Source organism: Macaca mulatta, chromosome 1 (genome assembly GCF_049350105.2).
Source record: "Macaca mulatta isolate MMU2019108-1 chromosome 1, T2T-MMU8v2.0, whole genome shotgun sequence".
Lineage (NCBI taxonomy): Eukaryota > Metazoa > Chordata > Mammalia > Primates > Cercopithecidae > Macaca > Macaca mulatta.
This window is the reverse complement of record NC_133406.1, coordinates 172,307,579-172,595,936: the sequence shown is the minus strand read 5'-3', so window position 1 is coordinate 172,595,936 and position 288,358 is coordinate 172,307,579. Positions and strand designations below refer to the sequence as shown.

Below are 288,358 nucleotides of genomic sequence, written 5' to 3'. Positions count from 1 at the left end.
CCCCACTCTCTTCTGGGTTGTAGAGTTTCTGCCGAGAGATCTGCTGTTAGTCTGATGGGCTTCCCTTTGTGAGTAACCTGACCTATCTCTCTGGCTGCCCTTAACATTTTTTGCTTCATTTCTACCATGACGAATCTGAATTAAGTGTCTTAGGGTTGCTCTTCTCAAAGAGTATCTTTGTGGTGTTTTCTATATTTCCTGAATTTGAATGTTGGCATGCCTTGCTAGATTGGGGAAGTTCTCCTGGATAATATCCTGAAGAGTGTTTTCCATCTTGGTTCCATTCTCCCCATCACTTTCAGGTATACCAATCAAACATAGATTTGGTGTTTCCACATAGTCTGATTTTTTGGAGCCTTTGTTCATTTCTTTTACTCTTTTTTTCTCTAAACTTCTCTTCTTGCTTTATTTCATTAATCTGATCTTCAATCAATGATACCCTTTCTTCCACTTGGTCAAATTGGCTATTGAAGCTTATGCATGTGTCACGTAGTTCTTGTGCCATGGTTTTCAGCTCCATCAGGTCATTTAAGGTCTTCTCTGCACTGTTTAATCTAGTTAGCCATTTACCTAATCTTTTTCCAATGTTTTTAGCTTCTTTGCGATGGGTTCGAACATCCTCCTTTAGCTTGGAGAAGTTTGTTATTGCCGACCTTCTGAAGTCTACTTCTGTCAGCTCATCAAAGTCATTCTCCATCCAGCTTTGTTCCATTGCTGGTGAAGAGCTGTGATCCTTTGGAGGAGAAGAGGCAGTCTGGTTTTTAGAATTTTTCAGCTTTTCTGCTCTGGTTTCTCCCCACCTTTGTGGTTTTATCTGCCTTTGGTCTTTGATGTTGGTGACCTACAGATGGGGTTTTGGTGTGGATGTCCTTTTTGTTGATGTTGATGCTATTCCTTTCTGTTTGTTAGTTTTCCTTCTAACAGTCAAGTCCCTCAACTGCAGGTCTGTTGGAGTTTGCTGGAGGTCCACTCCAGACCCTGTTTGCCTGGGTATCACCAGCGGAAGCTGCAGAACAGCAAATGTTACAGAACAGCAAATATTGCTGCCTGATCCTTCCTCTGGACGCTTTGTCCCAGAGGGGTACCTGCTTGTATGAGATGTCCGTCAGCCCCCTATTGGGAGGTGTCTCCCAGTTAGGCTACAAGGGGGTCAGGGACCCACTTGAGGAGTCAGTCTGAACATTCTCTGAGCTCAAACACCATGCTGGGAGAACCACTGCTCGCTTCAGTGCTGTCAGACAGGTATGTTTAAGTCTGCAGAAGTTTCTGCTGCCTTTTGTTCAGTTATGCCCTGCCCCCAGAGATAGAGTCTACAGAGGCAGCAGGCCTTGCCGAGCTGCAGTGGGCTCTGCCAAGTATGGGCTTCCCCAAGTATGAGCTTCCCCAGCTGCTTTGTTTACCTCTTCAAGTCTCAGCAATGGTGGATGCCCCTTCCCCTGCCAGGCTGCTGCCTCGCAGATCAATCTTAGACTGCTGCACTAGTTTTAAGCAAGGCTCTGTGGGCATGGGACTCACTGATTCAGGTGCCGGATATAATCTCCTGGTGTGCTGTTTGCTAAGATCATTGGAAAAGTGCAGTATTTGGGCGGAAGTGTCCCGTTTTTCTAGGTACCATCTGTCATGGCTTCCCTTGGCTAGGAAAGGGAAATCCCCTGACCCCTTGCACTTCCCAGGTGAGGTGACACCCGGCCCTGCTTCGACTCACCCTCCATGGGCTGCACCCACTGTCCAACCAGTCCCAATGAGATGAACCAGGTACCTCAGTTGGAAATGCAGAAATCATCCATCTTCTGAGTCAATCACACTGGGAGCTGCAGACCGGAGCTGTTCCTATTTGGCCATCTTGGAACGGAATCCATTTGTTGTTGTTTTTGTTTGTTTCTTTAGTTTTTGAATTGATTTTTTTTTTTTTTTGAAGTGTTATGTTGCTCTTATTACCCAAGATGGAGTGCAGTGGCACAATCTCAGCTCACCGTAACCTCTGCCTCCCAGGTTCAAACAATTCCTGCCTCAGCTTTCCAAGTAACTGGAATTACAGGTGTGCACCACCGTGCCAGGTTAATTTTTGTATTTTTAGTGGAGATGGGGTTTCATCATGTTGGCCAGGCTGGTCTCAATCTCCTGACCTCAGGTGATCCACCTGCCTCAGCCTCCCAAAGTGCTGGGATTACAGCTGTAAGCCACCATGCCCAGACATTTTTTGGATTAATTATCTGGAGTCTGTTTCTTTCATAGTATAGTCTCTGCTGGCTGCTCAGCTGCTTTCTAAAAAATTGTTTAAAAAATTTTTCATCTGGCTTTCATGGGTTCACCCCTGAGTTGGCATAGCTTAGTGGCCAGCCAATAATTCATCAGAAGTTTCACTTAAACACCTTTAGTAGGGTCAAAAAGGCCTCTACCCTTTGAATCTCATCTTATAAGTTATGATGAGTGTATAAATCAGTGTTCAACCACAAAAACAGAACCAGTAAGATATATCTATCTATCTCAATAAATATATTAAGAGATTTAATGCAAGCAATTGGCTTAAGTGATTGTAGGGGCAGGCTAGACAAGCCAAAATCTGAAGGACAGGCCATCATAAGAGAAGCCTGGAAATCTAGGGCATGAGCTAAAGCTTCTGAACATAGGAAGAGTTTTTTTCCTCATCAGGGAAGCCTCAGTTCTGTTCTTACAGCCTTTCAACTAATTGAATCAGGCCCACTCAGAAGAGCTGGCATAATCTCCCTAATTCAAAGTCAACTGATTATGGACTAATCATATGTACAAAATACCTTCCACAGCAACACCTAGATTCATATTTAATTGAATAACTGGGGAGTGTAGGTTAGTCAAATAGGTAAAATAGAATCACAGGGAGCCATTGAATGGTTTAAGCAAGGTAGAAATATGATCATGTTTGCTTTAGATAAATACACCCTCTGGTGGCTAGGTAGAGGAAGAAGGAGCTGGAGATTCTTAAAATAGACAAATTAAAGAGATATTAATTGCCCAAATTAGCACTATAGCACTGAGTTTGAAGAGGAGGGTTGAATTACCATAAATATTTTGAAAGTAAATATTTGTAAATGTATTTATATATAATTGTAGGTTCAGTTACAGAGACAGTGTAGGGTTGGTATATAGAGTAAGAGTAATACTCTATCTCACATTTTACATTATATCCTGTCTACCGATCATCTACTAACCTCTTGGAGTTTCCATTTTCTTTTCTGTACCTTTTTCCCATCAATAAATACATTTTTTTTCCAAGTTCTGACAGTAAGCCCCATGCTGAAAGCCCTGGTTATCTGAATTGCCTTCCATTTATCCTTGTATTTCCTGCACAAAACAAAGTCCACAGGAAGTGAGTTAGAATACTCTGGAGGAGGAGCATATCCCATTTCCTTAGGAGTATATTGCAAAAACCTGTCTACAGAAAAGTGACACTTATGGACTGACTAAATGCATGCCCAAGCTTAGAGAAGCTGTAAGCTGTGTAAGCAATGCAAGAGGCCCAAGTGGCCTAGAATTCATTAATTTGCATTTATCAGTAGGAGCTCTGCTCCTGGATGAATGCAGGAGTTGAAGCTGACTCTGCTTCCCCTCCCGTACTTCTAGAGCCTTTTGTGGGCTCCTGTGTTAGCAGTGCCAAAGTCCCAGAGAAACCAATCACAAGATCTGAATTTGAGTCCTTCTGTTTCTTCTTTATGTGGTCCTGGGAGGTGGCAACTCTAAACTTTGGGACAAAGGACAATCTCCAACTACCACCGACCTTGGACTGCTAAGTTTCAAGGGCAAGATACATAGAAAATGAACCCAAACAAATGGTTTCTTTTTATTATCAGCATGATTTGAACCTAATTTCTCTATGGACTCTTATTCCCAATGAGCAGAACTGGAAAAATGTTAAGGACTCTCTTTGCACTTTTAGCTTAAGGTCTACACTAGGAAATGAGTCAGCAGACAAACGTAGCCTCCCTTCCCCTTTCCCCTATATTGTGGTACCCTTGCGGTGTCTACTTGACCTTCCCAGGACATGGATACCCCTTCCCTAGCCTCAGGTGGGGAGGGGAGATATTTCCAAAGCCAAATGTGGAAGACAAAAAAGGAAAAGCTGAAGATCTAACATTCAGATTCCAGGGTTTATTTTGTTGTTGTTGTTGTTGTTGTTTTAAATCATTTTCCTTATCACACTGAAAGCTCCGCCCCATCCCTGAGCCTCTATCCTTCTTGGTCTTGATCCAGATCTGTACTTTAGTGCTCCATAGAGATGGAGTCAGAGCAATGGAGGGAGTAGTCTTGGCCTCTCTCTAGAGGCTGCCTTTCCCCCAAGCCCTCTCTAACTGTAACTAAATCTGTTTGCTTGTATTAGTGGAGAAATTGAGTTTCATAAATCATTATGCAGTTCATGTGGGTGCTAACATTTAGGTAAGCTCCCTGACAGCTGAGCTGTAACAAATCATTGCTTATTGCTATGCCGCTCCTTAGAGTCCTGAGAGAAAGAGTCTATAGGCTGCTGTGTGTCCTGGGGGCAGCCAGAGCCACAGCTTTCGCCTTTTCAGTGGCTTTGTGCAGGTCGCTGTCAATGTTTTTTAGAGGGACCCCTCTGTTCATCACCAAACCCAGCCCAACCCCCTTCTGTGAAGTCTTCACCGCCCCCATTGCTGCTCCCCCAGCAAAAGTATAATGAATCACCTCCCTCCTCTGCGATTGCTGTAATAGCACTCTTTTATTATTGTGCTTCTAGCATGATTGCTTTCATTATTTACTGAGCTACTGTCTCCTTAACACTAAACAGGTTATTTAAGCCTTCAAAGAGATTCTCACTGCCCTCACAAAAGTCCACAGTCTTTAGCATGACTCATCTGCCAGCCTCATCTTGTACCATGCCTCCCTCACTCTCTGTTAACTAACTTCAGGCAGTGGGGAGTCAGGGAATGTTTCAAAGCACAAACCCAATCATGTTCGTGCTTCTTCCAGATGAATCTGGTGGTAATGGAGGATGCAATAGTTGGGAGGAAGACCAGAGTCTAAGTTACTGTAAAGTGGTTCTTATGTTAAAGATGATGAGGTTGGATCCAGCATGGGGGCAGTCAGAATAGAGAATACATCTACTTTGATTCTAGTAGGTTTAGTATTTTTTATGTAAAAGAATGCCACTTAGATCTCTTAATCAGCAAAACAGAAAAGGAATTGCTGTGTATGGATGAAATGAAATAGGGCATGAATAGCACCTGGCCTGAAGCCTGGCGTGTGGTAGGTGCTCAGGAACTGCTGCTTGTCTCCTCCCTTCCACCTGCAGCAGGCACAGCTCTGGACTCTCATCCTTCTTCTGGAGGAGAGAAGAAGGGAGAAAAGCAATGTGGCAGCAAACCAAGGCAGCGACCTCATCAGTTACAGGTGAAAAAGATGGACCTAAATTGTTCAAGCAAATGAATGAATGGCCTTCCTACTCTTGCAGACCGGTGGTATAATATATCTATTCATCCAAGATTCAGATTTTAACCAGGAACAGCAGGAGGACAAGTTTCTACAGCAAAGACAGTTGTTAGAATTCACAGAGCAGAGAAGCTCTTTAAGAGACAAGATTCCTGATAGTCTTTTCACAAGGAAGAAGAATATTGATTACAAGAGAAGGTTCTATGTGTGTTAGGCCCTATGCCCTCCTGCCTCAGAAGAGGAGAGGATGCCCTGTGAGCATCAGTTCCATTTGGTGATGTCTTTCATTTATCCCTGTTTCCTTTGTTCACGGCTGCTTCAAGCCAGGACAAGGCAAAATAAAGAAATTTTGACCCTCAGCAACTTCTTTATGCTCTCAGAATCTGCTTTTTCAATCTGTGGTTTAGAAATAATCATATTTGCCCCTGTGGTTTAGAAATAATCATATTTGCCCCAAAAAGTTTTTGTTAGAATTGAGGCAGAGGAAAAGAAGCTATGCGACATTATGTATCCACCTTAAATCCATGCGTTGGCTTCTGAGGTTCCTCCAAAAACACTAAACAGGTTGCTTAAGCCTTAAAAGGGCTTCTCACTGCCTTTACAAAAGTCAACAGTCTACCGCATGAGTCATCTGCAGCCTCGTCTTGTACCATGCCTCCCTGGCTCTCTGTGCTTTGGCTGTATTGGCCTTTGTCGTTTGCGAGAGATGCCATGCTCTTGCCAGCCTAGGCCTTTGTGCATACTGTACCCCTGCCTGGCACACTCTTGCCTCTCCTCTCCACCTGACTATCTCTCATCCCTCTTTTAGGATTGATATGGCTTGGCTTTGTGTCCCCACCCAAATCTCATCTCAAATTGTAATCCCCAGGTGTTGAGAGAGAGACCTAGTGGGAGGTGGTTGGATCATGGGGGCAAATTCCCCCATGCTGTTATTGTGATACTGAGTGGGTGAGTTCTCATGAGATCTGTTGGTTTTATAAGCGGCTCTTCCCCCTTCACTCTCTCTTTTGACTGCTGCGTGTAAGATATGCCTGCTTCCCCTTCTGCCGTGATTGTAAGTTTCCTGAGGCCTCCCCAGTCATGCAGAACCATGAGTCAGTTAAACCTCCTTTCTTTATAAATTACCCAGTCTCTGGCAGTTCTCTGTAGCAGTGTGAAAATGGGCTAATAATACAAAGATCCAGGTTAAATTCACTTCAGTCATTCAAATCACAAATATTTGTTGAGTGCCTACTATGTGCCAGGCGCTTTTCCAGACAATGGGGAAAGTAGCAGATAGGAAGACAAAGTCCTATGAATCTCATATTCTAGCACTGGGGAGGCAGAGTGAAAACAAGCAAGCAATGAAGGAACAAGATAATGTTTTAATGGTGGTATTGAGAGGCAATACAAAGTGATCGGATGGGACAGGTCAGGCTCTCTGGGGGGTGGTGGTTGGGTGGGAGAGGGTGGTATACATTAGATTAGATCACTTCTTAGTGATATGAGCTGTGAGCTGAAAGATTAAGAAAGGATACTCCCGAGAGAGGTAGCAGCAAGTACAATGACCTGAGGCAGAGATGAGCTTTGTATAGTCAAAGGAAAAAAAGACCAAGGTTCCTAGAATACTGTGATGGAGTTAGAGAAACATAAGATAAATCAAAGAGGTGCGTGGGGCAGAACATCTAGGGCCTTCTAGGCCATGGGTCAGAGCTCAGATATTAAGTCTAAATGGAAGCCACTGGAACATTTTAATTTACACTTACATTTAAAAAATATTACCCTGGATGCTAAGCGGAGAATGCCTGGTAGAAATGACAGAGAGAAATCACAGGGTGGCAGGGAGAGGGAGTTAGGAGGGGTGGCAGAAACTTTTGGATGATCTGTACAGGATGCAATGTGGAGATATTGACGACTCGGATGATACTACCCTTGGGTGGGTAATATCAATATCTTCATTTGGTAGATGAGGGAATTGAAGAGAAGTGGGTTGCACTTTGGAATTAAATCCTATAGATCTTGTTCGTGGATTGGATGGTAAAGGTGAGGAAAGTGGATGAGACAATAGGAAGAGCAAGGAAGGAAAACACTCTGGGGAGAAATGAAGATTTCGGCATCTGCTATGTTAAATTACTTTCTAATGGAAGACTTCCCTCGATCCCCAGTCCTGGTTAGAGCTTTATATTGGTTGCTCCCAGAGCAACGTGTAGCTCTCCTTTGTAACACTTCAAACATTTTATCATTTGTCATTATTTGTTCCTTCACTAGACCTGAGGGGAGGAACCCACCTTTCTTGTTTCATGCTGTCTCTCCAGGGTTTGCATAGTATCTGGTGTATAATTACAATATAACATAACAAAACATAATATTATAATAATCTGACATCTAATATAATAATGTTAATAATAAACACTTAAAGAGTAGTTTCTCTGTAGCAGGTCATATTCTGAGTGCTTTACAGGTGATTTTCACAGCAGTTCCCTGAAATTGATACTGTTATGTTTGACAGATATGCAGACTGAGGTACAGAGAGAGTAAGTAAACTTGCCCAAGGTCACACAGCTAGCAAATGCCAATAAGTGAATATTTTACAAATGATACATTGTTTATACTTCACACCACCACAGTGAGGTATGTTTTTGTTTTCCTATTTTAGGTTTGAGCAAAGTGAGACATAAATCTGAGGTGTTGATACGGGGAAGTAGGGTTGGCAGGATTTGAACTGTCCAGAAGCTGAGTGAGACAGGCTCACTCAGTTTGTGAATGTTGACAACATTCACTATGGGGCCAAGCTGATTCAGTCTGAAATGCATCCCTGCCACTTACTAGCTAGTCATGTGAGACTTTGGCTAAATTAAATGCTTTGTACTTCAGTTTCTTCATCTGTAAATTGACACTATTAATAGTGCTTGTCTTCATGAGGACTGGATGTGATATTTGAAGGGCCCTTAGAATACATGTAGACTTTACGGAAAGGACCTATAGTTTGCTTATAGAAAAAGCCAAGGAAGGAAGGTCCACTGCTCCCCAAGTCTTCTCCATGGGTCGTTCATCCTGGATTAATATGTTAGAACTAAACAATCATTGTGGTTACGGTTGACAGTCATCTAATTCACTGCCTGCGTTCATTACATAGATAAATAAGCTGGGGTGTGCTATGAGGGTAAGTGAATGAGATGGGACAAAATCCTGGGGAGCCTCCTGAAAAAATGTGATACTTTCTGTATGTTCGAGGTTTCATAAAAATGAGTTATATAATCTCCAGAGCTAGAAAATCAGGCAGGCACTTTTTGTGATTGAAAGAAAAACCTTCCCAATCATTTCTAAGACAAGCTCTCAATTTTCTGTGATTTGGGGATCAAAGACAGCAGGGAATATTATGCTCTTCACTGATGTTCTATTTTTTTCCTTCTGCCAATCAAAAAGGAGGCCTAGGCAGTGTTGATTTTTTTTTCTTTTACTCTTTCTTCCAGACCTCTGGTGGAGGTGTTAATAAAAAGTGAATTGGTCAAATCCCAGCTTATCAGGAGGAGACAGAAAAGGGATAAAAATTCAGGGTAGTCAAGCTCCACATAACAGGGATTATCTATTTTGAAGCTGATTTGACAATAAGGTGTCCGAAAAGTCAGTCTTCCCATTTCTTTGCAGCGCCTTCTCTGAGTTGTGTGCCTTTCTGTCAGCAGTGAACTAACTCAATGACGTCAGACTTCGTTTCTACTCCCAAAGCTAAGTGGTAACTTACCCAGTCCCTGGTCCACTGAGCAAATCTGGCTTCAAAAAAACTGTCCTGATCTGACACATAATCCAAGTTAAAATATTTGAAACCCAATCTGAAACTGTGGTCTGGCATAATCCACATGATTCAGGGCTAGGTTCTCATAAACTGACTCAAAAAACATGCAATCCTTTGGTAGAACTTTTGCCCAGGGCTGGTAGACATGCAAATTATTGCAGTCTCACCAGAAAGCAATTTGGAAAAACAGATCAAGAAGCTTTAAAAGGCTCATGTCTTTTAACCCAGTAATTTCACTCTTAGATAATATCAGACTTGAGAAAATATTCAGAGACAGGACTAAGTTTTATACACAGATTCTTCCTTGAAGAACTCTTTGCAACTACAAAAATAAAGCAGAAATCAAAGAAAATATCCAATAATTAACAAATTGCTTACATCATATTTCAATCATCCCAATATGTGTTTGCTTAAGAGAAATGTTTAATAGCATTGGAAAACATTCCCATCATGAACAAAGAGAGAAAACTCAGCGTTACAAATTATAAATATTATGATTTTAATTTTGTAAATCAGTTCCATCCATCCATCCATCCATCTATCCATCCATTTATTTGTCCATTCTTTATCTCTTTATCTATCTAGGGGATACAGGCCTTGAAAAATAATTGAAAATAAATAAATATGTTAACGGTAATTATCTCAGTATATTGGCCTCTTGGATATTTTTCATCTTTGCACGTTTCCATATTTTCCAAATTTCCTGTGGTGACCATGTCCTACTTTACAATAAGGAAAAGAATTATAAAGACTATCATTTACAGATACAAGCCAGCCCTTATCTCTTCTTTGAACTGCAAAAAACCACTTAACTACATATTCTCCTTCTCCTTCAATTTGTGTGCTACACCAATTGCCATATTGATTTTTCTGAGCCATTCTTTTTATTATAACATCCTTTCCCTTAAAGAGTCTCTGGCTCCTCACTGCTTTTATAAATAATTGTTAGACTACTTAACCTGGCTTTCCAGGCCTTCAGAAATCTGACCCTGTTATATCATCTGTGGATTTTTATTAGTATTTTTCTCCTTAAATCTCCATTCAACAGATATTTATGAAGCACCAGCTCTGTGCCAGGCTGGCTTTTCTCCTCACCTCCCAAATTCTCCACAAGTGGCCTCCTCCCTGACCCAGTCTCATGTGCTCCCACCTGTAAGTCTCTGTTCCTTGGCATGCTCCTAATTTGACCCACTGCAAAAGATGCAATGTGTGCGCACCATCCTCTCAGAGACTTCTGTTTATCCACCCAACTGGGGCACATGCTCTAGGGACTTAGGCACGTGCCTTAATCCCTCATTGCCTTCATCTTCCCTTTTGTATAATGGAAACTATAGTTGCAATATGTAATCTATCCATTTGTTATGAAGATCCAAAGAGCTGATATGTGTAAAATGCTTAGGACAGTGTCTGGCACAATGTAAGAGCTCAAGAAACATTTCTTATCTGTCTTGTAGCTTCCTTCAAGGTAGGATCCTAGTCTCATTCCACTTTACAACTCCCATGGAACCTAAACACCTTGCTCTGTCTCTAGTTGGATACTGAAGAAATTCTTGTTGAGTAATGTATGAATGAATGGCAGCTGCTATAGACTGAAGGTTTATGTCTCTCCCCACTATTCATATATTAACACTGAATCCCTAATGTGATGGTATTTGGAGTGGAGCCTTTGGGAGGTGATTGGATCCTGAGGGTATAATCCCTCATAATAGGATCGGTGTTCTGTAGGAAACACTCCAGAGAGCTCCCTAACCCCTTCTACTGTGTGAGGACACAGCAAGATGGCCAACTATGAACCAGGAAGCAGGCCCTCACCAGATGCTGAATCTGTCAGTCTTGATCATGGACTTCCCAGCCTCCAGAGCTATGAGAAGTAAATTTCTGTTGTTTATAAGCCACCCTGCCTATGGTATTGTTATAGAAGCCTGGATGAGCTAAGACAATATATATATGAGCTTTTACTGACCATGTATATCCCTTCTCCTTTTGGACAGCCTGTCCCTGACTATAAACTGTACCCATATCATTCATCACTTGTGCGGTCAATGTTTGTGCTATTTATTGTGATTATGGCCAAACCCTCTGCTGTAGCTGTACAACTTAGCATCAGATTTCTTCTGTTCCTGAAGCATTGTGGTGGTAGATGCTTAATAATCTTGCTCACAGATTTCTATACTGTTCCCATTTTTCCATAGCAAGTTGCAGAATAGCTACCTTATATTTTCTAACCTTAATTTTCTTGACCACAAGCCTGAAGGAAATTGCATTAAGTCTTTCTCTTTAAGCCCATGCATTGCATTATCCCAGATGAATGTCACTAATTCATTTGAAACGTAGAGAAAAATAGACAAATGATGGTAAAAAAAAAAAAAATAAAAGTAACTTATTTATTTAGGTACCACTATATGCCAGGTTCTGCAATAATCCCTTTCATACATTTATCCTGTTAAAAATGTTAAACACATTTAGAAGCTGTGTGACCACAGTCAAATCAAGTTGTCCCTCTAAGCCTTGACTTGAGCTTTCCCATGCTATACTATTGCTTGCCCAAATACCGCTCCTGTTTTCTGCCCCATCTGTCAACAATCTTCTAGAAAATTCTACTTATATATAAAAAGTAGAGTTAATTATTTCCTATTTCAAACCTATTCTTCCTTCTATGTCCCTGCCATCCATTCAGCTGCCCAAGTCAGAAACTTACGAGTCACCCACCCGCCTTTCCTACCCCCACACGACTGCCCTGACTGCAATTCAGGCCACTTTCATGTCTCATCTGCTTTAGGGCAACAACCTCCCAATTGGTCCCCCTTTCATAACCACTTCTTGGCTGATCTAATCTACTTTTCTCATTATAGCCATGATCTTTGCAAAATAAAAAACTGGCCCTGTCACTCTCTGGCTTTTAAGCCCTCAACAGCTCTTCATGAACTCCATAAGATACCATCCAGCCCCTGCTTCTCTCTCAAGTTTTGTCTTTTCAACCCATCAGTTTTTCGGTTATATACTTTGAATTTTATGTGCTACAGGAGAGGTTCTCAAAGTGTGGTTCTAGGACCAATGGGGTTTCCGGGCCCTGTAAAGGAGTCTTAGGTCGAAACTATTTTCATAGTAATACTAACACATCATTTGCTTTATTCACTTTCATTTTCTCATGAGTTTATGGTGGCATTTTCCAAAAGCTACATGATGTGTGCTATTGTAACAGATGGAATGCAAAAGTAGATATGAGAATCCAGCTGTCTTTGATTAAGCCAGACATTACAGAGATTTGCAAAGATGTAAATCTATACCAGCTTCTCACTAATTTTTTTGTTTTGAAAAATATACTTGTTTTTTATAAAAGATATTTTTGTTAGCACATAATGCATAATGGGTTTATTATTATTTTAAATTAATAAATACAGATTTTAAAATGTTTACAGTTTCAATATTTAATATGGTAAATACCAATAAATATATCCCACATGAACAAAATCTTTTGAGGGTGCTTAATAATTTTTATTATTATAAAGGGGTCCCAAGACTAGAAAGTTTCAGAACCACTGCTCTAGCAGTGGAACCATTCAGAGTACCCCAAAATATGTTCTCACTCTTTCTCTCCCAGTCCCAGCCCACTTGGTGCTTCTCCATTACCATAATCATGTCTCTCTGCTTCTTCTTCGTCTGCTTAATTCTCCTGCATAAGAGTCGCCACTTAGTGAAAGCCTTCTTTTGAACTTTACAAGAGTATCTACGAGTATCTTGCTGAAGGCCTCTTGTATGCTAAGCAGATAATTGTTTTACCTGCATTTTCTCCTTCAATTTTTTTTTCTTTTTTTTTTTTTTTTTTTTTTTGAGACAGGGTCTCACTCTGCCTCCCGGACTGGAGTGCAGTGGCATGATCTCGGCTCACCACAACCTCTGCCTCCCGGGCTCAAGCGATTCTCCTGCCTCAGCCTCCTGAGTAGCTGGGATTACAGGCACGTGCTACCACACCTGGCTAATTTTTGTATTTTTAGTAGAGACAGAGTTTCACCAGGTTGGCCAGGCTGGTCTCGTACTCCTGACCTCAAATGATCCACCCACCTTGGCCTCCCAAAGTGTTGGGATTACAGGTGTAAGCCACCACACCCGGCTCGTTTTCTTCTTCTTTTCTTTTCTTTTTCTTTTCTTTTCTTTTCTTTTCTTTTTTTTTTTTTTTTTTTTTTTCCGAGATGGAGTCTTGCTCTGTCCCCTAGGCTGGAGTGCAGTGGTGAGATTTTGGCTCACTGCAACCTCCATCTCCCAGGTTCAAGCAATTCTCCTGCCTCAGCCTCTCAAGTAGCTGGGATTACAGGTCTTGAACTCCTGACCTCAGGTGTTCCACCTACCTCGGCCTCCCCAAGTGCTGGGATTACAGGCGTGAGTCACCACACCTGGCCTCCTCCTTTAAGTTTGGCTGAGGCAAGGCCAGGGAGGGTCAGGGAGGAGGAAAGAAAACATCAGTTCTAGTCTAGAGCTAAGAAAATTTAGGCTCAGAGAGGTTTAGAAACTGCTCAGGTCACACAGCTAGTGAGTGGCACAGTTGATTTGAATTCACCCTCTTCCCACACAGTGGTTCTTATAGTTCAATGTGCTAGTGGTGTGCTGGTGAATAATAAACAACTGGCTCTCCAATGGGACAAAGCCCTTATTAGTAGTGTCTGGCAATTTCCATTGTATAAATGCTCCTGCAGTGGCCAGTTTCAGGCTGCCAACATGACATCACTGAACAGAGTGATCAAAAGGGGTATGCAGTTGTCCGTGTCATAGAGCATTTTCACCACACACATACAAATGATGCAAAACTCAAGAGCACAGGTAATAGTTGAGTGTGGTAAAATCATTAGGAATTACAGCGATGAATTCTGAGTATTTTGAATTTGAGCATATTTGTTTTAAATATAATTTCTGTAATTATAAGTTGATCTAATCTGCTTGTTTATAATTGTTAATAATTGCTGTGTTTAGCAACCAACTTGCATCATTCCCAATTATGTAACAGTTGACTCGGACCTCAGAATTAACTTTCAACCTTTGGACATCACAGATGTTCGAGTCCTCTTTCAAACCTACTGAAGCCACCTCTCCAGGCTGGGGCCCAGGCAGCTGTGTTTTTACCAAGCCCTCCAATATCATCTCATCATGCACACAGAGAGCCATTTGTACATTCTTCCCTCATTCACCTAGTCAGCACACATTGACTAAAGGCCTACCTTATGTCAGATACCGTTTCAAGGTGCCTACCTAGTGGTCCACATTCCTACCAGATGGTATCCTCCTTTAGAGCAGGGATGGAGCCTATCTCCCAGAGCTTGGTGCAGAGTCCAATGCATCATACAAACTTAATAAATGTTTGTGCTGGAACAAAATAATAACAAGAAGCCAGGTCTTACCTGACTCAGCTCTGGACAGCCCAAATCTCTGGGATTACAAAGCATAAGCATCAAACGTGGGCTTTGGCATGAGATAGGTTTGGGTTTGAATCTGATTCTTGGACAAGTAAGTTAATCTACTACTTTTCCATTTCCTCTGCTGTAAAAATACTAATATCCACTTTAGAGGGTGGTTATAAGAATTACACACAATCATGTTTTTGTCGCATGCTTAGCAATATCTGAAGAGCATCGTTGGCCGCTCTTGGTTCCTTCATGCTGTGTTATTTTTCTTCATTATGCTTATCATTGTTTTGACGTTATAGTATGTATGAATGCATGTATGATATTTAGGTGTTTGATAATTGTGTCTCCTCCCCATACTACCCACCCACTAGAATGGTGTTCTATCAAGGGAAAGACCCAGTTTGTTACATTCATTTCTGTATCCTCAGCACCTAGAAAAGTCCCCAATACCCAGTAGACTTCCAGTAAATATTTGACAGATAGATGAATGGATGGGCAGAGAGCCTAGTATTTGTTGGTTAGTAGTAAAAACATTATGTTTTTTAAAAATACCTCCCTCTGAGGCTATAGTGAGCCGAGATCGTGCCACTGCACTTCAGCCTGGGCAACAAAGTGAGACCCCATCTCAAAAAATAAACAAATAAAATTAAATAATTAAATAAAAATAAATAAATAAATAAATTTTTTAAAATACCTCCCTCTGGATTAGGGACGCTGTTGTGTGTCTCACTTGTACTCCAGGATCTAGAATCCGCTTCCTTCTTGTACATGTGGCACATGCCATGGCCTCCTCCAGCTCCTGGCCTGTCCTCATTCTTATAGTTCTAAGTCTTATAGCGACATCATCTTTTGTCCTATTGTGTTCTGGTATTGTAAGAAGGTTACTTGTGAACTTTTCTTCCTGATTCTGCCAGGAAATTGTTTGGTCTCTTATTGGTATCTGATGCCCGTGGAAGCTTTTCTGCTTCAGACCTGATGAAGTCAACCACAAAGTAACAAGTTTCCCTGCAACATGAGAGCCATTGCATTTCTAAGCATGTGTTCTTATTTTTGATATGCACAGAAAAGTCAGTTGATTATTCTAACTTAAAAGTAAAATTCTACCTTCCTATTGGCTTATCTTTCCTCTCCTTTGGGGCAGGTTGGGAACTTGGGAAGCAGAATATGGGTCTGTGCTCTTGGCTTATGGTGGTTCAGAGATCAGGGCTTTTGGAATTGGGCAAATCTAGGCTTGAATCCAAATTTCTCTCCTTCCTAGCTCTGTGCCCTAGGAAGATAGTTAACCTTTCTGAGTCTCAATTTCCTCTATAAAATGTGGCTTCCTTCATTAACATGTACTTATTCAGCCCCTAGTGAGTTCACACATTGTTCTAGACATTAGGGATACACCAGTGAGCAAGCATCACACATGACCTCATGCTCCTGAGTTGTCTTCTCTGTCTGGTTGGTAAACTATTAGACAAACAATGCTGCAAAGGGGAAGGTCAGGTTTGATGGGAACTTACAATGGAGATATAACCCAGTCTGGACAATCAGAGAAGGTCTAACCGAGGCAGTGTTAACCTGAGTGGCAAAGAACAGATGTAGTTGAGTGGGCTGTAAGGAAGGAGGAATGAAGGTTGGGTCTTTATTGAGCTATAGTTTAGAACTGGAGGTGAAGGCTCTGTATTCAAAACAGGTTTGGCAAGACACTTGGGATACGACTTGGAACGTAACTCCTCTTATACCATCATTTAGACTCCCTACTTGCCTGCTATGGACCTTGAGTTTAAAATTCTATCTTTTTAAAGATGAAAAAACTGCGATCCACAGAAGTTGCCCCAGGCCACCAGCTAGTTAAGCATGGCAGAGCTGATATTAAAGTGAGCACCTTAAAGTATATCCATACCATCAGGGCAGGGGGCATTTTCACTCTGGTGGGCATTTTCAAGCAACAGTTCCAAATACGTGAAGAACTGCCTTGTCCTCAAATAGCCCAGCTTCACAGCATGGCTCATTTCACATTTAAATTGCACTGGGAACAAATATATTTCATGATGTTCAGCTTCAGGTTGCAAAGAATAACATACTAATAGAGAGTTGCAAGTCCCAGTCATTTTCTTCCAAATCACTCTCTTTTGGTCCATGACTACCTTTACAAAGAGGCCACACGAGCTTTCAAAGAGAAAGGAGGAAACAGGAGGACATGCGTTAACATGGCAGACTAGTCACCTCCCACGCCGGAATGTAGAGCTTTTAGAAATGGAATTGTTAAGATGTGCCTCTTTTACAAATATCAGATAAACATAATCTCTGAGGGTCCAGAGGTAGTGGGTGTTGGGTAGAATGATATTTTAGCCATGGCGTGAGTATCTAGGGCAAGTAAAAAGTGAAGGAGACATCTAATTCATCTAACAGGTGTTGGGCATTATAAACAATGATTTCATAGGTGATATATTTCATTTGCACAACTCACTAGGTCACACACCAAGAAAGAAAAGATATGAGATTAAACCCACGTTTTCTAACTCTGGGCTCATTTTAATGACGTCAGGTGATTTGGGTGAGAATCCTAGTTCCAGCAATCTCAGCATGACTGGTACCTGCAACTCTCTATTATACGTAATCTTGGGTTACTTATTTAACTGTTCTGAGCTTCATCTATTTCTCATCTGGTAAATGCCATATGCAGATGTACAATACATTTACAGTTTGTTTGTTTTAATTAGACCATGTGGCTCCTCACTGGGATTACTTTAATATTAAATAAAATTGAAAAAGCACTGAGGTTGGTGTCAGAAGATTTAGATTCTAGTCTTTACTCTGTCCATTCCTTCTGAGACTCATAAGGAAATTATCTAAAAAAAAAAATTAAAACATATGTAACTCAATGGGAATATAATTCAAAAGGCATTAAATGGTATTGAATAAAAAATGGGTCTCCCTTCCTCACTGAACTGCCATTTCCCTTCTCAGAGCCAATGCCTATTAACAATTTCTTGTATATCCTTCCAGGAGAATTTTCTATTATGCATATACAACCTTGCTCTCTCTTTCTCTCTCTCTCTCTCTCTCTCTCTCTAACCCTTACATGAGAGTCACCCCGGGCAGACTGAATGATGCTGTAACACATGTCTTTGTCTGCATGGTTTTGTGTACATTTGTCAGAATATCTAGCAAATGATAAGTCTTAAGAAAAGCAGCAGTCTAATTAAATTGCATTTTTCAAAGGCCAGTGTAATACCAGGGTGAGAAATGGACCTATCTCATAGCACTTGCCTATTCTATGGCGGATTTTTGTTTTCTTACCTGTTTCCTGTGGTAGAATTACAAGCTTCGTAAAGGCTTGGACTCTACACCCCAGGGCTTGTCATAAGGCTGGAATATTGACAACTCTTCATAACATGTTACTGAAAAACTGGGAAGCTTTCAATGAGAGTGGTATCTGGTATTTGAGCTGGGTCTTCAAGGATGAATAACATTTTGATAGGCAGCAAAGGAAAGAAAAAACATCGTGAGTGAATAGACCACAAAGAAAAGACGGCATGGGATATTTAGGGGACAGCTAATTTTCCAGGCTGGTTGGGGAAAGGGTATATGGAGTGATGTGCTCAGAGGGAACTATAAAGGAAGTCTTGAGGCAGGACATGGGGGACTCCAGTGTTGTTTTGAGTTTGAGAAATCTTCTCTAGCCCGTGGCCATTCACCTCGAGGACAGAACAGAGGGCATCTGTGAACCCACATACACCCACAATATGTCAAATAGTTAAATTTATTGAGTCACAGTTTGCAAAATTGTGTTCATCTCCACACTAGGTTTCTTTCCACCACTTCTTACTATCAAATGGATGGCAGCTTTGAGAGTCAGTATCAGTAGCCTGTGATACTGACTGTATATCAGTGCAATGGAAATACTTTCAGTTTTCATTCATTTTTAATGTTACCAATGCCCTGAAATCACTAAATCTGACTTTTTTTTCTAAGCTCTGGGCCTGTGAGTCCAGGTTTACAGATGTAGCTTACAGATATGAGATTCAAATTCATTTGTATGCAAACATATCTCAGTGGATTTTGTTATACTTCTGTTCATCTTGAAATTCATGAAATTCTTCAGACATCTGACAATGCATAGAATGTTAAATATATGCTATCATTTTTCTAAGACACTTGATTGTTGATCCTAATGTATTTAATCAAACTCAAATTAGAAATTGGTTCCAACAGCCAGTCTTACAGATCAGCACTGATCAGTAGGAACATAAAGTGAGTCACGAAGATGAGCCATATATATAATTTTAAATTTCCTGATGGCCATATTTAAAAAAGTGAAAAGAAACATGAAAGTAATTTTAATAATGTATTTCATTTAACCCAAAGTATTCAAAATATTATAATTTCAACAGGTAATAAATACACAGAATGATGAGATATTCTACATTTATTCTTTTCATACTAAGTCCAGACTGTATTTTATACATACAACACATTTCACTTTAGCCACATTTCAGGGGCACAATAGTCACATAAGGCTAAGAGCTATAGATTCCAGCTCCTTAGAACAGTTAGTTCCTTCAAAGAATTGAAAGAATGATTTATATCCCCCTTTCTCTTGCTCCCATCCAAGCAGTGATATTGCAAAATTTCTCTCTCATCTATGGATTTTTATGGGGATAGACCTAAGAGATTATCTTGCCCCAAACTTTTGTATTGTGGTCAATGAAGCTGAGATCCATGGAGAGAAGAGTCTTTGCCAATTCAGCCATATCTCCTCTTGTGTTGGTGCAGTCTCCACTCCATGAAGCATGTCCATAGTGATTAAAGAGATGAGATAGTCTGAACTGAGAATTGTAATAAGGAATGGCTTCTTCGATTAATAGAGTTTACAGAAGTACATAATGTAGATTTGGGAGGTGTCTTGTGACAGAAACCTCTAACTATATCCACATATATTCTTTTCTTCCATGGTAACAAAACCCTTAACTTGGCAGGGTGTATATCTTCTTTATCCTAAGAAGATAAAGGGTATATGTGCCAACCTCTCTGAAGATATGTGCCCACTTCCCTGAAACCTGAAGAGAAGGGCATGAACTAAACTTTGACAGTGAGACGTTTAGGGAAGTGATGAGTACAACTAAAGGAAATATACACAAAGGGAAGAACAATGCTCTTCCATTCTCCTCTTTCTTACTGACTGGAATGTGTGAATGATGTTACAGCTTCAGCAACCTTCTTGAACCATGAAAAGAGGACAAGCAAAGTAGGTGGAGAAAGAAGATAGGAGGAGTCTGATCCCTGACATTTTGGAGCACCACGTGAGTCCTAGACTGACTAGCTACAGACTTTTTGCCTATGAGGAAGAAATAAACTTCTATTTCACCTAAGCCACTGTCATTTTAGATTTTTCCATTACTCATAGCTTAACCTATATAGCCTTCACCCTCAAAGGTTTCCTTGATTTGCACCACATACCCCTCTGTCCTACTACCATAGGTTGGGTTCACTGCCCTTCCTCTGCTCTCATAGACTGCTGTATTACCATCAAAATAACTTACCACACTGTATTGTAATTATTTATGCATGTCTCTTATTTTATTCATTCCATGTGTACTGTGTATTTATTGACCACATGTGGCAAATTATCCACAAAATCTCTACACACTTGGAAATGAAACAAAATACTTCTAAATAATCCATGAGTTGAAAAGGAAGTGTCAAAGGATGTTAAAAACATACATAGAACATAATAAAATTGAAAATATAACATATATCAAAATATGTAAGAGGCACCTGTAACAGTGCTGAGAGAAAATTTTATGGCACCAAATGCTTACATTAAAATAAGAGTCTCAAATCAAAAATTTACATCTTTACCTTAATAAATTAGAAAAAGAATAATAGAAACTGAAAGCAAATTTAAGGAAGGAAATAATAATAAGCAGAAGTCGAAGAAATTGAAAATAAGAACATAATTAAACCAATAGGTAGTTCTTCAAAAATTTCAATAAGATATAAAACCTATAATAATACTGACAAAGATAAAAAGAAAAATACACAATCATCAATATTAGAAATAAAAAAATGGCTTGTCACTATAGACCCTATAGTGTTTAAAAGGATAGTAAAGGAATGATAGACACAGTTTATGCTCAAATTCAACAACTTAGAAGAAATATACAAATTTCTCAAAAAACACGTGCTGCCAAAAATCATCTAAGATGAAACATGCGAATGGTCCTAAACCAGTAAATACATTGAATTCGTAATTTAAAATTCCCTCAAAATAAATCTGCAGGCCTAAATGATTTCCCTAGAGAATACTACCAAATATTTAAAGAAGACTTAACACAATTTTACACAATCTACCCCAAAAAATAGAAAAAGAGGGAAACTTCCTAAGTCATTTTACATGAGGCTAGTATTATCCTGATGCCACAACCAGACAAAGAGAGTACCAAAAAAAACTCAAAAAACTCTCAGGCAGTATCTCCAGTATCTCTCATGAACTTAGATGTAAATCTGCAACAAAATATTAGAAAATGGAATCCAGTAATATATGAAGAGAATTTTACTCCATGAACAAGTAAGATTTATTCCAGCTATACGTGGTTGGTTCAACACTTAAAAATCAATAATGTCATTCGTTGCATTAACAGGCTAAGGAAGGACAACATGATTATATCAATTGAAGCAGAAAAAGCACTTTATAAAGTCTGACATCGAGCAAATTAGTAATGAAGGAAAACTACCTCAACATGATAAAGGGCATCTACAAAAACACTGCGGCTAACATCACACATAAGGTTAAAGATTGAATGCTTTCCACCTAAGATCAGGGCTAAGACAAGAATGTCTACTGTCACCATTCCTAGTCATCATAAATCTGGAATTTCTACCTACCAAAATAAAGCCAAAAAATAAGTCACAATAATTAGGAAATAAATTAAACTGCTACTATTTCTAGATAATATGACTTTCTATGTAGAAAATTCCAAGAAATATCCTAACACTAATAACTGAGTATACTAGTCCATGCTTATGCTGCTATAAAGAACTTCCCAAGACTGGGTAACATAAAGGAAAGAGGTTTAATTGACTCACAGTTTTGCATGGCTGGAAAGACCTCAGGAAACTTACAATCATGGTGGAAGGGGAAGCAAACACATCCTTTTTCATATGGTGGCAGGAGAGGGAAGTGCCTAGCAAAGGGGGAAAAGCCCCTTATAAAACCATCAGATCTCGTGACACCTCACTCACTATTACAAGAACAGCATGGGGGTAACCGCCCCCATGATTCAGTTACCTCTCACTGGGTCCCTCCCATAACATGTGGGGACTATGGGAACTACAATTCAAGATGAGATTGGGTGGAGACATAGCCAAACCACATCACTGAGTTTAGCAACCGCCACAGCATATAACATCAACACACAAGAATCAATTGTATTTCTATATACTAACAACAAAAATTTGGAAGCCAAAATTTAAAACACAGTACTACTTACGATTGCTCTAAAGAAAATGAAATAATTATAAACACAATAAAAGACACACAGAATTTGTATACTGAGTTACAAAATGCTTCTGAAAGAAATTATAGATGACCTAAATAAGTGACACGACATACTATGCTCATGGGATTGGAACACTTAACATAGTAAAGATGTCAGTTCTCTCGGAAATGAGCTATATAGATTTAATGTAATTCCCATCAAAATCTCAGCAAGATTTTTTTGTAAATGTAGATGAACTGCTCTAAAATTTATATGGACAAACACAAAACCTGGAATAGTTCAAACAGTCTTGAAAAAAGAAGAAGAAATTGTGTGTTAGCTTCCTATGACTGATATAATAAGTTAACACAATTTTGGTGACTTAAAACAAGGCACATTTGTTATCTTACAGTTCTGGAGGCCGGAAGTCCAAATTCTGTTTCACTGGACTAACGTCCAGGTGTGACAGCAATGGTTCCTTCAGGAGGCCCCAGGAAAGAATCTTTTTCCAGCTTCTAGACGCTGCTGGCCTCATTGGCTCATGGGTGCATTACTCCAATTCTGCTTTCATAGTCATACTGCCTTCTCTTCTGTAATAAAATCTTCCTTTGCCTCCCTTGTATATAAACACATATAATTTATTTAGGACCCATATAGATAATAAAGAATAATTGTCCCATCTCTCAAGATCCTTAATCCCTTCTGCAAAGTCCCTTCTCCTATATAGTTGATGCTTCAACAACGTGGGGACTAGTAGTGGCACCTTGCACGATAGAAAATCTGCATATAACATTTTTAAAATTTTTTTCAGTAGTTTTGGGGGAACGGGTGGTGTTTGGTTACATGAATAAGTTCTTTAGTGATGACTTACGAGATTTTGGTACAGCCATCATTCAAGCAGTGTACATTATACTTGTACACTTTTATCCCTCACCCCCCTCCCACACTTCCTCTGAGTCCCCAAAGTCCATTGTATCATTCTTATGCCTTTGTATCCTCATAGCTTAGCTCCCACTTGTGAGTGAGAACATACAAGGTTTGATTTTCCATTCCTGAATTACTTCACTTAGAATAATGGTCTTCAATTTCATCCAGATTGCTGTGAATGCCATTATTTCATTCCTTTTTATGGGTGAGTAGTATTTCATGGTATATATGTACCACATTTTCTTTATCCACTTTTTGACTGATGGGCATTTCGGTTGGTTCCATATTTTTGCAATTGTGAATTGTGCTGCTGCAAACATGCGTGTGCAAGTATTTTTTTCGTGTAATGATTTATTTTCCTCTGAGAAGATATCCAGTAGTGGGATTGGTGGTTCAAATGGTAGATCTACTTTTAGTTCTTTAAGGAATCTTCACACTGTTTTTCCCAGTGGTTGTACTAGTTTACATTCCCACCAGCAGCATAAAAGTGTTCCCTTTTCACCACATCCATACCAACATCTTTTTTTTTTTTTTTTTTATAGCCATTCTTGCAAGACTAAGGAGGTATTGCATTGTGGTTTTAATTTGCATTTCCCTGATTATCAGTAATGCTGAGCATTTTTTTGTATGTTTATTGGCCATTTGTATATCTTCTTTGAGAATTGTCTATTCATGTGCTTAGCCCACTTTTTGATAAGATTGTTTTTTTCTTGCTGCTTTGTTTGAGTATCTTGTAGCTTCTATCCATCCATGAGAATGAGATGTGATTCCATTTGTTTGTGTCATCTATAATTTATTTCAGCAGTGTTTTTTAGTTTTCCTTGTAGAGGCCTTTCAGGGATTCAGGGATGGTTTAACATACAAAGTGAATAAATGTGATACACCACATAACAGAACTAAAAACAAAAATCACATGATTATTTCAATAGACACAGAAAAAGCACATTTGACAAAATCCAGCATCCCTTTATGATTAAAATCCTCAGCAAAATTGGCATAGAAGGAACATACCTTAAGGTAATAAAAGTCATCTATGACAAACCCACAGCCAACATTATACTAAATGGGATAAAGTTGAAAGAATTCTCCCAGAGAACTGGAACAAGACAAGGATGCCCACTCTCACTACTTCTATTCAACATAGTATTGGAAGTCCTAGCCGAAGCAATCACACAAGAGAAAGAAATAAAGGGCATCCAAATCAGTAAAGAGGAAGTCAAACTGTTGCTGTTTGCTGATGATATGATCATGTATCTAGAAAACACAAAAGATTCATCCAAAAACCTCCTAAAACTGATAAATGAATTCAGCAAAGTTTCAGGATACAAAATTAATGTACACAAATCAGTAGCACTGCTATACACCAATAGCAACCAAACTGAGAATTAAATCAAGAACTCAACTTCTTTTATAATAGCTGCAAAAATAAACAAATAAATGAAAATACTTAGGAATATACCTGCATATAACTTTCAACTCCCCCAAAACTTAACTACTAATAGCCTACTGTTGATGGAAGTCTTACTGATAGCATGAATAGTTTATTAACATGTATTTTGTATATTTGTATATTTTTTTCTTACAATAAACTAGAAAAAAGAAAATGTCATTAAGAAAATTATTAAAAAGAGAAAATATATTTACTATTAAATGGAAGTGGATCAACACAAAGGTCTTCATCCTCATTATCTTCATGCTAAGTAGACTGAGGAGGAAGAAGAAAAGGAGGACTTGGACTTGCTGTCTCAGGGGAAGAAAAGGAGAAATTGCACTTGCTATCTCAGGGGTGGCAGAGGTGGAAAAAGAAGAGGAGGTGGAAGGGGAGGCAAGAAGCAGGAGAGGCAGGCACAGTCAGTGTAACTTTGTAGAAATACAACATAATTTCTGTCTGATGTTTTTGCTGTTTTATTTCTCTAGTAACTTTGCAGAAATAGAACATGATTTCTTTCTGACTTTTTTGCTTTTTCATTTCTCTAGAAATGCTTCTATAATACCAATCCTTCTTTCACCATTTGCTTTAGTTTTAATGCCCATTAGAAGGATCTACATCACCAAAAAAGTGTCAAAAGAGGTCTTGAATAATCAGAACTGTTTTGGAAGATTGTTTAATGTCAATTTGTTTTCTGGCATGCTTCTTCTACATCTTCTTCCTCATAATCTGGCACCAGTTCAGAAGCACTCATCTAGTCATCATCTGTTAATCCCTCTGGTGTGGTGTCTATTAGTTCTTGAATTTCCCCAAGATCCATATCTTGAAATTCTTCATCCTCTACCTTTTTAACCATATCCACAGTCTGTTTCATGATTCCCTTGACTGGGCTCTGTTGTAAATCCTGTGAAGTCATGCACAACATCTGGACACAGTTTTCTCCAACAGGAATTTATCGCTGTGGGCTTGATGATATTCATGGCTTTTTCTATAACAATGATGGCATGTTTAATGGTGTAATCTTTCCAGATTTTCATGATGTTCTCTCTACTGGGGTTTTCTTCCACAGAGTTGACAATCCTTTCCATAGTGTACCATGTATAATCAGCCTTAAAAGTCCTCATGACCCATCTGTGGAGAATGAATTAGGGATATTGTGTTTGGGAGTCAAGGAGACCATTTCACAACTTTCAATGTTGAACTCATGGGGTTCTGGTGGTCAAGGGCATTGTCCAGTATTAAAATAACTTTAAAAGGCAGTTTTTAACTGGTAAGGGACCTCTTGATTTCAGGGACAAAGCATCAGTGGAACCAAGGTAGAAAAAGGGCCTTTCTTGTCCAGGCCTTCTTGCTGTACAACAACAACAACAACAACAAAAACTAGCAACTGGTGTTTATCTTTTACTTTCAAGGTTTGGGGGTTAGCAGCTTTATAGAGAAGGGCAGCCATTATCATAAACCCAACTGCATTTGCACAAAACAGTAAGGTTAGCCCATCCCTTCCTGCCAAAAATCCTGGTGTTCACTTCTTTTCCTTACTAATAAATGTCCTCTGTAGCATTTTTTTCCTCCAGAATAGAACACCTCTGTCTACATTGAAAAGTTGTTCAGGCAAATTTCCTTTTTCTTCTCTTAATGGCATCTGGAAATTTGTCTGCTGCCTCTTGGTCAGCAAGAGTTTCTTCTCCTGTAACCTTGACATTTTTAGAGCCAAATCTCTTTCTAAAATTATCAAATTGTTCTTTACTGGCATGAAATTCTCCAACTTTAGATCCTTCATCTTGTTTTTCCTTAAAGTTGTCATATAATGACTTCACTTTTTCTCGAATCACATTAGAGTCTATAGGTATGTCTTTCTTATAGCAATCCTGCACCCACATAAAAATTGGATTTTCAATACGAGAAAGATGTTTTACAGAAAGTACAGGTTTTCACACTTGAAGCAATAGCTTCACAAATGTACTTTTCTTTGTTTACAACAGATTTATTTATGCTGGATTTATTTATCTTGAAATGGCAGATTGAGGTCTCAGTTGCAGAGCTCAAGCTATGTTACATATCGAACAATTCAACTTTTTTTTTTTTATAATGTCAAGACTTTTCTCTGCTTCTTAGGAGACCTTCCAGCATCACTAGTGACACGTCATATAGTTCCCATGGTGTTATTTATGGTATTGCACCAAACATGATAAAAAATACATGAGAACCACAAGAGATCACTTTTTACTGTGATAGGCAATTTGCTGGAAAGACACACTGCCCACATGGAGATGCTTAGCATCATCAGCATTTTAAGTGGATGGGCACAACACTTGAACTCACAACAATAGCAACAGGAGGTGGCCACAAAATTATTATAGTAATATGTACTATAGTTAATTTTATGCTGTTATGATTGAATACTGTTGTATTAGTCCATTTTCATGCTGCGATAAAAAACGGGAGACTGGGGGAAAAAAAAGAGGTTTAATTGGACTTACTGTTCTACATGGCTGGGGAGGCCTCAGAATCATGGTAGGAGGCAAAAGATACTTCTTACATGGTGGTGGCAAGAGAAAATGAGGAAGATGCAAAAGTGGAATCCCCTGGTAAAACTATCAGATCTTGTGAGACTTATTCACTACCATGAGAACAGTATGGGAGAAACCACCCCTATGATTCAAATTATCTCTCACCAGGTCCTTCCCACAACACATGGGAATTATGGGTGTACAACTCAAGATGAGATGTGGGTGGGGACACAGAGCCAAACCACATCAACTGTATCTTCATGTTTCTTTACATTTCTCTCAACTGTAAGTGGTCTGTTTGTATAGATTTTGATACATTTTAACTTTTTATAATAAATTTGTGTATATTTTATTGTAGCAAATAATCAAATAGACCAGCATTTACATGTTTTATGCATTTAGTACATGCCTGTTTCTTAATTTTTTTGATATTTCTAGGCTGTGTGGTTCATCTTCAATTTTTTTCAAGTTTTCAGAAACCCCCCCAAATTTTTTCAATATGTTTATCTAGAAAAATTCACCCATAAGGGAACTCACACAGTTCAAACTAATGTTATTTAAGGGCCAACTGTATAAGGAACATTCACAAGTTTCAGGTATTAGGACCTGGATAGTTTTAGGGCCATTATTCAGCCTCCCAAAAAAGTGGCAGAAATAACTCTACCTAATATTAAGGCTTACTATGTAAGCTAAAGTAATCAAGACAATGTCAAATTGGTGGAGAGATAGACACATAGATCAATGGTACAGAACAGAGAACTCAGAAATAGACACACACAATTATGTTCAATTAATTGTGCAAAAGCATGCACTAGGTGCACTGTAGGGAAGATAGTTTATATGCATATTAGTCTATTTTCATACTACTATAAAAAAAAGCAGCCCAAGACTGGGTAATTTATAAAGGAAAGAGGTTTACTTGACTCACAGTTCAGCATGGCTAGGGAGGCCTCAGAAAACTTACAATCATGGCAGAAGGTGAAGGGGAAGCAAGGCACCTTTTTCATAAGGCAGTAGGAAGGAGAAGTGCTGAGTGAAGGGGGAGGAGGCCTTTATAAAACCATCAGATCTCCTGAGAACTCACTCACTGTCATAGGAACAGCATGGGGGAAACCACCCCCATGATTCAATTACCTCTACCTGGGCTCTCCCTTAACACATGGTGATTATGAGGATTTACAATTCAAGATGAGATTCAGATTGCATCTTGAATTGTAATTCCCAGTGCTGGGGGAGGGACCTGGTAGGAAATGATTGGATCATGGGGGCAGATTTCCCCCTTGCTGTTCTCATAACAGTGAGTGAGTTCTCATGAGATCTGATGGTTTAAAAGTGTGTGGCACTTCCCCGTTTATTCTCTGTCTGTCTCCTGTCACCATGTGAAGATATGCCTGCTTTCCCTTTGCCTTCTGAAATGATTGTAAGTTTCCCGAGGCCATCCCAGCCATGTGTCCTGTACAGTCTGCAGAACTCTGAGTTAATTAAACCTCTTTTCTTTATAAACTACCCAGTCTCAGGTAGTTCTTTATTGCTATGTGAGAATGGACTAATATAATAGTCTTTTAAATAAATGGTTTGGGAACAATTAAACATTCATAGGCAAAAGAAAACTTAAAAAAAAAAAAAAACAAAAACTCAACCTAAACCTCACACCTTATATAAAATTAACTTAACATGGATCATCCACTTAAATATAAAGCATAAACTATAAAACTTAACAAAAAATAGGAGAAAATCTTCAAAATCTAGGTGAAAAGTTCTTAGACTTGACACCAAAAGCATAATCCTTAAAGAAAAAGTTGATAAATTGGACTTCATCAAATTTAAAACTTCTGTGAAAGACCCTGTTAAAGAGTGAAAACACAACCTACAAACTAGGAGAAGACATTTGAACATCAGATATCTGAAAAAGGAATAAAATATAGAATATTTAATGAATTCTAAAAACTCAAAAATAAAAAACAAGCAATCCAATTAGAAAATGGGCAAAACCCCTAAATAAGCATTTTATTAAAGAGGATATATACAGATGATAAATAAGCATGTGAAAAGATGTTCATCTTTATTAGCCATTAGGGAAACAAAAATTGAAAACACAACAAGACAAAACTACACAATTATCAAAATGCTAAAATTAAAAAATATAATTACAACACCAGATGCTGGTGATGATGCAAAGACATTGGATCAGTCACACATTGCTTGTGGGAACGTAAAATGATTTAGCTACTCTGGAAAACGTTTGGCAGTTTGTTATAAAACTAAGCACGCAACCACCATATGACCCAGCAACTGTTCTCTTGGGCACTTATTCCAGAGAAATGAATATTATTTTCACACAAAAACCTGCATGTGAACACTTATAGCAGTATTATTTGTAGTAGCCAAAACTGAAAACAGTCCAGAGGTTCTTCAATGGATGAATGATTAAACAAACGACAGCACATCCACATCATTCAGCAATAATGAGGAATGAACTATTGATACGCATAACTTGAGGGAATCTCAAGGGAATTATGCTGAGTAAAAAAAAACAATCCCACAAGCTTACATACTTCATGATTCCATTTATATAATATTCTTGATATGACAAAATTATAGATGTAGTAGAACTGATTAATAGTTGCCAGTGTTTAGGTTTCAAAGTGTAGGAGGAGGGAGATGAGTGTGATTACCAAAGAGTAGCGCAAGAAATCGCTCTGTATCTTAATTGTGATGGTAATTACATAACTTGCCACATATGATAAATTGCATAGAACTAAATACATGCACATACACATACAGACACTCACAAGAATATATAAAACTGGTGATAATCTGAATAAGATTGATAGGTTGTATTAATGTCAATTTCTTGGTTGTGATATTGTACTATAGTTATTCAAGATGTTACCATAAAAATTTGGAAATAACTCTGGAGATAATATTTTAATAAGAGGCATAAGCATACCTTAACTATAAAATGTTTCATCTTCAGAAAACATTCTGAAATGTAATAGAAATATAACAAATGTGGAAAGGGGAGAACGTGCTGTGAAGTTATTATCAACTTCTATACAAAAATGTTAGGGCTCTGGCCAAAATCTCAACTCAGAATTGCCAACTTTCATAAACTCTGCAAGTAGAAACTTGTCACATCCATAAATGTAAATAACACTTCTTTCTTTCACCTAACCTGATTTAAAATTATTTACTTGCATTTTTCTTATAATTTACAAAGTATTTTCACATGCAAATTCTATTCCATTTTCCTAGTCACATGATGTGGCAGACAGAGCAGAAACTTTTTATCCTCCATTATAAAGACAAGGAAATTGAGTCTGAGAGAAATGATTTGTTCTGACATGAGGCTAAAAAATTATAAAGTTAAGAGTGAAATATGAAATGTGAATCTTTTGACTCCTGATTGATGATGCTACTTGAAAGTGTCTTATAATTCTTAGAGGGTTAGTCTGGTGTAGGGGCAAAAACAACAATGGATTATTAGTCAAAAGACATTGTTTTAAGGTTCAGCATTGAGCCAGGTCCAAGTTAAAGTTCAATATAAGTTACAGGCAAGTGGTGAGAGAGGTGCTACCAAGTTCCATTAAGGAAAGCAAGGAAGGCTTTCAACAGATTTGGCATTTTTTGAGTCCTGAAGAATGCCTTGAATTTTAATATGTGACTTTATTAAGAGAAGAAAAAGTCCAGGCAGAGTGTAGTAAAGATAGGGGATGGGGGCAGTGAGGAGGAGTATGGGGAAAAGAAAGTGTAATGGATCCAGTGCCCCTCCATCACCCACCTGCACCTTGACAGCGACTGTCTTCCCCTGTAAATTGCTCCTTTCTCTTCTCTTTTTCTGGGAATCTAGTAATACGAATGTTGGCCCTTGTGAGACTGTTAATTTTCTTTGTTCTACTTTCTCTCTCTTGTTCAGATTGGGTAAATTATATTCATCTGTCCTCAAGTTCACTGATGATATCTCCTCTGTCATCTCCACTCTACTATTGAGTCCATCTAGCAAGATTTTTATTTTGGTTGTTGTACTTTTCAGTGTTATAGTTTCCATTTGATTCTTTTTTAACTTCTACTCCTTTATTAAGGTTTTCTCTTTTTTTTGTTAAAGATAATTCATAATTGCTGCTTTAAAATTCTCTTCAGATAATTCCAACACCTTGGAATTTATCTTGGTGTTGCCTGTTCGTTTCTTTTCTCATTTAAGCTGTGACTTTTCTGTATTTAGTTAGTTAGTTATGGTTCTTAGTTTGATGAGTGATTTCCTATGGTATTCTAGACATTTGGAAGACTCTAGATCCTATGTAATCTTTTTTACCAGGCATTATCTCCACTGAAATGTAGTTTGAGGGCCAAGTGAGTGTGTATTTTCAGTGGAAGTGGTGTGCTCACACTGCCTCTTTGCAGAAGGGTGGACTGAAAGTTGAACTTCCTTCTCAGTCTTATAGAACTCCTCCCAGAAAATGTGGGTGCAAACTCATACTGCCTTATTGGGGTATTAGCTCAGCTCCTTAGTGAGCCATAGTGATGAGATGAGAGAGGGAGGATAGTATTAACTAGCTCCAGCTTGCATAGCCTCATTCATTTTCACTGATGCCACTGACACAACCCTGTAAAGGCATTCAGAGCATGAACCCCCTGATCAGCTCATTTCAGATATAAGGCTAAACAATTGTAAAGTTAGGAATAAATTATGAAATGTGACTCTTCTGACTCCTGATTGATGATTCTACTTGAACATAAGAACTAAGTCTTACAATTCTTAGAGGGTTAGTCTGTTGTAGGGGCAAAAACAACACTGGATTATTAGTCAAAAGACATTGTTTTAAGGCTCAGCACTGAGCCATGTCCAAGTTAGCACCCTACCACCCACCACCACACCACCCTACCAGCAAGGAAAGGATAGAAGGAATCTGAGCTAGAGGATTAGCTCTGTTGGGGGGCAGAAAATGATTTCCCAAAATACGGCAGTTGAGTATGTTGACTGCTTTTAAGAATTGCAAGGACTCAAAAATAAACCCTAGAATCAAGGGCTCTCTAACTTGTCTCATTTCTCCCTCCCTTCAAATGCAAGGTGGGCCCCTGTCTCCTCCCTCCTCTATGACAAAATGTATATAAGCTTTTGTGCCCCATTGGGGAGTTGGAGTGATCACTCTGATATGGTTTGGCTGTGTCCCCACCTGAATCTCATCTTGAATTATAGCTTCCATAATTCCCATGTGTTGTGGGAGGGACCTGGTGGAAAATAATTGAATCATGGGGGTGGTTTCCCCTAAACTGTTCTCATAGTAGTGAATAAGTCTCACGATGTCTGATGGTTTTATAATGGGTTTCCCTTTTCACTTAGCTCTCATTCCCTCTTGCCTGCCACCATGTAAGACATGCCTTTTGCCTTCCACCATGATTGTGAGGACTCCCCAGCCATGTGGAACTGTGAGTCCATAAAACCTCTTTTTTCTTTATAAATTACCCAGTCTCAGGTATGTCTTTATCATCAGCATAAAAACAAACTAATAAACACTCTGTGATTCTCTCCCATGTATGCATTCCTGACTATTAGTCTGCCATTTGTCAACTGATTTTCAGGAAACTTTTAGAGGATAAAGTGGAAGCTTTTCCTTGGCCCTGCAAAAGTTGTCAGGGCCAAAATGGTGTCACCAAAGTTAAGAAAACTCTGGAAATAAGAGCTAGGGAAGGCCATGAAGAGAGGGTTCTCATGCTTGTATGCTTGATAATAACAACAGAAAAAATCTCTACAAAAAACACCACCTGGCACAAAGGCCATCACAATCACACAAAAAGACACTTCTGCAGGACATATGACTAGCACTGTCTGTCCAACCTCAGGCTGGTGTCATACTTGTCATTGATCTTTGTAGCCAAGGATAATTATTTCAAGAACAATTGTGTAATGCTCCTCATTTCTTTTTCCTTTAGAAATGTTTGTCTTCCTTTACTCCAAATATGCACATAGTTTACTATTGCATGTATATTCCCTTTGCAATGCTCTATTTCCAAATAAACGTAATTTCCTCTTAGAAAGCCTCTCTCTGTCATTTAGGTTGACAGCCTGTATAGTTTCCTATTCTGTCCTGCTGGTAACAGTACCAGAAGAGGAAATCAAATCATTAGCATTTACTTCTTCAGGGAAGAGTATGGTGAGGTGGAAGACAATTTTCCTCTTGGCGGAGGAAGAATAGAAGGGGTTTTGCCATTGGTGTTTATCTGGAGTAGCACAGATATTGCCAAAAAGATTTCCTCTTGTTAATTTGTCCTTTCCTGGCTAGGGGAAACATGCTTTTGTCAGCCCTTTGTGTGTTTGTGTGTGTACATGCTCACACGTGTGGGCACCTATTGGTGGTTCTAGCCTGGGGGCTTCTGCAGTGTCCTATCCAGGATACATGGACACAATAAGGATACCCAGAAAATTCACTATCATAGCATTCCTTACATCCTGAGGTTCCTAGATTGCCCACATTTTCCCACCTGTAAGTATTTCCCTTTGCTTATCTGTTATGCTATTTCCAGGGTTATTTTAGTTGCAAGACAGTACATGGGAGAAATGAGGCTTCTCTCTCTTGGGTGGGCCCAGAAATCTCTGCTAAGTATCAACAAGACTTTCTAATCCTCATATTATTACCTTTTTGCTGTGATAGACTACATGCTTTTCTTTGAAACTCATTTCTGTCTCAGCATTTACTGCTGTACATTGTGAGTTTCCTCCTATCTTTTGGTCACTTCAAAGTGCCCTTCACAGTTTCCTCTTTGTCAGTAGCTAAGTGCTTCTGTTCTCCAGGATTCTACCCTAACCACTTTCATCTTGCCTCCTCTTCTTTCCCTCCATAGCCTTACCATCAGCCATATGTTGAAAACTCACAAATCATGATCTCTAGTCTCTAATCCCAGTCCATTTTCCACTGGAAACCTTCACCTCGTTGTCTCATAAACATCTTGCAACTGTGTTATCTAGAATGTAATTTATTGTTCACATGTGCATGTGCAAATAGATTTTCACCCAAATTGACCCCTTTGTGCATTTCTAGACTTGGTCAATGACCCCATGACCCACCCAGGAATCCCACTCAGAAACATGACAGTCACCTTGTTTCTCCCTTTATTCTAAACTCCAACACATCACCAAGCTTTGGCCATTCTCCCTACTAAGTAATTCTCAAGTCCATCCTCTTGTCATTGTTCCCTCTGGCAATGGCTAGAGCATTTGTTCAAAATCTCATTCCTGGATGATTCTAATAGTTTTCTAATTGGTCTACCTGTCTTTCTCCATTCCCACAGAGGCTCTAGAGTGATCTTTTCAAAATGCAAGTATGATCAAGTTTGCCTAAATCCCTTCCTAATTCCTCATTACCTCTAAAGAATGAATTCTAAACTCTAATTTCTCTAGCTCATCTTCCACAATTTCCTCCGTCCATTTCCAGAATCAGGCTGTGATCTCTCAGACCCCACATTTTCTCTGTGCTTTTGTTCACTGTCCTGTCTGCCTGAAATGTGAAAGGTCTTCCTCTCCTTCCCTCACCTTCACCCACCCTACCTAAACCAATCCTACTAGACCTACAAGATTCCAGTCATGTAATCTCTTCAGGGAAAATATTTCCCACTCCTCATTAAAGGTGCTTATCTTCCCTGTTTCTAAAACACCCTATGCTTGTTAAATTGTTGACTTGCTTCTTTGCCTCCCATCTGGGATTTGGGAGAAACTCTGAGGAAGGTTCATTTTCCACCTTGGCATAATATGAATAGAAAACAGAAAGGTGAGTTCCTCCGCCCTTTGACTAGTCATCTTGGAAAAGAAGTGTACCACAGGCCGGGCACGGTGGCTCACACCTGTAATCCCAGCACTTTGGGAGGCCGAGGCGCGCAGATCACGAGGTCAGGAGATGGAGACCATCCTGGCTGACACGGTGAAACCCTGTCTCTACTAAAAATACAAAAAATTAGCTGGGGGTGGTGGTGGGCACCTGCAGTCCCAGCTACTTGGGAAGTTAAGGCAGGAGAATGGTGTGAACCCGGGAGGCAGAGCTTGCAGTGAGCCGAGATTGTGCCACTGCACTCCAGCCTGGGCAACAGAGCCAGACTCCGTCTCAAAAAAAGAAAACAAGTGTACTACAGTGGTCAAGAGCACTGACCTGGAGCAGAACAGTTGGGTTCAAATCCTGGCTTTGCTACTTACCAGTTTTGTGACATTTATCAGTGTCCCCCCATCTGTAACATAGGCATAACATTATCTTTTTTATTGGATAGTTGTGAGGATTAAAGTAAGAGCATGTCAATGTAGAAAGATTATATACATTTTATAGTTCAAAAACATTGGCATGTAGATTATAAATATTTGCTATCTTAAAATATTTTTATTTGGGGGCAGGACTTTGAGCTGCTCCACCCCACCCCCACCTCCTGCTGCCCACGAAAGAATCAGAACCACTGCTGGGCAGGGTGGCTCATGCGGGAATCCCAGCACTTTGGGAGGCTGAGGCAGGCAGATTGCTTGAGCCCAGGAGTTTCAGACCAGCCTGGGCAACATGGAGAAACCCCATCTCTACAAAAAATACAAAAGGTAGCCAGGCATGGTGGCTGTAATCCCAGCTACTTGGGAGGCTGAGGTGGCAGGATTGCTTGAGCCTGGGAGGTGGAGGCTGCAGTGAGCCAAGACTGTGCCACTGCACTTCAGCCTGGGCAACAAGGTGAGACCCTGTCTCTGAATGAATGAATGGATGAATGAATGAATGAATGAATGAATGAATGAATGAATCAGAACTACAAGAAAACCTGCTAATCTCTCCACATTGTCCCGAGCCCATTAATTTCCCAGCTGTTTTGTGGCCTGAAGCTTCCATCCACCACAGAAACCAAGATATGCCAGACAGGAGAAGCACATGGTGGTCATTTCAGGGGCTAGTGTTAGTGAGGTAAGTGGGATTCCACTTCAGACAAGCTGGAGGTCATTGGGGAAAATGTCAGCTCAGGCCCTGGTGGCCCCTCCGGCCTCTGCCCATGCTTTTCCGGGTGCGGAAGCTCCCCACTGCGGGTGGGAGGTCAGGCAGAGCAGGAGCCCAGCCCTGCACTTCACCACCACCGAATGTGATGCCCTGCTGGGCGGACAGGGCCGCCAGGGCATGATCATGACAGAACAACCATGAGCGGCACCCAAGGCTGGCGCCAAGAACCTTCTGGAAATCCACCCTAGCTTATGTTAAACTCCATGTACCTCTTGTGGAGTCGTGTCAGAGAATTATGAGAGTCAGTTGGTCCACCTTTATCAGGAGAAGGTGCTCCAGGACCTGGTACTCAAGATGCCAGAATCCCAGTTGAGAAATTTCCTGGGTGTGAAGAGACAGAGAGCAGGGGCTTGCCGCAACCTTAAGCCCTGTGGTTTGGCGAAAACTTGGATCCTGCCTTTCTGGAGGAGGTTGACAGACAGTTCACCCTTGTGACTATGTCTAGTGGCATATGCTCCCCCTGTGGTGTACCCTGCAGCTGTGTTTGCTCACCAGATGTCCGCCAAGGGAGTGACAGTGACTGAATTTAACATGGAGACCACCCCAGCCATGAGCAGATTCATGTTTCATTTCCAGGGACCCAGTGGTAGGATGCTTCCTGAAGCCCTTGCTGGTCATGAAAATGAAACTGTTTCTTAAGCATCCTGGGAAGAAATAAATTATAGTATAACTAGGTGGTGAGCTGCATATTGGATGATCCAAAAATATTCTGATTCCCTGGCTGGAATCCAACCTGTTGATAGGTGTTTAGGGCTCAGAAGTAGCAAGAGCAAAGGTATTTAGAAGTCAGAGAACTGTAAAGTGAATGCATGTTATTTGATTTGAACTGAAACATAAGAGACCTTTGATGTATTTAGTTGGTTATTGGGACTGAAAAATGTTGTAATTAGATTGTCTTTAAAAATGTAATCATCCTGATTATATTTTTCCTATTTGGGCAAAGATAGAAGTAGAGGGGTAAAATCCTGCTATTTAGCACAAGTTTTAATGGAAAATAAAATCATTCTCTACAGTAAGGTAACTACCTACTTATATAAAGATGTTACCCAAGGAACAAAAATTCTTTTCTTAACTATTACTTGTAACATTGAAAACATGTTCTTCCCTTTCTCAAGGTTAGTATTTGCCACTTGGATTTTAATAATCCCTTTGCTCACCTATGAGGAGCAACAATAAATGCAATACATTTTGAAGGAGAATTATCCTGGAGAATAACCAAGGTAGAGTATTTTCTTTTAGAACCAGATTTACTCCATTAGGACTTCAGCAAAGAACTGGTTTTTAGGAAAAGAATTCATAAAAAACTATATGGTAGAACCATTTGGGTATTTTCCAAGTGGTAAGAATAATTGCTATGAAAATGAATAGGGAAATTTTAAATTAATTATTTAAAAAGGAGCCACTGAATAGATTTTCTAAGCTTGAAACTATCTAGAGTACCATGAAATTGTGTTTACAATTCCTTCTCAACAATGTGCTTCTCCTCTAGAAGCACATACATTGTTCAATACATATTTGTTCAATAATACTTTGTGGGGAAAAAAATCACTAGATTAAGAGACTCCCCTGAACCACTCCCAAGTTAAAAAAAGAAAAAAAAAAAAAAAACTCTCAAAAGCAAGGATATGTATACTTTATTCCCTCACTCAAAAAATTATGTTCAAATATAAAATTAATCTCTAAAAACTCCCTTATAGGGGAGTCTCTCAAATATCATTCCCCCCCTTATCTTTCATTCTGCTCCCTATTGCCTATATCCAGTATTTCAGAATATAGGAAGAGACGGAAGGCATAGGCTTGCTTTTCACCTGCTTCCTCTTGAGACAGCAACACTGTGACCATCTTCCTCAAAGATGCCTGGAGTTCTTCTGGATGTCAGTCCAGGAAAGACACAAAACAGCTCTGCATTGCAGAGACCTCCCTAAAACACCTCCCTCCCATATTGGATAATTTCAACATGGCAGGGACACCCATGTGTGAAGTTCTTATTGGAAACCTTTAACAGATATGGTTTAAATTTTAATACAATGGGCAATGTTTTGTTTTCTAGAAAGACAAATTCTTACAGCTGATTGCATGCAGGAAAAGCTTTATTAAGTCAAGAAGCGGTTACACTTTTTTAAACTGCTATGCAGAATACTCAAACATTTTTAAAGGACATAGGAAACTACTAACATCTTTAGTGAGAGAGTTCCACTTTCACAATTTTCTCTGCTCCCAAACCCCTAATGATCAGCTATAGCATATTCATTTTTTAATATAGTATATGTCATGCAGCAATTTGTCAAAAGCTTTTGTTGTGAAAACACTTTTCTTAATTAAATACACAATTAAAAGATATGATTAAACACTTACACGATGTGAAATGTTTAAAGGTAATACACAATAATAGGGTTACCAAAGGACACCTTCCAATTTTTCTTTCTATTCATTTTGATGTTTTGTTCTTTTCAAAACATTTTCTCTTATTACATTTATTACTAAAGGCCTTACTTTAAATACATCATGCTACTTTTGTTCTCCTCTTCAAATGCCGATCTTTTAACAATTTGAATTCTCTGGCCTGGGAAAAAGAAGTTATCCACCTACAAGGTATATTTATTGACAATATGGATGTTACAGTCCAAACAGCACAAAATCAACCATGTACATGTAACACGGTGAAATGAGTCCACGTTTTCTACACACTACAGGATAGGAAGAGCTGGCTCTTAAGGCCCAGGGCTCACATGATTATGCACTTGTCAAGCAGCTTCTCAGTGGTGTTGGGCATCTGGGATTCCTTCTCGGGCTCCTGGAGGTCGGTGGGCTGCTGCTTGTAATTCAGCAGCATGTGGAACAGCTCATGCACATTCATATCTGTCTTGGCCGAGATCTCCATGAAGGCGCAATTCCACTCCATCGCACAGGTGGCACCATCATGCAGGGTCACCTCCCGGTGGATGTCATCACTTTTATTGCCTACCAGCACGATGGGGAACTTATGCAGGTTGTTACCTTTGATCTTGCGGATCAGCTCATAGAAGGCCTTCAGCTCTTCCAGGGTTTCCTTCTTGGTGACTGAGTAGACCAGGACGAAGGCGTGGCCCCGGGCTATAACGTGGCGCTGCAGAGCGCGGTTGCTGTCGCCACTCTTGCTGTCGGTGATGTGCAGGGAAAGCACACCGTGGCTGCAGCCCAGCAACTGGCAGTAGGTATTTTCAATGGTCGGCAGGTACTCATGACGGAAGTTGCCGCTCGCCCACTTGTGCAGCAGCGTGCTTTTCCCCACACCAGCGGTGCCGACTACCACGACGCGGTAATCTCTGATCCTCCTGTGGGACTTGAAGGCGCGGAGGACAAGCAGGGCAGGCAGAAGCCGCAACCGCTGCAGCAGCTGCTGTTCCTTGGGGCGAAAACTGACGTTACCCATCGTTGGGATTCGGAGGGGAGATACGTGCACAAGTTCTCCCACACTTAGCTGGCAGCAGGAGACTGACTCCCTAGGAAGAAAGTGAGACGGTGAGAGATGGTAGTGGTAACCTACAATGTTGTCAGATGACGTCAGCCTGGCCAGCTGCTCCACTAGGACTCTGGAGAGAGTCCACCCCGTGACGCAAAGGGGTGCACACGGCGAGAAGAAAATTCCCAGGCACAAAGTTCAGCCTGCTAGACTGAGGGACCGGCAGGTGATATATACTCAGCAGACCTGGTGGTTTGCTTTTTACCATCTAGAAAGTGCAACAATACTACCTTTTGTTTTCTTTCCTTTAACTGTTTTATTAAATTCTCACTACACCCCTACAAGAAACACTTACTCTCATTTCCTCTCTTGTAAAATGAAGATTTTAATTGAAGAGGACTGAACAGTCAAAGAGAAGCAGGTGGGGGAATTTTCCCCACTCTCCGGGGCTGAATGCCAACGTGACATTTAGAGTGACACCACCACCCTGGTTAAAGCTACAGAGTCATCAGTACAGGGGAAAGGAGGGGTGTTTGGCATCAGTGGTGTGGGATGTAGAGAGGGGAGGCAGCTGCAGTCAGCACAGCCCCAGAAGAGGCATGGGGAGCACCTTTGCTCTGAGCATGCTGTCACCATGTGCCACCAAGAGCTGAGGGAGGGGTCTTAGTTCATGAATCCTTAGTCACAATGACAGTGGAGTTAAAATATATATATATATATATGTACCTTTCTTTTCAGTATCTCATCTCTGCTTAGAACACATTCTAAATATTGAATGAGTTTTTCTACAGAACAGTGGTTTTTCTTTTGCCATGGCTACTACCTTTAACAGAGTAGTTTTAATTCAGCCTTATGGAAGTAGAGGAAATTTCAGGATTTGAACAGTCAATGAACTTTTTGAGTTCCGGAAAAAACACAGTAGAATAGGTTTGTAAGAAACTTTTCTCAGAGGTATATCCTCAATACCAGACAGCTGCCCAGGGGGACTGCTTCAGAAGCATCCTAGGTCAGATGGAAAAAGTTCTAGGCACCATGCAGACAGACCGCATAGCTGGCCTCTGGACACAGGTAGGAAAAGTACAAGGCAATGTCATTCCTCTGGCACTAAGTATAGAAATTTATACGTGTTTCTATGTGATGATGGTCCTGAAAATGCACTTCTCTTCAGGTACAGCTGTGATTGTGTCATGTACAATACCAGAAAGAGAAGAGACGCTTTTTGTATATAGCACACTTCCTATATAAACTAGCCTTTCTTGCTGGCTGCGTAGTTGAACACATACTGTCCCAGTACTGGGGAAAAGGACCCTTTTAGAATGTGCAAGGCCATGAGAGTAATATGTTCGTATTAGAGTTTTGGTGGTGATTTTTTTTTTTTTTTTTTTTTTTTTGAGTCAGGGTCTTGCTCTATCCCTCAGGCTGGAGTGCAGTCATGCGATCATGGCTCACGGCAGCCTCAACCTCCTGGGATCAATCAATCCTCTCACCTCAGTCTCCCGAGTAGCTGGGACTACAGGCATGTGACACCATGCCCAGCTAATTTTCTTATTTTTTGTAGGGACGGGGTTTCACTGTGTTGTCTAGGCTGGTCTTGAACTCCTGTGTTCAAGTGATCCTCCTGCATCGGCCTGCCAAAGTGTTGGGATTACAGGTGTGAGACAACATGCCCACCCCATATTAGAGTTTTCGTTTGGAAAAAAAAATGTTGTTGCTGGTTGTTATATCTTCAGACTTACTTGCTTCTAATTCTAGTCTGGCTTCTTTAAGATAGTGTGATTCTAAGAGTATTCTAAACTTAAGTGGCAAAATTTAAGTAAATGATTTTATATTCTTGATTAAAGGGGACCAGGGATGTTAATACAATAAATATTTGAAACTGATACAAAATAAATACATACATATGTCTAAATCATTCATTTTTGCAGCTTTCAGGTAAAATCTAGCACTTTGTTCCAGTCTATAAGATGTGGTTAGTTGATATCATCTAATATTAAGTAATGATATCAGCTATCCAAATCCTGGGCACAATTCCTTTAGCAATGATGACCTTTAATAAGATTTAGCTTAAAAAACTAGATTTCTGCTACAGTGATGCAATCTTTCACATCTTATTTATTGGCAAAAATCAACAATCCAGCTTTCCTTAGGTCCTCACGCACTAGAGTTCTCTAGTCACAGAAATCCTAGCCCTGTCTGCACTGCCCACAACTATTATAAACTCCACGTTAGTATCAAGAGTTCCAGTAAAGACCAAGTATCTCTTGGCCACCAACATCCCACATTAGTAAATGTGCATTACTAATTATTCTGTTTTACATTACTTCCTGCTATAGGCGATGTATGTACAAATTCATTCACAGAAAATTGGTAAAGCAGCCAGGCGCGATGGCTCATGCCTGTAATTCCAGCACTTTAGGAAGTCAAGGTGGGAGGATCGCTTGAGCAAAGGAGTTCAAGACCAACCTGGCTAAAGGGAGACCCCCGTCTCTATCAGAAAGAAAATAAAAGAAAAAGAAAATTGGTAAAGGACACATGTGATAACTGAAGTTTCCAGATGTGAAGAGAACTCTCATTCTTTGGCAGTGGACCCCCCTCCCCCCAGCACTCCTTCCAGCTTCCCAGACCACCTGGCCTCAGGCTGAGACGGAGGTGAAAGCTTCCAGGAACCGGAGGGCGTCCAAACCCAGCGGCCCTGCGGAGCTCAAGGTCCCGCCGCTGCTGCTGCGGTACCAGCCTGGCTCATGGACATCACCACGCATCTGCAGGGTCAGGTTTCTCTCTGGAGGCTGTAGTAGCACCTACCCTCCTCGTTCATCTCAATCTTACTTTCACACTACACGACTCCACTATTATTTCCTGAATACTAGCTACCTAAGCAGCTGTAATAGTGGACACTATGTCAACCTTTAAGCTCGCACACTTAACCAAGCCTCGTTCTTCTATATTAAAAAGTGCTAGCTTCCCAACGGGACTATCCAAAGTGCAGTTGCAGGACCTGCCACGAGCCCGCAGGGGCTGCGAGTGGCTGCGGGTGGCTCTTGCATAATCGCGCCAAGAAAGACGTGGTACCAGCTGTAGGGACAACTCGCCCATAAACTTCCACTGGGGACAGCATCTGCTGGTTTGTCTGGCACATGTTGTTTTCAAGAACCCCTAAAAAAGCGAAAGAAAGACTTACCTTTCTCGGAGGTACGAACCACGCAGCCTAGAAGACAAATGCGCTGCTCGCAGAGACTGCCGCGACAACCAACTGGACGCCCGGAACGCTCACTCCTCTGAGGTTTGATTCCGACTTGCGCACAGGAGCGGGGTGCGGGGGCGCAGGGAGTGTCGGTAATAGGCATAAATTCCGCTTGCGCGATGCGTGGTGAGAAACCAGCCGGGAGGGGCTGGCCCAACGCAGAGCGGCCCGAGGTCAGCTTGGCATCTGCAACACTCGAGTGGCTAGTCCAGAAGTTCAGGGTGGGGTTACAGGTTGCGGAGGAACTGTAAAACTGTGGACTTTTTCTCACCTGTTGGAATAAGCTTCAGGCAAAACTTTGCCAACAAAAACCGGTCCAACTGATTTTTGACGAAGGTCCAAAAGCAGTTTAATGCAGGAAAGATAATCTTTTCCACAAATAATACTGGAAAGATAGGACATCCATAGATCCCCCTGCCAAAACAAACAAACAAACAAACAAAAAACCCTTAAATAAAAAGTGGCTAGACAACTGTAACGCGTAAAATTACAAAAGTGTTTTTAAAAACAACAAACCCTTTATTGCCTAAGGCTAGGCAAAAGGTTCTTACATTGACATTAGTGGCATGACTAGTAAAAAGAAATTTTGATGAATTAGACCCCATACATTTTGCTTTGTGAAAGACCCTGTAACGATACTGAAAAGGTTTACCTAGGAGAAAACGTTTACAAGCCACGTATCTGGCATACAATCAGTATCTAGAATATGTACATAACTCAAAAGTCAATTATTTTTAAAAATTCAATTAGAAAATAGAAGACATGAACAGACATTTCACTGAAGATATGCAGATAGCAAATAACCATATGAAAACCTTTAATGTCATTAGCCACTAGAGAAATGGGAATACGTGGCTTTCGTTATTCCTCGCCTACCACTAGGGCGGGTTGAGGGTCTGGCTCCAGTAGCCCCGGGTGCCTCTCACTCCTTGGGCGCACTGCTACTATCCTGGCAGAACCCTCGCCGAACCCTCGCAGGACGCCCCATCGGGTCCGCCAGCGGCTAGGAATACCGCTCCGCACCTCCCACCACCAGTCTCTTTTCCAAATGCGCCTGCGTCTGCCCGCCACGTCTCCGAGCCGGTCTGGCTTTTTCTCCCTTGCCTGTGAGCGCCTGGCGGCGGATGTATTGAAAGCTGCGCACCACCGCCTACCGAGCGTTCAGGGGAGTGTATGGAAGTTGTTGGCAGCAGGTTTTGACAGCAGCACCCTGTGGGCCTAGTCCTTGGCGGTGGCACCTGGTTTTGTGTGCCCCAGCCAGCTGAGGCCAGGGTGTGTGGTGTGGGGCCGCTGGTACTGCTCTTCTGCCACTATAATCCCTCCCCCTACCAGGTACCTGGTGCATAGAAGTTTAAAGACCTGTGAGGTCTAGCCTGGCGCCTGTAATCCTAGAGAATAAGGAGGTTGAGGCCAGGAGTTAGAGACCAGCCTGGGCAACATGGGGAGAACTTGTCTCTACTTTTAAAAAATTTAGCCCAGTGTGGTGGCTGCCGCTTGTCGTCCCAGCTATTTGGAAGGCTGATGTGGGAAGATCACTTGAGCCCAGGAGATCAAAGCTGCAGTGAGCCGTGATCACAGCCACTGTACTCCAGTCTGAGCAACAAAGTGAGAACTTGTCTCAAAACAAATTCCAACTTGATTCTGGTATAGCATCACATGACAGGTAGCAGCCCTAAAGGAGATCAAAGTATTTTACCCCAAAATATATTTCTGGCATATTTTGGAATGGTCCTGTGCAAAGCTATCTTTTGTGAGGGAAATTTGCATTCTGTGGAGAATCTCCTTCCCTTTCCAGGTCTTTTCCTGATGCGAGAGGGATTTAACTAAGAGTCTGACACCTTTTAAGGTCATTTACCTTTTGAGATACATATACCATCTATTCTTTCTGAAGCATATTACAGGCTTCACGTATGTAACAAAAACCCTGGCTTCCGCAACCTCCCTCCTGCCATCACTGGCCAAACCCTTCCTCCTCCGAAATGTCCTGGCTTTCCAGGTCAAACCAATGTATACCTTACATGTATTGATTGATGTCTTTGCCTGTATCTTCTGTCTTCCTAAAATATATAAAAGCAAACTATAATCCAAACACCTTGGGCACATGTTCTCAGGACCTCCTGATGCTGTGTCACAGGCCATTATATAGGACATCCATAGATGTCCTATATATAGTGTCACAGGTAGTGACACCACATATAGTGTCACAGGTCACTTATATTTGGCTCAGAATAAACCTCTAAATATTTTACAGAGTTTGGCTTTTTTCATTGGGTTTCCCCATTCATTTTGTTAGCATTAGCTCATACCCTTTTCGTCCAATCATATTTCTACATGGCTGTCTATATTTTGTTAATCCTAAGTTAAAAATAGACAATTTCCTCTATATGTTTGGGTCATCATTCTGCAGGCTCCCATGTATACATATTAAATACATTTATATGATTTTTTTCCAATTAATCTACCTTTTGCAGGTTGGTTTTTGAGTGAGCCTTCACTGAAGTTTCCCCTTGGTCCCTACATTGATAATTAACTCAAACTGTTTTACCAAAATTTGATTCATAGCTTTTATCTCATTTTTCCAGAAAAATAATTTGGATCCAACTGTTTTCTATAAACCAGCAAGCTGATATGTTTTACTATCTCACAACTGAAATTCTAAAATAAAAGCTAGAAGACCTTTATGTGTATATCTATTTGTTTAAATGTATTTACACATATGTACATGTATTATGCTGTATGTTATATCTACATAATAAAATTCAGTGTAGTAGGCCCAAAATCCCTTAAGAAATGTTAATCTGATTGGTTTAAATAGATGAGCGCTCATACAAAATATATAGTAATTAACCTAATTTTTTTAGTTCATGTGACTTAAGTAAATCTTTTTTACTTGGTTTTAAAATTGTAATTGGTTTTAAAATTGTTGATAAAAATAAAATTAAAAACGTCCTTCTAATCGTCAATATATATTTTTGCCTGTGTTTACTGGTGTGGGGGCCATGGCTCTTCGCCCCCCAAACATTTGCTGAAAAATCACTGACATAGGTCAGATTGATTAGTAAGAGAAAAGACATACAAATTTATTCAATGTGTGTACACAGGAGCTTTCAGAATAAAGACCCAACTTCTCAATGAGTTATAGAGGCTTATGCACCAGGCTTGAAATTACAGAAAGGATGGGGGACTTGGATTCTGGTAAAACATTATGGGAGGAGAAGATGAATTTATTGAGGGGCAGTGAATGATTGGTGAGAGAATGGTTGGATTGAGGAACAGATATTAACTTGCAAATGGTTTTTTTGGAATTTAAATCATCCTTGAAGGCAGTCATTGTACTTCTGTAAAGGTCTGCTTGGGTGTGGTCACATCTTGGTCTTCTTTTCTGTAACAGATGAGATAATAGGAGGTAGAGAACCAACAATTGTTCTCCTTAGTGGGTCTGGTTCTTAGGCAGATAAAGGAACTTCAGCTTCTTTGGGAAGGATGGTGGGGGTAGAGGAAAGGTCAGAGAGACCTTGAGGCTTCTTTAGTTTCGCATGTTAAATACTGTGTTTTGGTGTATCAGCTTCTGAGCACAAGCGCTGGTCAGTTTTATATTTGCCTATGCTATTAAGGTCATGAAGCTATAAACCAGGCCTAAAGCAAAGTGATATTTGTTTATGCAATTCTTTGATAAGTAAGATTAATTTAATATTATACCTGTAATGTCAACACTTTGAGAGGCCAAGGTGGGAGGATCACTTGAGCCCAGGAGTTTGAGACTATCCTGGGCAACATAGCAAGACCCTATCTCCATAAAAAAATTAAAAAATTAGCCAGGCATGTGCCTATGATCTCAGCTACTTTGAAGGCTGAGGAGGGAGGATCCCTTGAGCCCAGGTGTTCAAGGCTAGAGTGAGCTATGATCATACCACTGCACTCTAGCCTGCGCAACAGAGTGAGCCTTTGCCTCTAAGGAAAAAAAGAAAAGTTATATCTTCTGAGTTATCTACAGATACCCATGTATTTAACTTTATGGTTCTTATATGGGTAAACACCTCATGTTAACAGGCTATATAATTATTTAATAAAAAAAAAACTTGAAATAATGACCAGCTCCATCTAATATCTCAATTTTTGTAAGAAATCTAGATATAGTTGTTAAAAAATAAATTAACTGTAAATGAAATAAATGTTTATAAATGAACTCATGTAATTTAAAGTCTTAAAATTTATGTTAAATTAAATCATATATACAAAATAAATGTCTGATCATAGTCAAATAAGATAAAATGATTGGTTATCCCACATTTTAAAAAAAAAGAAAAATTATAGGACTAAGAGGTAGGGGTTAGGAAAATAAAAGGTCTAAAGTTGAAGAGGACTTATAAAGGATGAGCTAATAAAGGAAATTTTATGTGTTATTGACTTGGCTGGAATTAAAAATAAATTATGTGTTTTTCTAAAAATTAAACATTGTTGGGTAGGGGGCCGGGGGGATGGGCACTGATACAGAACTAGAGTCTGGTTCCTTATATTTAAAACAACAAGATTTCTTGAAATATTGATCTGATTTTAATAAAATTGTAAGGGGTTTTGATTTTTAAATCTATAATCTGTTTTTAAACAGGTATCTTCTCCTTGAGATCTATTTAATTTTCCTGGTTTCGGGTTAAAAATATTGTCTTCTTAGGCCGGGCGCGGTGACTCAAGCCTGTAATCCCACTTTGGGAGGCCGAGGCGGGTGGATCACGAGGTCAGGAGATCGAGACCATCCTGGCTAACATGGTGAAACCCCGTCTCTACTAAAAATACAAAAAACTAGCCGGGCGTGGTGGCGGGCGCCTGTAGTCCCAGCTACTCGGAGGCTGAGGCAGGAGAATGGCGTGAACCTGGGAGGCGGAGCTTGCAGTGAGCCGAGATCGCGCCACTGCACTCCAGCCTGGGTGACACAGCGCGAGACTCCGTCTCAAAAAAAAAAAAAAAAAAAAAAAAAAAATTGTCTTCTTGATTTAAAGTGGTAATTTCATTCCTTGAGGTAGTTTTTTTTTTTTAATTTCTCAAATTCATATTGCAGAAGTTCATCTTTTGCAGTTTCTTGCTGCACATGATTTGCAGGTCAATATGTCATTTCCTTCCGTTTTTTCTCCCCTGGAGAAGGCCTGAGATGATCATTCTCCTGTTTGACTTTTTCTGGTTCTAACATTGCTGTTTTGGCCTGACATTAAATATTTATCTTGAAGGCCTAGAAAAGCAGCATTTTTCTACAGTATAACTTAATTTTGTGCTCTTGGCTTTTCTTAATATATCTGAATTGTTCCATGTAACCAGAAAAGTTACTGTGGTAACAGCATGCTGTTACTAAGAACCATGTATTTCCCTGCTCAAGGTACTAGTTTTCTTGTTTATATTCCTCTAGTGTATACTCATAACCTTGGACATATTCTTCCTGTGTTTCATGACATTCAAGCACCCTTTTCATCAGGTTCAACTTCCAGGTTATCGGAATGAGCTTCCCAAAATGAGAAACAATCACACTGAAGAGGGCTTTCTTTACGTTTTTGGTAGTGAGTCTAAGAAACAAAGATTTTATGTTTTAGTAAACTGACTTTCTATGTTTCCTCTATTAGGCTTTTGATTACTTAGAAAAAAATGAGTTTTAACAGGGTCAAGGTTTCTAAATCCATGTGACTTTCTTATTGCTTTTGAAGTCTTTTGATTATGACACTGGTTAAATGAATAACTGTTATTTCACAGCAACCTGTGATTCTGTTTTGAATCTTTTGACATCTTTGACAAATGTCTCCCAGGTCAAATCCTATTTTAAGTCCTTTTGACCTAAAATTAACTTCGAGATTTTTCAGTTAGGTTCCTGGAAAACCTTAAAAGACAGATTTCTCATTTTGTAGAGATGACGAAGCTTATTTGGTAAATTGTATAAAAACATTGTCAAATAAGTGATACTAGATTGTCTTTGAGTTACATTTATGGACATGTTGATATGAATGTTTCAAAACTTATATAAATTCATAGAAATCTAATATGTTATCAGTCATAATCCTTACATAACCTTTTGTTCAAGCTATACTCATTGTCCCTTTTGTAGAGCTGGGCATTCTCTGCTATAATTCAACCCAGTCATAAAATGTTACTCAATGGCTACAACAGGACTCAAGACTCAACCAGTTTCCCACATGGTCTTTTGAATTCTTTAGTTGGTTGCCTTCAACATTAGGTTTATGGTTTAGCACCAGTATTTAGACCAGTCTGATTATATTGGCAGGTTTTTTTGTGTGTGTGTTACGATTTTTAAACTTTTTTCTTATTACCTGACCAGTCTTTGTAAAGCCAGCTCTCCCAAGAAGATAATGTTAGCCCAGCAAGATGACTGACTAGACATAGCCAGGTAGAACAGCTTCTACCAAGGGACAGAGACAGCTGGTATACTCTTAATAGATCTTCAGAGGGAAGGCTGCCCCTACTACCACTTCCCTCCAAAAGTGGATGTAGGGAAGACACAGAAACTGGGCTGAAGTGGAGGGAAACCTGGGAACACTCTATGGGGCTACTGTGCACCTGGACTTGTTCCTTGACCCCAGTGGCTCTGAGGGCATGGGTGAGTTGAACTGGCAAGGAGCAACCCGTTCTTGCCATAGGCCTATGGAACCCCACCAGGAGGAGAGTCCTCAACCACCATGGACACTCGAGTTGGCAGGAAGGGCTACTTAGAGAAGTGGAAGGGGCAGCAAACCAGCTGATGTGGAGCACAGAGGGTTTGGAGCAGGAACATATGTACCAGAGCAAGGCCAGGGACACCCATCTCCCTAGGATCAACTTACTTCCATAGGAGACTTTAGCTCCAGGGGAACTGTTGGTCCTGAACTCTGTAGGGCTATCTTACCCATCAGCTGGGGCTGGTCCAACCTAAGCATTACTTGCTCTGCTGGCTTCTCCCAAAGCCCTAGCCTAGTCACACCTGCTTGCAGGGCAACCTCAGGTGCCCTGGGGGCCCACATCATAGTTTCTGTGCTGGCTGACTGTGCCTGACTGGCAGAGAGCTCTAGCTGGGTGGCCCTCACAGCCACACACCAGCCCACACATTCCCTCCCCACATTGCAGCTTCCCCAAGGCCCACAACAAGTCCCAACATTGCTTTGCTGGTGCATATCTTTGCAGGCAGGTTTTGCTTTCCTTGCCCTGCCACCTCACCAGTGTATGTGCACCTTACCCTGCCACTGCTGTGCGAGAGTGCAGTCTCTGAATTTTCTGAATTTGAATGTTGGTCTCTCTAGCTAGGTTGGGAAAGTTCTCTGGATGATATCCTGATATGTTTTCCAAGTTGGTTCCATTTTCCCCCTCTCTTTCAGGGACACTAATGTGTTGTAGATTTGATCTCTACATAATCCCATATTTCTTGGAGGTTTTGTGCCCTCCTCTTTATTCTTTTTTTCTACTCATGTCTGACTCTCTTGTTTCAGAAAGCCAGTCTTCAAGTTCTGAGATATTTTTTCCCACTGTTTGGTCTGTTTGGTCTGTTCCCCACTGTTTCCCACTGTTTGGTCTGTTCTGTTTCAAGTTCTGAGATTTTTTTTCCCACTGTTTGGTCTGTTCTGCTATTAATACTTGTCATTGCATTATGAAATTATTGTGGTGTATATATGTATAGACACCCAAACCTGGGTATTTATATATTCACCCACTTCCAGTTATATATGAATAGACACCCGAACCCGGATATTTTTCAGCACTATCAGGTTGGTTACATTCTTTTTTATACTGCCTATTTTGTCTGTCAGCTTCTGCATTGTTTTATTATCATTCTTAGCTTCCTTGGATTGAGTTTCAACATACTCCTGTAGCTCAGTGATCTTCATTCCTATCCATATTTTGAATTCTATTTGTGTCATAACAACCATCTCATCCTGGTTCTGAACCCTTGCTTGAGAGGTGATGCAGTAATCTGGAGGAAAGATTTCATGACGAAGATGCCAAAAGCAACTGCAACAAAACCAGAATTGACAAATAGGACCAAATTAAACTAAAGAGCTTCTGCTCAGCAAAAGAAACTATCAACAGGTGAACAGACAACCTACAAAATGGGAGAACATTTTTTGCAAACTATACATCTAACAAAGGTCTAATATCCAGCTTCTGGAAAGAACTTAAATATGTAAGAGAAAAACAACCCCACTAAAAAGTGGGCAAAGGACATGAATAGACACTTTTCAAAGAAGACACACATGTGGCCAATAAGCATATGAAAAAAAGCTCATCACTGATCATTAGAGAAATGCAAATCAAAACCACAACGAGATACCATCTTACACCAGTTAGAATGGCTATTACTAAAAAGTCAAAACATAACAGATGCTGGCAAGGTTGTGGAGAAAAAGGAACATTTACACACTGTTGGTGGGAGTGTAAATTAGTTCAACCACTGTGGAAGACTAGACAGTATGGTGATTCCTCAAAGACCTAAAGGCAGAATTACCATTCGGCTCAGCAATCTCATTACTGGGTATATGACCAAAGGAATATAATCGTTCTCTCATAAAGACATATGAGACATATGTACATGTATGTTCACTGCAGCACTATTCACAATAGCACAGACATGGAATCTACCTAAATGCCAATCAGTGGTATACTGGATAAAACGTAGTACACATATACCATAGAATACTATGCAGCCATAAAACAGAATGAGATTATGTCCTTTGCAGGAACATGGATGGAGATAGAGGCCATTATCCGTCACAGACTACTGCAGGAACAGAAAACCAAATACAACATGTTCTCACTTATAAGTGGAAGCTAAATGATGAGAACACATGGACCTTTAGAGGAGAACAACACACACTGGGGCCTATTGGAGAGTAGAGGGTGGAGGATGGAGAGGATCAGGAAAAGTAACTAATGGGTATTAGGCTTAATACCTCAGTGATGAAATAATCTGTACGACAAATTCCCATGACACAAGTTTACCTATATACAAACCTGCACGTGTACCCCTGAACTTAAAATAAAAGTTAAATTTAAAAATATTTTTAGAAGATAATGTTAGCCCAACACTTCAAGGTGATTGCTGTTGTCCATGGTATTGATAAGAGGAAACTTGATACTCTTCACAGAAAGCTACCCTGAGAAAATTTTTCCTTCTGGACTCTTTGTTATTTAAATGTGGCCCAAGTCCCTGACATAGACCCTCATTCCTTCTCTCCAACATGATACAGAGACAACCAAAACAGGTTTATCCCAGCATTGAGGAACAATTAATCCAAATTCAAGATGATTGATCAGTGATGCTTTCAGAGGAAGATCTTGATCAAAAGAAGAAAATGTGAAGTTGATTATACCAATTGGGTCAATTTTGTCATACCCAACTCAATCATATTCAAGGGGCCAAGGGGGAAAATCACTCAGAACATATAACATGGCTCCAATAATGTAATATTCTGAAATCTTGGCTTATGAAACTGCCAGTTGTAGCCTAAAACCAGTTTTATCTAACAGCTACTGAAACATCTTGCTGAGATGCTAGACTAGGTTTATCCACCACCATCACTCACCAATCAGTACTTACCAGCTCCCTAAAAATGTTACTAGTGCCAATGAATTTTCTTTCAAAACAATATAAAACATTTCTCCTTCTTGTGAAACCTCCAACCTTCTTTTGTCTTCACACAAAAAAGACTGAAGATCAACCAGTCTGTATGCATGCCCCAAACTGTAATTCCTGCTTCCCTAATAAAACATTTTGAATTTAGAAATTTGTCTCTGTATTTTATTTGACTTTAACATATTCATATTATGGAATACTACTCAGGGATAAAAAAAAAAAGCGTTATTGATATATGAAACAACTTAGATGAATCACAAAAGAATTATGCTGAGTGAAAAAAGCCAATCATGAAATATACTGTATGATTCAACTTTGTAGCAATCTTGAAATGACAAAATTATAGAAATGGTATATTAGTAGTTGCCAAGGGTTAAGGATGAGGGAGGAGGCATGGGTTGAAAGTGGATATATTTGTAAAACAGCAATATGAGAAATTATTGTGTTTAGAGAACTGTTCTGTATCTTGAATGTGGTTGTAGAGATAAAACCTGCAGTTATGGTAAAATTCCATAGAATTAAACACACACACAAATGTATACAAGTAAAACTATCTGAATAAGATCAGTGGGCTGTATCGATGTTAATATTCTGGTTGTAACATTGACTGTAATTTTGCAAGCTATTACCATCAGGGAAACTGAGTAAAAGTTACCTGGGAGCTCTCTGTATTATTTCCTACACTGCATGTGAATCTTCAATTATCTCAAAATTTTTTAAAAAGGTAAATTTTAGAAAGCACTTGCAAGAAAAATAAAAACAGCTTAACTCTGATGGCTGGCCCTTGCCTACAGAATTAAAGTTCAAACTCTTTCGCTTCATACTCCCTGCTCCCTGCAAACCGACTTTAAATTCCCTTTTGAATATTACCTTCTAAAAGCCTTGTGCAAAAACTGGCTATTCTTGGGAGGTCCTTATGTCAGCTTGACCACTCAGTTTATGCATTCCTGCTGCTCTACTCCCTTCCCCACCCCCATCTTCATCTCTTCATCCACATACCCCAATCCTACTCTCCTTCAAGGCTCGTCGCCAAATGGCAGCTCCAGCTGGAAGGAATTTCTTCCTCCTCGGAGCTCCTACAGCGCTATTCCACCTTGTATTGCAGTTAGGCGCGTATTGTTTCATGTTCTCTACAAAGCTATGAGCTTTTCTTGGACAAGACTGAAATTCATTTATCTCTGATCCCCTCGTGCTAGTAAGTGCCAGCAGGTGTCACTCAGAGGCAGCCAAGATGGTGGGGGAACATATATTCCACCCACAGGGGTGGAGTTCTCTGAAGGAAAGCCAGCTTTGGATCTAGCCTGACTTCCTCTCCAGGCCTAGTTCCACCACTTCTTTACAGTTTGGTCTTTGACTCTGTCCTAAGTTTCCACAATAGCAGTGTGTGAAATAAAACACCTTCCTCAATACTTGGCACACAGTAGACACTCAGAAAGTGCAGCTGGAGTTTGGAGACCTGGTTTCCAGTTCCTGTTTGGTCACATACTCATTATATAGGCTTAAGCAAACAACTTGTTTTCCTTTTACATTCAGTTTGTCTGTCTGTAGAATGGGCACAATATATTTATGTCTGAAGTAAGATTGAGTTATTTGTGTAAAAGTACTTTAGAAATGTTAGAGCACAATATTCAAGGAGAGTACTGATTGTGGAGTATGAATGAGCTAACAGGCACTTGAGTGTTGACCACGAGCCAGGCACTGCTCTAATAATTTTACATGTATTAACTATTTAGATCTTACTATGATGGTCTGAGGTGGACACCACTGCTGTCCCTATTTTATAAATGAGGAGACTGGGCTTAGAAAGGTTAAGTAAGTGGCAGAGGCCAGGAGGTCTAGCTAGCTCCAGGTCTAGAGCATTGTACACCATGCTGCCTTTCTATTAGGTGTTGTTGAAAGGGCGTTGTTGGACCTTCATCATTATAATTTTGGAAATCTGTTTCTTTTCATTACCTACAAGGTTCTCCCTACAAACACCTTTATTTAAGCTCTGTAGAAAACTAACAGCGGTTGTATTTCACACCCTTCACAACAAGTTAAGTATCTTCTTTACAATTTTTGACTTCCTGGATCAGGGTTGCTTAAGAATCCCTTCCCTAATCCCATTCAAGTGTCTTCTACTCCCTCCAAGTCTGTTCCCAACCTGTCTGCTTTCGCCTAGCACCCAGCTGCTCCAAATATCTCCTCATTGGCAGGGATGTTATCTCCTACTTCTTAGAGAAAGGAAGCCACCAGACAAAACTCACCAGCTCCTGGGCCACGCACATTCTTGGGCATTTTCTCTTTCCTTAGTCCATGGCTAATAGCTTCATCAGAGCCATGGATTGTTTTTCAATCTGTAGTCCTAGTATCACCTGTATTGGAATCACGGGGGATGCTTGCTAAACCACCCAGCCCCAGTCTACAGAATCAGAATCTGGAGGTGGGGCCTGAAGCTGGGTGGGAGGGGTATCTGGATTTTAATAAGCCCCCTCAGGTGACTCTGATACAGAGGCAAGTTTGAGGCAGCTCCGTTAAAGCCTTGCTTAGTCAATCATCTCTTCTCTAACCTACCACTTTCTCTCACTGTCAATTAGATTCTTTCTCCTGGCCTGTAAATATACTCAGGTCTCAACTATTCTAATAAGAAAAAATGTTACATCATGGGGTTGTGGTGACGAACAATGTTAATATACATAAAGCCAACAGTACCTACTACATACAATACATATGTTGGCTATCTTTTTATCTTAAAAAATTTTTTTTAATTAACTAAAGCCCATAGTTTATTCAGATTTCTCAGTTTTTACCTAATGTCTTTTCTGTTTTGCAATCTCATCCTATGACATGTAATTTTCATGTCTCCTTAGACTCCTCGCGGCTATGACAGTTTCTCAGACTTTCCTTGTTTTTGTTTACCTTGACAGTTTTGAGGAGTTGTAGTTAGGTACTTTCTAAGATACCCTTCTATTGAACTTTGTCTGATTTTTCAAAAAATCATAATTAGACCAGGATTATGGGTCTTTAGGAGGAAGATCTCAGAGGTAAAGCACAGTTTTCATTACAGCACATCTAGGGTACATGTACATACTACTGACATGATTTATAACTGTTGATGTTGATCTTGATCCCCTGGCTGAGGTGTTTGTCACGTTTCTCCACTGTAAAGTTATGCTTTTCCTGCTTTGCATAGTCTTTGGAAGGAAGTCAGTACATGCAGGCCACTTAAGGAGGGGAGATTGCTGCTTACCTCTTTGAGGGCGAAGTATCTACGTAATTTTTAAAAATTATTTGGAATTCTTCTGTGCGGAAGATTTATCTCTTTAACCCATTTATTAATTTATTTAATCATTTATTTGTATCAGTATAGATTTAAGGATACTTATTTTGTACTTTGGGTTATAACTCAGTGCTATGTTATTTTAGATTGTAATAATTTGTTCAAATTGTTCCAGCTTTGGCCACTGGGAGTTCTTTCAGCTGGTTCTTATGCTCCTTTGACATTCTCATTAATGGACTGGAGTTTTTTTGTGTGTTTCAGTAATTACTGGCATTATAAGATGCTCCGGACTCATTTTGTATATTTCCTACCCCAGTGCTAAAATTAACTGTTTCTCAAGTAGAATGATTTTTTTTTTTAATCTATTATGCTGTTTGTACTGGGAAGTCATTGCTCTCAGACCGCCTCAACTGAGAGGGCAAAGAAATATATGCATGTACACTTCTCCTTGTCTATACAAATATCTATAAATATTTCTATCTCTATATATTTGCATCTATAGTAAGTTAAATATGAATTCTTACTGATATCTCTGACTATACCCATTACTGTATGCATCATTCTAGCCACCCTCTTGCAGATCTAAAAATTTCCATTCCAACAGTGAGACATCTGGTTCCCACCTTCTGCCATATTTACTTAGTCATCCAGTCCCAGTATATATGTATAGCTGGTTCAGAATTGTTAACTGCATTTCCCTGGGAAACATCTTTATCAACTAGAGTACAATGTTTATGTATAGTTCCTTGACTATTGTTTTACATACTCCATTTATTTCCAGAATGACTTAGGTTAGTGTTTTCCCACCCCTTCGGTGGAATTATAACACAGAGTCTCTGGTTACAGTCTGCATTCTCTCCTAGAATTTCCCAGCTTCCTAAAATTTGCATACATTAAGTTTCCCTCTTTGTGTTGTGAAATTCTGTAGGTTTTGACAAAAACATAATGTCATCTGTCCATCATTACAGTATATTCCATCACACAGAATAATTTTCACTGCCCCAAAAGTCTGTGCTTCAATGTATTTATGTTTCCACTCTGCCCCAAACTGCTAACAACTGCTGATCTTGTTACTATCTATATAGTTTTATCGTTTTCAGAATGTGATATAGTTGGAATCGTAAAGTAGGTAGCTTTTCAGAAAGGCTTTTTCACTTAGCAATATGCATTTAGGGTTTCTCCAGACCTTTTTGTAGCTTAATAGCTCATTTGTTTCAATTGCCCCACAGTATTATATTTTAAGGATGTATCACCATTTGTTTATCCATTTGCCTATCCAAGGACATCTTGATTGCTTCAGTTTTGGCAATTATGAGTGAAGCCACTATAAGCATTCATGTGTAGGTTTTTGTGTGGGTGTGTTCCAACTCAATTGGGTTAATACCTAGGATCATGATTGTTTGATTGTATGGGAAAGGTATGTTTAGCTTTTTTAGGAAACTGCCACTATCTCTAACATGACTACAATTTTGCACTCCCATAAGAAATAAATAAGAGGTACCTATTGCTCCACATCTTTCTCGTTTCTTAGTAGTTGATATGGTTTGGTTGTCCCCACCCAAATCTCATCTTGAATTGTAGTTCTCATAATCCCCCATGTCATGGGAGTGACCTGATAGGAGGTGATTGAATCATGGGGGTGGTTTTCTCCATGCTATTCCCATGGTAGTAAGTTCTCATGATATCTGATGGTTTTATAAGGGGCTTCCCACTCTGCTTGGCACTCATTCTTCTCCTTCCTGCCACCCTGTGAAGAAGGACATGTTTGCTTCCCCTCTGCCATGATTGTAAGTTTCCTGAGGCCTCCTCAGTCATGCTGAACTGTGAGTCAATTAAACCTCTTTCTTCATAAATGACCCAGTCTATAAAGTATGTCCTTATAGCAGCATGAGAATGGACTAATATAGTAAATTGGTACCAGCAGTTCAGTGCTGCTATAAGGATACCCAAAAATGTGAAAGCAACTTTGGAACTGGGTAACAGGCAGAGATTGGAACAGTTTGGAGGGACCAGAAGAAAACAGGAAAATGTGGGAAAGTATGGAACTTCCTAGAGACTTGGAGGGGTCAGAAGACAGTAACATGTGGGAAAGTTTGGAACTTTCTAGAGACTTGTTGAATGACTTTGACTAAAAGGCTAATAGTGATATGGACAATGATATCCAGGCTGAGACGCCCTTAGGTGGACATGGGGGACTTGTTGGGAACTGGAGTAAAAGTCACTCTTGCTATGCAAAGAGACTGGTGACATTTTGCCCTTGCCCCAGATATCTGTGGGACTTCGAACTTGAGAGAGATGATTTAGGGTATCTGGAAGAAGAAATTTATATTTCTAATGTGGCAAAGCATTCAAGAGGAAGCAGAGCATAACAGTTTGGAAAATTTGCAGCTTGACAATGTGATAGAAAAGAAAACCCCATTTTCTGGGGAGAAATTCAAGCTGGCTGTAGAAATTGGCGAAGTAACAAGGAGCTGAATGTTAATCACCAAAACAATGGAGAAAATGTCTCCAGGGCATGTCAGAGATATTCATGCCTCCATGACAGGCCCAGAGGACTAGGGCGAAAAATGCTTTAGTGGACCAGGCCTAGGGCCCTGCTGCTCTGTGCAGCCTTGGAACATGGTACCCTGCATCCCAGCTGCTTAAACTCCAGCCATGGCCAAAAGAGACTAAGGTTCAGCTCAGGTCATTGTTTCAGAGAGTGCAAGTCCCAAGCCTTGGCAGCTTTCACATGGTGTTGGACCTACGGTGTGCAGAAGACAAGAATTGAGGTTTGGGGACCTCCACCTAGATTTCAGAGGATGTATTGAAATGCCTGGATGTCCAGGCAGAAGTTTGCTACAGGGGCAGAGGACTCATGGAGAACCTCTGCTAGGGCAATGTGGAAGGAAAATTGGGTTGGAAGCCCCCACACAGAGTTCCCACTGGGGCACTGCCTAGGGACCTGTGAGGAAAGGGCCACTATCTTCCAAACCCCAGGATGGTAGAGCTACTGACAGTTTGCACCATGTGACTGGAAAAGCTGCAGGCACTCAACACCAGCCTGTGAAAGTGGCTGGGAGGGGGCTGTACCCTGCAAATCCCCAGGGACAGAGCTGCCCAAGGCCATGGTAGCCCACCTCTTGCATCAGTGAGACTTGGAGTCAAAAGAGATCATTTTGGAACATTAAGGTTTAATGACTGCCCTATTGGATTTCAGACTTGCACATGGCCTGTAGCTCCTTTGTTATGGACAGTTTCTCCCATTTGGAATAGGTGCCCATATTTTTACCCAATTTACCCAATGTCTGTATTGTCATTGTATCTAGGAAGTAACTCACTTGCTTTTGATTTTACAGGCTCATGGGTGGAAGGGACTTGCCTTGTCTCAGATGAGACATGGACTTTTGGGTTACTGCTGGAATGAGTTAAGAATATGGGGGACTGTTGGAAAGGCATAACTGTATTTTGAAATGTGAGAACATGAGATCTGGGAGGGTTCAGAGGCAGAATGATATGGTTTAGCTGTGTCCCCACCCAAATCTCATCTTGAATTGTAGTTCCCATAATCCCCACATGTTGTAGGAGGGACCTACTGGGAGGTAATTGAATTATGGGGGCAGTTTCCCCCATGCTATTCTCATAATGGTGAGTAAGTTCTCACAAGATCTGATGATTTTATAAGGAATTTCCCCCTTCACTCAGCTCTCATCCTTATCCTTCCTGCCACCCTGTGAAGAATGACATATTTTCTTCCCCTTCCACCATGATTGTAAGTTTCCTGAGGCCTTCCCCAGCCATGCTGAACTGTTAGTTAATTAAATCTCTTTCTTTTATAAATTACCCAGTCTCAGGTATGTCTTTATAACAGCTTGAGAACAGATTAAAACAGTATTTTTATATTTTAGCCATTTAGAATAGGTAGGTAATAGTATCTTCTTTTAATTTGGAATTCCCTAATTACAAATATATTCAGCATCTTTTCATATGCTTATTTGGCATCTGTATATCGCCTTTGGTGAGATGCCTGTTCAGATGTTTTGCCCATTTTTAATTGAGTTATTCTCTTATTGTTGAGTTTTAAGTGTTCCTTGTATATTTTTGGATACAGGTCCTTTGTCAGACATACAATTTGCACATATTTTCTCCTAGTCTGTGTAACTTGCCTTTCATTCTCTTAATAGTCTCTTTCACAGAACAGAAGTTTTTAATTTTAGAAAAAGTCCAACTCATCAATTTTTTCATTTGTGAATCATTCTTTTGGTATTGTATTGAAAAATTCACTGCCAAACTGAAAGTCATCCAGATTTTTCTATTATATTATATTATGTTATCTTCTAGGAGTTCTGTAGTTTGGCATTTAATGTTTATGTCTATGATTCATTTTGAATTCTTTTGTGAAGGGTGTGACATCTGTGTCTACATCCATTTTTTTGCATATGGATATTAAATTGTTCCAGCATCATTTGTTGAAGAAACACTTGTGCTTTCTCCATTGAATTGTCTTTGTTCCTTTGTCAAATGTCAGTTGACTATATATGTGTGGGTCTGTTTCTGGGCTTAACGTTTGTGTTTCACTGGTCTATGTATCTGTTCATTTGCCGGTACAATGTTGTCTTGATCACTATAGATTTAAGATTATTTTATATTCAAGATATACAATGTGATGATTTTATATAAGTCTACAGTGTGTAGTGATTGTCACAATCTTAAGTAACACATCCATTGCCACCCATGATATACATTAGATCTTCAGATTATAGTAAGTCTTGGAATCTAGTAATGTCAGTCCTCCCACATTGTTCTTCTTCAGTATGGTAAGTTATTCTGGTTTCTTTGCCCTTCCACATGACTTTTAAAATCACTAAATAGCGTACTCAGATTTTGATTGGGATCATGCTGTTCCTGTAAATCAAGTTGGGAAAAATTGACAACTTAACAATATTAAGTCTTCTAATCCATAAATATGGAATATATCTCTACTTATTTAGATCTTCTTTGACTTCTGTCATCAGAGTTTTGTAGTCCTCTGCATACAGAACCTGTACATATTTTGTTAGATTTTGCCCAATAATTTCAAGTACATCTAAGTATTTTGATGCTAACATAAATGGCACTGTGTTATAGATTTCAAATTCCAATGGTTTATTCTTGGTATAAAGAAAAGCAATAGGGTTTTGCATATTAACCTTGTATTCTGCAGTCTTACTATTGTCACTTATCAGTTTTAGAAAGGTTTTTGTGGATTTTTAAAATTGATTCTTTGGGTTTCTCTACATAGACATTCACATCACATATGTCATATATAAACAAAAGCAGTTTAATTTCTTCCTTCCCAGTGTGTACACTCCTTGTTTCTTTTTCTTTGTACCAAGTAGGACTTCTAGTACAATATTAATCAGGAGCAGTGAGAGGGGACATTGTGCTTTGTACCCAATTTTAGGGGGAAAACATTCAGGTTTTTTTTGTTTGTTTTTTGAGACGGAGTCTCACTCTGTCACCAGGTTGGAGTGCAGTGGTGCAATCTTGGCGCACTGCAACCTCTGCCTCCCAGGTTCAAGTGATTCTCCTGCCTCAGCCTCCTGAGTAGCTGGGACTATGGGCACCTACCACCACGCCTAGCTAATTTTTATTAGAGACAGGATTTCACTATGTTGGCCAGGATGGTCTTGACCTCTTGACCTCGTGATCCACCCACCTCAGCCTCCTAAAGTCCTGGGATTACAGGCATAAGCCACGGCACCTGGCCAACATTCAGATTCTTATCCATAAGTACATTAGGTGTGAGTTTTTGTAGATGTTCTTCATCAAGTTGAAGAAGTTGATTTTTCTTTCTAGTTTGCTGACAGTTTTTATCATTAATTACCGTGAATTATGGATTTTGTCAAATGCTTTTGCTGAATCAGTGGTGATATTGTTAGGCTTTGTGCCCCACCCTAATCTCATCATGAATTGTAATCCCCATAATCCCCACGTGTCAAGGGAGAGACCAGGTGGAGGCAATTGTATCATGGGGGATGGCTTCTCCCATCTTGTTCTTGTAATAGTGAATGAGTTCTCACGAGATCCGAAGGTTTTATAAAGGCCTCTTCCCCCTTCTCTCAATGCTTCTCCTTCTTGCTGCCTTATGAAGAAGGTGCCTTGCTTCTCCTTTCCCTTCCACCGTGATTGTAAGTTTCCTGAGGCCTCCCCAGCCATGCAGAACTGTTAGTCAATTAAACCTCCTTCCTTTATAAATGACTTCGTCATGGGCAGTTCTTTACAGAAGCGTGAAAATGGACTAAAGAATGTGTTTAGAAGAATATTTTTCTTGTTTAACCTGTTGATGTGATATATTATATTGACTAAAAAACTTTTAATCCAGCCTTACATAACTGTGATAAATACTATTTGTGACATAGAATTCTTTTTATACATTGTTGCATTCAAATTGCTATTATTTTGTTGAAGATTTATAATCACAAGTGGTCTGCAGTTTTCCTTTCTTGTGATGTCTTTATCTGGTTTTGTTATTAAAGTAGTGCTTTCCTGATAAAATGAATTAGGATGTTTTCTCTGTGTTTCTATTTTCTGGAAGAGATAATAGAAGATTGGTATTACTTTCAGTGTTTAGTAGAATTCATCAGTGAAACCATCTGGAGTTGGTGGTTTCTTTTATAGAAGATTGTTCATTATTGATTTAATTTCTTTAATAGAGACACATTTATATTATTTATCCTTGTATGAGTTTTTGTAGTTTGTGTCTTTCAAGGAATTTATCTATGAAATATAAAAGTTGTGGGCATGCAGTTTTTTTCTGTAAGGCTTTGTTAACCTTTCAATGTTCATTGGAGCAGTAGTTATAACCCCCTTTCATTTCTGATACTGTCAACTTGTGTTTTCTCTTTTTTTTTCTTGGTTAGCCAGGCTAGATGCTTATCAATTATATTGACCTTTTCAAACAGCAAGTACCTGGTTTTGTTAATTTTCTCTATTGTTTTACATTTTTAAATTTTATTGATTTTTATTGGAATTTTTATTATTTATTTTATTCTGTTTGCTTCAGGCTTAAATTTCTCTTTTTTCCCAAGTTCTTAAAGTAGAACTTTAGATGATTGATTTTTATAGTTTTTCTTTTTTCCAAGATGGCAATTCAATGCTATAAATTTTCCTGTAATCAGTGCTTTCATTGTGCCCAACATATTTTGATAACTTTTATTTTTATTTTGTTTTATATATTTTTAATTTTTCTTAAGACTTATTCTTTCATCCATGTGTTATTTAGAAAAGCATTGTTACATTTCCAAATATTTGGGAATTTTCTATCATTTTGTTATTGATTTCCAGCTCAATTACATTAATGTTTCAACATATAATTTGTATGATTTCTTATCTTTTAAATTTGTCCAGGTATGTTTTGTGACCCAGAATGTGATCCTGGTAAATATTCCATGTGAGAAGAATGTGTATTCTGCTGTTGTTGGATGAGATACTTTTTATATATTAATTAACTTGTTAATTGATTAACGGTGTTCACTTCAACTGTATTCTTACTGATTTTCTACCTCCTGGAGATACCAATTACTGGGAAGTTATTTTTATTTAAGTCTTCAATCATAATAGATTTGTCTACTTCTCTTTTTGGTTCTAATAGTACTTGCCTCATGTCTTTTGGTGCTTTGCTATCAGGTGCATGCACGCTACTGATTATTATGTATCTTGAAGAATTAGCTCTTTTATCATTATGAAATGTCCCTGATAATTTCTCCCTGATGATTTTCCTTGTTCTGAAGTCTGATTTGTTTGAAATTAAGGAATCTACTCCAACTTTCTCTTGCTTAGTATTATTATGGTATACATTTCTCTATCACTTTACTTTTAACCTATTTGTGCTTTTATATTTTAAATGGTTTTTTTGGTAAACAATATATAGTTAGGTCTTTACTCTGACAGTCTCTGTCTTTTATATATTCAAACCATTCCCATTTTAATATAATTATGGATATAGTTGGTTTAATAAGTACCATGTTTGTAACCGTTTTCTATTGTACTTTTTATTTTTTATTTTTTCCCTCTTTTTCTGCCTTCTCTAGTTGTAGAACATTTTATGTCATTCCATTTTTCTTCTCTTAGTACAACAGTTATAATTTAAAAAAATTTAATAGTTGATCAAGAATTTGCAACATATATTTATAACTTTATGTTCATCTTTAAATAAGACTATGCCACTTTACATTCAATTCAAGTACTTTATAACATAGTATTTCCAATTCATTCCTCCCATCCTTTATAGTATTGGTATTATTCATTTCATTCATCCATATGCTATAATTGCTTGATACATTGTTAATATTATTACATTAAACAGTTATCTATTAGATCAATGAAGAATAAGAAAATAAAAGATTTTATTTTACGTTCATTTATTCCATCTCTAGCATTCTTTCTTTCTTCATTTCTTTTTTCTTTTTTTCATTTCTTTCTTTTATTCATTTATTTTTTTAATTTTTATTTTACATTCAGGGGTACATGTGAAGGTTTGTTATGTAGGTAAACTTGTGTCATGGGGGTTTGGTGTACAGATTATTTCCTCACCCAGGTATTAAGCCCAGTACCCAACAGTTATCCTTTCTGTTCCTCTCCCTCCTCCCACCATCCACCATCAAGTAGAGCCCAGTGTGTGTTGTTTCCTTCTTTGTTTTCATAAGTTCTTATAATTTAGCTCCCACTTATAATTGAGGACATACAATACTTGGTTTTCTGTTCCTGCATTAGTTTGCTAAGGATAATAACCTCCAGCTCCATTCATGTTCCCACAGAAGACATGATCTCGTTCTGTTTTATGGCTGCATAGTATTACATGGTGAATAGGTACCGCGTTTTCTTTATCCAACCTGTCATCGATGGGCATTTAGATTGATTCTATGTCTTCGTTATTGTGAATAGTGCTGCAGTGGACATTCACGTGCATGTGTCTTTATGGTAAAATGATTTCTATTTCTCTGGGTATATACCAGTAATGGGATTGTTGGGTTAAGTGGTAATTCTGCTTTTTGCTCTTTGAGGAATTGCCATACTGCTTTTCATAATGGTTGAACTAACTTATATTTCCACCAACAGTGTATAAGTCTTCCCTTTTCTCTGCCACCTCAGCAGCATCAATTTTTAAAAATTTTTTTAGATAATAGCCATTCTGACTGGTGTGAGATGGTATTTCATTGTGGTTTTGATTTGCATTTCTCTAATGATCAGTTATATTGAGCTTTTTTTCATATGCTTGTTGAGTGTGTATATGTCGTCTTTTGAGAAGTATCTATTCATGTTCTTTGCCAACTTTTCAAAGAGGTTATTTTTCTCCTGTGAATTTAAGTTCCTTCTATATGCTGGATATTAGACCTTTGTCGGATGCATAGTTTACAAATGTTTTCTCGCAATCTGTAGGTTGTCTCTAGTCTGGTTGGTAGTTTCTTTTGCTGTGCAGAAGCTCTTAAATTTAATTAGATCCCACCTGTCAATTTTTGCTTTTGTTGCAATTGCTTTTGGTATCTTTGTTATAAAATATTTGCCCTTTTTTATGTCCAGGATGGTAGTGCCTAGGTTGTCTTCTAGGGTTTTTATAGCTTTGTGTTTTTTTCATTTATTTTTAATATTTTAAAAGTTTATTCCTGTTCAGGGGTACATGTGTAAGTGTGTTATACAAGTAAATCACATGTTTCAAGGGTTTGGTGTATGTTTTGTTTTGTTTTTTCACCCAGGTAATAAGCTTAATACCTGATAGTCTTTCAATCCTCACCCTCCTTCCACCCTTCACCCTCAAGTAGGCCCCAGTGTCTGTAGTTCCTTCTTTGTATCCATATGTACTAAATGTTTAGCTCCCATTTATAAGCGAGAACATGTGGTATTTTGTTTTCTGTTCCTGTGTTAGTTAACTTGGGATAATGATCCCCAGCTCCATCCATGTTGCCACAAAGGACATGATGTCATTCTTTTTGTGACTGCATAGTATTCCATAGTGTATACATACCACATTTTCTTTATCCAGTCTACTGTTAATGAGCATTCAGGTTGATTCTATGTCTTTGCTACTATGAATAGTGCTACAATGAACATATGCATGCATGCATCTTTATGGTAGAATGATTTATATTCCTTTGGGTGTATACACAATAATGGGATTTCTGGATCAAATGGTAATTCCGCTTTGAGTTATATGAGAAATTGCAAAACTGCTTTCCATAGTGGCTGAACTAATTTGCATTTTCACTAGCTGTTTGTAAGCACTCCCGTTTCTCTGCAACCTTACCAACGTCTGTTGTTTTGACTTTTTAATAATAGCCATTCTGACTGGTATGAGATGATATCTCATTGTGGTTTTGATTTGCATGTCTCTAACAATTAGTGATGTTGAACATTTTATCATGTGATTTCTGGCCATGTGTACATCTCTTTTGAGAAGTGTCTGTTCATGCCCTTTGTCCATTTTTAATGAGGTTATTTTTTGCTTGTAAATTTTTGTAAGTTTGTTAGAGATTGTGGATATTAGACCCTTGTTGAATGCATAGTTTGCAAATATTTTCTCCCATTCAGTAAGTTGTCTGTTTACTCTGTTGACAGTTTCTTTTGCTGTAAAGAAGTTTTTTAGTCTAATTAGGTCTCATTTCTCAATTTTGTTTTTTCATTGCAATTGCTTTTGGCATCTTCATCATGAAATCTTTGCCAGGGCGTATGTCCAAACTGGTATTTCCTAAGGATTTTATTAGTTTTTACAGTTTTAGTTTTTACTTTTTTACAGTTTTAGGTTTTACATTGAAGTATTTAATCCATCTTGAGTTGATTTTTGTATGTGGTATAAGGAAGGGGTATAGTTTCAATCTTATGCATATAACTAGCTATTTATCCCAGGACCAATGGGGAGTCCTTTCCCCATTGCTTGTTTTTATGAGGTTTGTCAAAGTTCAGATGGTTGTAGGTGTGTGGCTTTATTTCTGGACTCTCTCTTCTGTTCCAGTGGTCTGTGTGTCTGTTTCTGTACCAGTATCATGCTGTTTTGGTTACTGTAACCCTGTAGTATATAGTTTGAAGTCAGGTAATGTAATGCCTGCAGATTTGTTCTTTTTGCTTAGTCTTTCTCTGGCTGTGTGGGCTCTTTTTTGGTTTCATATGAATTTTAGGATTGTTTTTTCTAGTTCTGTGATGAATGATGGTGGTATTTTGGTGGCAATTGCATTGAATTTGTAGAACGGCAGTATGGTCATTTTCACAATATTGATTCTACCCATCCCTGAGCATGAGATGTTTCCAATTGTTTGTGTTGTCTGTGATTTCTTTCAGCAGTGTTTTGTAGTTTTCCTTGTAGCGGTCTTTCAACTCCTTACTTAAGTATACTCCTAAGTATTTTATTGTTTTTTTAAATTTTTTGCAGCTATTGTAAAAAAAGGTTGAGTTCTTGATTTTATTCTCAGCTTGGTCATAGTTGTTGCATAGCAGGGCTACTGATTTGTGTATGTTAATTTTGTAACCTGAAATTTTGCTGAATTAATTTACCAGTTCTAAGAGCTTTTTGGATGAGTCTTTAGGGTTTTCTAGATATACGATCCATGTCATTAGCAAACAGCAATAGTTTGACTTCCTCTTTACCAATTTGGATGCCCTTTATTTCTTTCTCTTGTCTGATTGCTCGGGCTAGGACTTCCAGTACTATGTTGAATAGAAGTGGTAAGAGTGGGCATCCTCGTCTTGTTCCGGTTCTTAGAGGGAATGCTTCCAACTTTTTCCTATTCAGTATAATGTTGGCCGTGGGTTTGTCATAGATGACTTTTATTACCTTAAGGTATGTCCCTTCTATGCTGACTTTGCTGAGAGTTTTAATCATAAAGCGATGCTGGATTTTGTAAAATGCTTTTTCTGCATCTGTTAAGATAATCTTGTGGTTTTTGTTTTTAATTCTATTTATGTGGTGTATCACATTTATTGACATGTGTATGTTAAACTATCACTGGTGTGAAACCCACTCGATCATGGTGGATTATATTTTTTATATGCTGTTGTATTTGGTTAGCTAGTGTTTTGTTGATGAATTTTGGATCTATGTTCATCAGGGATATTGGTCTGTTTTCTCTCTCTCTCTTTTTTTTTTTTGGTTATGTCCTTTTCTGGTTTTGTTATTAGGGTGATACTGGCTTCATAGAATGATTTCTGGAGGATTTCCTCTTTATCTTTTGGAATAGTGTCAACAGAATTGGTACCAATTTTTCTTTGAATGTCTGATAGAATTCAGCTGTAAATCTGTCTGGCCCTGGACTATTTTTCCTTGGTTACTTTTTAATTACCATTGCAATCTTACTGCTTGTTGTTGGTCTTTTCACAGTTTCTGTTTCTTCCTGGTTTAATCTAGAAAGGTTGTATATTTCCAGGAATTTATTCATCTTCTCTAGGTTTTCTAGTTTATGCATGTAGAGGTGTTCGTAGTAGCTTTGAATGATCTTTTGTATTTCTGTGTTATTGGTTGTAATATCTCCTGTTTTATTTCTAATTGAGCTTATTTGTATCTTCTCTCTTCTTTTCCTGGTTAATCTCAAAAATGGTTTATCAATTTTATTTATTCTTTAAAAAAAAACCCAGCTTTTTCTTTCATTTATCTTTTGTATTTTTTTGTTTCAATTTCATTTAGTTATGTTCTGAACTTGTTTCTTTTCTACTGGGTTTGGGTTTGGTTTGTGACCTTAGATTGTCTATTTGTGCTCTTTCAGACTTTTTGATGTAAGCATTTAATGCTATGAACTTTCCTCTTAGCACCACCTTTGCTGTATCTCAGAGGTTTTGATAAGTTGTGTCACTATTGTTCAATTGAAAGAATTTTTAAAATTTCCATCTTGATTGTTGACTATTGTTGACCCAATGATCATTCAGGAGTAAGTTATTTAATTTCCATGTATTTGCATGGTTTGGGGGATTCCTTTTGGAGTTGATTTCCAATTTTATTCCTCTGTGGTCTGAGAGAGTACTTGATACAATTTCAGGTTTTCTTAAATTTATTGAGACTTGTTTTGTGGCCTATCATATGGGAGTGTGTTTCTTAGGCCAATAGAGTTATGTTTCCAGGGGGATTATGGCTGCCTTTTCTGTGTCACGCAGGTCGCCAGGGAAGTGGGGGAAAGCCGGCAGTTAAAGGCCTCACCCAGCTCCCATGGAGCCCAAAAGGCCAATCTCAATCCCATTGTGCCTGCCCAATGGCACCAAGTTTATTTCCAGGTAGCGGGTGAGCAGGGCTGAGAACTTGCCCCAGGCTCCCAGACTCCCAGCTGAGAAAGCAAGGAGGGTTTTTAGGTTTTGTGCCTCCCTGTCTGCAGCAGCTTCTGTGTTGTGTCTGCACTCCTGATTCACCCCCTCCCCTGAGTTCTGTCTGGGAAACTTTGTGTTCAGCTGAAATTGTTACAGCATTCAACTGGAAGTTTCTTTCTCTCTGTGGTCTTTCCCCAGTTCCTCTGGCAGCCCTCCCTAAAAATCCCTTTGAGACAAAGTCAGAAATGACTTCCCTAGGGACCAAGAGAGCCCACAGGCTCTTCCTGCTGCTGCTGCTTCTACTCCTCTATTTTGTTCAGCTCTCTAAATTTGTCTCAGCTCCAGGTAAGGTCACATCCTTCTCCTATGATCTGGACCTTCAGGTTCCCCAGTGAAGGTGTGTGTTTGGGGGAGGTTGGGCACTCGCAGTTTTTTTGCTGTCTCCCAGGGCCAGCAGGAGCAATCCACTTCCTTCAAAGGGTCTGTGGATTCTCTTAGCTTTCCTGGTATGTTCCTGTAGTGGTTCTTGGAACAAAAGTTCATATTATGAATCTCTGCATGCTGCTATGTCCACACGAGTGGGAGCTCCAATTTAGTCCTGCCTTCTATCTGCCATTTTTCTCCTCCTGCCTGGCTTCTAGTGCAGAGCATGAGTGGAATTACCTGCCCTGCCATCAGGGCATTTCCCAGGACAGTAGGAGACTGCACTTTCTGACTTAGTCCACACAAAAGCGGGACCATTCTGCCAAAAGCTCTAGCAGATGTTGCCTGCCTGGGTACCAGTGGCAGAAGTCGGTGGAGTCATACACCCTGCCATCCAGGTACTACTCAGGTCAACAGGAGGCTGCACCATCCAGCTGAGTTCAGACAGAAGTGGGACCGCTGAGTCAGAAGCATTGTCCACCTGGCTGCCAGTGTCTGAGGTGAGTGGAGTGTCCGGTTGAGTTCTGACTGAAGTGAGACCGCTGGGCCAGAAGTTGTCAGCCTGTTCTGGCAAGGTGTGGGTGGAGCAATCTTACTGTTCCCAGGCACCATATTTGTAGCCTCTACTGAGGCTATGGTGTCAGTGCTTGTCTGCTGTGGGGCCCAAGACTTGTAGAGGCCCCTTGGACTCAAGCGTTGACCCTGCAAAATATCTAGGTGGCTCTTTGCCTCAGTCTAGAAGCATGGTTGGGGGATGCAGTGGGGGAAGGGAGATTCTCCCATTCCCAGCCTTGCACAGGTCCCTGTGGAGAGCGTGAATTCCCTAGAGGGCTCCCACTCACTCACCCTTTCCCATGTTAAAGTGGTTATCCTGGTTCCATGCTGAGCCCAGACAGGCTGGCACCCAGCTTCACTCCTCTCTGCTCTCTGTATCCCTGGTTGCCTTGATAGATGTCAACATGGTTTCTCAGATGATTGGCCTGCCGGATCGGTGTTCACAAGCCCACCTGTTTCCTCTTCATGAGAGCAGCATACATGAGCTGCTTTTAGTCTGCCATATTGGCCCCCTCCACCAAGTATCCTATCTTTATTTAAATCTGAGTTCTGACCTATATTATTTTTCTTCTTGAAAAATTTCTTTTAACATTCCTGCAGGGCAAGTGTGATAATGATACATTTCCATTGTGTGTTTAAGAAACCATTTTTTCTCCTTCACGTTTAAAGAATAATTTTGCTGGATATAAAATTCTAAGGATGGCGAGTATCTTTCTTTCAACGCTTTAAAAATTGCACTCAATTTTTTTTTTTTTTTTTTGTGGTCCTGTTTCTGGCAAGATGTCTGATGTAATTCTTACCTTGTTCTTCTGTAGGTAAGAGTTTTTCCCTTTCCATCTTTAAGATTTTCTCTTTGTCTTTGGGTTTCTGTAGTTTGAATATGATACACCTGGGTTTTAATTTTTTGGTATTAATATTTATCCTCTTTGGTTTTCCATGAGCTTCCTGGATCTGTGGTTTGGTATCTGTGATTAATTTTGGAAAACTCTCATCCATTGTTATTTCAAGTATTTATTTTCCTATATTTGTTCTCTGTTCTATTTCTAGAATTCAAATTAAATATATCCTATTTCTAGAATTCCAATTAAATGTATACTTTTTTGTAATTGTCTCACAATTCTTGAACATTCTGTTCTTTTTATTATCATTATTCTTTTATTTTGTCTTTGCATTTCAGTTTGTGACATTGCTACTGATGTACCTTCAAGCTCACTAATTCTTGTCTCAGCTGTGTCCAGTCTCCTGGTAAGCCTATACAAAGCATCTTCAGTTCATTATAAGTCCTCACTTAACATCATGGATAGGTTCTTGAACACTGCAACTTTAAGTGACGTACTGTATAATGAAACCAATTTTCCCATAGGCTAATTGATATAAACAAGAGTTAAGTTCCTATAGCATAGAGTACCTTGTTCTGCTTAAAGCTGCAATGTCTGAGAACCTATTGATAGCATCAAGTAAGAACTTAACTATACGGTGTTTTTCATTTCCAGCATTTCTTGATTCTTAGAGTTTCTGCCTCTCTGCTTAAACATTATGTATCTGTTCTTGCATGCTATTTTTCTCAATAGGGTTCTTCATATTAAACTATTTTAAATTCCCTATCTGATAATTCCAAAATTTGCATCATATCTGAATCTGATTCAGATTTTTGCTTTGTTTCTTTATATTATGAGGCAGTTTTTCTTTTTACCTTTTAGTGTGGTTTATATATTTTTGTTTACAGATATGTTGAGTAATTATAATTATATTGAGTATTACATATAATATATGTAATTATATTGAGTATTATGAAGCCAAATATATTGAGTAATTATAACTCAGATATTTAAGCCTCTAGTATGGAGATTCACTGTTCATCTGGTTACAGATTGGGCTGTGTTTAATGTTTGCTATAGCTATAGGTGCCCAAGGCTTTAGTTTCCTCTAGTATCCTTGTTTTATTTTTCTACTCCATTTTCTTTGGGTTTCCCTTAGAAATCCTTCTAAAATAGTGTTGCGGTTCTTTCAGTTATAATCTACTTTTATTAATTTGTACCTCTGTTGATGTACTGATAAGGTATAGTAGAGGAAACAGTTCTATAATCTCATGTTTAAATCTGTTTTTTAGTGTGCCTGAGTCTCTAAGCTTTGGAAGTATTTCTTTGCCTTTATTTTTATTTTTTATTCATCTAGGTGAAACAGGAATGCTACAGAGGGCTAGAGTTGGCTCAGTGCTTTCCCCCCCAGGTAGATACAACTCAGTAAAGTCGTTTCTCTATCCTGGGCCACAAACATATTCTCCTACTTTTTTCAGTTTTAACTTTAGTTTTACCTTTCACAATAAAGTCTTTAACTTAACTTTGTATGTAAAATTAATATTTACGTACAATTCCAAGTCCCCTACATGATCCAATCACCTCCTACCAGGGCCCCACTTCCACCACTGGGAATTACATTTCAACATGAGATTTGGATGGGGACATAGCGCCAAACCCTATCAGATATTAACCTTGGTCATGAAGCTGAGGTAATGTTTGTCAGGTTTCTTCACTATATAATCATTCTCATCATGAGAACCTATTGAGCTAGGTTTATTTTTCTTATGTAGTGAAGCAGGTTTCTCAGTGCTATCTACCGATTAGTTAGACGTGTATTTGTAATGGAAAAAAAGTTTTGAGAGATTTCTCCCAATGTTGGGAGATGGAGTTTGGGGGTAGGGCTGGAGGAATGAAAAAAAGCTTCACAGAGACCATGCTGTGCCATCTGAAGTGAATCTTGAGGAGAGGACATTGGGGAAAGGCATTTTGGGCGGAAGAATGATACCAACAGAGCTAAGAGCCAATAAAGCGTCTATGAATGAAATAGTAGTTGAATTGGAATCTACCCTAGAAATCATCTGTGGCCTAATTACCTCATTTCCTAGGTGAGTACTATAATTTGCCCAAGGTTACACAGCTAGAAATTTGTAGAGCTGCGATTCAAACTCAAAGTGACTTCAGCACTTTGTCTCCCAAACACAGAAGGAGGTTAAGACCTTCTCAGGGTGGCCCAGCCAATCAGATGCACAGCCAGGACAAGGCCATCAGTTCCTGTCTCCCAGTCCCTCTACTTTCACAGGTATACACCCTGAAACATAATTAATGCTTAGAAATCCTACGGGAATTTTAGTGATGGAGTTAACATAGTCCTCTGGGGTTAAGGGAAATAAGGTTCTGTAGGAATCAGAAAAGAAATATTCTCAGGAGGTAGAGAGGATTTATAGAGAAGCACTAATTACAGTTTTGAATATGCTGCCAGCATAGTATTCTTAATTAAATGAGCCAGAATACTTCTTTGGAAACATTTCTAGATGATCAGGTCTGTGTAAGTGAATACTTATGCCTTAGACTCAAAGGAATGCACCAACCACCTAAAGCCAGCTCTCTCCTTGAGGGAGAGAGTGGTAGGAGGAGAGTGGGACTAGCAGAGAAGGGTCTTTCCAGGAGTGATATCATATAGCAATTAGAAGTAGATTAGATGTTCACACAATAGTACAAATGGATGTGAAAAACATAGTGTTTACTGAAAAACAGTAAGAAAAAGGGATGAGGTATATGGCACTTCATCATTTATGTAAATTAAAGAGGTATGCCCACAAAACAATATTATACATTTTTGCAGGAACACATTCATACAACATACCTACTAAGCACATTAGAGCAGTTACCCACAGGAGACAGGGAAAGGCAATGACTAAGCAGGATATACATATATCTTTATATACATTGATCGTGTTTGTGCGTCTGTGTTATGATCCTGAGCAATGACAAGGGCAGCAGCATTAAATCATTTCTTTTAGAAGTCCTTATACTTCTTGGCACTATTCAGAGTTCCTTATTTTCTTTTTTTCTAGTGTCCTTTTTCTGTCTCAGGATCCTAATCATGTTACCACATTACATTTGGTAGTCATGTCTCCTTAGCTTCTTCTTGGTCCTGACAGTTTCTCAGATTTTACCTGTTTCTAATGATCTTAACAGTTTTGAGGACTAGTAGTCAGGTATTTTGTAGAAATTGGTATTGGAATTTGTCTGGTGTTTTTCTCATGATTAAACTGACATAATACATTTTTGGAGGAAGACCACAGATGTACATAATCATTCTTATCATATCATATCAAGAGTACATATGATCAATGAGACTTATCACTTTCATGTTGTATTAGTCTGTTCTTACACTGCTATAAAGAAATACCTGAAACTGGGTAATTTATATAGAAAAGAGGTTTTAATAGGCTCACAGTTCTGTGGGCTGTACAGGCCTCTGCTTCTGGGGAGGCCTTGGGAAAGTTACAATCATGGTGGAAGGCAAAGGGGAAGTAACTACATATTCACATGGCCAGCAGGAGAGGGAGAACGAAAGAGGAGGTGCTACACACTTTTCATACAACCAGATCTCCTGAGAACTCTATTACAAGACAGCATTAGGGGGATGGTGCTAAACCATTAGAAACCACCCACATGATCCAATTACCTCCCACCAGGCCTCACCTCCAACATTGGGAATTACAGTACAACATGAGATTTGGGTGGGGACATAGAGCCAAACTATATCAGATATTAACTTTGATCACCCGGCTGAGGTAACGTTTGTCAGGTTTCTTCACTATAAAGTTATTCTTTTTCTATCTTTCCATATCATACTTACAGATTACTTACTTTGAAACTTTAAGGCTAATTAATAGAATTATAGAAGCCAATGTTAAAAATGAAGTGTTTTAAATTATTAATAACAAAAAGGTTTTTAGACAAGATGGAAAAGATGCTTCTTTTTTCCTGCACTAATAGTGGGAAAGAGATTTTCTTCTGACTCATAAAGCTTGTACAGAGAATCTGATTTGATAAATCTTAAGTTGATATTTACAAGGATGTTGATTTTGTTTTCCTGCGTAATTTGGAGATGTAAATATTTCAAACTTTCCAATTGGTTCTGCTATTTGTTAATATACAGCTGTCCTTGGATACATAAGGTAATAATTATAGCATATCACTGTAACAATGTAAGAATCAAGGGGACTGATAAGCAAGGGACTGAGAATATTGGAGGAAAGGACTGTGTTAACATGGCAACTCAAGGACAGCTTCATGAAAGGTTTAACATACAACATGTTATTTGAAGAGGTAGAGGAGGCCAGCGGTACACCACATGCACTAAGGCAGGAAAGGAAAGAACATGACATATAGGCAGTCTGCCATGTGAGAGCATAGGGTGTGTAGAACTTGTGCGACAGGCTAAAGAGTTTGCATTTCATTCTGTAATCCTGAGTGTGGAGGACAATGACATTTTTGGGCAAGGAGAGTAATATGATCAGATCTGAGCTTTAGAAAAATAGCTGGCAACAATCTAAATGAAATTTGAAGGATAAGAGCCTGGAGAGAAACATAGGGGTTATTATTAAAAACTATGAAAGAATAGATACAAAGGAGGGGATATTAAAAATAGGAGTAAAAATATGTAGAGAGATTATGGAGGCAGAATAGACAGGCCTTGGGGCCAATATCATAGCTAACAGTGGCAGAGACTGGCAGGATCCTTACCAAACCTGTATCTTCTTCTTCCAGGGCACATGGCTGGACTACATTTCCCAGCCTCTCTGGCATTAGGCACAGCTATGTGACTGACTCTCCAGCCAAAATGAACATCATGGGTGAAAGTCATGTATGCCACTTTCAGACCTGTCCTTCCCCCATAAGACTGGAGTGGAGAGAACTTTCAAGACCACTCTGAGAGTCATGCATAGAATATAATAGAACTATGGGGTAGAAGGAGCTGTAGCTCCCAAATTACTTCCTGGAGAATTACCCAGCCTGCAATAGACTTTGAGACAACTGAGAAATAAACTATTTCCCTACTGAGCCTTTATATGCTTGGACTTTTCTGTAAGCACAGCATAGTGTGGAATACCCTAACAAATTAAACATTGATACTTTGAAGTGGGTGCTCCCACAACAGAAAACTAAAGCATGTGACCTGGGCTGGTGAGGAGACAAAACATTAGAGACTGGAACGGCTGAGGAGCCCTGTTTTGCTGTGCTAAACTATTTGACAAAATGGTTGCCTGCCTAAAGTTCTAGAAAAGTGATTGTACGTCAGAAAGACAGTGTGTGTTTGCCACTGTGGCTTCTTTGAGTAAGATATTACAAGACAGACAAAGGTGTGCTTGGGCAAAAATTGTGTGTGGCAAGCAGAGGTGAAAGGAAACAGAGAACGTCTAATGTTGGACTTTGAATAGAAAAGGAAAAAACTGCTTGTAGATCCTGAATAGAAAGACATAAGATACAGGAATCCAGAAAAGTCCATTAGACTCACTTGATAAAGATGAGATGAAGGGTGTTGCCATCTCATGAGCCTACTAGCTTCAAGTTAGTAAGAGAGGCATGGGGGGTGGTTAGACAAAGAAAACATATTTGAAGGGTGCATCAGAAAAGAAGTGCTGTTAATTACACAGGAAACAGATTAGCAACAAATGAAACAAAAACCTACTTTTTGAGGAAATTTTACTACCAAAGAAACTATAAACCTGGTCTAGAAAAGTCTGTATTATGGAGAGTTGCTTTTTAAAGAAAATCTCAGGAAGAAAGTGAGTGTACTTGAGAGGGTCTACTCTAACACCCATGATGGAGATGGACACATATGAAAATGAACAGGGAAGCATTTCCCAAAGAACAAGACTAGGGGCCTCCCAGATCAGTGAGTGAGAAAGATCATCCCATACAGCAGATCACAGCCTAAGGACTTCTTCATTTAGGGTAGAGAGATTTTACAATGTCTGCCTAGTGGGACTTCTGAGTTGCCAAGGCCCAGTGACCACAGTGTGCCTCACATTCTTCCTCTGTTTTCTAATGGGCGTTCATTATGGTTATCTTATTCTTCGTCTGTAATTGTGTGCATGGTGAGTAGCCCTGGAGGTAATGGGGAATAACTTTCCTTTTTCATTAATAGGTCACCAAATTTGACAAGCAAAATCAGCACCTGATGGAGATTGCTGCCCATCACTCAGAGATCCTGGACTTGAGGCTGAATGCTATGATGGGATAGGATTTGAGGGAAGGGCACAAGTGTGTTCTTTGTGTGAGAAGCAGAGTGAAATTGCTATTTGACAACCAGTAGGGCAGTCTGTGTGAAAAAGTGACTAAGGGCTCACCGAGCCTGATTCTTCTTCTTTCTAGGCACACATGAAGGAAGGCATTTCCCAGCCTTCCTTAGAGTTATCTGAGGTCATGTGACTTAGTTATGGCCAATGGAATGTGAGTAGAATAACCCGTAAAATCCTGCACAGGAAATAAGCTTCTGTTGTTTTCAATCATAACATTCTTGGGTCTGTTTGTTACCACAGCAGAATCTAGCCTACCTAGACCAACACACTAGCACTTATAGATTACAAGTGTTTTGCTAAGTGCTCTATGTGTATTAGCTCATTTAACCAACAAAACCAACCCAATGAGACAGGTGCAAGTATAATAAAATCTCCATTTTACACAGAGGACACTGAAACAGAGAGGATCCCCAAATCACACAAATAATAAGAGATAGATAGTTGTACTTGGGAAGGTCCACTCTCTAACACCCACTTTGGAGATGGACAAATATGAAAATGAACAGTGAACTTCCCAAAGATCAAGACTAGGGGCCTCCCAGAATAGTGAGGTAGAAAGATCATCCCATAGAGCAGAATCATGGACTAACTAAGGAAGTTATCTTATTTATCTAAGAGCACAAGAGATAGAAACTCTTCACCACAATGCTCTATCACTTCTTGAGGCTAAAGATAATTTCTATGTTACTTGGAAGCTAGAACAACAGCAGAGATAATAATATAATCCTAGAATATTGGGAAGGTCCCTGGCAATCTTGTTGAAGAAAGCACATGCAGTATTGGAGGCATGAACTAGTGGCAAGGGACTGGGGTGTTCACAGGTGGACATCCACAAGCTGCATGCATTGGTGGCTCCAGAATTTGATTTAAGTGGCTAAAAGGCTGTCATTGAGTTGGTGTGAGGCTTGAAATGCATATGCAAGTACTTTCCATTAGATACAGAAGATGCCAATATTCTTTACTTGAGAATGGGACAAGGAAAGCAACAGAGTTTGAGGGCCTAAATCCCACTTATGCCAGGCCTGAGTACTTCCTATATGGTTGCAGTCAAGTCCAGCCTCATCTCTCCCAGCTTCTCTTCACACACTGGAAGACTCACCCAATCTAAACCCTGCCCCCCTACCCTTTCTCACTTCTGTGAGCAGCTAGGTAGCCGAGTGGTGAGCGTGTCCCAAAGATTCATCCAGAGCCGAGTTTGAATTCTGGCTCTGCAATTTATTGTCACTAGTATAACCTCGGGCACATCTATAATAATACCTACCTATGAGGATGATCATGAGGTTTCAATGAAATCATGTATATGATGTGTTTAACATAGTGCCTGGCCCATAATATGCACTTAAACTAAAGAAAAAAACTTTTGATGTATGAAATTCCAGTATTTTCAGCTTCAAACATTTCCTAGATAGCTGCTTATACCCATAAGTGGGAGACGGAGTCTCTGCAGACCATGCATTCTGATTTAGGGTATTGAAAAGAGAGTCAATACATAGCAATTGGAGTGCACAGGAAAGAGAACTCATCGGGGCCTGGGATGGTCAGCAAAGCCTTCTGGAGGAAACTTCACTTGGATGCAGTTTGAAAGTGGAGTAGATTCACCCAGGAAGAAGTGAGTGGGCGAGGCATGGACAAATGCTTAAAAGCAGGAAGCACATGGTATTTCATGGTGGTGATTTTTATTTTGCTAATATAGGCTCCACCCAGGGTATCAATGAGAGCTACGTTAAAAAGGTAGTTTAGGGAAAGATTATAGGGGTCTTGAAATTTCTCCCTCCCTTCTTTCCTTCCTTTCTTTTTTTTTTTTATTACACTTTAAGTTCTAGGGTACTTGTGCACAACGTGCAGCTTTGTTACATATGTATACATATGCCATGTTGGTGTGCTGCACCCATTAACTCGTCATTTACATTAGGTATATCTCCTAATGCTATCCCTCCTCCCCACTCCCCACAATAGGACCCGGTGTGTCACGATCCCCTTCATGTGTCCAAGTGATGTCATTGTTCAATTCCCACCTATGAGTGAGAACATGCAGTATTTGGTTTTCTGTTCTTGCAATAGTTTGCTGAGAATGATGGTTTCCAGCTGCATCCATGTCCCGATAAAGGACACGAACTCATCCTTTTTTATGGCTGCATAGTATTCCATGGTGTATATGTGTCACATTTTCTTAATCTAGTCTGTCACTGATGGACATTTGGGGTTTTTTTTTTTATTATACCTTAAGTTCTAGGGTACATGTGCACAATGTGCAGGTTTTCTACATATATATACATGTGCCATGTTGGTTTGCTGCACCCATTAACTCGTCATTTACATTAGGTATTTCTCATAATGCTATCGCCCCCATCCCCCCACTCCACGACAGGCCCTGGGATGTAATGTTCCCCACCGTGTGTACTAGTGTTCTCAATGTTCAATTCCCACCTATTAGTGAGAACATGCAGTGTTTGGTTTTCTGTCCTTGCGATAGTTTGCTCAGAATGATGGTTTCCAGCTTTATCCATGTCCCTACAAAGGACATGAACTCATCCTTTTTTATGGTTGCATAGTATTCCACGGTGTATATGTGTCACATTTTCTTAATCCAGTCTATCACTGATGGACATTTGGGTTGGTTCCAAGTCTTTGCCATTGTGAATAGTGCCACAATAAACATGCATGTGCATGTGTCTTTATAGTAGCATGATTTATAATCCTTTGGGTATATACCCAGTAATGGGATGGCTGGGTCAAATGGTATTTCTAGCTCTAGATCCTTGAGGAATCGCCACACTGTCTTCCACAATGGTTGAACTATTTTACACTCCCATCAACAGTGTAAAAGCATTCCTATTTCTCCACATCCTCTCCAGAATCTGACTTTTCAATGATCGTCATTCTAACTGGTGTGAGATGGTATCTCATTGTGGTTTTGATTTGCATTTCTCTGATGACCAGTGATGATGAGCATCTTTCCATGTGTCTGTTGGCTGCATAAATATCTTTTTTTGAGAAGTGTCTGTTCATATCTGTTGCCCACTTTTTGATGTGGTCATTTGATTTTTTTCTTGTAAATATGTTTAAGTTCTTTGTAGAGTCTGTATATTAGTCCTTTGTCAAATGGGTAGATTACAAAAATTTTCTCCCATTGTAGGTTGCCTTTTCACTCTGATGGTAGTTTCTTTTGCTGTGCAGAAGCTCTTTAGTTTAATTAGATCCCATTTGTCAATTTTGGCTTTTGTTGCCATTGCTTTTGGTGTTTTAGTCATGAAGTCCTTGCCCATGCCTATGTCCTGAATGGTATTGCCTAGGTTTTCTTCTAGGGTTTTTATGGTTTTAGGTCTAACATTTAAGTCTTTAATCCATCTTGAATTAATTTTTGTATAAGGTGTAAGGAAGGGATCCAGTTTCAGCTTTCTACATATGACTAGCCAGTTTCCCCAGCACCATTTATTAAATAGGGAATCCTTTCCCCATGTCTTGTTTTTTGTCAGGTTTGTCAAAGATCAGATGGTTGTAGATGTGTGGTGCTATTTCTGAGGCCTCTGTTCTGATCCATTGGTCTATATCTCTGTTTTGGTACCAGTACCATGCTGTTTTGGTTACTGTAGCCTTGTAGTATAGTTTGAAGTCAGGTAGCATGATGCCTCTAGCTTTGTTCTTTTTGCTTAGGATTGTCTTGGCAATGCAGGCTCTTTTTTGGTTCCGTATGAACTTTAATGTAGTTTTTTTCCAACTTTGTGAAGAAAGTCATTGGTAGCTTGATGAGGATGGCATTGAATCTATAAATTACCTTGGGCAGTATGGCCATTTTCATGATATTGATCCTTCCTATTCATGATCATGGAATGTTCTTCCATTTGTTTGTGTCCTCTTTTATTTCATTGAGCAGTGGTTTGTAGTTCTCCTTGAAGAGGTCCTTAGTATCCCTTGTAAGTTGGATTCCTAAGTATTTTATTCTCTTTGTAGCAATTGTGAATGGGAGTTCACTCATAATTTGGCTCTCTGTCTGTTATTGGTGTATAGGAATGCTTCTGATTTTTGCACATTAATTTTTTATCCTGAGACTTTGCTGAAGTTGCTTATCAGCTTAAGGAGATTTTGGGCTGAGACCATGGAGTTTTCTAAATATACAATCATGTCATCTGCAAACAGGGACAATTTGACTTCCTCTTTTCCTAACTGAATACCCTTTATTTCTTTCTCTTGCCTGATTTCCCTGGCCAGAACTTCCAACACTATGTTGAATAAGAGCGGTGAGAGAAGGCATCCCTGTCTTGTGCCAGTTTTCAAAGGGAAGGCTTCCAGTATTTGCCCATTCGGTATGATATTGGCTGTGGTTTTGTCATAAATACCTGTTATTATTTTGAGATATGTTCCATCAATACCTAGTTTATTGAGAGTTTTTAACATGAAGGTCTGTTGAATTTTGTCAAAGGCCTTTTCTGCATCTATTGAGATAATCATGTGGTTTTTGTCTTTGGTCTTGTTTATGTGATGGATTATGTTTATTGATTTACGTATGTTGAACCAGTCTTGCATCCTAGGGATGAAGCCGACTTGATCTTCGTGGATAAGCTTTTTGATGTGCTGCTGGATTCGGTTTGCCAGTATTTTATTGAGGATTTTCGCATCGATGTTCATCAGGGATATTGTTCTAAAATTCTCTTTTTTTGTTGTGTCTCTGCCAGACTTTGGTATCAGGATGATGCAGGCCTCATAAAATGAGTTAGGGAGGATTCCCTCTTTTTCTATTGATTGGAATAATTTCAGAAGAAATGGTACCAGCTCCTGTTTGTACCTGTGTTAGAATTCAGCTGTGAATCCATCTGGACTTCTTTTGGTTGGTAGGCTATTAGTTATTGCCTCAATTTCAGAGTCTGCTATTGGTCTATTCAGGGATTCAACTTCTTCTTGGTTTAGTCTTGGGAGGGTGTATGTGTCCAGGAATTTATGAATTTCTTCTAGATTTTCTAGTTTATTTGCATAGAAGTGGTTATAGTATTCTCTGTTGGTAGTTTGTATTTCTGTGGGATCAGTGGCGATATCCCCTTTATCATTTTTTTATTGCATCTGTTTGATTCTTCTCTTTTCTTCTTTATTAGTCTGTTTAGTGGTCCATCAATTTTGTTGATCTTTTTAAAAAACCAGCTCCTGGATTCACTGATTTTTTTGAAGGGTTTTTTTGTGTCTCTAACTCCTTCAGTTTTGCTCTAATCTTAGTTATTTATTGCTTCTGCTAGCTTTTGAATTTGTTTGCTCTTGCTTCTCTAGTTCTTTTAATTGTGATGTTAAGGTGTCGATTTTAGATCTATCTTGCTTTCTCTTGTGGGCATTTAGTGCTATAAATTTCCCTCTACACACTGCTTTAAATGTGTCCCAGAGACTCTGGTACGTTGTGTGTTCATTCTCATTAGTTTCAAAGAACATCTTTATCTCTGCCTTCATTTCATTATTTACCCAGTAGTCATTCAGGAGCAGATTGTTCATTTCCATGTAGTTGTGCAGTTTTGAGTGAGTTTCTTAATCCTGTGTTCTAATTTGATTGCACTGTGGTCTGAGAGACAGTTTGTTGTGATTTCTGTTCTTTTACATTTGCTGAGGAGTGCTTTACTTCCAACTATGTGGTCAGTTTTGGAATAAGTGTGATGTGGTGCTGAGAAGAATGTATATTCTGTTGATTTGTGGTGGAGAGTTCTGTAGATTTCTATTAGGTCTGCTTGGCGCAGAGCTGAGTTCAAGTCCTGGATATCCTTGTTAACCTTCTGTCTCATTGATCTAATATTGACAGTGGGGTGTTAAAGTCTCCCATTATTATTGTGTGGGAGTCCAAATCTCTTTGTCAGTCTCTAAGGACTTGCTTTATGAATCTGGGTGCTCCTGTATTGAGTGCATATATATTTAGGATCGTTAGCTCTTCTTGTTGAATTGATCACTTTACCATTATGTAATGGCCTTCTTTGTCTGTTGTGATCTTTGTTTAAAGTTTGTTTTATCAGAAACTAGGATTGCAAGCCTTGCTTTTTTTTTTTTTTTTTTTTTTTTTTGCTTTCCATTTGCTTGGTAGATCTTCATCCACCCCATTATTTTGAGCCCCTTTGTGTCTTTGCATGTGAGATGGGTCTCCTGAATACAGCACACTGATGGGTCTTGACTCTCTATCCAATTTGCCAGTCTGTGTCTTTTAATTGGGGCATTTAGCCCATTTACATTTAAGGTTAATATTGTTATGTGTGAATTTGATCCTGTCATTATGATGTTAGCTGGTTATTTTGCCCATTAGTTGATGCAGTTTCTTCCTAGCATCAGTGGTCTTTACAATTTGGCATGTTTTTGCAGTGGCTGGTACCAGTTGTTCCCTTCCATGTTTTGTGCTTCCTTCAGGAGCTCTTGTAAGGCAGGCCTGGTGGTGACAAAATCTCTCAGTGTTTGCTTGTCTGTAAAGGATTTTATTTCTCCTTCCCTTATGAAGCTTAGTTTGGCTGGATATGAAATTCTGGGTTGAAAATTCTTTAAGAATGTTGAATATTGGCCCCCACTCTCTTCTGGCTTATAGAGTTTCTGCTGAGAGATCTGCTGTTAGTCTGATGGGCTTCCGTTTGTGGGTACCCCGACCTTTCTCTTTGGCTGCCCTTAACATTTTTTCCTTCATTTCAACCTTGGTGAATCTGATAATTGTGTGTCTTGGAGTTGCTCTTCTCGAGGAGTATCTTTGTGGTGTTCTCTGTATTTCCTAAATGTGAATGTTGGCCTGCCTTGCTAGATTGGGGAAGTTTTCCTGGATAATATCCTGAAGAGTGTTTTCCAACTTGGTTCCATTCTCCCCGTCACTTTCAGGTATGACAATCAAACATAGATTTGGTCTTTTCACATAGTCCCATATTCCTGGGAAGTTTGTTTGTTTCTTTTTACTCTTTTTTCTCTTAACTTCTCTTCTTGCTTCATTTCATTAATTTGATCTTCAATCACTGATACCCTTTCTTCCACTTGATCGAATTGGCTACTGAAGCTTGTGCTTGCATCATGTAGTTCTTGTGCCATGGTTTTCAGCTCCATCAGGTCTTTTTTTTTTTTTTTTTTTTGAGACAGAGTCTTGCTCTGTCGCCCAGGCTGGAGTGCAGTGGCATGATCTTGGCTCACTGCAAGCTCCGCCTCCTGGGTTCATGCCATTCTCCTGCCTCAGCCTCCCGAGTAGCTGGGACTACAGGCGCCCGCCACCAGGCCCAGCTAATTTTTTGTATTTTTTAGTAGAGATGGGGTTTCACCGTGTTAGCCAGGATGGTCTCGATCTCCTGACCTCGTGATCCACCTGCCTCAGCCTCCCAAAGTGCTGGGATTACAGGCATGAGTTACCGCGCCTGGCCCCATCAGGTCTTTTAATGTCTTCACTACTCTGTTTATTCTAGTTAGCCATTTGTCTAATGTTTTTTCAAGGTTTTTAGCTTCCTTGTGATGGATTTGAACATCCTCCTTTAGCTCGAATAAGTTTGTTATTACTGACCTTCTGAAGCCTACTTCTGCCAACTCATCAAAGTCATTCTCCATCCAGCTTTGTTCCATTGCTGGTGAGTAACTGCAATCCTTTGGAAGAGAACAAGTGCTCTGGTTTTTAGAATTTTCAGCTTTTCTGCTCTGGATTATCCCAATCTTTTTGATTTTATCTACCTTTGGTGTTTGATGTTGGTGATCTACAGATGGGGTTTTGGTGTGGATGTCCTTTTAACTGATGTCGATGCTATTCCTTTCTGTTTGTTAGTTTTCCTTCTAACAGTCAGGTCCCTCAGCTGCAGGTCTGATGGAGTTTGCTGGAGGTCCACTCCAGACCCTATTTGCCTGAATATCACCAGCAGAGTCTGCAGAACAGCAAGTATTGCAGAACAGCAAATATTGCTGCCTGATCCTTCCTCTGGAAGCTTCATCTCAGAGGGGCACCTGGCTATATGAGGTGCCAGTTGGCCCCTACTGGGAGGTGCCTCCCGGTTAGGCTACACAGGGGTCAGGAACCCACTTGGGGAGGCAGTCTGTCCATTCTCAGAGATCAAACACCATGCTGGGAGAACCTCTGCTCTCTTCAGAGCTGTCAGACAGGGACATTTAAGTCTGCAGAAGTTTCTGCTGCCTTTTGTTCAGCTATGCCCTGCCCCCAGAGATGGAGTCTACAGAGGCAGGTAGGCCTCGTTGAGCTGCGGTGGGCTCCACCAAGTTCGAGCTTCCTGGCTGCTTTGTTTACCTACTCAAGCTTCAGCAATGACGGATGCCCCTCCCCAAGCCAGGCTGCCACCTTGCAGTTTGATTTCATACCTCTGTGCTAGCAGTGAGGAAGGCTCAGTGGGCATGGGACCCACTAAGCCAATTGAAGGATATAATCTTCTTGTGTTCTGTTTGCTAAGACCATTGGAAAAGCGCAGTATTTGGGTGGCAGTGACCTGATTTTTCCCAGTACAGTCTGTCACAGCTTTCCTTGGCTAGGACAGGGGAATCCCCCAACCCCTTGTACTTCCTGGGTGAGGTGATGCCCCGCCCTGCTTTGGCTCACCTTCCATGAGCTGCACCCACTGTCCAACCAGTCCCAATAAGATGAACCAGATACCCTGGTTGGAAGTGCAGAAATCACCCATCTTCTGTGTCGATCACTCTGGGAGCTGCAGACCCTCTTTCCTTTCTTTTATAACAACAGCAGCAACGGCAATGACAACCCCCTCTACCACCACCCCCCGCCCCAAGAAAAATGGCCCAGTTATTAAACTGTGCTCTCAGATTAAAAATTAAAACCCAAATCTCAGCACCCACATGTAGTTGAGGGGGCCTGTGGCCACACAGAATGGTTTTAGCAACTGTGTTCCTTTTACAATAAGGTGTCCAAGGACTGCATTCACCGAGGATAAATCACAGCAATTTGCAGCTCTGTATTGTTAGAGACATTCCAATTCTGCTATTAGCCAGCCAGAGCTCAAAGGGTTCTGCCTTCATCTGGTCCAGGATTAAGACAAAAGTATCGCTGGTACTGGAAGTGGGTGTAGGTCCTGGCTTTGTGAACTGTAGGTGAGAGCAGAGTGTGATTGAATGCCAGTGAAGCCTAAAGTCTGTAAGTCCAGTTAGGGGTCCTCTAAGGAGTTTTGTCTTCATTGATCTACCTTCTTCAAACTTTTCAGTGTATATTCTGCATGTAGATTTTCTTCAATGAGTAAAACCTTATTCACTTACTACTAGTTATAAACCATAGATGATTTCTTCCTATTGTTTCATCAATGTTCCTTATAAATTGTCACATAAACTGTTACATTAGTTTAATAGTGTAAAAAAAAATTCTGTGAGCCTAGTCTGATTAAGGCATTGCTGCATTTTTTTAAAATATTGAAATATAGTACACATAGTGTATACATCATCAGCGCATAGCTCCATATAATACATCACCATCATGCATAGGACATTTTCATCATCCAAAAAGCCAAGCTCAGGTTCCTTCCCCAAAACTACTCCCTATTTATTTACTATACAGACTTCTAAAGCTACAGTTTACTTTCGCTTGCCTTTTTTTTTTTTTTGAGATGGAGTCTCTGTCTGTCGCCCAGGGTGGAATGCAGTGGTGCGATATCAGCTCACTGCAACCTCTGCCTCCCAGGTTCAAGCAATTCTCCTGCCTCAGCCTCCCAAGTAGCTGTGACTACAGGCACGTGCCACCACATCTGGCTAATTTTTGTATTTTTAGTAGAGAAGAGATTTTACCATGTTGGCCAGGCTGGTGTTGAACTCCTGATCTCAAGTGATTGCCCACCTGTCTCCCAACGTGTTGGGATTATAGGCGTGAGCCACTGCTCCTGGCCAGTTTTGCTTGTTTTTGACCTTACGTAAGTGGAATCATTTATATATCATCACAGTATATATTTTTTCATGTTGAATTTCTGTGCTCAAAATAATGTTTGTAAATTTGTTCACATTGTATAGTTTTATTCATCATGATTGCTGTATGGTATTTCACTAAACGAGTACACCACAATTTCTACTATGAATGGACATTTGAGTTGCTTCCATTTGGGGACCATTACAAATAAGGCTGTTATCAACACTCTTGTAAATATCTTTTTGTCCGCATGTGCTTGCACTTCTGTTGGTATAGGCCTAGGAATGGAATTGCTGGGTCACAGGGTAGGTGTTTATTTCAATTTGTATTTTCTTGATTACTAATGAGGTTGAGCACCTTTCATAGGTATATTAGCTATTTGGTATCCTCTTTTTTATACAGGAGGCATCTTGAATTGTCTGTGTTTTTATCAGTTTGTACAAGTTTTTCATGTGTTTTGGACACAAGTTGCTCACATTTACATGTGTTGCAAATATCTTCTACTCTTTGGCTTACTTTTCCCCTTCTTTTAATAATGTCACTTAATGAACAAAAGCTCTTAATTTAATGTAATATAGTCCAATTTATCAATATTTTCCTCTATTTTTAGTGATCTTTATGTCATTTAATAAATTTTTTCTATAGCCTCACATTATGAAGATATTTTCTTATTTTATCTTATAGAAGCTTTATTATTTTACCCTTTACATTTAGAGCTACCACGCACTGAGAATTGATTTCTATGTGTGGTGTGACATAATCATCAAGTTTCTCTTTTTCTCCCCAAACAGTTACTCAATAGACTGAGCACTATTTACTGAATGATACTTTCTCTATTGCTCTACAGTGCTAGCTTGCAAGATTGAATGTCCAAGTATGTGTGGATCTGTTTGAAAACTCTCTTCTGTAGTCTATTTTTCTACCCTTACATCAATATCACACTGTCTTAATTACTGTAGTTTAATTACCTATAAGTGTTGGTATCTGATGGAGTAAGTCCTTAGGCTTTAGGCTATTTACAGTCCTTTGTATTTCCATATATATTTTAGAAGCTGCTCAGAACTTTTTATTAAAAAACACTGCTGTGATTTTAATGGAGATTGCATATAATGGAGTTTATGATTCATAGAGTTTTCTTCATTCTTCCAAGATGGGGTATTTCTCTATTTATGTAGGTCTTCAGTAATTTCTCTCAACATATGTTATTTTCTGTGCAGAGGTTTTGTACATATTTTGTTAGATTTATTCAAAAGTATTTGGTAGTTTTGTTGCTACTATGAAATATCCGCTTTAAATTTTTATTTTCTAATTTTTAATGCTGGTATTGATTTCATATCTTGACCTTGCATCTGGCAACCTTGCAAAGCTCACTTATTATTTATGATACTTTAATTGTAATTATTATGGATTTTCTTTGCATATACAAATAACATTTGCAAACAATCATAGTTTTATCTCTTTCTATTCCTTATACCCTTGGTTTAATTTCTGTTATTGTTGTAATTACTGGGATTTCCATTAGAATACTGTGAAGAAGTGGTGGTTCTGGGCATACTTGTCTTGTTCCTAGTCTCAGAGAGAAAGCATTCAACATTTCACCATTTATTATGATGCTGGCTTTTTACATGGCCCTGATGAAATTAAAGAAATTATCTTCCTTTCTTAGTTCTTAGTCTTTTTTCATGAATAGATGTTGAATTTAATTAAATATTTTTTAACCTATTGAGATGTCAGCAGTTTTTATCTTTCATGGTGTTAATACAGTGAATTACCCTGCCTAACTTTTCCAATGGTAAACTAGTCTTGCATTTCTAGAAATTATCCAACTTCATTTAGATCAACTGCACCTTTTATATATTGTTGTATTGAGTTTGCTAATATTTCTTTTAGAATATTTGCATCTATGTTTGTAAGTAATATTGACTGTAATTTCTTTGGTATCAAGTTGATGGTGCCAAAATTATAGAACTTTATTAAAAAATTGGAAAATTTCCCCTTTTTCCCTATTCTCTAGAATACTCTGTGTAATTGTTCTATTTCTTTCTCATATGTTTGGTAAAATTTACCAGTGAAGCCCAACTTTTCTTTGTGGGAACAGAATTGAATATAAAATTTTAAAAATATTCATAGATTATTCATATATTCTATTTCTTCTTGTATCAATGTTAGTAAGTTGTGCTTTTTAAGAAATTTGTCCATAACATGTAAAAATTCAAGTTTATTGGCATAAAATTGTTCATGTTATCCTCATATTAACTTTGTAGCATCTGTGATGAAATTTTGTAGTCTGTGATGATATCCCCCTTTTTATTTATTTATGTATTTATTGAGATGGGGTCTCACTCTGTTGCCCAGGCTGGAGTGTAGTGGTGCAACCAGAGCTCACAGCAGCCTCGACTTCTCAGGCTCCAGCAATCCTCCCACCTCAGCCTCCTGAGTAGTTGGGACTACAAGTGTGCACCACCATACCAGGATATTTATTTTATTTTGTGTAGAAATGAGATCTCATTATGTTGCTCAGCCTGGTCTCAAACTCCTGAGTTCAAGTGATCCTTCTGTTTTGGCCTCCCAAAGTGTTGGGATTACTGGTGTGAACCACTGTGCCTGACCCTTTTTATTTTTGATAATGGGTAATTTGCTCTTGCTGTCTTGCTCGCTTGCTCTGGCTCTTGCTTTTGGTTTATTTTCTTTTTCTTGATCAGTCTTGCCAGTTTATCAATCTTATTGTACTTTTTAATGAACAAACTTTTGGCCTACTGATTCTCTTTATTGTGTTATGTTTCATTAATTTTTTTCTGTTTTAATTTTTTACCTCCCTCTCCTGTCTTTTTTATTTAATTTGCCTTTCCTCTTCTAAAATCTTGGGTGGTACACTTAAACCGTTGATTTCAACCTTCTTTTATTACATGCATTTCAGGCTGTAAATTTTATTCTAAGTGTGGTTTAGCTATATCCCACAAGTTTTGATATTATCAATGTTTACATTCAATTAGTTTCAACTATTTTAAAATACTAATTGTGAGGGGTTTTTGAAATTTGCAAGTAGTTTTAAAACTTCCAAGCATATGGGTATTTTACAGTTACTTTTGTAAAAATTAATTTTTAGCTTATATCTACTATGGTCCAAATTTTTTGGAGATTTTCTTTCTGATCTTGGCCCCGCAATTCTGCACTGCCTTAGTACTTCTCAAATGGCTGTATTAAGCTGGGAATCATACAGTTGAAGAAGGCCATTACATGTGCTGGGAACATGCACCTTTGAAGGCTTAGCTAGTGGTTCTCAACCTATCAGATGCAACACTGCCATTTTAAATACATATATTTGCAATATTCCTTTTTCTATCCTGAAAAATATTATAGATAATCTAAAGATTTAGAAAACAATACAGTATCCTGTTACATGGAGGATAAATAAATAAAAAGTAATTTGTAACAAGATATATTTTTCAACCTGGAAAGGTTCAGGCACGACTACACTAGAGACAGGATAAAGTTGGCCGATGTTTTCTTCTACTTACAATGAGTTAATATGGATGTAAGAGAATTAAGACAATACTCAAAGCATATTTATTGTTGACACTTTTTCCTTGTATTTAACATTTTGAGATAAAGGCTAAATGAGCATATTTGTGTGCGTATACAAGTACAATCAATGTGACTGTGACAACTGCAAATGAAAAGCTGATAAACGTGTGTTGCCTTGTTGACTCAAATACCAGAAGCTGCGTTGTCATTGATGAAGGAATATTTCGAAGTGCTGAACAATTCTTGATAAAGTTCCGAAACAAACAAAGCACAATCTTCCCTCGATTTACATGGGAGTTGCATTCCTGGAAAATTCAGTATATTTTAAAACCATGCAAAATATCCTTTAAAAAAATATGTAACATGGAGTTTAGGACCAAGGCTCAGGTAACTATAAAAATTTTTACTTACATAAATTTCTAGTGGAGTGTTTGAAATTTGTTTAGGACTGTCTCCTTCATTGTGGGACATTTGCAGATTTCTCCCTTGCCCAGTAAATCTCAATAGCACCTCCTCCCCCAATTATTGTGAAAATCAATTCCTCCACATTCAACCAATTTTCCAACACCTCCCGAGCAGCACTGCCATCCTTGTTGAGAACGTGCATCTCGTTCATCTTAAGATAGAACTGCTGCCCTCATCCCCGCTTTCTCTCCCAAATTCCGTGAAAGCCCAGCACAGGCACTGGGGGATACAGCAAGCCACTTAGGAGGATTCCCAACTTGTATCGTTGAATCATCTTTAAATTTGTTTTTATTATTTTTTAAAATGTCTTATCATCTTCCAAAAAGGATGTTTGGGTGAACTGCAAAGAGATATACTCATAGACAGGAAAAAGACCTGGTAGGGTGAAGAATGAAAGAAAAACAGACAGGCAGAATAAAGCTGAAAGCTGAGCCTAGTATCTAAAACACACACTCACAGGGCTTGTATACGCAATAAAGTTGAGAAGTAACTGGGTTGTCAACTTAAAGAGGAATACTTGATCAGACACACAATTCTATGTTGACAAGATTAAAAACAAACTCTAGTCATCCTTCAGTACCTGTAGGAGATTGGCTGTAGGATGTTTGTGGATACCAAACTCCGCAGATACTCAAGTCCCTTATGTAAAATGGCACAGTATTTGCATGTAACCTATGCACCTCCTCCCATATACTTTAAATAATCTCTAGATTACCTGTAATACCTAATATAATATAAATGCTATGGAAATAGTTGTTATACTTTATTTTTTCATTTATGTCACTTTTATTGTTGTTTTTAATTTTTTAGAATATTTTCAATCCATGGTTGGGTGCGGAACCTGTGGATACAGAAGACTGACTATAATATCAAGGTAAGGACATGGACTCTGGACCCAGACTGCGTACATTCAACTTGGCTTCACTTTTACAAACTGTGGGACCTTGAGCAAGTCACCACATGCTTCTGTGCTGTTACCTATAACAGGATAATATCACAATACCTACAATACCACATAGGTCTATTGTGAGGATAAGTTGGTGTACATAAAGTTCTTAGGAGAGTATACAGTAGTTACCTGTAAACACTATATAAACATTGCCAAATAAGCAGGAAAAGTTCTCAGAGAAAACAGTTTTTCCCAGCAGTTTCTCTAGTAGATGCAGAATTGAATTACCTAGACTGAAAACTCAGAGGAAACTTGACATTCATCAATTCTAACCTGTTTGTGTTACAGTGCAGGAAACTGCAGCCAGAGACTGAAAGTCTAGGGGCCAAGCTCACATATTAGTTGAGGATCCACAAGTTAGTTGAGGATCCCGGTCCCCTGGCTCCTTTCTGCTGCTCTTTCCAATATGTCAGCCTGGGGCTGGCCTGGGGAGGGGTGCAGAGAAGCAGCCTATTGTCTTTCCTTCCCAGAGTGTCCAGAGGTTCCAAAATTCCACCTTCTCCCAACTGTTATATAACACCCCAAACTCTCATTTCTTCCTAAGGACAGAGAGCAAAGAATAAATCAGGTGTGAATGACCCCTAAACTCAAACCCTCAAGGAATATGCAAACACATAATAGAGTTCCCTTAAATATAATAAATCTTCAACTTTGAGGAGGAGGGGGAATGGGTAGGTGGGAGGCAAATGTTTTAAATTTAGAATTTAAAATTGAATTTTCTAAACTGGCAAAAGTCTCATCACTTTCCAGTCGTGAGACTGCACACAAAGTTACTTGAGAGTCTCCAAGCCTCATTTTTCTTCTGTAATGTCAAAACAGAGATCATAAGGCTGACGGAATGGACTCTTTGTGGCAATAAGATACCATATTATAAACAGGACTTAAGGCTGTGCCAGGTAAGAATGAAGTCACACGCCCTTACTCTTAAGGAATAAACTATGTTCTAACTGCTATGAGGTGTTTTCTTTCACTCTAGCAGTTAAACAAGCACTGGTAAGTCTCCACCCCACAGTGAACATGGGACACATGCAACATGCATGTTTGCTTACTATGTATGCAAGCATTCCTCACTTCCTAAATATTTATTGCCCCCTGTAACCTGTTAAATATGTATACTTGGCCAAACAGTTCGGCATAAATTCCTGCTTTACCCCTCTCTCCCTTGAAGTGCCTGCTTTTGGTCTCTGCTGGAGGCTATGCTTCCCAGCCTACCAGAATGGCCACCCTGCAGGCTGTAACCCTTTGTAAGAAATAAAGCTCTCCTCTCCAAGTTTCTGAACCTTGTGATTCTTCAGTTAACAGTAACATGGGAATGATGATCATCAATGCCTCACGGGTTGTTGTGAAGAAGAAATGAAATAATACAAAGCACCTAGCACCATGCCTGGCAGAGAGTCAGGGGCCAATAAATATTCATCATATTTGCTATTATTATTATTGCAGGCATCAGCAACCTATCAGAAGAGAAATATTTTTCCTTTGCTCTTTGAAGAGATGAGGCCACCCCAGAAAGGCTTTCTTGGTGGCTTCTTACTCCAGGAACTCAGTTACCTTGTAGAGGGGAATGGGAATGTCTGGAGAGAAAGAACCTGAAGCTCAGTTCCCCTAGGAGCACATGAAGCATCACAAAGACAGAAGGGTTGCAGGGCTGAATCCAATTCAACCACTCACTCTAGTGTGTTCCTGAGAGCGTTGTCTTCCCTCTATGACCCTTAAACAAATATGTATATGTTCACTGTCCAAATATAATACAAGACAGGGTTTGGTATGATTAAGATGCTGCCTATTAAATGAGGAACTCTGAGATACTGCACAAGAAATCTAGAAACTTCATGAATCGGGGGTGAATCTCCCCATGGTGAAAGTTCAGAAAGACTGGCTGCAACGGGCTTTGCAAAATACGTGCTTATAAACACATTTTCTCTTCCTTTAACAAGGAAAATGATAAAACTTCATAGTTACAGCAAGAAATACTGGGAAACAAAAAAATATGCCCTTAAAAATTCAATAACTTAATATATTCATTGTACTTAGCTGTTATGGGAAATCCAATATCTTACTGTTGATCTTAATTTTCCAAGGGACTTTGAACTCTATGTGTGTAGGTGTTAGTAAATGCCTTCGTTATGGCTGCTGGGTTCTGCAGACTCTCTGCACACAGAGGTGTAGGTGGTTAGACTTGTGTTTTCTGGGAAGCAAGGGCAAGTAAGGAGTATCTACTATGGGCCAGCTACATGTCTTTGGTATTCCATTCAACACACTCCTCCCTGTGTTAGAGGAAACATTATTCTTCCCAGTGTATAACAGGACTCTGTCCTCTAGGGAATTGGGAAATTATTTCCTTCCCCTCCCTCTTTTACTTCCCCCCAAGGGAAAGAATGACTTCTCTTCTTAGGGAGGTTGGAGAAGGGTCCTAAACAGTGGGCTCTCTTGTTTCAGCTGACTGTGCACAGGTTGAGACACCTTTTTCATTGCTTCTGCTTTCCTATGGGAAGAACAGTTGAATCCCAGCCCAGGATCTGGAGGTTGATGTCTCTCTTCTTGGTCTCCAGAATTCATCGATTTGAGGCATGCATCTGACCTCCATCTTTCTGCACCACACACTCAGTTCTCCTCGCGTGCAGGTCCAGACCCAGCTGGGGTTGTATCATTTTGAAGGTCATCTGGTTGCAGGTCCACTTTCAGGGCTCCTACTCAACAACCATTAAAGGTGCTGTATTCATCTGTATTTGCTGAAATACGACTATTTCTCAATTTGTTCCGAATCAGAGAAGCTCTACTTGAAGAGCTTGGAATGGGCTTTGAAATGTAACCCAAGCATCTTATGCAGGTAAAAAGCCAAAACTCGTATGCCCATCTTGCCAGCTGACCTTCCCAGACCCCACCCATGTCTGGTCACATAATAATGTGCATTCCCCAACGTGGCTTGATTGCCTGGTCTGGCAGCTGGAGGAGTGGGCCCTGCACCTGACCTCATCGTGTCTTGGCTTTGTCCAAGTAGTCCCCTTGCCTTCGATTGTTCTGTGCTAAATGTTTTCACTTATTTAGAAACATCTGCATCTTTCTTCCCCGGCAGTGCTCTGAACCCTTTTTTTTTTTTTTTTGCTGGGGACAGTCACCAGTGTCTGGAGATATGTTCCTGTTCTGGATCTGACCCCAGAGGACCGGAACCTGCACGGAGGTCTGCTGCCTCCCTGCCTAGCACTCTTTTCCCACCAGGGTGCATACCTCTGTGAATTACATGGCTGGACTTCTCTTAACATCAGACTCCATTAACTAGAACAATAGTTTCATCTCATCCTGTGATTCAAAGATGGTTGCTAGGGAAACCAGTGGGGATCTGTTTAATCTGTAAATCCTGTAATTGCCCTAAATTAGCAACAATTCATACGCTTGCTTCAAAAGGATTTGGACTGAGCTGACTGGGAAGCAGGTGAGTGAGGAAGAACAATCACAGGTTGGCTCCCCTTGTGATCTGTTCACATTCCTCATAAGGTGTTTTTTCCCGATGCTTTGCCAAAAAGCTAAAGGGATTAAAGAGGGAGCACTGCAGCATCCTTCTAATGGACCAGGAACGCTAGAAAGACAAAATAATAGCCTTTCTCTTCTTATGGATTCAAGTGGTCAGAGCTGAGTGATTGGAGGCTGTACTGGTGGTGATGGAGAGAGATAAGAGGATAAATAATCCATTTTACTTTAAAATGGACTCAGAATCCTGTAATTGTAGTTTGTAGGGGGCTACTAACTCCAAATGAGGAGAAGCGAGGTATTTGGGAACTCTTATCAGAAGAGACCGGGGTGGTCTAAGCATAGGAGCACAGAGTCAGGTTTGGAGGCACGCCCAGATCATCCCTGCCAAGCCTTTCCTTAATCCACAGCAGTATTCAGTGGGTCACCCACACGCTGCTTGGGCACTGCCAAAAACGAAGAACTTGCTCCTTCCCAGAGCAGCTCATTTTGTTTTTAAACAGCCCTGATTGTTAGAAAATCTGCCTTAAATTGAACTGAAAAATAGGGTGCTGGGGACAGGGGGGCACTTTTCCTCCTTGACTTGGCTGACTGGCTGAGCTCGCAGAGGTTTCTTCATAAGACATACCCTACCTCTGTCACAGGGCCCACACCCAGCAAGCCACACTGGCTCAAGGGCCCAGAACTATCCAGACAGCTGAAGAGTCCCACCTTGAGGCACAGTAGAGAAGCCGTAGGAAAAAAAACAACATTCCTTGATGTAATGTTTGATTAAGAAAAAAGTGCACAGTGTCTGTCTCTCGGGGCCCTGCAGTGTTTGTGATTAAAAAAAAAAAAAAAGCAAAATCTAAGTGCAGACCCTGTTGCCCAGGAGAAATGTCACATGAAACTCTTTATACAAAATGGTTCTGAGAATCATCACTACCATTATCGGTGGAGATGACTCAGTATTTTAGACTTAGCTAGTTATGCAAAGTCCAGAGAGGTCATTGTGCTCTCTTTTGGAAACATAATAGTTCCATTAACGCAGCTGAATATCACATTTGCTCTGAGCAGCTGCAAACCCACTGATGACTCATGTTGAGCTCTACAATCAGTGAAAACTTGGAGGGTATTTCACCTTTGTAGGTGCAATATCATATGATCCCTAAGCCCAGCTCTATTGGGACTATGGGTGTCCAGGATCCCTCCTAGCTCCTTGCCTGCTTTTGCTGTCAAGTTTGTAAGTTCACCTTCTGTATTTTAAAATTCAGGATTGTAGGCCGGTGCAATGGCTTGCACCTATAATCCCAGCACTTTGGGATGCTGAGGTAGGAGGATCTCTTGAGCCCAGGAGTTTGATCAAGACCAGCCAGGGAAACATAGGGAGACCTCATCTCTACTAAAAATAATAATAAAAAAAAAATAGCCAGGTGTGGTGGTACATGCCTGTAGCCCCAGCTACTCAGGAGGCTGAGGTGGGAGGATGGCTTGAACCTGGGAGGCCGACAATGCAGGTAGCCATGATCATGCCTCTGCACTACAACCTGGGCAAAAAAGCAAGACCCCTGTTTCAATAAAATAAAATTTAGGATTGCGGGGATTGCAACCTCCTGTCTCTAGTTCTTTGTTATCTGTCCTGCTCTGTGAAGTCTTAGGCGGTCACTGCCTGTGCATCGTTGATAGATCTACATGATCCCATTCTCTTCAGCTCTAATTTATCCGGACCAGCATGTTTAATGAGGTTAGATGTCTGTTTAATAGACCCTTTATTAATGTCTATTCTCTCTTTTCTAATTTATTGCCAGAAAAGTTGGAGGAAAGTCGGGAGCCGGGGAGTTTTGCTTTCTCTGATCTGTTGAAGCGGCATAATTAGTTTATCTAATAGTATACTGCCCTTGTGAGAGGTGACAATGCGAGATTTTGGGAAAAGGCCTCTAACCTGAGTGCTTATACTTTGCACAGCCCTTTTGCATTGTTTAGTACTACTGGTTTTTATGCTACTTAATTGTTTTAAAACAGATATTTATAAAAATAGACACAATTTGCTAAATTCCATTCAGTTCAGTCACTCTTAATGGAAAGTCTAGTTTTATATGCCACAAAGCCACAACCAAGGTGTACCTCATTGTAGAAAAAGAATCCAGAAAGAAGGAAATGGTTTTGAGTAGCAACTTTGAAAATTCCAAACTATGAAGCAAAGGCGGAAATCACTGTTAGAAGGTCCTTGGCTTTCCAGGAAGTCCAAAGCCCAAATGAAAAAGGCATCTTGATTTTCTCTCTGAACTCTGCTCAAGGTTTACTAAGAAACTACCTACCACGTAAAACTGGGAAATACACAAAAGATGTATTTCTTGGAAGGCGAGGGGTGTTAGTGATTTCAGCCTCACATTAAGAGAGCCAGAACATGCATGACCTGCTAGAAATAAGAGGCGGAAAGACAGGACTGGGTTCTGGGGCTGCATCCAGGGAAAACATGTCCGTACTGTACACCTAACACCAGATGAGTGGACAGAGACATGTCAGGAGAAAAGAAAAAGGAATGACCTGGGCTCCAAAAAGGAAAGGGCACGGGATTGGTGGGAGGGTATGAGGGATCAGAAAGGAGAAAGGATGGTGATACATAATCACTTTTCTATTTTCTTTCAGGATAATGACTTAAAACTTAACATTGGTCACTGCAATCAAAGTCTTAATATGAAAAACCAAGTAAGTACATGGCTCTGAAATTCCAGAATTCCTTGGTGTGGAGTTAGGACTAGGAAGAATCGCAGCCAAAAACAAGTAACAGTAACTCCCATAGCAATGCTCTGTATTTAAGACGTAGATACATCCATAATATATACACTCTGGAGTGGTTTATTAACAAGGCACTTAGAGCCATTCATAAAGAAATAAATGATAGTGCAAGGCAGCTGAACGCAATGGCCAGGAGGGGAGTTAGCAGTGAGTGCTCCTGGGGAGATGCCGAGGCTGGCTGGGCAGAGGGTACAGCGAGGGAGGCCTGAGGGAGGCCTAAGGGAGCCCTCAGGGAGCCCTCGTAGGCCTGGGTGATAGTGTCCTCAGAATTCCTCAGTGTGTGTGACCTCTGCAGCTTGACTGTTCCTAAGGAAGTTTGGAGGATAAAGACAGCATCTCTGGGCAAGAGATACGACACCAGACCAGTGTTCTTCAGGTCTGGGACCCCCACAGAGCAACAGCTGGGAAAGTGTACTGTTATTGGAGGCAAAGCAATCAAAATTCCATTCCAGAAACGTGTCCCTTGCGAATCTAGGTACCTGCTGCTCACTGTTCAATGGTGGCAGACATTTCAGTGCAGGCAGCTGCGTGCTTCTCATGCATAGACAGGCTGCCTCCCACTTCCCCACCCAAGGGACACCCGGAAACATGTGTGCATGTGTTTGTCACAATGTCTCTGTGTGTGTGTGTGTGTGTGTGTGTGTGTGTGTGTGTAGAGGCTACTGATATAAAGTATCCAGGACCAGAGATGCTTAATGTCCTGCAACACGAGGTCAGCTCCTCAGAGCAAATACGGACCCCATTATAAAACAATGTGCTTTGGATCCTATCAAGGGAAATTCCCTTTAAAGAACTAAATAGACTTTAAATTGGTTTCAGTAAGGTATACATTTAAATGTGTATATTCCAATGTTTTCTGCTTTTAAATTTAAAAGCTCTTAAAGTTAGAAAATACAGATTAGCATAAAGAAAATGATCAAAATAATCCTCATTCATACTATTTAAGTTATTATTAATATGTTGGTATTGATTGTCAGTGTCTTTCCATTTATTTATGAAAATAAGACAAAATTATATATATTTTAGTCAGCTGTTTTAAATTACTACATTGTAAATAATCTTCATTGTCTTAAATATATCCTTTTGTATATAATTTTTAGTTGCTGCCTAATACTGTATTTTATGGCTGTACGATTGTTGAACTATCCTCCATTGTTGAATAGCTAGATTTTTTTTTCTATTAACACAATGTGGCAATTTATCTTTTCCTCAGAATGGTTTTTTATTGTCAGAGAGCAAAAGGATGTTTAACAGCTGGAGGGTAAGAGGATAGATGAGTGATAAGAAATTAGGGTCTGCAATGAGAAGACATTGCTTCAAGTCCCAACTCTGCCACTTACTAACCATGTGACCTTAATTTAAGCCAGTCAGCTCCATCTCTGTGCCTCAGTATCCTCATCTGCAATATGAGAATAACAATATTTACCTGGCAGGATAGCACAGGAGATTAACTGAGGAAATACACGTGAAAGTACCTTTTAACTATACCTCACTCTGAGAGAGAAAGGGGAAAAAAACATTATCTTCCATTTACTGTGAATCTCTCATATGCCAGGCACTTTCCTACGTTTTACATGCTTTATTGCATTTGATCCTCATGGCAAACCTGTAAGGCAGGGGCTATTTTTTTTTATTACCCACATGTTACACAGAAGGGAAATGAGACACATGGATAATCTACCCCATCATGGGCACGACGGTGGAAGCAGCAGCATAGGGATTCAGACCCGGGTCTGCAGGACACATCTCAGGCTCTGAGGTGGATACAGTGCAGAAGAGAAGCACACTCCCCAGTGTGGCAGAAGGCCAGCTCCAGAGCCTTCCAAACCCAGCTCTCCAGGAGATAAGATGAATCACCAGCTAGGGACAATTCTGAGGCCAAAAAGCTCATGATAGCCTGCTCACAGTCTTGAGTCAGTGGGTCTTTTATTAGTCTTTAAAATGGGAACCACAATCCTTGTATGTGTACGGTATTCGTGCATTCCAGAGCTCTTTCCCATCCATTCTCTCACTGTTCCTGACTATAGCTCTGTGCTGTGGTGGGGCAGGAATCTCATGTCGTAGTGGCTTGTGGGAGCATCATCCTATATGTTAGAACAGGGAAAACTGGAACTCTGGATGCCTGGTCTCAATTCATTTGAAATTTGAATAATCCCAGCTTATTGGAAAAGGAATCCTGTCTTTTCTCCTTGGTATCTGTGTAGCTTTGGGTAGCTCATTTCATTTCTCAGATTTTCAGTTTCTTCATCTCTTAAAAGAGATCCAAAACAGGAATAACGTTTATGTCAAGGATGGTCCTAAAATCCAAATGTAGTCATGGAGGATATTAAAAATGCCTCCCACTGTGTCCCTCCCACCTCTAAGGCAGTGTACCCACTCCAGCCACCCAGCCCCTAGTGGGCATCTATACCAGATGACCCCTTCCCACTCCACTGTGGGTGACTGGACTGAGGTGGGCAATGAACTCAAAGAGTCGTTCACTGGCCTTAAAGGAATTCATCAAATGCTGAACTGAATCACCTGGATTCTTCTTTTGAGACTTTTCCCCTGATAACTGAATTTTTAATTCTACTTAGTTTTAATTAATTTTAATTTAATAGCCACATGGAGCTAGTGGCGACCATAATGTACAGCTCAAGGCTGTAAGTTTATTCTCTGCAGAAAGTAAAACAGAAGTCAAAGAACATTAAAAAATTGAGAGATTTTCTTATCCTGGGGAAAATTGACACACTAAAGATACCATGGACTCAGAAAAAGGCCAAATATATATATATATATATTAGGGAAAGAAATGGTAATGACTGGAGGGGCCCATGTTAGTAGAATTCAATATGAAAGTATTAAAGAGCACTTCTGGTACTATGAGGAATGAAATATTATGAAATGTTTAGTGCTATAAAATAAAGACAACATGACAAAGCATACTTTTAATTTTATTCCTGGGCTTGCAAGAAGTTATATACTACTTTTGCACTACCACCTTCACTCCCAAAAAAGACCTGAATGCAATTAAGTGCTAAGTATAGGTGAAAGGCAGGATTGCCCTGCTGGCAAATGCTGACGTTAAAACTGCAATCAAAAGCCAGCTAACAAGATGGAGAGATTAAGCCTGGGATCCCAGCAGTGAGCTAAAGTTTTTATAGGTGGGTAACCCTCTGGCTGTCAACAAAAACAAATCTCCTCTCGAGAGAAAAGCTTCCTCAACTTGGGTCCTTAGATTTCCATGGATTAAGCAATAATATATGAGCACTCAATAATATATGATCAATGAAATATAATCAAACACACAAGAAAGCAAACCACTATAAGCAAGAGGTAGAAGAGATGAGGTATGCCAGACTTCTACCTCTAAGAACTTTAAATATTAGAATGATAATATTTGAAATGTATAATTATTATAAAATTCATTCAAAAAATATGAAGTCATAGAAATAAGCATGCAATGCTAGGCTATAAAATGAAATGGTAGATTTGAAAAAGACTTAAACATAACTTATAGAAATGAAAAAGGTTATTATTGAAAAGCAGAAGAAGGAATTAGTAAAGTAGAAAATAGAGTTGAAGAAATTAAACAGAATGTAGCACAAGAAAAAAAAAGAAAGAAGGATCAATAATCATATAAGTTCCAAATAAAGATAATATATTGAACACATACAGCTAATTTTACTCCCTTCCCCAAACTTATTAAAACAACAGCAAAGGGATTTTAAACAATCATATAAACCCACAAGGATGGGCAAAATATGAGATGAGACACCAGCAACAAACTTCTGGAAAATGGAATATAAATGAAGAATTGATAACAGAGTTATCAGAACTAAGAAAACCAAATCCTAAATTGACGGTGGGGAAATCATTGAATCAACTGAATTTGCATTGAAACACAACACAAAAAGTAAAAAAAGGAATATAATACAGTAAGGAGCATAAATTAGTACAATAGAAATTAAAGATAAAATAGAGAAGAACTACCAAATCAAAAGTTCTTTAAAAAGACTGTTAAAAATAGATTAGTAAGATTGAGAAAAGTGAAGGTATAAATATGTGTGAACAAAGGAACATATCTACAGATAGGCAAAATTAAATTTTAAAAAGATTTTTTAAAAATTTAATTTAAAATGAAGTTTAAAAAATACTTTAAGTGCCAAAAGAGATAGTAAGAATCATCTACACTACTTTATGTCTATACATTGGAAACAATTTAAAATGCCCAGAAAAATATAACTTGTGAAACCAATTGGAGAATAAATAGAAAACCTAAATAGCCGTATAATCATTAAATAAAATAGTAGTCTAAAATTTTTCTGCAAAGAAAATAAAAGTCTCAATAATTTCAGTGACATTATTATTGCATTAAATAAAAAATCAAATGTCCAAGAAGAGCCAAGACATTCTGAGGACAAGCAGGATGAAGGTATGTGCTTTTCTATATTGCAAGCCTTATTAGAAAGCTAAAGTAATTAAAACAGTATGGTTTTGAGGTAAGGATAATCAAATTAGTCAATGGAACAGACTAAGAAATCCCCAAAAATCTGTCTGTCTCTCTCTCTCTCTCTGTCTCTCTCTCTCTCTCTGTCTCTCTCTCTCTCTACATACATATATATATATATGTGTGTGTGTATATATGTATGTGTATATATATGTTTGTGTATGTATATGTATGTGTATATTTATTTGCTTGATAAAGGATATTATGTTATAGATCATGAGTGGCTTATTCAATAAATGGTGCTCAGAGCATTAGTTATCCATATAGAAAAAAATTAAAGAAGCTCCTTATTCTCTTATATACAAAAATTAATTTTTGATAGAACAAAATCTTAAATATGGAAGGCAAAGGCTTAAAACTTTTTGAAGAAATTTAGAATATTTTTATAATCTTGGAATTTATTTAAAGAATTTTTTTAAGACACAAAAAGTACCCATTAAAAAAGAAAACATTGGTAAATCAACTACACAAATATCATCAAAAAGTAACATAAATGAAAATATAAGGAATTCATGTCTAGATTAATCTTGATCATGGTCTTAAGACTTCCAGCCTCCTGAACTATAGGGAGTAAATGTCTGTTGTTTAAGCCACTTGGTCTATAGTATTTTTGTTATAGTAGCCTGAGCTAGGACAGCTTTATATAAGCCTTTGGGGACCATAGATGAACCTATATCATTTGGTTCTAGTATGTTCTGTGGTTTCAATGCAGAAACCTAGAGAATAACCAAGGCTGGGAGAAAGAAGGACCACACTGGTGGGGAAGCTGGTGACAAGTGGTAAGGAGTGGGCAACCTGGGTGCTAATTCTTGTTTTTTTCTTCCCTAGCCTTGTGGCCCTGGACAAATCACTGGGCCTGTTGTCTTTTCTGTAAAGAGAGGGGCTGCTCAGTTCTCATTTGGATTCAACCTTTCCAATGGAGCATTTAAACATGGAGGAGGGATTTTTTTGGTTGTCACAAGGACTGGGGGACCCTGCTGGCTAAATATCCTCCAGTGTGTGAGACAATTGCACCCTAAATGCCAGTGTGCCCCTATTGAGAAGCATCATCTCTAGCAGTCCTTTGAACGAGCCCTCTACATCTCTCTACATATACATGATGTTTGCTGGTGGGTTGGGAAACATTTGGATACTGTATGAAGCATGCAGGTCTCCACCCAAACCCACAGGTCAGATGACTGCTGTCCAAACATTAGGATCTTTAGGGCTGCAGATGAGATGCTCTGTCTTGTGCATGTCCTGCTTGGGGGGCTGACCCTACCTTGCCGAAGATTTAGTTGAATTCAGTTGAAGTGTACTATTTCAAACCATTTGCCCCCTTGTTCTGACAGCCAGCAGGAGCAGAAAACTGGCTTGCTCTTGTACTAACTGCGTTCTCAGAACCGTGCCTGCAGTGCTTTATCGTTCTGTTCAAAGCTAAGCAGTGCCCTCCTTGGGACACTCTGGGAATGTACAGTATTCATTGCTCTAAGAAAATGCCTTGGCCACAAGGAGAAAACATTCTCTGGCTGTGGCTTGAGCCAACTGGGTCAGCACCAGCCTGTGCAGATGTCTCTGCGGACAGAGAAGTCCCTCTGGGAGAAGGCAGCCCATGCTAGGGTGTGTAGATTGATGAGAGGAGTGAGAACTGTATTTCTGTCCTTACTTGCTGCTCTCCTGGCCAGGTGCTCTTGTGCAGTGCGCTAGCTGTACAAGCTGGACCCTCCCATTCTCTACCAATTCAGCAGTCTACTCTTGGCTTCATTCAGGAGGCTGTCTCCCCGTGCTTGCCTAAACCCAAAAGCAAAATGTGTGGGTCCCACCTACTTCTCAGGCTCTAGTTCTAAAGAATGGGCCTAGGTGTTCAGCCTCCATGGCCTGACATTCAGTGCTGTGTATACTCCGGTTCCAAATTGCTTTTCTACTCACTGCGCCCCAGACTCTGCTAAACAGGCTACTTTAGTCATTGCCTCCCAAATAATGCTTGTGAAGTTGCATCTCCACACCCTCATACTCTTCCCTTCCCCTCACCTTTTATCTAACTATTTCAAGACTTGGCTCATTTTCAGTCCTCTGGGAAGCCCTCTCAATTGCCCCCACTCAGGAGTTACTGAAAAGTGTCCTTGTACCTCCCATGGGTCACTGACTGCACAGTTCATGTATTGGGAACCTTGATTCTTAAGAAGATTTTAAGTTCCTTGAAGGTGGAAACCTAATGAGAAGACTTCTTCAGGCTCCTCTACTTAAGAATCATTCCAAGCAATTACCATGGAAACAAATATCTTCTCTTCCTGTCCTCTTGGATCAAAGCAAACAGACAAACAAACAGTTAAAGAGCAAGGAATTTGGCTCCCTGCCTAGGTTGGCAGTGAGAGCATCAGAACAAGGTTGAGGCCGCATCCATGCACCTCATTTAGTTAGGTGCCCATGAACTTGGCTTGGAATACTTTGGCCCCATCTTAAAGAAAGTGCTTTATTCTGGGGACACTGGTCAGCCTGAGGCCCATGCTCCTTAGTCCCACCACAGGAAGCCTTCTCTCTCCATCTGTCACTCTGAGACCATATTGACTGAAGCTCTGGGTTTACTCATATCTTGAGTCACCCAACCTTACCTGGCCGTAAAAACATCCATATCCTTATAGGTGGAGGCCTTGTAGATAGGTTGTTGAGTCAGATTTAGGAGTTTGAGAAAGAGATGCTTTGGATGGTTTTAAAAGCCTTTGGTGAGTTTGCAGAAGTCCTGGACTCAAATCCACCACTACTCACAACAGTGAATGTTTCAGAAAATGCCTGGAAAAGGGCATCTCTCTGCTGAATGACCCTAGTAATGTACTCATTCCCCAGGTAATTACTGAGCCACTCTGTGTTCCAGGCACAGTTCTAGTTTCTGGAAATATACCTGGGAACAAAACAGACAGAAATTCCGCCCTTATGAGCCTCCACTCCAGCTTCTGGCCAAGTCTGTTTTTCATATGGTCCAAGCACTTTGGCAGGTGTTAGGGCTGTAAAAGGGATGGCACGGGAGCCCCTTGGGTAGCAGTCTTGGCAGACACGTCTCTTAGAAATACTGCCCCAAGCCTCACTGTTCAAGTCTGGTGTGTGGAGCAGCCGCATCGGCACCTCCAGGGAGCATTTTAGAAATGCATCATCTCAGGCCCTTCCCAAGACCTTCCGAGTAAGAAACTGCACTTTATAATACGATCCCAGGGGAACTGTGTGCAGGGAAAGGCTTGAAAAGCCTTGCTATGAGACACCAAATCCCACCAGCTATCCTGCAGTGAAACGGAGCAGAATGATAAAATGCATTTGAGAACGAGCACATCCCGTGCCTCCGATTCAGAAAGGTGGCATGTTAAAGCCTGAGACCTCCTCAGAAAGAAATGTGCTTAAAAACCCAATGCTCCCCAAATGTATTTGATGGCTCAACAACAAACCCCAACTGCAATCGCTCAACAGAACCAGCATCCTGTGAAACACACCTTGAGAAACCTGTAGTGGACCCTCTGGCATCCACAGATTCAACTTTCTTGTCTTTAATGACTGCAGATGGAGCGAGCCCATGGGGTGATAACTGGCAGTTTTGCTGTGGAACAAATCTGAATCATGCCTACTGCCAGGCTGGGGCTCTGGGCCAAGGTCTCAGCTTGGGATAGGGTGAGGATCGGAGGGCTGGAAAGATAGAGGGGACTCGGAGACTGCCAACTACTGGTTAACTTGTGGCATAAGGATATATACAGAAAACACTGGATTCTATATCTCAAATGTGTCATTTGGAGAAATTTAGGAGCCAAAATAAAAATTCTTTGTCATTTGGGGGATTCAAGAAAGTCATGGGCTATATACCACAGGTGTCAACAATCTATGATGATGATGATGATAGCAAAGACAATGATAGATCACTTTTTAAAACTTACTATATGCCAAGGATGTCCTAATTCATATGTTCCCAACAGCAATGCTAAGTGGTATAATCCTCATTTCTGAGGGTGCAGAAATTGTGGCACAGAGCTGGCTCCTCGTTTTGATCCCTTTCATGCTGAATGTGACTTCTGAGACCTAGGTGACAGGCAACGACTGGTGCAGACTAAACTGACCAGATGATGGAGTGGCCACTGGTCCCCTTTATGCCCCTAGCCAGCCCCCCAAGGCTGAGGGACTTGCTCAGAGCCCCATCCCAGAAGTGGGCAAAATTCAAATTTGTGCCTTAGCAAAACTTCCGGTTATCACACCATGGGCTTATTCCTTCTGGAACAGGGTAAAGCAAGAACACAGAACCCCCTTTGGGGGTGCCACGTAGGTTGAAGCAGCCCTAATTGGGCAGGTACAGGCTGGAGTGACCTCAGTGGTGGGTCTGGGAGGGGGATACTTGGTTTGCTCTGGGGCAGTCATAGAAGGCTCAGTGCAGTGCTGGGCTGCAGGTAGGACTAAGCTTGGATTGTAAGGCCTGGGATCTTCTCACAATGCTGGTCTACAGCCACTGTGTGGCCTGTGACAGGCCTCTTTCCCTGGGTCTCCGTCTTTGAAAATAGTGATACACCCCCCACCCCACCACACCCAGACATGGGCTGCACCTTGGGTTTCAACGCAGTGACCGCTTTTCAGGAGGTCCCTCTGGGGCTCCTTGGGGTTATGGCTGGCTGCTCCAGGATGGCAAATCCAGATCACGTGAGAGATGGCTTCACCCTCCCTCTCTCAGGGACACAAAGAAGATCTGTTGCTTCCAAATTGCACCAACACACATGCCTAGAACCCCAGTAATGAAGCTGGAACCTCTACTGTGTGGTCAAACCCAAGAATAAATTGCCCCTGCTTCTTGGGATGACACTAGGAATTCACCATTATTCACTAGGCAGTCCCTGGGGCCTAGAGCCAATTCACTCAGTTTAAGATTCCCTCCCTTTGAGACAAAGTATAGGGTGGTGATAATGAAGTCAGTCGGGCACAGCCTTGAGTGCCGGCTGTGTGACACAGGGCAAGTCACTCAACCTCTCTGAGCTCCAGCATGCTCATTGGTAATTGGTATAAATGAAAGTACCTATATCCTGTGACTACTGTGAGGTGCTGGCACATTACCAGTGCTTTGTAAAGAGCAGCTATTACTCTTGTTGCTTGGACATTTGTTATGAGGGGGGAATACTGTTTTAAATTTGTTTTTTAAAAACAAATTTCTGAAGGCAGTTTCAAATGAAACTTTAAAATGTTTTTCTCTCCTTATAAAGTTAACATTTTTGTATGAGGTTAGGCATGTTTTTTTTTTTTTTTAAAAATGAACAAATAGCAATCAAGGGCTTCTAAACAATTCCAAGGACTCCGTTGCTGCTCTCTTCCACTAGTCTTCCACCCTCTCCCTCCTGGCAGCAGTCGCTGGCAGTTTTTTGTATGGCTCACCTTGGAGGTCAGCAAGCTCTGCACCTCCTGGTTGGGAGCTGCCAGTTCTCCCCTGCAGCTGTCCCGAAGTCCTCCTGCTGTAGGTTGTCCCTTTGTCCCAGAGCACTCACCCTGACAGGGAAGTCCCTCATTTCTTCATTAACTTCCAGGTTGCTCCCTGCCCATTAATGCTGAGCTGGAGAAGCAGGATTCACAGGACCTTACAACCGGGACCAGGAGCAGCAGCTTGGAGATTCAGGCCTTCTTTGGCTTCCTTGACCCTCCTGTCCCAGGGCCAGCATCAGGGAGGGAGGAAGAGGACAGGGATGGATGACTCCTCTGACAACCACACGGGGTAAGGCCAGGCTCACGGTCACACAGTGGCTGAGCCAGAAGACCAGTGTTTTTGCTTTTCTGTCTAATAATGGCTGCATCTATACAAAATTTTGGGCAGGAAGGGCAATGCATCTATCAGAACGCACTGGTGACAGGCACAGCAGGAGCTAAATTGGCTGAGTTGAACCAGGCTGTTACTTCCTAGCTGTGTGACCTTAGGGAAATCACCCAACCTCTGTGCCAACAACTGCACCTACCGCATAGGATTCACTTAAGGATTAAAGAAGCTGATCAATATCAAGTGATTAAAATCCTACCTGGCACGTCTGTAACAAGGATTCTACATGCTAGATATTATTGTTGCTGTTAAGCCTCATGAAGGCAGGAGTCTTTGTCTATGTTGGTTACTGATCTGTGTTAGAACAGTGCCTGGTACTTAATAGGTGCTCTATAAACAGTTGTTGGGTGGGTGAATCTATTTCTTTCAAGATGAAACTCTTTTGCAATGCAGCTATTTATCTTGGCCAGCAGAGGGCAGCAAATAGCTGTGACTGATTAATTGTGGGCAAGGGTGGTTTTAATTTTCAAGGCTAACGGAACTGTCCGTCCTGAGTCAGTTAGGGAAATAAAAGGTTGCCATGTACCTGTACGACTGGTCCTGACCCCTCCCACTTACCTTTGTGTAGGTTAGAATGATTGTCAGGCATTCAACTCACAAAAAATCTTGGTTCCATTTCTTCTCAATTTATTTTCAATTTCCTTCCTTCCTCCCTCCCTCCCTTCACTATCCCTGCTTTTCCTCCTTTCTCCGTTTTCTCTAATCATATTTCCCACTGCCCCTACATTCATTCCTCTTTATCAAGCTAGTATATTGTACACACTCCCAAACTTTATCTGTACAACTGCAGCTTGTACTGCAAACCATGACATCTAGAGTAGATCCTTACACAGTATTCTTCCCAACCAATGAATGCTGCTAAACCTAGTGTAATTTTTTTAAAAAAACATGTAATTTGATAACTCTAGACCCAGAGAGGTACTATAGCTTGGCCAAGAACACACAACAATTAGGGGTAACATTGGAGTCCCAGCCAAGGCCTTCTGCTGTCCATTATACAGCCTCATCACACACGTTCTCTTTTGCCAACAGGAGGCTCATGCGGTCCCTGTTTGTCATCCAGTCAATACAGCCATCAGCTTCTGGCCCCAGACACCTTTCCTCTGCACTGTGGCACAGAGGAGCAGGCTGCTTTGGAGGGCAGCTCCCTGGGAGCTCCAGGGACCTTGGCCAGGCGGCCACTGCCACTGACTTCTTCCTCGGCTCACTGAGCCCCTGCCTGCAGCTCTCGTGTTTCCTCTGTGCTGCAGTGAAAGCTCATCTTCCCCCGATGGCACATTTCTTTGTCACAGACAGGACCCTCACTGGCAGTCGGAGATGAGTTCTTAGGGAGCTTCTGGGTCTTGCTGGAGCCTTCTGGCACCACGTGTGGATGGGGATGGCTCCGACACCCAAGCCTCACCACTGCTCCGGGGGTCACCCGGTGACATGATCTCCCAGCTTGTTAGATCCTTTCCTTCCCCATTATGATCCAAAAAATCATGCTAGGATAACCGTCTGGAAAAAATGTTTAATTGATCTTCCAGCTGGGAGACAAATTCTATATGAATTGATGAGTTTTAAAAATAAAACTAAAAAGGGGAATTTTTAAAACTAGAAAAAATATGGGTGACCTATTGTCTTAGGGGATATTTCTTTAAGCATGAAAGCAAAACTAGAAACTATAAAAAAAATGTACAGGTTGACTACATAGAAATTAAAAAGCTCTATATCCTGATAAACATCCAAATCAAAATAAAAGCTAGTGACCAATGGAGAAAAGTTGAGCCACCCATGTAACAGGCAAAGGCTAAATATACTAAATCAGACTCAAGAAAATGGTAAAGAATCTGAACTGACAACCTAAAAATATCAAGTCATAGGAACATGAAACATGCTCACTGTTACTGGTAGTGAAGTAAATGCGAAATTCAACTTCTGCATCTTGAAGTTGCAAATTTCAAACCTACATAGTGTCAGTGAGGATGCAGGGCCACAGGCTCTCTCATTCTGCTGTTGGCACACTTCTGGAGGGCTCTGTATGCTTACAGGTGTCCATGATAAATGCTTTTCTGTGTAGCCTTCATTGCTATCACCGTACTACCTATTACCTCCTCCCTCCCGCCTTCCTTTACCACATCAATATACTTTACGATGATAGGGACATTGTTTACTGATCTGCCCAAATGCTTAGAATAGCACCTGGCCTGGCTGGGCACGGTGGCTCATGCCTGTAATCCCAGCACTTTGGGAGGCCGAGGTGGGCAAATCACAAGGTCAGGAGTTCGAGACCAGCCTGGCCAACATGGTGAAACCCCATCTCTACTAAAAACAAAAAATTAGCTGGGCATGGTGGCAGACGCCTGTAATCCCAGGCAGACGCCTCCTAACTACTCAGGAGGCTGAAGCAGGAGAATCACTTGAACCCAGGAGGTGGAGGTTGTGGTTAGCCTAGATCGCAGCACTGCACTCCAGCCTGGGTGACAGAGCGAAACTCCGTCTCAGGAAAAAAAAAAAAAAAAAAAAAAAGTAGCACCTGGCCCCAAATTAGATGTTCAACATATTGAATGAATAATTCATCTTTAACCCAGTAGCTCTTAGGGATTGATACTAGGCAATAATCAGTGATGTACAAAAACTTTCTATCCAAGGATGCTCATTTCAACATATATTGTGATAGTCAAACTTTGCAAACCACTGAAATGTCCAGTAAAAATTATGAACCATCCTTATTAGAGACTATAATAGTAAAGTCATTAAAATCATGTTATAGCAGACAACATAACATAGAAAGATTTCCTAGATATATTGTGAAAAGGGCAGGTTATATAACTGTCCAGAAATTTATTTTCTATGTCTAATATAATCCTAATTTATATAAATCTGCATATACATGAAAAACTTGTGTAAGAACATGCTGACATTTTAACAGTATTTCTCTGGATAGAGTAATTGTAAAAAGTTTACATGTTTTTCCTTACTCTTTTATGTATTTTTGCAGAGTTTCTGCAATAGGACCATTCTGTTTTTGAGACTAGATTAAAAACAATGTAGCAGAGGCCATGGGTGCCTCACCCATATTCCTCAAGCTGGCCCTAGTTCCAAGTAGCTAAGAGCCTGGGGGTGGCCCTCTACCTACAAAGGGTGGGAGTGAGTGGCTCTCTCTCACACAGCTTCCTCTGCCCCAGGGGACAACTCTGCAGCGTGTTCCTCACAGCTTGGCAGAGCCCCTGGCAGTGCCCCTTGGTGGCTGTTCTTTGCATTCCCTTCTTCTCAGCCTCACTTCTCCATGCCACCTCAGTGCTTCCTGGATCCCCTTTCAAGCCAGCTACTTGCACACAAATCCTTGTCCCAGAGTTTGCTTTTAGGAGAAGCCCCGGCTAAAAGGCACAAATGCTGTTTTAAAAATCCCGCCCGCTCCGTGTAAAGAAAGTTAGCCAAGCACAGTGCTATAGAAAGAACTCCTGTCTGGGCTGTTTCTGTGTGTCGTTCACTTTCAATCTCTCAGCATCCCTGGGTTGAAGAGAGATCTTGCTTAACTGGGAGGGAAGGCCAAAGGGTTTCTGGATACAGGAGCCACCTTGGGGAGCTTAGAGCCTCAGAAGAGGCAAGGATGTAAGTTATAAGAAGGGGCTGTCCAAATAAGATTAATAAACCACCCCTGCGATGCCAGCACATGGCTCACAGCAGATCTGCCTCAGGCGTCTACCATTGCTATAGGATGCCATGAACACCTAACTCTCCCTTATGAGGCTTAGAATCAGGGCTGCTGAGGACTTCAGAAATCATCTCATTCAGGTGAGGTAGAGGAGGTGGGTAGCTTCCGTGAGGGTCCCAGAGCAAGAGTTAGAGACAGAGCCAGGACCAGAACTTACTGAAAAGCTATGATCCAAGGTCTGACTTGGGTTCTGAGGATTTGCTCAGTGATAGATGACATTCTCGATTTGGCCTGAAGAGGGCAGACGCTTACCATTCATGGAGGTGAAGAGCTTGTTTTTAAGGCCGGACTAACATCTCCCAATAAGGTCATTTGGTTCTAGTGAGAGTTACAGCTCACAACATTCTTGACTCTTCTGCTGCAAATATGCTACTGGAAAGACACTGAAGTTCAGAGACTGAAGTTCCTTTAGTTCCAACTCTGGCACTGTAATAGGTGACCTTGCACAGGTCACTTCACCTCTCTGAGTCTCACTTTACTCATGAAGTAAGATCTCTACTCTGACTGAGGTGGTGGTATTGGGGGGAAATATGTAACTTACAAAGTTACATATTACAACACACATCACTGCTGTTAAATTCTGTGTGTGTGTGTGTGTCTGTGTGCGCACGTGCACACTCGTGGAGAGAGCTTGACAAAGGAGAGAGGCCTAGGCCAAAGGAGGTTTTTCTGGCCTCAGGTGAATATATTTGTAAATTCTCTAGCAATTGGAACCAATCCGCTTTGTACTTGGAAAAGACTTAACTGCTTTTCCTTATATTTCAAACTGTAGTTTTTTAAAAGCTAAAGATGTCCCTTAACTGGGGTATGAGGAAAAAATACGTAACAGGGATATATGTAAATTTCTACCATTAAGTCAAAAATATTGCTGAATACAGAGAAGGTATTGGTAATATCAATTTTTAAAACTAAATATTTTAGTGGTTACTTGGTCATGAGAAGCAAAAAAGTAAGAAGTGAGTATTTTTTAAAATCCTGTACCATTTTCCTAGAACATCAAGCCCTAGTACAGGAAGGGACATTTTCACACTAATCTGTGCCAGCTGGAGCAGTCCTGCCATCTGAACATCATATTTTGGAACATTGGGAAGCTAGGATGCAGTTAACAGGTAAGTAGTAATGGGAGAACTTTCTAGAAACCATGTCTGGAGGAGGGGTTCAGGAGCTGAGATGCTGAGCCTGGGGAAGGGAAGACTTGAGTGGGGCAGGCCCTACAAAAAGGAGTTCCATCAATCCAAATAAGTACAAGTCACAAAGGAAAGGTCTGGTCTCAATAGCAAAGGGCATTCTTCCCTGAGAGATCAGTGTGTTGTCACAGGAGACAGCAAGCTCTGAACACTTCAAGACATGCTTAGAAGGCCCCTCGATGTCAGTGGAAAAGGGGTTGCTAATGTCATCTCAGAAACCAAGTTATTCTCATACAACAAAATCAATCACGTATCAAAATGTGATGGAGAGCAAGCCTGCAGCAGTCAGATGGTTCCTGGAGCACTACAGGATAAAAACAGCCTTGAAATACAGAAGACAAAGTACAGGATCATGAATGTCTGGATGCACCAGCAAGTTGAGCCTGACCAACTACGCTGACATCCTGATGAGTCAGCTTGAATCAAGAAGATGGGTCCCAAATAATTCAGGGTCACGCCTCAGAGAGAGATGGGGATTAGTCAAGTATGTTCACTCCCTCACTCACCAACTCTCCCTGATTGAATTCCCACACTATGCTAGGCGCTTTTTAGGGAGCTGTGTATATTTTCTTTGGAGGCACAGGGTTAGGACATTATCTCCTCCAAGGATACCAATTTATCTGTGCATTTATTCCTTGTCTACCAAAAACCTTCTATTTCCTCTTTTAGCCTCCATGGTTACCTGAAAATAGGAAGGGAGGAAGTCTACAATGCTGGAGCCACAAGATATGTGCATTCTTTACTGTAAAAGATCACACAGAAATTCTAGTTTATAGATTCCCCAATGTTACCATTCAGCCTTTGGAAGCTGATTCAATTTGAAAGAGTAGATAAAATATAGTTTCTAGAACTGCCAAGGTGAGGATGAGACCCAAGACCACGGTGTGGCCACTACCATGTGAACACTGGGAGGTCCTCCAACCTCCCCTGACATTTCTCTTGAACTTCTCAAAGTTACCTGCTGGGACCCCAGGGGTGTGAGTTCCAAGGGCCCCATCAGCTCTGAGATTATAGGCTGAACTCAGGCATCAGAATTGTTAGACAGCTTTATCTCAGTTCTGAGAAATGGTTAAAACCACCCTCGGCAGTCACATGTGGAACCACTTATTTCATTACTATGGACATTTTCTTGTAGGAATAATATATAGTGAAAATCCATTGGGATAACCAACATAAAACTGATTTTGTTTTCTATTTGATATAGCAATTGAATCTTATTTATCTGTTGTATGTATTGGTAAACTTTCTTATTTTTTAAAAACAGACCTGGAAAATTTTACGCTTTTTTCCTATAATATATTTTAAAGCTGCTTGAAAAATGTTTATTATGACAATGTATAAAACTAGTTTACATGGCCAATAATACATTTTGTCTCTAGGTTGATGGTCCTTAATAAAAGCAATTTCTCACCTCTGGAGTTCCACTTCTCTTTCCACTGATTGAAATGGGTTGCATCCAACCTGCATTCTTGAAACTGAGACTTCTTTAGTGAAACTCCAACATCCACCACACATTGATGGAGAACGCAGAACAGCCAGGGGACATACTGCAACCCCCTTCCTTTGGACCTCAAGTTTCTCCTCCACTGTCCGTTATTTCTCTCCTGTCTCGGGATGAAAGTGTCCTTTCACTCCTTCAATGCTAACTCATCAACTTGTACTCTTGGTCCCAAAACTCTGATTTTGCTTGTGGCTTACATTAGCTCCTCATTGTCTTTCCTTCATGGCTGGATCTCACCCTTCAGGTTTACAAACTTAGTTCACTTCTCTGCAGACTAAAAAACACAAGCCTCCACTTTATTCTGGCTCCTCTCAGAGCAACCATTCTACCTCCTTCCTTCCCATCACAATTGCCCATTGACTCTGCTCTACTTCTCTACCTTCTGGCCCTTGCCACTTAAGAAGGTCACACAAATCCAAACCACCAAATCCAAGAGACTTGGATCCTTAAATGCTGCTGAACCTCTCAGGACATCTAACGTTGTTTCTTCTTTCTTCCTTGTGAATCTGGTTCTTTCTTTGAAACCCCACATTTCTCTGATTTATCCACCTTATCTGCTTCCCCTTTCCTATCAAATATAGCCATGTCTGGCTCACTACTCTTGGTGGGCATCTGCTTGATGTCTTGCTGCTCTGCCCAGTTGTCCTTCTCCTTCTCAATGATGGTGGCTGCCCAATCTGCTGGACCCCTCAGTTCTAATTGTTAGCTCATCGTTTCCTCAAAGAGATGGCTTTTAAAACCCAGCCCAGACAAACCCAAACTCGTCATCTTGGCCACTGTGCTAGATCTTTCCTGATTGATTGTTTGCCCAGTTCAAAATGGATTCTCCATTCTTTGGAGATGGACACCAATCTATAGGGTGGGCCCCAAGCAGCCATTTGACCTGATTTCCTGGTCACAGGTGACTGGCACAGGGACAGCCACCTGCCTAAGGCTCCTAGTTTTTAAGTGAGAGAGACAAGAACTGGATAAAAACTCAGCAGTGAATGGTACTGCTCTGTGAGAGAAAGGTGCATGGATTCCTGGTGCTACGGGCCCTTTGAGCTGCCCCACTTCCCATCTTCCTGGTTAATTTAACTCTTCCACGGATCTTTCATATATGCTAGGAAAGTTCTAGTAGAGTCTGTCTTTTAGCTAAGCTTGCTAGAGTGGGCTCCTACTTAGAGAACTTTAAGCAGTGGATCCACTGACACTCGTCATCCGAGAATCTCTCTTTCTGTCTGAAACCCCACCATTCCCTTCCCCAGCGACGGCCTGAAATTTGACTCTGATCTTACTTTCTGTGCAACCCACATCCAGAACATTGAAACCTTGTGCATTTTATCTCCAAAATAATCCTCTCCTCCAGGTCCTCTGCTACTGTCCTGGTTCCAGTCTCTGTGATCTCTTTTCTGGGCTTGTCCAGCCTCTGCAGGCTCCAGTGATCATTCTGATCATATCACTTCTCTGCCTAATATCTGAGGCTAAGTCTTGTAACTTACTGCAGCATTAAAAACCCTTCTCCATCTGGCTCACAGGTGCACAGGGCTCATCATCTGCTACTTCCATTCCTATGTGCCAGCCAGGCCTGATCCCCGACCTTATCCAAACCTTGTCCATGCTTTGCATCTTCTGTGATTTTTGTACTGCTGATCCCTTTGCCCTTTGGCTCTGGTGAAATCTTTCTTCTTTAAGGCCTCTCTCAGGTCCTTTTCCTAACCCAGGGGATACAGAAACGTTCCCTCCATCTTCTGGGACAAGAGTTCCCTGCTAGACTGGGAGGCACAGCTCCCTTTGATTCCTGGCACTGCAGTGGTTGATTGGTAAATGGATATCGAGTGTACAGGATCGTACACCACCCAGTGTCTACCAGATTAGGAAAAGGTCTAGAGAGAAGAGCCAAAGTCAAAGTATTTTCTGCTGTCACTGCTTACCATGCTGTAAGCCAAAGTCAGGAAAAGGAAGGCTAGGGATGCTGAGTGGTGAATTACATGACTGTACCCCAGACCTCCAGACCTCAGCATCTGAAAAACAAGTTACTCATAAAACTGGTTTTAGACTCCAGGAAAAATACATTTATGTGGCTTGTTGTTCATAAAACACTTCCATATACATGAACTGATTGAAATGTTCACTGTGACCCCAGTAAGCAGTTAAAGGTTATGAATATAAGTGAGGAAATAGCCAGGTCAGATTTAAATCACAGACCTTTGACAGGAAACAGTGTTCCTTCTCTCCGCTACCTCCAGTGCAAGTGTTAAAATACAATGAGAAGGCTATTGGGGAAAGTCTGAATAGGGCAGGAGACAGCTCTGCTTCTAAAGCATGTGATGTTTTCCCCACCTTTGTTGTCACACATATGAGCATCCATTGCCAGTCTAGGGGGGCTAACCACACAGGACAGAAAATGTCACCCTTTCTCCAGGAATAGATATTATCCCAAAACACTTTCATTTGATGATCAAGTCTATTGGTTTTTCAGAAACCTATTTTCCCAATCAACAACGCACCCCTAGGTTCAACCTGGAAAATAATCTGCATGCATGTGTATGAGTTTGAGCAGGAGGGGGTATGCATGTACACATATGCATAGACATACAGGTTTATTTAAATGATTGGATCTACACTTTTGGAGGCTATTTGAAGTATCTTATCAAAATAAGACGCGTTTTAAGCAAGAGGTTAAAAAAGCTTTTCAGACCCAAAGGTCATTTAATACAATAAATCCTACTTGGGTAGTTTAGCAAACATTTTTTAAAACCCACATCCAACAGATTGGTTAGTATTAGATATACAGATTTGGTTTCAAAGCTGAAATACCCCGGTGGAATAGATCTTCTCATGAAATTCAGTTATTTTATATTATGCCACAAAACAGGGACACATACCTATTGACAACTTAAATATTAACGCAGTAGGCTACCTGGTGATATAAATAGGAAAAAAACAGTGGTCATGGATTAGGAGTGAGAAGACTATGACAGCAGCCTACCTTGGACTGGGACTGCAAAGAATGTTAAAATCTATCCTAGAATTTAAAACAGGAAAAATGTCAAATATTCCACTCCCCATTCGGCCCAAACCATCCCCCAAGGAATACACCCCCCCGCCCTACCACATGAGGTTTACTAACCACCTGCTACAGATGTTACTATGTCACTAATTAACAATGATCACAGAAAATGTGTCATACCAGAGTTTTTGTTATCATACACAATGCATTAGTGGCTGCAGGAATCTTCCTCCAAAAGCTACCGTCAGAAGGCAAACTGACAAATGTCCATGCCGCTGGTCCAAGAAACCACAGCTAAGAGCCACGAGGCAATCGTTTGTATATTGAGCTCTCTCTGGCATGCTCCCCGCTCTAGTTAGAGGGGCTGGGGTATGGAGAGACCGTCCCAGCCGGGCGCTGCAGCCTCCTACTCCTGGGCCTCCTTGCGGGTCAACTTGTAGATCTCAGTGGGTCCGTCCACATGGGTGATAGTGGTGGTGAGCTGGAGTTCTTCCCCACTGTGGACACCCAGATCGCCTGAAACAGGGTTTTCTGTGTTAGATGTGTTCAAGGAGGAAGGAGAAGCAAGCTGGGTTTCATCTCATGGACAACTGCCCTGACGCTAGCCCTCTTTGACATTCTGAGCACACAGAGAAACCCAGGGCACACAACATTCAGAACAAGGGCCAATTCCAAACCTGTTCACTTGGGCTTTGCAGAACTTTTAAAAATATCACTTTTGGCTCCCAGATGACAGTTATGAAGATACATGAGTCAGCTCACGGCTGATATTATTCATAGTAATCATTAATATTTAATGAGCATTTACTTTGTGCCTGACACTATTCTAATCACTTTGTAAGTGATCTTCTTTAATCCTCGCAGAAACCCTCTGAAGTAGGCAGTATGAACGTGCCAGCCTTACAGATGAGGAAGCTGGGAGGTAGGCAAGGTAATTGTCCTGGGTTGAGGAGTAGGCTCACAAAAGAGCTGGCAAAGGAATGTCTGATGCCAAGACTGATGTGATGGGCTAAACCAACATAACACACCTCCCGACGGATGGGTCCGTCAGGCACCAACACATTTGCTGTGAATAATTTACTACAAAACAGGAGCCAGATGCAGTGGCTCAGGCTTGCAATCTCAGCTACTTGAGAAGCAGGGGTAGGAGGACTGCTTGAGGCCAGGAGTTTAAGATCATCCTCGGCAATAGAGCGAGACCCTGCCTCTAAAAAAATTTTTGTTTCAATTATCTGGGTGCAGTAACTCACACTTGTAACCTCAGCTACTCAGGAGGCTGAGGCAGGAGGATCACTCGAGCACAGGAATTCTAGGCTGCAGTGAGCTACGATTGCACCACTCACTCCAACCTGGGTGACAGAGTGAGACTTTGACTCTAAAATAATAAAAAATAAACTACAAAGCACCTACATCACGTGAAGGCAAATAAGATCTGCTTATATCTATCCATAGATTGGGCAAGGAGCCATATCTAACACATCTAGCAACAATGCGAGGCTTTATTCTCCGGGAAAAAAAACAGTGCCAGAAACGTGCTGTGAATTTTCTTCTGCCCTCAGGATTGCCCCAAGTGTTCTGAACTCATTATCAGTGGACAGTGTACTGCTAAAATGGAATAATTTGGACTTTTCTAAATTAGTAGGAGAAAAAAATTTCTCAGTGAAACCTCGAAAACTCTGCTACCTGCCATAAGACAAGTGAACGTAAAAACCACAAAGGGAAAATGGAAATCACAACCACGCTCAGTTTGACTGTGTGTGGGGGTGCATACACGCACAGATGTTTGTGGAGAGGGGTGCTGGGGAACAGAAAGTTAAACTTGTGTCCGTGATTTTTATATTGTGCACAGATTATATGTATCATGTTTTCTGGAACTGAAGTTTTTCTAATTTAAAGCACAGAATTAAGTAACTAAATGCTGTTTTCCATTGAAATGCCACACCATAACTTAGAAGAAACCTTGGCCCTACACTTAGGACTAATAATCTTATCGCTAATTTAAGAACTGCTGGGCATCAATGAATCTGGTGGCCTTAGAAGCCCAGAGGTCACTCCCACCCACTGGCCCAGCGGGCTGCTTGGCTGGGTCCCTTCACGTGTGCCACGTAGTACTAGTTTCTCATTGTAGACCCATTCCTCTGTGGCTGCACAGCAAAATCAGTCCTATTTTTTTTTTTTCTTTAGACGGAGCCTCGCTCTCTCCCCCAGGCTGGAGTGCAGTGGCGCGATCTCGGCCCACTGCCAGCTCCGTCTCCTGGGTTCACGCCATTCTCCTGCCTCAGCCTCCCGAGTAGCTGGGACTACAGGCGCCTGCCACCGCGCCCGGCTAATTTTTTGTATTTTTAGTAGAGACAGGGTTTCACCGAGGTCTCGATCTCCTGACCTTGTGATCCACCCGCCTCGGCCTCCCAAAGTCCTATTATTAAATGCCACCCTGTAAGCTCTCTACCCAGGAGATTCCCTGGCCTCAGAAGCAGGCTCATTGGCTGCTGCAGAGGACTGCTAAAGGCATTTGGGGCTGTTTTGGCAAGGGTCTAATCCACAGGACTATGGTAGAGAAGGTATTAAACGGGCATCAGTCCAGCCTCCGGCACATCCACATTCATCTGCCAGAGCACAGATGCCAAGTAAGGCTGGTGAGAGGCTTTAGCTGGGCTACTTTGGGCCAAGCTGAACCACTGCTTGTACAATGAGCAACTACTCCCAGGCCGATAACTTGTATTCTCACTGCTGCAACATCTAGTCCACACTTCAGTCAAGCACAAGCAGTCTAAGCCTCACATTTCTCAGTCAAAGCTATGTCTGGATTTGCATATCTGGGCTAGCCATCAGAACTTCAAAGCCAGTTTCATGATCTGCATGTCTGTGTGAGTCATCAAAATTTCAAAGAGAGTCCTGACGACCCCAGTGGACCCATTAGCACTCATAGCCGTTTACCTAAGGAATCCCTTTCCCTGAGGACTTCTTAGAAATAGACACTAGAGAGTAATTCTACTCAAGTTTGAACCAAAGATGTTAATTCTTTAAACTTAAAATATGACTCCAATTAGCAGATCCTAGAATATGCATATGATCCTACAGATCGCTTGAAAAAACAGCCAGAATTGCTTTGGCTTCTTTATTTAAATGGATATCTATGTTTTAATGCTTATCACATGCCTGACACAGTTCTAAATACTGTACAAATATTAATGCACTTAATTCTCATAGCAGTCCTCAGACAGAGGCACTATTACCATCACTCCCATTCTGTTGATGAACAAACTGAGGCACAGAGAGGCTAAGTAACTTGCCCAAGGCCCAAGCTGCTAAATTGTGATGTGGGAGTCAAATAAATAGGTGCCAGGATGCAGGCTCTCAACTTTTGGGTTCTGCTGCCTCTTCTTAAATATTCAAGTTTCCACCAGCCAGTGAGAATGCCAGTGAGGTATGAAGTCCACATGCAGAGCGTTACGGTTAAAAATATCCACATACAGCCGGGTGCAGTGGCTCACACCTGTAATCCCAGCACTTTGGGAGCCTGAGGGGGGTAGATCACTTGAAGTCAGGAGTTCAAACCAGCCTGGTCAACATGGCAAAACCCTGTCTCTACTAAAATTACAAAAATTAACCGGGTGTGGTGGCGCGTGCCTGTAGCCCCAGCTACTCAGTAGGCTGAGGCAGAAGAATGGTTTGAACCCGGAAGGCAGAGGTTGAATTGAGTCAACATCGTGCCTGCACTCCAGCCTGGGTGATAGAGTGTCTCAAAAACAAAACAAAAAAACACATATAAAATAATTTGAATAAATTGTTTAGCATATTTACTTTGCTTTTGTATCTGACAAATTTATAGCATATAAATCAGTGCACTGACAGGAGAGCTGTTATTTTTGAGTATTGGCCATATGCACTGTTAGGGGTTTAGCATGCCCTGTGTTTCCTTGTATGATGTGAAGCTACTGTGGCATAATTAATTTCCTTACTGTGCTGGATGAGGACCCAGATCAATGGGACTACATGCACCAAAATCTATGTTTCACATGTGATTTTATTGTACCTTGAAGGCCAACTGTTCCTCCTTGGGGAATGGGTGTGTGAACGTGGCAGTAACATAGAATGAGTGGAGATCCCTCCACTTGCCTCCTAATTCCATCACCTCCTACTTCTGCCAAGGTCTTGCTCCATCTGTTAGTTTCCCCCTCTCTTGGCTCCTGCTGCTCAGTGCACAAACATGCTCAAAAGTCTCTTCCCATCTAAGACAAGAAACAACCCTTCTGAAAATGTGATATGTGTCTTATTGGGGTGAAAAAGAGTAAGAAAGAAAAAAGAAAAGAATGCTTCAAATTTCTCTCCCTGGTTATGATGTCAATTCATCACAGCTCATTAACAATTGGATGATGGTTTATTTCTTCCTAACCTTGTGAAATGAAACCAATGTCTGGCACAGATTTCATCCCAAAGGACTACAGCAATGCATCCATATGTGGCGTCACATCCACAGGTGTGTAGCTGCTGCTTGGTTGTAACTGCCTGGAATGCCTAATGAGGACGAAGAAAGCCACATGCACTGGAGACTGCTTCTTAGGACTGGCAGCATTTTAATGACAATTGCTTGTGTATCTGTGGCCCCTTCAATAAAAATGACAACTGCTATGCTCATTCTGAGGTTGTACTGCAGATTCCGGGAGAGATGAGAGGTACCACTAGAGGTCTTCTAATGTTAATAAGGACTACCTACCTCCATTCTCACCACTACCAATGCAAATTAACACCCCACTGCCCAAGTGTGAAAGCCAGGGATCTCCCACACCGTGAGTTCATATTTGTTCTCAAGGTCATACACAATGTGTGCTGGAGCCAAGATTCCAAACCATCTGTGTCTACCTCCAAAGCTTATGTTCTTTCCAGAACATTCATGACCTATCCTTTTTTGTGGAATTTTCCCTAGGCCCACACGAACCTCTCTCTTATTCACCTTCAAAGCTAAGTTCAAATGATAACGTTTTGTAATGAAGTCTCTGGTTCACAGCAGAATGAGAAAAACAGGAAAGTGTAGTATTTGTAAAGCCAAATTGTTTTCATGCAAAGGACTGTTTAAGAATATGTCTGCCTTACATTTTTGGTGTTGATTGTCATGTTAAAGAACAAAACAGTGTGGCTGGCGCAGTGGCTCACTTCCGTAATCCCAGCCCTTTGGGAGGCAGAGGCAGGAGGATCACTTGAGCCCTGGAGCTGAAGACCAGCCTGAGCAACACAGTAAGATCTTAATCAAAAGAAAAAATGATAAAATGGTGAACGGTAGGTTTCTTCTTCTTCTTTTTTTTTTTTTTTTTTTTTTTGAGATAGAGTCTTGCTTTGTCACCCAGGCTAGAGTGCTGGAGTGGAGTGACACGAGCCAGCTCACTGCAAGCTCCGCCTCCCGGGTTCAAGAGATTCTCCTGCCTCAGCCTCCTGAGCAACTGGGACTACAGGTGCATGCCACCATGCCCAGCTAATTGTGTGTGTGTGTGTGTGTGTGTGTGTGTGTTTTAGTAGAGATGGGGTTTCACCGCATTATCCAGGATGGTCTCGATCTCCTGACCTTGTGATCCACCTGCCTCGGCCTCTCAAAATGCTGGGATTACAGGCATGAGCCACTGCACCTGGCCTGTTTTTTTGTTGTTTTTTTTTTTTTTTTAAGAAAGTAAATACCCAGAACAGTATGTGGTATGTAGTAAGTGCTCAAAACACCCACCAAACATTCCCCCGGTGCAGGCAAGGGCAGCTCCTCTGCGCTCTGCATGGCTGGGTCTAGCCTAGCATGTCGGCACTGGTGTTCTTCCCCACTGGCATTTAGGAAAACACCCTCAGTTAGCAAACAAGTGTGCCTTGGGATAGCTCAGCTTTGAGGATCCCTTCTGGGAGATGGGGCAGAGTGGCTTTGGTGGGCAGGGTTAGGAACCCTGGGTCCAGCAGTCTCTCAGTGCCTGTCAACCCCAGAGGTCATTTATTCCAGGCTTGGAGCGAGCCATTGTCCCTGGACCTCCAAAGCACCTCCAGACACTTAGCGCCAGGCAGTAACTGCAAGTGGGAGAAGAACACAATACAACTTTTTCGTTTGGGGGTAAAATCTTGGTGTTACAGGCTGAACTATATCTCCCCCAAACTCTCAAATTCATGTATTGAAGTTCTAACTGCTAGAACCTCAGAATGTGACTGTGTTTCAAGATAGGGCCTTCTTAAAGAAGTAAGTAACAGGGAGGTCAATTGGGGATGGGCCCCACTCCAACAGACTGGTGTCCTTTGAAAGAAAAGGGGATTAGAATACAGATATAGACAAAGGGAAGACCAGGTGAAGACACAGGGAGAAAGTATCTATCTACAAACCAGAGAGAGAGGTCTCGGAAGAAACCAGCGTTGGTGATACCTTGATCTCAGACTAACTTCCAGAACTGAAAAAATAAGCTTCTGTTGTTTAGGACACCCCATCTGTAGTATTCGTATAGCAACTCTAGCAAACATTTAGGAAGCTGAAGGTTCTTCCCAAGAAGGTAACTGAGATGTCCCTATCATGGTGGGGTGACAGGAATTCTAAGACTCAGAAAAAATGATTTTAATTGACTGGGCCAGGAAAGGTCAGGTCACTGGCAGAGCAATAGCCCTGGGAGAGGCAGGGGACAGAAGACACCTGACTACAAACAGCTGAGCAAGGGGTGCCAGGCTGGTGACGGTCCATCACTTGGTTCCCACCTTCACTGGGGAATGGAGAAAGGCTTTTAAGACCTGTTTTAGGGTCTGGGTCCAGCCCAAGTGACAGACCAATCCCATCAGTGCTCAGACATCAAGAAGCCCAGTTGGCCATGGGCAGATCATCTAACGTACAATCAGGGGGATGGCTTCAATAAAAGGGGGCGACCACTGTCAGGGCCTCAGGACTTAATCCAGCCCTTTACTGAGGCAACAAAAGCCAAAGCCATCTTTCCTGTGAAACAAGGGGCAGGAGACCTCAGAAGCCTCCAGAAGTAAAACTGACATCACACAGTAGCTAGCTGCCAAGACACGGAACCAGCATTGCTGCTTTTGCTCCCAGCAGAGTGGGCACATTAGACAGCAAATGCTCAGCGTGAACAGAAATAGGAGGGAATGGTGGCAGTGAGGGCGTCTTGGTGTTCCCTCTGCCACAGTCATCTAGTTGGGATTTCTATGTCTCACTTCTTTTTTTAAAACATTCGGACAAGAATTTTATAATCAAAAGAACACAAAAATCAAAGCTATTATCAAGAGTTGTCTGACTTCATAAGCAGCTCCAGCTTCTTATTCCCACCTGAATTGTGGTTGAGTGGGTTTGGACAGTTTTTCATGTGTGCAGAGCTTTGCTGCTGGAGCCCTGGGAGGTGGTATTTCTGCTCCGAGCAGAGGGTTCACTTTAGCCTGCTGCAATTCGTATCTGCCTGGGAAGACATCCAGAATGATTCACAAATTGGTTATGGCAACAGGTAAAAAGAACAACTGTCATGAAAAGGCAGCAGCAGCAACAGCAACAGCAGCACCAGGGCAGAAAATACAAGTGTTCCTTGAAGGAAAAGTAACTAAAATATCTTTGCTAAATTTAAAAATCTATATGTGCATGTGTGTGTGGTGTACACTCAGACACACATATATCCATTAAATGATTACACATCTAATTCTACATACATACAAATAAAATGATTAATGTGAATGACTTTGCATATTCACTGCCACTATGGTCCACCAACCAATAGGAAGGAACCCAGGGGAAGTCCATGAAAGCCTGTGGCTATAAAGAATGTGGCACCACACTCCCACAGCACCTATCTGCTGGTGCAAACACTCCAGCGTGGAGTTGTCCTGCCACCTTTCAAGAGGAAGATGAGGAAATCTTGTACCCCAGACCAGGCTAAAGCCTCCTTGAGAGCAAGGACTAGGTTTCTGTCACTCGTTTGAGCTTCACTTCACTCCATCTTATTCAAGATGGCAAAGGCTAAGTACTAAGGAATTAAGGTATGACGTGTGAGCTAAGTACTGAGGGGCTCAGTGGTTCATTTGTAAAGGGTCACTTTCTGATCCACACTATGAAAGAGAAACAGAAATACACGAGAAAATGCTCTTTGGAAAGTGATCTTGTCTTGAACCTGTGGCCTACTTTGTTCTTCTCTGTCCATTCTATGACCAAAAGAGAGAAGAAAATGTCTATCGTGAAATGCTCAATGATTCCATTTCCTTCCTACCCACTTCTACTTCCTCCTGACATTTGGCATGGCCCTCCAACTCACATACCAAACAACCTCCATCAAAGATTCTCTCCAACTCACATACCAAACAACCTCCATCAAAGATTCTTTCCCTTTTCTTATTGCCTTTGGTATCAGAAACTGCTTGTCTGTGCTCCGTCCAGGATCCATCTAACGAAGGCTGAAGCCCCACACACCTGGGATTCACTCTCTGTACCAGGAGATCTGAATTCCTAGCTCTGAAGCTTCAAAGCAAAGGAGAGAAAGAAATAGCGTGGGAAAGGCCAAAGCCAACTTAAAAATAAAAGCTTCCCATGAAAATGGAAAAAGAGCGTGGGAATGCTGGAGGTGGAGAAGGAATTCCATCCAGAGACTCAAAGAATGTAAAGACACATGTATCCTTCCTTGCAAGAGTTCATCTTTGAGGTTTCCACATAATATTCCAAGCCAGGTCTTTCCAAGGAACTTTGAAATCTTGGCAAACGCTCTGAAATTCCTAAGATACATTGTGTGATCTGGTGGCAGATGAAGAGATGAAAAGTGAAACAAAATAGAGAAGAAAAGTGAGCAGAGTGCCCAACATGGAAGAGACCCCTTCCAAATGCACAAGGTCACAGCGCCATGCAGGAAAGGGAAAGGCTCCCAAGCTGCCAGGGGCTCACAGGGGTGCTGGGAAGTCACAGATGATCATGTTACCAAAGGAGAACTGCTAAATCTTACGACTTCTGTGTTTAGGATGAGCATATGGTCCCCAGAGAGTTTGCCCACTAAACTGCTTGAAGAAGGTTTTTTAAGAGAGGTTCTACTTGGCATTTCAGGCAGGACATTTCTTTATGATGAGTCTTTTTTGCCTATTGAACAACATTTAATAGCACCCCCTAGAATCTGGACACTAAATGTCAAAGGCATATCCCAGTTATAGTGACCAACCAAAACAACTATGAACATTTAAAAACACCCCCTTAGCAATGGATTCAGGGGATATGACCTCTTGTTGAGAATTATTGGCAAGTCTTCCATGAAATTACAGATCAAGCTGTCTTCAGTGAAAAACTCTGATGAGGGAGAGTCAAGTGCTTTTCTCAACTACAACATTTCAAGCCTAGGAGAGCAGCTACTGTGTAGGGTGGACACATTCTCACCAATGTTTGGAAATCCCTCACCTATGACAAATATCACCCCCAGGCTGCCAATTAGTGGCAAGAGGTGTTCTTCTGCCCCTTCCCTGCTAATAGGAATAAGGACAACCATGGATTTTCTTTTCTTTTCTTTTTTTTTTTTTTTTTGTTGAGACAGGGCCTCCTCTATCACCTAGGCGGCTAGAGTACAGTGGTGCAATCATGGCTTACTGCAGCCTTAAACCCCTTGAGCTCAAGGGATCCTTCTGCCTCAGCCTCCTGAATATCTGGAACTACAGGTGCACACCACCATGCCTGACTTTTTTGTTTTTTGTTTTGTTTTGTTTTTGTAGAGACGGGGTTTCACTATGTTGCCTAGGCTGGTCTCAAACTTCTGGGCTCAAGAAATCCTCCAGCCTTGGCCTCCCAAAGTGCTAGGACTACAGGTGTGAGCCACTGCACACAGCCTAACCATAGAAATTCATAGTTCAAAAGGACTTTAGGAGATCACTTACATTTGGGAGCAGTGGTACACAGAGGGTTAAGTGGTTTGCCAGCAGTCACACAATAAAAACAAGCAAAAGCATTTACGTACATAAAGTGCTGCAGCACACAGTCAATACTTGATCATTATTTCCCACTGGTATTATCATTCCATCATCCAGAAGGCCAGCCATTGCTTTAAGTGGTATTTCTCTGGAAGGCAGAAACTCTACCTACTCACATCAAGGACAAGGCCACATGGTTTCCTCCAATGTCCCACAGGATGACCATGGAATGAAATCAAGATTCTTGTCCACAAGCCCGGCAGTGTAAAAACACCGAGTGGTGTTTTTACTAGAAATGGAAAGGAAGAAGGCTGCCTAGCTCACAAGCCTTCTAGCAAAACAGTCAGTCAAATCAAAGTTGGGCAGGGGGTAGGTAAGTAAATGCTCTGTATTCTCACCTCAGACCAGAGATGGGTTTGAAACTGATTGTGACAATATGTCTACTCCAAAGAGGTCAAGGGGTGAGGGAAACTCATGTCCAGCATGCTCTCACATGGATATGGAAAATATAGGATGAAGACAGACGGTGGCTGAGACCACTCAACGTCCCTTGACCCCCAGCACAGATGCCTTCTCCTCCTGCTCCTCTTCATCTCATCTCTCAAGTTACTACCCCCATCCCTTCTCCCCACAAGATCACTGAAGGCTAATCTAGAACTCTTACTTCTAAAGCATTAATTCACTCAACATTTTAAAAGTATCCTTAAGAACTAGTCCTTGCCCTGAAGGAGTCGATGGTCCAGCAGGAGCATAAAGGCACAGACGACTCATCTGCCACCTCTACACAGTGAATGTCATGTGGAAAGTAAACTCACGATCCCCTAGGCATATTCCTTAGGACAACAGTTTCAAGAGATACACTGCCTGAAGAAAGGGTGCCAGGGCCAAATGATCTAATAATTCTGGAAAATGCTGTTACTGCCCTCCGCTTTATAAAGACTGACAGTATAAATTAATGTACTAAAGGCATTAACATATATTGCAGTGTAAAGTCTTATTAGTGCTGATCAACTCAATCATTCTCAAGCATGTTTGACTACCTAAATTTATCAACATATCATGGAGACAACATTCCGTTGAATGTCATTTGCTGGATTCTAATTGGGGTGATTGGGAATAGGTGTTAAAGAAGATGCTGCATTTTGACTGGGCCCAAAAGAAGAGTAGAGTTTCATTAGTCCCAGATGGAGGTAGAATGTGCAGTCCACTCATGCAACGCACACTCACTGAGTACTTCCTAAAAGTGAGGCCAACCCTTGGCTCTGGGGGGCTGCTACCCTGGTTTCCACTGCAAGGCAGAGTGAAAGGCACTAGAGCACTAATTTGAGAAAGGGCTTCCTATGTTTGGGGAATAGCAAGTACATGGGTAGAGTAAAGCAGGTGTAAAAAGAGAAGGAATGAGGAATAAGGCTGAAGCCAAACAGAAAAAGCATCTACTAGATCAGTTGTTTATCAGGCCACCTGTTACCTGTTAACAGCACTGGCCTAGACAGTGTTAATCATTTCTGTCTGCTGTGGCTAGTGAAGAAACCTTGAGCAAGAGCTTCCCTTCTCTAGGCCTCAGTTTCTTTATCTATAAAATGACTGGATTCTGTAAGGCTACTTGCAGCATCCACGTCTCAGTGCTCCGTGATTATAAGATATAAAAAGGCAGCACACACCAGCACTAAAGGACAGGAAGATTCTGGGGACAGGAGAATAGCTATTGGTTTAGACATACATCAAAAAATCACTTTGAAGAAAAATGGGCAGAAGAAAAATGAAGCCTGTTCCATCTTCAGCTCTCAGGGTCCAGACTCCCTCCACCTGGTATCTTAGGATTCTGCTTCTCAAATGGGAGGAATAAACATGGCATAGTTTCCAACAGTCAATTGTGCTCAAAAATGTAAAGAAAGCAAATTTGACTCTTGTACTAAAATCAAGACATATTTTAGACTAGCATGCAATATTCTCAATGTATTTTAGAGATTTAAAAATGAGGACTTAAAGATCTGGCTTGTGTGGGCTTTTTGTCTTATGACCCTGAGTCCCCTGGGTGCTCATTCACTGTCTCCCAGTGCGAGGAGTATACTTGGAGGGAAAGCTTCACTGGAAATCTCAGAGCTTTAGCCACTTAAATCTCGTAAAGACAGAAGCCTATTTATCCTGACTTAAGCTGTTCTAAAAAGACAGAAACTCACCATTGGACTGGTCTTCTCCATAGTTTTTATGGGACGGTGCATACAAGAACATCAGAGCAAAGACATACAGGTTCCACATCCCATAGATGCCCGTGAAAAAGGCACTGTTCACTTGGACTGTGACGCCGCCCCATTTCCAATGGCCTTCCGTTACCTACGGAGAAAGGATGGTGACATTCAATTGAAACAGAGAAGAAACAGAAGAAACATAACACCAATAAAGGAACCAGCCAACATGAAAACCAAGTCTCTTCTACATATGGGAAACATGGAGGGCCATGTAAGACTCCATATTTTAATCTGAATCATTTCAGTAAAAATTAAGGTCAACTGAAGGTTCTCTAGCTATGTGTCAGGCATGGTGGTCCTTATCTTGGCTACACATTAGTATCACCTAGGGAGTGTCTCTTCCTAAAAACAGCAATTCATTGCTATCCCTAAGTTAAACAAACTGTGTTTGAGCCCATCACTTATTCACAGTTTTTGTTTGTTTGTTTGTTTGTTTGTTTGTTTTTTTGAGACGGAGTCTCGCTCTGCCGCCCAGGCTGGAGTACAGTGGCCGGATCTCAGCTCACTGCAAGCTCCGCCTCCCGGGTTTACGCCATTCTCCTGCCTCAGCCTCCCGAGTAGCTGGGACTACAGGCGCCCGCCACCTCGCCCGGCTAGTTTTTTGTATTTTTTACTAGAGACGGGGTTTCACCGGGTTAGCCAGGATGGTCTTCATCTCCTGACCTCGTGATCCGCCCGTCTCGGCCTCCCAAAGTGCTGGGATTACAGGCTTGAGCCACCGCGCCCGGCCTCTATTCACAGTTTTAATTCCTCCTCTGCTGTCTGTCTTCCCAGCTTAGATGTCAATTCCCTGCAGGCAGAGACCAGTTCTCTTTGCTGCCATGTCTTTAGGACCTGATGCACCATAGATTATTTCAAATCCAGTGTCTACCATTCACTCTGCTTAATGGTAAGACAAGATGAAGACTCCAAACTTCAGAACTTCAGTGTCCGTAAGTGTAAAATAAAAGCTTACAGGTTATTGAAGAGAATTAAGAAAAATATTTCTAGAAACTGCCTGGCATACAGTAAACACCCAGTAAATATTAGTTATTCCTATAACATCACTCGAAGTAAGCCACTCATGAAGATAATTATGAAGATTTCATATGCTTTGAAATTCTGCAAGAGATGTTTTGAAGCTGTTTTTGTCTGTGTTAATGATTTGGTAATTGTCTTAAGGGCTGCCTAAAGATATATGGATTATACTAAGAACTGTCAACAGAGCTGCTGAGCTGGGTGACTAATTTGTTCCCAGCTCTGACACAAATGAAATGATTTCGACCACTTCTGCTTACTACAGGATACTTAAAATGGAAATAGAAGAAAGTATTGGATAAATGTTCCTTTGACAGCCGAATGAGGCTGCATTGTATAAACCTTCTCTAGGAATCACTTTTAAATTGTAAGATGGCAGGCTGGATTGAAATGTTAAGAACTTTCACAAGCAGGTGGATTTCATTGCCTGTTTATGATACAGTGGGTCTGTGTTCATTATCTTCTGTATAATCCATAACCCATTTGGGGCCCTAGGCCAAATTAAGGTCTAAGTATAGGTATTTTCTTCTGAAAGACCAGGAGTGTCAGTTAACCACATTAACCAATTATAGACTCGGCAGTTTCAGTTTGGCCTTGGTGACACATAATTCTTCACTTTTTGTGACTCATAAACAAACCACCATTATGAACTCTTATTTTGGAAAATAATGCATTTTATATAAAATGCCCAGAGTATTTTTTGGCAAAGAAGGATTTCATAACCATTACTAATTTTAGGACAATGTACCAGCATTCAAGCTACTTAGGACTTCTTAGAAATGTCTCCAAATGTCGCTCTCCTTACTTTTAAGTGCAGAATATGCTAACTTTATAAAAACTATGTTACTTAGAGCATCTTATGATTTTTACTGCATATAATGGAAATGAAAAGAAAGCATTAAGATAGTTTCCAGAAATATATGTACCTGCTGTCATAACACAGAGAACTCTTCTGTATGTGATGAAGGAGGGAGGCTAGGCTGCCATCCTTCCTAGCTACAAGAGAGAATATGGCAATATGGCAGCTCTTCTACTCTGTTAAGGCAGTGGACTCTTCAGCTCAGGGAAGGGCCAGTAAGAGACCCTACTACTTCCTGTGACAGAAGTTGGAAATACTCAGTATTGACAATTTTAATGACATTGATTCTTGCTAGGATTGACATGACTGACCCATCTAAGGAAACACCAACCTGTGTGCCTGGTACACAGTGGTGCTCAGTAGACGTATGTTGAATGAAGAGAGGTAAAGTACAGGCATGTGTAGGGACTCCAGGACAAATACATGGAGGTAGAAAGTGGAGATGGAAACAACCACTCTTAATAAGTATTTGACTGAAAAGTAAAGAGAAAATATTGCAGTCCACAGCAAGTCATAATAATTGAATTTAAAAGTGAGAGGAGATGCCAATATGTGAAAAGTGTTATTCATTTAAAATATTGCTTTCTGTTATATTTATTTAAAATAAGTGGTTAATACAAATATTAGCAAAGCTAAGATTCTTTTGTATTCATAACAAGGATAAGCATATTTATTCCATGCTAATGATGTGCCACATACAATACTAAACCTTTTACATGAAACACATTATTTGGTCTTCTTAATGATGCTGTGAGGTAGGTAGGTAGGTAATATTTCCATTCAACACATGGGTAAACTGTGGCACAGAAAGATGTAGTATCTTGCCCAAGATTGCTCAGCCAGAGAGTCATGGCTCTGACTCCAAAAGAAGGTATTCTTAACCATTATACAACACAAAGGTAGGAATGTTATCTTAAACAGGGGTTGATCTCTGAAGGTAGCACCTGCTCTGAAGGTAGCACATGAGGCAACGACTGTGTAAGGTCAAATTTCCTTCTGAAATTCACTTCATTGCCCATCATGTACCTTACTAATACAACATACACACACAGGTTTGTATATTCAGATCTGTATAGCATGCACTGTATATCCTGGACATAGTAACGTATGGTATAAATAAATTGGATATATAAACAAAATAAAAACTTACAGTAGAACCACTGGAATGAGATGCCCATAGTATGCCTTTGCACACACTAAGCCTGACAGGAAACATCAGACTCCTGCTCCCATCTCATACTTGCTCTGGGACACATTGTTTAGAGTGGAATTGCAGAACTACACATCCTACTGAATGTGCAATCTGTAAATGTGGTGTTTCCTGCCGTGGGCAAAGAGCTGAACTGCAGAAATAAACGGTATAGATAGTGTAACTCTACCCTTTGATGGCTAGCTTGTTTTTCCCTCTCCTCTCCCAATTATTCATGCCTGAGACATCCTCAGCTCTGAGCACATTCCCACCAATATGTACCACAATAAGCGGCCTCAACAGAGCAGGCCTTGTAAATCCAAAATCATACTAATGCCAAGGCGGAGGTAACAGTCTCCCCCTTTTAACTTTGAGAGAAAAATCAGGTAGCCCCAGCCCCCCTCCGCCAAAACTCCCCCACCAAAAAAAATTCCCAAATCTCACCCTCTGCGTAAGTCTTCTTTCTAAAAGTCCCTGTTTTTCCTGATTTTACATTTGAACAATTTACTTTTGTGTGAAACCACCCAATTATACCCCTGGAGCCAAGTGAAGGTCAAATCCCTTTACACCCAGTAGTCTTGACAACCAACATTCCACTTAACAACAAGATTTCCAAATCCCAGACCCAGGCTCTCTTACCGGAAACATTTCCTCTGTAAGTAACAGAATGAAGTGATCACACACACACAAAAGAGCTGGGGACAGGCTCTCTGGGAGTTTGCTGCATGTGGCTTGACCTGAATGTCAGGCACCTGGGGGTCCCCTTAATGAAGGTCGGTGACCTTCTCCCCTGCACTGCACTTCTGTTCCCTACTGCCGCCACCTCTAAATGGAACACCTCTTTATTTTCCAGAGGGAAGGGGCTGAAATACCAGACTGCGATGTACCATCTCTTGGTTGCTATGACTGAGGCCATTAAAATGGCAGGCATTAAAAGACTGCACCTCAGTACCCAGCTACAAAGCCTCAAGGTCACTGCATTCCACAGCTTCCCGTCGCCTTTCATTCCTGGCCTCAGAGCTTCAATATCCTGGCGAGATCCCCTCGCATTATATTTCATGAGGCTTAAATGCAAGCTCTCCCACAGCAAGCCCGAGAGTATAATGGGGGTTTTAATACATTCCTTTTACCTAAGGCTGGGATCCATTTCAAAAAGTTACCCAATAGGTTTCCTTTCAGGTGAGCTCATTGCTCTGACATTCCAAAATGACATTAAAAAATAAACCCTCTGATGACTATATTAATACAGTACCTGGGGCACTGAGAGTTATGCCGGAAAATGTCTTAGATGTCTATAAATAAATCTTTAAAAAAAAACCCAGCAGGAGGAATGTGAGGAGCTAATGGAATTCAAAAGGCCTCATTGCTACCCCCTTAGAGTTGAAATCCACTCCGGGCCGACTGTCGCAGCAGATATAAAAAGCCAGCCACAGGCTGAAGCTGTATTAGAAAATACTGAGGCAATAGAATATTAATCTTTTTCTCCAAAGAAAAGCCACAAACTATGCTCCTTGGAAGATGGCTTCCTTTGCTGTAAGAAGTACACTAATTAAACATGTACAAGGTTAAATCCTGGCAACACGCAGCTGCTTCAGGGATCAGTCCTTCTTGACTTCAGGTGGAAGGCACTCCCTACAGAGGTAAGACATACATGAGGCAGTGTGGGGAGAATGACGTCAGCTTCCCAAATTGGCACAAGGACCTGTGTGTGGCCTTAGGACCAAAAGCACCCTTCTTTCTGCCTTCCTGAAAACATATCTTGAAATTGCCTTTTATGTCTCAACCCATCTTCCTTGAGATTCTGTTTCTCCAAGGAAGTGCTCCGTGCCCCCTCAGCCTTGCAGACCTGGCTGTGTCAAGTGCCACTGTGCACTATGGAGGGACTGGAGGAACTGAAAAGCATTTTTGTCATAGGAGGGAACAGCCATGGGAGAAGTCAGGCCTCAGACACTCTTGTTTGAATATGGATGTTTGAGCCTTAGCTGGTAGAATAAAAAACTCTTTCAGAGTGGAGTGGAAAGCGAAGTTTCCAAGGTTTTATAAACAAACAACCTGATACAAACACGGCAGTGTTATAGGTCAAAGCAGATGTGGTGAACAGAACTTACAAAGACATATATGTATATCAGTTTTATTTTTTCCATGTTCATTTCAACCTCAGTAGAGCTAGCAACGCTAACACTCCCCAGTGGCACAGCCAACAACAGGGCTCTAGAGGCTCCAAACTCGGGGTCCCCTTGGGTGTCCTTGGATAGAATTTAAGGGGTCCATAAACTAGAATAGAAAAAATTGTATCTTTATTTTCACTAGTCTCTAACTGAAAGATAATGTTTACTTCAATTACAGATGCAGAAAAATCCCGATAGTGTTAGTACTACTGTGATTTTCTCGATAGGAATCATGATATTTTCACATCAATTACAGTTGTAGATATAAATCTGTAATATACCTGTAGCATGTTTTACTGTAAATATATATTACATATGATATATAGAGATGATTCCCTTTGAAATTCAAAGTATTTTATTTTACTTATGAGAAAACATTCTAAGAGGAGACTCGTAGCCTTCATCAGGTTGCTATAGGGGTCCATATACAAAAATGGTTAGGAGTCCCTGTACTAGGGAAACTTCCTAGCAGAATGGAGCAAGTCATGTCCTAAGAGACTCTCTGCACTGCTGAAATCCTCCATTTTGGCTAAATGACAAAGCACTGGCAAAAGAGTCAGATGGACTGGGTTCTGATCTCTTAACTTATTGCACGTCCTTTGACAAGAAAGACATTCAACCTTCTTGCTATTCATAAGAACACAACTATTCATGCTTACAATGTGCCAGGTGCTCTGCTAATTACATTTGGTTGCCACAATGATGGTTTAGTCAACAACAGACCACATACATGATGGTGGTCCTGTAAGATTATAACACCATATTTTTTCTGTATTTTTCTATGTTTAGATATGTTTGAAATATACAAATACTTACCATTGTGTTACAATTGCCTGCAGTGGTCAGTAGAGGAACATGCTGTGCAGGTTAGTAGCCTAGGAGCAATAGGTTACACCATATGGCCCAGGTATGTAGCAAGCACTACCATCTATTGTGTAAGTACACTCTACGATGTTCCCTTAATGAGGAACTCACATAATGATGCATTTCTCAGAATGCATCCCTCTTTGTAAATATTACTTCATGTGATCATTACAGCAGCCTTCTGTGGGTCTACTGTTATATTTATTTTGCAGATAAGAAAACTAAACCTTAGAACTGTTAAGTAATCCATCCAGCTAGAAAACAGCATTAATGAAAACTTTCTCCAAAGCTATTAGATATCATATTCTAGCAATCTAGGATAACAATTCCTGCCCTACTTACCTCGCAGGATTTCCATGATGCTCAAATGAATAATAGATATATTAGACTTCAAGAGTACTTCCCACCCTTCAAAACAAGTTATGAATATTTTTAAATCATTATCATTGTTGAGATTTTCAAGTATAGCAAAATTTTGAGTTTTGGAAATAACCAGTAAAAAGACAAGATGCTATCAAAGGGACTTCTGAATTATGTTTCATATTTAAGTGGCAATATAATTATTACAAGGAATAGCTGATGGACTGTATAAGGATCTATGTTAATGCTAGATAAAAATAGAGTCAAATTTACACTTTAGTGTTGTGCTACAGGGCTTGATAAGTTTATTCTCGTAAGTAAATAAAATATGTGCCCTTCAAGTTGGCTGTAGGCTTTTAATTTATTTAGAAACTTTTATCTCCTACAAGGTTTTATGGAAAGAGAAAATTTAGTCCATTTGGCCAGGTGATATCAAGACCCAGAAAAATATGGCTTGACCAGCTGTCCAGAATGATGACCTCTCTGCCCCTTTCCTCAGTAGCTCTATCAAATTTCTGTGCAAGGTAGAGGGACCTCTGCAGAGACATTCTCACCTTGACATCTCAGGGTCCACTTACCTGACTAACGATGAAGAAGATGACAGTCATGGCAGCGCAGGCCAAGGTGATAAGCATAAGGAACTTGAACCTAAAAATTAGCCCCTATTAGAAAAGAAAGAGTAGTTTAATACTCCATCAGCTACCAATCCTTTTCTCACTATATAAATCTATAAAAAGCTTAAAGAAATCTGTAAAACCAAATCCCTAAGTAAAATGATTTCCCATAGTAATATTTCTTCTGCAGAGGTGAGTGTGGCTGAAAATTTCTTGGGTCAAATATTTCCTATGTTCTTATCACTCATAAAGCAGTGATACGAGAGCCTGGGAAATTATATTCACAACACGTCGTGAGGCTGCTAATTTCCCTGCTAAGCTGGTTATGCTTCTCTGCAAGGGTTCAAAGTTACCAAATCCAAGTTTTCTGTGGTTGTAATAAAATTCTGCTCCAGTGAACAAAAAGAAATGTGCATATTAATCAACATGAAGTGGATTTGGTTGAATTTTCTCATGTCACTCCAGCTCTGGAGACAGGCAAGCCTTAGAAAGTGCCTGTGGTTTCCTGAGAGCAGGATTTAAGAGAACCTGTGTTTCAAGGAGGGAGGCCTATTATTCAGGGGCTCTTATGTGTAAGATCTACTGCATATAAAAACTCTGGGGTTCTGTAGTTTCTGCTTCTCTTTTCATACAGGAATCAGGCTTGTTTCTCCAAGGACAGCCACTTAGGCATGAACCCAAGGGATCCCTGATAAATCAAGGATGTGTTGCTTGCATTGGGGATTTGAGGATGTTAAGTGTTTCTCTTGAATGAGGAACATAATCTATAAACAGAGATTACTGAACGGTCTGAGCATCTGCTGGATATTTTAGGGGAATGTAGCCTGTTAAGAGTCTGGAAATCAGATCACCTGGACTAAACCCTGTTTAGTTACAGGACAGGGTTGATTTTGGGACAGAACTTTGACTAAAGCCTCATCCCAACCAAATCCCAGTTCTGCCATAGTCCAATCTCCCATCTAGTATGTACCTACATTCCATCACCAAGCTGAAGAACTGGCTGAACAAGTTTACTCCTTATTGGAAATGGAAACACATTTGTACCACAGAAAATGCCAAGATTTAGACAGGCCAGCTAGATGCTTCTCAGAGTAAGATTTGGCCTCTAAGTTTGCCCAGAGATCCTACATGAGAATCTCTCAATGTGTATTTCAAAGTTAAGGCTTTCTATCTCTGGGGTGTGTGTGTTTACACATCAAGCGGAAAGATAAGCAAGCACCAGTTCCAGAACGAGCCAAGCAATCTGCCCACCTCATAGTGTAGCCGCCGGACTTTGCTCATAGCTGGCAGGCTGGACTGCTTCCCACTGATGTTCCGAAACACCTGAAATACCATGAAGCATAGAAACAGGAAGTAGAGGCAGAGGCAGATTCCAGCCACGATGATGAAGGCCATCTGGTAGTGTCCAGTAAAGGAAACAACGGGCTAGCCAAGGCCAAGCTGAGCGGGCCCAGGCACTTCTCCCCAGGTCTGTTGGCAATACTTGTTTTGTCTCCAAATACATAGGAAATTTTCAAGGGGATAAATTATTAAAACCTGACATTCTAATGCCAGTGATAGGTTTCTTGACACAATAGTACCACAGAGGGAGGTGTTCAATATTGCTTTCTAAACCAAGTAAGAAAAGAAATGGTGTCTTGCTTGTTAGAAATGAAGAATCTGGGCCCTCCCATAGACCTAAGGAATCAGAATCTGCCTTTTAACCAGGTCCCCAGGAGATTCGTATACACAATAAATTTGAAAAGCACTAATAAAGCATATATTGGTCACTATGGATCAGATGAAAAACCACATTAAAATCACCAGAAGAGTTCAAATGTAGATCCCCAGCTTCCTCCCTAGATATATGGAATCAGATTTTCCGGGGCTAGGACATCAAGTATGACTATGTTTGGAAACCACTGGGCTCGTCCTTGGAGTTTTATAAGAATGAGATTGAGATGCTCTGGCATAATTGAAGAGGAGATACATGGGAGCTCAGTGCAGGGGCCCTGGGCATGGGCTTGAAGGTCTTAAAGTGAAACCAGGGAAGAAGGACCACTTGCAGTCTTCTGTCACCACAGAAAGTCTTGTCCAACAGAATGGGGATTGAAGGACACATGGCACAGATGGGAGTTTGGGTTGCTGCCAGTATACTTGAGACCCACTAGGGGGGCTGACCTGCCATTAGAGTCAATCTGAGAACCACCAAGGCCTGCGGTAGTGTGAGCTGCCTTGAAGGCAGGTGACCTGATTCCAACCCCTTTCCACTACAACAACTCTGCCCAAATTGCCTTTTTTTTTTTTTTTGAGACAGAGTTTTGCTTTTGTTGCCTAGGCTGGAGTACAATGGCACAATTTCGGCTCACCACAACCTCCTCCTCCTGGGTTCAAGCAATTCTCCTGCCTCAGCCTCCCAAGTAGCTGGGATTACGGGCTTGTGCCGCCACACCTGGCTAATTTTATATTTTTAATAGAGACGGAGTTTGTCCATGTTGGTCAGGCTCGTCTTGAACTCCCAAGCTCAGGTGATCCGCTGGCCTCAGCCTCCCAAAGTGCTGGGATTACAGGCATGAGCCACCACACCTGGCCCAAATTGTCTATTTTTAAAAGCATTTAATAAGTGTGAACTTGGCACATGCATATTTCATTAAATAATATAATATCTAATGCAGTTTCGCCTTCTTTCCTATAATGAACAGTATCCTGGAATGAAGGGAATATAGTTATTTTCTGCAGGACTTGAAATTTTACTCACTCCATCATTTTATAAAATTAAAAAGTTGAACTAGATTTAACATTATAAACATTCTCCTTGTGCAGCTAACATTTGGTGGTGGCATAATGGAGGAAGGGTAGAGCTTCTCTCTCATCTTTGAGGTAATGATACTACAGATTTAGTTTGCTCACAATGTTCTTGTGACACTAAGAAACCAATATAGACATCGTGGCAAGACAAAGCATAGTCCTTAGCACACGGCAAGATATGAGCCATCAAGGAAGAATACAACCCAGGCCTTTGTCTCCACTCCAGAGCAGAGTCCTTTTCTCCCAAGAGCATGTCACATACTATTCCAGAAGATAAAATATTTAAATCCAGCATCCTAAAAGGGATAAGCTAAGACTGTCACTTCTGCTTCCTGAAGAAGACTTAGCGTTTATGCCAACCAACCAGAAGCCTCGGCTACTCCTCTGGAACTAATCACCTTAGCCTTATCTCCACTTGGTCTCAGGAATGAATAGCAGCAGTGTGATCTGCCAGCACACCAAGGTCACTGTAAGAAGTCTCGCACATAGGCAATTTCAGAAACAGACTCTCCCACAGGGGCCCAGAGATGAACCTCCATGGCTCCAGGGAAAAGCTAGTCATGCTTCAGTCTGCAGTAAACAGTGTATAACAGATAATTCAGACAGGCTGCAGTAAGCCCAGAAACTCGGATCCCTCTGCTGTGAGGATGGGCTGCGACCTTCTCATTTTGCCTGCTGTCACCCAGGCTTGAAAGCAAGCAGTAATTCTTATTATCAGCCTTAATTGTGCTGTTATAATTGGCCTGAGAATCAAAGCCCTGGCTGAGTACATATGGGGAGCATCAGCAGAGCCTTAGAAAACAATCTTGGGGACTGGGTGGCTAGGGGAAGAAATAAAACCCTGAACCCATCAAGGAAGGATACGGCCAGCTCTGTTCCAACATCTGTAGTCCAGATACTGTAGAAGGGATTCGTGAGTTGTACCCCTCTACAAAGAAAATGAGATGGAAAGGCAAGACAAATTAATACAAAGGCAAACGGGAACTTTCCTTTTCACGTATTCTTAGCTTTTCAGCTGCAGGGGTGAGGGCTGTATTTAGGCTAAAAAACATTACAGAGATCCTAAAGAGAAATGAAGCTTGTAGAATACATCAGCCCAAACATTTTGCAACTGTAAAGAGCTGTGCATTTGATTTGATCCCAGACCTTGTCTGAGTATGTGACCACATCCAGTGCTTCCATACCAAAGGTTCCCGACCACCATTCTCCTTTTCCAACACTCCTCCTAAAGTGACAGGAGTGGGCGTGGTGATGCACAGTTTGGCTCAGTGTCCCACAAACACCTGCTCACCTCTCACACATGTCAAATATGAAGAGGCAGAAGGAACCAACGGCAATGGGTCCGACTTGCTTCCAATACCCTGCAATGTGGTTCCGCTCGTGCTGATCCTGAGGAAAACCAAATTGAGAAGGGAGATAGAGGGGAGAGGAAGACCAAGCAATTCTATGGGGGAGTCAGCATTCGAAGGACACCTGCTGACCACCTATTATGTATCAAGCACCATGCTAGACTCTAGGTGTATGAGAACAAAGAAGATGAAAATCTCTTCTTCAGGAACTCACCTCTGTGGGGGAGTCTGGCACATATGCAGAACATGACAAAGCCCAGCCATAAGGGCTCTGAGAGTAATAAGAACAGGATGCCATGGGAACACAAAGAATGGCCTCAGCTCCCAGGCAGAGGACACTTTGTGGTCCACAAAATAACTCATTCTGAATTAAATTTCTATGTGACTTGTAACTTGTGTTTATAAAAGTGACTGATCCCCGGAAGACAAAGTAAAGACATTAAAGCATTTAAATATGTGAAGTGTGTCTCTTATGGTTAGGAAAACAGGCATATTTCCTCCCCATCCTTATTAAAACCAGCAATGATTCTCCTTGATAAACAAAGACACCAAGAGAAAGAAAAGGAAGGAATGTAGAATGAGAAAAAAGGGAAAGCAAAGATGATCTTAGCCTCCAGGCAGGGCCCCAGGTGGGTCAGTCCACACCAGCTCCCTGTGGACAATCCTCGGCTGGCTGGCTTCCTGGTGCTGGACCAAGTTCCCTCCACTCCCAGGCCCTGATGCCGAGGCCTCATTCTTAGCGTATCTCTGCTGGAGGACCCCTCATGGGGAAAGACCCGCTAATGTAGACAGTTTAGCGGTAGGCAGAAGTCTGTCTCTCTGCTCTCACACTGCTCTCCTGGAAGAGTGGCAGGACTTCAGAGGTCTGGTTTTTATGACTGAGCCATAATGGAATTTAAAAACAGTCCACTCTGCCATGAAGCCCATGTGCCTGACACGAAGACCAAGTTCCAGCTGGCATATCATCTTAGCCACAGTGTGATGACGACACCATTCTTATTTTAAACCGTGGTACCTTCAGTCCCTCTTGAAATATGATTTGGTGTCTGTGCAAACTGAGGAGACCAGGAAGGTCTGTATTTCCGAGTAATAGGGGTTACTAGGCCACCTGGACACATTGCCAGCTGGAAAGAGCCAGGTCCACATTCTCTGGTGGTTAACCTGTATTCCTGGGGACAGGACAAGCAGGGCAGAAGCCAGCACACAAGAAACTCAAGCTCAAGGGCAAGAAATAATACTAATCATTAGAATGTGTGTGTTTATCTTAAGTTACTCACATTCTCTCTTTCAATTCACACAAAAACCCCATGCGTTAGGCCTTTACGTCTCATTTTATAGATGAGGGACCTGAGATTCAGAGTGATAATGTCATTTGCCTAAAGCCACTCAGCTGGTCAGCAGGTGGTGAAGCAGGAATGTGAACCAGAGGGGTCTGCCTCCAGAGTTCCCACTTGTAACTACTAGTTTATTCTGTCTCACCCGCTGCTGACTAGAGGCAAAGGGGGGCAGGTGTCAGCTTGGCAGCCTGCATGGAAGCAGCTGGTACAGACGTCTGTCCCTCGCAGGGGCTCTTACCATCATGTGCTCGCCACAGAAGATGATCCAGAAGGACAGAAGCATCGCATAGAAGATGCCCTGTCGGATGTCACCGAACAGCAGCATCCAGGTCCAGTCGAACCCGATGGAAAACCATTCCACTGGGATATTGATAAAGGTCATGGAAATCCCAAGGGCAAAGATGACTCTGATGGTGAGAAAATATCAGGACAGCCACTTCATTCATCTGGAGGGCAGGTTTTCAAACAATTCCCAGAAGTCAGTTTTGAGACATGAGATGTTACTTACTGGGTCTGAAGCCATATGATTAATTTCTTCTGCACAGAGATGCAAAATGTCCTATGTAGCTCACACTGCTGCAGAATGAAGGAGTGCTACACCAACCTTTCTGTGGAAGTGAACCTGATCTCCTTAATGCCCCACACTTTACTTTGGTACCACTGCAGATGAAGAGCTTCCTATAATGTTTGTGTCCCCTTGCCTTCTCATCCAGGCCTCAGTGAATATAATTGTCCTCTTTCACCTATTCAGGTTATCATTCATCTGATCATTAAGAACACTCATTATTGTGATATCCTCAGGAACGATGAATTATATAAGCATATTTGTTTCAATAATACATGACTCCAAACACATTTGAAATGTAAATTCTCTTGACTGCTTGTTTAGCTTTTATTTTACTCTTCCCCTGTCACACTAAGAACTGCCAATTCTCTATTAAAATGTAATTCTTATGTCACTGATTTATTCATACTTTTTTCCATCCCCTTGAAACACATAAGTTAATTAAGCACAGATCACATAGCAGGCATTGTGTTAGCACTATAGAATCCTAAATGAACAGGACCTGTTTTTTCACTCACGGGAGATACAGTTAGTAGAGGAGCCAGATAAAGAGACAATTGAATAGAGCAGGATCAGGAATATCATAGAGTTTTAAAGCATAGAAGGCTGCTACCAGGACTTCTGACTTTGACACAGACAGGAATGGAGCTGAGTTGTGAGTCAAGGTAAGGGAGGTGGAAAGGGTGTTTGGAGGAGAGGGCAGAGCCTGGATGGAGGCACAGAGGCCTAGAAGAACCTGGTGCATTTGGGGACCTGCATGTGGCACATCAGGAAATGACAGGACATGAGACCAGAGAAACAAAGAGGGCTGTGCTCATGAAGAAACTTGCATATCCCACTAGAGAACTGAAATGTATCTTGAAGAGACTTTTTATTGGAATCCAATAAAAAGTTTAAACAATGGAGTGACATGATTCATTCACTCAAAAAATATTTATTAAACTCCTACTATGTGTCAGTCACTATTCTGAGATGCTGAGAATATAACTGTGAACAAAATAAGCAAGGATTGTGCTCTTGTGATGCTTGCATAGAGATGCAGTGAGAGAGGGAGTATAAGAAAAAGATAATAAATAAATGAATAAGCATCATGAAAAAAAATGCTAGGCAAGAGAGTGGAGAGCAATGGGGATGTGATTTTACATAAAGTGGACAGACAAGAGATCAGCAAGTGTGAAGGCCCTGGTGTGAGGGTTTGAGCACAATAAAGGGGGCTGGTGGGTGTTGGAGAGGACAATGACAAGATCAGAGGTGGAAGGCACCCAGTCATCAAGGGGCTTATAGGTCAGGGCAAAGGAGATGAAAAGCCAGTGGAGAGCTTTGAGCAGAGGAGTGACAGGATCTGATTAACATCTGAAAGGGGGCACTCCGGCTATCCTGTGAATAGGCTGCAGGGAGGCACGTGGTGGAAGCAAGGAGAGGGGTTGCAACAAGGCTGTTCCCACTGATCCAGGTGAGAAGCGATTGTGGGTTAGTTAGACTAGGGTGGCCGCAGTGGAAATGGTGAGACTTCCCGGTGAGTTAGATGAGAAGTGTGAAAAACAGAGACATACAGGATGACTCACTGCTACATTTCCAGTTTGAACAACTGAAAAGATGGAGTTGCCATTTACTGAAATGGGGATTCTGGGAGGGAACAGGTTGGAAGTGGGACACAATCAAGTGTTGTCCTTGGTACATGTGACATTTTCAATGCAAATGAAGACATTAAGTAAAGAGCTGCAATATTTGGGTCCAGAGTTGGGAGAGGCTGAGGCTAAAGATACAGATTAAGAGTCATCAGAGAGCAGATGATTTTTCAGACCACGAAGGTAGGTGAGATCACCCCTGAGGAAAGCACAGCTAATAAAGAGAAGAGGTCCAAAGCAGGTGCCCCAGTCCCAAAGTCTAAGAGGCTGGAAAGATGGAAGGAGACAGAAATGGAGCCTACATGCTGGTCAGCAAAGAAGAATGACCAACAGAAGAGTAGAGGAGACTCTGGGAAGAAAAACTGATTATGTCAGATGCTGGGATGAGTAAAAAAAAAAAAAAAAAAAGTGAGGACTAAAAAATGATCTTTGGATTTGGACTATGAAGGTTGTTGGTGATCCTGTGAAAAGCAGTTTTAGTAAAGTGCTGGAGATGAATCCAGACTGGAAGGGACTCAAGAGAGAACAGAGGAGAAGACATATGCACAAGGTTTTTGAGAAGCATTGCTGTAATGAGGGGCAGAAAGAGGGTATGTAGCTTCAGGGAGAAGTGGGAAATGGGAGAATTTTGTCTAAGAAGGGGAGATGGCAGGGCATGTTTGTATATTAATAGAAAGAATCCAGCAGAAAGGGAGAAGTCAATGATGTGGAGAGAAAGTAGGTACACCTGCAGGAGCACTGTCTTTCTTTAAGTGAGAGGAGCTGGGCTTAGGGCAGTTTCTTCACTACAACACAGACAAGTATCTGATTGACCACGGAGTATCCCGAGGAGCAAAGAGGTTAAAGAGTCAGAAAGGTCAGCTGGGTGTGGTGGCTCACACCTGTAATCCCAGCACTTTGGGAAGCTGAAGCAGGCAAATCACTTGAGCTCAGGAGTTCGAGATCAGCCTGGGCAACATAGTGAAACCCTGTCTCTACAAAAAATACAAAAACTAGCTGGGGAGTATACACCTGTGGTTCTAGCTACTGGGAAGCTGAGATGGGATGATTACTGGAACCTGTAAAGTCAAGGCTGCAGCAAGCTGAGATCCCAGCACTGCACTCCAGCCTGGACAAGAGCGTGAGACTTTGTCTCCAAAAAATAAATAAATTAATTAAAAAGAGCCAGAAAGGTGAGAGAGGTAGAACCCTGAGGATTAACTTAATCACAACTTGCATAGGAAAGCTGCAGGAGAAAAAGGAGTCCAGGATGACTCCTGGTCAAATCACTGGCCTAAGTCACACACTGGCTGCTTGAAATGGACACAAGCAAAAGCAAGAGCTTGGCAGATCACGAGAAGCTAGTATTCCTGAAGAGCACTGCAAAACCAGCTCTTACTTTTCCAGAAGCACTGGGGGTCGGGACATCATGGTGATCCTCCTCCAGTACCACACCATAATGATGAAGATGCTGGGCGTAAGGAAGGTCTTCATGGCAAACCACACCTTGGTGAAGCCTCCATTTTGGTGGATCCCCTAGGCAGAGACCAGTGATAATTTTGAAGGTGAATATTATCTTAGCATTTCCTTCTACTGGCAAATGCGTTTGTGGGAGAGGTAAGTGGAGACCTTGTCTGCAAAATGTTCATGATCAAGAGCTTTCACATTCATAGCATGCACTGCCCTCATACACCCTTGGCCTCTCCTCAGAGATAACAGAAATACATATTAAAAGAGCCCTGTGCTATGGACCTGAGACCAGAGAAATAAAGAGGGCATCCTATTCACAGTAATGGCTTTCATGCTCTGGGGTCTGAAAGAAGAGCATGGGGCTTTGGGGCAGGGTCACTGTTTCCGAGAGGCTGAATTATCTTACCTTGGACTCATCCCACTGATTTTAAAATGCTCATGCCTAAAGGTCCACTTTAGAGGTATGGATTAATAGGGCAGGTATGGATTAATAGGGCCTACAGGGTGTATGATATCTACCCAGCTACCACCCCTACAGTGTGCCCCCCAAAAAAGCCACATTTGAGGTAGAACCAGAAATTTTAGGTAAAAAGCAGAGATATCCTATATCTCCTAACACCTCTCTTGGCCATTTAATCCTCATTCGACCCTCACACATCTTACTAATCTGGTCTACTAGGGCTACAAGAGCTTTTTCCCTATGCTAAGATAATGATTAAGTACATGATCAATTTTTTTTCTTTTTGTAAGCTTTTCATTAGAAAGTTGCAGATATCCTAGATGGTCAATATGTTGAGATTAGTAAGTGTTAAGGTAAATCTATTCTATAAAATGCTAACCAATATTGTAAAGTATATTTATACTACATTCACCAATTTATATTATATATACCATTAAATAAGAAAGCAAGGAAAAAAAGTCAGTTCAATATGATCCTACTTTTTGTAAGGGAATTACTACGTATATAAAAAGCCTGGAAGGAGATATATGAAAACCTGAACAGTGACTATTTCTCTAAATAGTAGGACATTATAGGTAATTCTTATGCTTTTCTGTTTCTTTACCCAATTATTGTGAGACTTTGTTGAGGTTGAAAAGAAAGGTCCTCCTTGCAGCAAGTTCTAACTTTTCCCCAATTAAACAAATAAGATGGAAAGAACCTAAACCACCCCTATTCCCTTTAACAATTGTGCTTGCAAGGTGAAACACATAAAAAAGAAAATTTACTTTTATCTTGGTGTTATTCATTATGCAATCATGACTATATCATGATCTTATCATTATAATGATCTTAAGTGATCTTAAGCCCATTTAAAATCTTAAGTGGGCACAATAATTGCATTGTTTTCCATTTCTGTAATCTCTCACACAAATTAATTCACTTTATTATCTCAGCCATCATGAGTATGTTGTTATTCCCATTTCTCAGATGAGACAGGTGAGGCATAGAGGTGCCATGAGTGAGATGGAGTTCCCCTCCAATACACATGCCAAGATCAATTACATTCACTTACCACCAACCGGATATCCTTTATCTCCCCAATTCCCACATTGATTTTCTTCTTCTCATTCACAGGCAGCCGGATGTTTAAAAGGTAAAACTTATGGGCCACCGACCCAATTTCCATGAAAGGAAGGACATCACATTCATAGTAACGGCCCTCATGCTCTGGGGTCTGGAAGAAGAGCAGAGGGTTTGAGGCAGGGTCACTATTTCCAATAGACTGGCTCTGAATTCTGTTACCCTGGACCCATAACAGCAATTTTAAACAGCTAATGCTTAAAGGTACACCTTAGAGGTACAGAGCAACAAGGCATACTGGAGGCATGGTGTCCACCCAGCCATCCCAACCTAAAAACAAACAAACAACAACAGCAGCCATATTCAAGGTAGAACCAGAAATTTTAGGTAGAAAGCAGAGACACCTTCCTTCTATCTCCTAACACCATTCTCGGCTGTTTCATCTTCATTAGAACCTCACATCTTACTAATCTTGTCTGCGAGGGCTACAACAGTTTTTATCGGCAGTGTGTCGTCAGGGACCTCTAAGGCTCTGTGGAACAGTCAGCTTCTTAAACGTTCAGGTGGAAGCTCCTGCTGAATCATTACACTCTTTAAGGACAGCTAATTATTCTTCTGATTTTGGCCTGAGGGAGAAGCTAGAAGCAGCTGAAAATATCTTCTTTTTATTCACTTGCCAGGAAAAAAAAAGACACGAGGAGCCCTTGGTATTTAGGGAAGGTTGAAACAGAAGAAACAAAGGTAATAATAAGATTAGTGGCCAGAGATAACCACTCAGAATTTTCTGCCTCCAGTGCTTCCTAACAGTCCAAGATGGCAGAAGGGAATAGACATTTTAATGAAATGAAGATTTAGCCCAGTGTCTAGGAAAGCCTCTTGGACTTCGTGCCAAACAATTTAAGAGATACTGCCCAGAGCACGGTGGAGAGAAATCGGACAGTAGGGACACAGCTTTTTTTTGAAAACTAAATTCTGCTCCACCTCACCAGGACTCCCAGCTATGTGTACCTGCTGAGGGGTGGGGGCCAGGGGTAAATATGAGCATGTAGAGGAATGAGCTTCAGCAGGCTGGGACTTTTCCCTGATACAGAAGATAAGAGTTTACCATCAATGTTGGGTTTCTACGTCAGCTTCAATGTTTACTTGGTACCTCCTGATCAAGTTATAGGGGAGATCTAATTTGTCGTCCCTAAGCCTGAATTCACAAGCCCTCCAAAATTTGTCATAAATCTTCAGAGCAAAGATCCACTGAAGAAATGAGAAGAAAGAAGATAACAAGGAGTCTATAGTCTAAGAGTGTGTAGGAAGGGGCTCTGACCCTGAGATCTTGGCTGGTGGGGAGGGTTCCTTACTGAACAGTCAGAGCTTAGAGTGCAGTAAACAGACCTTTGTACAGAGACAGAGACACACATGGCAAGGTGGAGGTGGGGAGGTGCTTTTAACCCCTCTTCCCCACCACGGCACACATTACCGATCAGTTGTCAACAGTTTTTATCCCTAAGGTGTGAGCGGCTCTTCTCAGACACACCAGTTGATTAGAGTTGGCATGGTTGATTTTTAAAAACTCTTCTGTAGAAAGAATGCTGCTGCTTTTTCAAACCTCAGCTGCAGGTCGGATGATTCTTCCTATACAGATTGTCTTTTTCTCCCCTCCACTCCTTTCTCTCTTACACTTTCAAATCAGGGAGGATGGGGGCTTTGCAGGTACTACTGAAAATTCACTACAGGCTCTAATTCTCCCTCAGATTAAGTTGCAGTGAGGAGGCTGATTATCCTCTGTGGTAACAGCAAGAGGACATTTTCTGATTTGTTTCCAGTTAGGGCCTTATTTTATTTATGGAAATTGAGAATTTGAGGGGGGAAGGGAATAAAACCTACTTAGTCTAATACCATCTGGTGTGTGTCTCGCCCAGGGTCCCAAAAGTAGCAGAATTGGGAGAAGGACATGGGCCCTGCCCAAAGGCAGGCGTTGTGCTGTGATAAAGACTTGAACTCCAGGCCAGGAGGCTCTGATTCTAGTCCTGACCATGTTCCTTGCTGGGTACCTTGGGTCACCCTGCCTCATTTGGCCTCAGTTTCTTCCTAAGTGAGAAAGGTAAGTAAGATGATCTCCAGGGTCACTTCTAATCCCCCATGATGGGTCTCTGGGTGTCCCACACTTCCCTGTCACTACAGAGTGAGTAACATGGCCACCCATGACACAAATTTACCTAAGTTCAAATAAAAAGAGACACATTGGCATCTGGGACACTGGTTCAACCTTCCTGTCTCGGAGACAAATTCGTTGTATCCTGGTAGATACTTTCCTTCAAGCACTGAAGTATTTAGGGCATTTAAGAAGGAAGATTCCTCTCTCTCTCCTTCCTTTCCCCCACCCCCAGTTCTCCCCCAACTCCAGCATGAGACTGGCTAATTAGGACAAATTACAGCAGGTGGCAACTTGACTTTTTTTTTTTTCAGCTTCACAATCCACCAGGGACTGAAAAGCTTTAAAGCAATTTCTCATTTAATCTTGAGAGTCAAGACTAAATTTCACTGCAATCAAAAAGCAGAGACTTGATGATTCATTTCCTTCGCACCTTTCAAGGTTTAATATCTTTCTTGCAAGGGATCAACACATCCTAAAGATAATTAAGCAACCGTCATTAAGAAGCAGTTGCAGGCAAACACCCTTCCCCCTCACACTACTCAGTGCCCTCCAAGTGTATAAATAAGAGAAATGACTTTTCCCTTTTCTAAGGATACAATTCTGCATCCAAAAGCCATCTAGCTTAGATGTTCAACCAGTGTTTCAAAGATGCAGTCAACTTGCAGAGACAGCTAGAAAGATTTTTAATTAATTTTCTCCGTTGCATGCAAAGATCTGAAAATGTTAGCTATTCCTCCCTCCTGCTTCCTCTAGTTTCTGTCTATCACTCATTTCTACCTACAAATGGCTTTCTCTGGAGGACAGCCCTGTGGAAATTGAGATATGAAATCCCCCATGATGGGTCTCTGGGTGTCCCACACTTCCCTGTCACTATGGAGTGAGTAACATGGTCACCCATGACACAAATTTACGGAAGTTCAAAGGAAAAGAGACACATTGGCATCTGGGACACTGGCTCAACCTTCCTGTCTCGGAGACAAATTCGTTGTATCCTGGTAGAGACTTTTCTTCAAGCACTAAAGTCCTGCCTCTGCCAGTATTTAGGGCATTTAAGAAGATTCCTCTCTCTCTCCTTCCTTTCCCCCACCCCCAGTTTAGCATTCAGCAGAGGGTCTAGGGCAGTGGCTCTCAAACTTCATTGAGTTTAAGGTAATAAACTGAAGGACTGTTAAAACATAGATTCCTTGCTCCTATCCCCTGAGACATTGACTTAATAGGTTTTGGGTGTGCCCTGGGAATCTGCCTTTCCTAAAACCTCTCAGGTGATGCTGCCACTGTTGGTCCTCAGAACACACTGTAGCTTTGTTCTAGGAAACCTGGGGGAGTGAGATTCCCCTAGTGCTTCAGAAAAACACTGCAACAGGTCCTTAGGTTTGCCCATGGAGGGCCTTAGTTTATACATTTTCTCCTAGTGGCCCATCTGGTTAATATCCACTTTGACTCTCAGATATGTCCCAGACAAGATGTTAAAGTATAAGGTCATCCTGCCTACGTTCATTGTATCATCTAGTCCAGGGGTGTCCAATCTTTTGGTTTCCCTGGGCCACACCGGAAGGAGGAGAATTGTCCTGAGCCACACATAAAATACACTAACTTTAGCTGATGAGCTAAAAAAAAAATCAAAAAAAGATCTTACAAAGTTTTAAGAAAGTTAGTGAATTTGCCCTGGGCCACATTCAAAGCCGTCCTGGGCTACCTGCGGTCCACAGGCAGCGGGTTGGACAAGCTTGATCTAGCCCTTAAAAAGACTCCCAAGGTAGGTACTCTTATCTCATCTCACAGAAGAAAAACTGAAGCTCAGACAGATTATGTAAGCTTACCTGAGGTCACACCGTCAGCGATAAAACCACCCAATCTTTCTCCTCTTTAGGAAAACAATGGCTAAAGCTGGGGCAAGGTACTCAGAGGCTTCAACCTCATGTTTTTACTATTTCACAGGAAATCTTAACAGTAATAGGCAAAAGCAAAGTTAGGAAAGACCCATGGTAGGAGAGAAGAGGAAAGAAAATGCTCCGCAGAACAGGTATTACCAAAGCTGTCCTCATGCGAAGAAGGGACACACCTAGGAAAAGTAAACAAATCTTTCCACATACCTGAGAAGCAGATAAAAACTCTGTTGGCTTAGACAGCAAGGGCTCATACCTTGGGAGACGTGAAGGTGCATTTGAGTTTCCGTGGTACTCTCTCATGGGCCATTTCAGTCCACTCAGCAAAGGCATCATCGCGGTAAGCCAGGGAAACGTCCATGGAAACTTCTGCATTTTCTCCTGCAAGAGAAAGGAGGCACGTTTCAGAAATGGCTTTTGGAAGATATTTTAGAAACAGCTCAAAAAGTTCTTATAGGCTTTGCCATGGAAATCAGCAAGACAAAAGAGAAATATTAATTTCTATCAAACTCCAAACCTGAAGACTTAGAAGTCATAGGAGGAAAGTCTAAGCCAAATGCTGGGTGGCCTCTCATGTCCACTCTGCCAGAGTCCAGAGCCTCCATTTAAACTCTTCCAGAGACAGGGGCCTCACTCCCTCTGAGGGAGCGCAAATAGTCAGACCTCATCCTCCCGTAACTTGTACCACAGGTCCTAGGTCTGCCTGTAGAAGCCACATGGAAGGTGAGGTCCTTCCTTCTTCCATAAAAAGTGCCTTATGTTCTTGAAAACCATACCAGATCTGCCTGCATTTTCTTTCCTCTCTGACAAACATGACCAAGTTTTTCAACCACCCCTCAGACATGTCCCTCTGGGGCTCTTCTCTGGTCACATTCTGTCTGAAAACATCCTTCTCAAACTTATTCCCGAAAGTTCTCAAATATAGGATCTGCTACTTCTCCAAGAGTCAAAATCCCTTCATATTGTGGATGAAGTTAATGTAAAAGGCAAAGTATTTTTCCAAAATTAAAGACTTATACACAGATAGGAATATAATAATACATAATTGCACAAATGAGTGTTCACACATACTTCCATAACAGTAGGACTGGACCACAAATGAGTTAAACTCACCACAGAACTCATTAAGGAGATGAGATTAATAAAACATTGCACCTATTAATTTTGTCTGTTTTATACTATGATGAGCAAGTTCAAGAGCAGAGAAGTCTTTTTTTTTTTTGTATAAAGGTTTAATTCTATTTAAAAAGAAGATTCATTAAATCAACTTCAAGTTCTTAACTCATGGGACTATTTTGCCACACTTCTTGGTAAATATCATTTTGTTAGGTTATTGGCAAAACAGTTTCAAGGTTCACTTCCCTCCCTTGAACCAGGTCCAGGTCATTTTGCTTTGGGGTAAATTAAAATCAGAACTCTACAAGTTGAGCAACTTTGTTTTTTTTTTGAATTGATTTAGCTCTAACCCACCATTACATCTTAAGGATGGCATGACTTGATAATGATGGACTTGTGTGAAGTTTTGATTTTTCAATTAAACTTTGTATCACATGAAGTAATTGTCAGCGTTCTTGAGTCTGGTTATGGAACAGGCAGATAGAATCCTATCAGTAACAAGAGTTGGAAATTGGCTAATTGACAATGCAGTTGCCTTAAACATCTCAAGTAGAGAACTTTCACGTTAGTGAGATGTGCCTGAATTTCGGAACTTAACAAATTTTAATTACTTTTTATTGAAAACTGTACTGAACACCAAATGTCCACCTTTACAATAAACAAATACAGTAATGGTAACTCACACTAAAACAAAACATACTTCTGATAGCCATTATTTTTCTGTTTGGGACAATTTTAAAGTTTTCCTTTGTCACAAAAACAGGAATGCACCTAAACAAAGCTCAAAATAGGCCATCTTTTAAAACAAAAAGGCAATGAGTCACAAAAGACTATGAATAGAACATGTAACTATTTTGATACAAATCTGATAGGATTTGTTAAAATCAGTCACATCTAATACATCTGAAGTGTTGTTGTATAAAATATCATGTGAAGAAAAGAAGACTTTATCAATGTCTAAAAAAGTGGGTTTGTTCATAGACAATCTGACAAGCTACCAGAAAAATGTTTCCTGAGACATAAGGAAATGCAACATTATTCTTCTTGAACCCTTGTAGCTCAAGACTTTCTACTCAATAAAATAGCAGAGCATCTGAAACTGAGAAAATATATTTGAGTACAAACAGCTTGTGAAACTTAATACTTTTTTTTTTTTTTTCATCATCAGAGGGTTTTACTGAACTTACAACCAACCTGCCTACTCAGTATGCAGTTCAGATGTGAGAGACGCTTCTCTGTACGGGAGCCTGTACTGTCTTCAATCCTATGCGTGCAGGTGTCTATCACAGGCAAACAGTTTTTTCCCCATTTTGTAGTAATGTGATTTTCCTATTAGCAAAAAGAGGTCACCAGCCCCTGTAGACTTAACGGACTCGTCACAGAATGGGGATTTCCTCTTAATATTTTTTATTTTGTTGTGTGAACTCTTGATGCAACATTGTAGAGCGGGGTGTTCAGGACCTGCTGTGCCCAAGGGACTGATAAAGGAAAAAGCTCTATTTATTCTTTGTGATTTGATACACAGATGAAAAACTTAACACACAATAACAGAAGTTGGTCGTTAATAAATCACATCCTAGTCTTTTAGCACTTCCATAAGCAGACAGCATCTTCAGTTTGTAGCTCTTGTAGTTTTAACACCGCAACATCAATGATGTGTATGTCCAAAATCAGTTACAAAGACCGTAAGATTCTTTCTCTCTTAGTTCATCTATTTTTCACTGTCTCTTGGTCCCAAGTGTATCTGAATGATTACCTTCTGGCATTCTCTGCTATTGCTCGTTGGGGTGCTCTCGATTGTCCCCGTGTTTTGTGGGCTGGTTGGGAGAGGGCGCTTGGGAAGGATGTGCCACTGTCAGGAGGTTGTGAGTCACTGGGATGCCTCCAGGGATGATCCCTTCCATGGCTGCAGGAAGTCCTCCTGGAGCCACGCCCACAATGCCTGGAGGATATCTGTATGTGGCACCATCGAGTTCAGGATGAATTGCTTGCTGGTCTATTACTGACCAAGGCGCTGATGTGACAAAGAATTCATTGTTCAGTTTCTTAAGCTTTCTGGGATGCGACCTGTGACGGCTCAACGGATCTCTGTGGCAGCTGCCTCCCTCATCTCCAGTGACGCCTGCTCGCTGTACCAGGCAGTGTGAGGAGTGCAGAGGGGATTCGGTGCATCTTTCAACGGACCCTGAGCAAAGCTAAAGGGCTCCGACTCATGCACGTCGAGGGCTGCCCCTCGTATCCTGCCATCCTTGAGGGTTTGTGCTAAGGCTTTCTCGTCCACCAGGTCACCACGGGCTGCATTCACAAGGAATGCTCCCTGCCTCATCTGCTTTATGGTAAAGTCATTGATGAGGTGGTGGTTATGTTCGTTGAGATTGCAATGCAAGGAGACCCAGCCACTCCGATACAGCAAATCCTGGAGGGTGTAGACCCTTTGCACGCCCAGGGACTGCTGGATCCCATCCTGCAAGTAGAGGTCATAAAATATGATGCTGAATCCAAAGGCCTTGGCTCGAACTGCAACTACCTGCCCGGTGCAACCAAAGCTGATGAGGCCCAGCGTCTCCCCACGGATGTGTGCCGCTCCTGAGGCCACCTCGTGGATCTGCTCCATGCTCTGAACCCGCGTGCCTTCCTGCAATGCCTGGTACAGCCACGTGTTCCTCCGGTACAGATTGAGGATATAGCAGATGGTAAAGTCCGCTGTCTCTTCCACGGTTGCAGACGGGTTGTTACACACAGCAATTCCGAACTCGCCGGCAGCCTTGATGTCCACGTTGTCATAGCCACTGCCTATCCGCAGGATCACTCTCAGAGCCTTGAACTTTCCCAGGTCCTCCCTGGTGAGGGTGATGGTGTGGTACATCTTGACACCTACGGCTTCATTTAGAACCTTCTCGTGGATTTCCTGCGTGGACTGCACATGCTTCAGGATGGGCATCTCCACAGTGCAGTCGCGGCCATCCAGCAGTGCCACCAGGGGGCGGGGGTGCAGGGGGTCCTTCATGATCTGGGGGCGGATACCTTCACAAATTCTGTCCAATCACTGTCTCTTGACTTTGTGCTTATCCACAAGGGACCATTCTTTATGGAACCTTGCAACTCTCAGATAAAAAAAAAAAAAAAAAAAAAAAAGCAGTTTTTTGCTTTTTGCAAAGCAGTCCTCTAAGAACTTAGGGGAACTCGCAGGAGTCTGCATGCATGACGCCACTATGAACCCAATATAAATCTGTCCACAAACTCTAGTTCACACGATGGGCTGTCTGTCTTTTTAAGAGAATAGTTTCATTAGTTCAAAGCCATTTAAGGTGATGAAACCCTCCTCCCGGAAGGTCAGCGTCCACAGCGAAAGGCGCCCTGGAGGCGGCGGCGGCTCCCACCCCTCCCATTCCACCCGGGGCTGCGGCTGTGCGGCCCCCGCTCAGCGCGGCACGGCTCCCGGTTCGGTTCCTCGCTACTCGGGTCGCCGCTGGCTCCTCTGGGCTGCTCCTGAGCCACCTTAAAATGACACACGCACACAGGGACACACGCACAAAAACTTAATCTCTCCAGTTCCCCGTTCCTCCCCCTCCCGCCCTCCCCACCCTCCTTCCGCTCCCCTCCCCCCGCCCCACTCTACTCCTCCAGAGAAGTCTTAATGAGGGAAAAAAAAAAAAAAAAAAGCACAAATCACATTTCCAAAATGACTGGAGATCCATCCACCACTAGGGTTATGAAAATGGGCACAATTTTAGGCTCTGGCTATTCAGCCTTGAAGAAGTCTCAGTATCCAAGCACGTGAGTTTGCTCATCTAAGTAATACCCACCTCCTCCAGGGCTGCAACAAGGATTGAGTCAAGTTAGTGAAAGCACTGCATGCTGCCTAGTATGCAGTAGGTGCTTAATAAAAGTTTACTAAACCTGAACACATACAAGTCACAAGGGAAACAGATAGGAATAACTGCCCTCTGAAAAGCAGGGCTTTGCTATCCACTGGTCTACAGTGGCTTAAAGCTGACATGGCAGCATGGCAGATCCCTGGTTCTCAGAAGAAATCTAGGAAAAGGAAGAGATGATCTATGGAAGAAGGAATTTGAGGCCATTCTGATATAGAGGAAACCCTCGATGAACATCAATACCCACTATTCTATTATTCCTATTTTTATCCTCAGTTAAACATGGTGAATTGGCCACTGTGTTTTCCTCCTGAAATTCCACAAAATAAAGACAAAGACAGTAAAAAGAAAAGCAAAAGATATTAAATCACAGGGGGAAAAAACTAACTGTAGACACATGAGCAGACTAGAGATTTCAATTTTTTTTTTTTTTTTAAAGACAGAGTTTTGCTCTTGTTACCCAGGCTGGAGTGCAATGGCATGATCTCGGCTCATCGCAACCTCTGCCTCCCAGGTTCAAGCAATCCTCCTGACTCAGTCTCCCCAGTAGCTGGGATAACAGGCGTGCACCACTATGCCTGTCTAATTTTGTATTTTTAGCAGAGTCAGGGTTTCTCCATGTTGGTCAGGCTGGTCTTGAACTCCTGACCTCGGGTGATCCACCTGCCTCAGCTTCCCAAAGTGTTGGGATTATAGGCGTGAGCCATTGTGCCTGGCCTCAAAATGTTTTAAAAAGATAAAAAATACATGAAATAGAGTTTCCTGGCAGCCACAGCCTACACTCCTATAGAGGGGATATTCTAGAAAAGTGAGCCAATATGTCTGCAGGAACCTGAAGCCACTCAGAATTTGAAAGCACCAGGGGTTGCACAAGGCAGAACAAAGCATGGCACTGACAATGAGGTGACTGGTCAAAGTCTGCACACAAAACGGCTGGACCTCAGTTCCCCCACATCTTCCCATCTCTGCATAATCCAAGGAGAGACTTTGGACTTGAGGACACCAGGGGAATACATAGACCCAGGGCTGGAGGTAGAGAAGAGCAAGGGTCTGTAGAAAAAATTGTGCCACTCCCAGGTTGGCAGAAACCATGCTCAGAGTTGGTATCTCCCCTTGGTCAGGGACCAAGCTGGCTACAACTTCTCCCCACTTAGTAGCCTCAGTGGTCAACAGAAAGAATCTGTCAGAGCTCCCATGGGGTCAAATCTTAGGCAATAAAGTACATCATACTTCTAACGCTGGAAGTAGGAATTGGGACTTTCAACTGTATTGAAAAGGGTGCTTGGAGAAACACAAGAGTATAAATATGAAAAGCTGTAAAAAATGTTATCAGCTCACACACAGGTTACAAATAACTCACAGGTTGTTCTCCTTGGAGCCGCAGGGTTCAGAGCAACACTGGCCTTAGACACAGGCAAGAGGGGTCTTTGAAGTTTGGGCCCACTCTGTCAACTGTTCCCTTCTTTATAGGACAAGAAACTCCCAAGTGAAGGGGATATGTATACCCAGAGTCTACAGACTCCCTCACTTCTAGACCATGCTCCGAGATGTCAGACCCCAGAACATTCTGCCTAGACAGCTCTGAACTCTTATCTTACTTCCAAGGTCTGTGTGGCCTCTTTCCAGGTCTGGCTTCCCAAGAAGAACTAGACAATCACTTGTGTACTCTTTCTTGGATGGTCGGGCGGGTGGGAGTGAAAAGGCTGCTATTTGTTGGAAGATAGGAACAGAGCTTGAACTTGGAGATTAGGGTGTCCATGTACAAGCATGCAAGGCCCCTCTCTTTATGGGATGGAGCCAGAGGTGGGGAGAAAAGGGTGTAGGGGCCCACGCTTCCTGGCCAGTCATATTTTGGCACAGAATTCCAAGTCATCCATGAATCCTCAATTCAAACCTGGCCATCCGGTTCATTATGCAGGTAACTCATCATCAGAGGATGCAACATACTTGGTTTAACAGTTTGCTGGCCTGATTTATCACTTCTAAATATTTAGACACATGATAGGCATGTCTTCATTCATACTGTTTCCCCGAGCCAGACAAATGTTTGGGGTGGGCCTGGTTCAGAGCAGGTGCCTCAGAGAGACAAGGCTAGATAGGATTGCTTCCTTGCCTGGTCCCAGCTTCAACAGTTATTCTAATCTGTTGAGGATCCTCAAAGGAAAAACCATTTTAAAATATGCAGTTTAAAATGAAAATTGCACACAGTATTTTAATGTACAATTACTCCATATTAAGCTCCCGTGGTTTCTGTGCTTTAAATTACCTCATTTAATGTTCTCAACAATTCCACGAAGTGGACATGAATATTTTCTTTTAATTAATGAGTAAAGTGATGTCCTCAGATCTTAAGGAACTTGTATAAAGTCATCGAAATTGCCTTAAAATAAAATTACTTTTTTTTTTGTATTGCTTAAAGAAAACTGGCTAACTTGTGATAAAAGAAGCCCCTCAAAGCAGTCACACAATATGAATATGTTAAGTCTTTAATAAGAGCAACAGCTGTCCTTCATCAGAGACTAACATGCACCAGCCTTCTTCAGGCCTCACATCCATCCTGGGAGGAAGACGTTATATAAATTGCCCAAGAATATATGGCTAGTATAGAGCAGAGCTTCAGTCTGGATCACATGAGGGTCCCACTGCACTCTACTACCTTTGTTGGTGAAAACAAACAAACACACTAGAATTCAAAAGAAACTAACAAGCATACTTGGTCAAAGAGCCACTCAACACAAACTAAACACCTTTCCAGCTTTTTACAGGAGAGAAACAGGGAGTGTTCCTGGGAGGCTGCAAGTATGGCTCATAAGAATGTCTGGAATTCACTAATCTAAGCTTTCTAAAGCCATCTGTTATTGGTTGTTAAAATTATAGCATGTTCTGCCATCTCCTCACGTTATCATCTCCTTACTTCCTGTGCAATATGAAGCAGAGGTGTTATTCCTGTTTATGAGGTGAAGATGCCAAAACTCAGAAATCCCTACCCTAGAAATACCAGATTCAGGACCCTACAGCTTCATAGCCTGTAGTCTCATAGCATTCTGCCATCTTTTATGATGTACATAAAAAATAGAAACCACAGGGAGAATGGCCCGTTCAAGTGACCTTTACTAGACGGTGATATCACTCCCCACCCCCAGACAGATAGCACACATGAGGTAGCACAAGTCAATCTTAGCAGACCTGGTTCCTTACCTGTTAGCATAGGACTTAATGCCTAGAATTTCATGATTATTACACTAGTTACTGCATGAAAAATGCTTAAGACAGAGCAGAAAGCATGAAGGGTAAGGTATGTTGTTGACATTTTATTAGAGAAGTGAAACTCTTGGACTTCTTAATTCAAAATAATTACCAGGTTTCAGGAACATGGAGCTTCCCACTATGAATCCCTAATCCAAACCTAGATCACAAAACCCAGAAACAAGAAAGCACTAGACAGAGGAACACAGTAAAACTGCAAAGCTGGTTACCTGAATTGTTTTCTCTTCTGCCTCCAATGGACTTGGAAATAAAGTTCAGCATTAATGACGATGTTGCATTTAATAAAACACTGGTTTCATGACTCCTGGGATACTGCGTGGGCAATACTTCCCCTCCCCCCTCCTGAGATAATGAAGGTGAAGAATCCAATTTGAACTCCCTGGGAGAATGGCAGGAAGGCTAAGCAACATTTGGCACTGGAGAACCTTCCCTATAAAACAAGGACACTGGTTATACCAGTTTCATGGGGGTACAGTTGTAAGGTATCAGCATAGGGCATTTACAGATTTGAAATCCATGGTTTTCCATACCTATACTATATGAGCAGCCTTGGTATAGAAGCCCATAGGTCCTATGGGCTAGCCAAGCTTCACATTTCTCAAATAGCTTTGGAGACATATTTTGGCTGGGTGGAGAATTCATTCAGAGGAGGAAGGGAAGCGTGGAAAGGCACTGTCATTTGTTACACTTACTATTTCCATCCTGTTATGGGGGCAGTCTCCCCTGTGCTCCAGGGTTCCTTCCATAGGAGCAGACCTAGACTGCAAAGTGTGGCTATAGACAGAAAGATCATGCCTTTCCATATTGGGAAGCATCAACTAATTGTATCCTTACAAAGTCTCTCTATACCAGTGATACTGCCCTGCCCTGCTTGAGAAAAGCAAAACCAATCAGTTTTCCTGCAGGGAAGTGGAAAGTCAGAGAGGAAAGCAAGTCCCTTCTATAAGCCAGAAATGGTGGGAGGCGCTGGAAATTGCTAGGAAAGAGGTCTAGTATCCCCAAGAAATCTAGGGCAGCTGCTTAATGTAAGAATGGTCCCTGGGGTGGGAATGTGGGGAGAAGGAGAAGCAATGAAAGGCCACTAGAACCTTAATTGAGGAAGACATCAGAATGCTTCTCACCTATGCTCTACACCTTCTACATCTGAAACAGGTATTTACCAGCCAGGATAGTACAAAGTGTATAAATTGGGCACCAAATGCATATGATTTTGAATTCTCCTTTTATGACTTCCCACCTGAACAACCTTAAATAAGTCTCAGATTTCACCTTTGCAGTATGGAAACAGTGGGAACTACTCCCTAAGGCTGCTGGCCAATACCAGTTCCCTCTCCATCTTGTCCCAGGGTGACTGGGTTATATTGTTGACCTATTAACTGGAATAAAAGGGGAAAAAGGAGAGGACAAGATATATTAGAGGAAATCAAGAATGATTTTATGGTTGTCAAAAGCTTTTAAGTTTCCTAGAGACACTTTGACTTTCCTGGGCCTTTGCCTTGGGAAAAAAAATTAAAGAGGTTTCAAAGCTCGTGTGCATTCCCACATTACATAGGGGAGCTGCCAGTCACCAGAGTTTGTTTGGGTAACCTCAGAAAGAGGCCACAGAGATGAATCTCCTCCCAGCCTCTGGCAGACATATAATCTGGGGTTATTTATGCCAGCATTCCTTCCCCAATAAAAAACTCTCTGACCTGGCTTGAATTTTTCTTGACGCTTTCAATTAAGGAAATAACAAAACCAACCCTGTCCTATACATGGTTAGGTCTGGCAAAAATGGACTCAGCTAATTATAAATTTGGCCCTAGCTGTTTTCTTAAGATGCCCTACAGGCCTGGGTGTGAGTGGTTATAAAAATGAATGAGTACAATTATTTTGCAAACCAGCCTAACAGTTTAGATCACATTGCTTCTCTTGTGTTTCATCATCAAACCAAGCATTTGAATTGCAGAGAATTATCTTCCACACGTAAGAAAACGTATTTCTAAGCATTGCAAAACCGGTTCCTTGCTGTATTCCGATGCATTATCCTCTGGTTGAAGTCACATATCTGTCTATGGAACATGATGAGGACAAGGGAGAACGGTGCTCACATTAGGTTCTCTTCAAAGTGACATGCAGTTAGAAAACATCCACTTACCATGATTGCAGCCAAGGCTACTAGTGCTTAAAGGCTATATCACTGAAAAAGTAAGTGGAGACATCCATTTTTTTTTTTAATAAATGAATCTGAAGTACCACAGAATATAGAAAAAAACCATTATCTATTGTTGTTCACCAGGTCGGAGAGTAGCTCTTTCCTCATCTAACTCAACACATTCACCCTGAGGATTTCATCTGATCCTGGGATGCACGTCACGCTCTCCCGTCCTGATTTCCCTCTTGAGATTTGAATTTGCATGGTCACTTTTTACCAGTCTCTCCTCCTCTTTCATGGGTTAGAAATCCAGACCACCAAATGTGGTCAACTCTACTAGATGTCTTTCAGATTTAGCCTCCTCTCTCTCCTCACTGATACTCTGCTTGTTCAGGCCATTATCTCCAGCCTCCATGACTAAAACACCTGCCCTGTTCCTATTTTTCACACTTCTTGCTAGAGAAATGATTTCTAAAACACTTTCAATGCCTTTATATTGTCTTCAGTATGATGTCAAAACTCCTTAAATGGCATCATTGGTTAAGATGTTATATACCGGCTGGGCGCGGTGGCTCAAGCCTGTAATCCCAGCACTTTGGGAGGCCGAGACGGGCGGATCACGAGGTCAGGAGATCGAGACCATCCTGGCTAATGCAGTGAAACCCCATCTCTACTAAAAAATACAAAAAAAAAAAAAAAAAAAAAAACTAGCCGGGCGAGGTGGCGGGCGCCTGTAGTCCCAGCTACTCGGGAGGCTGAGGCAGGAGAATGGCGTAAACCCGGGAGGCGGAGCTTGCAGTGAGCTGAGATCCGGCCACTACACTCCAGCCCGGGCGACAGCGCGAGACTCCCTCTCAAAAAAAAAAAAAAAAAAAAAAAAAAAAAGATGTTATATACCAGCCTAGGTTCTAGTTCTATGAATGTTCACTACCCCTTCTACCTAGGTTGGCCACTTCCTATACAGCCCCTCTTCCCTCCAGCCTTGGAAGATGAGTAAGAGCTCAGCTTTGGAGACAGACAGCCTGGGATCACAGCCCACCTTAGCTATTTGGTGCCTGTGCAATGTTGGGAGTCACTAAATGTCTCTATCTGTAAGATGAGGATAATGGTCATCGTAATGCCCTTCTCCTATGACTGTGAGGAGTAAATGAGATCATGTGTGCTAAGCACTCAGCACGGGCCTGGCATATAGTAAGCACTCAGTCAGTGCTGGCTATTTTATTTATTTATTTATTTATTTATTTATTTATTGAGACGGAGTTTCGCTCTTGTTGCCCAGGCTGGAGGGCAATGGCGCGATCTCCGCTCACTGCAGCCTCTGCCTCCTGGGTTCAAGTGATTCTCCTGCCTCAGCCTCCTGAGTAGCTGGGATTACAAGCATGGGCCACCATGCCTTTCTAAATTTTTTGTATTTTTAGTAGAGACGGGGTTTCTCCATGTTGGTCAGGCTGGTCTTGAACTCCCAACCTCAGGTGATCCACCCGCCTCAGCCTCCCAAAGTGTTGGGATTACAGGTGTGAACCACGTGCCTGGCCGCTGGCTGCTATTTCAAGGCTGTTACTCAAGGTTATCTACACCTGCTGTACTCTGGGTCCCCAAAATCACACCAAATTTTAAAGAGATGTCCCCTTTGAGAGGGTGAATTACAAAAGGCTTCTTTATCTGGGCCGCAGACAGTGCTTTGCATCCCCACTTGTGCCAGACTCCTACTTATCTTCTGGAATTCCCCCCAGATTTACCCTTGCCTTCTTTTACTCACCCACACTCAATATAGCACCCCTCCTCTTGCTCCCCACAGCACCCTGTTCACCCAGCAACATGACACTTACTCCCCACGGTGCTTCTCCTGACTACTTATCCCCATCTCTCTCCCTACCCATCTCCTACTTAGGCTGGGTTCTTAAAAGCCAGGGACTGCCTCAGTCTTGTTCACAGTTTTAGCACTCATGTCTTTGCACAATAGATATTCATTAAATATTTACCAAATTAATGATTGTCACCCTTCTTTCTCCAAATAACTCTTACAAACCTAAATTTCCTGTCACTCTACCAACAAACAAGTGGTTTGCTCTATTTTGGTGACATTCACACTTTCTTTCCCCATCACCTGCCTTTTTACTCCTGCTCCCCACAGACCCCTGCACAAATACCTCTGAAATCCCTGGTGCTAGATGGATCATCCAACTCTATTTTTGCTTCCACCAAATATTTCTGAGCACCTACTGGTTTCCTCACACAAGACTGGCTGTAAAGTCTAAAACCATAAAAACCCTAGAAGACAACCTAGGCAATACCATTCAGGATATAGGCATGGGCAAAGACTTCATGACTAAAACACCAAAAGCAATGGCAACAAAAGCCAAAATTGACAAATGGGATCTAATTAAACTAAACAGTTTCTGCACAGCAAAAGAAACTATCATCAGAGTAAACAGGCAACCTACAGAATGGGAGAAAATTTTTGCAGTCTATCCGTCTGACAAAGGGCTAATATCCAGACTCTACAAGGAATTTAAATTTACAAGAAAAAAACAAACAACCCTATCAAAAAGTGGGTGAAGGATATGAACAGACACTTCTCAAAAGAAGACTCTAATGCGGCCAAGAAGCATGTGAAAAAAAGCTTATCATCACTGGTCATCAGAGAAATGCAAATCAAAACCACAACGAGATACCATCTCACACCAGTTAGAATGGCAATCATTGAAAAGTCAGGAGACAACAGATGCTGGAGAGGATGTGGAGAAATAGGAATGGTTTTACACTGTTGGTGGAAGTGTAAATTAGTTCAACCATTGTGAAGATAGTGTGACAATTCCTCAAGGATCTAGAACCAGAAATACCATTTGAACCAGCAATCCCATTACTGGGCATATACCCATAGGATTATAAATCATTCTACTATAAAGACACATGCACACATATGTTTATTGTGGCACTATTCACAATAGCAAAGAATTGGAACCAACTCAAATGCCCATCAATGATAGACTGGATAAAGAAAATGTGGCACATATACACCATGGAATACTATGCAGCCACAAAAAAGGATGAGTTCATGTCCTTTGCAGGGACATGGATGAAGCTGGAAACCATCATTCTCAGCAAACTAACACAAGAACAGAAAACCAAACACTGCATGTTCTCACTCATAAATGGGAGCTGAACAATGAGAACACATGGACACAGGGAGGGGAACATCACACACTAGGGCTTGTTGAGGGGTGGAGGGCTAGGGAGGAATAGTATTAGGAGAAATGCCTAATGTAGATGACAGGTTGATGGGTACAGCAAACCACCACGGCACATGTATATCTATGCAACAAACCTGCAAGTTCTGCACATGTATCCCAGAGCTTAAAGTATAATTAAAAAAAAAAATATTCAGAGAAGTTCCAAATCCTATATATAAATAAATGCAAATCTTATATAGAAATAGGATTTGGAACTATATACATGTATATCAACATAAAAATGTACGTTTGTATATGTCTATAAAGAGTGAAACAATTAAACTTCTTCTATTAAAAAAAGAGTAGGAATAAAAAGGCATATAAGGCAAAGCCATTGCCCTCAAATTGTTTACAGTAAAGTGGGGAAGGCAGGTATATACATAAATAAATATAATTCCATGTAGTTTGTACTGCATTAGAAGTATATATGAAGTATACAGTCAGCACAAAAGATCAAGAGTTCTGAGTAGAAGGTCAAGAAATGTAGCACGGAAGACACCATCTCCTGGCTCACCCTATTGAGAAGAGGTGATGTTTACCAATGAATTACAGAATAGGAGTTCACTAGGCAGCGAGATAGGAGAAGGCATTACAGGCAGAGGAAGCCCCATGTATGAAAAGTCACAGAAGCACAAAATAGCAGGGTGCAGCCAGGGAAAGCAACTAATTCAATATGGCAGGGAATGTGAGAGGGAGTGCAAGGAAAAGGGAAGGCTAGGGAACAGGAAGCGTCTGATGACAAAGGGAAGAAGCTTGGCCTGAGTGCTGCAGCATTTTGATGAGACGATGTTAAAGCAAAGACGGAGATTCTGGCAGCTGTATGGCAGACAGACTGGGATGCGGGGGCAGGTGGACAGAGAGACGTCCTAAGGAAACTGAGGCCCGCTGCTAACACAGTTCTCAGTGTGCTTACGACGATTTAACCTTGTCGAAAATACTGCTGGAAGGATATTTTCTAAGGAATTTGTTTACCGAGGAATCTGAACCCAATGATGAACCAATCTTTTGCTAACAAAGCTAGAGAACTCAGAACCATCCAAGCCGGCAAGTGTTAAAACACTGGAAAGCAAATGTGGCAACAGCACTTTCCTATTTGACCATAATCAACATCAATGTGGAGAGAAAACAAACCTGACAGCCAAGGGAGGAAAACACACAGTGGGTTTCTTTGCTTTCTCTCCAGGACACTGTCAGTACACACAGCATTTAGAATAGCTGATTTGATCGTTGTGAAAATCTACCTGCGTGTCTCTCTCTCTCTCTCTCTCTCTCTCTCTCTCTCTGAATGCAATTAGAGAAGAGAGCTTCATTCACACTGTGTCTAAAAATAGATGATGGCAGGGTTCACAGACTGACAGCTGCATTCTCATACAGTAACCAGGAAAGGAATGGGATGGCTAATTTAACTTAACAACTTCCAAAACAAACAGTGCAGAGGGAGTCCAGGATAAAGAGAAAACACACAGGTCAGTTCTTCAAAGAGCTGGAAGAGGGATGGGGTCGCTCCATGGCAGTTTATTACTCCTCCCCAAGTCCTGACGAAACCAGCTAAGTATTTTGCCCAGATCTACCCAGAGTCCTTCAGACAAGAGCTCTGGCAGATGAACCGCTACAGAGATTCAGGCAATATCAAGCAGCAGGGCCAGGACTTTCCCTGCTGACTTCTTCGTACATCCCCTGGACACAAGTAAGCTAAGAAGAGTCACGACGTTTTTCTAGGCAAGATAAATAAATGAGTTTTTTTTCCCCTTCACCATATCTAAATTATACTCTGCCTAGCCTGGGGCATTTAAAAAAAAGTTATCCAGGAAATAAACATGCATCATTAAGGGGCAGAAACCAGGTGTCTAAAAGAAGCAAACCATTTCTTTCCCTCCCCTCAGTCCTAAAATGTTTTCCGTTTTCCTCCTCAGTCTGCCTTGCCTAGGGAGGGGATTATGGTTGGGCTTCAAAAGAAACAAGGGAATAATGCCTGTGGACGGGTAGCAGATTCTCTCTGCAGCTCTCCCACAGCTCCGTGTGTTGGCGCTCAGCGCTGCTGCCAGCCAGCTAAATGTCAGATCACGGCACCCCAACATTCCCTCACCGCATACCTCCATTGCCCTGGTGACTAAGCTGTTTCAACAGCTGTGTTATTGCTGGAGTCAGGCCAGTGTTATTCACACGGTGTATTTGTTTCATACGGCTTATGTGGGGAATTATTGCACTCGGCTTTGGGGTTCTATTTGAAGATAAGGTCCTTCCCTTGATCAATCAGCCAGGACATTCCCCAAGTTGGGCTCCAGGAGACAATGGGACAATATTCTACTGCCACCCGGGGTTCCAGATAATAGACAGATTCAAAATACTATAAAGAAGGTGGATGAAGCATATGTGTGTGAGAGAGAAGGAAGTATAATGGAAAACCATGACCTTTGGTGGAGCCGCCAAAGATCTCTGCTGCTCCTCCCTCAATAAAAGCCACCCACAACACAAGAGTGCTAAGCTGGACTCCCTTTCTGCTCTTCCTCTCCAGCCTTCACCCTCAGCTTTTCTCTTAAAATCATCGCTCTTTCCTTTCGGGTCACGCTAGCACTGTTGCATTGGTCTCTACATGCATCACTCCACACACCTGCCCCTGAATGCCGTCTCCGTCCTCAGCCCTGGGCTTGTCCTATCTCATCAAACGGTTTATGACCATTGATGTTCCTATCATGCAGGAATCAAGTTGGGCCTGTTGGCCTGGCAACCTCCTCTGCTACTCCACATCCTCTTCTGAGTGTGAGTGAGATAGGGGCTCCGTTACTAACTGCTGAGTAAATCAACCCAAACTCCCTTATATAGAGGGACAACTGGGAGAAGGAAAGGCATTACATCCATGAACCTTATGTCCCGTGAGCAGGGCTAATTTCTATTTCTAGCCCATTCTAGGCTGAATCTCCATCAAAGAGCCCTGCTGGCCTGTTCACCCTCCAAAGTTCTTCTCACCAAGAGCAATCGGGCACCATTTTCTGATGCTGAAAAGATCTCAGAAATGTGTTTTCTTATAAATGAAGTATTTTTAAAAGAAATAAAACAATGTTTCCTAAAAGCTCACATTTTTTACTGCCTACTATGCGTAGACATTTTCACCCATGCAGATGCCAGCCAGATAGAAACCATCACAGGCAATTTCAAAGTGAGGAAACTGAGGCCCATGGTCATGCTACCAATGTGAGAGGGAGGCAAAATAAGAACCCAGGTTTGCCTGACTTGGCAGCTCAAGTACTTTCCCATTATGTCTCTCAGTCATGGGTTAGGAAAGTTAGGAGACCCGCTTCTTGCTCTAAAAAGGCCACTATTTAGCCATATGATTTCAGTAAGTCACTTTACATAATGTATTATTTCATAAAATAATACAGCTGGATCATAGGCTTACTAAGATCCTTTCTAGTTCTAATATTTCATGAATGTAGAAATCTAAAACACCTCCAGCCATTTGCTGCCTTCTATAGTTAAGGCACTGAGGCCAAAACAAAGAACTATAAAACCATTCCTGTCCTCGGGGCACTTATAATGGAGTTTGAGTGACAAGGGATCACAACTTGAGTTTGACTAATGGAAGAGTTAAACAATTAAATACAAAAATACCACAGAACCAGACTACAGGGCAATGCTTGAGAAACACCACCACATATCAGCATAACTGTACAAGGAGAAAAGTAGATTTCAACAATGGTAACACCCCTAACCCCAAAAATACGTTTGTGCTGCCAGCAGAAAGAGAAGAAGAGACGGCGCTTGCAGGAAAAGCCAGCTACTAGAAGAGATCCCGTCTGTTTCACAGGAAAGCTTTGTTTCTGACAAGTTTCGTAAAGGAAAAAGTAGGCTAGAACAAGCCTTTTTATTTCCAACCCACCTTTTCTTCGTTCCCATGAATGAGGAGGGGTACAAATGAGAGCAGGCAGCCAGGGACAAAAATAATATGGCTGGTGGTGCCTGACCTCTTGGATTCCTGCCAACAGAGAAGCCTGAGAGGCAACATTTAATTGTGGAAAAACCAGCCTGGCTCTCCTCTTATCTTTTTCCTCTGTGACTTAAACCCACAATTACTGGCAACCCCTAGATTCCGAGTCACTCAGCTGGTGGTGGCAGCAATGGCTGTGTCTGTAGCTAAAAAGCAAAAGGGAGTCAGATTTTACCTGCCTCCGAAGCCGGCCCTGTGAGCACAGCCCTAACCCAGCTTGACAACGTCTCCCATTAAAAGGTTCACAGATGCCCTCCCGTTGGGAAAACCACCAAGTGAGAAGTCCAGATGGGAAAAAAAGAAATATGATTTTCAGCCGCTGTATAATTCAAAGGACAAGCTGCAAGTCTCAAATCCTGAATTCCACATTTTATTTCAGCACTAGAGACATTATTTTCAATTCCTTTTCTTAAGGATCAAACTCCAAATTTCTTAGCTGGTCATCAAGGCAACTCACCTACCAGCCCCTCTGTCTTTCAGCAGCTCATCTTTTTTCTCTACTATGGACACTTTTCTACAGCCCAACAAATGGGCTTACTGTCCTTTGCACACATGTTATTTCAGAGCATTTCATGGTAGAAAAATATGGTCTTAGTCCTCACTTTCTCACCTACAAATCACTTTGGAGAAGTCACTTAACTTCCATAATTTCATACTTGTTTAAATTTAAAACTTGTTCTCCAGTAATAGCCTCACAGAGAACAGTAAAGATTTAACCTTGAACATCTAGCATTGAGCCTGCATAGGAGATGCATAATCAACGTTTCCTTCTCTATATATCTAATGCCTTTGCTGAGTCACCTTCATCCAAAAGAACGTTCCCATTGCTAACTCTTGTCTGATCTTCCCTTACCACTCTTCTGCTCCAAGAGGTTGTCTCCCATACACCTCTGCTCCCATCTTAATATTCTTCCATTTCAAAATAATTTACATGTTGCCATGTTTACAGTCAAATATAATTAGATCATGTCTGTGGGCACATTCTCCTAAGGATGCTAAGAATTTCCCACATCTTCTATTTTAGGACTTTCTCCAATTGCTTCAGTGCTGATCAGCATGCATTTTGGTACTCATGAGGCATACCCTCGTTGGGATTCATAAACCTCTGAATTCCATGGGTGAGCTTCAGGGCTTCCATTGAAATAAGAATACTAAATGTGCAAATGGGATCTATGCATATATGTCTCCCAAGGTTAAAGTCCTTGACCTGAAGTTAATAACCACTGTTCCGAAGTAATGAAAGGCCTGTGGCTAACATCCACTGGGGGTCCTTGTTCTGAACACTCAGCCCTGACACCTATGTTTCTGGGCTTCTGTGTCCTCTTTGGAACACAATTCCTCCTTTCTATTCAAGTCCAAGAATAATAACTACTCACTCTTATTTATTTAGAGACAGAATCTCACCCAGGCAGGAGTGCAGTGGTACAACCTACTGGGCCCAAGCAGTCCTCCTACCTCAGCCTCCCAAGTAGCTGGGACTACAGGGGCACACCACCACATCCTGAAAATTTTTGTATTTTTTGTAGAGACAGGGTTTCACCATGTTGCCCAGGCTGGTCTCGAACTCCTGGGCTCAAGCCATCTGCCCACCTGGGCCTCCCAAAGTGCTGGGGGATTACAGGTGTGAGTCACTGCGCCCAGCCAACTACTCACTTATATTGAGCATTTACTATATGTATCCAGCACTTACTATGTAAAGGCTTCACATGTACTATTCTAGTTTAATCCTTACAACAACCCTATAAAGGTAGTACTACTATTATCTCTATTTTATAAGTGAGGAAAATGAAGTACAAGGAAGTTTGAAAAACTTCCTTGCCAAGGGTCGCATAATTTATAAGCAGCAGGCCAAACACTCTGGCTTGAAAGTACTTAACCCAGTGCTGGAGTTGTCTCTCCAAGCTCTTTTACTTTCCAGAAAAAAATAAGACTGCCCTTGGACTGTTTATTTGCCTTCACAGTGTAGGTGATCACAGATTCCAATATCTTTAAAACCCCACCTTTGACTCAATCAAAACATTTCCCTTTCCATGAGTTAATCATTTCCCCTTCTATGTTTATGGACTCCTTTGGGTACTTAGTGCACTGAACACAGTGGTGTAATTTTTTAATTCTCTCTCCATGAATTAGACTGTGAGATCCTAATTATTTTGAGTACACATGGAATATTTACTGTGCCTAGAATTGTGCTAAGTATAAGGACATAACAATGAACAACACACTGTCCCTGCCTTTAAAGAATTCAGTCTTAGGCCAAGTGCTGTGGCTCATGTCTGTAATCCCAGTGCTTGGGACTTTGGGAGGCCGAGGTGGGCGGATCACGAGGTCAGGAGTTTGAGACCAGCCTGACCAACATGGTGAAACCCCCGTCTCTACTAAAAACACAAAAATTAGCAGGGCGCGGTGGAACGTGCCTCTAATCCCAGCTATTCAGGAGGCTGAGACAGAAGAATTGCTTGAACCCAGGAGGCGGAGGTTGCAGCAGGGAGCCAAGATCACGCCACTGCACTCCAACCTAAGCAACAGACTGAGATGCCATTTCAAAAAAAAAAAAAAAAAAAAGAATTCAGTCTTGCAGGATAGAGAAAACTAAACAAAAGAGAGTTATGATGGTTTCTGTATTATGAAGAATAAAGATTTATCTTTGTTTCTCAAATCCTGAGCAAGATGCTAGCATGTAGTACAAGTCCCAAAAGTGCCTATTGAATGAATGAATGAAATTGGGAAAGGGTTTTCAGATGCTGAACTGCTAAACTGAAAGATCTACCATCCCATCATGAAACTCTTTGAGGTTATTTATACACTGACTCACCTAAAAACTGCTTCCTGTGTTGGTGTCTATGATACATTTTTTAATGTCAGACTAAAAATACACTTCCAGTACACCAACCCTGTCTGCCTACCTAAGGAGTAGAAATGAACACAAGGTCGCATGTAACAAAATAAAAGAAAATTCACTCATTTCAACACTAAGCTCACCCTCTAACAAGAGCATCTGTCTTGACTGAGCACTATCTTCTAGAATGGTTTTCACTGGAGGATCTCTGAAGTCGTCTATTTACAAAACCAAAGGGATACCAATGAGATTTTTTATAAAGCCAGAGAATCTTAAGTCACGGACTCTCAACTTCAGAGAGTTAGAGTAGATGGGAGCTTAGGGATCATCTAGTATAATCTCCAGTTCAAAACAGGAAACACTCCGTAGCACCATCAATAGACTCATGGTGGGTTCAAGGCATTGGAGTCCTAACATCACGTACACTAATAGCCTCTCGACTTCCCAGCTGGGAGACTGGCAAATCATGTAAACTCTCTCATCTTCAGTGTCCTCACTCTGCCAGATAGAACTGTTCAGACGATCCGATGAAATAAACGTTGTCTTAATCAGCGAACATTTGTTTGCAAGTAACAGGACTTCACCCCCACTAACTTAACCAGAAATCAGCTGGAAGAATAGAGGACTGCTTTAGGAAAATCAAGGGCAGAAAATGCTGACAAGCTGGAGGGTCTGAAACCAGGAATAGAAAGCTGTCAGGAGGAAAGTCAACTCTTGTAGTCTACTGTAATTACACCAATAGTCTTCATCTCCGTTTTCCTCTTTGTATCTGGTCTTCCCACTCTGCCAGTCAACAATCACGGCTTCTCTGTGCACGTGTAGAATGATGACTGCCCAGGTGGCTCTCATGGCTTTTCATTTTAAGTGCTAATAAAGGTAGACCTCGAATTACTGAAATGCAATTTCTTGTAAGAGAATTTGATTGCTTCCCCTTTGGCCAAGGGCCCACTGCTAGTCTGATCAGCTATGGCTTGGGGACTGATCATGTGGCCAGCTGCCCATTCAGTAGAGTTGGTGGAACATGCTGAGGGAGGGGGGAGTTAAGGCCAAGTTCAGGCTGAGGCAAATGACTGGCAACAAAGACAAGCAACAGCATCTCTAGTGCGATAGTACTTTGCAAAGAAAGCACTGCCCTGTGCCAGCTATCACTGTGGCCATCCTTATGATCCTCACCAACCATCTTCTGCTTGACCACTACCAGTAACAGGCTGCTCACTACTGGCAGAGGTAACCTTCTCATCAGCAAACAACTACAGGTATTAGAACTCTTTTCCACGTGACAGCAACTTCTTTTAAGATACTAAACTGAAATATTTGTAATCTCCCAAGCCTTACCTTTAATGAAGGCATAATCTTGCTTGTTAGGTCAAGCCTGGGCTTTTCTTTCTAGTCAAAATATGAATAATGGGCAAAGCAAGATGTTGGGAAAAAGCTGAGTGTTGGGAGGGAACTGAGGCAGGGCTTGCATAATGTCCTCAGGAATGTGTCTAGACTTGCTGGCTCCTTACTTCTAGCCCTCCTAGGCTCCTAGGCTCCTATTCCCATTATCTCAAGTAGCAGAACATGTTCCATATAAATGCTAAACCATCACAGCTGTAGATCATGTGCCTGGTCTTTTGACCTCCACATTTTCACCACCTGTTTCTTTGTTGGATTACAAATAAATAGCGTGGGCTCCCAGAGCTGGGGGCCTTCACAGCCTCCGTACACTAGCAATGGCCCTCTGGTGTCCCAATTTTCTCTCTCAAACTGTCTTTTTTCTCAATCCTTTGACTCTACTGGACTTTGTCACCCCCACGACCTGATGTTGGGTATGATCAGCCCAACACAAGAGAAATAGATTCACTATACAATTATTTTAGGAAACAACGTAGAGCAGAAAAAGCCAGAACCTCTTCTTCCTATAAAGAATTACTACCATCTTTCTACTAACACCATTACTAATAACTCACTAAAGCAAAAGGGGAGCTGGAACTGTTTCTAGTGTCAGTGTGTAGACAATAGGTAGGGTTGGGGAAAAGGGTTTTTTCCAATGTAGAGTCCCTAGCACTTTTGCAAGCAGAATTCTGCCTTGCTCTCATTTAACTTCCTTTTGCTTAGAAAAATATAATCCAGAAAATAATCTTCACTTCAGTTTTTTAAGTTAACCAAGATAAAGGTGTGAATTCCCCATAAAAGAACCTCACATTAGCTATGTTATGACCAGCTGGCATTTAAATACTGACAAGATCCAAAGTTAGAAGAGGAGGTGAAAACACAAAAATAACTTCTATACGTTGGGGGCACCATTATGGGATCTGCTGCTTCTGGCTTCTCTGCTCTTCACATTAGTCAATGATGTAACCAGGTTTTTATTTTAGTAATCAGGATATACTTGTATGGATGCAAAGAGAATCTCCTCATTTATATTCTAAACTCAGAGCAGGAAATGAGACACATGGGTGATCTGCAGCTGTGGCACTATAAACAGGACCAGCCTACCACCTAGTCTAGATTCTAGACTGCACTTCATTCCCTGAAATACTGACTGGGAGATTTTAAAAAATTGAAAATATATCATTTTAGAACAACCAGTGCAACTTCTGTGCAAGGATATTAGAGTCCGCTGTTTGGTAGAAGACTGACTCACCTGTATGGGGTGGTGCACGTGTTGTTAGGTGCCATCTACCTATCTACACCACTGAGGTACAATGAGGAGATCCTGCCCTGGCTCCAGCCACCTGTGCCACCGTGGGCAAGTACCACAGAGTTCAAGCTTTCTCCTACTGCTAAATTAAAGGATTTAGTGCTTTAACTTGGGTCAACCACCCATTTGCAAACCTGACAAGAACCACACACACTCTTACTTCAAAAATGCATATAAGTAAATACGACCGAAATTTTATATAATCAAGGGGTTCTCTTAGCCCTCACACTCCAGTCTAAACTGCTTGGTTGATGATTATTAGACCAGCAGCCCTCTAGTATTCCTTCTAGCACTCCAAGCTAAAATAAAACAGCTGATGTTTAGTAACGATTTCTGTAAATTATTCAACACCATAGAAGAGTGTTTTGTTAAGACTAGAGACTAATCTAACACAGTCTACTCCCCAATGTTAAATTGACCAGAAACCAATAGATGACTGGAAGGAAGCGTATGTAACTAGATATACCAAACTATAAATACTAACTTTAAAATCTTGGAAAGGTTTTGGAGGAGTGCTACTCTGTTTCTGAATTGGAATTTTTCATTTGCAAATGCTTAACAAAACCCACCAAGCCAGATAGAGCTCTATAGTGATGTTTATGGAGAAGCCTTATAATGACGTTGTCCACGTAATGTGCTTACCAATAATCACACCCAAATAAAACAAAGCCAAAGGTTCCCACGCTCCTGCCAATACAAACATGCTCACAATGGTTAATTCCAAAGGAAGAGCTGTCAAGATGTGCCTGAAGATTTCCTCAAAGGGAGAGATAATTCATGAGCAAACAAACATCATGTCCCTAATCTTCTCTATCCTGGGGTAAAGAAAATATAGTTTTCTCCCAAGATTTTAGTTGCTTTCTATCCCAAATCAGTAAGTAAAACTGATTCATACTGGTAAATTCCAGGTTCTAGTCTTGATTTGAAGGGGCACACAATTCAATAAGAGTAAAGGGGACTGGCCATGTAAGCCCATCTTGAATACTGACAACTTCCCTACCATTTACTTAACACTACAAACCCTACTCCATTTAAGCCTCTGAGATCTTTTTGCTGTATTTTGAGCTTTTCAACTTACCTTTTTTGGAGGGAAAGGAGGGAGGAGGAGAACAAAGGGAGAATTTGAAGTTTTTATTTCTGCTTGCATTGACTCAAATTGTGGTAAAGAAATTTAAAAGGTAACTTTAAAATTTTGAATTTTGGTGACACTAGCCAACAATAAAAACTATCTAATTAGAAATGTTAGAGAGGTTTTTTTTCTTTTTTTTTTTTTTTTGGAGACAGAGTTGCTCTGTTGCCCAGGCTGGAGTGCAGTGGTGCAATCTTGGCTTGCTGAAACCTCTACCTCCCAGATTCAAGTGATTCTCCTGCCTCAGCCTCCCAAGTAGCTGGGATTACAGGCACACACCACCACAGTGGGCTAATTTTTGTATAGATAGGGTTTCACCATATTGGTCAGGCTGCTCTTGAACTCCTGACCTCAGGTGATCCGCACACCTTGGCCTCCCAATGTGCTAGGATTAGAGGTGTGAACCACCACACTCAGCAAAAATGTTAGATAGTTTTAACACAGGCTCTAACATGGTCATAAATTAAAGAAGATATGGTCATAAATTAAAGAAGACCTCTTTTTGGTGGGAGTAGTAGTAGGGGTTGGAGAGTAGAGTTATAGATTTCTTCTTAGCAGTTGCTTCCACATATTTTATTAATAAGGACTATCTGCTGAAGCATAGAAATACAGTCATGTGACTATCATACATCCAATGGCCTGTTCCATCATAGCAGGGATAGTTTTTATGGTATATGGAATCCTCTGCCCCATTAAGCTCTCTTTATGGACCTTTCCTCAGAAGCATCAGAAAACACAGAATTAAATATCACAATTCTTGTTGAAGGCCAAAATTAGTTCCCAGAAGGTTTCTTTGACTCTCATCCTTCTACAAATTCACCCATCACCATTCTAGATAATGTGATGGATGAATTTATAGAAGGATGAAATTCACAGAATTTATTTTTTATGGTCAATAGATTGTTCCTTTATTCCAGTTGTCTTCTCTTTGTCTACCTAACATTCTATAACCAATGGACAAATGGAAAAGCACAATTACTTTGCCAAAAGTTAGTCAACTTTCTCCCAGGACACTCAGCCATCTAACTTGAAAACTGACTGGTAATATCATTCTAATTACTTTTTAAAGTAGAAACTTGTTACGCAGAAATGCTTTCAGTGTGGGGAAAGAAAAATCACTTGCCACTTATAGAAAGAATTCTACTGCTTCATGTGGCCATTTGTAATAATGAAACAAATAAGCAAGCAAGACTTAACACTGGGTTCTAGTGTACAGCACAAGGATCAAGGCGAAATATAATGCTTTCATTACGTAAGAATAGGAGAGACATTATTCTGGCTTTCCCCTACCCTTCATCATTTACCAATATTTCTTCAGTCTCAGGAATTTTTCAACCCCTGAAACTCCTAGATTTACCACTCAAGGCACAGCTACCCATCTTGAGGCTTTCTGTCAATGACTCTAGTGCTTCTATTTCAACAGCCTATAGATTTGAAAGCTGGAAAGAGAGATATGTAAATGAATCCTCTAACTTTGATCTATGCACCCAGGTTCCTCAAAAGAAGCCCTTGGAGAGTCTGGGGTATACTAAGTGTATGACTTACAGTTGTAATCATTAGAGTGACAACCCATTTCCAGTGGGTACCACTTTAGCCAATCCAAACCTTTATTTTCCTAATGCATAGAGTGACTTTTTCAAAAATGGTGGTATTTGAGAAAGTATTTTAGAATGGCATCTGTTAACAAAACTAGGTATACCACTCTAGAGTATATTTTCAAATAACAGAATTTGACCTTACAGAGAGTTCTAAGACCATAACGTAAATAATCATTTTCATCAATGATTCATAATACATCCAGACTCCAAATGTTAAGGCTGACTTTTTTCTGACACTCTTCTCTGCCTACTCATACTCCTTCTATTTCCTAACTCCTTTAGAGTAAAAATTGAAATCCCATATCCCTAACAACTAGACAGTAGCATCATGTTTACACCCTGACAAATTCATTAATTCTGTACCTCTGAAATATTTAGCAAAAAGCCAGCACTGACTCAATCATAGATTTCCACAGATAGGTATGTTCATATTTGTAATTGGTATTCACTGAAAGATCAATGACTCCTGTTCCCAAGCATCTACGAGTCTCTGGATTTTCTTAACTGGCCTCTTTTCCTCAGCTCTTACAGACTATTGTTTTAAAACTACCATTTAAAAGTTGAACTCCGAGTGAGGGGAAAAACAAACAAACAAACAAACAAACAAAAAACACCTTTTTCTGGCTCCCACTCCACTCATAATCAACATAACACAGACTACTTGTGACCCATATGTGATGGAAGGAGAGGGGCACAGAGTTGGGGGAGGTTTCTCCACATAGCAAGCAAGCAATCACTTCCACAGCAGACATCAGCTGGGTGTCCAAAAATTCAATTCAATTCAATTTTGACACCACTTACCTGGAAATAGCGTCAGGTCCCATAGGTTGAAAGCTCAGTCCCATAAGACTGCCCCCCATTTCAGATGCCCATCGCAAAAACAGGTTGTGGCCTGTTATAAATAGGCGTTCCCATGACCCTTCTCCTTGGGATTGATTGATTTGCTACAGAGGCTCACAGAACTCAGAGAAACACTTTACTCATGCACATGTTATAAAGGATATGACAAAGGATACACATGAACAACGAGATAAAAGATTCATAGGGTAAGGCATGTGGTATGGCAGGGGTCCCTGACCCTCTGGCAGCAGACAGGTACCAGTCAGTGGCCTGTTAGGAACTGAGCCACATAGTAGGAGGTAAGAGGTGGGTGAGCAAGTATTACAGCCTGAGCTCTGCCTCCTGTCAGATCAGCCAGCATTATATTGTCATAGGAGTGGGAACCCTATTGTGAAGTATGCATGCAAGGGATCTAGGTTGCATGCTCCTTATGAGAATCTAATGCCTAATGATCTGAAGTGGAACCATTTCATACCCAAAGCATCTCCCATCCCCTCATCTGTGGAAAAAGTGTCTTCCACAACACTGGTCCCTGGTGCCCAAAAGGTTGAGGATGGCTGTGGTAAGGCACAGAGCATCCCCGTCCTCTCTAGGGCGTCATGCTCTCGGAACCTCTGCAAGTTCAGCTATCTGGAAGCTCCCAGCACCCAGCCCTTTTGAGTTTTTGAGGCTTCATTACCTAGGCATGACTGATTGCTTTATTGGCCATAGGTGAGTGACTCAATCTTTAGGCCTTCTTCCCTCCTGGCTGTTGGTGGGTGGGGCTGAAATTAGTTCCCCACCCTTCTAATCATGCCTTGGTCTGTCAGGTGACCACTCTGAAGCTATCTGGGAGTTCCCAGCCTTCAGTTGACTCATTAGCATGCAAAGAGGCATTCCTATCACTCAGGAGATTCCAAGAATTTTAGAAGCTGTATATCAGGAAATTTATTACTATGAAGTACCTTATAATGCCATCGTTTTTCTCCCAAAGGCACCAGCTTAATTAAATTCAGAAATGAAAACAATGCCCAGCTTCTATAGTGTAAGTCAATGCGTTTCTAGTTTTCTGAGGGTTTAGAAACTCAAATCCTAGCTAAAACCTGTATCACTTTTAAATTGAAAGATTTAAAGGGAATAAACATTTAACCCCAAGTGACTAGAAGTCATTTAAAATATGTAGTCCTTAGATTATTTTATCTACTCAAAGGCTCTTCAAAAGTACATGAAAACACTGCCCAGACATGTATTATAACCCCAGCTTTAATTTCAGAGCCCAAACATGAAATCTCTTCTCATTGTTTGAAATCTGAAACCCATTTCAAAGACTGCCTGGAAAAGTTAAAAAAAAAAAAAAAATGGATTGGTCTTGACTTTTCCTTACATATGAAGTAATACTGTTACAGGTGAATCTCTGATAAGCAGGAAACCATCATGTGTAACAGGATGTTGTTTGCCACACTCCCGAACTCTTCTCTGAAGTCCTGTTCATTGCTGTCAGAAAGGAATCCAAAGTAATGATAAAAAAATAGAAAAAGTAGACAGTCTCATGCATTCTTAATACCAAAATCAGAGAGAAATCTAGACTTGATGTGCCTATTATACTAAAATATGAGTGTGTGTATGTATATTGCTGAATATATATAACATAATATATATAATCTGTATGACCAATGTCTTGCTCAGTGTCCATAAGCAAAGAAAGAGAGGATAAATTTAAGGAAATGAATATTCCCACAAACACAACATGTAACTTCTTATATAAAAGCAATCAGCTGGGCACGGTGGCTCACGCCTGTAATCCCAGCACTTTGGGAGGCCTAGGCAGGTGGATCACGAGGTCAGGCGATCAAGACCATCCTGGCCAACATGGTGAAACCCCGTCTCTACTAAAAATACAAAAATTAGCCAAGTGTGGTGGCAGGCGCCTGTAGACCCAGCTACTCAGGAGGCCAAGGCAGGAGAATCGCTTGAACCCGGAAGGCGGAGCTTGCAATGAGCCAAGATCGTGCCACTGCACTCCAGCCTGGGCGACAGAGCGAGACTCCACCTCAAAAAAAAAAAAAGTTAGCAGCCAAAATGTGTTGCTGCTACTCATGAAAAGTATTTTTTGGTGTGGTTTTCTTGATAGCTCTATCAAGAAAGATCAAAGGAATAATTAGTGGTCCATCTTGTTAACTTTTTAGTACACCCCTATTAAACGCTAGTTCTTAAGTTTTAAGAAAATTAAGGATTTTTTTAAGATAGAAAGCTTGAGTACAGTATTTTTGTAGATGAAGATAAAATACTTTAGAGCATGAAGATGTACATGAGAAAAAATAAGACATTCATATTTTATTTACATATAAAAATGTTTTAAAGCTTTGTCAACATGGGCGTTTTTGTTGTTTAGGATTAATATTTGCTGGGAAGTAATTCATCTGTGAAATTATTTAATATGTAGAATTATTCCTTAGTTTCTGGTTTGGGAGAAATGCTCAGGAGTTCAGCTTAAAATCATTTTATTCACACTGCTAAAGCTAAAAAATGTAAACAGGGAGTTTTCAATACATTTCAAAGGAGTTTGGAGAATTCTAAAATATTCAATCCATTTATAATCAATATAAAACATCATTAGAAACTGGCAAAAAAAAGTAGCTAAAAGTATTCGAGTTATTTCACATTACTGGGAAATTTCTTTTTCAAAGTTCAGTTATTAATAACATTCAGTCAACATATTTAACCTTTTTTCAATTTTGGTGGTATAATTTTAGAAATTTATCGTTGACTTTTAAAATTTCACCTAAACTTACCTGAGGCTCTGCATTACGTTACTCAATGATTCTGATGCCAAGTTTTGAAATCAAATTATAGGCCAGTCACCTTCAGTGATGTAAAAGGTAGAACCACAAGATAATCCAGCACTTTCCTCACAACCTAAAAACGGAACCTGTGGCAAGTACCTGCCCAACTGTTAGACTATGCTCTAAACAACTGCCTGTCATGTAACAGGCTGCTCAAAAGTAGCAACATACTACTCCTATAGTCAATTCTTAACTTCTTAACCACAATTTCATCAGTGTAAAAAATATAGGAGCAGTGGGGACCAGACATATATATTGAAATGTTAAACAACAAAACTCTTATTTTGAGGTGTGGGGGGGGGGAGGAAGCACTTCAATCAGTTGCTTTATGTTCCTTTTAGTGGCAGAAGAATGACACAATCCAGTATTTTCATCCACAGCTTCCTATACACAAAGCTGTGGATTTCATAAATGTAAACATACTGCATAATCTGCCCACTGGGAGTTTGTAACTTAGTAAGGACTCAGAGAAGACAATTCCACTGTGCAGACCACAAGGCTGATAAAGTAAACATCACAAGGCCAAGTAATGAAGGATGTGTAAGGAAAGACAGATTATATCCAGGAAGGAATGAGGACGGGAGATAATATAGAAAATACCTAGGAAGGCTCCAGGGGTATGTGACATTTGGGATGTTGTGAAGAATGAGTGTAGGTTTTTCTGGGAGGAGCCCTTCATTTGGGAGAAGGGGAATCACAAGAGAGGAAGAGGTAGGCAGGATCAATTATCAGCAAAGACGCAAAGGGAGAAACTCTCTGGATGTGTTTACAGGGCAGGAAACTATTCCTGTTGAGGATGCAGAGAACGGTTACAGGTCAGCAGCGAGGAAGGAGGCTGAAAAGAAGCCTTGAGCCAGAAGGGCTCTGAACACCGAGTCTTATTTGTTAGTCACTGAAGATGTTTTGAGCGAGGAAACGATAAATTAAAGCTAAGAGTCTCCTTATCGGAGGTTTCACCTTCAGAGGTTTCAGTTACCAGAGGTCAATCACAGTCTAAAAATATTAAATGAAAAATTCCAGAAATAAACAATTCTTAAGTTTTAAATGATGCACTGTTCTGAGTAGCATCATGAAATCTTGTGCTGTCCCCCAATAAGAATCACCTCTTGGTCCAGCATCTCCCTGCTCCTGCCTATTAGTCACTTAGCAGCCATCTAGGTTACCAGATCGACTGCTGTGTATTACAGTACTTGTGTGCAAGTCATCCTTATTTTCTCTCATTATTGCCCCAAGGCGCAAGAGTATGGATGCTGGCATTTCAGATGTGCTAAAGAGACAAGTCAAGTGCTTCCTTTAAGAAGATAAAATTCTCAGGCCGGGCGCGGTGGCTCAAGCCTGTAATCCCAGCACTTTGGGAGGCCGAGACGGGCGGATCACAAGGTCAGGAGATCGAGACCATCCTGGGTAACATGGTGAAACCCCGTCTCTACTAAAAATACAAAAAAACTAGCCGGGCGAGGTGGCGGGCGCCTGTAGTCCCAGCTACTCGGGAGGCTGAGGCAGGAGAATGGCGTAAACCCGGGAGGCGGAGCTTGCAGTGAGCTGAGATCCGGCCACTGCACTCCAGCCTGGGCGACAGAGCGAGACTCCGTCTCAAAAAAAAAAAAAAAAAAAAAAAAGAAGATAAAGTTCTCAACTTAAAAGAAAAAAAATCTTACGCTGAGGTTGCTAAGATCTACAATAAGAATGAATCTATCCTTAAAACTGTGAACAGCATATTTTTTTCTGTTTCATTATTAATTATTGTTAATCTTTTACTGCACCTAATTTATAATTTAAACGGTATCCTATGTATGTATGTATAGGAAGAAACATCATGTATGTATATAGGGTTCAGTGCTGTGATTTTAGGCATTCACTGGGGGGTCTTAGAACATATCCCCTGTGGATAAGGAAGACTTCTCTCTACCGCATGCTTCTTTTATAAAGACTAATCTCACTAACCAAGGTGTAGAAGTAAGAATTGGAAAAATGGCTGAATTTCAGCAATAAGCATAAATATAATTGGATAATTTTAATAGCTACTTTTAATTTTTAATTTTTTAAAATAGTACTTACTATGTCCAGGCTGGGTGTGGTGGCTCACACCTGTAATCCCAGCACTTTGGGAGGCCGAGGCAGGTGGATCACCTGAAGTCAGGAGTTCGAGACCAGCCTGGCCAACATGGCGAAACCCTGTCTTTATTAAAAATACAAAAATTAGCTGGGTGTGGTGGCATGCACCTGTAGTCCCAACTACTCAGGAGGCTGAGGTAGGAGAATCTCTTGAACCTGGGAGGCAGAGATTGCAGTGAGCCAAGATCGCACTACTATACTCCAGCCTGGGTGACAGAGTGAGACTCCGTCTCAAAAAAAATAAATAAAAAATAAGTACTTACTACGTCCTAAAAGTTTTACATAAACTAATTTATTCCTTAGAGTGATTTGGTTAATTAGGCATTATTATCCATATTTTACAAGGGAGGAAACTGGCTAAGAGAGGTTCTGTAACTTCCCCAATATGGCAGAGCTTTTAAAAAGTGGTACAAGGATTTAAACCCATCACTGTAGGACTCCTAAGCCCATGCTCTTAAAAAACCTTCTGTCTTACCCCCAGTCTAGATATAAATCAGGGAACATATTTCAAATGAAACCGTGAATCTGTTGAAAAGTATGCCAGCAGGTACTCAGCCTCTAAGATAGTCCTCAATGATCACCATCTCCTGGCATTCATGCCCTTCTGTCATCACCTCCCTTGAGTGTCGGCTGGACTTACTAGTTCACTTCTAACCAACAGAATACAGCAGAAGTGATGGAATGTCGCTTGCAAGATTCAGCGGTTTCCCTCTCCAGCACTGCTCGGGCTCTCTCTTGGCTCACTATCTCTGGGGGAAGCCCGCTGCCATGTTGCGAGGCAGTCCTATGGAGAGACCCACGTGGGAGGGATGGAAGCCTGCCAACAACCATGTGAGAGAGCTTGGAAGCAGATCCCCCTCCCCCAGTGGAGCCCTCATGCCTGATGAGACTGCAGACCAGGCCAACAGCTTAATTGCAACCTCAAGAGAGAGTTTGAGCCAGAGACTCCCAAACTAGATTCTTGACCCACAGAAATGAGGAGCTAAGAAATGTTTATAGTTGGCTGGGCACCATGGCTAATGCCTGTAATCCCAGCACTTTGGGAGGCCGAGGTGGGCGGATCACCTGAGGTCGGGAGTTCTTGACCATCCTGGCCAACATGGAGAAACCCCGTCTCTACTAAAAATATAAAAATTAGCCGGGCATGGTGGTGCATGCCTGTAATCCCAGCTACTCGGGAGGCTGAGGCAGGAGAATCACTTGAACCCCGGAGGCGGAGGCTGCGGTGAGCGAAGATTGTGCCACTGCACCCACAAGAAACTCTCACTCAAAAAAAAAAAAAAAAAAAAGAGAAGAAAAGAAAAAAGAAAAAAAAATGTTTATCGGTGAAAGCTGCTAAATTTTAGGGTAATTTGTTACCCAGCATTAATACAGTCAGTAGATAGTAATTATTTAATCTATTATTACAGGGTAAATCTTTTTCTTTATACTTGTAGCTAGAAGTAGGAATCTGTCTAGGAGAGATTATACCTGAAATAACCACAGCAAGCCCAAATACAGAATACCACGTCCTTTACCTTTCCACCCAAACATATAGAAATCAGGTACTCTACCTAGCTCATCCTCCCACAGCTCTTCTTACTGTCCTCATTCTCCTTTGCTTGAATGCATTCTTAGGAATAGGAATACTAAAACCCAAACCTGCAGGTTTCAAAAAAATTTTTAGACATTTAGTTTTGAATCTCATAGCAAACTCTTTCCTTCCCAAGGCTCCTCACATTACATTGTGTATTCTTATTATAGCACATGATGTTTTTTTTTTCTTATTTGTAGGTTTAAGTGTCTGTTTTCCAGGCACCCTCTTCCCTGACCCATTACAAGAACCATGTCTTGTGCAATCTTATATCCTCAGTACTGAGTGTTCAACATATGGCTGGGACTTAATAAAGTTTAAATGAACTCATGAATAAACGTGTTACACAACCAATGAGTGAGTGAGTGAACAGGTGAGTCAATAAGCAAGAGTTTAGAGACATGGGAACCACCACTTGAAAGCTTGAGGCCATTGTGCAGATTTGGACCCTCATATAAGACATTTCCTTCTATATAGAATGCTCTTCCATTTGCTCATCTTCACCTCCTCACCAGGCTTTTCTCTCTTTAACATTCACCTCAAAGAGTTGTCTGCTTGCCTCTCTACAACACTCCCCACCAACACACACCCACACACCCTTCCAGGGAAGTCTTCCTTTTCTCTGCTGTGAAGACTTTTAAGTTTCCATATCCTCCTGGGCATAACTTGTCATAGCATCCAGCATACCACACTGTAATGATTAGTTATTTGCCTGTCATTTCCACTTAGCCATAAGCTCCTTAAAAGACAGCATATTCAGCCAACAGCAGAGTGCCTAGAAGTGGTAGGCACTCAAAAACAGTTTAAAATAATGGGCAAGAGAATGAATGAATGAGAAAAAGAAAACTGTATCTAGAAAATTATCTCAGCACAATCTATTTATTTCAGGTAAGCTATCAGTCAGGTATACATAGTGCTCCAACTCCCAAACAGAGTAAAAATAATTGTGTATCAAAATTATTACAGATACATGAAAATTATATTTAGAAATAGTACCTCAGATCAGGCATGGTGGCTCACAGCTGTAAACCAAAAATTTGGGGAGGCTAAAGTGGGAAGATTGCTTGAGCTCAGGAGAGACTCCCATCTCCAAAAAAACTAATTTTTAAAATTTAAGACCAGGTGCAGTGGCTCATGCCAGCTACTCAAGAGGCTGAGGTGGGAAGATCGCTTGAGCCTGGGAGGTTAAGGCTGCAGTGAGCTGTGATGACACCATTGCACTCCAGCCTGGGCAACAGAGCAAGACCCTGTTGCAAAAAGGAAAAAAATAATTAAAAATTACAACATTAGCCTGTAGTCCTAGCTATTCAGGAGGCTGAGGTGGGAGGATAGCTTGAGCCCAGGAGTTTGAGGATGCAGTGAGCTATGATTATGCTACTGAACTCCAGCCTGAGCCAGTATTTGAGACCAGCCTGGGAAACATAGGAGACTCTGTCTCTAAAAAAAAAAAAAAAAAAAAAAAAAAAAAAAAAAAAAAAAGAAGAAAAAAGAATAGTGTTTCAGGCCAGGTGCAGTAGCTCACACCTGTAATCTCAGCACTTTGGGAGGCCGAGGTGAGTGGATCACCTGAGGTCAGGAGTTCAAGACCAGCCTGGCCAACATGGTGAAACCCAGTCTCCACTAAAAATACAGGAAAAAAAAAACCCTTAGCTGGGCATGGTGGCGGGTGCCTGTAATCCCAGCTACATGGGAGGCTGAGGCACGAGAATCACTTGAACCCGGGAGGCGGAAGTTGCAGTGAGCCGAGATGGCACCACTGCACTCCAGCCTGGGGAACAAGAGCAAAACTCTGTCTCAAAAAAAAAAGAAAAAGAAAAAGAAAAAGCAATAATGTTTCAATCCATGGACAGGCCCTAGACAGAGCTGCCTTTAACACATCTTTTCCCCTTTCCCTCACATCCTTAATCCCATCTCAGTCAAAAAGGAAAAAAAAAAAAAGTTTTCTTCCTTCTTAGCCTAAGATTCCTAATACTGTCCCCAGATGCCATAAATGTATCGGCCTCCCAGAAATCACCCCAGTGATTTTTCTCCCCATGAAAAGTTTATATATCTCATGCCCTCAGAGTTTTAAACTGCAAATGAGTAAGCTAAAAAAAAAAAAAAAAAAAAAAAAAACCTGGTTTGGTGGGGAAATGGGTGTTCATGGGTTAGCATTTCCACTTTGGTAGGGATCTTTTTCTAAGGCCATAGCTTTATTCAAAGCCAAGTGGGAAAAGACATTAAAAAAAAAAAAAAAAAAACCTTTCAGGAACCCTCAAGTCACTCCAATGGGGTAAACTCCCCTGTGACACTAGAGAGGTGATGAAGGTTGGTGGTTAGGGCAGTTTTCTGAGTCAGAAATCTCAGCTTTTCCACTCTCCAGTCTTCAGATCATGAGTAACCTCACTGGTCCCCAAGTGTTCCATCTCTAAAATGAAATAATAAGACTACCTCAAGGAACCTGGTGGGAAGATTAAATGAGTTAATACAGGTAAAGTACTCAGAAAGTGCCTGGTAAGTAGTCAATAATTCTCTGCTATTACTATTATCATTTTTACTTCTATTAGAATTGGCTCCAAAAGAACCCAAAGAGGGCAATGCTCAAAGGGAAGAAAGGGATGAGAGGAGAGTACACTTACTGATTTGGTTGTTTAGCTTGAAGGCAATGTCCAGCTGCAGGATAAACAGCATGAATTGGAACCAAGGACTCATCTCCATGGAGGGGAGGGGAATGTGGACGGAAAACACGATGTCATTGGCTTCAATTTCCCTTGGAATTGCTTCTTCAATGTCTCGGATCTTGTCACACTGATTGGGTCCCCAAGGCATTAACCATTTTGTCTTGTGATGGTTCTTACGGGCATCCACACATTTCACCGACAGGTAGGACACTGCCGTTGTGGGCCCTGGAGCTGAAAAGAGAATGTTTGTCTGTTTTTAGAAAAACCATCTACTGAAACTACTGTTTCTGGTTAATATTCTTTCCATTACTGGGTTCCCTCCAGTTTTTGTACTGCCTTCTACAACTGGGGCTCAGCAATACTTAGGGATCTTCCAAATCTGGGTGAAGGCCGTTCAGTGACCTCCAGAGGTGTCCTAACAGTATCCCTGAGAACCTTCCCATTATGTTTTCAATTGCTGTGAAAGAATACATTTGTAACCAGTGTAGTTATACTTCCGCACTTCAAAACAATGTCACGAAAAAATCAACTGTGCTACAGTTCCCACCTGACTGAGGTCTTGGAGAGCTCTGGGGCTTCAGAGAGAACAGTATCTAAAGTGGGAAGACCTTAGTCTTCAAATCTGGATTCGAAGCCTGGTTAAAAACTTACTGTCAGTGACTCTTGGGTAAGTCAGTTAAATCTATAACAGCTTCAGGACCCTCATCTGAGAAACGAAATGACAAGTTTCTAAGATTCCTCTTGGCTCTAAAATTGTACAATATTGCTTTTGCTTAAGATAAAGAACTAGGGGCCACCACTTGGCTTGGTACCTAGCAGAGAATGGGAACTCAAACACTGACTGATACTTCAAAAGTAATATAAACCATGCATTTCAAGACAGTAAAGCAACTTTGAAATGCGTAACTTTAAAAACACTGTTTTGTGATTATCTAATGGTTATATGATTATCATATTAATAATTTGGAAAATACAGAAATTTTAAGTTCAAAACAACATTTACCCAAAATCCCACTAGAGGGAAGTAACCACTGTTGAAAAAATGTCAAAATACCATCTGTCTTTTCTATGACTGTATAATTAGATAAAAAGTTTACACATGAATTAAATTGTGTAACTTTAAAATATACACAACTATTAACACATTTATAAAATAGTTAGATCATGCCTAGTTTTGTAGTCTTTTCTTTTTATTCACTTAGAAAAGCAGAGTAGTGTGTGATAACACTGGCTCCGGAGGCCACCTGTCTGATGTCAAATCCTGGCTCTCTCATTTTTAGTTGTGTCACTGCAAATCCGCACTAGGAACGTTTTGGGCAAATTACTAAGCTTATCTCTGTATCAGTTTTATCATCTCTTAGATGGCAATAATAATAGTACCAACCTTTCCAAGTCACTGTATATTTTAAACAAGTTAACATATTGAAGCATTCAGAGTAGTGCTTGAGAACACAAAAAGTATAAAATATTAGCTATTATATATTTTCTTTATAATTAAAATCTTTCAGTTAGTAGTTGCAAAATAGTCAATCACACAATACACCAAAATCAACTTCTCCTCCATCCATTTGTAAAGGCTATCTATAAATGAGAATCATCATTTGTCTAATATGTTTTGCTGGAAATTTCTCCTAAATTTTCCATCTGCTATCTAAATTTGTTTATGGCACATTCAAATAGAGAAGTTCCAGATCTTATATGGAATCCCTCTTTTTTTTCCCCCCATGCTTTTGTGCTTAGAGAAACCGACCTTCTTGATCTCAAAATTCAATAGTCATCTATATTTGACTTCTATTTACTTTTTGCAATTTCATTTTTTCTAATATTTAAATAGTTGATCCATATGAAAACTGCTATGAGATGCAGTAAGGTTCTAGTTTTATTTCTTAAATATTTAAATTATAGTTTATTGAACAGACCTTCCCTTTTGTTGATTTATCATATCACTGTTAACCTTATGTATATGAGCATATGTTTCTGAACATCTGTTCTTTTCCATGATATTAAACTGTCAATTCATTGATCAGCACAACATTGCTTTGAATTCTATAAATTGATTTTTTTTTTTTTTTTTCAGACGGAGTCTTGCTCTGTTGCCCAGGCTGGAGTGCAGTGGCCCGATCTCGCCTCACTGCAAACTCGCCTCCTGGATTCACGTCATTCTCCTGCCTCAGCCTCCCGAGTAGTGGGGATTACAGGCACCCGCCACCATGCCCGGCTAATTTTTTGTATTTTTAGTAGAGGCGGGGTTTCACTGTGTTAGCCAGGATGGTCTCGATCTCCTGACCTCGTGATCCTCCCGCCTTGGCCTCCCAATGTGCTGGGACTACAGGCGTGAGCCACTGTGCCTGGCTAAGTTGATTATTTTTATCAATATCTGCTAGATTAACTCTCTTCCCCAATCCATTTCAAATTTACATCTTTTTGCTAGGATATTGAGGATTAAATTAAATCTATAAATAAATAGATAATAATAAGTTAATGTGGACAGAATTAGCATCTTTCCCCAGCATTTAGTTTTCCCATCCAAGAACAGTACTTGCTTCTCCATTGTCTACAATCTGTTTTTAAATTTCTTTGAAACTTTCATTGTTTTCTTTATGTGGTTCCTACTGGTATATTTTAAAATATATACATCTATAAAACTTTGAAAGTTAGTAGTTAAAAGAAAATGTCATAAATTATGGTTTATGTGTGTGGTTTAAATACGTGTATTTCTGTGCATCTGATACTTGGTTTATTATGTTTGCAGAAATTCCAAGCAGAAATTTTCTTATTTAATAGAGATCAGACAGCAATGGAGAAACATGAAAAGCAAACAGAAGGTTATATAAGAGGCAAAAATGTGTATTATTAATATTCTGCCCCACTTCTAATGTTCGAATCCACATTATTTTTCTATTCTATTAAATATCTATTTTGATACATTTTTAGTAAAATGTTATGTTTGCAAGAAGTTGGGACAATGCCTATTAAAACTTACCAGAAAACTCAACACTACTAAGCTCTAGCTGAACATCCTTCATGTGGAATGCTGAACACTGCAATATAAGTTGCCACTAACCCCTGCTAGGAAAGTTTTTCTTTAAAACTCAAAACTGTATCACAAAGACTTTACATAGAATCCATCCAAAATCAGACATCTGACTTATTCTTAGAAATATGAGTCAATCAAACTTCGGTTATCCTGACTCAGCTAAATAGCCCACTGACATTAGAAAAGCCAAATGGCACATTTAACTGAACCCTTTTTAATGTGGTTGGAGAAATAAACAGTGAGACAAAAGTCATGAATTCTATTTTCGGCTAACATACTCAAACTGACTATTTGCTGCAGAAAATAGTTACTACATTTTAAAACTTCTATTCTTCCAAAATGAACCTAACCTTTTTTTCTTTATTTTTTACCTTCTTGAAAAACAAGTCTCTCACTTCTCAGACCAAAACGAAAAATAACTAGCTGAGTTCCTCAGCGAAGCTCCAAAACCACATTCCAAACTTAATAACAGAGAAGCTGAACACTTTACGGGCACAAAGGCCACATTTTTAATGAATGCAGTGAATGCCTGCCTTTTTAGGGGCCTGCATTATTTTCATTCTCTCATTAGTCTAGTGTTTCTTTCATAAAGAAAAAAAATCCCAGAAATACTAATATTTTCATAAATATCATGGCAGTGAACTTGGAGAAGCCTCAAGTGCATCTCAAGCTATACTATGAGAATCACAATTTTTTTCACTTTAATAAATCAGTCCTCCAGTCTCAAAATGTTTTCCATAACTTCAAAACCTGAAGATAATTCAACATTTCGCATTTTTCTTATAGTGTTCAAAAGAGAAAACACATGTATTGCTTGAGAAAGTAAACAGATATCCTGATATTCAAACATGGACAGTTAATGTTCCCCCAACAATATATTTCAGCTCAGTGCAATGTCCTACTCCAGCTAAAAGTGAATTCCCAAGTGTTTCTTTATGTAGATAGCATTATGAAGTAAACCAAAAGCAAAGCTTATAGCTGGTAGCTGGTCACCTACCATAGAAGGTGTTTCCATTAGCTACAGCCAAAATGTTAGCTACATGGGTCACAAATTGTGTCTAGAATCAAAGAAAGTTTAATCTGTCTTTAAATTTTTTTTAAGTGTGTGGGATTTTGTTTTAAGAGAAAAGAGCTAAATGGAGGAAGTTTAAATTATCTTCAACCTTTGAACAAGCCACAATAAACTAACAGGTATTTGTAATGAAGGCCTTACTTAGTCACTTTCGCGGTTCTAGGGATTAATAGAGTTTGTGTATTCAAGAGGGGGCTGGATAGATTCAGGTCAACAAATTGAGTCATGTTTGCTCAGGTGAAAGCTAAAAATAATCACTCCTCAGTATTCCTAGGATAGTAATGCAATATTACCCAGCTGCCTCAGCACACATTATAAATGTCCCCTCCACCCACCCATAGCATAAGGTTTAACAGAAAACAAGTGGACCAAAAAACTACTTCTACACTAGACGAATTCAATGGCAGAACGATTTGGCCAAAACTGAATATGCCTAGTCACTGTAAACTGGTTAACTCATGGTTGGTTAAGATAGCCTTGAGAATATGCACAGAGGTTATAAAACCATGAGCTATGCATCGAAAAGGCAGTCCATTATGAATTCAGTTCTTTTTATCAAACATGACCATTTTACTTTGTCTGTATTTCAATACAGTATTTTTGGCCTCCACTTTTCCACTATAGTACACAGATTGTGAAATGTGATTCTACACAACATTTAATGTCAAAGTAATATGAAATCAATAAGACTTCTAACAAATTCAAGGTTGTGAAGAAATGCACAAACACAACTTGAAGTCTCTTTGAAAATTCAGTGGTCCCTCAGTTACACATATTACTATGGCTCATAGTATATTGTCCAAATTTGTCTTGAGTACCTATCATGCACTAGACACTGCTGGTGCTGGAGTAAACCTAATAGGCACCAACCATATGGAACGTACAAATAATGAAGGAAGCAGACAATAAATAAATAATTTCAGGAAAAAATAATTTTGATGAATGTTATATGTAACCTGAATTCCCTGAGAAAGGGCAACAGTCAGATATTCGGGAGGTGGCAGAAATGAATACACTAGAATGAGAGGAAAAATCCAGTCATCGTTACAACATAACCTTGAATAAAAATGTAAGTGAACAATGACTAAACCTGTAGTACTTCTTTTGGAAGAATATTCATTGACTCCAGTCAGCTTCCTGTTATTTCACTTCAAATGGCTATCCAGTTTACAAATTACTATCTAGCCAACCGCTAGCATTTATCATGCTTAAAATTGAGTCAACGTTAAATCATTAGCCCCTATTCCTTACAGAACCTGTAATTTAAGAGTTAGACAGAGAAAGATACAAGACTTGGTTGCTTCTTAGAAAAGTTAAAATAAAACTAAAACAACATGCTGACATGACACATGGTCTCCATTTAAGCCAACATAGACTATTTATTTCTTTGCTTTATTACAAGTAATGAATATTTCTTTAGCAATCACCTAGGAGCATTACTATCATGCAGGCACCGTACTAACTAAATATAGAGACAAAGGGCCTCCCAGACCCCCAGTTGCTCACAGGCTAGTGTGGGAGGCTGAGAAGTTCACAAAGAATTACATCCTGATTGGAAATTTCTCCGACAGAGTTTTGCACAGGATGCTCCAGTTGTAAAAAGAGCTGAGGGTGTCTGTCAGCAGGGCTTAGCCTTGGAAGACAGCAGGTGATAGCCAAGGGAGAATGGGGGATGATCAAGGAGGGAACGTGCCGAGGTAGAGGTAGAACATGTGCTGGGTCATAGAACATCTAAAACAATCATATTTTCTGCAGATATCTGTGCTTGAATATTAAAAATTAAAAAGATCGTTTAACAGGTGAAAACTGCAGTACCACTCTTACCTCTGTCTGTGTCCACCCTTGCCTTTTCTAATCAGTGGTATAGTTCTAGTAGAGTGCCTTGGCCCCTGCTCCCAATAGTCCCTGGTGTACTCTATAGAGCACCATAAAGAAGGAATAACAGAGACTCACACATAACAAAGAACTTTTATTTGGCAGGAATGTTTCCTTTTATGACACCTATCTCTGCCCTGTAACTAGCCACAAAATCAGACCAGAGATCACTGGAAGAAGGGGAAGTGAGAGGGTGGTCAGGTGGGAATGAAGAAGCTCCGCCTCCTATTCCCACAAATGGCCCCAAAGAGCCTTTGAAGTCTCAATCATCAGGTAATAATAGCCTTCCTCTAAATTAGAGGAAGAGCATCTGCCTTGCAACAAAGATGATATTTAAAGAATAATCTGCCGTGGGGTACAAGGGGAAGGAATGCGGAGAATAGACCAGTTGAAAAGGTAATTCCTGTTATAAGAATTAATCATCAGAATGCCACTATTTTAAAAAGTAATGATTTTAAGTAAAAATGGTCAAAGATTTCAGGAATGTTTTAGAGAATTTTATTTTTACAACAGAATTTATGTAACAAAAATGATAGGAACAACAATACACATTGATTTAAAAGCATACAAAAAGTTGGTAGCAGATACTTTCTCCTACTGAGATGCTGATTTAACACCTGAAACCTAATCTCAATTAAAAATCTCCCAGCACCATCTCCCCACCTGTAAAAATGTGAATGTTTGATGTATTTATATTTTAGAATTTCATTTTATTGATTCTCTATCTTGTTCCATAACACATTTTGGGGTACTAGAAGTGGTTATTAGCCTTTACTTTTTTAAAATAATTGGGGCTGATTTCAAAGAACAGAGTTAATGTTGGGGCGGGGGTGGGCAGAGACTACAAATTACTTTGTCTATGTCTATATCTTCAAAAGTTATATTCTCCAGCTATTGTTTTATTTTTTCCCAGCTGTTGCTTTTGAAGCAACAGCTGGGAAATATAAGCTCCCCAGACTTTTGAAGCAATAGCTGAAGAATATAAGCTCCCAAAACTGTTACCTGATCTATGAAGTTGAATGGCTCAATATCCATTTTCCTTTGTAATGTAAAGAAAACCTCCATTGCACTATGAATGGTACTTATAAGAACTGAAAGGCATATGCCCAAATTGGTTCTAAGCTGCGCCTATCTAAATATCTCTGCTTGCCTTATGAGAATTTATATAAAATACATTGAGCACTTAAACCCTTGGGCAATTGCAGAGTGTGCTTTGGATTTTTTGATGTATCAAGGTGGGGAGGATAGAAAAGAGGGAGAAAGGGAACAGAGGTGTCAAAAAAGACTAGATGAATTCCTGTTATATAACTACATTTTTTTTCAAATGCCCCCAAAGTACTTATTTAACCTAAGAAAATCTTCAGCTAAATTTAGAAATTAGCTTTAAATATGCTCAATTGATTTTCCTTAGACATTTCACATACCTTTCTCCAGCTCAAAAGCCTTAATTCTGGTTAAAAGGAAACATGTGAAATATACTGCACAACTTAAGTGGCCAGATCATATTAACTGGTTGAGCTGTGAGGTCTTACGAGTCAATCCTGCTTACCATTCACTGAAAGTCAGTTCCTAAAAAGATTTCTTAATATCTGCCATACCACTTATCTAAGTTTTTGGACGGCTTATTAGAATGAGCTCTTCAAAAAGTTCAGCTAAAGAAAGTGCAAATATTTGCATTAAATTGACTTAGTACTTAACTGATTCAGTGTGTTAATTCTTTTACTGAAATTGCTCTGAAGTTATAATAGTCAGACACTTATGCTATCTCCACCACCTACTTTGAAGAGGAGATTCTCCTATATTTCAACCATAACCATTAAATCTTACTAGCTTACTAAATGAAATATTATTTCACAATTCAATCTCAATTACTGGAGAGCTGAAAGTATGTCTACAGAGACTAGACCAGGAGAAGTGATTTTTAGAATTATCATAGCTATGCCCTTGTGCATAAAATGGGGTACGCTAAGGGAAATGAAATTCATTCTTGCCAGCCATTTTCAGTCAGTAGTTAGTTATGCTAACATCTGTTCTAGGAAAGCTAATTTTTTAAAATACAGCAGAACATTCCTTTACCCTAAACCACTACCACCAAAACACACAAACACACATACTACATAGCAGAGTTGAATGCAAAATAATTTGTACCATACACACAAAAGTCAAGCATTTAAAAATAGTTCTCTACAACATAAACTTATGAAATGACAGACATTTTGACAGCAAATTTCCAAAAATTGTAGCAAACACTTGTATAATACATTCTGACTCAAAAATATTGAAAAAAAACATATGTTTACATTTTAGGCAGATGAGGGTTTTAAATGCTTCACCTACAACCTCAATTGTTGTGGAGCCAAAAGATGTAACAACTTTGAAGAATAGAAGAATTTCTCTATATTTGTCAGGATCTACGTGGCAAACAAGCGCCACTTGGCTTACATTACTTGCCTGGCTTGGATCCCATGGAATGGAGGAGCATTGGAACCAAGAGGAAAAAAATTCTAGTAGTGCTTTGGGACAGTAAGCCAAACTCTTCCATAGTATTTGAAATGGTGTGGTAAGCATGAAATAATTTTAGGCTTAAGATTGGTGCCAGTCTTTTTTTTTTTTTGAAAAAATAATAAAATGCACAGAAAGGGCCCTGCCAGCGGTTTAGCTCCTAAAATCTGCCAATCATTAGATGTGCTAATTGGTGTAGCAATCCAGTGGTGGCCTGGATTAGGACCCAAAAACTGACCCTTACCACCCTTGGTGTCCTGCAGCAAAGACAGCCTAAATCAAAAAGACTGATGGAAGTACATAAAATTACAAATTTCTCTATCCCTGAAAAATGCCTGCAATTTCTGTTTCTGCATCACTCCAGAAATACTCGAAACAGCAAAAATTAAATACATATGAAGGGAACACAAAAGACCTCCACAGAAAAACCAGTGGCTCATCTGTTGACGCTATTGCTCATTGCTCGGCTGGCCAGGCATCTGGGCTAAGTTTTGACTTTGGGCCAGTGCTTCAAAATCAGCAACCTTTCAGCCAAAAGACTGTGGAATGCAGCCAAGACCACCTATGGAAAGTGAATTATAGCATCTTTAATTTACTACCTTGGGCTGTGATCTCATAAACCCAGCACGGAGGGCGCACCAGTTCTTGTGAGGGAAATCTCTCAGAGCCCCCGTAGAGGCCCCCAAAGTGGCTCTGGCAAAGCTGTAGGGGTGGAGGTGACAAAAAAGGGGACACCTGGCTCTCCTTCTTAAATAAGCTCACCATGGGCACACGTTTATATTGGAATTTTAGGGTCAGAAAATACCGAAATTAACACCGTCAGTGGCTTTGTTCTAAAGTGCCTGTTACACTCCACAAGTTTCCAACATTTGTTATTTAAAATAATCAGACATTTATTATTCATAAATTACATATATTCTTTTATCAATATTATTGTTAATAATAAACATGAACCACAACTAGTATGTGAATTGCAAAGCACTTTCACATACATAATTGTTGAATCTGCCTAGTAAACAAGTTAACATAATTAGCACCATTGCATATTCAGAAGATCAGTGGTTTTTGTCTCATCAGTGAATAGCAGAGCTAGGACTGGAAGCCAGGTCTGATTTCATATCTAATGCTCCTTTCCAATACAACTATCTGTTTATTTATTAATGCTCACAATTTATTAGCAATCTCAGATTACCTGAGGTAGGTGCAGAACTGAGGGATGAATGAAGACGACTGTGGCCATAAGTAGCTTGCTGAAGCTCCATAGGCAAGGCACTGCCAGCACTGGGCTGGGCGTCACACAAAGGGAACCAGCAAGATAGCTTGTCTGGGAGACTTACAGTCAGGGACAGAGTACCTCTAAGATTTCCATAAAGAAATGATGGAGTGATAGGCTCCTAAAAATGCATTAAACTCCCTTGAATCTAATAGATACTCTCCCCATTTTACCGGGTCTTGGTTATTACTTCATATTGCAGGTAGGCAGTGTTAAGGATGTTAGCCTAGAGATCTGACTCAGGAACACAGCGATGCCATGGCAGTCTATGATAACACTTACATGCATAGTAAGAGACAGGGATTCAAGTCAGAGAAAATCTGACTCCAGAGCAACCTATGGAAGAATTACTGATAATTCAGGTAGGCAAAAAATGGCACAGTTTGACTCAGGAAAGGGTGGGTTCCTCATCCATGGAAACATTCAGGAAGTAAATGGATAGACAAGAGCAAGAGCCTGAACTGAATATTAAGTTCCTCTCAGTCACACCAAAATGATAAAGTCTCCTATCCCTGCATATCGTATGCCAGGGAATGGAGAAATTAAGGTCCAACAAAGAGCTGCACATAGTTTATTGATTTGTTTTCTGTTTTCTGACCAGTTCCAGATAAACAGATAAAAGCAATTAAAGTACAGGGCATTCTGAATGGTCAAAAATTTAGTGTTGTACATTGCAAGTTAAGGCTAAGGGAAAATAAGACCTGTTAATGTCTTTATCTGAAATTTCACAAATGCCAAGAATAATCATATTTCCTTCCCTGATTATTCAAATAAAACACAGGCCCTTATAATTTGCAAATTTCCTAGAATTGAGGGTAGAGGTACATTTTAAGGGTAAATTGCAGTTGTAACATTCACAATCTTAGGAATTATTTTTTTAAAAAAACATTGAAATCACAAAATTAAATAGTCTATGCAATTATTAAGTATTTTAAATTTCATCAGTTTTAGGTTCTAGCTCAAGGGCCATCTCTCCTTCATTCAATTTGTTAAATGTTTATAGTGCGCCAGCCGGAGGCCTCCTCCAATTTTCCTTCAGTTGACAAAAGATCCTTACTTCCTCTCGTGCCAGTATCACCTGGTCTATGACTTTATTATAGCGTTCTTTTTATTTGCAGGCATCACTTCTGAACCCTACAAAATTATAAGCTCCCAAGAGGGAAGGACCACATCTTATTCTGTCTTGTGCCACTAAGCACAGAAACTTAAACATGCAAGTCCTCCAGACCTGAATTGAACTATTTATTATATGGTTTTTGTGTCATAATAAACATATTAATGTAAGTTATGCTCAATGTAACTAACAAACTTTTATCAAATGCCTACTGCTTAGTAATGCCATAGTGGATTAATGCCATAGTGGATTCATCCTTGTCCTGCCTATATCAAAGTACATTTAGACTGGCACTCAGTGACAGTTTAGGAAGAAGCCAGAGCTGCCTTCCATGAGGCCACCCTCCCAAGGTCACACACATGTGCTCAACAGAGACTCACTTCCTACAAATACTTATGATGGTTCTTCCAGATCTGTGTCAAGCAATAATTTAAATGAAATACTGAATTCTGAAGATCAAAATGAACTTTTCCTAAACTATAACCCAATGCACAACAAGAAAAGTAATTTACACATCAAAAGAAATCAGATACTAGGCAAACAAAAAAAAATGGTAATTTTTCTAAAAAACTGCTCCCAAAGGGTTTGTGGCCAACATTAATATTGCAGAAGCATGTTTAGATAACTGCTGTTCAGCATAGTTCCTGGAAACAGGTTCTCAAAGCCAGGACTTACAGTTATTTACCTTCTTCCACACTGCCCTGAGGGTTTTAAGGCCTAAATGAATAGAAAGCAAATGGGGGACAAAATTAGATAAAATGTTCACATCTCAGCCTTTAGTGTATATAACTAATGACTGCATGTTTGAAGATTTTATGACAAAATCTGCATTCTTAAGAACACATGTAGGGAAGATTTGGCCATTTCTTTAACACCCTCTAAATACCTACCAGAGAAAAAGCAAACACTCCCTTCTAAAAGCATCAATATTCTACTTCTGAGATCAAAACTACAAAACAGTCTCAGACAGAAACCTGGGCAAAGGAACCTTCTGCTGCACATACGTACTACTTCCCAGAGATGTAAATGATTTTTTTCTCTCTGCCCCAATGAATCACATATGAAAGTTCTCAAAGAATTAGTAAAGAAAAACAGTGAAAATCTTCTCGTGTTGAAGGAACAGTGGAGTGTAGACAGTATCAGAAGTCCTGAGGTGACTCAGAGATTCAGAAGGATGACAGGCAGGGGCAGTTTTTACTAGAGGAAAGAGCAATGTAGGATGAACAATTTACTGTCCCTGTTGATTCACATAGGATGTAAGTAAACGAGAAGTCAAGGATGTCCCCAAATTTCTTGCATAGGCGGCAGATGAGTGATGTCATTCACTAAGACAGGAATCAAAGAAAAATGAATGATATGTCATATCACAGGTAGAATTTGTAGAAGCTGGAGGTGTATAGCTTGTTTAAAAGGGGGGCTTAGTATGAAGGGTTGAAGATGAAATGTCAAATATGTGAATGACTAGATGTGGAGGAGGAATTAGATTTAGCCTGGGTGATTCCAATCTTGCAAGTTCCCAGGAAGGAAATCTGAGATCCATAAAATCAAACTGGCCCACAGTTCACCACACCAGTTGAAGAAAATGAGCTGCTGGCACCTGTGTGAGTGGAGGTGCTCCACAGTTAACACTTGGTGAGTGCAAAGAATGCAGAGGACACTTGAGCACTGATTAGGGATGGAAAGGTGACTTTTAGGGTCTTTGCTATCATTATTATTCTATGAGCATTCTTCATATATAATATTTAGAGCTTTGATTCTGGGCCACTAGTTGATCTGCTATTCCTGAACTACTACAAATTTGAGCATAAGAATCTTGGCAGAATGAATTATCCCAGGATTCATGATTGCTGGGTTCTAGCAATGGATATGATATTAATTAGGCAAATTATTCGATCAATCTTGGGCCTTAGTTTTCTCAACTGTAAAAGGCAGTATTTAAACTGTTAAGCACTTTTAACTCAGCAATTGTGAGATTCTAAAAAGAATGTATATACTCTATGTTATGATGAAAGTCACTCTTTTAAGTTTTAAAAAAAAAGTTCCTTCAAATTAGGGTCAATTTATATTCCAAGAGTTCAGGCTGTCCCTATCAGGCCCCTCCTCCCCTCCTTGTCCTTATACTTTCACATCTGTTAGAAGAACAGATCTTAATGGTCCTACTCTCATTGTGTTACTGTTTGGGATCTGAATGTGTTCTGAGTGTTTTCTGTCTTTCAACAGCTGGAGAGATCAAAGAACTGTTCCTAAAAGCAAGGACAAGCTACAGCCAACTGCATATGTAAAATTTCATACTGATGTATTCAGCACAGTGAATTATACCCCCATAATTTATACTATGAGAAGGTAGGTCTAATCCAATAATAATAAAGACCTTTAGGAGAAAACAACAAAAAATTCCACTCCAGCTTCCAGCCAGTGGTCCGTACACTCACAGTCTAATACAACACAAAGACATTCCAATACAATGAAATAATTTGGATCATGTCCAGCCTCTATTTTTTAGGATGATAGAAATAAGCCCAAGTGAGCTAAGTCTATTTATTATTCAGAAGAAATGAAAGTCATAGCGTACACTTCCCTAAGCCAAGAGACCATTGACAAAATCTGCTAATGAAATCAATTCATAACTTTCTTTCAGATTTTCATTTAAACTGCTTGGTTCCTAATATATTTCAAAATTTACCCTGATTACCCTCTACAAAAAGTATGTCATAAGAGAAAACAATGATTACAGGGTAGCAAGGGACTTACTTTCACAGGAACGGTTCTTTATGTTGCTGAAGGCAATTACAAAAAGAGAGTAAGAAAAATTAAAACCAAGAGCTACAGCTCAGAAAAACTTGGGTTCAAATCCCAACTCTGTTACTCACTAGCAATTTAGTGGGGTAGCTTACCTAGCCTTGTAGAATGCCAGTTTCCCTTTTGTAAAAGTGTACTAAAGGTACTCACCCCATAAGTTTATTTTGAGGATAAAATGATTAATATAAAAACCCTATACAGTACCACGAAAATAGTGAGGCCTCAATGAATGTTAGCTGATAATAACAGTGCTGCCAACAAATGAGAAGAATTAGAATCTGGTAGGAGACGAAGACCTACTCCATGTTCTCTGTTCTGTCTTCTTGCCCTGAGAGGTGTGTTCATCAACATTTAAGGAACTACAAGGTGTGCATCTTTGATGTTAAAAACAGGGGCTCTCTTCACCTATCAGTGAACAGCCCCAATACCAGAGATGATTCTATAAAAAGTTTAACTTGAACATCTAAGATATCCCTGAGAAATATCCCAGGAATGTTGTAAGCAGCCTGTTATTTGAGGCAACACAGAATTAACCCTTGGTTTTATCCTTAGAAAAATGGGATTATAACATCTTTGTTTTCACAATTATCTTCAGAAATTATTATAAAATAATTATGGCAGAGCAAAAACTATTGACAGGGGTATTTGCTACCCTTTCCCCTCCTCTCTTCAGATAAAGAGAATGCTGGTTTTGCCTCTTCTATCACAACCCCTCACCTGCCCCATGATGAGGATTCAACTATTGCTAGATGGATTCTTTTTTTCATGATGCACAATCGAAAGACAGGGGATGGGTAGAAGACATGGGCTTGAACTTGGGGAGTGGGGGTGGGTGGTTTACCAGCGGCAGTGTTCGGGAGATTTTGGAAGAGACACGTTAGAAACATCAAAGCAGATGGGAAATAAAATGAGGATTGCTAGAAGTACTGCTAGAGATTATATATCATATCCCCTTAACCATGCCTTAACAGTTAAAGAACAGAAGTTGTTAGGTCACTTTAAATTCACCTTTGGTTGACTGCCTGTTTTTCTGACAGAATCTCTACTTGGAGACTGGACCAAAGAGGCTATGTCTTCCATAGAGGCAACATAAGAAAGTAAGAGAGGTGCAAAAACATCATGCAAATGTTAGGCAAAATTTATTGAGTTCGTACATGACATGGGGAATACTGAAAGGACTGATGTCTTAGAAAGGCATGTTAGGAGTGTGGGTCTAGAATGCATAAGGTTAGAGATATGGCTGCACTGGGCCATCATCTTATTTTAATATTTTGTCCAAATTCTGGGCTTCTCACATTCAGAGATCTATACCTACCAATTTCCTCTTATTATTCTTGGCTGCCTGGTGCCCCATCCCTCTACTCCAGGATTTCTCAAGCTTTGCACTAATGGCATTTTGGGTTGAGTAACTGTTGCAGGGGTTTGGCTTGTGCATTGGAGGATATTTAGCAACCCACTGGCTGCCAGTAGCATCTTCATCCCCACTGCTGGCAAATTCAGGGGAGGTGTGGCTGGGGGAAGCCTTCTCCAAACACTGCCAAATATTCCCTGGGGAGCAAAACTGCTTCTTGTGGAGAACCTCTGCTTTACCCCAATCATCCAGGCATACAATAAAAATTCATACTCCATCAAGCCATTCTACAACACTTCATTTTCAGAGTTTCCAACTACAGAGATTCCAAGTTCTCAATAATTCATAACCATTACAGTTTGCCTCATGCTACACTGACTGCATCAGGCTGTCATTTAGAAATTATATACCATTTGTTGGATATTTTTTATGTGCTAGGCATTGTGCTAGGGACTTAATAGGGTGATTTTCATTCTTATACAGAAGTCAGTGTGGCCGGGCACGTTGGCTCACGCCTGTAATCCCAGCACTTTGGGAGGCTGAGGCGGGAAGATCACCCGAGGTCAGGAGTTTGAGACCAGCCGGACCAACATGGAGAAAACCCGTCTCTACTAAAAATACAAAAAATTAGCTGGGTGTGGTGGTGCATGCCTGTAACCCCAGCTACTTGGGAGGCTAAGGCAGGAGAATTGCTTGAACCTGGAAGACGGAGGTTGTGGTGAGCCAAGATCGCGCCACTGGGCTCCAGCCTGGGCAAAAAGAACAAAACTCCATTTAAAAAAAAAAAGGAGGTAAGTGGTAGATATTATTATCTCCATTCAGAGATGAGTAAAATGAGGCCCTGAAACATTAAAATAACTCATCCAAGGTCACAGCCAATAAGTGGATGAACTGGGGTTTGAACCTAATCTGTCCGAGGTCCATAGTCTCTCTGTCTCAGGCCACACTGCTTCTCCTGATGAGAAAAACTAACGCGTGCATACACAAGAAATACATATACCCAACGTTACATGAGTTCAAATGGCAAGTCCAGTGTATAGACTGTCGTAGAGGTTGGTGATCTCAGCACTATGTGGACCACCAGCAGTATGGATGTCTTTGTTCTAGGGACATCGACAAGCTGATTTTTGAATTATGAATATTCTACAGAAAACAGGAAAATGGTGGTTTCCTTTAAGTAGAAACAACAAGCAGTAGCTGGTTGCCATGGTAGCAGAGGTAAACTTAATCTTGACTGGGAATGCAATCACCAGAAAGGGACAGCAAGTATGGTCAGGAGTCTCATCCAGACCGGGGGTATTTTACCTGGAGAAGAGAAAGTCAAAGGAGAGAATGATAGTCATCTTCAGTTATTTGAAAGGCTACTGTGTAACTGAAGTGAAGCATACATTCGAGATTATTCTAAAAGGAAAATCCAGCATTCGTGAGTGGAAATTACAATGCAGTCATGGAAGCCAGTTTTCCACTGAATGATAATAAAGAACATTTAACCATCGTAATGTTCCAACTGGATTGAAAAGCTAAACAAGCTGTCTAGAGAGCAATAAGTCACTAAAATAGAAAAATGCTGACAGGAAGGTCATCTCTCTTGGGAGACCCAGTGTGGGTGAGACTGGGCTAAACAAATTCCCAGGCCCCCTTCCCAAACAAAATCTCTGTTTCTCCAGAGAATTAGTAAATTGGAGTTCCCTGTTGAAGACAGACAAAGGGAAGGTCCAATGGGCAGAAAGCCCCAGCCGCTCATCACTACAAGAGGAGAGGTAAACTACAATCTCACCTGGGAAGAAAATGTTGTTTAGGTGACACAAACCAAGGGGAGGAGAAACTTTGTGGAGGATGTTTCCCCTCTGTTCTGAATAGATGATCAAGGGATAAGGCAGTAAGAGTAAAATCAAAAACAAATGAAACAAACAGAAAAAAACCCACCAACAATCAAGCAGCTTTCTGCTGTCTTCCAACCCTCAGACACTCCGATGCCTCTTTCTTGGAATGTACTGCCACCTCCCACTGCTTTGGCCTGAAGACTGCATTTAATTTTAAAAAGAAAATAGGCAACCATCCAGCTAGGGGATAGTTAGAGTAACAGTTGATTAGTCCTTTTCTAAACACTAAAACTATCTTTTGTTTCATTGCTCTTTATTTGCTGTACACCAACAATTCATTAAAAACATCTCACCACTAGATTTAGTGAATGGATAGGACAGGTCTAAACCCAAACATTTCTCTTGGAAAACCAACGACATTGTAAACTTGCAGACCTGTCCAGGAAAATAAAACTGTTACAAAGTCAACCTCTACTGAGGCACACAGCCTCTTTTGTAAAAGAAAAGAAAGAAAAAAAGAGGTGCTGAAAAAAATGACAGGTTTTTCTCAAAAAACAACAAAAGCTTATTCATCTTTCCATATTCAGCATGAAGAACACCTAAGAGAATTTTCCCTATCTCTTCATCTCCAGGGCACTCAAAGCATTTACAATCTCATTATTTTATACAACACCCATTAAGTGGGCACCAAAGATTATTACCCTTCTTTGATTTCTAAGAAAACAAGTACAGAAAGATTAAACAAGTTGCCCAAGGTTGTTCAGTAAATTGAGATGCCTGGATTTTTGTTCAGTGATTGTTCTAGGGACATAGTGCAAAGTGACTGAATCCTCTAAACTCACCAAAACCCCTAAGTCTTATAGATCTCTTCCCCATTTCTCACCACTCATGAAATTTTCATCATCTAATCACAAATCTGCCACCATGTGGATCCTGGACATAGGTATCCTACCAGGCCAGTGCCATGTCTGCAAGAAGCCTGGCGCTACACCTGACAGCTTTCAAATCACCATCAAACGATTCCTTTATCTAGTGAAGTTGATTCTGCCTGGCTGCATCTGGGAAATTTTTAACCCCTCGATCAGCTATTGCACAGTTGGTTTAACTTGGATGAGACAGAGGACAAAATAGTGGTGGTTTAAAAAAATACCTCCCCCATTCTGATTACAAAGGAGGCATGATTAACGAAGTACCCTTTGTATCCAAGCTCCATTCTAAGAGAAAGAGAAAAAGCTTTCCTTCCCCCTTTTTTTGATCGCTGAGTCTTTTCCTACTTGTCTCATCACCCACACAATCTGTTCACAGCCCAAACAGACAATCCAGCCAGTCTGTGGAGAGTTCCTAAAACATTTATGTCGTGAAAGCAGACAGGATGAACAGGACCTCATCTCAACAAAGGATGATGGGACATTCAGCAAAAGAGTTCACAAAGGGAAATACAGACGGAGGCCCAGAGCTGAATGAATTTGCCCACAATGTCTAACACAATGCCAGTCCTTATGGGTACTTGTAAACCTTCTGGTCAATTGACAGCCACCTCCAGGTTTTATCCCCCAAATTCCATTACTTTTACAACAGAGGGTTTTAAAAGAAAATACAATTAACAAGTTAAGGAGGTCCAAATCAGTGCTTTTAGGATCCTTCAATTACTCTAGATCTTTAAACATAAAAATAGCAAGTTAGATGAAGATTTTAGTTCCAACACTACCAGGTCAGGGGTTGACATAATGCACATAAAATACTTACTACATTGCCTGGTGCATACTAAGTACTCAAATAATATTACCTAATATTTTCGTCTTATACTGCTCTATTTTATTAATGATGGTTTTATATATGTCATGCCTATCTACTCAGCTAAATAGTTCCACCTTATCTGTTTTTGGTATAGTCCAAAAGATAAATGCCTTCATATAATTATCTTATGTAAGCCTTCAGATCTATAGGTTGCAGATGAGACAGGAAAAGCAAGACTAGGTCTCATAGCTGGCAAGTGGTAGATTCCCATACTGAGATCTCAATTCACTAATTTCACATCCAGTGATTTGTTTCAGTAACACCACAAATGAACAGATTATCATCTCTTGTGTCTCTTTGTATTCTTCAGAATTTAGCTAAGAGCTAAGATATACCTTAATCATCATCTAAAATAAATTTCTAATGATAGGTAACCTAACATCTCTGAAGATTTATTTTAGTGCTTTTAATAAGGAAGAAAAGAAATGGGTGGAAAAGCCCAACCATATTTGGTTTTGAGGAAAGACATGCCTCTGTTTTTATTTGCCAAAGGAAAGCATTACCAGGTCCATTTAGAAAGACAAGAGGAAGTAAGGCTGGGCGTAGTGGCTCACGCCTGTAATCCCAGCATTTTGGGAGGCCAAGGCTGTTGGATCACTTGAGGTCGGGAGTTCAAGACCAGCCTGGTCAACATGGTGAAACCCCATCTCTACTAAATATACAAAAACTAGCCAGGCGTGGTGGCAGGCGCCTGTAATCCCAACTATTCAGGAGACTGAGGCAGGAGAATCACTTGAACCCGGGAGGCAGAGGTTGCAGTGAGCCGAGATGGCACCATTGCGCTCCAGCCTGGGTAACAAGAGTGAAACTTCGTTCCAAAAAAAAAAAAAAGACAAGAGGAAGCATGAGGATTCAGTGATATACCAAGGATATACCAAGGAGACAAATGGGGCTAGAGGCAGAACTCTTGATACTCTGCTCATGGCTTTCTGCATTAAGTTCATTATTAATTTAGCACCTTGAGTGAGATGAATCTCATCTTGGATTATGCACATCAAGTTGTGTTTCAGATGACCATCCCATACTTTAAAGGCCCATTCCAAACCCCCTATGTATCAAAAAAAAAATTATCTAATCTAACAAATGCCTAGAACCCTTAGTCTATTTCCCCTAACTTAGCCCTTAACAACAAACTGTCTTATTTTATGGATCTTGTCTTCCCAAATTTAAGTTGCTGCAGGGCAAAATCCATGTGTTTACTTCTTCTGCAGCCCATGGCTAACCTAGTTCAGGACTTGCACAACATGCGCTGCTCATTGCTTCCTCTGCCTCACAGTCTCCTAGATGTCCCGAAGAAACCTCGAGTCATCATAACATCTACTGAATTTCCCAACCATCCCCAGCACTACTGCTCTGCTTGGGCAGTCATTAAAGCTTCTCTTCTGCCTTCAGGATCTTCATTTCAGCTGCTGGGACATCCTGTTGCCATCCATTTCACACAGACATCCAGCCCAGCAGGAACACGTGTTGCAATGAGCTTTGCTTCAAAGCCAGCAGCTTGGCCAAGTTCCAGGAATTGTCACTAATGATCTTCACCAGCTACTTGGTGCTCAACAGTGATCTCTGAACACACACACACACACACACACACACACACACGCACACCCCATTTCCAATACTGCTCTGGAGGAGCTGCCTAACAGAGGGTGATTCCATAACTTATTTTATCCTTTAATTGTTACAGAAGACTTATGTCATCACAATAACCATCCAGATATACTCTGCAATGCAGCAGTGGCCTCCACCAACTTACTCTTTTTTTTTTTTTTTTTTTGAGATGGAGTCTCGCTCTGTCACCCAGGCTGGAGTGCAGTGTTGTGATGATCTCGGCTTACTGCAACCTCCGCCTCACAGGTTCAAGTGATTCTCCTGCCTCAGCCTCCCAAGTAGCTAGGACTACAGGCATGTGAAACCACACTCAGTTAATTTTTGTATTTTTTAATAGAGATGGGTTTCGCCATATTAGCCAGGCTAGTCTCAAACTCATGACCTCAGGTGATCCGCCCACCTCAGCCTCCTAAAGTGCTGGGACTACAGGCGTGAGCCACTGCACCTGGTTCCACCAACTTATTTTTAAACTGAAGGCATAACAAGTGCATCAGTTTCTTTTGGTTGTAAGAGACAGGAAACCCTGCTCAAAGATCCTTCAGCAAATCTAAATTAGTAAGGTGATACTGAAAAATATCCAGAGATAAAGCAGTCTTCTTGTGGTTGTTTTGAGAAATCAAATTATGTCAACAGATCTCACTTCTCTACAGTCATTGAATTCTACCCTGTATTTATTAGCTTCATTCTCAGGCCTCATTGGAAAGACTCCAGCAATTGCAGGCTTATATTCTGTGAGTTCAAATTCAGTACGAAAAAGAGGACCTCTCTTCCTGGTAGCCTCCACACAAGTCTCAGAGTTCACTCTAATTAGACTAACTTGAGGCATAAATCCACTGTGGCTAGTGCTTGGCTTGGTCACATGTCCATCACTGGAATCAGAAGTGAAGATTCTCTTAAACCACATGCACTGAGAGTGGAGAAAAAAATGTTCCACAAAGGAGATTCAGGCAGATCCTGCTGCCAAAACAAATAGGTGAAACACTGGGCAGCCAAAAAACACCAATCATCCTCCCCAATAAATCTTCCTTCTTTTCCTAATCTCCAAGAAGTTGTATTACTGGGATGATCCAACTTTGAAAATAGTATATTAAAAGAAAGGAACAACCAGGCAAGTCATATAAAAATATATGTAGCCAGTAAGCACATGAAAAGAGGTTTACCATTACTATCAATCAAAGAAATGTAAATTAAAAGAATAAGATATTATCAGCACACTGGGAAACATTCTTTAAATAAAAGTAATCACCAGTACTGGCTAACAGGCAAAGAGATAGACACTCCCAGATTTGGCTAATGGGTGATATGATTATCACTGACCATCAAAATCCTTAAAAATGTGCATTTCATTTTACCTAAGATAAATTCACAGAAGTGAATTTACTAAGGAAACAATACAGGATTTAAATAAGAATTTAAATACAAAGAAGGTTTCTCCAGTATTGCTTATAATAGCCTTAACCTGGAATTATTCTAAATGTCCAACAATAGATTGAGCAATTTAATTATATCCATACAATGGGTTATCATACTGACACTAAAAATGACCTTTCAATGCATGTTTATTAGCATGGCTTAAGTAAGTAGAAAGGCACAACACAGAAGAATTAATAAAGTGGGCAGCAAATAGCATCATTCACTAACTAAACCTAGTAAATTAGTTTCACCCTCATCTCCTAGGCAATCCCTGGCTCCTTCTTTAAGATTTACCCTAGGGTTCTAAAGACCCAGATTCCGCCCAGGGAAAGAGAAAAACATCTGGACACCCTCAGCAGGCTGAAATGTGTTGAATAAATATGTAAAGACATAATCAACAACTGTTTATGGGAACGGCTTGCTACACAGAGGAAGGTGAAGAACATGGACCACAACTGGCATTTACTTGTCCTGGAAGAGAGTTCAAAAAGGAACGTTTGGCCAGTACACAGTGATTTCTATCACAAATAATTCATATTTTTTAAAACTACTCTTTTTTCTTGTTCTTCAACTTATCATAATGTAGCAATTAATATTCAAATCCCCAGAGTTCTTCCCTCCACAAACATAGCTGCTGCCTTGCCAAACAAAACATACCACAAACAGTTACTCCCCATCTCAGTTTTCATAACTTTAAAATGTAAATATCCTTGGTGAACTGGCCTATCTTAGAGTGTTGTTAGGAAGATCAAATAAGATGATTTCTACTAAAGTACCTTAAAGAAGGATAAAAGCACTATACAAATGTGAGGTATCAGGCATATCAATGCATTACCTAGATTTAACAAACACACAACAAAGCATGGGAGAGTTCACTGCAAACCTCTGGCTCCTCCATAACCCTCATGTTCTTTTCCCTGCAGTCATTTCAGAAAACCAGATGTTTGTTTGCAAAGTTTCTCTGCAGCAAAAGGGCAGGCCCTCTCTACATTCAAATTGGCTGAAGCTGGTGTTTCTAGCTGTTGAAACTTAGGTAATAATGGGGGGGAAATACCAAAATTAATCCAAAAAGCAGACAGGCACACTTTACAGACTGGAGCCCTAAGATGGAAAAAGGCAACAGCATGAACAAGTAGAGGGCTAATGGTTTTCATATTATTTAATTCAAGCCACAATAATTACAAATCCTAAAGATATAAACTTCTGAGAGTCATCATTCTTTCAGAATTAGTATACAGGATTCCTATTAGCAATATTTTATAGCACTCCAAATATCTTCCCAAAGGAAACCACTGCTGAAAAGGACAAAGTTCTTTGTTGGTAGGGCTGTGCTTTTATACCATGGACTTACGTACTGTTTCTTCTACAGTCTCCTCATTTTAAAAAATGGCAAAAAATTTAAATAAAACATGGATGGAGCAATAAGAAGTACACTGAAGTTCTTAAATGCCCTTCTTTTTAAATCACCACCCCACTTACATCCCTCCCTTGAGGATATTTACAGTCCTCTATGACACATGCTCTGTACCTTCTTGGTTCAAGGAAAACACACCTACAGCATTTCAAATTAACTACTGACCCTTACTCTCACACTATAAACAAACCCTTTTCACAATCTCAATTGCATTGTGTCCACATTGATTAAAGCTTGAAGCCTGGTGACCTCATGTGGTGTTAACTTCTCCCATGCACCAACAGCATTCCGCCTTTCTACTCAATTACCCCCTTTGGTGCCAGAGGATCGCTACCCAATGAACACATACAATGGACTTCTGCTTCATTACACTAACCAACAGCAGGATAGAAATAAGCAGAAGAGGAATAAACAAGCTAATTTATCATGAGGACAGAGCAAGCTTTCACCAGTCTCGCCATGGAAAACTTCAGTGGTTAACGGGAACATCAATAGTCTGGGGGTGATGTTTATGATGTTACAGATTATGGACAAAGCCATAACAGAACCCCAAACTGACTAAAGAATTCTGCAGATTAGCAGGTGTGAACACACGCACAAAAAACCCATGCCTTAAAACTCAGGGGTCCTACATGAAACCTACTCAGTAATTATTTTGGGAAGCATAACCCTGGGCTTTGGTTAACGTGGGCTGACACTCTGGTAATTTGCCCCAAGTGTTCAACCTAACCGTGGGGCCCCTCTTATTTATCTTTGACAAGGTGGTCAGGAGGAACCCAGCCCCTTTGTGAGAGAGGTCTGGTACCCCCCTGCCCCCCGCTTCATTAGGCATGGCAAGGGCACAGCGGTTGATTAAATTAACAACTTTGGAGGGCTTCAGTCCCAGTTCCCAGACATTAGCACCATCATCCAGAACAAATTAAAAGTCTCACAGCAATTAAGCAGATTTTGAAAATGAATTTCCCATGGTTCAATGGCTCAACCACAATCTTGAGTTAAGTATCAGAGAAGAGTATTGAAGGAAGAGAAGAGGAACTGACTGCTGAATTTCCAAAGTAAACACCCAACTGGTAGAAGCAGCATACACAATAAACTTCTGAGCCTCTGCTAAGTAGGCTTATACATTTCTTTTATAGAAAATTGGAAATATTCCATCACAGAAGGGGAAAGAATAAAATATTAACATAGAATGGTTGTATCGAAATGGTGCATTTTTTTTCTTTTTCTTTGTTTTTAATTCCTTTAACATCATTTTACTCTTGTTCAAAAATATAAATAGATATTAAGGGGGGACAAAAACACCTACTTCCAGTCACGGGCTTTTAAATTCAAACAAGAAATTGTACATCCAAGTCTGGAACCGGCATCATCTACATTTCTCTGAACCAGTACAACCAGGTTCACAGCAGGCAAAGACCTTTTGTGCCAGCCTCCAGAGGACCCTGGGTGGGTGATTTACCTCTAAGAACTCATTTCTGGATCAAAAGAATAAGATTAATAATAAAATAATGCCTATCACATTCTAGGTGTGTACTCTTTGCCAGGCACTGTTGTGAGGCCTTGTCATACTTGCTTCCTTCCCTTTCCGCTTACATATGCTCCTTTAATCCCTGCTCCCGCCTGGCACCTCTGCCTGGCTCTACTTGCTAGTCACAGGCCTGGGTTCCTCTTTGCCTGCAGGAAGACATTTGGCACAGCTTGTGTGCAGGAACCTGGAGGAATCCTGAAGGAATGTGAGAATGAATTCATTCCCACTCACCAGATCTATAAGCTGAATACGGTGGAATGCAGAGGTAGTTACTTGAATAAATTATATTTTCCTGTCAAGGGCATTTATAAAAGCTGACATCATAAATTCATTATTGGTCTCTAAGTACAACCGTAAATAAATCTACAAAATACTTAGAAGCATAACTTTCAAAGATTTGTTTTTCATCTTTAAAAGTTTATAGAAAATTAAGCAAACTATGTGAATCTTCTAAAAGAAGCCCCTTCAAAATAGCCTTCATGGAACAGAAGAAACACATTTACTTCTTAAAGACAGTAAATCTCAAAATTCTCATTACAATTCTGCAGTTCCATTTGGATATTCAAAATTTGGAAATATATGTACTTCTGTGTGTTCCCTTCTTCCCACTAAACTTCAATCCGCTAGTATAGATAACCAGCCACAGTCAACTCTCTGCCCTTATGGCCAAGTGGGGACCAAAATATATAGCACAGATGTAATAACAATCAACATAACAGTAGGCATAGGTAATGAAACTTTCCACTAGTGGTCAGAAAGCTCAGTTCAAATCTTATTTCTCACTATGTCTTCCTTGGGCCTTAGTTTCTACAATATAATAGAAAAGGGTCTCTTTCCAACTCCAAAATTGTACCACGTTAGAGATGTAAGCATGTATATTATAAAGGTAACACAATCTTTTATGTTCAAGTGAATAATAAAAACCCTCCCCTCATTTAAATAATAATAGCCTGGAATATAATGTTATAAAACTTAGGGCAGGCCTCAAAGCCTTAAAGTAGAAGCATTTTAGTTACCTCCACAATAGGTCCAAAATGCAAGGCATTCATCTATTCATCTCTTCAACAGATATTATTGGGTACCTACATTGCATTGATCTGTAGTAACAACAATAAAGGTGAGTATATTAGACCATCCTCATTCTCATACAGCTTACAGTTTGACAGAGGTTATATTTTAATCATTATTTTTTGTTTAAAATTTCTTATAAAACAGCACTATAATTCTAGCTAATGTTTCAGAAGTGATTAATATTTTATTTTTAAAAATCATTTTTCCTCAAAGTTTGACTTTAAAAAGTCTTTGTCATTTACGTTATATCTAGAAGCAAAAAAATTTCCCAGTGGACGATGACTCCAATTTTATAATGTAAAACAAAAGTACAACTGGGATTCACTTTGCAGCAAGCAAAGAGGGAATAGATCTCTTCCACAAAATGAGTAATATCCATTTAAAAGTCATGCTACCTGGGCTTATCTATGCTCTAAAGAGCCATGAATACTGGCCCAGAATTTTAAAAGACAAACATTTAGATTCAAATAAAATGTTGGTTAAAAACAGAAAAACAACCCAAGTTAATCACTCTAACTTACCGAATATATGAATGACCTGCTTCTTGGACTATTGGCTAGCATAGATCTTGCCTAAAAGGAAAGGCTATCAAGCAGGGTGGCTGGGTTTCTAATTTTATCCAATCCATTAAGAGGCAGAAATAACCTGCCATTGACCTTACAAGACACAGGTTGACTCCAGAATAAACAAACAAATAGACTTGAAAAGTTAATTATAGGCAACCTCTACTTCAGAGAAATGGCTCACATATATTAATTGATCTAACACCTATGTGCAGGCTCCCAATGAGAGAACTCATGTTCTCTCATTTAAATCCCACAACCCCCTGTGACTCAGAGGTTTTTGGTTGAGGGAAATTGAGGCTCACAGAATTTCAATGGTTAGTCTAGGTCACAAAGCAAGTTTGATAACAAAGAGATAAATCAGATCACTGCCATTGATCAACCATAAAAGCACATTCCATCAGTTATTATAGAAATCCAATCACTTTGAATGGAGGGATCAAGTTTCTTAAGGATTAAGCTTCTCATTTAACACGAACTGTCATATGGAAAACCTCGAGCCAACACTGTTATTTTTATAGAGTGACTATTTCTCAAGAATCCTGTAAGAAGCCCACATCAAGAGGCAACTTTCAAAATTACTAAAATTTCAAAAATTTCAAAATTACAAAAGTAACAGTTCTGTCCAGTGGGAAGAGTTAATGCCTTTCCTTTACAGAGCTGCTTTAAGTAATTAGTCAAAGTTTTATCACCGAAATATTACGGTCTCATAGATACATTAATCCTGACTTTGTTAAAATCCCAAGCATAACTGCTCATCGATCTCCTAAACTTTCTCTTTTTCAAGAAGTGGGTGGGGGAGGGAAGGAAGGTACTGGAGGAATTCTTCTGATATCTGTAAAAAGAGAAACAAATGCTAATTAAAAGATGAACTTAGTGCCCTTTCAGTTTAAAAATCTTGAGCATTTACAAATTGTCTTGTTTTTTTTTTCTCTTTCATCAACTATTACCCAGAACTACCACATTCTCATAGAGCAAAGCTCTGTCCTGTTTGGGCATGTTCAAAGAATAGTGCCAGGGATTTAATACTGGCATACTCATGGACCTGCAAATTCTGAAATTCAGGGGGAGGCATGAATAAAAAGATAGCTGAGGTCCCACAGTTGCCTGTCACAGCCAAGCCCCACCCCACCCACATCCTCATATGATCCTCAAGAAGCAAAACCTTTCTGAGATGTTCTATAAGTGACAGCAAGGCCCAATGTGCAGTCTTTTCAAAGCCTCAGTAAAACTCTTATCTACGACTTCACTTAGCCCAGACACACAGGGGCTAAAGTAGAAGCCCGGTTCACACAAGCCAGAACTAGCTCAACAGAACAGAAAAAAGAAAGGAATGTCTTTTCTACGTGTTTTCCACGTCTGAGGCATTCTGCTCCAGGGCAAATTACAACCTAAATAAGAGCAGATAAAATATATGAGAACTGAGTAAAAGAAATAGAACCTCAAAAAGGGCTGCTCTGCCTCGAAAGAAGGCTGGAATTCCAAAAGCATGGAATGTAACTTTTTTAATGGTGATCACCTGAAGGCAAGCTTGTTAAACAGAGACTTAAAAGTCAAGATTCATTTCAGCTAAATCAGATGGTGCAGAAAAACAGTGCTTCGTGACTCTGCTCAGTTTCAAACAAACGAAAAGACAGAGGAGGAAGAATTTACAGTATAATACTTGCACCACTCGAATTGCACTTTGTTAGTCACCAAAGAGGGGCCCACAACATTATAAGCCTTATTTTGGCAATGTGAATTTTCTGCTTGCAATTACCTTCAAAGTGAAGAAATGGCAGAGACGAAGAATGAGGAATTTTGTTGCTGCTTTTGTATGTAAATCCGACCAAAATATACAACGCTATGTGACTTGACCCCAAGCTCACTATAACTTTGGAATTATGCGTGTCACAAACATCCTCCGAAAGCACAAGAATTAGTCATAGATTTTTTTAGTCAAGGAAGCCTCAGACTGATAAAGTCTTAAAACTAGACACAAGGACTGCGCTTTGGATTGGATAAGTAATGACTATACTGCGTGGTTTTGGTGTGTGTTTTTTAAAGAGTTTTAAATTTACATTTCCCCAAGCAGGAGGAAGGGAATGTACCACGCCCTCAGCAAGCAAGGAAGGAATTTAGTTTGTTTTTTTTAATTCTGTAGTGTTCTTTAAAATCCACATAGCATAGCATAACATTCCATATAATTCTGTTGTTCCATAAGGGATTGGCTAAGTATATTAAGGATACAAAGGGAAGGGGGAGATGACAAAGTTATTGCTATTTTATTTTTAAGTAACAGAAAAATCAATCGAGCTATAAGAAGCACCAGTTGGGAATGTACTGCACATTAACTCTATGATAGCCTTAGACAGAAATCAGATGATCTTCACACTGAAACTCTGAAGGACATGTATCTTTGGGGCACTGAGTAGCATTAGAAACTGCATCCAAGCCGTGGCTATGGCTCTGCCTCTAACTGCATGAACTGAATGGCGTCCCTTTCCTGGGACTCAAATTCCTTCTAAATTAAGGTAGAACAAGATAGTCTCAAAGGCCCTTTCATCCTTATGATTTAATACCGACAAGCTCTTCAGCTTCTATTCAGGCCAAACACCACCAAAGTGTATGGGTACAATGGATCCAAGTAGCCGCACTCATGGACAGTGACAAAATCACACAGCTTTGGGGTAGGATCAAGTATCATATTGGCCTAGAATGTACTGATGCTGCCAAGGTGCGGGGGGAGGGGGTGGGCAGGGGTGGAGATACCACTGATGTGTGAAATGACTTGCCTGATATCCCAGAGACCCCTGAATCCCAGGCATTCTTATTCTGAATAGAGACTTTTAATCGATTTCTTGTCTCTTCCTGTCCTCATGTTACCGTAGTTCTACAAGTCTGTGCTGCCAGTGAGGGTTGGCAAATCATCCCAACTCAGAAGTATAGACTTACAAAATGGCATAATCAAGCTTCATTAACATTGTATATAAAGCAGAAGTAATAGATTGAGTAAAAGCATGAGAGATTCTCTTGGGAGTAAAATGTGCATGCTTTAGAAGTTTGGGCTTGTGTTCTTATTTATTTTCTGCAATAACATTAATATTTATCATTTGGGGAGGTTCATAATGAAATACTTGGTTATAGCACAGGAACTAATGTTAGAAAGCAGGATGACCTCCTTGAACTTTCAAACCCAAACCAAGTAAGGTTTTGGGTCATTCCCATCTACAAATCTGTAGGTGTTGGGCAAAACGGTAGTGACTCAAAGAAGGAAAAGAATGGATAATAAACAGTGTCATGTGTACGTTTTCCCAGATCTAAGAACAGAGAGGGACAAAGAAAAGTAGGAGAGATGGATTTGGGATTAAGCAAATGGTTTCAGTGCAAAGTCCTTTGGAAATCACATCTCTGATGGGCCTGGCTCAATGAGACACTCCAACAAGTGCCAAGTCCTCAAGATAGTAGATTCTAGTGATATTTAATGCTTGTAGCAATCCCCATGAGGAAGGAGGGCTCTGTTTCACATCACAGTTGAGAGAGAGAGTCAATGAGATTTTATGACTTTTTTGGGATCACTGAGGCCACAGGTTGTATGCAGAGTCGTAGCCAAGTTTCTCTCCACTACATGACGCTGCTTTGAGACCAGAAGCTCTCTCTTTGGGAGGGGGTCAGCCAGGACTAAGGCAGCAGTTAACTGGCCTCCAACCAACTTTCATGAGCCTGGCCTTATTAAACTAGGTCTGAAGAAAAACTGAATCAACCATTTACAGACTTATTATCTTCTTTCTAAAGGAAAATCATAATGTCTTGCCAAAACAAATGTAATAACTTGGCCTTTTCTTTCAATTACCTCTGCTTTCTTGGAAATGTGTATCTGTGGATAAAACCTCTGAGTTAACCCAGGGAATTAACCAGATGTTTAAGAAGACCCTGTAATTCCTGTGGGCCAGCAAAGAAAGAACACCCCTTGGCCAGATTATATTATGAGAATGGAGTACTAAGGAGAAAGGGGGAGCAGAAAATTAAACTTGAAGGCCCAGGATTTAAATAGGCATAGCAGATAGAAATGTTAGCTCAGTTTTGGAGGATTGGGTGGCACTGGAAGCAGGTTTTGGAAATCCAGGCACAAGCTGTGTCCTTGAAAAGATAGTCTCATATATTTCCATAGCCCTTCATTTTCTTTTCTTGAGTCTATATTCTACCCCCATCTTCCTATTCCACATCCTCATTACACTCCCATTTCTTCAACGGCTACCTTCAGGACCTACTGTGCATGCTAAATCCAGGGGGCATTCAGAGGGCCCAGTATCTCAAAAAAATTTCCCATTACAACTCTCAGCCATCTTCTGCTGTATGCAACAATTTCCTTTGGGGAGTGTTGGCATGTAATTTTCTTAGGTTCAGTCCTCCCTAGCATGGCCCAGAAACACTGGTCAATATTTACAATGGCTGGTGTAGGTTTAGGAGTTGGGGATCCCTTGTTTAGGAAGTAATAGGCCAATGATCAGTAACCGTGCAGTGATGTGAGTTTGGGGAAGGGGTGGAAGCAAAAAGAAAAGGTAGTGGGGGTTTGAGCTTTCATCTTCTGCTCAATCTGTGTAGAATCAGTTTCACCACACTCACCCCTTTGTTTCCCATAGAAATGGAAAGGACAATGGGAGGAAAGTGGCATTAAGCTTAAGAATATGGCTTAGGATTCAATCAAGGACTGTGGGCTTGAGTCTTAGCCCTCTCATTTACTATCTCTGCAACCTCAGAAAAGGTTCTTAAATGAGCCTCAGATTCATGTGAAAATTGAACAAAGTGAAGTATTTGCTTCTTTGGGATGATATGATCATTAAGTGAATCTTTACATGTGAAATGCTTTCCATAGTCCCCCACAAGATTTTGCTCCCCTACAAGATTTAGTCAGGGGTAGAATGTGGGGGGCAGGGGGAAGAGGTGGTAGTAAGAGGCTATAGAAATTTAGTATTTTTACATTATAAATTATACATCATTGTTTTAATTTAGCAATCCTTTTAGATTCATCTTTTTACCAAAAGAAAAGTTAGAAAACACTAAAGTTGGAGATCATTAAGTTTGAGAATTGGCATGTCTCAAGCTCCTCCTCTCCACTTTCCTCCTCTCCTTCCCACATCCCCATGCGGGCACTTTCTCTAGAACTGTGCAGAGCTGGCACATTTATTAGGCCACCGTCACAATCCTTCAGAGAAAATGTAAGACCTAAATGAAATAGTCGTGATCATTTCATGTCTTGATGCTCCCTGTGTCCCATTACCTCTCAGGGTCTCTATCAAAATCAAGGGCTGCAAATCTTTGAAGAGAGAACTCTATTAGCATATTTTCCAAAGAACAAAATGTACCTATTCCCGCTGTCAGGGTGGCTGTTTGTAGGAGTCTCTGGTTTAAAATGCCCTCATTATTATGCATGGGTGTGCATATAAACAAAAATTCTCCGTAGGGGAAAAGAAGTTTCAACTTTCAGAAAGAGGCTCTTTTCTCAATTCCTCCACCATCACTGCCAACACACACCCTCTAAAAACCTCTCCAACCTTCACTGATTCTTTCTTTCCTCTCCTTTGAAAAAGTCCAGACTTACTGTGTAACTACATATATGTTAAAATCACCAACTAGAGAAAATAAAATTGAGTAATCTTCTTACAAGTAGCAGAATCTCAAACATTTGATGGTTAACAAACTTGGCTGCTTTAGGCAATTGGATGATTCATACAATTATGGGGACTGGTTAGAACTTGAATGGAATTGGTTGGGCTGGCATAGTCAAACTTCTCAAGACATGTCCTCCCTCAGCCTTGGCAAGGCACTGTTTGGGTCTGTACAGCTGGACTCCATTTCATTTATCATCACATTTAATATTTTCTTCCTTTTGATGTTACCTGATTATAAAAAATGAGAAATCAGTTTTAGTGCTAGTCTCATGTTTCCCTGCATTCATATTTTTATTCAGGTCTAAAAGTCAAGGTTTTGGGGAAAGTGGGAAGATCACCTAAAGTTGATAATCTAGGCTCTGACGTCTGATTGACTGGAGTTCGATCCCAGCTTTGACCACGAGTAGCTAGGTAATCTTGTGCAATTTTACTAGATCTTTCTGCACCTCAGTTCCCTTACATGTAAAATGGGTACAAAAATACCAATTTGCCAAGGTTTTATACAGATGAAATTAGACAGGTTTTGGCACATATTGCACATTCCGTACATGTTAAACATTTTATCATTTTATTAATATATCTAGTTCAAGATGAAATATTAATATAATTAGTTGATGGTATAATTAGTAGGGTTCTAATTTCATACATTCTCAAATTCCCAATAAATACGTGAAAATTATCTTGATGCTAGAAAACTACATCCTAGGCAATCTTTTTGTAAACTTAGATGAAGAGGGGCTCTTTTCTACCCACAGCTCCCCTAGTTTACTCAAACTCCACGTCTCCTCTTTATTAAACCCGTGTCGGCATGTAGCCCCATCCTAAGCACACAGCACACCCTGATAGATATTTTGCAAATCAGGCAAGTAGCACACAGGAGCTTTAAACTAAGGACCTTTATATAATTTCAACAAATTCTAAATTCTAAATCTCCATAGAAACACCTTTATGAGGAATATAAGGTAAGAAATCTTTCTGCAATTTGTATGGATTTAAAAATTTTAAGGTCAAATTATTGTAAAATGTCATGTAGGAAGGAAAGGCCTTAAGTCTCGATCTGGGTTTCAGGCAGGGAACCTGAAAACCTCACAAAGCCACACATAACACTATTAGCTCAAGGAAATGTTTCTCACTATAACAGGAAAAGGGAAAGTTCGAATAGAAGTCTAGACAGGCTATACTGAAAGAACAATCAGATGAAAGAGCAGTTAGAACCGGACGTCTAGTGCCTGTAATCCCAGCACTTTGGGAGGCCGAGGCGGGTGGATCTCCTGAGGCCAGGAGTTTGAGGCCAGCCTGGCCAATCTGGTGAAACCCCGTCTCTAATAAAAATACAAAAATTAGTTGGGCGTGGTGGCAGGCACCTGTAATCCCAGCTATCAGGAGGCTGAAGCAGGAGAATCACTTGAACCTGGGAGGTGGAGGTTGCAGTGAGCCACTGCACTCCAGCCTGGCTGACAGAACGAGACTCTGTCTCATAAAAAAAAAAAAAAAAAAAAAAAAAAAAAAAAAAAAGAGCAATTAGAGATTGTTAGCACGAGGATGATTACACTGCAAGAACCAAATAGTTCAGTTTTTTTTTTTTTTAAGGCAAATGTTGTAATTTCAGTTACTAAAAAAATTCATGCTCTTTTAAAAAAGATTAATTTGTAAGGTTGCACAGTACTCATACAAACCACATTAGATACTTCTAGCAGTTAACAAAGACGAAAACAATGACATTTTACAAAATAAAAATCAGAATCAAATATAGAAAAATATGGCTTAACATCAACCAAAACCCAATTAATACTTATCAAGATTCTCACCAGATACCCAAATACTGAAGGATTACAGCTATTGCATCATTAAGGTAAATTAAAATAAATGTAACAAGCTTAAAATCTAATAAACTGGGGCACAAACACATATACTCGGCATAACTGTAATTTAATTTCTTAAAATTCTGCAACTTCCAAATAAACAGCAGCAGAAACAAAAGCTCCCATAAATGGGTCACAGTAAAGACCAATTGCCTCCACTCAAACAATACCAGCACAATCCTGTGGGCTACACCATTGAAAGAAGTAGATAATCCATGCAAAATATTGAGAAAATTGATTACATATGTGTGTGTGTGTTATATCTTATACAGTACACATTACATCCTCAGCATTAAAAATTTAAAAAGGCCACTCACATAAGTTACCTTTTGGAAGAAATAATGATCTTTTCTAAAGAAATAATAATTGGTGATTTGTTGATACTTTATGTTTGGAATACTCTCATTTAAGGGTTTGCTGAAAACAGTGCAACAATTTTCTATTAATCCAGTTCTGATCTTCATATTCTTAGCAGTTTTAGAAGAGCTGAGAACAGTGACCTGCTTTTTCAACCATTATATTCCTGAGACATGACTAATTTGAGGCTGAGCAAATTGCACATAATGGGATTCAAGTTCATGATTTTCAGTCTGCACTCTCTTTTCAGGCTACATGGTCTCCTTTCCCTCCCTGCTTCCACCACCCCCAAAACTGCCTTTTCAGGAGTTAAATTCACCAAACATGAAATCAAAGGAAAATGATTTTTAAGTTTTCTGCAGGCTTATTTTTAAGGAGGATAAAGTTATATTTTTAAAAATATTTATCTTTTCCTTCAGGCACTCTAGCATTTTTAAATAATTTCTAAATATTTAGAATGTATTTAGATGTATTTAGAATACTAGATGTATCAGATATATGGTTTCATAGTGGTTCAAAGTTTTTACAAAAGCATGATATAAATCAGTGAATTTATAAATACCCCAAGCTCTACTATGTAAGATATTGCTTTCAGAGCCTTTTTGCAAAATCCCATTAAAGGTTTAGCTTATAGACGCTGGTGCCAAAAAAAAAAAAAAAGCAAGCAAAAAAATGTGGTTTTCTTTGGTAAGAAGGACATTGAAATAGGAGAATATTTAAGCTGGCTAAACCAAAGTCAAACCCTGGGGGCTATTTGCTTTTATAGTGAATGTTTAAATTTTCTCCATCAAATCTAGAAGGCTATAACCAAACAACAGTTTAAATGTCATGTACAATTCTCTAAGTACTGAAAGAGTTACACAATTTTAGAACTGAAAGGGACCTTAAACTCCTTCATCTACCAATGAGGAGCCTGAAGCCTGCTAGTTAACTCCCTTGCCTGGTCACTTTTGGGGTTCATGGATTGTCATTGTTGTTTGGTGGGGTGGTTGTTTTTGTGCTGTATATTTGTGTGTGTGGTGTATGTGGTCCTTACACCCTTACAAACAAGAGCTTTGCCATTTATATTCTCCTCTTCCTAAGTTGCTCTTCCTAAGTTTACTTTTATCAGCAAAGAGTGATCAAAAAGAAAAATATATTCTGGCCAGTTCAAAGGGGAATTCCTTTTTCTCACTTGGCCTACTGCAGATACATTGGAGAGACATTTCACACCCAGGACAACTGACTTCTTAAGTAGCAGTAACAATGAGCAGCGGAGGAGTTCTCTTCTCACTGGAGAGAGCAGAGGAGGTTTCTGAACCTTACCTTGACTTTCCAGCCTACAAACTGTTCCTTCAACTACTGTTTCCGCTTGCCCACTTTGTTGCTATTCTTTCCTTAGTTTCCTCTGTTTTCCAGCTTAGGGAAGTTTGGTGGGAAAATTTTTCACTTACATTTTGTTGATATTTCTTTCTCATATTTGGGTCCCACCCAAATTTTTAGATTTGTTTAAGAGCAAAAACAGTTACTCTTTAAGTGAAAGAGGAAAGGCTAAGTCACTGTTCAACATGGGCTAACTCTGATCTGAACTGGAGACACAGCCTTTGCAACTGAGAGGAGGTAAGCAGTAAACTTACACAGTTTCCTCCAAGAAGTGTTATACATAGATATTTTTCAAAGAAATTGGAATAAAGCAGTTTATTAATTGAGGGGAATCCAGTTACAGTTAGCACCTGCCACGGGTTGTTGTCATTAACCAAATTCTTCAGGAAAAACAATCTTTGGCACCACTTACTCCAGACAAACCCTATTCGGAACAGACAAGTGTTCTGACCCTATAGTCACTGCAATGTCCACCAGCCACTCACGAGTGCCCTTAGGGCTTCTCCTTGGTGGTAGGATCCCAGAAATCCTACTAGTTCCAGAAGTGCCCTAGGAAGCCTACATCATGGATAATGGGCTCTGCAAAGCTAGGAGATCAGCCTAGAAAAAGAAAAAGAAACACACCAACAAACACCAGGAAACTATGTGTAATGGTTTGCTGCTTGTGCAAAAACCTCAAAGAGGATGAAGGTCAGACAGGGATAATAGGCCAATTTAATTCTGAAAGCACAAGGTGCAAGAAATTTTAATTATGGTCTGCCACTGAAATCACACAAGATCCAATGGCATCTAACTGCAACTGCTCATCAAGGGAGACAAGAGGTGTAATTGTAACCGCTGCATAATCACTGTGAGGGCACAGGGAAGGCTGCCTTCAGCTCCCAGCAGAGAAGGTATTAAGAGCCTCGAAAAATCCAATACGGGAAACGAGATTGCATATAGCCAAACAGGAGCTCTTAACACAAAAGCCAACGTGTGTGTGTGTGTGTGTGTGTGTGTGTGTGTGTGTGTGTGTGTGTGTTGAGGGTAGGGTTCCAGAAAGAAAAATACGAAGCTGTTTGGCCCACACTGGGGATATGAGATTGTTTGAAAACTCTGAACCCCTTTCTGCTTTGTGGATAAATGCACACAGAGAAAAGAGCACTGTCTCCTTTAGGTATTTCTCTCATTGATGAAGCTTCACCCACTCTCCTTTGTTTAAGACAACTGGCTTGGATGTTACCGTGATTTATAGTACCAAACTCCCTATAATTTGTTCCCATCAAACCCAAGTCTGGAGACAAAACGCCACGCACACGACTCAGGTGCCCAAGCCTGTGCAGCTCTGGCAGCGACGCTGCCCGCGCCCCCGGGCGTTTCCCCCGCACCCCACATCGCGTGGGCGCCCGCAAATGCACGCGCGGAGAAAGCCCCTCCGTGGACTCTCCACTCCGCAAAGTTTAACAAAGCCGTGAAGTAAGGAAACCGGCCCTCCCGTCCGCGCACGCTGCAAAGTTGGCATTGAAGTTCGTGCCGGGATGTCCCAAATCTTGAGGGGGCGCGGGGGGCGCGAGTGTGCAGAGAGGCGGGAGGATGGATGGAGATGGGGAGACAGCGAGGGGAAGGGAGGTTTTCAGAGCGGACGGTGCGTGAGGCGGTTTTCTTCACCCGGAAGCCTGTTTGACTCAGAGAGGTCCGGGAGGTGCACGCCAGGGGAGGTCTCCCGGAGCCGGCGCTGTCGCCGGGGGACCGGGGAGCTGTCACCTGCGGGGGGCTGTGGTGGGAGCGGGGGGCGCTCTCCTAAGCGCCAAGGGAGGACGGGGGATCCACAGTCACCGGCTCTCGGGGCTCTAAGAAGTGGGGGAAGGGATATTCGCGAGTGGGCAAGAGGCCAAAAGCAACAGCTTTCGGATACGCTTTTCCCCTCCGACCTCTCCAACTTCCCGCAGCGTTGGTCGAGGACTCCCTCCCACTCCACCCCATCCTATCCAACCGCCCGGCCCACAATTCGGACCTGTACACGGCAGAGCGTGGGGTGGAGTGCGGCGGGAAAGCAGGGCGCGAAGGTCGGGACCCCAAAATGCAAACCCTCAGCGCCTAGCAAAGACGACCAAATGCATTTACAACCATGCAAGTATCTCAGCCTTGTAACAGAGCTCCGGATTTGCGCCGGGCGCAGTTCCCCGACTCTTCTGTTGTTCCTAATAAAGTCGATTACGTTGCCCTCCCGGAGCTGATTGGAAGGGACCGGAGAGGAAAAGGGGGGGAACGCGGGAAAAAGCAGGGGGGGCGGCGAGCAATCAACTTTGTAACCCAGCGCTTCCTCGCGCGATCCGTCGCCATGCTTAAGATTCCCACCCCCGCCGCCCCCCTCCTGCCTTTCAAGTGGATACTGAAACTAGGCCAAAACTTTTTCCCCTCCTTTTCTCTTAGCCACTAGACTGGATTGTGCCCCACGGAGCCCCATGGAGCTCTGCTTTCTTAAGCACAATAGCCGGACTAATTAGATCATAGAAGCAAGGCAGTGATACTGTAACAAGTAGCCCAAGAGGCAAAGAGGGAAGGGGCCCGAAAAGACAGAAAGGGGGAAAAGTTTGCAGCTCTCCGCACTTACCAATCAAGCCTCCCACCAGAAAGGCGATGATTTGGAACACAAGCAGAATCCCACCAACAATGCACAGCTTCTTGGTGCTCATGTTTTCTATAATTGCCCCAGCCATTTTTGCGCCCCCCCTTTTTCTTTTCTCCTTGAAATAAATGTTTTAGGGTGAGCTTTTTGCTCCCTCCTCTCACACACTCCGTCCTCCCTCGCCTCCTTTCTGGGCGCTGCAAAACTTCAGAGGTGCTGGAGCGCGGCGAGGAAGGGACCGGGACGGAAGGCGCCCGCACGGATTCCCCCGGCGCAGCCGGCTCGGGCTCCCCCAATGCCCGGAGCTGTGATTGTGGCCGCTCCGCCGCCTGTGGACGCTTAAAGGAGCAGGGAAGCGGATCACATGACGCCGCCTCCCTCCCTTTCTTCCTCCCTCCCTCTCGCGCTTCCTCCCTCCCTCCCTCCCTCTCTTCCTCTACCCCTTTCCCACCAGTTCGGGGCTCAGAGCTCTGGCGGGTGCTGGCGCCCGGCTCCCGAGCCTGGCCTGCAACCTGTCCCTCCAGGGACTGGTGCCATTTGGGGGTTGCTGTTGATGTTAAGCGAGTTCCCCCTGCCCAGCTTCTCACAGGTTTCCTTTTCTGGTTTCCGAAGTGCGAGATTTAAATCACCGGTGGACCGCCTTGCAGACCTTTAACTTACGCGTTGACTTGAGGAAACGGTCCCCACCCCACCCCCAACTGCTAGAACTCTCTTTGGGAAAGAGGAGGAGAATTTTTTTAAAAGGGCCCAATAGATGCCTAAGTCAAAACACAGAGATGCGGAATAAAGTCTCAGCTCGAATTCTTTCTACCAGGTTCCCAGCCTCGTTATTGGACACAGAACCAGCTAAATTCCCCACGGCGCCCCTTGAGGAACCTGGCGCTCCAGCCAAATCAGACCACTGTTCGTTACTCCAGCGCCTGTGCTTCCACAGCCTTAACCCTGGTGATTGCCTTAAAGAGAACATGTTCTACTCCATCAATTTTAAACCTGATCCAAAACCAATTAGTCTAAAAAAAAAATCTAATTTTCCACACCACCTCCATGCAGTATCTCTGGGAACTGAGTCCCTACAATCCTGTGTTTACATTTTTACTTCCTATTGTAAGGATTTGTGTACGCGTTTGTCTCCACCACTGAGCTGTAAACTCCTGGGGAATAGGGACCAAGTTTTTTTTTGTTCTTTGTACCCCCCATGGTGCCTAACAAAATGCTAGCTCTAGTAGGTGCCCCATAATCTTTGGTGGAATGAATAAGTGAATGTGAAAGCAAGCCCACAGTTTGTATTTCAAAAGTCTAAAGAGATCTTAGTTGGTTTAGAGGGTACACATATTAAGTTGCAATGTTTGTTGTCTCTTTGTGAGAAATCATATATTTATAGTTATACTTAACTTCCCTAAAAAGAGGGGCGGGACTCCTGATAGAGATTTCCTGCTCTATCAAGTCTAAATTTCTGGTTTTCCATGTTTCATAAACTGGCCACTTTGTCAATACAACTCACCTTACTCAATAGACCCTTGGTTTGGTAAATACCCCACCTTGCTCCCCATACGCGCAGTTTCTACCACCACCACCCACACACCTGGTTTCTTGTCCCTCCCATCCTTACACACCCTCTTCATGCCAAGAGACTATTTTTCCCAGTCTTCTCTCCTCCTCTACTCTGTTCCTGAATTTTCATTGCCCTTATAGAAGATGTCATGCAGGTTACACTTAATAGAGGCATTCATTTCTAGTCTCCAAGTGGAACAGACACTTGTCAAGGACAAGCACCAAACTTTATGCATACAAAACTCCATCTCTTCACATCTAATAGTTCTTAACAGTTCTGAGGATATACAATCATGTGTCGCTAAGGATGTTTCAGTCAACAACAACATACCATGTATGTGACAATAGTCCTATAAGGTTATAAGACCATATTCTTGCAATACGTTTTCTATAGATATGTTTAGATACACAGAGTACTTACTCTTGCATTACAGTTGTCTATAGTCTTCAGTACAGTAACATGCCAGACAGGTTTGCAGTTGAGGAGCAATTGGCTACACGGTGTAGTTTAGGTCTGTAGTAGGTTATACTACATAGGTTTATGTAAATGCCCTCTATGACATTTGCACAATGACAAATCACCTAACAACACATTTTCAGAAAATATTCCCATCATTAAGCAATGCATGACTGTGGTTGTTATTTATCTATTCTCTCATGCAACTCTTTATCCAAGTCACTTATTGAGCCTTTAACATGTTCCAGGCTTTCTTTCTTAAGCACTCGAGGATACCAAGATGTCAAGGTACTTGCACCTGACCTAAAGGAACAAATGAGATGCTGGTTCTCCACCAAGATGATCCCCTGCTTTAAGAGAGCACTTATTAAATACTTATTTTAATTAAAAAGGGATATTTCTAATTGCTAATCAGTACTTCTGTCATGAGATTACCAGTAATGCCCAACTGAGTGGGAGTAGACACCTGTAATATTCATCACCATGGGCTGCTTTAAAAAAATATAATTTCTATCACATCTTTTTAAACATTAAAAGCAACTGTGAATCTTTATTTCCCAAGTGGACAACACAGGTGAATAGAAAAGAGCATGACAGAGTCAGCTGGATCTGGTTTGGAACCCAGATCCCAGCTCTGCCCCTTGTTTCGAATCAACAGGTCATTACATAGTTACTTACCAACTCTGAGGCTTCACAGACCAACTCTGAGGCTTCACAGACCAACTCTGAGGCTTCTGTAAAAGCTTCACTCTTTACAGAAGAGTTTTCTCTTCCATAAAATGGGAATAATAGTACTACTTCATGGTATTCTTATAAGATATGAATATTTATTATTGTTATATTTAGGAAATTTAAGGCAAATCAATAATTTTGTGTTTAAAAACTAGTAAAACTGATGACTGATTAGTTATTGCTCAGCTCTAAAATGTTTATCATATTATGATTACTCTTTAAGCGTATGTTAGGAGAAGTCTAGGTGGTTAACTTTACTTGACAAGTGTGTTAATAAGGCAACATCTAGTATTGAACTTCCACAATACTCAGTGGTTTTTAGCATAGAAACATCTGTTTTAAAAACTTCCTACTGCCAAGGAAAAGTTTGAGTCATTGTCATTAGGTAGATTATCCCAGAGACTGAAATGATCCAAGGACAAATCCAACTCTGTCAATAAAAACTGATCATTTCAACTCCATTCCACTAGACTTTAAATTAGGTATTCTGGTTTATTCATCATTTTATTCAAAGTGTTTGGGACATGGAAGGTCATAGTGATGTTCCATGCATATGTATTGAATAGATGAATGAATGCATGAATGAATGAGTGGATAAATGGATATCTAACTGAAGGTAAATATGACTCTTCCCCCGCCCCCACCCCAATTCCTATATATAATTGACTGACTATATATCTATACACTAGGGTGCATTTTGCACATGTATCTATATATGTGATGTGTTGTTACCCCAACTGGCTTGTAAATTCCTTCAACACAAGGAGAATGTGATCTGAGCCTTTGTGTGCCTCACAGTCCCAGCACAGCGGAGGAGGGCTCAGATTCTGGAGTTGAGAAAGCCTCCTTTGGAAGCCACGAGCAGCATATTATTATTGGCATTGCAGTAAATGTAATGTAGAGATCTAAAAGAATTGAATACATCTCCTTAAACACCTAATTTACTTCCCAGAGGGACCTAACAAGAGGAATAATCCCACTCTGAGTCTTCTCATTCTCATAAATAGCTTTTATCCATAAATGGCATCCCTACGGCTCCATGGTTGTTGGTATTTTCTTGTAATTGGTGCCTGTGAATGTAGCAAGCACTGTGAGTTCACACTCTATTATTCAGTGTCACTTTTCACCACACACACACACACACACACACACATATATATACACACACACACACACACAACTTCTTTTAAAATGCTTTTTCCCCCAAACAATACCACCCCTGCCTTCTTTTTCTGTGGACCCCGTTGTCTTATTTTGTATGAAAATACAAGACCTTTCTTAATGCCTCCTTTTACACAGTAACTGTGGGTAGGAACTATTCAAAAAACCAACACTTCAACCTGATCTTCAACTGCTTAATAAATACCCCATGTCTCCCTCCCGTTTTGCATCTCCACCTCCTCTGTAGATCTTCATTTCACCTTTTACATTCCACAGATATTTCAATCATTAGGCTTATTCAGTCACAGCTTTATGTCTTGCTAGCTGTGTAAATAAATGTGGGGAAATTACTTTTCTCATTCCTTACAAAGAATAAATAATACCAGTCTGATGGGTTGTGATCATTAAACGAAATAAAAAGTGCCTAGCACAGTGCCTGACACAAAGTGAATACTCAACAAATATGGCATGTTATAGGGGAGGAGGATTCTGTTCCCAGAGAGCAAAACAAAAAACAAACTATAAAACCCCTAATTATAGTCTCTCTTACAAAATTGCCTCTTTGAACCCAGGCAACCTGGAAGGGCAGGTAAAAAACTTTACAGGTTTCCAGAGGCCTCTAGTGGGAGGCAATCAACAGTGTGAAGTAGCCAGCCAGCCCCCTGTTTCTCAGGCTCGAAGGAAGCTGCAGCAGAGAGCTGGGAAGCCTCCAGTGTTTAAGAATTTCAGATCACCTGTGTTGGGTTCCTGGCGCAGAGGTGGGAAAAAGGGTTTTTTCTTTTTGCCAGTTTTCATAGCATGAGCCAAACGGGGGCTGAGCTGACTGCTCCTTCATGTCATGATAGCTCTTCTTCCCCATCTCCCCCTGAACTTTGTCATGCTTATAAGTTCCTCGACATCTGCTTCTCTCTGTGCAGAGTGGCAATAGGTGGAAAACCCAGAAAGGCCAAGAAACATCTACCCTGGACAGTGGTTCCTGTGATATGCAGACAACACCCAGCACCATGGCCGACTCAGCACACACATTTTTTTAATGAATAGTGATGAATGAACAAGTTCCAGTCCCTGGCTATGCAGGGGTTTGGGAAGACCTCCCATAGATGGCCAATGGCAGGAAGGGAAGCTGAGGCTTAACCTCAACCTTAGCCTAGATGTGGTAAGAATAGACGCAGACTCAAGCCAAAACCCAATCTGTATCCCCATTGCAGATTAGCTCAAAGTCATCACTATGTAGCTCAGCATGAAGGACAATGTACCATAAAAACAGCTTAGGATGCCTATATGTAACATGGAAAAGCAAAGGTTGCATGAGGATAATATACATGAAAATCAAGGACCTCTCCTACTTTGCATTAGTGAAAAACTGGAACGGCTGGGAGTGAGGGAGGACATCATTCCTCAAACATCAAATACAGTGGCAGTTAATAGCTCCTATGAAAAATGCCAATAATTATAGCAATAGCAGAATGAGAACTTATGTTGACTACTTTCTATGTACCAAGCACTCTTCTAAATGCTTTACCTATGTTATCTCCATTAATCCGTACAACAATCCTGTCAGGTAGGTACTATTTTAATCATTTTAAAAAGAAGAAAACTGTTTCAGAGAAGTTAAGGAATATTCCCTTGGCCACATTGCTAGCAAACTGGGAAGCTGAGATTTTAAAGTAGATGCAACACACTACTTGTTGGTGTTTGGATTGATATTTATCCAATCACCAAATATTTATTGAGCCAGGAACTGATCTAGATGCTGGGGAAGAGCAGTGAGCCCAACAAAGGACTTGTCTTCATGGAGCCTTCATTGGAAAGCCTACATCAGAGCCTTCATTCTTATCTCCTTTATGCCAGCTGCGCCCCTTGAACCCACCAAAAGAAAGAAACCCAAGAAAGAAACCTGCAGAGCTGTAGAAGTGAGTAGAAATCAAGTCTTTAGCATTCCCGGGTGCCTCACTCCTGCTTTCCCCATGAGCTCTCTGGAGACACTCATGCAGAAGCCCCCTTTCCTGCCAATCTTGAGACAGGCATTGTTTTAACGTTTTTTGCCTCCTCCTCTGTTCATATGTTCAACTCTGTTCTCTTCCTCAGTACCTAACTCCCACTCAGAGCAAACTCCCTCCCATTAAGCCTTAAATGTTTACAATCTGTCTTTGCTGGTATTTACTGCTAAAGGCTTTTCCAATTTGAAGATCAATTTTCAAGTCAAATGACTCATGAGAGTAATTGTTAACCATAATTCTAGAGTGTTTTGAGGGCATTCTTAATATACAGCAGCAAAAGACATGTAGTGCATAAAATTAATTTTGTCTTAGGTAATCTGCAAATTGAGTCTTATAATATTTTTGTTTATTTTGTTGTCCTGATATGAATCCCCAGTGAAGACCCTCTTTGCCCAAGAGTTTGAGTTGTTTTATGAATACTGTTCATTTTAAGACAATGTATGAGGGCAAACATTTTCCTATTTCTGTTATATGTTGCTGTAGTTTGGCTTATCTGACCCTTCCAAATCTCACATGGAAATCTGATCCCCAAGGTTGGAGGTGAAGCCTAATGGGAGGTGTTAGGGTCATGGAGGTGGATTCCTCATGAGTAGATTAATGCCCTTCCTGGGAGTGGGTGGTGAGTGAGTTCTCACTATGTTAGTTCCCAGGCGACCTGGGTGTTACTTCCTCACTCACCATATGATCTCTGTAGATGCCAACTCTCCTTTGCCTTCCCCCATAAGTGGAAACAGTCTGGGGCTGCCACCAGATGCCCAATCTTCCAGCCAGCAGAATTATGAGCCAAATAAACCTTTATCTTTATAAATTACCCAGTCTACCTAGAGAATGGGAGGAAATTTTTGCAAACTATGTATCTCACAAAGGTCTACTATTCATCATCTGTAAGGAACTTAAACAAATGTACAAGAAAGGAAACAAACAACCTCGTTAAAAAAGTGGGCAAAGGATATGAACAATTTTCAAAGGAGACATACGTGCTGCCAGCAAGCATATGAAAAGAAGCTCAACATCACTGATCATTAGAGAAGTGAAAATAAAAACTACAATGAGATACCATCTCACACCAGTCAGAATGGCTATTACTAAAAAGCCAAAAAAAAAACCAACAACAACAACAAAACAACAACAACAACAACAACAAAAACAGATGCTGGAAAGGTTGCAGAGAAAAAGGAGTGTTTTTACCCTGTTGGTGGGAATGTAAATTAGTTCAGCCATCGTGGAAGACAGTGTGGTGATTCATCAAAGACCTAAAGACAGAACTTCCATTTGACTCAGTAATCTCATTACTGGGTATATGCCCAAAGGAATATAATCATTCTATCATAAAGACACATGCACATGTATGTTCATTGTAGCACTATTCACAATAGCAAAGACGTGGAATCAACCCAAATGCCCATCAATGGTGGACTAGATAAAATGTGGTGCATATACACCATGGAATACTATGCAGCCATAACAAAGAACAAGATCATATCCTTTGCAGGAACATGGATGGACCTAGTGGCCATTATCCTTTGCAAATTAATGCAGGAACAGAAAACCAAATAAATACTGCATGTTCTCACTTACCAGTGGGAGCTAAATGATGAGAACACATGGACACATGGAGGGGAACAACACACCCTGGGGCCTATCAGAGGTGGAGGGTGGGAGGAGGGAGAGGATCAGGAAAAATAACTAATAGGTACTAGGCTTCATGCCTGGGTGATGAAATAATCTGTACAACAAACCCCCATAACATGAGTATACCTATGTAACAAACCTGCATAGGTACCCCCTGAACTTAAAATAATAGTTACATTAAAAAGAATAACACTAAATATAAATAAATGAAAATAAATTACCCAGTCTCATTTATTCCTTTACAGCAAAATGAATGGGATTGAACATATGTCCTATCTGATACCTGAAGCATGAATGATTTGATGAAGCTTTCTTCCATTTATTCCATAAATGTTTATTATGTGTTGACCATATGCCAGGTATCTGGCAAGTGCTGGGACACAAATGCAAAAATGACAGATATCTTTTACTCTCACAAAGTTTATAATCTCATGTGGTTGAAAGGGTATTGGTGATACAATGACTCTATTAGCTGAGAGGTTAAGTCTTAAAGAATGACTGCAGTGGCTCACTCACGCCTGTAATCCCAGCACTTTGGGAGGCCGAGGCAGGCAGATCACTTGAGATTGGGAGTTTGAGACCAGCCTGGCCAACATGGTGAAACCCCGTCTCTACTAAAAATACAAAATTGCCGGGCGTGGTGGCGCATGCCTGGAATCTCAGCTACTCGGGAGCCTGAGGTAGGAGAATCACTTGAACCTGGGAGGCGGAGGTTGTGGTTAGCCGAGACGGCGCCATTGCACTCCAGCCTGGGCAACAAGAGCGAAACTCCATCTCAAAAAAAAAAAAAAAAAAAAAAAGAATGACTGCTGTAAGTGGCATAGAAGAGACCTCAGACTGGAGAAAGCAAAGGACAAAGATTGCTCTCCTTAGCTTGATGCACAAGGTCCTCCACGCTTGGCTCCATTTGACCCTTACAGAGACAGCATGGTTCCGAGCACGGGCTCCAGAGCCAGATCACCTGACTTTGCCACTTACTAGCTGTGTGCATGGGCCAGTTAGGTTAATTGTTTTGTACCTCAGTTTTCTCATCTGTAAATGAGATTGTAATGAATATTAAGAGGGTTTATTTGTATAAAGTGTTTAAAACAGTGCCTGACACATAGTAAGTTTAATATAAGTAAGTATTCACTAAAGAGAGAAAGCAGTGAGTTTTTTCCTTTTCTCCCAATCCCACAAGGGTACCTTGGTTTCTGTTCACTTTTAAAATTATTATTATTGTTGTTGTTATTATTTTACTTTAAGTTCTGGGGTGCATATGCAGAACAGGGTTCTGTCCACTTTAAACATTTTAATAACCCCCACCAAGTACCACATGTTGTTTGACATATATCCATTAGTTATTATTAATGTCCATTATAAATTTATTGGACATCTCTTATATGCCAGGTGCTGTTACTCAATTATGAGAGGCAGTATGAGAAGCAAGGATTTAGGATCAAACAGATGTTGGTGGAATTCTGGCTTAACCATCATCTAGCTCTGAGACTTCAGGAAAGTAACTTAACTTCTCAGAGCCTCAGCTAAGTCACCTGTGAAATGGAGATGATGTTATCTTCACAAAATCTGTGATGAGGATCAAATACATTCAATATATAAAGAGTTGGCTGGGCGTGGTGGCTCACGCCTGTAATCCCAGCACTTTGGGAGGCCAAGGTGGGTGGATCACCTGAGGTCAGGAATTCGAGATCAGCCTGGCCAACATAGTGAAACCCCATCTCTACTAAAAATACAAAAATTAGCCAGGCGTGGTGGTGCATGCCTGTAGTCCCAGCTACTCAGGAGGCTGACGCAGGAGACTTGCTTGAACCCGGAAGGTGGAGGTTGCAGTGAGCGGGTATCACGCTAATGCATTCCAGCCTGGGCGACAGAGCAAGACTTCATATCGATAGATAGATAGATAGATAGATAGATAGATAGATAGATAGATAGATAGATAGATAGATGATAGATAGATAGATAGATGGAAAAAATAAAGAGCTTAGCAAAATGCCAGGCATTTGCTAAGCACTCAATAGCAAGGATAAACTAGAGGAGGTGGAGGAGGAAAAGGATAATCTTGGAGGTGGATACTGTTATTTAGTCAGAAAAGTGAGGTTCAATGCCCTCAACCCCTGCCCTCTCATCCTGCCCTGGTCAGAGACTCTTTCTCCTCTGTGCCACATTGCCCTCAACTCCAGTTTCCTGTAATTGCTATCAACAATGTTCTCATTGAAACCTGCTCTTAGTAAGCTGTCTGTTGGAAAAATATTAAGACTCCTGGATTGCTTATTGAAACCCTGTCTTTCAAATATTACACATACTTTGAGATGCTTTTGATCCTTCTACCCCATAACCTGACACAGTGTCTCCCTTGGTGAACCCTCATACAACTAACTTTCTATGTCTATTATGTCCCTTCACACATATTGCCCCAGATTATAGTTATTTGGGCACTTGTCATATCCACTTCAGTGTATTATACATTTGTTAAGGTCAAAGGACTCTGTTTTACTCAGAAGTCTCTTTATTTAATTCTAGTAGAATCCCAGTGGCTCTTCCAGGTCTTGGCTTCTAAGCTTTCATGCTTCTTCATCTTTCTCTCTCAATAGATGTTCTATTTTATGGGACAAGGAGAGGTGGGGACCATTAAGTATAAACATTCTCAGCCTTCAAACTGACATGTATCTTCTCTGCCTTGTCTCCAAGGAAGCAATGAGCCACTTCTTGGACCAAGCTCTTAGGCCCATTTTAGAGAACTGGTCAGTACAGCTTAATGGTGAAGAGCATATACTCTGCAACCAGACTGCCTAAGTTTGAACTTCTGACTCTGCAATTTACAGTACTGGCTGTGTAACCTTGAGCAAGTTACCAAGCCTGTCTGTACCTCGGTTTCCCCCTGTGACAAATGAAGACAATAGCAATAGTCCCTGCCTCCAGGATAATCGTAAGGATTAAATGAGTCAGTGAGTGAAAACTACTCACTACAGAGCGTGCTTAGCACATGGCACGAATGTAGTAATGGTTAGCTGTTGTTATTAATTACCTCCTGTCACCTTCTATGATATCTTCAGAGATCTTTTTTCATACCTTTCCTCAATCTTACTCTCGAGCGTTCCTCATCCTAAAAAAGATCTTTCCCTTAACTCTACAGCTCCTTAACCCATTGCCTTCATGGGCTTCTTTCCTTTACCATAAGACTTCTAGGGGCCAGGCACAGTAGCTCACCTGAGGTCGGGAGTTCAAGACCAACCTGGCCAACACGGTGAAACCGTCTTTACTAAAAATACAAAAAATTAGCTGGGTGTGGTGGTGGGCACCTGTAATCTCAGCTACTCGGGAGGCTGAGGAAGGAGAATTGCTTGAACCCAGGAGGCAGAGGTTGCGGTGAGCCAAGATAGCACCATTGCACTCCAGCTTGGGCAACAAGAGTGAAACTCCATCTCAAAACAAAGCAAAACAAAACAAAAAAAGACTTCTAGGAACAATAGTTCCTATTTGCTGACTTTATAATCTCACTTCCCATTCCCTCTGTGGCCATCTGCAGACAATCTAGATTCCACACCCAGCATTCTACTGACTGCTCTGATGAAGCTCATGAAGTGACCTTGGTGCTTATCCTACCGGAGGTCTCTGAAATGTAACCTTCTTCCCTCCAGAAAAATCTCTCCTCACCTCCTCAGCTTCAGTAACTTTTTTCTTTCAGCTCCCCTCCTACTTCTCTTAACATCTCCTTCTCTCTCTTTTGCTGGCTCTGTTTCCTCTACCAACTCCCTGAGAGTCAATACTGTATTTTGGAGTATTCTCTCCTTCAACTCTTCTTTTCATAGGGTCTGTGGGCAAATCTTTATCTACAGCCCTGACCCCTTGTCTGAACTTTAGACTCATATAAACAACTGCTTCCTAGACTTCTCTGCCTAGACAAACCACATGCATCTCCAAATCAACCAGAGGCCTTCCCTAGCTCAGAGTTTTCCTGACTCTCCAACTAGCCACCCGACTTACATATCTCAAGGCCATCCTAGATTCATTACCTACACTTCCAGTTATCTTGACCAGTCTGTACCTCCCTTATTCACAGTGAGCTAGCATCTCTTCTCCATCCTCACTGATCTGCAAGTCTAGAGCCCTATAATATCTCCAGTTTAGACTATTGAAGACTTCACAATCAGGCCTCCAATCTCTGGTTTCTTATGATAGATAATATGGTCAGTTTTCAAACAGTTTTCAAAATGTGGTCATTTAAAAAACACTTATCTGTTTTTCTCTGTTCTGAATAGAGGTTGGCAGTATCGTCTGATTGCCCATAAATAAAGCCTATCTTTTTAAGCCCGTATCTAGCAAACTCTCAGGGAGTACTCTAAGATCTAGTTACTTTAGATTATCTTTTGTTCCCCAACTCATCAATGTGGGACCTTGTACTTTGTGGTGTGTAACTCACCGCCAAGCTCAGATTTTCCCCTTGTAACATAATCGTTGGGACAGATCAGTTCACTCCTAAAGTGGCACCACCAAGTTGTGATCCCGTGGTATTCCTCCTCTTGTATTACCTATTTTAAACTGCTGGCCATCCAGAGGCCCAAGATGAAAACCTGGAAATCATCCTAGACTTTCAAATTAATGTAGTCAACAGGTACTGAACATATTATTTGTAAGGTGTCATAAATAATGTGGCATAATAATAACACTAAACACATACATGCTAAGTGATGGGCACTTTTGAAGTGAGATAGACAAGTAGACAGATGAAATATATTAATATATAACAGAAGCAAAATAGGTATAGTATGCATCTCAAATACTTGTGGTGAGGATTAAATGTTCTAAATAAACTCATATATATCACTTAGAACATTTTATCTTCACCGCAACCATTTGAGACACATACTATTATTATTCTATTATACACACTGGAGAAACATTGGCCCAGAGAAGATTAGTAACTTACCCAAGATCACATAACTAATAAACCTGAGTTAGGCTTTGAATCCAATCAGAGTGGTATCAAAGTCCATGCACTTACCAGTTACTCTCTTCTGTCTTTGATTCTAATAACAGTAATAGTGATATTCCTTTAGTTTTTCTATGTACCAGGCACTGCTCTGAATATATTACATGTTTTACTTCATTTAATCTTCACAGTACTTGCTGTGAGGTAGGCAATACTTTTCCCCTTGATTATCTTTGCAAATGAACTTTGCTTAAAGAAAGCCAAATAAAAATTCAAATGTTTTCCCAGAGTACCTGGAAGTGAATATTCACTACAAAAGGGTATGTATGTACTCTTCTAAGAAACTTGTTTCGAGCCGGAGGCGGTGGCTCACGCCTGTAATCCCAGCACTTTGGGAGGCCGAGGCGGGCGGATCACAAGGTCAGGAGATCAAGACCATCCTGGCTAACACGGTGAAACCCCGTGTCTACTAAAAATACAAAAAAATTAGCCAGGCGCGGTGGCGGGCGCCTGTAGTCCCAGCTATTCAGGAGGCTGAGGCAGGAGAATGGCGTGAACCCGGGAGGCGGAGCTTGCAGTGACCCGAGATCGCACCACTGCACTCCAGCCTGGGCGACAGAGCGAGACTCCGTCTCAAAAAAAAAAGAAACTTGTTTCAGAATTCCTTGAAATTCTAGATTCCTCAGACTATTTAATACAAATTTGAAGGCACGTTTTCAGTATAAGAGTGAAGGTGTCTCTCTTGAATAATATACCATTTACCCATTCACCAAATGTTTATTGAGCACCTAATATGTGCAGGACACTAGATACATCAGAGAATGTTTCTGCCCTGAAGAACATGAAAGTCTAGAAAAGGAAAGGGGGTTAAAAAGCCAGAAGCACAATAATGGGACAGGTAGAATTGCACAGAGGTTAAGAGAACAGATGCTAGAGCCAGACAGAATTTGTCCAAAGCCTGACTTTGCCGTTTACTTCCCGTGTGACTTTAGGAAATGCATTTAAACAATTTATGTCTCTTGTTTCTATAGTATAACCATTATATGATTGCTATTAGGATTTCAAGGTTTTATTTATATATATATATAAAACTTAGATCAGTGCCTGGGACATGGTAACATTAAAGGGCAGATATGGTTAGCAGTACTAGTAGTCATCGTCATATTTCCACATGAAGCAACATTGGTATTGAAAGTAGGAACAAGAAAAGAGTGGCTTATTTTATATTAGAAGAGAGGAAAGAGTTCAGATAAATCTTTAGAGATCCAGATAAGTTTTAAAATATGAGTAGGTGTTCTCCAGATAGACAAAAAGGAAAAATCTCAACGAGCAAGGGGTAAAATCAGGAAGCAGTAACTCCTAAAGACCATACATCTGGCTGAAGAGTTGGCACGCACCTTTGTGTTTCCAGCATATTGCTTTGGAGACCTACGGTGACTTGAGATAGGAACACAACGAGGGTGGAGAGATGATGTTAGATTAAGCCATATTTATTACTGAACTGAGAAGAATGATGTCTTCTGTATTTGTATAGCACCAATTTTAAGATGCTATCTTAGTAATATTTACAACCTTGGAGATCTGGCTAATTATGATTATCACCATTTTCCATGAGGGAAACCAGAAGTAGAAGCATCCAAAGTTGTTCAAACCATTATCAGTAGATCTAGAAGACAGACCCTAATTTATAGCTCACTGAAGTGCTCAAAATAACAAGATTGTACTAATTCTACACTCTCCCACCATTTCTCTTCTTATCTTTAGAAAAATAAAGCAAAATGCTATAGCTGAAAAAGCTAAGGTAGAGTTAAAATACAATCAGAAATAGTAATGGGCCATGCAGAAAATGATGAATAAACTATGACACAGGTTTGTGATGAGGAGTAGAATAGATGTGTTAGGAGTGATTTGAGCTGTTTGCTAGAAGAAAACAATTAATTGGTTGCTATATAACTTACATACACTAAAGTACACAAATCATAGGAGCACACATTGATGAATTTTTACATATGAATACTGTATTAGTTTGCTAGGGCTGTGTATTAGTCTGTTCGCACATGGCTATAAAGAAATACTTGAGGGCCGGGAGTGGTGGCTCACACTTGTAATCCCAGAAGTTTGGGAGGCCGAGGCAAGTAGATCATTTGAGGTCAGGAGTTCAAGACCAGCCTGGCCAACATGGTGAAACCCTGTCTCTACTAAAAATACAAAAATTAGCCGGGTGGTAGTGGTGCGTAATCCCAGCTACTTGGGAGGCTGAGGCAGGGAGCATGGGAGTCAGAGGTTATGGTGAGATCAGCCTGGCCAACATGGTGAAACCCCATCTCTATTAAAAATACAAAAATTAGCCAGACGTGGTGGTGCATGCCTGTGGTCCCAGCTACTCAGGAGACTGATGCAGGAGAATTGCTTGAACCCGGAAGGTGGAGGTTGCAGTGAGCGGGGATTGCGCCAGTGCATTCCAGTCTGGGTGACAGAGCGAGACAGAGTGAGATCACACCACTGCACTCTAGTCTGAGCAACAGAGTGAGACCCTGTTTCAAAACAAAACAAAACAACAACAAAAAAGGAAATACTTGAAATGAGTAATTTATAAAGGAAAGAGGTTTAATTGGCTCACAGTTTCACTGGCTGTACAAGAAGCATAACTGGGGAGGCCTCAGGAAATTTACAATCATAGCGGAAAGCAAAGGGGAAGCAAGCATGTCCTACATGTCTGGAGCAGGAAGAAGCGAGCAAAGGGGGAAACAACCAGATCTTGTGAGAACTCACTCACTATCACGAGAACAGCAAGGGGGAAATCTCCCCCATGATCCAATCACTTCCCACCAGGCCCCTCCTCCAACACTGGGGATTACAATTTGACGTGAGATTTGGGAGGAGACACAGTTCCAAACTATACCAGGCCACAATAACAAAACATCACAGACTGTGAGACTTAAACAATACAAATTTATTTTCTCACGGTTCTGGAGGCTGGAGGTCCAAGAACAAGGTGTCGACGACGGGGTGGGCACCTTGGATTCCTGAGGCCTGTCTCCTCAGTCTGCAGATGACCACCCTCTTGCTGCCTCTTCACAGGGTCTTTCCTTTGGGTGTGTGCTGTACCCCGATATCTTCTCTCCTCTCCTTTTTTTTGAAATGGGCTCTTGCTGTGTTGCCCAGGTTTGATGGACTCCAGCGGTCCTCCTGCCCCAGGTTCTGAAATAGCTGGGTTTATAGGTACCTGCAACTGTGCCTGGCTTCCTCTTCTTCTTATAAGGATGTCAGTCATGTTGGACTACGGCCGTATTCTAAAGGCCTCTTTTAACTTAATCACCTCTTTAAAGACCTTGTATTCCAACATGGTCACATTCTTTAGTACTGGGAGTTGGGATTTCAACATATAAATTGGGGGAGGGGCACAATTCAGCCCATAACAAATAAATATATAAGATATGGAACCACCCAGATCAAGATACAAAACATTTCTATCATCTCAAAAGGTTTTTCTGTGCTCCCTGCCAGCTGATGATTCCTTCTTAATCCTAAAGTTGTGTGAAAAATTCACTTTTTTCACATTTCTCACCATTGATCTGTTTTTCTTATTTTTGAGCTTCATAATATGTATTTGTATTCTTTTGTAACTAGCATTTGCTGCCCAACATGATGTCTGTGATACTCATTTTTGTTATTGCATGTAGCAGTATTTTGCTTATTTCATTTCATTGTGTAAGTATTATCACAATTTATGTGACATTTGAGTTTCTTCCAGTCTTTTGCTATTATGAATAAAGCTACTGTAAGCATTCTTGTATTTGTCTTTTGGTTGACATGACTATTCCATTGTGTTAAATATCTATGCAAAAGAAGAATTGCTGGGCTATAGAAATATGGGTGTACTTAATGTTACTGTATACTGCAATAATTTTCCAAAGTAGATATGCCAACATACATTTACAGTAGCAAATGAAGTTCCAATTGTTCCACATCTTCACTAACACTTAGCAGTGTCAGTCTTTTTAATTTTAGCCATTCTGGTGGGGATATACAAGTATATGATTAGAGTTTAAATATGTATTCTGTGATGACTATGCTGTTGCCTTTTGTTCACTGAGATATCCTCTTTTGTAAAATATCTGTCCAAGTCTTTTTTCTATTTTTTAAATTGATCACCATTTTTGTTTTTCCTTATTTGTAGAAGTTGTTTATATATTCTGGATGCAGATCCCTTTTCAAGATTTGTATTGAAAATATCGTCTCTTGGTCTGTGACATGTCTTTTCTGTTTTTTTTTTTTTTTTTTTTTTAATGGTGTTTATCAGGAACAGGCATCAAGTTTTCAGGAACAGGCATCAAGATTGCAAGTTTATTGAGCTTGCAATCAATAAACATATGATTTCTTCCATTTGATTTAAAAGGGTCTTTTAGACATTTTTCTTGGCCATATTTTATCTTTTCTTTTTTGAGACAAGGTCTCACTCTGTCACCTAGGCTGGACTGAAGTGGCACAATCATAGCTCTCTGCAGTCACAATCTCCTGGGCTCAAGTGATTATCTTGCCTAAGCCTACCCGTAGCTAGGAATACAGGTACGAGCCACCACTCCCAGCTAACTTTATATATATATATATATATGTTTATTTATTTAGAGATGGGGTCTGGTTATCTTGCCCAGGCTGGTCTCAAAATTCTGACCTCAAGTGATACTTCCACCTCAGCCTCCCAAAGTGCTGGAATTACAGTCATGAAATGCTGCACCCAGTCTATATTTTATTATTTTTAAGGAAGAGATATTGTACTACTTTTATTACTTTTATATCCAAACACAGAAAATTCCAGTGCTATTATAAAAAGCATTACTTTTTAAAAATTTTCTAGTTGTGTAGTACATATAAATAAAATTGATTTTCTATATCAACCTTCTATCCACTGACCTTACAAGATAAATGTATTCTTATAATTTGTAGATTCTTTCAATTTTTTACATAAACAATCATGTCATATATGAACAATAATACTTTTACATGTTTGTTTCCAAACTTTATAGTTTTCATTTTGTTTGCTTGCTTTATTGTATTGGTGAATTTCTGTAGTACAATATAGAATTGAAGTCACCATTATTATTTGATATTTATTTTGGATTTGCTACCCATTGCAATTGAACAAGAGAATAAAAAGAGAAACAAGAAGGAAACAAACTTAGAATTACGTGTGATTGACATAATTATAAACCTAAAAATTCAAATAAAAATAATCCAAGGAATAATAAAACTAATCATAATAATTAAAAGTCAATTACTTGGCTAGATGCAGTGGCTCATGCCTGTAATCCCAGCACTTTGGGAGGCTGAGGCAGATCACATGAGGTCAGGAGATCGAGACAGCCAGGCCAACGTGGTGAAACCCCATCTCTACTAAAACTACAAAAAAGTAGCCAGGCATGGTGGTGTGCACCTATAGTCCTGGTTACTCAGAAGGCTGAGACAGAAGAATTGCTTGAACGAGGTGGTGGAGGTTGCAGTGAGCCAAGATTGTGCCACTGCACTCCAGCCTGGGTGACAGAGTGAGACTCCATCTAAAGAAAAAAAAAAAAAAGTAGGCCGGGCGCGGTGGCTCAAGCCTGTAATCCCAGCACTTTGGGAGGCCAAGATGGGCGGATCACGAGGTCAGGAGATCGAGACCATCCTGGCTAACAGTGAAACCCCATCTCTACTTAAAAAAATACAAAAAACTAGCCGGGCGACGTGGCGGGCACCTGTAGTCCCAGCTACTCGGGAGGCTGAGGCAGGAGAATGGCGTAAACCCGGGAGGCGGAGCTTGCAGTGAGCTGAGATCCGGCCACTGCACTCCAGCCTGGGCGACAGAGCCAGACTCCGTCTCAAAAAAAAAAGAAAAAAAAAGTCAATTACTTTACTTTAGAATAATGATTATCTGCTAGAAAGTAGAATGGAAAAGAATATCTCATTCACAACAACTATTCTAGGAATGCATCTAATAAGAAAGCATGAAAATTTAAAATTTCACTGAGGCAAAATTTTTAAAAAGGAGTTAAATGAAAAGACATCCTTTGTTTGGATAGATGAATCTATCTATCTGTCTACCTACCTACCTATCTGTTTTTTAGTGGGATTAAGTGGTTTACTCAAAGTTATCTGATTAGTAACGTTTTTCTAAAGTTTATGTTCCTATGTCACTTCTCTTTATACAAGTTTTTTAATATATACTTTAAGTTCTGGGATACATGTGCAGAATGTGCAGTTTTGTTACATAGGTATACACGTGCTATGGTGGTTTGCTGCACCCATCAACCCATCATCTACATTAGATATTTCTCCTAATGCTATCCCTCCCTTAGCCCCCCACCCTCCAACAGTCCCTGATGTGTGGTGTTCCCTTCCCTTGTGTCTATGTGTTCTCCTTGTTCAACTCCCACTTATGAGTGAGAACATGCGGTGTTTGGTTTTCTGTTCTTGTGATAATTTGCTGAGAATGATGGTTTCCATCTGATGAATCAATATTTTGAAAGACAGTTATTTTTGAATTAATCTAAACTATAATGCAATTCCTATCAAAAATATAAACAAAGGTTTTTGAAGATTTTTGAAATTTGGACTAAATTATGCTAAAATTTGTATGACAAAACAAACACATAGGAAAATATTTGAAAAGAGAAGAGTCATGAGGTGAGTTGAGTACACCAGATAAAGTGTTGCATTAAAGTATCTGAACTTTCTTTCTGACCTCAAATAGACAAAAAGATCAATCAGATGAATGAACAAATCCATAAATAATCTGGAGTAATTGTCTGAGTTTAATGATAAATGATAAAAGTCACATTTTTAATAAAGAAAAAATATAAATTATTAAATAAATAATGTTGGTAATACTGATTGAACATTTGATAAACATAAGCCTGGATTTTACCCTTACTTCCTCTCCATTAAGATGTGAATAAAAGAAATCACAAAATAATAGGCAAGAACATGAATAATACTAATCCAAACATAAATTTTGTATGGGAAATGCCTTTCTAAACTTATTTCAAAGTCCTCAAGTCAAAAGAAAAAGATTAATATCTACATTTTAATCTTAACATTTTCAGCTTATATCAATTTTAACACTCCGCAGTGAAAAAAGGTCAAATAGAAGACAAGCACATATTGGGAAAAAATATTTGCAACAAATACGACAAGCCACCTTAATATAAAAAAAAAAATTCTTCCAAATAAATAAATAAAAGTTACGGCTGAGCACGGTGGCTCAAACCTGTAATCCCAGCACTTTGGGAGGCTGAGGCTGGAGGATTCCTTGAGGCCAGGAGTTTGAAACCAGCCTGGTCAACACAGCCAGACCCTATGGCCTCTACAAAAGAAAAATTCAAAAATTAACTGGGAGTGGTGGCATGTACCTGCAGTCTCAGCTACTGGGGAGGCTGAAGCAGGAGGATTGTTTGAACTTTGAAGTTTGAAGCTACAGTGAGCCATGATTGCAACATTGCACTCTATCTGGGTGACAGAGTGAAATCCTCTCTCCAAAACAAAAACAAAAACAAAAACAAAGATATATAACCCAATAGAAAAAAAAATGGGCAAGGGAGTTCATGGAAAAAATATTAGCGGGCAATTGACACCTGAAAAGATACTTAACCATATTAATATTTTAAAATACATAAACTAAAGAAGAACAAAGTATTTTTTTATCCAATTAAGACTATTAAAGGGTTAAGTAAGCCCAAAGCTGAAGGGAACTATGCAGCTCTATATATCGTTGATAGAATAAATTATTATAAACCTTTTGTAGGAAATTTATCAACATCTATCTAAATTATTGCTGAGCGTACCCTTTGACCTCCAAATTGAAATTTATCTTACCCATGTGCCTGCAAAAGTGTTCAAAGATATGTGTACAGGAATTTCATCATTTTGCTGTAGCATTGCTCGCTTTTTAAGAGTGTTATGGGCTGAGCAGTCTTTTCCTAAAATTTGTATGTGAAAACCCTCATTCTCCGTACCTGAAAATGTGACTGTATGTGGAAATAAAGCTTTTAAAAGGGTTGCTAAATTAAAATGAAACTGTTAGTGTGGGTCCTAATCCAATCCAACTGGTGTCCTTGTAAAGAAGAGGAGATTAAGACACTGGAGGCAGACCAAGGATGTGAGCAAACAGAAAATCAATGTGAGGGCTTAGAAATAAGGCAGCCAACTGCAAGCCAAGGAGAGGTCTCAGAAGAAACTAAACCTGCTGACATCTTGACCTTGGACATTAGCCTCCAGAACTGCGAGAAAATAAATTTCTGCTGTTTAAGCTGCCCAGACTGAGGTATTTTGTTATGGCAGCCTGAGCAAATTAATATAAACACTGAAAGTGAAATGTTCTCAATGGCCATAAATGGAAGAAAATGTTACCAGAGGTTTCGTCCGTGGTTACAGAGAAGGAGAAGATAGAAGGTAGGGAAATTTGATGTTTTAATTTATACTTTCTTATTTTGTTTATTTTAAAATTTTGAACCTTATTGCTGCTGTAGTAAAATAAACCAGCTAATTTTAAAAAGTGATGGAGAATTTGTGTCAACTTATGAAATATGCCCAGAGATCTCCTTTGAGACCTACAAAGCTTCTATTGATTTATTTATCTTTGATTCATCATTTTTTATGATGTAGCTTTAAAAATAAATTATTTGTTTAAACTCTTTTGTTTGGTTCAGTTGCTGGTAACTCAGCAATTTTCTATGGTTCTTCTTTCATAAATCTTCTGGTTTATTTCATCTTCCTTCCAAAACTTAAGAAACCATGATTTTGTCACTCAAGAATTGCATTGGGACATCGGAAAAACACTTCAAGGTAAAGTTGAGTTATTTATTTCTTAAGAAGACATCGACCAACCTACTGTAACATGAAATAAGTAATAACCATTCAGTTGTAATAGCTCTTTATTTTAATTACACTTTAGGCCAGAAGAGTTAGGGACAGATATACAGCAGACAGCATTGTTACTGGGCAATGTTCCACTTTAAACACAAATGCACAGCCCTACTTCAAACCTTGTTAGATACATGATTCTCAGATAACTAAGGGAATAGAAAAAGAGTAGAGTCACTAATTACTTGGCCTTAGATGTTAGTATAACTCTAATGCCAACTTTTCCCCCCTTTATTTTAGGAGACTATTGTTGAAGTCAAAGTAACTATCTCATTTTGTTTAAAAATGTGGAAGTGTGAGTTATTTAATAAAGAGAGAATGTGAAGTTTGATTAACACAGCTGCAAGCTGTTAAGATATTCTTTAAGAAGAGAGCGCTTATAGAGTAGAAGTGGATGAGATGCAAGAACTGAATGATAGAAAATGTCCTTAAGGCTTAGCATCCTCACACCTTTTCACGATTGGCTTGCATGGGGTCTATAGGCTTCACTGATGTTATAATCCAATTGCATAAGCATTTCTCTTATGAGCTTCCTAAGGGCCCGGAGCTTCTGTTAGGTCCTGTGAGGGTAACAAAAGAAGTATATGACCTATATGCCTTGAAGGACATTAGGAGACATGTAGCAACAGTAGCTTTTGCCTGCCTTAAGCAGAGGGAAGGCCATCCTTACTGAAGCACTTGGTCTCAGGAGTAGGAATTACAGAGTAAAAGGACAAGAGAGGAAAGATCACAAGGGCTTGATGGAGATTTTCATCTGAAATATAAAATCCAAAAGATTCTAAAAACCAAGCTATCTTGGGGTTATTTATAATTTGTATTTATCCCACTGAATGCAGAGATATTCATAAGTTTTACTGAAATGTTACTATGTTATATTAATTTGAGTATTTTATAGCAACACTTCACCTACCTTCTCCCCCATCGGAAGAAATATATTTCCCTAATGTTGGACTTAGTCATATGACTGGCTTTGGCCAATGGAATGTGAGGGGAGCTGATGAGAGCAGAGGTGTTAAATGTGCTGATGAGATTTGAGTTTGTCTGGCCTTTGGCCTTCCCATTATTCACCATGAGAAGGCCTGCCCCGGGGAATCAGTGATCCTGAAAGAATGAGAAGAAATACAGAACAGCATCCCCACAGAGCTATGAAATAAGAAAAACATGGTTGCTTTTGTAAGCCATCGAGTTTTGGAGTGTTTTGTTATGATGAATTATTGAGATAATAGCTAACTGATACAATGTTTTAGATTTTAAAGTGCTACCTCAGACTCTGCTGGTGATGTTACATAATATACAGTAGGTACACTACATCTCCTTTGTAAACATGCTACCTAAAATTTTTGGTACTTTTTATTGAGGTATCATAGTTATACGTATCTTGGGGATACATGTGATATTTTGATACACATATGCGATGAGTAATTATCAATCAGGGCAAATGGGATATCCACCAACTCAAATATTTATCTTCTCTTTTTATTAGAAACATTACAATTCTTCCCATCTAGCTATTTTGAAATATACAATACATGATTGTTAATTATAATTTCCCTACTGTATATCAAATACCAGAATCTATTCCTTCTACCTAACAGTATTTTGGTGCTTATTAACCAACTTATGTTCATCTCCCCTGGTTTCCTTACAGGCCCCTGGTCACTACCATTCTACTCTCAACCTCGTTGAGATCCATTTTTTTAGCTCCTACATATGAGTGAGAATATGTGATATTTGCGTACATGTGCCTGACTTATTTCATTTAACATGATGACCTCAACCCACGTTGTTGCAAACAGGATTCCATTCTTTTTTATGGCTAATAATCCATTGTGTATATGTAACATTTTCTATATCCATTCATTCAATAATGGACACTTAAGTTGATTCCATATCTTGGCTATTGTGAATAGTGCTGAAATACACATGGGAGTGCAGATATCTGTGCAATATACTGGTTTCCTTTCTTTTGGATATATACTTCGCCTTGGGATTGCTGGACCATATGATAGTTTTATTCTTAATTCTTTGACAAACCTCTGTACAATTTTCCATAATGGCTGTGCCACTTTACATTCCCAACCATAGTGTACAGCTGTTCTCTTTTGTGGAATCTTCATAAAGATTTGTTATTTTTTGTCTTTTTAATAATAGCCATTTTAACTGGGATGATATTATATCTCATTGTGTTTTTGATTTGCATTTTCTCTGATGGTTAGTGATGTTGAGCATTTTTTCATATATCCATTGGTAATTTGTATGCTTTCTTTTAAGAAATGTCTGTTTAGGTCTTTTGAAATGTCTAGGTGACTTTTAAATTGGATTATTTGATTATTTGTTTTTTTGCTATTGAGTTGTTTGAGTCCCTTATATATTCTTGTTAATTCCTTGTTGGATGGATAGTATGCGAGTATTTTCTCCCATTCTGTAGGTTTCTCTTCACTTTGTTAATTATTTCCTTTGCTGTGCAGAGCATTTTCGCTTGATGTAATCCCATTTGTCTATTTTTGCTTTTGTTACCTGTGCTTTTGAGGTCTTACCCAAAATATCTTTGTACAGAGCAATGTTCTATATTGTTTCCCCAATGTTTTCTTCTAGTACTTTTGTAGTTTCACGTCTTACATTTATGTTTTTAGTCCATTTTATGTTGATTTTTGTATATGGTAAAAGATGGGAATCTAATTTTATTCTTCTGTATGTGGATGTCTAGCTCTCTGCACACCATTTATTAAAGAGACTATCTTTTCCTGAATGTATGTTCTTGGTGCCTTTGTTGAAATGAGTTAGCTGTAAGTGTGCATTTATTTCCGGATTCTCTATTCTGTTATATTGGTCTATGTGTCTGTTTTAATGCCAATTCTGTGCTGCTTTGGTTACTATAGCTTTATAGTATAATTAGAAATTAGATAGTGTGATGCCTCCAACTTTGTTCTTTTTTGCTCAGGATTGCTTTAGCTATTGGGGATCTTTTGTTATTTCCATATGAATTTTAGGATTGTTTTTCTATATCTGTGAAGAATTGTTGCTGGTATTTTGATAGGGATTGCACTGAATCTGTAGATTGCTTTGGGCAGTATGGATATTTTAATAATATTACACCTTCTAATCCATGAACATGCAGTATCTTTCCATTTTTCTGTGTGTTCTCTTCCATTTCTTTCATCAGTGTTTTGTAGTTTTTCTATTAAAGATATTTTACTACTTTGGTTAAATTTATTTCTACGGGGTTTTGTTGAAGCTATTATAAATAAGATTACTTTCTTGACTTTTTTTTCAGATTGATTACTGTTAATGTATAGAAATGCTGCTTATTTTTGTGCATTGATTTTGTATCTTGCAACTGTACTAAATTTGTTTATCTGTTCTAACAGCTTTTTGATGGAGTATTTATATTTTTTTCAAATAAAAGTTTATATCATCTGCAAACAAGGATAATTTGACTTCTTCCTTTCCAATAAAAAGCCTTTATTTGGGCTGGGCGTGGTGGCTCAAGCCTGTAATCCCAGCACTTTGGGAGGCCGAGACGGGCGGATCACAAGGTCAGGAGATCGAGACCATCCTGGCTAACACGGTGAAACCCCGTCTCTACTAAAAAATACAAAAAAACCTAGCTGGGCGAGGTGGCGGGCGTCTGTAGTCCCAGCTACTAGGGAGGCTGAGGCAGGAGAATGGCGTGAACCCGGGAGGCGGAGCTTGCAGTGAGCTGAGATCCGGCCACTGCACTCCAGTCTGGGCGACAAAGCGAGACTCTGTCTCAACAAAAAAAAAAAAAAAAAAAAGCCTTTATTTTTCCATAAAAAGCCTTTAATTATGTTGAGGTATGCTTTCTAATTTAAAAAGTAGTATCAATTTTAGTTGTAAGTGTGAGAATCAAAAATTTTTTGAAGTAAAAAGAAAGCAATCAATTACAATGTCACATTAAAAATGTAAGTGAATATTTCAGTGCGTTATGGAAAAATATCAATAGAATAATGTGGTAGATTGGAGTAAACTTTATTCTTCATTCATTAAGTTATGCCTAAGCTTTGACAATATAGTGGCTTAAAAATTATTGTTTTGATTCAATTATCATACAAATGACTGAACTTTATGAATTTCTTTTCTTCATACTTTGGCTTCTATATGTCTATATATCTGATATCTATACGCACATAGGATAGGGAAGTAATTTCTGAATGTACTGGTTTCCCCATGCTGTCTTTTCTTTGTGTTACTTAATGAAAAAAAAATTATCAGAGGCCAGGAAATGGGCAATGTTTCAAATGTCTGGCTGCAAAAGCTGAGAAATCAGCCAGGTGGGGTGGCTCATGCCTGTAATGGTAACACTTTGGGAGGCTGAGGCAGACAGATCCCTTGAGCCCAGGTGTTTGAGACCAGCTTGGGCAAATGGTGAAACCCCATCTCTACAGAAAATACAAAGATTAGCCAGGCATGGTTACACTTGCCTATAGTCCCAGCTACTCAGGAGGCTGAGGTAGGGGGATTGTGTAAGCTAGGGAGGTGGAGGTTGCAGCAAGCTGTGATTGCACCAATGCACTCCAGCCTGGGTGACAGTGCAAGACCCTATCTCTGAAAAAAATTAAAAAAGAAATGAAAGGAAAAAGCTGAGAAATCTTAGTTTTATTAGTCACTACCTTAAATGTTTCAAAAACCAAAACAGGAAACTAACATACCAATTCACAAATTATTTCTTCAAACACTTTCAAGTCAAGTGTATAATCAAAAGACACAGATATATATATATAGTCTTTGTTTAGAGATTTTCAAATATAAATAGAAAATGTATATATTCAGGAGTACCTTCAAGAAAATGAAAAGGATTATGTGTATTCATCTGTTTGTATTCTTTGTTGAAAATGGATCTTGGGAAGAGGGCTGCATATGCTGCTTTTATCAGTTAAGAACAAAAGTTAGTGCATTAATTGCACATGCTGGTTGTGTTTGTTGAGTTTCTTTGCAGGGCAGGGATCAGGAAAGGAAGTTGTTTATTTTATAAGGGACCCCAACCCCAAACCAGAGCTTAAAACAATGCTAATACTCAAAGGCAAGTCTATGCAAGTTAGTCAATTTATAAATGATTTGTTTGGGGAGCTGAAAAATATATCTGCCTTTGATTTAACTCTACCAAAACAGTATAAAGATGTATTAAGTCCACTGTACCTCCATCTATAATGAGTGTTTGAATTAATGTTTTCTTTTTTAATGAGAAGTTTTCTGTTAGCATTGGTACCGGTATCCATCAATCAGAAGAAAGGCCAGAGACTTAAACCACCTGCTAGGCTGAGTTAATGTTACCCACAATCTGGGGCTTGCTACATCCCTAAAGATTGATAAATAGTCAGGGTGTAGTGGCTCACACCTGTAATCCCAGCACTTTGGGAAGTCGAGCCAGGATTGCTTGAGCATAAGAATTTGAGACCAGCCTGGGCAATATGGCAAAACCCTAGCTCTATAAAAAATTAAAAATTGGCTGGGTGTGGCGGCATGCACCCATAGTCCTCAGCTACCGGAGAGGCTGAAGTGTGGAAGGTTGATGGAGGTGGCAGTGAGCTGTGATTGCACCATTGCACTCCAGCCTGGGTGACAGGCCAAGACCCTGTCTTAAAACAAAACACAAAAAAAGAGTTATTAATGTTAGGTTTTAGTCTAACATTTTTGATTGCCTTGTCCTCATTTTTTAAAATCTATGTATAAATTAGAATATATGGATTTATCAATGCTAATATCAGTGGTGTATTAGTTTATTCTTTTTGATACTAGCAGTTACTTGAATAAGAAAATAAAGGTAGTCCAGCCCATTGATAGCCTTCTCTTTCACAAAGGTTTACAATTACAAGGGCGTACATACACAGCATCTCACTGATTTCCCCAACCCTGTGAGATGAATTGTCCCCACTCACCATGGAGAAATGTAGGCTCAGAGATAGAGTGACTTGATACATGGCACATGTGCAGTAGTGGTCGAGCAAAATCTTGAAGGCAGCCTTCTGCCTTTCAGCACACACCACGTCACGGAGAGACAGTGAACTAGAGGCACAAAGAACCTTACTTCTGCATGATCAGGAAATCCCACAGAAAACCCATACTCCTCCCATGCCGCATAGTTGTTCGTTTTTGTTTGTTTGTTTTTTGTTTTTTGAGATGGAGTCTTGCTCTGTCGCCCAGGCTGGAGTGCAGTGGCAGGATCTCGGCTCACTGCAAGCTCCAAGCTCCGCCTCCCGGATTCTCGCCATTCTCCTGCCTCAGCCTCTGAGTAGCTGGGACTACAGGCGCCCGCCACCTCGCCTGGCTAATTTTTTGTATTTTTAGTAGAGACGGGGTTTCACCATGTTAGCCAGGATGGTCTCGATCTCTTGATCTCGTGATCCTCCCACCTTGGCCTCCCAAAGTGCTGGGATTACAGGCGTGAGCCACCGTGCCCAGCGTTTTTAAAATTTATTTATTTATTTATTTTTTTTTTTGAGACAAAGTCTTGCTCTGTCACACAGGCTGGAGTGCAGTGGTGCAGTCTTGGCTCACTGCAACCTTTGCCTCCTGGGTTCAAGCAATTCTCCTGCCTCAGCCTCCCAAATAGGGGGGACTACAGGCATGCACCACCATGCCTGGCTGTGTTTTGTATTTTTAGTAGAGATGGGGTTTCACCATGTTGGCCAGGATGGTCTCGAACTCCTGACCTTAAGCAATCACCCACTTCGGCCTCCCAAAGTGCTGGGATTACAGGTGTAAGCCACCACGCCTGACTTTTTTTTTTTTTTTTTTTGAGATGGCATTTCGCTTTTGTTGCCCAGGATGGAGTGCAATGGTGCAATCTCTGCTCACTGCAACCTCCACTTCTTGGATTCAAGTGATTATCTTGCCTCAGTCTCTCTAGTAGCTGGGATTACAGGCGCCCACCACCATGCTTGGCTAATTTTTTGTGTTTTTAGTAGAGACAGGGTTTCATCGTGTTGGCCAGGCTGGTCTTGAACTCTTGACCTCAGGTGATCCACCCACCTGGGCCTCCCAAAGTTCAGGGATTACAGACCTGAGCCACTGCGCCCAGCCTCCATGCTCCATCTTTAATATTTTCTAGCTAGTAACCTTGACTGAGGAAGCCAGCCTTTTGGGGAGAAGTCGGTATCACTGAGGATATTATCAGCTTGGGTGTAGGGGTTGGTTTGTGGAGGTGGGGAAAGAATTGATGCCAAATAGACAGTCCTGGTGTTGGCAACATTACAAGTAGAGACAGTCCCCGACTTACAAGGTTCCGCTTACAATTTTTTGACTTTACAATGGCATGAAAGTCATACACATACAGTAGAAACCTTATTTCAAATACCCATGCAGCAATTTGGTTTTTCCACTTTCAGTACAGTATATAATAAATTACATGAGGTATTCAACACTTTATTATAAAAAGGCTTTGTATTAGATAATTTTGCCCAACTGTAGGCTAATGTAAGTGTTCTGAGCATGTTTAAGGTAGGTTAGGCTGAGCTATGATGTGTGATGGGTTGGATATCTTAAATGCATTCTTGACTTACAATATTTTAAATTTACAGTGGGTTTATTGATATCGCACAGGTGTGCCTCAACTCTTCTCCAACGAGGTTCTTATTCTCTGCTGCTGTCCTCAGTTGCCCCCAAAGTTTCCTAACCATAGAATCACTCCAATTTTCAGTGACTAGGAATGGTTCTGCTGAGCTACTTGACTTTTTTCTGTTAGTCCTGCAAATAAATATTGCTAGGTATGTCATCACTTTGGAAATAGACAAAAGAACCTTTAGAAAACCCTCATAAGAAGATTTGCAAGAATAAACACAAATTATGAACAGTGGTCACTTCTGGGGAGAGGAAAATTTTCACTTTTTACCATTTTTGAAGTGTTTGTGTTTTAATGATTGCCTATCAGTTTTCATTAAAAAGCGTAACGAAATACTTTTGAATCTATCAAAGTTCTATAACTACACAATGAAAAAAATTAGTATTTCTGCCTTTTGACATTTCTTTGACAATAACTCTTATTCATATCTTCTACCATTATTTTCCTTTTTATAAATTTATATGAAAAGTGGTTTGAAAGACATCACAGAGTGGTAGAAACGACCTACCATTTGCAGTCAACTGACATGGATTTGTGTCCAGGTTCCCTTGATTACTTGCTATGTGACCTTAGGTAAATCATTTCAGCTTTGTGAGCCTTACTTTCCTATGATATAAGGTTACTAAATAACGCTTATGGGTTCCCCTTAGTCGTTCATTGATAGATTAAGTTATTATTTCTATTATATGGCAGGATTGCTAGTGATCTCCTAGTATACATTCTTTTTTGTCTTTTACTATGATATGCCAGACCCTACTAGAACTCCTGGCTACCAAAGATATTCCTCAGCCTTTCTGGTAGTTAATGGGATATGAGCAGAACAAGAAGCAAAAAGCATGCCTCTCCCTTGAGCCCTTCCCCCTTTCGGCTTGGTGAAATGCTGACTAAGGAGATGGGTTGGGAATCTACCTTCAATCATGTAGTAGAGGACAACACCACCCAGAATGCAGAAATAGAAGGAATTTGGGCTTTTAACTCTATGAAGCTGTCTTACTATACTATCCCCTATTGTTAGACTGTCATATGAAAGAGATATACACTTCTATCTTATTTATACTACTTTTCGTAAGTTGGGCTTTTGTTTAGCAGTGAAAGTTGGAATTTGGACTTGCAAGGGGAAACCAGGCTTATACTATTTTCCTCAACTATGGTGTTTTAATTAGTCTTTCTTTAATTCTCCAGTTCAATGATGTCTACTCTTTCATACTTTTTAGTGGCACTATTTCTCTGTGATTTAAACAAACAAGGGATGTCCTAGTAGGAAACCATAATAAATTCTCAGCATATTCTAATTATGACTGATAGTCAGCTTGTTCCTATGGTTGTTTATAAATATACAATGTCCCGAGTTTGTTTTACTAGAGAAATGTCCATGAGTTCTATGTGCATGCTATAGTCATATACCATTAGCAGCTTTAATGACATGCTATAGTCAGAGTAAATGATCCTCAAGTATTTTTTTCTATAAAAAGTTTACAGCATCTTCAATGAGTCAACCCATCCTTGTTCCCTGGACATTATTGATCGAAGAAGACAAACTTGATGTGAGGGAGGCCAAGTACCTTGAGAAGACATGGCAACATCTCTGCCCAACAGAGGCACACAGAGAGGAGGAGACGGTGAAGGCTGTATCCTGAATTATGCTGAATTTTAACCCTATCCTACATCCTATTCTTTAAAGTACAGGATTAGGGTCAAAAATAACTAATGTCACGGCCGGGTGCGGTGGCTCACGCCTGTAATCCCGGCACTTTGAGAGGCTGAGGCGGGTGAATCACCTGAGGTCAGGAGTTCGGGACCAGCCTGATCAATATGGGGAAACCCCATCTCTACTAAAAATACAAAAATTAGTTGGGCGTGGTGGCAGGTGCCTGTAGTCCCAGCTACTTGGTAGGCTGAGACAGGAGAACTGCTTGAACCCAAGAGGTGGAGGTTGCAATGAGCCGAGATCGTGCCACTGCACTCCAACCTGGGTGATGGAGCAAAACTCTGTCTCAAAACAAACAAACAAACAAACAAAAACTGATGGTACAACTCTCCAGTCATAACCTCACCTTACTTTCATTACCTAAATTATTTGCAACAAACTCTCATTGCCAAGGTAATCTGCTATTGACTATTCATTTGCAATCTTTTTGTTTGTTTGTTTTTGAGAGAAGGTCTTGCTTAGTTGCCCGGACTAGAACATAGTGGTGTGATCACAGCTCACTGTAGCCTCGACCTCCTGGGCTCCAGTGATCCTCCCACCTCAGCCTCTCTAGTGGCTGGGACCACAGGCAAGCACCACCATATTTGACTATTTATTTTTATTTTTATTTTTGGAGTGACAAGGTCTCACTGTGTTGCCCAGGCTGGTCTTGAACTCCTAGGCTCAAGGGATCCTCCAACCTCATTTGAGGAATTTAAGAAATGAAAAGTGCTGATATTACAGAGGTGGGCCTCTGCACCTGACTATTCATTGCAATCTTAAAGAACCTTACTCACCAATATATTGATGTCCGCTACTTCTACCTAAGAATTGAGGAAAAAAGATAAAAAGAAAATATGATAGGTACAACCTAGCCTTAGAGTTACATATCCTGGGCTATCCAGGACAGTCATAGGTTACACAACTGGATTTATATGCTGGATTTATACCCAGCATAATTGTTAACAATGCCCCTTTCCGGCTCAGAAGTGTTTCAGATGGTCACTCTAACGAGATTAGATGCAAAAGAGATCTTGTGTAAGGCAGAGGATACTTACATGTTGAAATGATGTGGGGATGACAGAAAAAGTTATGAAATTTTCTTTGCTGGAGGCTTCTAAAATTTATTATCCAACTGAATATCCTAAGAAAATGTGTCATATCCAAGGGGCTGAGCAATAAATTTTGTTTCTGATGCTGTTAGAAGCAGATAAATTTTGAAATGTGTCCTGGGTAAACTGTTGGCCATAGGGATATATAAATTCATGTTATATATTAATATATCCAGAAGCTCCTAATTCATGCTTGGATTATTTTAGTATTTAACCTAATATCTTTAACGAAATCTTAGCTATGTTCTTGATTTTTGTTTATATTTGTTTTTCCTAACCATAAGCACATGTCAGAGTCCATTCAGTGTCACTAAAATAGTCTCAGAGCCATTTGCTGTTACCTCTCCTATCATCGGCAACTCTTACGAACAAGTCACAGAGAATGTGCAAGCAAAGCGTGCCAGAGATGGAAAATTAAAAATGGAATGCTATCAGTGATTCTTGACTTCTGATCCAATAGCTTTTTGCTAAAGCTGTTTTCATAGGTTTCAGTGCAATATCTGGCCCATACATCTACTTCTTGTTGTTACATTTCATTTCTATTGCTTAATTATAAGCTCCTGGTTCCTTATTTTTCATGATGCAGACTGCTGACTGTTTCCCAATATATCAATTTCTCCTTGTCTATGGTAATGTCAATTCCCCTCTATATGGTAATATAGCTGCCCAGCTACAGACTAAAGACATTCATCAGTCCCTTTGAAGCCAGGTGTGGCCATCTTATTAAGTCCTTGACTATTGAATATGAAAAGAAGATGTGTATATTATTTCTACATTGTTTACTTAGTGACAACTTCTTGCCCTAGACTTGTTTTCTAACCCCTTACTTAAAACTGGAGAACAGATGTGCCAGTCACCCAGCTTTGACCACGAAGATGATGACAATGCCCTGACGCCTTGCTACTTAGAGTGTAGGCTTGGACTAACAGTATCAGCATCACCTGGGAGCTTTTTAGAAATACAGAATCTCGGGCCGGGCGTGGTGGCTCACGCCTGTAATCTCAGCACACTGGGAGGCCAAGGCGGGTGGATCACGAGGTCAGGAGATCAAGACCATCCTGGCTAACACGGTGAAACCCCGTCTCTACTAAAAATACAAAAAATTAGCCGGGCGAGGTGGCGGGCGCCTGTAGTCCCAGCTACTCGGGAGGCTGAGGCAGGAGAACAGCGTGAACCCGAGGGGCGGAGCTTGCAGTGAGTGGAGATTGCGCCACTGCACTCCAGCCTGAGCGACAGAGCGAGACTCCGTCTCAAAAAAAAAAAAAAAAAAAAAAAAAAAAAAAGAAAGAAAGAAAGAAAGAAAGAAATACAGAATCTCAGGCCCCACTCCAGGCCTGCTGAATGAGAATCTGCATTTTAGCATGATCCACCAGTGGTTTAACTCCATGTTAACATTTGAGAAATACTGCCTTAATAGGGTATAATGGAACAACAAAATGGAAGAAATCTAGGTCTATTAATTATTTTGTTGAGCAGGGCTATCTACCAGCCTGGTCTGCCCACCTATGGACTGTTATGAGAAAGCACAGTGAAATTCTATCTTACTAAATCATTGAATTTTGGGGCCTCTTTTTGATCTCTATTCTAACTCATATAGTTTTTATTTCTTGTATAAGAAACCTACTTTTTAAAGCTCTGCTAGAGTCTTGTGGAGAAAGAGATGAGAAAGGATGTTATTTCCTTTTGGACTATTCTGGAGTAGTCCCTCCACCTTTTAGAGGAGTACCTAAATTTAACTCAGGCTATGTTGATTTATCTGGGACTGGGTGAGTGGGGAGTGCTCTTACCCCATCCTCCTGAGCATTACTCTCCATATTCCAACTATCATTTTTGGTCTCCTTGAGGATGCTGAGTTAAGAAACTCAATATAAATATTAAATGAGTTGAATACAAAATGTCTCCGGAGATGGTTTCATCATTTTTTTTTTTTTTTTTCCAGAAGACCCAAATTTGAGCTGGCAGCATTAATCAAATAGACCACATTTGTTATAAAGTACATTAGAGCATGCATGCTCTCCTTTTAATATATAGACTCTCACCCACTATTTAACAACTATTTTCTCCTTACTTCTTCCTTTCCATTCCTGGTTTGGTAAATATGTCCTCTAGACTTGCAATTCCCGTACTTCAAACCAACAAATATTTACTAAATGCCTCTTAAGGCATTGTGCTAGGCATTAGGTTAGATGCTAGATATACAGTAGTGATTAAGAAAAACTAGATCTGAGGCCAGGCATGGTGGTTCACGCCTGTAATCCCAGCACTTTGGGAGGCTGAGGTGGGTGGCTCACCTGAGGTCAGGAGTTCGAGACGAGCCTGGCCAACATAGTGAAACCCATCTCTACTAAAAATATAAAAATTAGCTGGGTGTGTTGATGCATGCCTGTAATCCCAGCTACTTGGGAGGCGAAGCACAGGAATTGCTTGAACCCGGGAGGTGGAGGTTGCAGTGAACCGAGACTGCACCACTGCACTCCAGCCTGGGCACGATCTTGGCGCACTGCAACACTGCAACCAACCAACCAACCAACCAAACAGAAAACCCAGAAAAAACAGATCTGGACTCTGGCCTCACGCATAGCTTACAGTCTAAGTGGGCAGAAGATCAATGAACAAGTAATTACACAGCTGAAGAATTTTAAGAAATGAAAAGTACTTAACATTTTTGTAGTAACGTTTATTGACTGAATAAATGGAGAAAAATAAATTGACCATTAAGCACCTTGTCTCCAAGCCTCCAGGGCAACAAGTAACTCTCCCTTACTTCCCCTTTCCTGCCTTCCTTGCTCATTGCTTTGGGTTCATATTGGTTCTTTTGCCTGTGAAAGAGAAGTTAGATAATTAATCAGCTAAAAAGAAGGATTCACAGCTAATGCACTTGGAAAGGGATCGGAAAGGAACTTGGCAAGATAAAAATACAGTCTTGCACCACACAACGTCATTGTGGCCAAGGACAGACTGCCTATAGGATGGTGGTTCCATAAGATTAAAATGGAGCTAAAAAATTCCTATTCGCCTAGTGACATTGTAGCTATCATAACGTTGGAGCAAAACACGTTACTCCCATGTGTGTGGTGATGCTGGTTGTAAATTAACCTATTGTGCTGCCAGTTGTATAGCACATACGATTATGTGCAGCACATACAATGATGTGTGGTACATAATAGTTTGATGATGATAAACTTACTGGTTTACATATTTACTGTACTATATTTTATCATTATATTAGAGTGTACTCCTTCTATTTATAAAAATAAAAAGTTAACTGTAAGATGGTCTCAGGCAGGCCTTTAGGAGGTACTCCAAAAGAAGGCACTATTATCATAGGAGATGGCAGCTCCATGTGTATTACTGACCCTGAAGACCTTTTAGTGGGACAGGATGCAGTAGTGGAAGATACTGATATTGATGATCCTGACCCTATGTAGGCCTAGGTAAAGTGAGTGTTTGTGCTTAGTTTTTAACTAAAATGTAAAAAAGTTTAAAAAAATGATAAAAGTAGAAAAAAGCTTATAGAATAAAGACATAAAAAATAAAATATTTTTGAACGACTGCAAAATGTATGTTTTAAGATGTGTTATTACAGAAGAGTCACCATGTTTAAAAAAATTGAGTTTATAAAGTAGATAAGTTACAGTACGCTATGGTTAATTTATTATTAGTGAAAGAAAAATATTTTAAAATAAATTTAGTGTAGTCTAAGTGTAGTGTTTGTAAAGTATACAATACCGTACAGAAATGTCTTAGACTTTCACATTTGTTCACTACTCACTCACCAACTTACCCAGGGCAACTTCCAGCCCTGTAAGTTTCATTCATAATAAATGCCTTATATAGGTGTGCTATATGATATTTTATTTTTACTGTATTTTCCTATTTTACAATTTTCCTATGTTTAGATACACAAACATTTACCATTGTGCTACAATTGCCTACAGTATTCAATACACTAACATGCTGTACTGGTTTGTAACCTACAAATTAGGAGCAATAGACTATACCTAACACCCGAGGTGTTAGCAGGCTATACGATCCAGTTTTGTGTAAGTACCTTCTATGATGTTTGCATAACAGCAAAATTGCCTAAGGATGCATTTCTCAGAATGTATCCCCATCATTAAGCAATACATGACTGTAGTTACATTTTGGTGAAAAACTTGTGGCTTACTTTCTTTTCCTTGATATTAGTATATTTATTGTACAAATATATTAAAATTGGGAATACAAAAGGTGTGTTTGTGTGTGTGTTAATCTTTTAAATCAGTTTCTATGGGAAGCAAGGTTGCATTTCATGTGCACATTCCATTCTCTCACTGTGGCTCACTGAGAATGACTAATATCATTTTTCTTCCTTCTAGCCTAATACAAACAAGTCACTGTGACATTCAGTTTCTGATATTTGGTCAATAGATGGCTCAGATTTTTGTATTGCCAAACAATTTGAAGCTTTAAATATTATTTTTATTTAGTATTCACACATGATAATTTTCTTGGAGGTATCAGTCAAAGGCCAAGGTCTTTTCCACACAATACCACTGACCTTCCTTCAAAATCCATGGATGCAAAAGAACAGATAGTAGATTGATAATTGGTGAAATAAAGAGGGAGTTGCTCCAGACAGGAGATGAAAGTTGCTGCTATTGAGACCAACAAATGAAACTAAACTGTTTGATTTATCTATTACTGTATAAAAAGTTAAACCAAAAGGTAGTGATTTAAAACAGCCATATTTTTGCCCATAATTCTCCAATTTGGGCAGGGCATGGTGGTGGCAGCTTATCCCATGCTATGTGGTGCTGGATAGGGTGACTCACCTGTGCTGGAGAGTCTGAGGTGGCTTCATTCACATGTCTGGAGCTCCAGTGGGAGTGGCTGAAATGTGAGGTGTGACTGGCTTTTTTCTCTTTATACAGCCTCTCTGTCCATCATGGTCAATGAACTCTTTATCAAACAGCATCCTATTAAATCATTTGATTCTCACATCAATCTGTAAGGTTGTGTCTTAAGAACTGAAAAAAAAAAAAATGGAGGCCTTTTACTTAGTCTTGTTTTCCCACTCAACCTGTATTTTTCTTGGAACTATATGTATTTATATATTTCTATAAGCAATTTATTTACTTTAGTTTATTGTAGGTATTCTTATAAACTATCCTAATTCTGCAGTACAGATACAAAGATAAATATATGGTTTGTAACATAAATATGTTACTATTTATCTATCTTAAATCAGGCTCTGGGAGGTTTAGTAACTTGATCAAGGTTATATGCCTAATGCATGACAGAGTCTAACTTGGTACTCAACTTTTCTGAAACCGTGAGAGCTAAATAATAAAATCCTAATCATATTATCTATTTAAGATTTTCTTAAACCCCTAGGTTATAGAAGGATCACATAATTATTAAACATAGAAAAAAATTGAATATAGCAATTTTTTTTTTTTTTTTTTGAGACGGAGTCTTGCTCTGTCACCCAGGCTGGAGTGCAGTGGCACTATCTCGGCTCACGGCAACCTCCATCTCCTGGGTTCAAGTGATTCTCCTGCCTCAGCCTCCTGAGTAGCTGGGATTACAGACACCTGCCACCACACCCGGCTAATTTTTTGTACTTTTAGTAGAGATGGAGTTTCACTATGTTAGCCAGGCTGGTCTCGAACTCCTGATCTTGTGATCTGCCCGCCTCAGCCTCCCAAAGTCCTGGGTTTACAGGCATGAGACACCGTGCCTGGCAGCAAATAATTTTGTAAATTTTTAATTAGGTATAGTCACCATGTTGTAAAATAGAGCTGTTGAACTTATTTTAACTAATTTGAACTTATTTAACAGAAATTTTGTATCTTTTGATCAACATTTTCCTAAGCTCCCTACCCTCTCCAGCCCCTGGTAACCACCATTCTACTCTCCACCTCTCTGCGTTCAACTTCTTTAGACTCCATATGTGAGATCATGTAGTATGTGTCTTTCTGTGCCTGGCTTATTTCACTGAACAGAACGTCTTTCAGGCTCATTCATGTTGCCACAAATGACACAATTTCCTTCCTTTTAAAGACTAAATAATATTCCATTGTGTACATATACCACACTTTCTTTATTCATTCATTCATTGCTGGACACTTGGGTTGATTCCAAATCTTAACTGTTGTGAATAGTGCTTCAGTGAATGTGGAAGTGCAGCTGTCTCTTCTATTGCACATACTGATTTCATTTCCTTTAGATATATACTCAGTAGTGAGATTGCTGGATCATATCATGGGGTCTATTTTCAATTTTTTGAAGAACCTCCATACTGTTTTTTCATAATGAGTGTTCTAATTTACATTCCCACAAGCAGTGTATAAGGGTTTCCTTTTTTCCCCATCCTTGCCAACATGTTATCTTTCATCTTTGCAATAGCCATTCTGATAGCTGCGAGGTGATCTCTCTCACTATGGTTTTAATTTGCATTTCTCTGTTGATTAGTGATCCTGAACATTTTTTATATACTTCTTGGCCACTTATGTGTCTTATTTTGAGAAATATCTATTCAAACCATTTACCCATTTTTATATTAGATTGTTTTCTTACTATTGAGTTGAGTGTCTTACATATTTTGAATATTAACCTCTCATCAGATGTATAACAGATAATTTTACAAAGTAATATCTTATTTAAACTTCAGTTTACTTGAATTCCATTCAGTAAATACTTATTCAGCGATTACTCCATGCCAGGTGCTGATCCGTGTGCTTAGACCACATCTCTGAACAAAACAGATATTCCTGCCCTCGCAGAACTTACTCCGTAAAAGTGACATTTAGTAAACAAAACAACCAAATCATTTTACTGTGGGAAGAAGAATTTGCTAATGTTGTTGTGCAGAGATTGAGCAGAAACTTATAGTGATGATTTCATGTCATGGTATTAGTTTTTTTTTTTTTTTTTTTTTTTTTTTTTTTTTTTTTTTTTTTTTTTTTTTTTGAGACGGAGTCTCGCTCTGTCGCCCAGGCTGGAGTGCAGTGGCCGGATCTCAGCTCACTGCAAGCTCCGCCTCCCGGGTTTACGCCATTCTCCTGCCTCAGCCTCCCGAGTAGCTGGGACTACAGGCGCCCGCCACCTCGCCCGGCTAGTTTTTTTTGTATTTTTAGTAGAGACGGGGTTTCACCGTGTTAGCCAGGATGGTCTCAATCTCCTGACCTCGTGATCCGCCCGTCTCGGCCTCCCGGTATTAGTTTTTAAAAATATTGTTGTTAAAGAAAAATTGAACTCTGCCAATCTCTACTTAATTGAGAAATCTGTATGAGCTTTACCCTTGGTGATGTCTCTTTAAGCCCTTGAAATTCTCTGTCAATGATTTTTATGCAGATTCACAATTAAAAATCTAAAGTGTTCTTCATGTCCCCACCACTACTCCTCTCCTCTTAGGCTGACCCTGAGAAGACAGACTGCCAATGCTTCATGCATGACCCTTAATTTTATTCTTACCCTTCACAGTTGAACACAAATGTCAGCTTAAGTCCAATAATCATCTATTTGAGATGTAGATCTGCCATTTAGGGGATATCTTTTATTATGTCACAATTTTTTGTTATGGCTTTTCACACATTAGAAGGGCAAATGCAATTAGCTATTCAAATAATAGAACAAGCAAAAATTGCTGCATAAAGATAATGACGCCATCCTAATTGAACCCACGAATCCTGGCCGAAGGCACCACTAGTTGAGAGTTCAAATTCATGCTCACTGGGTGATATGTGGAAATTGTTACTAGTTTAGTGAGTGTCAATGTGCAATGTATAAGATTTCACACATTAAAAAGATACAAAGTTGAAGCAGGGCACAGTGGCTCACGCCTGTAATCCCAGCACTTTGGGAGTCTGAGGCAGGTGAATCATGAGGTCAGGAGTTCGAGACCAGCCTGACCAACATGGTGAAACCCTGTCTCTACAAAAATTACAAAAATTAGCTGGGTGTGGTGGCGGGTGCTTATAATCCCTGCTACTCAGGAGGCTGAGGCAGGAGAATCGCTTGAACCCAGGAGGCAGAGGTTGCAGTGAGTCGGTATTATGCCACTACACTCCAGCCTGGGCAATAGAGTGAGACTCCATCTCAAAAACAAAAACAAAAGATACAAATTTGGAAATTTGAGAACCATCTTTATGAGAACAGCTCCGATTCCTGAAGTTCTTACAATTCAACTATGAAGGCCAGATAGATATTTTAAAATATCAGGAAACAATAAGGTCACAAGGGGAAAAACCAAAGAAATGATACAAGGACCAAACTGATGGATGGAGTAGCAAACAGGATATTTTGATGCAGATGATATACTAGGTGCTTGATAACATTACGTCATTTAATCTTCATGACAACACAGTTTTACTAATTAGAATTTTGAACAACATGCAAGGGCCATTAAGGAACTTTCTTACGGACACCTGGTTAGAAAGTAAGAAAACCAGTTTGCCTACCTTTAAAGCTCAAATGATGAACATTTAAATTGATTAACAATTCGATTGCACTGGATCCAATTGAACTGAACATTTCCCAGGTCTTTCCAGCTTTTTCATAAGGCTTTGAAGATACCATGAAGGAATGTACTTGGAATTAGAACCACTGGATTTTGAACCCTGACTGTGCTACTTCCTACTGGCAACACTTTGCATCAGTCCATTTCACATCTTCAAAACAGGAAGGACAATACCTACCACATACACAGCCTGTGGGTACATACTAGATACCTCTGTGAATGGGGTCAACACGGTGCTTGGTCCACAGAATGCCCTGAGTAAAAACATGCAAGGTGAACAGGCCCAATCGTTATTCCTTCTCCATTTGAGGCTGGAAACAATGGAAGATCAACAGTCATCCCAGTCTGGTTCTTACAGATTGAAGAAGAAGATGAACAGTTAGCCTAGTCTGGTTCACAGGCTCAAGAGGCGCTTGAAACAGCTTTCTAAATGAGGTTTGGGAGTTCTTTGTGGATTTCAATTACCCATCTTACTGCTGGACCTCATTAGCACACGTAATTGGAAACTGGCTCTGTATAATAAGGACAACAGGAGTCTCCAGCTCTGAGGCAGTTACTCTGGTGTTACTCACTCTCCACCCCCTCATGAGCACCCCAGTGGTCACTCCTCAGACACAACCTCAGAAGCCTGGGAGAAAGAACCAAAATTCTTCCATTAGTATATTTTCTGTGGGAGCCTATATGGGAGATTTTTGTTTCACACCATATATTTGTGACATATGAATAAACAATGGCAATATAAAAGGTCTTATGGAAATCTTCAATATTGGTTTCCTCAAAACACACATTTTTTTTTTTTTTTTTTTGAGACAGAGTCTCACTCTGTTGCACAGGCTGGAGTGCAGTGGCATGATCTCGGCTCACTGCAAACTCTGCCTCCCGAGTTCATGCCATTCTCCTGCCTCAGCCTCCCGAGTAGTTGGGACTACAGGTGCCCGCCACCATGCCCGGCTAATTTTTTGTATTTTTAGTAGAGACGGGGTTTCACCATGTTAGCCAGGATGGTCTCGATCTCCTGACCTCGTGATCCGCCCGGCTTGGCCTCCCAAAATGCTGGGATTACAGGTGTGAGCCACCACGCCCGCCTAGAACACATATTCTTAGGGGGGACAATGTTGCAGCCAAGAAGGTGAAAGTTGGTTCTTAGGAAGGTTAAAAGAAATCTTAAATATAAAAATGTTTTGTGGCCCTTCATCGTACGTAAACAGATATAAGGCATATACGTGGTATTAAAATTTCATGGGGAATGAATGATCAGAAAAGATCTAAAAAGGCTACTTAATGGGCAGAGAGTAGGGATAAAAGCAGGAAAAAAGGTTGAGATAACATGGCCTTAGAAGGAGCATGAAGTTCTCCAGATCAGTTTTTGGCTCCAGGAAAGAGGCAGAAGATAGCTATTCTTGCGGCTCCATTCTCTGTTACAGGTGGTTCTGGTTCCTCATGACAATGATTAAAGGGGAGGGTTCTGAAGACAGGCTGCTTGTGTTGAAGCCCAGTTCAGTCACATAGCTCTGTAACATCTTGAGCTGGTTAATTCATGTCTCAATGCCTCATTTTTTTCATCTGCAAAATGACTACTGTAATATCGAGCATTTCATGTTGTTGTGAGGGATATAGGACCAAGCCTACATTTTGAAAAAGATAGGAGCAGAAGCCACTCTGCCTTTGTGAAAGAGCTCTGGTTCCCTTTAATCTACATTCTCTAGGTGATCAAATCCTTGCAACATACTTAAACAAACAAACAAACAAACAACAACAACAAAAAAAAAACCGTGGGCAGGGTGCAGTGGCTCATGATCGTAATTTCCGCACTTTGGGAGACCGAGTTGGTAGGATCACTTGAGATCTGGAGTTTGAGCCTGGCCAACATGGTGAAACCCCAATTCTACTAAAGAAATACAAGGATTAGCTGGGTGTGGTGGTACACACCTGTATTCCCAGATACTCAGGAGGCTGAGGCAGAAGAATCACTTGAACCTGGGAGGTGGAGGCTACAGTGAGCCAAGATCGTGCCACTGCACTCCAGCCTGGGCAACAGTGAGATTCCATCTTGAAAAAACAAAAAACAAAAAAAAAACTTCAATAATTTTGAAAAATAGAATATATAGAGTAGCTAGAAATAGAATATGTGGGTGGGGGTGGCAGCTCACACCTGTAATTCCAGTATTTTGGGAGGCCAAGGTGATCCCTGCCTCAAGGAATCCCTTGAGTCCAGGGGTTCCAGGTTATAGTGAGATATAATCACACCACTGCACTCTAGTTGGTGACAGAGCAAGACCCTGTCCCTTATAAACAACAACAAAAAAGATAGAATATAGAAAAGAACAGACATAGTACGTATTTCCATAACATGAAGAGTTCATTCATGTTAGTATTTTGTCATATTTATGTTCTATCTTTAGTGTATAAGATCTAAAATTATGCTGTATATATATATATATGTGTATATATATATCACACACACACACGCTCCCTTTGTTCCTTCTATACTCCCAGTCCTACCATAATGAAGTTTTTGAAAGTGCCTACTGACTGCCTGGTATGATTTTCTGAGTGATGTTCTTTCTGAATGGATAGCCTGAAGGACCAGCCATCTCCAGATTCATAAGTCTTTACCCAAACAAGGTAAACATTTCATTCAGGTTAAGGCCAAACTGACATTTTCTCCATTAATTGGAACAACATTTCTTATGCACCTATTATATGCCAGACATTTTTTAACTGGGAGCAAAACTGTAGCTCCAGGCCTAGACATTAGGTTTTCAAAATGAAAATCCAGGTAGCTGGAGTGAGTTAAGTCAGTCCTCATACTTGAGGTGACATTCCAGATATGTCTCACAAATGCTAATGGATAACTCACTTCTCCTATAAAAACAAATCCTAAAAGCCAGGTGTGATGACATGCACCTGTAGTTCCAACTACTCAGCTACTCGAGAGGCTGAAGTGGGAGAATCACTTGAGCCCAGGAATTCCATGTCAGCTTGGACAACATAACAAAAGCCCGTTTCTAATAAAATAAAATAAACCCCAAATCTCATGGTGGCATTGGAATTATTTGCAGATAACTCAGTCCATTTGGCTTTCAAAGTAGGTCTCAGCAAAGGAAGACGTAAGCTACTGGTTTAGGATTAGAGCTGGGAATCACACTGGTCTGGACACTTGGTTTGCCAAGTGTCCTGGTAGTGGAGAATTCTGTGACTGGCAAATGCTGAGGAGGCAAAGGAGTGAAAGTCTTGAGTCCTGAGAGAGACAACCCTTGGGTTCTTTAGGCCCTAGGCAGTGGCCCAAGGGACTGGGATCTTATGTAAATGGCAGAGCACCCCAGGAGCCTCAGGTATGCTTATCAGCTCATCTAATGGAGCCAAGGAGACAATCTGTTTAGATAACAGGTTGCAAGATAATGGACTCTGCTGGGAATGGCATGTTCCCTCCTGGGGGGTAACCCTTAGATCTTGGAATGTGGCTGAGAGCATGGTGCTCCTGCAGAGGTCTGAAAAACAACTGTGGAGTGTCTCACATGGTCTTCATTATGGCCTGAAAGTGTTCTCTCTCTCCATTGCCCACCTCCCCCAACCCACCTACTCTAAAAGCAAAAAATATATATATTTTAAATATTTTGGAGCCACCCACTAAATAGTAATTATGGATGATAGTAACTAATTACACTATTATTTATCACGTTTTAAGTGCTTCTGGATGGCCAGACCCAGTGTCAGCTTGCTCTCATGACCCTGAGAATTCAGAGGAGGGGTTTCCATGTGACAGATGAGACCTGCACAGGTAGAGAACTTCATTCTTTCATTCACTTGCTCACTATTCAGAAAATGTTTATTGAGCCTTTTCTATATTCTAAGAAACTGTGCTGGTGCCTCAAAGAGTTCATAGGTTCTCACAACTAACAAGGGGAAGTGATATAACTAAAAGTTGCATTTGATTTGATTTGATTGAAATTGGTGGAGAAGAGTGGCCTCTAGAGAGGAAATGCTGTGGCACTGGGTTTTCAGCGCAAGTCAACAGAAAAACATCTCCTTAAACAAACTCTGGGGTGGAAGGAGGTGGGATGGGGAATATATGGAGCTAAATGTATTTTTGGGACATGCAAAGGAGAAATAAAACAAAACCAAAAAGCCCAACTTAGTACTTATTTTTCTGGCGTTCTTTCCTTGGTCTCTTTCCTAGCACCTTGTGCTAACCTCTATCTTAGAACGGTACTTGTAAAATACTTACTTGTCTGTTTCCAACAAACTGCAAACAGATTGTAGTCAGACTCCTTACAGGTAGAGGATATTTTATTTAACTTTTTTTCTTTAGCACGTGAAGCATTTAAAAAAGCTCTTTTAATGTGAATGACATGAATGACTGAATGAATAAATGGATGGATGAATAAATGGTTGGAAATCTCTTTTAATTTAAATAAAACAAATGGATGACTGACTGAATGAATACATGAATGGAAGCATGGATGGATGGATGGATGGATGGATGGATGGATGGATGGATGGATGGATGAATGGATGGATAGAGGGATGGATGGATGGATGGATGGATGAATGGGTGGGTGGATGGATGGATGGATGGATGGATGGATGGATGGATGGATGAATGAATGGATGGATGGATAGAGGGATGGATTTCTTTTGGGTGATTCTCCTATACACATAAGAACAGACATACAGATTCACACAGAGAACAAAATCACACAAATGTATATATATTCCCAGAGAAACACACATATGAAGACAATGTTCTCATTACCAAAGCCCTCCTTTCTCTTGGCCTAGGCATCTTATGTGGCCACCTCACCTATCTCCATTCATCTCCTAAGCTCAATTCTATCAACTAAGCCCCCTCCACCACCACCACCACCATTCTAACCTCCCTCTCTCAACTGACACAGGTAATGGTGAGCTGACAAGTTGATCTAACAGTATGCCTGGAAGACCAGGGAAGCTTCCAGAAGTCCTGGCTTTTTGGCTCTCTACGGCTGTGGAAGGGATTTGTCCCACCTATGTTGTCTGTTAAGACAGGTTCTTATTTGGGGCAATTTAAACCTGGGCAGGAGAAAGGGAGGCAAGCTCCTGAAAGTGATATTCAGATAGGATGAAGACGTGAAGACTACTGAGTTTCCTCAAAGTCCAGGCCCTCTTAGGTGTGAAGGAAGCAGAGAGGAACTAACTTTATAGAATGTCTTTGATGTTCCAAACATTCTGCTAGATGTTTAAGTGAGATGGCTCATCTAATCACCATGAAAATGAAAGTTTCCACAGAGGTGCTATTATTCTCATTTTGCAAATGAGGAAGCTGAGGCTGAGAATGAAAAGGGACTTGGCCAAAGTAATAGCTAAGAAGTGACTACCACCGGCTTAGGAACTATTCGGACTCCTGATACTGAGGCCAACAGACACATTTCATTTCTTTCTTCCAGGCCGTATTCTTTCACTGAATATTTACCAAGAGTCTACTAGATACACAAAGTACTATTCCTAGTATTACTGAAAACCCAAACATGGCATAGAACCAGTCTTTGTCTTTAAGACATGTATATTAGGCCAGGCACGGTGGCTCATGCATGTAATCCCAGCACTTTGAGAGATCAAAGCGGGAAGATCATTTGAGGTCAGGAGTTCAAGACCAGCCTGGCCAACATGGTGAAACCCTGTCTCTACTAAAAATACAAAAATTAGTCAGGTGTGGTGGTGGGTGCCTATAATCCTAGCTACTCAGAGGCTGAGGCAAGAGAATTGCTTGAGCTCAGGAGGCAGAGGTTTCAGTGAGCCAAGACTGCGCCACTGCACTCCAGTCTGAGTGACAGAATGAGACCCCATCTCAAAAAAAAAAAAAAAAAAAAAAAAGTAGGCCAGGAGCAGTGGCTCACACTTGCAATCCCAGCACTTTGGGAGGCCAAAGTGGGCAGATCATGAGGTCAGGAGATGAAGACCATCCTGGCCAACATGATGAAACTCCATCTCTACTAAAAATACAAAAAATTAGTTGGGCATGGTGGTGTGTGCCTATAATCCCAACTACTTGGGAGGCTGAGGCGGAGGAATCGCTTGAACCAGGGAGTCAGAGGTTGCAGTGAGCCAAGATCGTGCTACTGCACTGCAGCCTGGCAACAAAACAAGACTCTGTTTAAAAAAAAAAAAAAACATATATATATATATATATACACACACACACACACACACACACATATTAGAATATGACAGAGGAAACAAATGATACATTGTTGTAAGATATATGAGGGAAATGCTCTAAAAGAGATATCAGCAAATTTCTCAGAAGGTGGGAGGAAGGACAGAACACTTCCTATTGAAGGAAGAATGCAGCATTGAGCTGGGTCTTGAAGGGTGAGTCTTACTTTCCCAGAAGGAGATGATGCTGTTGGAGAGAAAAAAGCTTTTTCTCTACCATCGCTTTTTCTCTACCGTCTTATGGTTAGTGCTTGAGGGTCTGCATATTAAACTGACAAAAGACAGATTAGCAAGCCAAAAGACAGGTTTTTGTTCACATATATCAATTGTATGTGGGCATTCATAACCACTCAAGGAGGCAGTTGTTAATAGAATTTGGAGCGTGTATACTATCTTAACAGGAGAAGAAGGGTGCTTACGGGAAAACAAATGACTTTTAGGAAAGATAAATGGGCCCTTAGGAGTGTTGGGCTCAGAACATGATACCCCAAAGTATGGCACCTTGGCATGCTGAGTACTTTGAACTGAAGGACATTGGAAGGACCTCAGAAACAGGGTTTCTCTGACCTCTTCCTACCCTCCTATCTCCTGTCTTTCTTCCTTCCCCTAAATAAGTGAGTATTGGAAACCAGAATTCCTCTTCCCCAAGGTGGGTCGTAGAAACCAGAACTCCTCTTCCTCCAAGCATGCCATAAAACCTAGACAGGCCACTCTTCTCCTTCTGCCTTGAAGAATCTCATTCCAGAGGAGTCCAGTCCCATACCCAGGAGGAAAGAATGTTACACAGGGAGGCCGAGAAGAATCTGAACAGAAAGGCAGGCCTGACTGGGTTTCCCCTGTCAGTCTATTAGCATTAGATCATACCTTTTTGTCTGATCACGTTTCTATATGAGTGTCAGTTCTTCACCAAACCTAAGCATAAAAATAGACAATTTTCCCTGGGTCTTTGACTTTTTATTTCTCAAGGCTCCCGTGTCACATAAAACTTTGGTTAAATATATTTGTCATGCTTTTCTCTTGTTTTCTCGTCTTTTGTTATAGGAGTGTTGGCCATGATCCTTTCGATGGGTAAGGAAAGGTATTACACCTTTCCTCTTCTACAGGAGGATAGATGGGAGACACCATAGTTGTGTGACAATGTCTGTTTGTTTGGGTAGGGAGCTGACGTCTAGTGTCTGATAAGAGTCAGTCTTCCCTGGTTGCTACCAAAGAGGGGATTTACAATGACAGTTTCATTATCTTGACTTCTAATGGGAGGCTCTGCTCTTAGGCAGATAATGAAGGAAAAAAAGCGTATTCTCAAATGTTTTTAACTCAAAACAACTTTTATGCCACAATAAAATGTTTTAGACTCCCTTAATACAGAGAAAGGCAAAAATGTCTGAATACTTATTACTACTTTGTGAACATGATGCCAGGAATATCTCTTACCTTATATGAAGCAGGATGTTTTGACAGGGCTCTTTTGACTCCCTGGCATTTAGAGATCTGAAAAACCAACCATTACGTTTATAGCTCCTTCTTCTTCCAGTCATTATCATTGTCATCATTATCATCATTGTAGGGAAAGAAAGAGGGTGATCTCTTTCCTCCATATCACAAGCTGTCACCCTTATAATGAAAGGTTAACAAGAGAAAAGCATAATACAATTATTTAAACCTGGCCAGGCGCGGTGACCCAGCACTTTGGGAGGCCGAGGCAGGTGGATCACCTGAGGTCAGAAGTTCAAGAACAGACTGGCTAGCACGGTGAAACCCCATCTCTACTAAAAATACACAAAATTAGCCGGGCATGGTGGCACAGTGCATGTAATCCCAGTTACTCAGGAGGCAGGAGAATCGCTTGAACCCCGGAGGCAGAGGTTGTAGTGAGCAGAGATCGCGCCACTATATTCCAGCCTGACAACAGAGCAAGACTTTGTCTCAAAAACAAAAATAATAATAAATAAAATAATTTAATTCTAATTTTACATGACACAGGAGGCTTCAGAATGAAGACCAAAAGAGAAAAGGAAAACTGTTCATTTTTATGTTTAGGTTATAAGAAGTGGGAACAGCTGTGTAGAAATGTGATTGGACAAAATGTGTATGAACTGATGGCAATAGACAGAGTAGGGAAACCCAGCAAGGGCTATCGATTCAGATTCTCCTTAGCCTTACTGTGCAGCATTCATTCCTTCTGCATACAGGGCAGAATTCTTTCTGGCTGGGAGTCTTATGACCTACAATCTAACAAGAAGGGCTGAAGAGATTTTTTATGGCTAGTTCTTACACAAAAAGGTGGGGGAAGGTTAGAGTAATATTTTTAGGTATTATGGCTGGCTTTGGGGAAAAGGGGTTTTTGTGTCTATGACCCGCCTTGGGGAAGAGGAATATAGTTTCTATGGCTTACCTTGGGGAGAATGACAGAAGAGACACAGAAGGACAGGAGAAGGTCAGAGATGAACCTTCCTTCTGAGCCTTTATTTTGGGGTATGATTTCTGAACCCTAGCGACATCATCATCATCATCATCATCATCATCATCTCATGCTCACTCTTCCTTGAGCCTGAGGTCAGAGGTAAACTGTTTGAAGAATTGATATGAAGGTCAGCACTGGGGTGGTAAATGATAATTGACACATTACTTGATTTTTATATTAAAAATCTAAAAGTTGGTCTTTTTTGGAGGGCCACGTGGAACTACGTGTTGTGTCAGGGGAGTTTTTAGGAGTCAACACCGTGGCGGAAGACATGGAGACCAAATCAAGAACTATAGGACTGCCCCTTATGGTAGCAACTTCCTCAGCCAGAACTAGACCAGGAACTACTGGTAGACCTACCTGGACTTCCACTGCTGCCAGAAGGCAATGACTGCTAAAGGGGTTGATGTCTCTGTGTGTGAATGGTACTTGTGGACAAGACTTTCTACCCTATATTCTGGGTCTTAGCCTGAGACAAGTACCAGGCAGAAGGCATGTTTCCTGGGAAGATCTGAGCTTGCTCCACCCCATCTCTCCTCTGTCCTTTGTTCTTCTCCCAGGGTGGTAAAGAGGGACCTGAGTACATAGTGATCCCTATTCTGGGACCCTGAATCATGACTTAACTAGCAATAATAACTCATTGAAAGCTGTGTGTGATGGCATGCACCTGTAGTTCCAGCTACTTGGGAGGCTGAGGCAGGAGGATGGCTTGAGCCCAGGAATTCGAGTCCGTAACGCACAATAATTATGCCTGTAAATAGCCACTGTACTCCAGCCTGGGCAACATAGAGAGACCCTTTTTCTAAAACAAACAAACAAAACAAAAAACAACAAAGATACTCATTGAAAATGTGTAAAAAAATATCTAAAAGTTTAGGTTTTTTTTTTTTTTTAAGGTCATAGAATAGGAGTAAATGCTAACTGTCTCTGGCATTACAAATCCTCATATACCTACCTTATAGGCCATGAGGAAATGTCTTTTTGTCTTCTAGAGGTTCTGACCTCAATGCATCATGTCCAGCAAGAATGACAGGGTCACTTGAAATAAAATTCTTAGAGGAATGAATCTCAGGTCTATAACCTGGATAGCTTTATTTAAAAAAAATACAAATAGGTGATTGGATATAAGAATGAATTTCTGATTTCTTATTTCCAGAAGCTGCGATCTTGGCCTGCAAATCTCAAGCTATAAAGTAGAATGATGAATTTTCTGAGAAGAAACACAGGTATAGATTTAACTCTTGGAAAATGAGGGTAGAAACACATCAAAAGGGGACCCCTGGAGTGAGAAGCATTAAAGATGAATTCTTTCTAGAACTAAAACAGCCTGGAATTTTGACACATTCTGCAACTGACACCCAGTGAGCCCTCAGGGTATGGAAACAATACTTAAAAAATTTTTTAGTGTCTTAGACTTATTTGAGGAAAAGAAGGAAGGTGTAATTATTGCAATAAAACTTTTTTAAAGGTTTAATAAACTCTTAATAACTTAGCCTAGTCAAAGTTCTGAAAATTATTGCTTCAAAAATTATAACCATTATAATTTTTGATAATATTTTTATGACTTCTGAGAAGTTCACAGGGATTTCATTTGAAACAATAATATCCACCACTTAGTATGTTCACCGATGACTTGCAAACTGGCAAGTCTCTAAAAAAACAGGCTAGTGCTTGAAAATATGTTTTGCAGATTAATCTTTTTCCCAACATGAATTTGCAATGCAAGTCCTTTCTTATAATAGTGCAAAATGAAGAAAACAGATATTTTAAAAGAAAATGAAATTTTTAAATGAAATAAAAATATGCAGTAGGACCATTGACTGCTAGTCTCTAGGATGTATTTGTGGAAATTTGAAGAAAGCCCTTTTTCTTTAGGATGTATCTAGGATGTAACTAGTGACAGGGTTCAGGACATGATAACCCAAAATATAGCACCTTGGCATTTGAGAAAACAGCAGAAACAGGAAGCCCACCCTCACCTTCCTCTGGCCTTTCTCCCCTGAAGAAGGTTCTCTCTGTCTTTATTTCTTCTTCCCTGAACACCCTCATGTGATAGGTGTCCACTCCTATGCCCCCAGAGAGAAAGAATGTCATCAGCGGACACCAAAAAGAAACTGAACAAACCGACCTTGCTATATTCCTCCCAGTTTATTGCCATTAGATCACACCCTTTTGTCCTCCAATCATACTTCTGCATAATTGTCCACAAAAAGACACAAACAAATTCCCTCATTTCTTTGAGTCTTCATTTACAAGGGCTTCTGTGTCACATAAAACTCATACTAAATACATTTATATGCCTTTCTCTTATTACTCTGTCTTTGTTATAGGGGTCTTAGCCATGAACCTTGGGATGGGTAAGGAAAAGATGTCACGTTTTCTGCCCTACAATAGCAAGGCCACAGAGAATACAGCTTGACAAGAGGAACATGGGATGGGTTTTAGCCCTTACCCACTTTCTACTGGACACTCTTGTGTGTGATACAACCTGCCCAAGATTATTGTATGTCTGCCCTGCAGAATGACATGAAAATGTGTTGCCATTTGTGTTAATACACACACTCTCTCTCTCTCATGCGGCAGAGAATACACAAGGAATTGGCAACACTGGGAGCCTCTGGGGAGGAGAACTGGGTGAGAAGGGTGGGAAAGAGACATTTCCTTGCATAACCTTTGCATTGGTGCTTTTTGAATTGTGTAATTGTTGTACATACATATTACTTATTTAAAATAAAATAAAATAACCCAGGTGTGGTGGCACATGCCTCTGGTTCCAGCTCCTCAGAAAGCTGAGATGGGAGGATCCCTTGAGCTCAGGAGTTTGAGTCTGTAGTGAGCCAAGACTGTGCCATTGCACTCCAGCCTGGGTCACAGAGTGAACCTCTATATATTAGAGAAAAAAAAAAAGTACAGGAGCTTTTGTTTACAAGTAGAGAATAAAGAAAACACACACATGAATCTTAAGAAGCACAGTGTGCTGTAAGGAGTAACAACAGTACTTCAACTACAGGGCCTGAATCACATTCAGTGAACAGACATTGGAGGCCTGAGGAGATATTTCAAGTGGGGAGAGAATGGGGAGTCAAGGGCCAGAGGTCAGCAAGGGGACTCTGAGAACTCACTAGGCCTGTTTGGCTGCATTGTGGGTCTCTGCAGGGCGGGATGGTAGATAAAGTTGGTAGGAGTCTGGAACCACAACGTGGAACGCCTAAGTTTCTAGGCTGAGGTGTATGAAGTTTGCGCAGTAGATAAAAAAAGTGAAAGACTTTTAGCTGGAGATGGCATCTGATCTCTTCTCTAACAAATTTAGGTATTATAGGCTTTCTTGGGGAAAAAAAAAGTTTTTACAAATAAAAAGTTTTTATTACATTAGCAAACACCAGCAATATTATTTCTGAGATTTAATCTTTTAAAAATACTTTTTTCTCAATTTTTTTACACTAAATAGAAACCGGAGTAATCAATTACATTTTATTGTTGACTTTGAAATGCAGTAGAAACCAGAAAGGTTTTAGAGACAGGGACCGCCTCTGTCACCCAGGCTAGTGTGCAGTGGCAGGCTCATTGCTCACTGCAGCCTTACATTCCCGGGACTCAAGCAGTTCTCCAGCCTCAGCCTCCCAAGAAGCTAGGACTATAAGTGTGCAATATCTTGCCAAGCTAACTTTATTTTTATATTTTGTAAAGACAAGATTTCACTATGTTGCCCAGGCTGGTCTTGAGCTCCTGGCCTCAAGCAAGCCTCCTGTCTTGGTCTCCTAAAGTGCTGGGATTACAGATGTGAGCCACCATACTTGGCTCCAAAAAGTTTTATTCCCAACTCTGACAAGCAAGAAAACTCCAATAAAACAAAATAAATAAGATCAGGAAAAGAGAACCTAGTAATGACAAAAAATGTTGAAACCAGAAAATATGATTCTTTACAAGTCAGGATTTGAGTGATTATTATGGAAATAAAAATAGACGTCCAAATCTGAGATTATGAATTTCTGTCTAGTAGGAGTTTCTTTCTTCTCTTTAAACCTTTGAATGTATTAATTTAAAATTTCATGTGCATAAATGCTTTTTATAGATTATTTTCAGTAAATGAACTGTGTGTATCATATACAGATCTGGAGGAATAGAAAGTGTATTTAAATTAAAATGAGAAGCTTAAATTGGATAGATGTGAATGAAATGCTGCATAGAAGGTATCCATAGAAACCACTTAAAATAAAGAGAAATGTTAATTCTCTTTGTAAACTGAGCTCCCAGAATCAAAATGAGCTTGAGACATTAATGTAGGTGGGATACTCTTTGGCCTTATCTATACGAAACACACTGATTGACAATTACATTTTTTGGCCATGGTCTCAGCTGATAGTCACAACCAATTTGTAGCCACAGAGTTGATAGGATTCAGCTAGTAAAATTGCTAAGCTATATTGGTCCAACTTGTTGATTTAATCAGGTGTGTGATCAGAGATTCATGACTGTAGTGTCCCAACCTTTTGGCAGTTTCTTGACAACACAAAAAAATTAAATATTAGCTACCATCTAATAGAGATTATAAAGTAATTGGTGGACACCACTAAACATCATGTATAAAAGAAAAAATTTTCCTTTGTAAACTTCCCAACAAAAGTTTCCATTTTCCACGTACCTTTCCAGGCCCCAACACAAACAGAGATATTTTACATTGCTGTTGTCAGAGTGTTCAGAATCCAACATTCTCCTTCTGTTGATATAAATATAATGTTAACATTTTTCTGGTTGCTACATTTTCTCTTAATTTCTCAATTTTTCTTTGTAATGTTCACAGATGATACCACTAAGTTGATCATTTTAGAAATACTATTCATTATTACTAAATGTAATAATCAATTAATTGTTAACTGTGTAGTTTTTCCTACTCTTATTATGGTAGTTCTCTTTCATATTCTAGCTGATATATTCTAGATCTGCCATTGGTAATAGCCTCAGACATGCTCCGATATTTGGCCTCGGGACATAATCTTTTTTTTTTTTTTTCCTGAGACCGGGTCTCACTCTGTTGCCCAGACTGGAGTGCAGTGGTGCAATTATGGCTCACTGTGACTTCAATCTCCCAGTCTCAGGTGATCCTCCCTTCTCAGCCTCCCCAGGAGTCACTGGGACTACAGGTATGCACCACCATGCCCAGCTAATTTTTGTATTTTTTGTACGGACTGGGTTTCATCATGTTGCCCAGGCTGGTCTCAAACCCCTAGGCCCAAGCAGTCTGCCCATCTTGGCCTCCCAAAATGCTGAGATTACAGGCGTGAGACACCATGCCTGGCCAGGACATCTTTACACTCTTTTTTTTTTTTTTTAGATGAAATTTCACTCTTGTTGCCGAGGCTGGAGTGCAGTGGCACCATCTTGGCTCACTGCAACCTCTGCCTCCTGGGTTCAAGTGATTCTCCTGCCTCAGCCTCCCGAGTAGCTAGGATTACAGGTGCCTGCCACCACACCTGGCTAATTCTTGTATTTTTAGTAGAGATGGAGTTTCACCATGTTGGCCAGGCGGGTCTCGAACTCCTGACCTCAGGTGATCTGCCCACCTCGGCCTTCCAAATTGCCGGGATTACAGGCATGAGCTACAGCGCCCAGCTCCCAGCATGAGCAACACAGAAGACAGGTGATTTCTGCATTTCCAACTGAGGTACTGGATTCATACTGGGGCTTGTCAGACAGTGGGTGCAGCCCATGGAGTGTGAGCCAAAGTAGGGCAAGGCATCGCCTCACCCAGGAAGTGCAAGGGGTCGGGGAATTCCCTTTCCTAGCCAAGGGAAGCTGTGACAGATGGTACCTGGAAAATCAGGACATTCCCACCCTAATACTGTGCTTTTCCAATCGTCTTAGCAAATGGCACACCAGGAGATTGTATCCCACACCTGGCTCAGAGGGTCCCACGCCCACGGAGCCTCTCTCACTGCTAGCAAAGCAGTCTGAGATCAAACTGCAAGGCGGCAGCGGGGATGGGGGAGGGATGTCCACCACTGCTGAGGCTTGAGTAGGTAAACAAAGCAGCCAGGAAGCTCAAACTGGGTGGAGCCCATAGTAGCTCGAGGAGGCCTGCCTGCCTCTCTAGACTCCACCTCTGGGGGCAGGGCATAACTGAACAAAAGTCAGCAGAAACTTCTGCAGACTTAAACGTCCCTGTCTGACAGCTTTGAAGAGAGCAGTGGTTTTCCCAGCACAGAGTTTGAAATCTGAGAATGAACAGACGGCCTCCTCAAATGGGTCCCTGACCCCTGAGTAGCCTAACTTGGAGGCACCTCCCAGTAGGGGCCTAACACCTCATACGGCCGGGTTGCCCTCTGAGATTAAGTTTCCAGAGGAAGGATCAGGCAGCAACATTTGCTGTTCTGCAATATTTGCTGTTCTGTAGCCTCTGCTGGTGATACCCAGGCAAACAGGATCCGGAGTGGACCTCCAGCAAACTCCAACAGACCTGCAGCCAAGAGTCCTGACTGTTAGAAGGAAAAGTAATAAACAGAAAGGACACCCACACCAAAACCCCATCTGTAGGTCACCATCATCAAAGACCAAAGGTAGAAAAAACCACAAAGATGGGGAGAAACCAGAGCAGAAAAGCTGAAAATTCTAAAAATCAGAGTGCCTCTTCTCCTCCAAAGGAACGCCAGCAAAGGAACAAAGTTGGATGGAGAATGATTTTGATGAGTTGAGAGAAGAAGGTGTTAGACGACTGGTAATAACAAACTTCGCCAAGCTAAAGGAGGATGTTTGAACCCATCACAAAGAAGCTAAAAACTTTGAAAAAAGATTAGACGAATGGCTAACTAGAATAAACAGCATAGAAAAGACCTTAAATGACCTGATAGAGCTGAAAACCACGGCATGAGAACTATGTGATGCATGCATAAGCTTCAGTAGCAGATTTGATCAAGTGGAAGAAGGGGTATCAGTGATTTAAGATCAAAATGAATGAAATGAAGTGAGAAGAGAAGTTTAGAGAAAAAAGAGTAAAAAGAAATGAACAAAGTCTCCAAGAAATATGTGACTATGTGAAAAGGCCAAATCTACGTTTGATTGGTGTACCTGAAAGTGACGGGGAGAATGAAATCAAGTTGGAAAACACTCTGCAGGATATTATCCAGGAGAACTTCCCCACCCTAGCAAGGCAGGCCAGCATTCAAATTTAGGAAATACAGAGAACACCACAAAGATACTCCTCGAGAAGAGCAACTCCAAGACACATAATTGTCAGATTCACCAAGGTTGAAATGGAGGAAAAAATGTCCATCAATGATAGACTGGATTAAGAAAATGTGCCACAGATATGCCATAGAATACTACGCAGCCATAAAAAAGATGAGTTCATGTCCTTTTTAGGTACATGGATGAAGTTGGAAGCCATCATTCTGAGCAAACTATCGCAAGGACAGAAAACCATCGCATGTTCTCACTCATAGGTGGGAATTGAACAATGAGAACACTTGGACACAGGAAGGGGAACATCACACACTGGGGCCTGTTGTGGGGTGGGAGGAGTGGGGAGCTATAGAGTTAGGAGATATACCTAATGGAAATGACGAGTTAATGGGTGCAGCACACGAACATGGCACATGTATACATATGTAACAAACCTGCATGTTGTGCACACGTACCCTAGAACTTAAAGCATAATAAAAAAAAATTAAAAAAAAAAAGAGTTACTGAGAATCCAGCCAATGTAGTGGCTTATGCCTGTAATTCTAGCACTTTGGGAGGTTGAAGTGATCCTTTGGGAGGATCACTTGAGGCCAGGAGTTCGAGGTCAGCTTGGGAACACATCAAGACCTTGATCTCTACAAAAAGCAAACAAACAAACAAAAACTTTTAAAAAATTAGCCAGACATGGTGGTATGTACCTGTAGTCCTAGGTACTTGGGAGGATTGAGGCTGGAAGATTGGTTGAGCCCAGAAGTTCAAGGCTTCAGTAAGCTATGATCACACCACTATACTATAGCCTGGGACAGAGTGAGATCATATTTCTAAAGAAAAAAAATAGAATTATTGAGGATCCAAAGAACCTTTGTTTATGAGGATTAGATCTACTGATAATTCCCATATTTGAAATTAAAATGAGACATTTAAAAAATATTTATTTTAAAAAACAGTAATAAATTCGCTATATGTTAACATAAATGACTTTTTTTTTTTTTTTTTTTTTTTGAGACAGAGTTTCGCTCTTGTTGCCCAGGCTGGAGTGCAATGGCATGACCTCGGCTCACTGTAACCTCTGTCTCCAGCTCCAAGCAATTCTCCTGCCTCAGCATCTCAAGTAGCTGGGATTACAGGTTCCTGCCTCCATGCCCAGCTAATTTTTTTGTAGTTTTAGTAGAGATGGGGTTTCACCATGTTGTCCAGGCTGGTCTTGAACAGTTGACCTCAGGCGACCCACCCACCTCAGCCTCCCAAAGTGCTGGGATTACAGGCATGAGCCACTGCATCGGCCAATATGTTATTTTTATGAAAAATAACTTGGCCGGGCGCGGTGGCTCAAGCCTGTAATCCCAGCACTTTGGGAGGCCGAGACGGGCGGATCACGAGGTCAGGAGATCGAGACCATCCTGGCTAACACAGTGAAACCCCGTCTCTACTAAAAATACAAAAACTTAGCCGGGCGAGGTGGCGGGCGCCTGTAGTCCCAGCTACTTGGGAGGCTGAGGCAGGAGAATGGCGTAAACCCGGGAGGCGGAGCTTGCAGTGAGCTGAGATCCGGCCACTGCACTCCAGCCTGGGTGACAGAGCGAGACTCCGTCTCAAAAAAAAAAAAAAAAAAAAAAAAAAAAAAAAAAAAAAAAGAAAAATAACTATAGTTTCCCAAACAAAAAAAAAGTAACAAAATAAATGTAGTGAGAATCGTGGCATTGTTTAGCATTTTGTGAAGCTCTGTAATGTCTGTCTCAATAGAAGACAGGTGGATTCTCACATCTATTTCTGCATTCCATCTGTAGTATCTCACTTTAGGTAGCTTCTGGAAAATTAGAATTAAAAAGACCGGAACATCTTAGTATTATCATGAAAACAATTTTGACCTGAGAGAGAATTAGGAACCTTCAGGGGCTTCAACCATGTTTTGTAAACCTGATGGTGCACACCATGGTATATATGGAAAATTATCACATGGCTATAGGGCTATATGGTGTGGTTTGCAGTCCTGGAGGACACCAGCTCAGGAAAGAGTCTTCATTTTTTTTTTTTCTGTTCAAATAAATTGATAGCAATGATAGTTTATTGTCAAGTTCTTATTTTACTTTCTCTACAGGTGAGAAAATACTCGTTGAGGCCTAGTGAATTCAGTTTCAAATTTAATAGTCGTTAACATTACCTTTTCTAATTAGAATCAAAGGATTTTAGAGTTGGAAATGCTGAAAGAGAATTCTACAATGTCTTTTGGTCAAATATGAGATGGCACCACTGGTAGCATGCAAAAAAAGTTAGGTGAGATACCCTGAGGTAGTACACAGACAAGATGTTAAACAAAATATTGACTAAAGTAATGAAAAAGTTATTTCCTTTTAGTGCCTCTTTCTACCTGGTTACACTGAGTGAAAAGTTTTCAGTTTTTTTTTTTTTTTTTTTTGAGACAGAGTCTCGCTCTGTCGCCCAGGCTGGAGTGCAGTGGCGCTATCTAGGCTCACTGCAACCTCCACCTCCTGGTTCAAGCGATTCTTCTGCCTCAGTTTCCCAAGTAGCTGGGACTACAGGCCCCTGCCACCAGGCTTGGCCAATTTTGTGTATTTTTCGTAGAGACTGGGTTTCACCGTGTTAGCCAGCATGGTCTCAATCTCCTGATCTCGTGATCCGACCTCGTAATCTGCCTGCCTCAGCCTCCCAAAGTGCTGGCCTCAGCCTCCCAAAGTGCTGGGCTTATGCCACCGCGCCCAGCCTCAGTTTGTTTTTTGGTATGTCTTCAATATACCCTAACTACCTTGCAGAGTCTTTAACCAACTTGCACATTTTCCAATTTAACATAAGGTTAGCCTAAGGCCGACAGCCTTAGGCAGATAAGAGTATCTAGCTAGAATTTAATGGCATTGTTTTTTCTTTATCTTTATTTTTTTATTACCATCCATTTAGAGCAAGTCATTTTGGGTTTTAATTTAATAAGGTTTAATTTTAAAATATTTTATTTGCTTTTAAAAAATACAGTGATTTAAAGAAAATAGTTGTGAAATAATAATATGAATGGTATGATGATATGGCAAAAGTAATCAAATGAACGACTGAGGTTTGGGGAAAAACAACTTGATTCTATTCCTAATTTAGAGGTAGAAAAATCAAGGCATAGAGAAAATTGATTTGCTGCAGATAGCCATAGTCAGACTTAAACTCTGGTCTTATTCTCAATTCAGAAGTCTTTCTACTACAGCGTAATTAGTGCTAAAGTGTAACACTGAGCATCTTAACGTTAGGACCTGCCTCTGAAGCCAGAAAGATTCAGGTTTAAGCTCCAGCATCATTCCAGCCTAGCTGTATAATCATGGACAAATTGCTTAACTTCTATCATCCTTGGTTTCTTCATTTATGAAGTTAACTCAGCTATTTCACCTACTTAATATTTCATTGATATTAAATGAGATAATATTTAAATAGTTAAAATGGCTGCTGACCCTCAATAGACAGAGCTATTTTTATTAGCTGAAGTTACTTTTACTGAACTGCAGAGCATTTGGAGCAAAAGGATCTTCCTTCCTAGCCAAGGCTTGGCTCCAGTGTGTGTGAACTGCATCTGCCACTTGGATCCTTACTTAATTAAAGGTTGGAAACCATTGCATTTCCCTGGAGGGGTCTAACTCGTCTCTGGTTGCAGGGAAGGGAGGTAAAAAGTGTTAACTGGGAAACTCATGCAGCCAAGGGTTAAAATAGCTGAAGAAGAATTCTGGCCTCTGATGTCTGTGATGCAAAGCCAAGTGTGTTTGCCTTTGTGAGCCCAGGAATGCTTCTGGTGAGTCTTGTTTGTTGTGGAAACTGACTTGATCAAAGTGGGGAGAATTAAAAAGATCCATCAGAATAATAGTCAAGGCTGTATATGAAGTCCCCAGACAGAGCCTTGAACCTGAAGGCTCCCACTGAGGACAGACAAGTCAGCTGACAGCAACTGGGAAGAAAAGAGTCTTTTTAGGCAGATGGTGCAGCTAGGAGTATCTATCTCTGGGTAGATAAGAGCTCAGATTTGATGAGGTGTAGTGGTGACACAGAATGCTGACCTTGTGTTTTCTTAGGATTCTTGTAACACCAAGATTGTGGCTTTTAGGTGTCAGTTTTTGAGAGTGAAGTTACTATGTGAAGTAGGCACTTTTTGTAGTAAAGCCTTTGGGAGTGGGGAAACTGTGCTAATTGCACTGGAGATCCTGTGCTAATTGTACCAGAGTGTTTTAAGGCACAATGTCACACTTCTCCCCGTATTAATTTATAAATATTGAAACATTCTCATTATGATTAGGCAGTATTAAGGGATCCTAAGTGGCTGGCACTATTTTAGATTGTTTAGATCAGTTAGTTCCTCCCAGATGAGGATTAGTAAAACTGATATTTTATCAAGTATGAAATGACCTTGGAGCCTCCTGGTTGCTAAGTTAGAATGCATAACCAAGGCAGCCCAGGAATCTAAAGCAGAAGGGTTGGAGATCTAAAAAAATGTCTGGTGTTGCTCATATATTTTAGAGCTGGGAAAACTGAGGCCCAGAGAGAGGAGGCAACTTGTTTGATATTATAGTCAAATCACCTGCCTTTTAACCTGTTGCCATGACAAAGAAGCTACAGAAAATGGAGTAGTGGTCTAGAAGGCGGCCACAGGAGACAGTGTCACCTTCTGGGCATTTGCAAATTGAAATGTTGCAGGCATATCACTCTGTTTTTAGTTTTTGACAAAAATAATAATAATCCTGCGTTTTGTTTGGTTTTTGCTTTTCTTTGTGTGTTTTTATCTTTGTCTTTTTATCTCTAATCCTCCCAGGGCACCCTTCAGCAAGACTGTCCTGTGCAGGTAGATCCAGAGTGAAGCCTTTATAAAGATTAATAATTCACCCAATACTGCTTCCAGTGAGAGAATTTCATAATCATTTCTCATGTTGAGTGCTTTACAAATCACAAAGCTCTTTAAAATCTATTCTCCCACTGATCCCTTCACAGCCTTAAAGGGAGGCAGAGCATCCATTTCATGGATGCAGTAGGTAAGGCAGAGAGCCAGTGGCTCACTTCGGGTCACACCACCCCAAAGCCACTGAGCCACCCCACCTGGGTCTCCAGTTCCTGGGGACAGTCAGAGTGCAGCACCTCTCACAGCAAGCAGAGACAGGCCAAGACATGTGGAGGAGCCCGCCAATCCCCCAGGATGCATTCCGTGAGCACTCCACTTGGTGGGAGTTTCAGGAAATTCTGCAACAAGGGAGAGGGAGGAGGCTGGGAGAAGTGGAGAGAAATGCTCAGACAGTATGGGGGAGGAGGAGGCAATCTGGAAATCTTGCACCGAAAAAGGTAAGAATTAGGGAAAGGTTCAGACAGGCAGGCTGCAGACTTAAGAGGTGAAATCCCAGGGAAAATTCGTTTCCTTTCTAGGCGCTCCCAGCAACGGCTTCCATGAGGAAAACGTTTGACATACTGCATTAACACCACCACCACCGCCGCCACCACCACCACCACCACCACCACCACCACCACCACCACCACCACCACCACCACACACAACTGCCTTCCTGGGGCACCTCTCCCTCTGAATGGGGAGAAGTCTGGGTTCACTTTGCTTTGCAGGCCCTGGGACCCGCTTAACCCAGAGATGAGGGAGAGCCCTGTGGCCTTATCCTTCCTGCCGAGACGCCGGGGAAAGTCGGCCTCTGCATCAAAGCAATGAGAGAGCAATGCGCTATTTTTGTCTGCCTCTCTCCTCTCAGTCAAAGCTCTGGCTGATTTCCTGCCCAGGCGCTAACCGGGGTCTCACCCTACCTTCAGGTCTCTCCCTTCCCAGGATTCACTAAAACGGGGAATCCAGGAAAAAGAAGCTGGGCTCCTCGGTTTCTGTTTGTCTTTGGAAACCACTTATGGAGTCGGAATTGGGGCCCGCAAATGTGGACTCTTCAGGAATGACTCCCCCGCTCCAGTCGAGTTACCAAATGAGGCCAATTCATTCTTTGGAATGTAGCAGCCTGGGCAATGATGATTGATACTGACAGCAAAGCTTTCATGTAGCAATATCCCCGGCCGCTGACTGTGAGGAGAAAAGAAAGAACTCTCTGGAATTCACAACATTCCCCCTCCAATTAATCCCCAGCCGCCCCGCTGTGTGTGAATGGGGTGTGCTAGGGATTCGTAGCTGTGATGCGGGGGATTTGCTGATTCCTTGAAGCCCCCTGAGGAGAGGTGATATGGAGAGCAAATAATCAGCATGCAGCGCTGGAGGGATGGAAAGAATTGGCTCGGCTGGGCCTGGCTTTACTATTTGCACACTTTTAGGGACCTCCGAAACTGGGTTTGCAGACAAAAACCTGTGGTTGAGGGGCCCTCAATCCCCGACCTATTGAGAGCCAGGATTGCGGCCGGATCTCCTACTAGCTTAAGATAGGAGCCTTGCCTCAGAAAGAGGGAACCAGAGGCGACTGTCCAAGATGAAGAGGTGACTGGAGTCCCAATTCTCACCCAAGTGCAGGCAGGCAAGGTCTTCCCGGCCACCTCTACCTCGCCGCAGTCACAGGCTTACCCTAACCAATCAAGACTAGAGTTTGCATTGCAGTGTATGCACTGGAGTGAATTGCATTTTTCAATATGAGTCCTGCCTCTCAAAATGCTGCTTATTCCCCCGCCCCCACCCCGCCAGCTCCAGATCCATCTCTGTGAAGCCTTCTCTGCTGGTAAGAATAAACTTTGGGTTCTCTGTGTTTTCAACGCATCTGTGACGGTTAAACTCTTGTTCTGGTTTGTTGGGTGTGAATCTGCCTCACACTGTGAAACGGGAAAGGTTCCCTTGACCCCCTCACATGGTGTGCCACGGGGGTGTGGCTCGCTTCTCCAGTGCCCTGCTGCTCAAACCTCCGGGGGGCATAGAGGCAGGCAGGCATACAGGACTCCGACCCTAAGGCAGTGCCTGGGGGAGAATGTTTACGGCTCCTGAAGCCCCAGTGTGCATGTGTTACAGGGTGCTCTTTCAGTTTTCTATAAGCG

The 288,358-nt window shown here is 40.7% G+C and overlaps 3 protein-coding genes, 2 long non-coding RNA genes, 1 other non-coding gene and 1 pseudogene across 10 annotated transcripts; 2 read left to right on the top strand and 5 right to left on the bottom strand.

The window, feature by feature from the left end:
- Positions 1 to 38,009: 38,009 nt before the first annotated feature.
- DIRAS3 (DIRAS family GTPase 3) lies at positions 38,010 to 42,689 on the bottom strand. Its single transcript, NM_001260868.1, is given in 2 exon segments — positions 38,010 to 39,414; positions 42,553 to 42,689. A coding segment is annotated over 1 exon segment (687 nt). The 5' UTR covers positions 39,345 to 39,414; positions 42,553 to 42,689; the 3' UTR covers positions 38,010 to 38,657.
- Positions 42,690 to 90,170: 47,481 nt separating this feature from the next.
- Positions 90,171 to 226,126, bottom strand: WLS (Wnt ligand secretion mediator). Of its 4 annotated transcripts, none has more exons than XM_028832614.2 (12): positions 225,746 to 226,126; positions 187,173 to 187,445; positions 151,602 to 151,726; positions 147,303 to 147,464; positions 145,718 to 145,854; positions 142,385 to 142,553; positions 140,752 to 140,849; positions 140,325 to 140,388; positions 137,925 to 138,068; positions 136,638 to 136,721; positions 129,534 to 129,687; positions 90,171 to 90,456 (listed from the first exon to the last, which is right to left on the bottom strand). In XM_028832614.2, exons 2-12 carry the CDS (start codon positions 187,360 to 187,362, stop codon positions 90,335 to 90,337), a joined length of 1,449 nt encoding a protein of 482 aa, XP_028688447.1. In that variant the 5' UTR covers positions 187,363 to 187,445; positions 225,746 to 226,126; the 3' UTR covers positions 90,171 to 90,334. The 4 variants fall into 4 exon arrangements, with proteins under 4 accessions (XP_028688447.1, XP_014997531.1, XP_077844530.1 ...); XM_015142045.3 differs by lacking the exon at positions 225,746 to 226,126 and adding an exon at positions 225,280 to 225,609; XM_077988404.1 differs by lacking the exon at positions 90,171 to 90,456 and adding an exon at positions 117,147 to 117,993.
- On the top strand, positions 91,218 to 114,402 carry LOC106999161 (uncharacterized). The gene is made up of 5 exons (XM_077989122.1): positions 91,218 to 91,273; positions 91,427 to 91,490; positions 97,662 to 97,721; positions 107,817 to 108,001; positions 112,790 to 114,402. Exons 1-5 carry the CDS (start codon positions 91,218 to 91,220, stop codon positions 112,860 to 112,862), a joined length of 438 nt encoding a protein of 145 aa, XP_077845248.1. The 3' UTR covers positions 112,863 to 114,402.
- LOC114672102 (C-terminal-binding protein 2 pseudogene) lies at positions 154,101 to 155,682 on the bottom strand (annotated as a pseudogene).
- MIR1262 (microRNA mir-1262) lies at positions 176,391 to 176,502 on the bottom strand. The gene is given in 1 exon segment (NR_128286.1): positions 176,391 to 176,502. It is a non-coding gene; the product is annotated as a microRNA mir-1262 (primary transcript).
- A 19,780-nt stretch (positions 226,127 to 245,906) lies between the features above and the next one.
- On the top strand, positions 245,907 to 258,296 carry LOC144338508 (uncharacterized). Of its 2 annotated transcripts, XR_013412726.1 has the most exons (4): positions 245,907 to 246,184; positions 246,522 to 246,577; positions 255,707 to 255,862; positions 257,328 to 257,466. It is a non-coding gene; the product is annotated as an uncharacterized LOC144338508 (long non-coding RNA). The 2 variants fall into 2 exon arrangements; XR_013412728.1 differs by lacking the exon at positions 246,522 to 246,577 and having other exon boundaries at positions 257,328 to 258,296.
- Positions 258,297 to 259,719: 1,423 nt separating this feature from the next.
- On the bottom strand, positions 259,720 to 287,305 carry LOC114672101 (uncharacterized). The gene is made up of 3 exons (XR_003722288.2): positions 287,147 to 287,305; positions 261,848 to 262,042; positions 259,720 to 259,852 (listed from the first exon to the last, which is right to left on the bottom strand). It is a non-coding gene; the product is annotated as an uncharacterized LOC114672101 (long non-coding RNA).
- Positions 287,306 to 288,358: the final 1,053 nt, after the last annotated feature.

Excerpts from the sequence above, each read along its gene's own strand:
- LOC106999161 (XM_077989122.1), top strand. The coding sequence starts at position 91,218 with ATGTTTGTGGATACCAAACTCCGCAGATACTCAAGTCCCTTATGTAAA. Across the intron at positions 91,274-91,426 it reads CCCTTATGTAAAATGGCACA|AATATTTTCAATCCATGGTT; the intron begins GTATTTGCATGT and ends TTAATTTTTTAG. Across the intron at positions 91,491-97,661 it reads AGACTGACTATAATATCAAG|GATAATGACTTAAAACTTAA; the intron begins GTAAGGACATGG and ends ATTTTCTTTCAG.
- WLS (XM_015142045.3), bottom strand. The coding sequence starts at position 225,385 with ATGGCTGGGGCAATTATAGAAAACATGAGCACCAAGAAGCTGTGCATT. Across the intron at positions 145,855-147,302 it reads TAAAGGATATCCGGTTGGTG|GGGATCCACCAAAATGGAGG; the intron begins GTAAGTGAATGT and ends GTCTCTGCCTAG. Across the intron at positions 140,389-140,751 it reads ATATTTGACATGTGTGAGAG|AGGGGTACAACTCACGAATC; the intron begins GTGAGCAGGTGT and ends TTTTCTTTGTAG.